General features: G+C 42.1%; 5 protein-coding genes and 1 long non-coding RNA gene across 10 annotated transcripts; 5 read left to right on the forward strand and 1 right to left on the reverse strand.

Annotated features, from left to right (window-relative positions):
- Nucleotides 1-39,619: 39,619 nt before the first annotated feature.
- LOC308298948 (small ribosomal subunit protein uS5-like) lies at nucleotides 39,620-69,987 on the forward strand (the record flags this gene model as incomplete). The annotated part of the gene is made up of 6 exons (XM_080742643.1): nucleotides 39,620-39,775; nucleotides 52,852-52,968; nucleotides 55,234-55,359; nucleotides 57,101-57,434; nucleotides 68,237-68,328; nucleotides 69,913-69,987. 6 exons carry the CDS (start codon nucleotides 39,620-39,622, stop codon nucleotides 69,985-69,987), a joined length of 900 nt encoding a protein of 299 aa, XP_080598769.1.
- A 22,740-nt stretch (nucleotides 69,988-92,727) lies between these two features.
- LOC308307604 lies at nucleotides 92,728-98,729 on the forward strand. Its single transcript, XR_013963227.1, has 3 exons — nucleotides 92,728-92,770; nucleotides 95,823-95,928; nucleotides 98,635-98,729. It is a non-coding gene; the product is annotated as an uncharacterized lncRNA (long non-coding RNA).
- Nucleotides 98,730-98,766: 37 nt separating this feature from the next.
- rnf144b (ring finger protein 144B) lies at nucleotides 98,767-109,295 on the forward strand. 2 transcript variants are annotated; one of them, XM_080752814.1, is made up of 7 exons: nucleotides 98,767-98,902; nucleotides 99,085-99,352; nucleotides 101,951-102,011; nucleotides 104,878-105,091; nucleotides 105,796-105,940; nucleotides 106,233-106,322; nucleotides 108,677-109,295. In XM_080752814.1, exons 2-7 carry the CDS (start codon nucleotides 99,179-99,181, stop codon nucleotides 108,836-108,838), a joined length of 846 nt encoding a protein of 281 aa, XP_080608940.1. In that variant the 5' UTR covers nucleotides 98,767-98,902; nucleotides 99,085-99,178; the 3' UTR covers nucleotides 108,839-109,295. The 2 variants fall into 2 exon arrangements, with proteins under 2 accessions (XP_080608940.1, XP_080608941.1); XM_080752815.1 differs by lacking the exons at nucleotides 98,767-98,902; nucleotides 99,085-99,352 and adding an exon at nucleotides 101,395-101,867.
- A 2,214-nt stretch (nucleotides 109,296-111,509) lies between these two features.
- On the forward strand, nucleotides 111,510-124,139 carry LOC308307508 (xylose isomerase-like). Its single transcript, XM_080752774.1, has 14 exons — nucleotides 111,510-111,596; nucleotides 113,209-113,285; nucleotides 113,438-113,510; nucleotides 117,589-117,701; nucleotides 118,222-118,247; nucleotides 118,686-118,823; nucleotides 119,032-119,141; nucleotides 119,277-119,372; nucleotides 119,528-119,611; nucleotides 119,734-119,860; nucleotides 122,305-122,410; nucleotides 122,718-122,900; nucleotides 123,032-123,106; nucleotides 123,686-124,139. Exons 1-14 carry the CDS (start codon nucleotides 111,569-111,571, stop codon nucleotides 123,767-123,769), a joined length of 1,320 nt encoding a protein of 439 aa, XP_080608900.1. The 5' UTR covers nucleotides 111,510-111,568; the 3' UTR covers nucleotides 123,770-124,139.
- Nucleotides 124,140-124,222: 83 nt separating this feature from the next.
- Nucleotides 124,223-135,259, forward strand: sqlea (squalene epoxidase a; the record flags this gene model as incomplete). Its single annotated transcript, XM_080742664.1, has 11 exons — nucleotides 124,223-124,249; nucleotides 128,169-128,430; nucleotides 129,546-129,723; nucleotides 130,222-130,318; nucleotides 131,209-131,322; nucleotides 131,435-131,606; nucleotides 132,715-132,810; nucleotides 133,370-133,512; nucleotides 134,269-134,365; nucleotides 134,783-134,870; nucleotides 135,067-135,259. The coding sequence occupies 11 exons, from the start codon at nucleotides 124,223-124,225 to the stop codon at nucleotides 135,257-135,259; spliced, it is 1,467 nt and encodes a 488-aa protein (XP_080598790.1).
- Nucleotides 135,260-144,101: 8,842 nt separating this feature from the next.
- Nucleotides 144,102-241,617, reverse strand: oxr1a (oxidation resistance 1a). Of its 4 annotated transcripts, none has more exons than XM_080752688.1 (15): nucleotides 241,283-241,617; nucleotides 225,236-225,318; nucleotides 201,272-201,379; nucleotides 196,924-197,031; nucleotides 174,593-174,745; nucleotides 172,701-172,885; nucleotides 169,455-170,158; nucleotides 162,673-162,832; nucleotides 157,892-158,057; nucleotides 153,281-153,361; nucleotides 151,502-151,627; nucleotides 148,537-148,689; nucleotides 146,925-147,020; nucleotides 146,416-146,489; nucleotides 144,102-146,187 (listed from the first exon to the last, which is right to left on the reverse strand). In XM_080752688.1, the coding sequence occupies exons 1-15, from the start codon at nucleotides 241,467-241,469 to the stop codon at nucleotides 146,052-146,054; spliced, it is 2,520 nt and encodes an 839-aa protein (XP_080608814.1). In that variant the 5' UTR covers nucleotides 241,470-241,617; the 3' UTR covers nucleotides 144,102-146,051. The 4 variants fall into 4 exon arrangements, with proteins under 4 accessions (XP_080608814.1, XP_080608813.1, XP_080608815.1 ...); XM_080752687.1 differs by having other exon boundaries at nucleotides 196,918-197,031; XM_080752689.1 differs by lacking the exon at nucleotides 153,281-153,361 and having other exon boundaries at nucleotides 196,918-197,031.
- Between the last annotated feature and the right edge of the window lie 34,950 nt (nucleotides 241,618-276,567).

Raw genomic sequence — 276,567 nt, forward strand, 5'->3', positions numbered from 1 at the left:
ACAAACACACTTGCTCTGAGCTCAAACATGCTTCTCTCCTAGTGAACTCCAAAGAATGACTGAGGCCACTTGGCAGGAGGCACTGATCAAAAGACAGGCACTAATTGACCACACCTGGCTTGGTGACCTGATTGGTAGGCAGGTGATGGTTGGTGTAGTAGTGTGTTGACAGCAAGGCTTATACAGGCCAACCAAACTGTGTCCCTGGCAGGTGCTTGTAGATCTGCGAGGTGCTTGTAGATCTGCTGTATTGGGTTGAGCCCCCCTCACCCAAAAAATATTTATGGAATAAATACATTAAATATATATGAATACGTGAAGGACAACTGCCTACATGCGGCTTACTTTGAATATGGATGGACAGAAGTTTTAGATTTTTACAATATGTTTGGAGCGATTTATTACAGATTTTATGCCCCCTCACAAGTTTGGATCATGCACTGTACCCCTTATTTTTCACGCCCACAGGATCCATATGGTGGGGCATGGAAATTTGGTGCCGTACACCAGCAATAGCACTGGTTGTCGTGTACGCAAATATCGATAGGGGTAATACATATTATAACAATAATATATTAATGATTTTTTTTTTTTTTTTTTAATATCATTTTTGGGGACGGATTACATTCATTTTGGGACGGTTAAATTTGAAGTTTGGGACGGTCCTGGGACGTTGGTGAAAAAAGTTAGTCTGGAGCCCTGGCCTTTACAGTGTGACAATCTGAGGCTTTTGAAGTAGTCCTGTGTAGTCCTGGACTACACACTCAGGAAGGCCATCAGTGGACAAGAGCAGGATCTTGGTCTCATTCTTACATCAAGGAGGTCAAGACGACACCCTGCAGTAGTCCTGACAGACCTAGACTACGCGGATGAGAGCCCACTCTCCAACCACGTGGAGCAAGCACAGTAGCTCTTGAGAAGAGTGGTCAGAGTGTGCTAAGGTTGGCCTTCGGCTGAATGCCAAGAAAACTGAGGTGATCACCTATCCAAAAGGAACATCCACCTCTCACAACAAGAGGAGGCACTGCTCTGAAGGAGGCCAAGGACTTCAAGTACCTGGGCTCATGGTTCAACTCAACAGAGCAAGATCTTGAAGTGAGGAAGGCAATTGCATGGAGGGCCCTGAATGGCATGGCCAGTGTATGGAACTCCAACCTCCCCCGACAAATCAAACTCTGCTTCTTCTATGTCTGTTCTCCTATATGGCAGTGAATGCTGGACCCTGAAGCCAACTCTGCAGAGTCTTAAGACAGGTGCTACACATGTCACCAACAAGAATATGTATGCTGGAATATTAAGGGTGAGCAATAAAATAGCAGCCAGGAGAATGATACTTGCAGGACACTGCCAAAGACAACAAGAGCTGCCAGCCAGTAAACTGGTACTGTGGGAACCAACAAATGGGCACCGGTCACAAGGACGTCCCACACACAACATAATATGTTAGTGTGGGTGTACTCAAGAATGATGCAGGAGCACAAGGCACCAGTGAGCTGTTATTTGGATCATGACCAACCTTTCCACAACATTTTGTGCAAATGTGTGAAACTACTGTATATGAAAGTTATGCACCTTTTTATGATAGGCCACTCCCATTGCCACACCCCCTTTTTGGAAGATGGTGTGAACAGTTATTCAGCTGTTATGTGAGTCATGACCAACCTTTCCACAACATGTTGTGCAAATCTGCATCTAAAAGTTATGCACCTTTTTATGATCTTTTTATGATAGGCCACTCCCATTGCCACACCCCCTTTTAACCAATTGACATGAACATGCACACACAGCATGCAACATTTCAGCTTCCTATCACTAAAACTGTCGCTCCTAGAGGGTGATTTAGGAAGGTTTAACAAACCGCTAGTGGCCATTTTGAAAAATGGCTGCCACGCCCACCAGGGTGAGAATTGTTGATGGCCCGATATCCAGAAATGTTTCTAATATATCAATCAATATGTCTACCAAGTTTGGCGCTTGTATTGCAAATTTAACGATTTTATAGCTACGTCGCCCTACTAAAAAAAGTTACAGTGGGTGGGAAGGGGGCAAAGGGAGCAAAAGTGTATCGGTTACATAAGTGTTAACCGTTAAGGAAATGCGCAATTTACCCAATTTTAAAAGGGAAAACACACCAGTTTTTTCCTCATAATAAAGCTCCCTATTTTCATTAAATACAACTATACAACGAGGAAAAAGAAGATACAAATGTTTTCTATATTAAAGAAAAGTGTTTTTGCAGTACAGTAGGATTGACATAATCACATCACGTCTGTAATGTAACACATCGCGGCTGCAACAGCAAACACTGCAGCGGGACTCAAGAGCCCTATATAACAAACAGATTAACTCCCAAGTCCCAAGGTGTACTGTACACGCAAATGTAATAGCAGATTTTATAGTAAATAATTGCACTTCAGTGTGTCTGATTTAACGTTCCACACTCATCAACCGAAAGCTGACGGTCAGGCTCAGACAACGTACTATATGCGGGCACGACTAGTGAGCTTGCAGATCTGATATAAACTTGTCATCATCAACACCACAACAACGTAACCCTAGCAATTTGGTTTTAAGCTCTTTTTTCCTCGGGATCAACGCTGACGGGATCCGTTTTGTAAAATCCAATTTTCGCTGTTTGTTTCCTTGCGTTGAGTTGTGTGTCTGTCAGCGTGTGGAAGACAGCAACCGCATGCATGGATGTTACACCGACATTGGTTTGGCAAAGACATGTGTGACTGCATCGCATAGTTGCATTGGGTGATGTTACTCAGACATTGGTTTCACATGTCGGCGACCATTCTGATGGCTTCATGCATGCTCTTATTGTTGTTGGCTTGTTATTAATGTTAACACGTGTGTGGGAAGGGGGTGACGCTATCACGCTAGAGTGGAGCGAGGCGTATGCAAGCTAAGGCACGCGGCCCCCCCAAAGGACAAAGGCCGCGGCCGATTATTCGAATTTATTTTTCAAATTCGAATACCGTGCCTTCGAACGAAGCTTCGAATATTCGATTTTTTTTGGGTCAGCCCTATTGTACACAGAGTATATTTTTCATGTTGTGTGTTGTGGCCACTTTGTTAGTAATAAGGTGACTAAAAAGGACATTTCCATTCTTTTTCATGTGGTGATGCAGACAGAAGACAGGCACCTTACTTGTGGGCTGGGTCACGGTAAAGTATATATACTGTAACTAAGCTGTCCTTGTTGTCCCTATTGCTCTCAGCGCCATAATTGTGGTGGATTTTTGAAAACCTACTATTTAGTATAATATTGAATATAATAGTGAATATGAAACAGTGTATTTATTAACAAAATCAGTCCCTTCTTAAACAAAACAGCAGACCACAAATAGCTGCAGGTTGGTTCTTACAGAAGTCTTACATAATGGACTGGTGAGGTATAGACTGTTGAGGTAGGAGTAAGCAACTCGAAAACAGTGTTCCTTCGAAACAATTGTGGGCTCGCTTTAAGCCAAAAAACAATGCTATAATGTAGCTGCAAGTAGCAATAAAGTGGCCAAGCCAGGAAAAAGTAGAAATGGAAAAAAAAGCAGTGGAAAAAAGCAGGAAAAGCAAGAAAGGTGGGGGGAAAAAATATAAGAAAAACTAGAAGCATTGTTCTTACAAGAACAGGTCTGAAGCAGATCAGGTAGGTTTTTTTGGCCTCCTGGTGGCGCTATAATATAGTCCAGTAATTTTAGGCCAAAATTAGGCTAAACCTCAAACAAATTGCAATAGTAGCAAACTCAACTGATTTTGTATCCTCAATATGTCCTTAGTGAGGGAAAAAAAGTCCCAAGGAATCCCACCAGGGAAAAGTTTTGAAAACGACCTACCTACCTTCTCTTACTATACACTACAATATAAAGGAAAAAATGACTGGAAAAAAATCTGCTTTAAGTGGGATGTGAGGGGTCAAACTAGGGGTTTTTAATTATTCTGAATCCATTGCAATCATTTGTTTTGCACGAAAAACATTCCTTGGGCAAGAAATGGCCACTCAAAACGATGGTTTAGTGATGAGTCATCAATTTTCACAGTCTTTTGGGGTCCGTTTTTAGCCCAAGGAATGTTTTTCATGCAAAACAAATGCTTGCAATGGATTCAGAATAATTAAAAACCCCTAGTTTGACCCCTCACATCCCACTTAAAGCAGATTTTTTTTCAGTCATTTTTTCCTTTATATTGTAGTGTATAGTAAGTGAAGGTAGGTAGGTCGTTTTCAAAACTTTGCCCCGATGGGATTCCTTGGGACTTTTTTTCCCTCACTAAGGACATAATGAGGATACAGAATCAGTTGAGTTTGCTACTATTGCAATTTGAGGTTTTTTCATATAATGACTGTACTAATAGGCCAATGTGAAAAGTGTGCAACGTGTTCTTGGGCCTTTCACGGCAATCGGATGCTTCATGCGTGATTTGAGGCATTTTGGTCCAAAAATGTGTTATGCAAAAGTTGACCCGCTGTTGGTGCTATAACAGACCAATGTAAGAAGGGTGGAATCTGTTCCTTGACCTAGTGAGAATGTGCGTGCAAAGTCTCATGCACATCGCAGGCTGTGTTCACGATTTGAGGAGTTTTGGGCCACTTTATTGCTGCTTGCAGCTATATTTATCATTATTATTTTCTTTTTGTGCACTTCATAGGCATGTTAGATAAAGGTCCTTAGATTGTGTGTAGAATATTTCATACAAATTGCTCAAAAATCCCAGGATAAAAACGGGTTTAAGCTTTTCACAAACTGCTCAAAATGATATAGCACCCCCCTTTGGACAATTGGGGTAAGATTCGTATTTGCAATTGGTATTTCATCATGGAAATGTGACTTTGCATGTATGTTTTAGCGGCAGAAGAATAATTTGCATAAAACTGCAATATTCAAATTTCAAATTCGAATACCGTGCCTTCGAACGAAGCTTCGAATATTTGATTTTTTTGGGTCAGCCCTAAATGCAATGCAATGGCAAAACACTTATTGTAATCCGCCATACTTAGTTAAGTGTGCCTGCCATGCAATGCAATGGCAAAACACTTATTGTAATCCGCCATACTTAAATAAGTAATGTTCTTGCAAATTTCTGCACGTAATAACTGCCGCACAATTTACGCCACCCACGCAATATATACATCAAAACGTGTGGCTTGGCCGGGAATAGGTTGCTATTACTTTTCTTTCCGATCCGCGTTACCATGGCGACGTAATTCGCAAAAAACGACGCCCAAAAACCCCATTGACTTAGAATGGGGGAAATTTCGGCACGTAATAACTGCTGCAAGATTTACGCCACCCCCGCAATATATACATCAAAATGTGCGGCTCGGTTGGGAATGGTGTGCTATTACTTTTCTTTCCGATCCGCGTTACCATGGCAACGTCATATGTAAAAAAACTACGCTCAAAAACCCCCATTGACTTTGAACTAGCCCTTACCCGTTCAAAGATATGAGCTCTGAAATGATGTGCAGTGTGTGGGTTATGGGGTGTGCACTCGTGCACATAGTATATGAGGGATGGAAAGTAACTTTAACTGGTGCTTACATGATATTATGTAGGAGCATCAATGTAAGAAATACTTGTTTCGTTTAATGGCTACAGAGATACTGTGTACCGATCTGCATGATTTTTGGACAACATCTGTAACAGGGCCAGACAACCCCCCCCCCCCCCCCCCCCACCCTACCCCACCCCCCCGCGCGCGCCACACACACACACACACACACACACACACACACACACACACACACACACACACACACACACACACACACACACAGCTGGTTAAACATGCCTCATGCTAGATGCAGAATAGATATGCCTCATGCTAGATGCAGAATAGATAGTAGATACACCAGAAAAATGCTAATATACAGCATACGATTTGTGAAAGTGACAAACGGGCTTCACAGTTATGTCAGGTGTGTTCATATGCTAATGGTGATGCGATTTCAGATCAATTGCTCCAGCCACTGAGGAGAAATACTGCTACAGACGGACACTCAGACAGACGGACGGACAGACAGACATTCGGAAAATTATATGTTTGATGGGGGAATCTGAAAAAAACCAAGAAACTTTGGCCCCACATTACTCTGACATACTTTTGCCTAGCAACGTCACTTAAACTTTAAAATGCACACACAACTTTGGTCTTTTTAAGGCTAATGGGTATGAGCTGTAATTGATTAAGCCCCGTTCCCTCTGTAACAGGAAGTGCCTCTTTATCTCGTGAACCGTTTGTCGTACAGACGCGTGGGTGGTGTCATATGACTTGATTAAGGGTACTTAACCTTAATTGGGGCCTATTTCTCTAAACAGGAAGTGCCCCTCACCAAACAGGAAGTGACCCTTTATCTCGTGAACCGTTTGTCGTACAGACTTGTGGATGGCGTCAAATGACTTAATTTAGAGTCTTAAACCTTAATGGGGCCTATTTCGCCAAACAGGAAGTGCTCCTCACCAAACAGGAAGTGACCCTATATCTTGTGAACGGTTTGTCGTACAGACTTGTGGGTGGCATCAAATGACTTGATTAAGAGTCCTTAACCTGGGGCCATAGAGTATATATAAAATAGAGAGCGGACGAGCCCCGCCCCCACTATCATTTCAATGCAAGTGCTCAGTGGCGTTTTGAAGCAACGGCTACGTGCTAGCATGTAGCTAATCCAGGTGCATTCTGGGGGAAATTGGCCACTATTCGAGACCACAAATGACGTCACGCTGCTCTCCGCTCACAGGAAGGATACCCTGGTAGTGGAGCCAAACCCCCAGAATGCACCTGGATTAGCTACATGCTAGCACGTAGCCGTTGCTTCAAATCTAGCCCTGGGTTCTGGGGGCTTGCCTGGGGCCTATTTGGCCAAACAGGAAGTGCCCCTCACCAAACAGGAAGTGACCCTATATCTTGTGAACCGTTTGTCTTACAGACTTGTGGGTGGCGTCAAATGGCTTGATTAAGAGTCCTTATTAACCTTAATTGGGGCCTATTTTGCCAAACAGGAAGTGCCCCCCGCCAAAAAGGAAGTGACCCTATATCTCATGAACCGTTTGTCGTACAGACTTGTGGGTGGCGTCAAATGGCTTGATTAAGAGTCCTTAACCTTAATTGGGGCCTATTTCACCAAACAGGAAGTGCCCTTCGCCAAACAGGAAGTGCCTCTATATCTCATGAACCGTTTGTCGTACAGTCGATAATTTTAAAGCTAATGCAAAGAATGCTAATGTTAAAAAATCTAAAGCTAATCTACCGCTAATGCTAACACCAAAAAAATCGAACGCTAATGCTAACACCAACCGTTACAGAAGGTTGCACACACTTAGCGACCTGCAGGCACACTTAAAATTTCGTAGAAATTTTCTTTTCTAGTTATATCCGTAAGTAATGTCGCCACAAATTTCGGCACATAATAACTGCCGCACAATTTACGCTAACCCCACAATATATACATCAAAACGTGCGGCTCGGCCGGGAATGGGGTGCTAATACTTTTCTTTCCGATCCGCGTTACCATTGCAACGTAATTCACAAACAACGATGCCCAAAAACCCATTGACTTAGAATGGGGAAAATTTTGGCACGTAATAACTGCTGCACGATTTACGCCACCCCCGCAATATATACATCAAAATGTGCGGCTCTGCCGGGAATGGTGTGCTATTACTTTTCTTTCCGATCCGCGTTACCATGGCAACGTAATTCGTAAAAAGCTATGCGTAAAATTCTCCATAGACTTTGAATGGGGCTCTCTGCCAAAAAAAAAAACAGAAGCTTTGGCGTCACATAACTATGACACACTTTTGCCTAGCAACGTCATTTAAACTTTTAAAATGCACACACAACTTTGGTCTTTTTCCGGCCAATAGGGATGATCTGTAATTGATTAAGCCCCGCCCCCTCTTTAACAGGAAGTGCCCTTCGCCAAACAGGAAGTGCCTCTACATCTCATGAACTGTTTGTCGTACAGACTTGTGGGTGGCGTCAAATGACTTGACTAAAAGTCCTTAACTTTAATTGGGGCCTATTTCGCCAAACAGGAAGTGCTCCTCACCCAACAGGAAGTGACCCTTTATCTCGTGAACCGTTTGTCATACAGCCTTGTGGGTTGCGTCAAATGACTTGATTAAGAGTCCTAAACCTTAATTGGGGCCTATATCGCCAAACAGGAAGTGCCCCTCACCAAACAGGAAGTGACCCCGTATCTCATGAACCGTTTGTCGTACAGAGACGCGGGTGGTATCATAGGGATTTGAAGCATTTTGTTCCAAAAATGTGTTTTGCAAAAATGTACCCGCTGGTGGCGCTATAATAGGCCAATGTGAGAAGGGTGGCATCTGTTCCTTGGCCTAGTGGGAATGTGTGTGCAAAATCTCACACACATAGCAGGCTGCGTTTGAGACATTTTGTTCAAAAAGGAGCAATCCTGCAAACCTTGGAATTCAATGTTAGCCAATTAGATAGAATATGATATCTGTCAAATCCGTCATGATTACATCACTGTAGAGATACTGTGTACTGATTTGTGTGATTTTCGGATAAAATCTGAAGGAGTAATATCGAAGAATGTGTTTTACACACTGTAAGTCGGCCTTCTGGTGGCGCTATAAATGGCAGATGTGAAAAATGCAGGGCACAGGTTTTTCCTTGGCCTCTGGGAAGTGTGCATACAAAGTTTTACACTAATCGGTGGTTATAGGTAAAAGCACAAATTGGCCTCTACACAACATGTATGCAACAGACATAAAAAACTGTGATACTATGCACCTGGACAGTTTGATGATGTACATCTGAGCTATGAAAACCATATGAATCGGCCAAGCCATGAATCTCATAAGGCAGGAGCCTATTTCCTGTTTCTGTAGCATAAGGCAGCTTGATGTACAAGTACACCCCCTGGACATGACGCTAGTACATCACAGGGAGATACCCCCAATCCAACCCTTGATGCTGAGTTTCAAGCAGGGAGGCACAGGGTCCCATTTTTTTTAGAATCTTTTGTATCACACGACCCAGGTTTGAACCCAGATCTCCCAGTCTCAGGGCAGACACTCAAACCACTAGGCCACTGAGCTGGTACATGATATCATTGCAATCCTTGGAAATCACAACATAGGTGTAGACATGACAGTTTGTATTATAATGCTTGTTTCAGGATTTATGATGCAAAATACATTATTTAGTAATGGCGGATATTAAAATACGCATCAAGGGGGGTTGGGGGATATTTTTAGGAAGGCTCCATATCAGTTCAAGGAACCAAACTATAAAGTCTACCAAATGTCATGGTTTTATGCTTATATAAACCCCAGGCGCGATTCGATCCAACGACCTTCTGCATGAAAGGCATATGCCCTGACCACTACACTAGGCAGCCACTGGATCTGTTAACCATGTTTGTTTAAAAAAAAAGTTCTATGTAGGCTGAGTGCCTTGATTTTATTGATTTCTTTTTTATATTTTGGAGGCTTGGGGTGAAATCAATCTGAGTAAATGTAATTTCTGACATTTTCGAGTGATCATATTTTCTTTCACTCAGAACAGAAAAATAACTGCCGGTAGAGAAGGGCTCATTTTAAACATGAACGTGATCTGGAGTTAGATCAGACGTGTCAACATTAAAGAGTTTGACTTACGCACATGCCATGGGCATCCAGGATGTTAACATCAACTCAGCCCGACATGGGGTTTGAACTCACAACCATCCGTATATTAGGCACAGGCACTGACCACTAGACTACAGCAGTCACACATAATGGACCTGTCATTTAAAAAAAAGAAAAAAGTTTTGTGTAATGTACTTGACGCCTTCTTTCAAAATGATATAGCGCCCCCCTTTGGCCAATTGGGGTAAGATTGGTTTCAGTGATATTTGGACTAACCCTCTACAGTAGTTCATCATGAAAATGTTACTTTGCATGTATGTTTTAGAGGCAGAAGAATAATTTGCATAAAACTTGCAATATTGATTGAATTATTAAAAAAGCATGTTTCAATTGTGTCCCAATCTCACTGAGAGCCAGTCATTGCAATTTTTTTCATTTTAATTTCTTCATTTCGTTTGAAAGCTGGGAATCATAGCTACAAAATGATATATTGGTTGTGGAGATTGACCCAACAGTTTTGAAGATATGGCTTATAGAATGATGCCATGCTGAAATAGTACTTTTGAGATATTCAAGTTTTAAATAAATGTCTAACCTGCAATGACCTGACTACGCCACATGGGGAGCAATCTTCAATTCAAAGAAGCTTTATTGGCATGAGAACACAAACGTTTACACAGTGGTGGAAAAGTACATAAATTCTAACTTGGAGAACTTGGCTATTTGTACTTTATTTTAGTAAATCCAATTTCCAATATTTTAACTTCTACTCCACTAGGCCACATTTATTTCAAAACTTATTTACAAATTATAATATAAAATAGGCCTATACATAAACCACTTTAACTCACACAATAACTGTGAATTGCCTCGAAACTAACACATTGGCTATTCAAATTACACAGCTATGCTTTAAATAATAATTATGTGCAACTGTGGTGTGGATGCTTATAGACATACAGCTATGATACCGAGTTAGCATGTATTTTGTTGTGAATGTATTTATTTATTTATTGGGGAAAAGCTTCCGTTACATGTACTGTACTGTACCTGTTTCCTATTTCCAATACTTTTACTTCTACTCCACAATACATCTTGGATCCAAATATCATACATTTACTCCACTACATTTATTTGAAAACTTTAGTTAGTGCTGATACTTTTACTTGAGTATAGTATGTGAGTACTTTTTCCACCACTGGTATCAATAAACGAGAACTACTATTCTATCTCTTTCTCATAATGCCCAAATGTAATCCTTTGTTCTGCTGTCATAAGCCCACGTTTGCCAATAGTCTTCAGGTGTTAATGGTCAGTTTCGAAATAATTCACACACAGTAACTGTGTGAATTACTGCTCGAAACTGGACATTAACACCTAAAATAGCTAAATGTAGCTATGCTAAGTGCTTTGTGTAACTTGGGTTTCAGTGTTTGTGTAACTTCGTGAAGGATCATCTGACTCTGATAATAAACCACAATCTACAGGCTCAACCACCTCGCATTGTGAGCTTGTAGATTTTCATAGATTGGCAAAAATAGAGTTGGATCACGTTTTATTCCAGTAACCCAGTTGTTTATACGATAGTTACATTAGCCTGCAGCTAGCGCTAGCTAGCGTTAGCTAGCGTTAGCCGTTAGCCACTAATCAACAGTCATCCAGAACAGTCTAATACGTCAACTTTCCGACGGCAAGGGAACGATTACATTCCATGTGTCCTTCTGATAGATTTTTCCCCCTGGCTGTCATTCCTGTCAATGTTTTATTGTCCAAAAAAAACGCTCTGGACGTTAAAACTAGATATCTTACGAGGATACTGTTCTATTCAATGCTAAGCTAACTCAACAACAAAGGAAAGGACCGCAGCATTTGCAGAAGTCACAGAAGCCTCCAGGCAGGAAGCGGATCATTTTTTCCTCCAAAGCCAGAGAAGAAGAAAACGGGATAATAAATAAATAATAGATTAAATCATTATAACAACATTACGTGGTTAATAATTGTTCATTTGGAACATACGTGGCATTAAATTAACGGAATAAATACCGGAATAAATATCGCTAAGTAATAGAGTCTTGATATTACCGCATTTGGCTACAAAGGGCTAATACAGGCTGGCTAGGACCAGCATGTTAGCCATATTCTGGGAGGACCAACAAAAATATGTCATGATCTCTCACATTAATTAAAAAAAGTCCTATTTACATGCAGAGTTAAGCTCTGGCGTTTATGTGAAATGTAGCCTAGATATTTTGAGATGCATTTGTGGCTTTATCACATTTTAGTGAAAAAAAAGGTATTTTCAGTCCCTGTCTAAAGCTGTACTTGCCGACATGACTGGCTCTCAGTGAGATTGGGACACAATTTTTTAAAAATCCGATCTGACAGATCTTTAGATATTGGTCCAAAGTTCATGTAAAAAAAGTTCTGTGCACATGACGCGAAAAATCCGGAAAAAAGCGGGTTTAAGCGTTTTACGAACTGCTCAAAATGGCGGAAAATCTAAGGGCGGAGCTTACTTAACAAAGACACAGATGTCTTCCGCTTGAGTCAAGGCACGCGTGTAAGCAAGTTGCTTGTCTTCAAACGAAACGAGGCATGACTTATGACCCTTTAAAGTTTGAGTTTTCAAACGCTTCGTATAGCGCCCCCCTTTGGACAATTGGAGTAAGATTGCTTTCAGTGATATTTGGACTAACCCTCTACATATTTGCCAAATGCCATGAACGTGTCACTTATGTATGATTTAGAGGCAGAAGAATAATTTGCATAAAACTGCAACATTGAGTGGATTATTAAAAAATAATGTCTCGCTTTAAAAGAAATCCGCCGAGACAGATCTGACCGTATTGGTCCAAAGTTCATGTAATAAAGGTTTTGCGCACATTACGTGAAAAACACAGGAGGAGATAGATTTTTACTGTTTTTCATATAATTCAAAATGGTGGGAGAAGTAAAGGTCAGAGGTCAAAAGTCAGAGCGTAAAAGTTGTTCGGCATGAGGAGACGCATAAGTGTATACAGGTTTCATGGCTGGATCTGAAACAGAGCATGAGCTTTATCTGTTCAAAGTTGGCATTTTTTAAAGGCTTCCTACAGCGCCACCCTTTGGCCGATTGTTGCGAGCTTCGCGTTTAGCCGTTTGGCATAGTCCTCTGCCATACTGCCGAGTTTCGTAAAAAGCGACTGCACGGTCTAGCCGCTAGAGAAAAAGTGGCGGAATAATAGTGCTGAAGTCCAATATCAATAAGTGGCCATTTGCCACTTCGTGGCCTTGGCCACTAATAATGGGAAAGTCCAATATCAATAAGTGGCCATTTGCCACTTCGTGGCCTTGGCCACTAATAAAGCAGCAAGCAGCGATAAAGTGGCCAAAAACACCTCAAATCATGAACACATGTGCGTGAAATTTTGCAAGAACATTCCCACTAAGTCAAGGAACAGATGCCACCCTTCTCACATTGACCTGTTATAGCGCCACCAGCGGGTCAACTTTTGCATAACACATTTTTGGAACAAAATGCCTCAAATCATGCATGCAGCGTCCAATTGCGTCAGTAACATCAAAGAGAGCACTGGCTGCGATCTTGACATTTTGTACTTTTATAGCCTTTGTTTTTTGGCTTGAAGCAAGCCCAGCCCACAATTGTTTCGAAGGAACAATATTTTCTAGTTTAAGTACTGTACATAAGTTTTCAGTTTCAGTTTTTTACTTTACTTTTACTTTATAGGACTATTTCAAATTATCAATGCTATTATTTCTACTCCACTACATTTATGTTTGAAAATAGCAGATCTGCAAGCTCACAAAGCGACAAGTTGTGAGTTTGTAGATCTGCTATTTTTAAAGGATTTGTATACATTTGGAAACTGTTATTGTGTATACTGAGAACTTTTACTTTTAGTACTATACTTATTATATTTTGACACTTGTACTTTTACTCATTCCAGACTTCTACTTGTAACACAGTATATCTACATTACAACTTTTTCCACCACTGGTGTGTGTACGATTTGATTGATTGATTGATTAATTAGACAAAAATGGAGAACAGTACAAGTATAGTCAATACAATTGAAATGTAGTACAGTACAAGTACAGTTAAACACCCTGCCTAAAAGGAACATCTTAAATAAGACCTTTTACGGTATCTTTATTTACATTGAAAGCCCTCTGTATTTAATTCATGGACATAATAAATAGCAAGCAAAAAAAAAAAAAAATCAATAATATTGCAGTTATAAAAACACTATGTACAGGATCAGGGAAACAAGGGGGTGGGGCTAGGGTAAGGGAGGGGGTGCTCACTTTGCGCCTGTCTATGGGAAAAGTGATAACTACCTCCTTCTCTGGCCTCCTGAAAGGTGACTTTTCACAGCAGTGTTGAAGGATTGATTGGTTCTCAAAGTGGTTTCCGGGGACCGCGAGGGGTCCTTGAGGGAGTTCCACGGGGTCCCCAGCTAAATGATAAATAGTTATGAACCAAATAGACCCTTATGGGTCTGTAGCTCGTAACCAATTGGACCCGGCCCAAAAAACCGACCCCAAAAAAAAAAAACATGAAAAAATGTTCCGCGTGTGCGGGAAACACTGATTGTTATCACAGAGTAGCACAGGCTGAGTTATATTATAATCAACAGCCCGTTAGCCGTTTCTTGACGAATCTCCGACGGAATTGATTGAGATCATTTTGTTAAAGAAAGCTTCTGTGCTATATTAGCTGCACACACACAATAACAATGTTGCTGGGTGTTGTAGGACTACTGCTTGCCTTTAGAACAAAGTATATTTCACTGTTTTACAACTTTTCTGTTGATGCAATCATGCAACTCTCTCTCTGTCTCTGCTGTTTTGGGAAAGAAGCCACAGTACAAGGGTGTCACACCTAAAATAGCAGACCTACAAGCTCACAACGCATCGTGGATGAGACGCGCTGTGAGCTTGTAGGTATGTTTTTAAAACATTTTGCCTAAAATTGCATAATCCTGGGTTATAATAATATAATATATTATAATATAATATTCTGTAATATAATATAATAATACAAACCAGGCAGGGACTTTTTTTTCCAGGTCAAGGACCCCTTAGCTCAGAGAGAGATCAAGCTGTATGCTAAGTATTATAGCCTACTGTAGGCTATTATATAAAACTGTATCACACAAATATTTGGCAGCCCCCCTGTAATAACCCTGAGGACTGGGTTCCCTGACCCCCAGTTGAAGACATGTACTAATAATGACATAGACCCCTCCCCTCATATTTGCCAATCGATTGGGTAATCAAAGGTAGGTTTACTCAACAAATATTGCCTAATTAGATAGCCGGATTTAGCTGTTTTGGGGGTGTCATCTCCCTTCCCCTTTACCCCCCTCTTTTCCCCCTTTATTTATTTATTATGGGAACTATGCAAGAAAATGTGATGTGTGATGTAACAAATTAATCTGATTCTAGTCACTGTGGCATCTTTGTCATTTCACAGTTCGGTGGACAAGTGATAATAGGAACTGATTCACTGGTGTGGGATCCCAATTCTTGCTCATTCTCGACTGAGTTAAAGACTCTGTATCTGCCAGGGAGAAACAGGTACGTGTCTAGTCTATAGTGTATTCACGTTATTCCTGGCCCCGCCCCCGGCTTCCTGTTCACATCCTGAAAGAAAATAAAAAACATCATTTGGTTTCCTGTGTCCTTGCATTAAAGTGTCAGTAGAGGCGCTCTGGGCTCTTGGCTCTGAATGAACCGGTGTTGCCATGTCTGCTTATAATAAGCAATTTGTGTAGTTGTTTATTGGGCTTACTTTCTAATATTTTTTAAACCAGTGGTTCCCAAATCTTTTCACAAGGACCCCAGTGTAATATATTTGTCCACAGTTGCAGACCCCCATCTGAAAATATGTGGTGCCAGGGACCTCCACACAGATTTATGTTGTTAAAATCTTTCAAAAATATTCAAATTTCTTTTTTTCCCCTCAATATTTTTTTTAAATAGCAAATATACAAGCTCACAATTTGTGCGCTTGCTGATATGCTATTTTCAATTGTAAATGTAAAGTAGTAAAGCCTAGTTGCTTCTGTTAGGCTTATTTCTTTGGCAAAATCTGGCAACAGACAATTCCGTGTCACTTCCTTACTTGGGAGGAAGTGAAAAGATGTTTTTTTTAAGCACACACCCTCTGTAAAAGAAAATGGCAGCCTCCATAGAATGGCCAGGAATATCGTGAATAAAAGAACTGACCTTCATCAGGTGTCTGATGAGATGCCTGATATAATCCACCTGAGGCCGACTACAAATGTCTTATAAATCCTAACAGTTTTCTGATTTTCAGAAGCAAAGATTTGAGTAAAAAGGTTTTACATTAAAATAATATATTCAAAGATTTGCACAAATCGTATTTTTTTTCCTTCTCAAAATGGCAGATCTACAAGCTTGTAGCGTGGCACAAACTTCCACAAAGTGAGCGCTAGCAGCTTGTTTAGAATTTTTGAATAGACAGAAGTATAAAATAATGCTTTTTATCTCAAATATAAAATGACACGAATGCTTTCCCGGGTTTTATGGATTATGGGTTAGTTGGACCGAAACGTGTAGCTTAAAACATTTCTTGCTGTGAGTGAAGACGGTACCGGATAATAATAATGCACCAAAAAAGTACAATTTGACTATTAAAATATATATATATATATTAGGCCTGCAACGATACACAAAATTCACGGTTCGATTTGGATCGATATTTTGTGGTCACGGTTCGATATTTTTCGATACAAAAAAATAATAAAATACCCCAGTTTTTTCCCTTAAATGTATTCAAACTAATTTTCAACTTTCAACAACCAGGGGGTCCCCAGCCCTAGAGCAGGGGGTCCCCAGCCCTAGAATATATATATATATATATATATATATATATATATATATATATACAGTATATAGTATCAAAATCAGCTTAACCACTTTAATCTAGCTTGTAGATCTTTTTCAAAAAGAAATCTAACAATGTTTAAATATTTTTGTTCATTCTAACAAATCTTGTATTTAGATACAAGATTTAAGATATTTTCAGATGTTAGTCCACTGCCAAATACATATTAATTTGAGGGTTCCTGATATGAACAGGTTTGAGAACCACTGTTCCATGGTGTATTCTTAGCAGCATGTAAAACAAATGCACCTAATGGAGTTACACTTGACTAATTTTCTGCTGTGCATTCTTAGCAAAACATCAAACTAATGGGGGGTTATTGTAAATAACCTAAAGTTCTCTCTATAAACCCCATTATCAAAATAGGATTGTTGCCAGATTTTGCGAGAGGAATAAGCAACCAGGTCTATGAAAACAAACCCAAGGGAAGTGAATATAGGCCATATGAGCACGTGTAACCCTATGCTATATACAGTATACACAGGGCCAGGGGTATATACCTTTAATTTGCCTTTAAGAGTTGGCGGGCTGAGAGGGGGATTATGGGATACGCTTGGCGCGGTGTTGTGTTGTTCTTGTCAGGGAGAGAACAGCGTGTGACGCATGTTACAAGCAGTGATCTATTTTATTTTGTTACGAGTGATACTAAGTTAGAACCTTGGCTGTTCACATTTCCTACTGGAATATATTTTGTTTATTAAACCACAAGTTCTCCAGCACGGACTCCTTGCTTCTTTTAACACAGAAGAAGAAAAAGTTAAGGATTACCCTGTCACGAAGTGGAGGACGGTGGTTATACACTTTAAACCTATATATGTTGGCTATTTGAAAATAGCTGATCCGATCTGCAAGCTCACAACCACAACCGCCATTTTTAATTAGCAACTTTACATAAAAACAAGCCCAACGTCAATGTGGCTTATAATAATCAGATGTGGCAACAGATTCCCCTGCATGTCTCTCGCTACACTGGCTCAGTGAGAAGGCAGGGGCGTCAATTGGGTATGGCAGGGGTATGCAGCTGCCATACCTTGGCTACAGGGGGAAATAAAAATGTTTTACTTTTTATCGTGCCTGTTGCTAAGGTATGGCAACATGACTGGTGTCTAGTCATGTTGCCATACCTTACCTTTTTCTGAACTGACGCCACTGTGAGAGGGGACTACGAGGGTTGATTTGCTGCTTGCTTGCCTTGAGCAGCTCGCATATTCTTCAGTCAGAGTCAGGCAACATCACACTGTGGACCACTGTGGACATGCCTGGGACCCCCTATATTTTACAGTCTATGCTGGGGACCAGCCTGGATCCCGAGGCTACACTGTGACTGCCCTTGGCTTTTGTGTTGGCATGATTGTCTAGCTGCCGGCTATGATAGCTTGCTAATGCTAACGCTAGGCTAAGTAGCCAGTTTAGCTACAGACACTGCTCCGTAGGGACAGACAGAGAGGAGAGAGAGAGTGACGAGTGCGTGTGTGTGTGTGTGTGTGTGTGTGTGTGTGTGTGTGTGTGTGTGTGTGTGTGAGAGAGAGAGATATCCTCTCGGTGCGTAAGAGTGCTAATATGTTTCTCAATACATCTTTTCCATCCAAGTGTAACTGAGTTATGATTCACATGAGCGTCACCCGTGAAAAGAAATCCCCCCCCCCCCCAAAAAAACAGCGTCTCTCTCTCTCTCTCATCTGGTCAGTGCAGCTGTGTGTGTGAGGAGGAGGAGCAGAGCAGCTGCGGGCTGCTGATATATATATAATTAATAATCGCTCGGTCGTTCGATTAATATATATATATGACTAGAGTTGAAATCTCAATTTTGTATTTGATTCTGGGCCATTTTTGGTTAAAGGAGAAAGCTATAGATTTAGTTAACTGTCATGCCAGTAGGACTGGGGATGGTAACCGCCGCACCGCCATACAGAGTCCTTACCGCAGTCAAAAAAGACAAAAAATAGGCTATTTTTTATTGAGAACGAGCGAGTTTTAAAACGGGGGAGAAGCGAGGACCGCATGCGCTCCATGCTGCTCTGCTCTGGGCTGCGTACCACATGTTTGTCCTGTGGGAAGCTCTGGCGCCAGCCAATCACAACACGTCTTTTCCGGGACTAGGGAGAATGTGGCTGCCTACACAGAAATCCTCACTGGACCCTTATATGCCTTGCCTGGTGTTGCCAGCCTCTATCACACACTTTGTTTTGGGAAGAGAGTCTGGGATTTCAGGAAGAGTTATCATTTCTGGGGTTTGCCCCAAACCATGTGCCCCAAGCCTACAGAAACCACGTGCCCCAAGCATACAACCCTGATTGGTCAACCCTTGAAGCTGGTTGAGGAAATAGAATCTCAATGGATCGGTGCCAGACCGTACTACAACACCACTACCGCCAGGGGGTGTTGTTGTGTTCAGTCTGGTTTATTAACCAGGCAATTTTATGCCCATATGAAGATCCCTGATGTCATCGATATAGACAGGGATAACGGTGTAAAAACCTGATTAAAGGGTGTACCAAACTTTTCTCAATTGATTCCTATGTATTTTTTCCTGTAGAATCCATTTCTGCAATATACATTTTTATATTGTGCATAATTAATGAGATAATTAGCATTTTTGACTAATTATGCTAATTATCTCATTAATTATGCACAATACAACAAAATACTTTGCAGAAATGGATTCTACGGGAAGAATTACATAAAGATCAACTGAGAAAAGTGTGGTAAACCCTTTTATCAATTTTTGATGAATTCTTTCCCGTTCTTTCTGCCCATGTGTCAAATTATTTGTAACATGGGTGGAAATGACAGGACAAACCCTATTTAAAAAATGATAAAAGGGTTTACCAAACTGTTCTCTGTTGATTCTTATGTATTTTTTCCTGTAGAATCCATTTCTGCAATGTACATTTTTGTATTGTGCATCATTAATGAGTTAATTAGCATATTTGAAGCATATTTGACATATGAGGGGAAATAACACGAAAAACCTATAACAATTTGATAAAAGGGTTTAACAAACTTTACTCAGTTGATCCTTGTGTATTTTTTCCTGTACAATCCATTTCTGCCATGTAAATTTTTGTATTGTGCATATTTAATGAGATAATTAGCATATTTGACACATCGGTGGAAATAACAGGGCAAACCCTATAACAATTCTTTCAATGGACTACAGTACTGTAACAGGTACAGTAGAGTACAGTAAGTTACAGTACAGTAAGGTACGGTACAGTACAGTACAGTAAGGTACAGTACTGTAAGGTACAGTAGAGTATAGTACAGTAAGATACAGTACAGCAAAGTACAGTAGAGTACAGTACAGTAAGATACAGTACAGCAAGGTACAGTAGAGTACAGTACAGTAAGGTACAGTAGAGTACAGTAAAGTACAGTAAGGTAAAGTAGAGTACAGTAAGGTATAGTAAGGTACAGTAGAGTACATTAAAGTACAGTACAGTATGGTACAGTACGGTACAGTAAAGTACAATACAGTATGGTACGGTACAGTAGAGTACAGTACAGTAAAGTACAGCAGAGTACATTAAAGTACAGTTCAGTAAAGTACAGTAAAGTACAGCAGAGTACATTAATGTACAGTTCAGTAAAGTACAGTAAAGTACAGTAGAGTACAGTTGAGTACAGTACAGTAAGGTAAAGTATAGTAAGGTACAGTAGTGTACAGTCAAGTACAGTACATTAAGTTACAGTAGTAAAGTACAGTAAGGTACAGTACAGTACAGTACAGTACAGTACACAGGGTATAGCTGCTCAGATTCACCACTCCACTGTACTGTACCCTACCTTACTGTACTTTACCTTACTGTACCTTACTGCGCTGTACTGTACCTTACTGTACTGTACTTCGCAGTACTCTACTGTACCTTACTGTACTGTACTTGACTGTACCTTACTGCACTTAACCTTACTGTACTGTACTCAACTGTACTCTACTGTACTTTACTGTACTTTACTGTACTCTGCTATACCTTACTGTACTGTACTCAACTGTACTTTACTGTACTTTACTGTACTCTGCTGTACCTTACTGTACTGTACTCTACTGTACCGTACCGTACCGTACTGTATTGTACTGTACTGTACTGTACCTTACTGTACTTTACTTTAATGTACTCTACTGTACCTAAGAGTACTGTAGTCCATTGAAAGAATTGTTATAGGGTTTGCCCTGTTATTTCCACCGATGTGTCAAATATGCTAATTATCTCATTAAATATGCACAATACAAAAATGTACATGGCAGAAATGGATTATAGAGGGAAAAATACATAAGGATCAACTGAGAAAGGTTTGTTAAACCCTTTTATCAAATTGCTTTAGGGTTTGCCCTGTTATTTCCGCCCATGTGTCAAATATGCTAATTATCTGATTAATGATGCACAATACAAAAATGTATATTGCAGAAATGGATTCTACAGGAAAAAATACATAAGAATCAACTGAGAAAAGTTTGTTAAACCCTTTTATCAAATTGTTATAGGTTTTTCCTGTTATTTCCCCTCATATGTCAAATATGCTTCAAATATGCTAATTAACTCATTAATGATGCACAATACAAAAATGTATATTGCAGAAATGGATTCTACAGGAAAAAATACATAAGAATCAACAGAGAACAGTTTAGTAAACCCTTTTATCATTATTTAAATTGGGTTTGTCCTGTCATTTCTACCCATGTTACAAATAATTAGACACATGGGCAGAAAGAACGGGAAAGAATTCATCAAAGATTGATAAAAGGGTTTACCACACTTTTCTCAGTTGATCTTTATGTAATTCTTCCCGTAGAATCCATTTCTGCAAAGTATATTGTTGTATTGTGCATAATTAATGAGATAATTAGCATAATTAGTCAAAAATGCTAATTATCTCATTAACTCATTAACTGCCAAAAACGTGAATCCCTTAAAAATCCCGTTGTCCCACCCTGCCACGCCCGTGAATCCCGTGAATAAAAAAAAAAAAAAAAAAAAAAAAGTTTTTTTTTTTTTTTTTTTTTTTTTCAAAAAATTTTTTTTGGACCCCAAAAACGTTAGTAGGCATGATAGCGATCGCGAAATTGCTTGTTTAACCCCCATACAACCCCCATACAACTCAGGTAGCAGACCTCCAAGCTCACAACAGTGTAAAACATAATGGCTGCTATCTCATGAATGCCTGAACGGATTTCCATTCGGATTTTTTTGTTTGAAAGCTGTGAGCAATGTGGACACACGTGGTGCATTATCTAGGCATGGGTGTGCATGATCCGTGCACTATGAATTACATGGAAGTCTATGGAGACGAATGGCAGTTAAAGAGTACGAAGGTATTGTTAAATGGCAGCATATGAGTTAATTATGCGCAATATAAAAATGTATATTGCAGAAATGGATTCTACAGGAAAAAATACATAAGAATCAATTGAGAAAAGTTTGGTACACCCTTTAATCAGGTTTTTACACCGTTATCCCTGTCTAATATATATCACTAGCCAGATGGCCAAGACATGGCGTATACCGGTATCTGTGTGGCAGGTTAAGATAGGGATATTCATGTATGGGCATAAAATATATTGTATGTTGTGATGTCATGGGAATCACTCTAACAGAATCCCTTTTATGCCCATATATGGAGACCTCTGATGTCATCAATATTAAGGCCATATCTAACAGGACTTCATATGGAAATGCCCATGACATGTACAGCCCATATCTGTGAGGCTGGTTCAGACAGGGATCTCCATGTATGGGCATAAAAGGGATGTACTACAGTACATGGATCTCCATATATGGGTAACAAGTCCAATATAAATCACAAGAATTGCCGCAACCTCAGCCTTTAGGGAGAGATTGCATGTCGCGACTCGCGGCCCTGTGGTGTCTTACTAGTATATATTTTAAAATACAACTTTTTTGTTTCCTATTACATCCAGTATTGTATTCCTGTATTATTGCGACCATAGGTTGCAGTTTTCTATGACACCTGGCATGGCAGATATTATGCCCATTTATGGAGATCCCCGATAGGTGCATCTCTCCAGTTGCATCTCTCCAATTGGTAAGGCCCTGCCTGGCCTTACCAATTAACATACATTTATGCCTTACTTTCCCATTAGTCCATATAGTCTAACACACACATATATATATATACACACACACACACACACACACACACACACACACACACACACACACACACACACACATATATACATACATACATACATACACAAATGAATCCGTGCTGTGCAAATTCTGTCCTGCGCGCGGTCGCCTTTCGCCCGTGTCTTACTGGTTATATCATTGTGTTAGTTCCAAATCCCACCTACATCTTTCTGCGTTTACTTGTATAAGTTACAGACAAGTGTGTGTGTATGTGTTTGTTTGTAGGGTGGCATGCTCAGGATATTTTGAAATGATGACCGCCGGGGTGTACAACGTCAAAGACACACTGATCCGTCGAGATGTTCGCCCAACCTCGGAAAGCGCATCAGTACAACTCGAGAAGCGTCTCAATCGGTAAGTGATTGTTTTCTTTTTTTTTACAGAATTCAGTAGTATAGATCTACTAGTAGTAGATGCTTTTGTGTAATGCTCTGTAGTATAATCCAGTAGGTTGTGTAGATATGTAGAGAAGACTGCTCAACAACGTGTGTGTGTGTGTGTGTGTGTGTGTGTGTGTGTGTGTGTGTGTGTGTGTGTGTGTGTGTGTGTGTGTGTGTGTGTGTGTGTGTGTGTGTGTGGTTGTGTTTGTGTGTGTAGTATGTGTGAGTTTCTAGGCGAAGGAGATAGTAAGACGTCGTCTTACCTAGTAGGTGGCCAGCGCCGACTATTTCGCATTTCCTCAGCCGTAGGATTCGCTGGCCGTCAGTCTGCGCTCCGAGAAGAAGTGATGAACGCCTGTGCCATAGGTCAGTCCACACACACACACAATGTAAATAATAATTTGCATTTACAAACAGCATGAAAATAGACCCAGTCAGTCAATCATAATTTAAAGTTAGTTACTAATTATGCATTAGTAAATGATATGGTCTGGTTTGGTCTGTTCTCTCTCTCAAACAAAACCTGGCAACGCAGGGCAGACGGTCGGAGTCGGAGATGTGGTGTTTATCTTAGAAAGAACGCTAGCAAGCAGGCTGCACACACATGCTGGCCATGATTAAATGCATTATGTAGTGCAATTTGCTGTCCAATATGTTGATATATGTGGCTGGCTACCATGTCATATACACCAGGGAGGTGTGGAGGGAGGCGAAAGAGAGACGTTGAACACTCTAGCCCCGTTCAAGTAGGGTAAATACACGGATCTCATATTGTTACAGCCCCGTTCAAGTAGGGTAAATACACAGATCTCATATTGTTACTCAAAAATGCAAACTTGCCCAGTCGGAAACAACCCAGTAGCAAACTACACCTGCCCGACCATTTGATTTACCTGCCCCGGTCAGTTGGGCAACCATTAGTGTCAATCCCTGCACTAGACAGTGGTAGCGAGAGCTATTTAGAACGCTCACTTTGTCCTGTAAATTAACTACATGTAAGTACATTTACTCAAGTACCCTTTTTTTTTAGATGTCAGTGGCTGTTTAAGTTAGGGTTGGGATCCAGAACCAGTTCTTTCGGGTACCCGGTTCCGAAATTGAAGAACTGGAGCCGGTTCCATCATATTTTTATGACCGGTTCCTATAACGGTTCCTGAAATTTCTCATGAGCGTTCATTTGGCCCAGCTGTGTGCATTGCAAGCGACTGTGGTTTTATGAATAACTAGAACTAGAAAAGAAAATTCCTATGAAATTTCAAGTGTGCCTCCAGCTCGCTAGGTGTGTGCATTAGCATTTTTAATAGTAGCATTAGCATTAAATAATTTTAACATTAGCATTAGCATTTTTAGCATTAGCATTAGCAGAAGTAACGGTTAGCATTAGCGTTTAGCCATTAGGTCTGTGGGACCACCCACCGAGTTTGGGACCAGTAACATGTTGGGAACTGGAGCATTGGCTGTTTAAAGCTCAGCCAATAGGAAGAGAGGGGGCGGGGCTTCAGTAATTACAGCTCATTCCTATTGGCTGTCTAAGTACACACAGCGAGTTTCAAGACGGTACCATGCTGCAAACTGGAGTTATAGCTGTTTAAAGCTCAGCCAATAGGAATATAAGGGCGGGGCTTAATAGGGGTGGGGCTTACATTTTATTTTATTTATTTATTTATTTTTTATTTATATAGCACCTTTCTAGACATAAGCCACAAAGTGCTGCACAGGCAAGATAATAAAATATAATAATAAAACAAATTCAAAAGAAGCAAGAAAACACAGGATGATCTAACATAATTACAACAAGTGTATAAAAGCAAAATAAAACAAAATAAACATAAGCAAATGCTAAAAAGAACATAAGGTTGTTTACAGGAATGCTTTTTGGAAGAAATAGGTTTTTAAAAGTGATTTAAATAGCCCAAGGGACTCTGCAAGGCGAATGTTCTCGGGTAAAGCATTCCACAGTTTCGGAGCTCGGACAGCAAAGGCCCGATCACCCTTTGTAACAAGATTCGCTGTGCGAACTTTGAGGAGACCCTTGCCGGCAGACCTAAGGTCACGAGGAGGGTCATACGGGGGCAGGAGCTCGGTGATGTAGCCCGGGGCAAGACCTCTTTGGGCCTTAAATGAAATTAAAAGAATTTTAAAATCTATTCTAAAAACAACCGGGAGCCAGTGAAGTGACATCAGGACAGGGGTGATATGATCATGCTTTCTGGTGTTTGTTAAAAGCCTGGCGGCTGCATTTTGCACTAGTTGTAAGCGGGAGAGAGTTTTTTGGGGTAAACCTGAGTAGAGAGCGTTGCAGTAATCAAGGCGGGACGTGATAAATGCATGAATGAGTTTTTCCAGGTCGGGACTAGACAGAAAGGATTTGATTTTTGAAATATTTCGTAGTTGGAAGAAGCAGGTTTGAACAACTTTTTTGATGTGTGTATTAAAATTAAGGTCTGAGTCCATTAAAACGCCTAGATTTTTTGAAGTGGATTTGACATTTGTGGATAAATTTTCAAGATTATCTTTAAGAATTTGGGTGGATTGTGGAGGGCCGAAGAGAATGATTTCTGTTTTATCTGGGTTCAACTGTAAAAAATTTTGAGACATCCAGGAGTTGATGTCCGCCAGACAGGCTTTCATGCCTTCTAGGCTTCCTGATGTGGGTGACTTGATGGGGACATACAGCTGCGTATCGTCCGCATAACAGTGAAAGTGGAGGTTATGTTTTTGAATAATTTGACCGAGAGGGAGCATATATATTGAAAATAAAAGAGGACCAAGAACGGACCCCTGAGGGACACCAGAGGTAAGGGGGGCAGATGAAGAGGAAGCATCACCAGACACAACGGAGAATGTTCTGTTGGCGAGGTAGGAGCGAACAATATAATAAGTCCCTATTGGCCGTTTAGTCCAGACACCAAGTTTCAAGACAGTACCAGTATGGCAGAGTTACGTGGCGCCAAAGTATCCGTTTTGTTCTGCTTTCCCCCATTCAAAGTCGATGGGGTTTTTGCACGTAGTTTTTTAAGAATTACGTTGCCGTGGTAACACGGAAAGAAAAGTAATAGCACACCATTCCTGGCCGAGCCGCACGTTTTGATGTATATATTGCGGGGGTGGCGTAAATTGTGCCGTAGTTATTACGTGCCGTAATTTGTGGGATCATTATTAACTACCCTAACTAGAATTGACAGAGTACATTTTTACAATTGTGCCTGCAGCTCGTTAAATGTGCAACCTTGTGTAGCGGTTTGGACTGTGAGACCATCCACCAAGTTGTCTGTGTTTCGTTTTGAGAGGGCCGTTCCCCCTGAAAAACGCGCTCTGGCATGAAACGGTTACGTTTTGTGCCTTTGTGACGCCTCCTATGGGCCAAAGGGGAATTTTTTGGGGGGATTCGTTGACTATGCCCCCCACGACATGTGGTTAAAATTCAGTGTTGACTGGTCCTTTTGTTTGTGATTTATGGCTATTGTTTGCGAAACGGGCCCCTCCCGCTAACTTTGGAAGCCTGTTACGAACGAATGGAATGGACTATCGCAATATCCCTTGAGTATGTTCATTGCATGGGTTCATAGATCATGTGTACCGATTATTGTGACATTTGAAAAAAATATGTAGGAAAAAGAGCAAAAAGTGTGTTTTGGAGAAAATCCAAGATGGCGGAAAATCTAGCCTGGCGCAAATAGGCGTGGCCTATATGGGGAGATGCGTCTCGAGTCTCGACCCAAGGAATCCAGGGGAAAAAGAGTTATAGCGCCACCATGAGGCCGATTGATGTAATTATTTTTCGATACATTCTTAAAATGATTATGAATCTCCTCTCCAAGGTTTGAAACTTTAGCTCCTATGCTTTGCGAGAGAAAAATACTTGAATGTAATTTCTTGCATTGTCCCATTATAAGTCAATGGGGACAATTAAGCATAGTTTTTTGCCGATTACGTCGCCATGGTAATGCGGATCGGAACGAAAGGTAATAGCACACCATTCCCGACCGAGCTGCACGTTTTGATGTATATATTGCGGGGGTGGCGTAAATGGTGCGGGACTAGTTACGTGCCAAACTTTGGGGAAATACATGTGTGTATGTATGAAAGTCCGGCTTAAGTATGAGCGATTACAACTAGAATTGACAGAGTCAATTTTGACAAGTGTGCCTGCTGCTCGTTAAATGCGCAACCTTGTGCAGCGGTTTGGACTGTGAGACCATCCACCAAGTCGTCTGTGTTTCGTTTTGAGAGGGACAGTCCCCCTGAAAAACGCGTTCTGGCAGGAAACGGTTAAGTTTTGCGCGTTTGTGACGCCCCCTACGGGTCGAAGTGGAAATGCTTTTGGGGATTCATTGAGTATGCCATCCCCGACCTGTGGTTAAAATTCAGTATTGACTCGACCTTTTGTTTGTGATTTATGGCTATTTTTTGCGAAACGGGCCCCTCCCGCTAATTTTGGAAGCGCGTTACGAACGAACGGTATGGACTATTGAAATATCCCTTAACTATGTTCATTGCATGGGTTCATAGACCATGTGTACAGCTTTTTGTGATATTTGAAGAAATATGTAGGAAAAGGATTAAAAAGTGTGTTTTGGAGAAAATTCTAAATGGCGGAAAATCTAGCCTGGCGCAAATGGGCGTGGCCTATATGGGGAGATAAGTCTTGACCCAAGGAATCCAGGAAAAAATAATTTAAATTTTCCGACCTACGGTTCAAGAGTTACGAGGCAAGTGGGCCGTTATAGCGCCACCATGAGGCAGAGTGGAAATGCTTTTGGGGATCCGTTGAGTATGCCCCCCCCCAACCTGTGGTTGGAATTCAGTGTTGACTCGACCTTGTGTAGCGGTTTGGACGGTGAGACAATCCGCCAAGTTGTCTGCGTTTCGTTTTGAGAGGGTCGTTCCCCCTGAAAAACACGTTCTGGCACAAAACGGTTACGTTCTGGCACAAAACGGTTACGTTTTGCGCGTTTGTGACGCCCCCTATGGATCGAAGAGGAAATGCTTTCGGGGATCTGTTGAGTATGCCACCCGCGACCTGTGGTTAAAATTCAGTGTTAACTCGACCTTTTGTTTGTGATTTATGGCTATTTTTTGCCAAATGGGCCCCTCCCGCTAAATTTGGCAGCCCGTTACGAACGTTAATATAGACTATCGAAATATCCCTTGACTATGTTCCTTGCATGGGTCCATAGATCAAGTGTAACCATTTTTGTGACATTTGACGAAAATATGTAGGAAAAGGAGCAAAAAGTGTGTTTTGGAGAAAATTCAAAATGGCGGAGATGCTATATGGGGAGATGAGTCTTGACCCAAGGAATCCAGGGAAAAAATCATTTTAATTTTCCGATCTACGGTTCAAGAGTTACGAGGCAAGTGGGCCGTTATAGCGCCACCATGAGGCCGAGTGTAAATGCTTTTGGGGATTCGTTGAGTCTGCCACCCGCGCCCTGTGGTTGAAATTCAGTGTTTACTCGACCTTTTGTTTGTGATTTATGGATATTGTTTGCAAAACGGGCCCCTCCCGCTAACTTTGGAAGCGTGTTACGAACCAACGGTATGGACTACCGAAATATCCCTTGAGTATGTTCATTGCATGGGTTCATAGATCAGGTGTACTGATTTCTGTGACATTTGAAGAAAACATGTAGGAAAAGGAGCAAAAAGTGTGTTTTGGAGAAAATTCAAGATGGTGGAAAAGCGTCTTGACCCAAGGAATCCAGGGAAAAAATAAATGTTATTTTCCGGTCTACAGTTCAAGAATTACGGGGCAAAACGTAAGTTGGCCGTTATAGCGCTACCATGAGGCCGAGTGATGTAATTATCTTTCGATTCATTCTTAAAATCATTATGAACCTCCTCTCCGAGGTTTGAAACTGTAGCGCCTATGGCTTGCGAGAGACAAATACTTGAATGTGATTTCTTGCATTGTCCCATTATAAGACAGGTGTTGTCTGATGAGAGAGGCAAACAGTTTTCGACCTAATGTAGGGCCCAGGTCCAATACCTGGAGCACTACTGGTTGCCGATGGCAGGATTAAGTTAGACGTGTGCTCTAAATAACTGAAGTCCCAAACTTGTCCTTGAGTTCATAAATCTTATATTTATTATCTCCAAAGTCCTATACTTTGATTACATAACATAAGTAAATAAACATGACATACAGACATCAGCCCAGAGACACAGTCGAAAACTGTTTGCCTATCTCATCAGACAACACCTGTTGCTTGTTACAGACCCACTTAAATAGGCTACCCAGGCAATTTGGCCTTGACAATGCCGTCCCCTTCAGTGATGTCATCAGAATAAGAAATGAGGCTCAAATGGCTCTTACAGGGACAATTAAACGTTGTTTTTTTGCCGATTACGTCGGCATGGTAAGGCGGAGCCGCACGTTTTGATGTATATATTGCGGGGGTGGCAAAAATGGTGCGGCACTAGTTACGTGCCAAACTTTGGGGAATGGTACGGACAGACTGAAAGAAAGATAGACTTAAGTATGAGCAAGTACAATAAGTGTTTTGCCATTGCATGGCAGGCACACTTAACTAGAATTGACAGAGTCAATTCTCTTTTTCTTTTTTCTTAAGTCTCTGTAACTTGTAACCTTAATTGCTGTGCTGCCTCTGGGCAACTGAATTTCCCCTGTGGGATAATAGGGGTGTGAAAGAATATTCTATATTCGAAGATTCGTTCGAATGTTAACAATAAAAGAATATTCGAACGTAAAAAATGGAGCTTCGAATTAATTTATATTTAATTAAAACAAATCTACCGCACTTCTCGCGAGATTCTGGGCGCATGGAACGTTAAAAGGTGGCTGGTCTCGCAAGGCAGAAGTCTCCATTCGCTGCTGCAAAAGTGGGTTGATCTACAAGTCCACAATACGTCGCTGATCCAATACGTTCATTACGTTGTGAGCTTGTACATTAGGGTGCCTATTTAGCGACACCGTCATACAGCGAAGAATAAACCTCCAGCTGCTTCACTTTCCCTTCACACTGTCACTGGCCGTCACATGTCGGAGTGGAGAGATGCACTCGTCCGCCTCGCAGACAGTGCACAGTGCAGTGCACACACAGTGCTTTTAAACTGGCTCACGTTGATTCAGAATGATTAACGAGTCGAGCTGAAACGGGCGACTCATTTAGTAGTGACGGGAAGGCATACAACAACGAGACTTCTCCACCGAAAACACTATAAAAAAGCATGGATTTCTTCTCTCACCGAGTCAATCTCCCCGCACGCAGCCACGCGGTAACGGTAAAACTTCTTTGTTCAAACCAAAACATAATCCATTGGTGTGATTATAATTGCTCATTTCATGTCGTGGCTGTTCCAACTCAACTCAATCACAGCTGCTGTGAGTGAGGCACGCTTTGCAAGACGATCCGATTCTGCTCTAACGCAGGCACGTGCACACATACATCAAACGGGGCTTGAGCCCCTGCCCTTTTAACAGAGAATTGTCCACCAAAAGGCCCTTTTAGAAATGTCAGCCCCTGCCTCTCTTAACATTCTTTGCACGTCCCTGACCAACGCGGACCTGCACACAGTAAAAAAAAAAAAAAGCGATAGAAGCGACTGTCTAGAATAAACAGCTTCGAAGTGCGAATGCTTCGAATTATTGGCCAAAAATTCGTTGATTCGAATTTATTCGAATCAACGGTGGATTTTCGGGCGAATATTCGAATGCTATTTTTGGCACATTTTCACAGCCCTATGGGATAATAAAGGTATCTATCTAGCTCGCTAAATGCGCAACCTTGTGTAGCGGTTCGGACGGTGAGACAATCCGCCAAGTTGTCTGTTTTTCGTTTTGAGAGGGTCGTTACCCCTGAAAAACGCGTTCTGGCACGAAACGGTTACGTTTTGCGCATTTGTGACGCCTCCTATCGGTCGAAGTGGTAATGCTTTTGGGGATCTGTTGAGTATGCCACCCGCTACCTGTGGTTAAAATTCAGTGTTTTGGGGGCACGGTGGCGCAGTGGTTAGCGCTTCGCCTCACAGCTAGAAGGTCCTGGGTTCGATTCCCGCCGGGGGACGCTGTGGGCGCTGGCGGCGTGTTCCTCCTCCGCGTCATCAGCGCCCACACCCTAGGTGGGGTTGGCGATAGGGCCTTTCTGTGTGGAGTTTGCATGTTCTCCCCGTGTCTCCTAGGGTTGATACCCTCACAAAAACATGCACGTAATCCTGGTCTCAATAATGCCTCCCCCAGGCCAGCCGGGGCGCCTGATGGAGGGGAAAGGAACTGGTTGGAATAACGTGTTCCTTCCACGCGCTACGTCCACACCAGGGAAATCTCCACTGTCAGGTGAAAAGAAGCAACTTGGACTCCTCATGCATAGAAGGAAGCATGAGGTCAGTCCGTTGTCTCCCCAGGCACGGCAGAGGGAGAGCAGAGCCCAGGATTACATAGGCAATTGGCACTGGGTGAAAATGGGTTACAAAATTGTGGGATAAAAATTTAGAAAAAAAAAAAAAAAAATCAGTGTTGACCTCTGTCCATAGAGTTATATATAAATAGAGAGTGGACCAGCCCCGCCCCCAGCTATCATTTCAATGCAAGTTGCTCAGTGGCGTTTGAAGCACCCGGAAGACTACAGGAGGAGCCGTTTTGGCACATAAATACGGCACCCTGATTGGTAGGTGCGGATCACGTGTGGTTCTATGTGCCACATTTTTGATTGGCCGAGGCCTGAGCAGGCGCACTAGGGTAAACAGTAGCCTTAACAGTTAGCATACGCACGCGCTGTAACGTTTAACTCTGTTTAACTGCAGTCCCATGTCTGGACAACATAGCACTAGGGACATGTGGGCACTTGGGGAGGTGGGCACCTGGACAACTGGGCACTTGGGACATCTGGACACTTAACAGGGCACTAGGGACAACTAGGCACCTGGACAACTGGGCACTTGGGACATGTGGGCACTTGGAGAGGTGGGAACCTGGATAACTGGGAACTAGGGACATGTGGGCACTTGGAGAGGTGGGCACCTGGACAACTGGGCACTTGGGACATGTAGACACTTGGAGAGGTGGGCACTTAGACAACTGGGCACTAGGGACATGTGGGCACTTGGAGAGGTGGGCACTAGGGACATGTGGACACTCGGAGAGGTGGGCACCTGGACAACTGGACTCTTGGAGAGGTGGCCACCTGAACAACTTGGCACTTGGGACCAGTGTTGGGTATCGTTACATTTTGAAGTAACTCGTTAAGTTACTTTAGTTACTGACTTGAAAAACGAATCCGTTAAGTTACTCCGCTACCCAATGAGAAAAGTAACTTAACGATATATTTCTTTCCGTTACCGACAATTAAAACCCACCTGCGAGGACGTTTGGTAAACATAAAATAGCCTACCGGAGTTTTGTGACGGCTGGACTTCAACATGGCGATTTGCATTGACGTTGAACCTCCTCCTTTCTTTCACCAGTAAATCCAAAAATAGTGTGAATACTTCCACAGCCTTACTAAAAGGCTGTCTCTCTCAATCCCTGCCATGCACGACTGTAAATTATATGTAAACAAGACACGAGCACAGATAGCTTGTCCCAACTCTTCCTGCTCACTTCACAGAGCTGCCGTTCGTCACCCTGTGTTACACCACTAGTGGCAACCTATATAAAACTGTAGACTGACTACCACAGACTGCAACACATTTCTGGTCGGTCACCTTTTTTAACAGTCAGAGGCGAGTGGGACTTGCCTTCAGAGGGAGGCAGACAGACAGGCAGACAGACAGACAGACAGCTACACACCCCTTTCACACGTGTATTTGTTGACATAATAAGACAGAAGGAGGAAATGTGACTCAGGGCTTCTTTTTTAATCGGTGGCAACAAAAAAAACAGTGAAAATGGAACACTTTTTAAAAAAAATAACGAGATTACTTTTTGAAAATGTAACCAAGTAACTAACCGTTATATTGATAAATGTAACTCGTTAGGTTACTCCGCTACTGCCAAACTAACGTCGTTATGTAACGCCGTTAGTTATAACGCCGTTACACCCAACACTGCTTGGGACACATGGGCAACTGGGCACTAGAGACATGTGGGCATTTGGAGAGGTGGTCACCTGGACAACTGGGCACCTGGGAAATGTGGGCCGTTTTGGCACATAAATAGGGCACCCTGATTGGTAGGTGCGGATCACGTGTGGTTCTATGTGCCACATTTTTGATTGGCCGAGGCCTGAGCAGGCGCACTAGGGTAAACAGTAGCCCTAACAGTTAGCATACGCACGCGCTGTAGCGTTTAACTCTGTTTAACTGCAGTCCCATGTTTGACCACTAGGCTAATGGCTGCTTCAATAATGCCCTACCGTGGTACTGGGGGCTTGCCTCCGTCTATCTGCATTGAAATGAGACAATACCGCTTTTTTAAATCAACCTTTCCAACACCACTATTCTTTGGTTTGACTCCTGCATTTTGTAATGCTAGCCTTAAACCTGATGACTTTGAAAAGATTTTGGCCAGATTTTTAAAGATTTTTAAAAGACTACCCTCTCACACTATAAGATTTTAAAAATACTTTTAAATTCTTTTCAAATATTTTTGTCTTTAGATGTGAAATTCAAGATTCCCTTTTATTTGCTGAAATAGGCCTATTATAGCCATGTGTTCCTATGATTCCTTTGACTAGCTCCAACCAACCCTCCAACACACACACACACACACACACACACACACACACACACACACACACACACACACACACACAGTGGTGTAAAGTAACTAAGTACATTTACTTAAGTACAATTGAGGTATTTGTACTTTACTTGAGTATCAAATACTACAGACTCACTTCTAGCTTCTGCCGTGGACTGAAGACTCACCTCTTCAGACTCCACCTAAACCCATAGCACTACTGTTACCCCCTTCCCTAAATGACCATACATGAAGCTACAGTAGATAGAATTTTTAGGTTTTAGAAGTTTCTTTTTACTGATTAGGTGTGTGGTCTACCTATGTTATTGTTTTTCTAGATTGATATTCCTATGCATTTGTTATATTGTTGTTAATGTACTGACATATTATCTATCTTATTATAGTGATATAACCTGCTTATTGTACGTCGCTTTGGATTAAAAGCGTCTGCTAAATGCCTAATATTGTACTTTTACTCCACTACATTTATTTGGAAACTTTAGTTACTAGTTACTTTTAGAGCATGACCGATACATCGGCCGAATCGATGTATCTGCGGTTTTGGAGGAATCTGATCACATGACTATACTGTGTACTGATTTGCATAATTGTTGGAGAAAATCTGATGGAGTAATAGATCCATGTTGATCACATGACTGTAGAGATACTGTCTACCGATTTGTAGGATTTGCGGTCAAAATCTCTAAGAGTAGTGTACAGAAATGTGTTTTGCAAACATCTGCCTCACTGTGGTGCTAGAACAGGGTCATTTTAAAAATGTGGGGCAGAGGTTCTGAATTGGCATCGAGGAGTGTGTGTGTGCTCATTTTGGCAGTGACCGGGCCAACAGCGCCGGAGATTAACTAGTAACAAACTGGATGGACAGACAGACGGAGGCGAAAACATACTCTCCCCCATGCCTTTGGCTGGAGACAATTATAATGTTATTAAAAAATCAAACCTCGGTTCGAAGTGAAGCGGTGAACTTTTATTCTATGTGTTCTAGAGTTATGAACTCTGTGATCTATACCGAAAAAGCCACTCCTTGGAAGCAGCTTTCACCGCTTCAAAAACCACTAGCCCTATTGGGATAAATGAAAATAACCTATCTACAGGCTCACAACGCGTCTGCCCTCCACCCTCTCTTGTTCTCTCCATTCCATAGTTTAGCCGGCGCAGATTGAGCCTATCAAGTTATTATCAATTTTGAATGTTTGGAATCATGTACTTTATGATACACAGTGAAAGGAAGTCCCTGGCAGAGAGGAGTAGCCAGTGGCTTTGGCTGAAAAGGAAAGACCCTAGCTGGTCTCCCAAATAAGCTGGCTGGGCAGGTGCAGAGGGGGGTGCTTCGGGGACGCCAGAATGCACTGCTGAGAGCCTACTGGAAACATTGTGGGTTTAAATCAGCGAAACGTTGTTGAAAGTAGGAACCCACTTGATAACCCCTGTGAAGTGTCTGCCCAGCTATTCTCAACATCACAGTGCTCAAGTCTTCAACCTTTAGGTATGCGGCCAAGTGCAAGTCTGGCTCAGGGAGTAGGATTTTTAACATCTTGTCCTGTGTTTTCAAAATAACTTTATGATACACAGTGAAATAAAGGGCTGTGTTGTGTCAGCAGCGCTCCCGAGTCCCGCTATAGCCGCACTAACAACTAGCCCACTATTGGCGACCAGGCTGGCAGCTCAGCGTCTTGGAGAATGAAGTGTTTGGCTCACTAGCGTCCTGTTTTGGTTGTTACATCATCACACTACCTAATTGAAATGGGTTACCACAAAAACAGTGTCTCCCTCCATCTGCAACTCCACGTTCATCAGTTGTTCAATTGTCTAAAAAACATAATGCAAAAATCAATAACGCCTGAGCCTTGCTGACCATCTACTTTTCCACCTTCAGATGTGTCTCTACTTCTCATAATCCCCAAATGTTTAAAATATTTTCCCAAATTTTGGCCTGTAGGCGGCTTTGTCCTGTGATCTGATTTACATCATAAATGGGCGTCAACAAGCAGCGCACTCCCAGTCCCAACTGCCTGCAAGCAGAGATGGAGTGAGGGGGAGGGGGGGCAGTTCCAGAGAGAGCAACATCACAGTCTGTCTGCTTCACACCACGGGGGGAGGGCTAGTTGTACTTATTCAGACTCAGCACTGATTTTCGAATATATCAAACCAGTTTGATATTCTCGTGACAGAATTTGGGTCTTGTGTAGGAGTAAAAATCGGGTCAGACCACCACCTCACACTTAACCAAATGACGGGAGCGCGCTGCGACTCGTCTTGATTTTATTACGACTGTGAAGTCTTTTCAAAGTCATCAAATGTAAGAGGGCCTTTAGGCTAGCTTAAGACAATGTGTGTGTGTGTGTGTGTGTGTGTGTGTGTGTGTGTGTGTGTGTGTGTGTGTGTGTGTGTGTGTGTGTGTGTGTGTGTATTTGTGTATTTGTGTATTTGTATGTGTATGTGTTCTCATTCGCAGGAGCTGGAAATAGACAAGCGTCTCTTCTTCTGAGTCATGCACTCAAATCCTATTTTAACAAGCCGGTGGGTTTATGCAGAGTACAGGATAACTTTTTGTTTTGTGTTTTATATCTGTATACTGTATGTCCCTTTTTTATGTGTGTAATCTCAACAGCAGTCAAATTACTGCCTGATTATTGGAAAAGCTGCCAATACAATGGCGAGTATGCCGTCTATGCCAATCCGATACCACACCATTTTTCATATTTTATTCACGGTAATATATTTACTGTGCTATTTACATTATAGCTTATTATTTTACTAACTTGGGGCTGCACTTTAACCATTATTAATCTATGTTATCTTTATTCCTTGATCAGTGGTCCTCAAACTTTTTAATTTAAAGGACCCCATAACTCTTGAATATGTCATTCCTGGAAACATTTTGAAATGAGAAATCTTTTTCCAGTACCGGAAAAGGTTTGTAATTGATCAAGGTCTTGGAAGGTCCTGGAAAATGTGTCTATAAATTGTTATTTATTGATTTTGTTAAACTTTTTCCAAATCATGACATGCAATATGTAATATTCGTAGTTTTACATAACAGGCTGCGTGATTGCAGCCAGTGATGGGCAGTAGCGAGCTACAAGTAGCGACGTTACATAGCTTAACTACATTTCTCAGTAGCGCCGCTCCTTTTGAACCAAGTAGCTTAGCTATTTTTGGATCCCAGAATTAACGTAGCGTCCAACAAAAGCTACACGTTACTAATAAAGTTTGTGGGCAAAAAATAAAAAATCCCGGAGAAAGTCCATGGTGATTAGTTGGTTTACTGTGGATAGCTTTGCTGTATGATCTTATTTTATTGTTTGATCAACACAATCCTGAGTAAGTTTTTGTGTTCAATCTATGTTTTTAGATATTTTAGTATTTCAGCATGCTACAAAGCATTCATATGATGCATCATATGATGCTTTGTAGCATGGTCCTTAATTTAAACTATATTTCATCGAGAGTAACTTGTAGCCAGTGTTGATTTCGTCAACTAAAACTATGGCGAAAAATGTTTGTCGACTGTGTTTTTTCACTGACGAAAACTAAATAAAAAACAAAAAAAATAAAAAATTAAGCTGTGATGACTAAAACTAAGACTAAATATATTGACAATTTCGTCAACAAAATAAAAACTAGACTAAAATGTTATTCAGTCATTACGATGCCATCAAGGCCTGCCAAAATACATTTTAGTCGACTAAATCAACTGTAGATTTAGTCGCCTAAAGTCTTTTGATATTTAGTCGACTAAAATTAGACTGAAACTAATACTTTTAAGGTGACTAAATTATGACTAAAATTACATTACATTTTATTCAAAAGACTATGACTTAAGCCCTTTGCACACAGGACAGTTGCGTTTTTTTCGTTTGCTGCATGAATAAAACGCATTGGATTTGGTGTGCAATGCTGTGCGGAATCGGCACTGCGTATCCCAAAAGGAGTCATAAAAGGAGTGTTGGGCGGCATAGCTCAGGGGTAGAGAAACTGGTATTAGAGCACGAAGGGTATAAATCCCGAAGGGTTCCCAGTTTGAATCCGGGCTCCCCCTGAGTTAATGTCGAAGGGTCCTTGGGCAAGACTCTGAACCCCTAATTGCCTCCGGTGAGTAGATTGGTGCCTTGCATGGCTTCCTCCGCCACCGGTGTATGAATGTGTGTGTGAATGGGTGAATGTAATGCACAATCTATGTAAAGCGCTTTGGATTAAAAGCGCTATATAAATGCACCATTTACCATTTTTTTACCATTTACCATTTTTTACCGCATGCGACAAGACGCACGAATCGAACTGGGTTCGATCGAGAAAAAACGCACGGCCGCAGCCACTCGTCGCACGGCCAATTCGGATCCGGTGTGCATGAGGTCATAGAGAATCATTGTTTTATTTTTAAAAAGTAAAACTGTCCGTTTTATCCGTACGGATAAACGCGCCTGTGTGCAAAGGGCTTAAAACTAAATCAAAATTTGCTATCAAAAACAACACTGCTTGTAGCTTAGCTTACTACATTTTCCAAGTAGCTTGCCCATCACTGATTGCAGCATAATGTTACAAAAAGAACAGATCTACTTGCTCACAAAGTGCTTGTAGATCTAAGAGATGCTTTATTTTTGCTACACTACCTGTCTTTGGGCATTGCACATAGAAGAGACTCGTTAATTGTGCTGAATGATTGTTAAAGGTGATACACCATGAAATTTCACTTTTCCTATTTTAAAACCTTTTTTTGGGGTCCCACTAGCACCTTCTATCCTCACAAAGTCCCATTTCTGACCGTTGTGTCTCTCTGGTTTTGAGAAGGCGAAGGTTAAAAGTATCCCAAAGGTTCTCAAAACAGGCTGTCCAGATTTGCTGCCGATTGTGACGTCATCTGCCGATTGTGACGTCATCATAAAAAATAAAAAAAATTAAATGCTCTGAGAGCCATTCAAAAATGAGAGAGGCTCTCTATTCAGGAGTGGTAATTTAGCCTCAAACCTTTTGAAAAACGTTTTTGGGACATAAACAATATGATATAAATACCTTTTAAATGCATGGTGTATCACCTTTAATAGTCCTGGAAAATGGGTTAAATATTCTGGAAAGGTTTTGGAAATTCATTGAAAATGTGAGGGAACCTTGCAGTGTACAAATGGGTGTCAGGCACATTTGCCTATGACAAATGCCTAAATGCATTTGGTCCTTTCACCTGGCACTTTCGCCATGGAGGAGAATCTTCACCTAGCCTGTCTGGCCCATTCATCGCATTTTTTTTTCTTCTTTCATGTCCATGATGTTTATAATATCAGGATATCAGGCCTACGTATTTGCGCAGTGCACTTATTAATTATAGCTCTAATCTGTATTGATGTAATTTCTATGGAGTGCATAGGATAGCCGTGTGTAATGGTCACCTTTTGGCAGGTAACACCACAGTCACTATAATATTTAAATGACAAAGGGATAATATTAAAACATGGACAGTCTGAGGCTGAGGTTAGGCGAAATAGCTCTTCAACTGTGGTGAATCAGCTGGACAGGCTAGGTGAAAAGACACTCCTCCACAGCGAAAGTGTCAGGCGAAAGGACCAAATGCATTTAGGCAAATCTGTCATAGGTGAAAGTGTTGGTGACTTAATGGACCCATTTGTACACTGAAAATGGTATCGATACATCTCTAACCACTGTTTCCAACACTCCCAGGTCATGGATGCAAAGGCAGTTGTGGCTGTTGTCATCGGCCAAATTTCTAAAAGAGAACACTTTGTAGGAGGCCCCATCCAGATCACAACATTAAGAGGTGGACGAATTACTTGGGAGCTATATGTACGTATAGTTTTAGGAAGAAAAGTAAATAACACTGCTTGTAGATTGTGTGGTTAATTGATTAAGTTACACACAGCCGTTCTCTACCTGTGGGTCAGAATCCAGATGGGACAGTGCAAATGCCGGACGATGCTGGCAGAGGCCCTCAAGACGACAATGAAATGGAAGGCATGCGCGGTACTATCAAACCTGCGTGTGAGAAGGTCAATCTGTCATCCAGTGATTCTACATTCTACCACCAATATAATCCAGCAAACCCTCAACTGGGCGGAAACGTATGTTATTTTAATGCTGTCATATGCACATCCTAAATGAAGACAATGTTACAAAAACACCCCTGCAAAAGAGTAACTAGATGTTTTATAAGCTGCACATGTTTTTTTTAGGCTACTCAATTAACACTGAAAAGTTTTACAAGGTTTTATCACTTTTATGTAAATACTTTGTACCAAAAACTAAATGGTTTAATGCAGATGTACTCAAACTTTTGAGTACACAATTTATATGTTGAATAACATGAACATTGTGATTAGGGATGTAAAAAGGTGTCCAAAATGAAAATCGATTACCCTAATTATATTATGAACGATTATTCGAATAGTCTATAAGTCTATAACGTAGAGGCTAACGTTCTATTACCTCTATAATGTTAGACAGCCTCTCCAAACCGTGCTTTGTCCACACTTCCATCCAATTGCTTTGTAAATGTAAATCCATGGGAACAAGCAACGTTGTGCATACATGTACTGTATGCATACTGCTCACTGGGGAGGTTGTTTGCTGTGGTCTCAGGTCTGACCTAGTGATGTGTCGTTCATAAGTGATTCGTTCATAAGAATCGAATCATACATCCACACAGAGCTAGAAAGGAACGCCCATAAACGTCACATCCGGTTTTAGCCTGGGGGAAAACAAAGCGCTCTCCCCCATATAGTTATTACAGCGTACATCGTACTCTATCTTTTAAATCACGCTCAGAGCGATTCTTTTGGACGATAGAAACATTGACAGCCAAGAAAATCCATCACAAGGACATCTGGAATGCAATCGTTCACTCGCCGTCGGAAAGTTGACTTATTATCAAGCTAACAAGATTATTATGATTCTGAATGGCTGGCTAACGCTAGCTGCAGGCTACATCGTATAAACCTCTGGAATAATACGGGACCCAACTCTGCTCCTTACTTTGACCACCTATTCAGTCTACTAAACCAAATCTATTTTTGCCAATCTATGAGTGCCAAAAATCTACAAGCTCACAATGCGAGGCGTTTAAGCCAGTAGATTGTGGTTTATTATCGAAGTCAGATTATCTTGTTGTATCTTCTTCACCAAGTTACTCAAGCGCTGAGATCGGAGATCTGTTTTTCTGTTTCTCCAAGTTACACAAAGCACTGAGATCGGAGATCTGTTTTTCTCTCTCCATCTCTACTAATTCTGTGTTACAAAAACACGTTTGCAAACTTTGCATCACTGCAGCAGTGTTCCATCGCCTGGTAGAGACACTATTACAAGATATAATCAATCAAACCAACAGCCTTTAAGTCATCAATAATGTTATTGTTTTATACTGTAGTATACAATAGTAGTTTTAATACCGAGGACAGAACGCCTATCGTTTATTGATAATAATACCAGTGGTGGAAAAAGTACTCATATACTTTACTCAAGTAAAAGTATCAACACTGCAATATAGAAATACTCTGTTACAAGTGAAAGTCCGGAATTCAAAATGTACTTGAGTAAAAGTATGAAAGTGTCGTTAAAAGTACCAAAAGTAAAAAGTAAAAACATTTTTGAAAATAGCAGATCTAAATGAGCAGATCTAAAGTGGTTTATTTATGTATAATTTATAATATTATAATTTGTATCCGCAAAATAACTAGTAACTAAAGTTTTCATATAAATGTAGTGGAGTAAAAGTACAATATTTGGATCCAAGATGTAGTGTGGAGTAGAAGTAAAAGTACTGGAAATAGGAAACACTCAGGTAAAGTACAGTACATGTAAATGTAGTTACTTTACACCACTGATTAACTTCCAAACTCCTTGGAATTCACTAAAACGTGTTCCATAAACATCATTGATGAAGTAATGGCTTTTGTTTTTTGATATTGTGATAAGTTTAATTGATCATGTCAATAGAAAATGTAACAGTGTGTCTCTTACCAGGTGGGGTAAATCAGATAACCATGGTCTTTGTATGATCTGAATAATATAAATACAATAATTAATCCCGATGCTGTTTAATTGGCAACCAAGGAATCAATGTAAGGCATTGCAATTAATTAAAAGATCGCTATACTATTAAAAGATCTGATTTGAAAAACACGGAAATCTCCATTCTAACTAATGGAGGTAAGTGTAATGTTTTCCCCCACGCTTGACTCCGCCCCCAGCTATTACGCGCTGATGACTGAACGCCGTTTTGATGTATTAGTGAGACTCGTGAGCGATTTGTTCAAATCCCCGAAATGTGTCATTTACACTTTCGTTCACACCAACCCGTCCCCTCTCCCCCTAATAGCCCCCGGCACAAAAGACGTGAGGCCAGCTTTACTCGCGACGTAATAAAAACGCTCCCACGATTGTGTATTTCATGGGACGGTAACGATATGAACGAATCGTTTGAACGGATCATTACCGTGAACGAAATGATTAGTTCACTGAAATTAACAGGATTGCCCATTACTAGACTCTGACCAGTGTTATGAAAAACTGGCTATCATGCAACTGTGCGTTGTTGGTGGTGTTGCGCTATATCAGTACGGGTGAAACTCGTTTTTTACATTTTTTTTTACATTTTGACTTGATCTCATAAACGACTATTCAAATATTCGTTTACATCCCTAGTGATTTATGTTCATTCATAAAGTACTGTACTGACCAGTAGTCCATTGGTTGGTTTTATTAAAGATTTATCTACAGTATTGCAATGGCAACACTACTTTTCCCTAGACCGAATGGCACTTTGATAAAATATATAAACTAAGTTATTATTATAACCCCCCATTGTTATTAGCAGTTCCACTGTCAAATGTTTTTATATGAATAACAGGCTACAGAGTCATAACTGTTCATTACAGATTAAGAAATGTCATGCGGTAGAATAGAGATTAAAGCAAAGTTAAGTGATCCAACATGAGGGGTGATGCTAACAAAGTTATGTTATGTTATGTTTTTATTTTTCTCAGAGTAACGAAACACTGGCAGCGTTCACAACCTGGTGTGAAGGACAACTCAATGTAAGTAGGGATGGGAATGGAGAACCGGTTCTTGTGGAGAACTGGTTCCTTGTGGTAGCCTAGTTCCAGACCCTGAATCGCTAGCCACACCCCTTTAAGTTTTTTGTTTTGGCGATTCAGGGGTCTAGAAGTGCTCTCATTAAAGAGGCCTGCCTCGGTTGAAAATCCGCACGGCGAATCAGCGTCGTGAATCAGCGTCAGCGTGGGTGGGGGTTTCCCAGAACTCATGTGTGTTTCCAAGTACACCAGCGCCGCAGCCGTACCGTACCGCGCATCGCGATAAAATGCGGTAAATTGCGGTAAAATGCGATCGTATCGATCTCGCTATGAAACACCAGTAGCAGGCATGTTATGTTGTGTTTGATTACTAGTTCGTAGTGCTCCTATTCTGACTGTTTCTTTGGTTAGCAAATAGCACTAGCAAGCAACAGGCTAGCCACTAGCCAGCCACACATAACCATGATGACAACACTATGTCATGGGTTGGTCGGTGAACCAATCGCTGAAGACTGCCTCTTTTTGGCAACGCCCATCCCTGCAATCGCCTTGGGGGGAAGCACTTTCAGACTGAATAATGAAGTGAAACGAAATGTCAATTCAGGCTGAGTGTCAGGCTATCCTTGTGGATCAATTCCTTGGAATCGTTAGCCAAAGTCCTTAACGATTCCGCTATCAATCCCACCACACGTGTGTGATGACGTCACACACACAATACGCTGCCTTGTTTTGTTTAGTACCGCAGCAAATGTCCTTTAGGCAGAGGCATTCTAAGTGGCTGTATTTCACCAGAATGTGCATGTTAATGTCACTGTCATTATCTGTACCTGTGTGTGTGCTGTGCTAGTTTTCAGGCATGACAATTTGTAGCCTTTCTGCGGAAATCTCGGTTTTTAAATCCAAATTGGTAATTTGTGTCAATCGTTCAGATCTGTTTAAAAATAATGTTTGGGGGGTGGGGGGTGTCTTGTCCAGTGATGTTACTAGGTTTTCAATGTAATGGGTCCCGGGACTCACAGGTGGTCATTCAAATGGGTCCCAGAAAAGTTTTATGAGTCCTCAATACAATGTTTTCGAGCGCTGTGAGCTTGTAGATAGTCTATTTTCAAAATGTTTGCCTATTTCTTATATTTATTTTACAATTTGGCTAATGTTTGAACTTAGGATTTCTAAATACACTAGGCTAAGACACCCATGTAATTATATTTATATCACTGGGACCCCAATTTATATTAAATGTTAAAATACTAGAGTACAAATGGAACAGGTCCATTTGGTTCCATTTGTTCACCGAGTTACAGACCCATAAAGTTCTATTTGGTTCCTAACTATCATTTATCTGGGGACCCCCTGGAACTCCCTCAAGGACCCAGGACCCCACTTTGAGAACTAGTGAAAATAGTTTTTAGCTGTTCCAGATTTAACTGATAATAAATCTTTACAGTGTTTATCTTACACAATACATTAAAAAACGAATTAAACTATCTAAAATAATATAGCAACTTAAAGGAGCTATAGTCAACTTTTTTTGTAGGGCCGACACTTTGTTTACATCCTAGTCTAACATAGACAAGAATGTAAACAAAGTGTCAGCCTGACAATGGCCAAAATGATTATTTTATCATTATTTTACGCTTTGTGTGGTAATTTTTAAATAGAAACACATATATGAAGCTTATTTTTTCATAAAATATTTTTGAAACATTATTTTTTATTTTAGCATCCGTTTAAAAAAAAAGTTGACTATAGCTCCTTTAAGTAGAAGAAGTAAATTATTTTAACATGGACTCCAATGGAGGCGCATCCCCGGGACCCCAGGACCATGACATGAATGAGTCCCTGGGCGACTTGAATGAGTTTTTGATGCGGGATGCGCACGTAATGACTTGTTGTCTAAAGGCTGCGTTGAGCAGCAGTGAGTAGAGGAGCATTTCTTTTTTGAGCGGTGGTTACACCGTCTCCTATACGTGGCCGTGTGTGTATGCGTGCGTGCGTGTCTGTCTGTATGTAGCCTGCAGTACCTTTTCTGACCACACATGTTAAGGGAGGGGCGCTGTTGTTCAGGCCAGCCGGCCAGGCACACTCACACTCACATTCACACATACACATACATACACACATGCACGCACGCACGCACACACACACACACACGCAGCCTCCACCGCTCAGTTCACACAAGTGTGATTTTTGTCTCCACCAGCCGAAGGCAGGGGGAGAGTATGTTTTCGCCCCTGTCCGTGCGTGCATCCGTGCGTCCGTCCTCCGAGTTTGTTACCAGCTAATCTCCGGCGCCGTTGGCCTGGACGTTGCCAAAATGAGCACACACACTCCCTGGATGCCAATTCAGAACCTCTGCCCCAAATTTTTCAAATGGCCCTGTTCTAGCGCCACCATGAGGCTGATGTTTGCAAAACACATTTCTGTACACTACTCCTACAGATTTTGTCCAAAAATTACGCAAATCGGTAGACAGCATCTCTACAGTCATGTGATCGACACGGATCTGTCTGATTGTCCATATTCTATCCTGATTGGCTGATATTGGCTTTCAAAGTTTGTAAGATTGGTCCATTTTGGACAAAATGCCTCAAATCACAAATGCAGAGTGCAATTAACATGAAATCGTGCACACAAGTTCCCACTAGGCAGAGAAAGAAATGCCACTTTTGAAATCAGCCTCATGGTGGCGCTATAACAGGCCGATTTGTAGTTTTACCTATAACTCCACCCATCAGTTTCAAACTTTGTAAGCACACTCCCTGGATGCCAATTCAGAACCTCTGCCCCACATTTTTCACATGGGCCTGTTCTAGCGCCACCAGGAGGCCAATTTGTGCAAAACTACCTTTTGGCCAGTACTCCTGCAGATTTTGTCCAAAAATCACGCAAATTGGTAGACAGTATCTCTACAGTCATGTGATTGACATGGGTCTCTCTGATTGTCCATATTCCATCCTGATTGGCTGAGATTGGCTTTCAAAGTTTGTAAGATTGGTCCATTTTGGACAAATTGCCTCAAACAGTGTTTCCCCTATATGCATTAAGGAGTGGCGGGCCACCGCCCCTTAGAATCTGGTCGCCGCTCTAGGATTCTTTTTTTTTTTTTTCTTTTTTTTTGCAGAGGAATTATTTTCACAACAACGTGACTCATGTTTAGAATACGGTTGTTCTCTCGATTAGGTACGGCTGGAAGGAGATTATAGCGCTCTCTGCTACACTCATTGATTGGATGGAGAAACAGCTGAGCACCGAGTACAAACCCACTAGGCACTGTTACAGGAGAAGTTTACTTGTTGTCCCATTCATTACAGCTTAGCTGTACATTTCTCAAGATTCATTTAAAAACGTATTGATAATGATTTTAGAGTGGTGTAGTTTGTGGTTGGCTAAATGTGCAGTTTGTGTCTGACTGTTTGTGTTAGCAAGCAACCTAGCCTACAGTGTGTGGAGAACAACATGCAGTTGCCAGGTCTGATAATATAAGCCATGTTGGGCTAGGTTGGATGAAATACCATGCAGTGTTGCCAAGTCAGACTATTATAAGCTATTTTGGGCTCTTATTTCTGTAAAGTTGCTTGTAAATAATGGTGGTTGCCAGGGCACCAAATTCTGGGCCCTGGGTACAAGGCTTCACTGTGGGCCCCCCATTAATGTTCTTCATAGGGGGAGTGTCAGTGGTGCTCAAACCTTTTCATGTGAAGGAGGACCCCAAAAATTATATGAATTTGGCCACGGACCCCCATCTCAAAATAGTTCCAAGGGACCCCCCAGAAGCAAAATATGAGTTACAAATGTTAAGAAATACACATTTTCAAAGATTTGCACCCATTTTCACGATTTTTCAAAAATAGCAGATCTACAAGCTCACAGCGCGGCACTCGGTGCCGCGCTGTGAGCTTGTATAGGCCTATCTGCTATTTTTCGATTGCTAAAGTATAAAATAATTAAGGCCCCTCCACCTTGGGCCCTAGTAACTCAGTCCCACTTTTCCCCCTTTGTGACGCCCCTGGTGGTTGCTTGTGAACTTGTAGATCGGCTATTTTCAAATAGCGGATGTATTTAGGTTTAAAGTGCTCATGTGGCCTATATTCACTTATTTTGGGCTTGTTTTCATAGACCTGGTTGTTTATTCCTCCTGACAAATCTGACAAACAGAACTTACTTAGGTTATTTACTTAAGCTTGAAAAGCCAAATAGGGATCCAGTCCGCAGTCGCGGGACACCGATCACTGACAGAGTAATGAGTCGGTGTCGAGAACGGATTCATTTCAGGAACGGATCATAAACAGCGGGAGGCACAGCTCCCGCTTGAGCCAGCAGTCAGTGTGGACATGTCATGGACGCAAACACAGCGAAACAAACATCATCATCATGGATTACTTACAACACTGGAACAATTCAGAAGCACTTTAATTAGAAAATGTAACTAGTAGCCTACACTTGTGTATGTTAATTTGACTTTTGTAGATTGTTTAATTACTTCGTGGACGTGCGTTTGTGCTGTGGCAGGTTATTTAATATGGGATTTTGACAGTGTGCTTCTCCTCTTAACGGAACACTGTCCCGGCTCCGAATTTTTTAACGATGCGGCGGTTCTGGCCGTTCCGTCTCACTTTCACCCCTACGCTGGTGCGAGACAATAAATAACTGTTCGCCAATTGCTATATCTCTCAGTTGGAAGTACAGACCTGCCAACCTATACGCATTTTGCGTAAACAGCACGCATTTTAAGTGTCAATACGCAGGTACGCTATTTCCCCTCATTGCTACGCAACTTTGGGGGATCTGCAGCACACTATTGAAGTGAAACATTTTTGGTCCCTGCCGTGTAGTTCCTCCCAGGCACCACTTGAATGGTGTGTGAATGGGGCGCATGGCGCTGGGGAGCACTAGAACAGAAGGTATGCTCTTTTTTTGTCGTCAGAAGAAGAATTCAACCGGATAGAAACAGGAGTTTGTTTTGGTTTCATGTCATGTAGTCAGCTGTCGCCGCTCGGTTTGTACATATATCGGCGATATTAATCAGATTAATTATTTAGATAAACGGAGAATGGCCGTGTTGTGCGAGTCGTCGGAGTCGATGCAGTTGCACAGGGACAATTCGCCCCCCACAATGCTGCCTGTAGTATAACAGGTAATATATAAACGTACAATAATATTACACTATTAAACTGCGGTCGACACCGCTACAGCTTGTTGTGTATGAAGCCCGTGTTATACTGTACTTCGTCATACGACGGTGTTGCACGCGAGCAAAGTCGGAAAACTTGTGACGCAGGTCGTAGTACAGTAAACTGAAACATACATTGACCATGATTGGGCTTTAGAGTAAATATCCATCTCTAAAGCTATCTCTAAATGAGTATGAATGAATGAATTAGGAGGACTATATGAAGAGTTCATTTGCAAAAACAGATAACTCAGTTTTTATAAATGTTCACAAATCCAGCTTTTTTATTGTGCACTCAAAGTAATATCAATCAAACTGAAGTTGGGTGGATTTGACTAAGTAAAAATGACTTAACAAAATAGATGTATCATAAAAAATGTTACTTTATTAGAAAATAGTTTTTCTTTTAATTTAAACTTATTTTTTTGGCAAAAACAGATAACTCCAACAGTCGTTTTTTATCAAAAACAGATAACTCCACAATTGATGTTTCACCATTGAATTTTGCCATATCGAGGACGCAAAAAGGATTTCCAGAATTTTACAGGAGAGAAAAAACAACGTTTTGACAACATACTTAAGTAGTCTGTACTTTTATAGGGGCCACATGTAGCCACCAGGGGGCACAATAGGGGACAACTCAGGGGCCCCTGGGGTGCTAAAGGTGCACCGTTGCTCCAATCTGCACCAAACTTGGCACAACCACTTTTCAGGGGTCTACCATGACAATAGTCACACCAGGGGCCACCTCACAGGCCACACCAGGGGCCCCAGTGTACCATATCAAGGGCCCCCGGGGGCCCCAGGGTGCCAAAGGCACACCCTTGCTCCAATCTGCATCAAACTTAGCATGAACACTGTTTAAGGGTCTGCCATGACAATAGTCACACAAAGGGCTAAACCAGGGGCCCCAGTGTACCATATCAGGGGCCCCCGGGGGCCCCGGGGTGCCAAAGGCACACCATTGCTCCAATCTGCATCAAACTTAGCATGAACACTGTTTAAGGGTCTGCCATGACAATAGTCACACAAAGGGCTAAACCAGGGGCCCCAGTGTGCCATATCAGTGGCCCCTGGGGTCCCCAGGTGCCAAAGGCGCACTGCTGCTCTGATCTGCACCAAATATGGCACAAATACTGTCCATGGGTCTACCATGACAATAGTCACACCAGGGGCCACCTCACAGGCCTCATCAGGGGCCCCTGTATATCAGGGGCCACTGGGAGCCACACGCCACATGGGGCCACATGGTAGACCCCTGAACATTGTTTGAGAAAATGTTGGTGCATAATGGGGCAACAGTGCGTCTATGGCACCCAGAGGCCCCTGGGGGCCACACATGGCCCCTGAGAGCCACACATGGCCCCTGGTGTGACTTTCCTCATGGCAGACCCCTGAACAGTGTTTGAGACACTTTTGGTGCATAATGGGGAAACAGTGTGCATAATGGGGCAACAGTGCGCCTATGGCACCCAGAGGCCCCTGGGGGCCACACATGGCCCCTGGGAGCCACACATGGCCCCTGGTGTGACTTTCCTCATGGCAGACCACTGAACAGTGTTTGAGACACATTTGGTGCATAATGGGGCAACAGTGCACATAATGGGGCAACAGTGCGCCTATGGCACCCAGAGGCCCCTGGGGGCCACACATGGCTCCTAGGAGCCACACATGGCCCCTGGTGTGACTATCTTCATGGCAGACCCCTGGAACAGTGTTTGAGACAAGTTTGGTGCATAATGGGGCAACAGTCTGCCTACGGCACCCAGAGGCCCCTGGGGGCCACACATGGCCCCTGGGAGACACACATGGCCCCTGGTGTGACTATCCTCATGGCAGACCCCTGAACAGTGTTTGAGACACTTTTGGTGCATAATGGTGGCAACAGTGTGCATAATGGGGCAACAGTGCGCCTATGGCACCCAGAGGCCCCTGGGGGCCACACATGGCCCCTCGGAGCCACACATGGCCCCTGGTGTGACTATCTTCATGACAGACCCCTGGAACAGTCTTTGAGAGAAGTTTGGTGCAAAACGGGGCAACAGTGCGCCTGTGGCACCCAGAGGCACCTGGGGGCCACACATGGTCCCTGGGGGCCAAACATGGCCCCTGGTTTGACTATCCTCATGGCAGACCCCTGAACAATGTTTGAGACAAGTTTGGTGCATAATGGGGCACCATCTTGGATCACATGGTCTAAACACGCTGCCCAATGGATTTATCTGTTTCTGCAAACAAAGAGCTATGTCACTTGTCTGTTTTTGCTACAAAACCTGATCTTTGAGGGCGTTTAGAATGGGATATATCTGCCTTAACAACAAAATTGATTTTATATTCTAATAAAACTCTAAGTTAACTCTTATTTACAATAGTTATCTCATTTTTTTCCAAAATGGCTTTTATCTGTTTTTGCAAATGAACTCTTCATATGTATTGTCAAAAACATTAAAGGTGAACAAGTTATTTATCACCTGTGAATATATAAAGACATTAATGGTTTGTTAACAATGAGTAGCCTGTATCCTCTATGAATGAATATTCAGACTAGACGGTATGTGATCTATACACAATGTAGGCCTATATATCAATTAATGAATGCACTAGAAACCTACATGAGTTGAATACTTTCAACTTCATGCAAATCATGCACAGAAAGGTGGTTTTATTTAGGCTGCTCAATTAACAATGTTTAACAAAGACACAGGTAAATATTTAAAGGTAAATAGCCTACCTGACAATGTAAAGCTATTTTGCTATTTGAATAACATGATTATGTTGATGTATGTTCATTCATTAAGTCACTGGTGAGACTGTTTTGCTAGTCTATTGTTAACTAACTCTGAGCAAGTGCAGTTAGTATATTTTATTAAAGATTTGTCAACAATATTGCCAAAGCAACATTACTGTATTGCCTGGTAATACTAGCCTACTTTTTCTCCAGACCAAATGGCATTTTTATTTAAAAGGTTGTTCTAACATCTTGCCTCCTCCTATTAGTGTAAGTCAAGACATGCAATGTGCTACATTTCTGGTGTGAAATTTTGTTAACATAACTGTAAAGGTCCCACCCAAAAAGGTGCATGGAACCCCCCAAAATATACGCTGTTTTGTGCGGGAAAACAACAAAAATTGCACCGCGGGCGCTGCGGGCGCCGCGCGGGCACGAAAAATTGCCAGGGTTGGCAGGTCTGGAAGTACATGACACCAGTCCAGCAGTGCACTGCAGTAGTAGGCTAACTGGTGATATAAAAAAATATATATTTTCGACTCCTCGATTCAAACAATCGGCGTCGATTCCCGGGGCTTAAAGCGACGCGTCGATTCGTCGATTTTTAGAGGACAGGCCTACTCACCAGTGGTGGAAAAAGTACAGTATCAACATTCTAATGTAGACATACTGTGTTACAACTTACAAGTAGATGTCTGGAATAAAAAATGTAGTGGAAAAGTATTGGTGTCAAAATAAACTTAAGTACTAAAAGTAAAAGTTCTCAGTAATCATAATAACTGTTTCCAAATATACGAAAAAAAATCATTTAAAAATAGCAGATCTACAAGCTCACAACGCGTCACTGTGTGAGCTTGTAGATCAGCTATTTTCATATAGCCATCATGTCATAAATGTAGTGGAGTAGAAGTAAAAGTATTGAGAATTTGAAATACCCTAATAGTAACTATTACTTGTAAAGTAAATGTACTAGTTACTTTACACCGCTGCTACACACTCTCTGTGTGCATGTATGAAAGCACAACAGCAAAATGTATTTCTGACTAGTCAAAAATGTTTGTTGCCTAATGACAGTGGTGGTGATGATGCATCCCTCATTTCTATTCCACATCTAACAAGTGAGTGAATGACAACCGTTATTGTTGGCACTTAGCTCTCAGTAGCATGCGACAAGTAAGCCTACTATTGCCAAACAGCGGTAAACTACATGATTCAAACCCGTCGCTGAGGCACTGCTTTTATCCACAGCCCAAATCTTCTAAAGCCCGGATCAGAGTCTACAGTGGAGAGCTATCCACCGCAAATTTGAGGTGGAAAGCTTTCCACCTCAAGTCAGAAAATAAGTGCAGGCCATTATAGTCACGGCCCACGTGAAGTCCTTTACCCCGTCTAGACCGGTTCAGGTCGACCAATCAGTGAACGGGGTGTAGAGCCTGTCTGTCTGATAGTAAAAACAGAGATGAGTTGGGACTCGCGGTGGAAAGCTGTCCACCGCGAGGAATGATGTAACGTTGTAGTTTCATGACTCAAAAAGACTCGAAAAGACTACACCGACCCAACTATGATCCGGGCTTAATTGTACACACCAGTAGCAAATATACTAACGTGGGGCAAAGACGCAGTCAGCTCAGAATCAGCGCGATGCGTTACTGCTCAGCCTGCGAGGCTGCTACCTGACTGACTGACTGACTGGACTGAATGAGAGAGGGGAGGGGGAGAAACTAGTCATATGCATTTCCTTCCAACCGTATGTAAGCGAGAGAAGTTAGAACGCTATGCTTCACATGAGCGCTACATTGTTGTGGGGAAAAAAAGAAAATCATACAGTGGCGGCCGGATTTGAAGGAGCGGCGGGCCGCTGCTGCTTAATGCATGTAGGGGAAACACTGCGTTAACATTAGCGAGTCACTTGAAGAATGCTATGTTTACAAACAGGTGCAGCACGTATGTGCAGGAAACTGGAGACAATGCATTCCGATGACCAATAGACATCCTATACAAATCTCAGACCTGTATCTCCCCGCCCCCCAAAACCACGGATACTCTCTCCCAAAAGAAGCCTAGTTTGCCATATAAATCTAGTAAAACAGCTATCTGTTGGAATGAAAACCTTCTTAAAGATTCACATTCAATCTTTTTTAATATGGAAAAAAAAACTAAAAACACAAAAACTAAATCGAACTTATATCCTAATTTTCTGCCGTTTGACAGCTGCTATATCCTCGGCCAACTCCTCAGTGGAATCCATCCACCAGACTGGGCCGCCTTGTCAAGGATGGAGAGATTACTTCCCTGGAAGATATCTACAAGTACAGCATGCGTATCCAGGTAAAGAGTGGTCCTTAATGTGCTAAAATGATTGAAAAATGTAATCCCCAGTCAAGTGGTTAATTATCTTCACCATATCACATTACAAGAATTACAATAGATCTATGTTCATTGTGAATTTATTCTGGATCAAATTAACTAATTTACTGTCTCTCTCGATAGTCCTGAGAAAATCCCTATGTTCCTTTCTGCCTCGCCCGATAGTCCCAAGACTTTATTATGCTTTTATCGCTATAAAATATTTGAAGAGTATAATCGCTGTTTATTCACAAATCGGTCTCTAATCACCCTTGGCTTCCGGTCGGATTTCCAGCATCCGGTTTGATCGGTTTCCGTATCCGGGGGGCAGGACCCCCGACCAGATATACGTTAGCTTCAATGTAAACGGTAGTAGAGGCTGCTCAGCAATGGAAGCGGGATTTTTTTATGTGTGTGGTTGCCCGACTCGCCTCAATGGGAGTCTCGGGGTACGCCGCTGGGACCCCGACGAAAACTCTGGGACCCGAGGCCACGCGACGTACGATTCAAATGCTGATCCTGCTTTCCTGATATAAGATTAGGGTTAGTGTTAGGGTTTCTTGTTTTCAAGAAATGGGCTCCTCCCACAAATGTATTCTTATCTTATTATGAAACGGTTACATTTTGCGCATTTCTGGTGCCCCCTATGGGTCGAAGTGGAAATGCTTTTGGGGATTCGTTGAGTCGGCATATGATTGACTGGACGTTTCGTTAGTGATTTTTGGCATTTAAAAAAAATAGGCCCTCCCACTAAATTTGGAAGCCTATTACAGACAAACAGTATGGACTATAACAATTTTGCTTGAATATGTTAATCACATGGGTACAGAGATCATGTGTACAGATTTTTGTTACATTTAGAGAAAATATGTAGGAAAAGGACTGATGTAATAATTTTCTTATGGATAGAGCCTGCGATCATAGGTTCAGTCAGCATATACCCGAGGGGTCAATGCGGTTGCATTCAGTTCTGTTACAACACTACTACGCCAGTCTTGCGTCACAGGTGACGTGGCAGTCAGCTGATCATTGCCAACCTACTTAAAGCCTGTTCAGTTGTCTCTTCCTCCTGCCTTGCTGATTGGCAGCTGGCACTTGCTTGCCCCCACCGCCTCCCCAGCACCACCAGTAGGCTCTGCTGTTAATTCTGTTCCCCATGGGGGGTGTTTATATATATTTATATCTCCCTGCTCCTAATGGTTATTGATGTTCTTCTGTGCTGTGCTGAGCAGGGAGAGCAGAGCCTGACGCCAAAATAAAAGTGACATATACACACTTGCATTACTCATTCATAATAATAATAAACATTGTTTCAATCCTTATCGTGGGTTATCTGGCTGAAATGGATAGAGCCTGCGATCATAGGTTCAGTCAGCATATACCCGAGGGGTCAATGCGGTTGCATTCAGTTCTGTTACAACACTACTACGCCAGTCTTGCGTCACAGGTGACGTGGCAGTCAGCTGATCATTGCCAACCTACTTAAAGCCTGTTCAGTTGTCTCTTCCTCCTGCCTTGCTGATTGGCAGCTGGCACTTGCTTGCCCCCACCGCCTCCCCAGCACCACCAGTAGGCTCTGCTGTTAATTCTGTTCCCCATGGGGGGTGTTTGTATATATTTATATCTCCCTGCTCCTAATGGTTATTGATGTTCTTCTGTGCTGCGCTGAGCAGGGAGAGCAGAGCCTGACGCCAAAATAAATGTGACATATACACACTTGCATTACTCATTCATAATAATAATAAACATTGTTTCAATCCTTATCGTGGGTTATCTGACTGAACTATTATTTATTATGAACCTCCACTCCAACTTTAAGCTTTACGGTTTCAGAGAAAGAAATACTTGAACGGGAGAATTTTTTATTCCCATTCTAAGTCAGTGGGGAAAATTAATTCACTAATAAATTAATATCAATTAAATTATACAACTTTTGTCTTAGCAAAATGCGAGCACACTATTCCTGGTGAAGCCGGTCCATTTGACATGGTGCGAGTGTGTGGCGCAAAAACTGTTGGAGGAGTAGCGTGCCGAAATAAAGTTTATCTAGAAAGAATAATAAGAAGATCGTGTTGCCCTGTTGGGCAACCACACTAACTATCGAACTGCGATCTGTCGGGTCATATGTCCAAAACCCTTACTGTTCAGGGGTTGAATTTAAATGGGTTGAATGACTTGATGAAATCAGAATGCTTGCCATAAATGTATACAGTCGTCCTTGTTGACACTTGTTAAATTTGTGTCCAGGAGCTTGAGATCATGGACTTCTTCTTCGGCTCGACTCTGGAGCACAAGCTTCTGAAAATGGAAAAGAAGGAGAGAATGGTGTCTGCCCAAAAAAAAGGTGCACCAAATAGGTGCACCACGTTCACGGTGAGCTGTTAACCCTACACTTCACCATATCACATATTATATATGTTACAGTATGTTCAAGAAACCAGTAAAAGTTGTCAAGGAGCACTCGTTTTGACGTTCACCACACACTAATCACCACCAGATGGCGACGTCAGCCACTGCTCTGCCATTCACCAGAGTGTATATAAGAGAGTTACGTCACGCTTTGAACTCGCCGCAGACCGGAAGTGTTTACTCTTTATTTACTAGCCTAGCCTAGCCTAGCCTAGCCTAGCCTAGCCATTAGCTCCATTGTAGTCACTTGGACAGGGCGTTTAACGTGCGCTTGCCCAGGCCTTACGGCCTGGGCATAAATATAACGATTGCATTCACCACGGCTTCGTAACTCGCGCGGCGCTCCGCCGGCCGCGCGGCCCTGGCCCGCTCTTCGCGGCCACTCGCGCCTGCGGCGCTCGGGGGCGAAGAGCAGGACCAAGGTCCGCTGGCCTTCGCGCCGCTTGGGGCTTCGTGGACCCAGGGGGGCCTCGTAACTCGTTTGGGCTTCGTGGATACAGGGGGGCTTCGGTAGCCGCTCGCAGTGTCGTGGACAATAGAGCGGCGCACCGCCTGGAGTACGTTGTTGTGGCGACCGCTTGCTCCGCCCCGTGCCGCACCACGAGTGCTCCGCGTCTCGAATGTGCTGTTTCTCTAATATACTATGACATATATATCACCATATTACAAGAATTACAATAGATCACAGTGAAACTGTAATCTATGTTCATTGTGAATTTATTCTGGAACAAATTAACTCATTTACTGTCTCTATCGATACTCGATAGTCCTGAGAAAATCCCTATGTTCCTTTCTGCCTCGCCCGATAGTCCCGAGACTTTAACTCTTATACTGCTTTGGACGTTCCCGTTCGCCCCAATTCTCGACGTCGCGCCGCGCCAATACGGCCGTTCGTTCGTTTACCTTGTTGATGCCCTTAAGCTGATGAGGGGTCGCGCCGCCGTGTACTGTAATCACATCGTCGCAGTGATGGTCTTAAAAATCCATTAGGCGTTAACATCAACGGAGACCAATTCTCTTCCGTGTTGATGGCACCAGACCCAATAAATAAATAAATAATCTGGCAGGGAAAAAGTTAATGTGTTTTTATCGCTATAAAACATTTGAAGAGTATAATCGCTGTTTATTCACAAATCGGTCTCTAATCACCCTTGGAAAACTGCTTCCGGTCGGATTTCCGGCATCCGATTTGATCGGTTTCCGTATCCGGTCGGCGGCAGGATTCCCGACCGGATATACGTTAGCTTCAATGTAAATGGTTGTAGAGGCTGCTCAGCAATGGAAGCGTATTTTTTTTCGATTGGATTTTTTTATGTGTGTGGTTGCCCACAATGTCACACACTGAAAATGGCAGATCTAAAAGCTTGCAACGCATTGTTTATGTGATGCATTGTGAGCTTGTAGATAGTCCATTTCGGTGCACGACGGTAACTGGCCACAACTACATACTGATATCGAATGGATTTAAGTTCAGTCATCTTCCATTAATAAATGTAATACAGATATATATGTAAAAGCAAAGGTTTAATCCTCATTTTTTTTTTCTTCACATGCTTGGCAGTATGTAGAACAGTAGGCACAATATTACCAAACCCCCATTTTACGTATTGTGTTAATTAAGAAACTGCACCAGTGTGCAGTGTGCATACTATTTCACAAATCGTACATTGGGACTTTAATCATGGATATTGTGTGTGTCTTGCAGGCCTTTGTCGCAATCGGAGACCGCAGCGGCCATGTGGGCCTGGGCGACAAGTGCGATGCGAATGCACAGATTGCCATGAGTGATGCCATCAACAATGCCAAGCTGTCCATCGTGCCTGTCAGGCGAGGCCACTTTGGCAAAAAGATCGGCATGCCCCACACGGTGCCCTGCATTGTGAGCGGCAAATGCGGCTCTGTCTTGGTGCGTCTTCACCCAGCCCCCCGTGGTACCGGAATCGTGTCGGCAGACATTCCCAAGACGCTGCTCATGTTGGCCGGTATCAACGACTGCTACACGTCTACCTCCGGGAACACTTCCACGGTGGGCAACTTTGGTGAGAATAATCACTTGATGATCACAAGTCAACAATACGTTATCAAGTTGTCAAAAATGATGTTAATTAGTGATGCACGATAAGGAAATTCTTGGCCGACACCGATGTTTAAAACTCGAAAATTTGTAGTTGCCCTGTGGTTCAAATCATATTTGAGTTTTGGGAAGTGAATTTCCATTATTTTGGGGGTATGTTTGTTTTATAAAACAAATCTTAAAATTGTCCTAACTGTTAAATCGCTAAAGTTTTAGAACACCCACTCCGTTATTTTCAGCTTCTAAAGCCTTCTCTTTGTTTTCTATGATCCTGGCCGGGGTCCGGTTTTCGCGGAAAAATCATCGTCATCTGCATCATCTGTATACGTTGTGTATACGTTGGCCAATCACATCGCGGATCATACACACATGATACACTACCGGCCAATCACAGCGTATCTGCCGTGTCTTCAGGAAGTAGCCTCGCTCAGCTACAGTGTTTACCATGGTGAAGGATTCTTAACCTCTTAATCCCCAAATCCTGGCCAGAAAATTACGTTCTACCATGCGTTATACCCCTCCACGGATTCGTATCGGTCACGGTGGTTTGTGGCGCCGCTCCGGTGGTCCGCGGCGGTGGTCCGCGACGACTCCGGACGAAAAACGGCCGAAAAAAGCAATACCGCTACTGACCACTAGTTTAGCAACTTACACAGTATAGCTTAATAACATAACATGGTATCATTTGGGAATGCCCATACTGTATATGGAGTATTGACATTTTATTCATTTCATCCTTTATTAATATACATTCATATATATATATATATATATATATATATATATATATATATATGGAGATAAGAAGGTAGGGTGTAAATCAGTGATCTTCATATATGGGCATAATATACATATATGGACTTAAAGGGATATTCCACTTTCAAAAAACTTTTGGTCATTTTATCGTCTAATCAGGCTTTTATGAACACCCTGAACAGTTTTTAATTTGCTTCATTCAATATTTAGATATTTGATGTAAATGTTATCTGGCCCTCCAGGCTCAGGGCCTCTCTACATACACACCCATTGTAACTTCAAACTCCATTTTAACCATGATAGATTTATTACCAGTAAGACTCCCTAATCGGGAGATAAGCGACCGTTGGTCGCTTATCTCCACAAATATAACCGACAAATCTCACTAAGTCTGACCTCACAAGCCCCATATTTGGACACGAACAACATATAACTACATATATAGAGACATAGCTGCTGACATCAGTATGACATCACACTGCTGACATCAGTATGACATCACACCGTACACAAATGACCCTTATATAAGACCGGCATTATCTACCGACAGATTAGATGCAAGCAGGATCTCGACTCTGACACAACTCATCGGCTCATAAGCAGTATATGCCCATATATGGGCATGGGCATATACTGATGACATTGAGGTTAGACAACACCATCCATATTTGGGCATAGCTGAAATGGGAACTCCAGGAGTTCCTGTCACGCTCATGTCACCATGACTCAGCTATAACCATATTAGCCTGGTTAATAAACCAGACTGCACAACACCACCCCCTGTTGGTAGTGGACACGCAGTGAGGAATTAGTATGAGCAACACCAGGCTATAACCATATAAGGCTTATACAGTATTGTTATGGCTGAGTCATGGTGACATCATGTCAAAGAGGTCCGCCCACCACCCGCAAACAAATCAGTCAGCTCCATATATGGGTACAAAAGGGGGCATGCCCATATATAGGCATATACTGATGACATCAGGGATCTCCATATATGGGCATAAAAGAGACAAGAACCGACATATACAGAGATCTCCATATGGGCATAAAAGGCACAACGACAGTCAGCTCCATATATATGGGCACGAAAGGTGGCATGCCCATATATGGGCATATATACTGTTGACATCAGGGATCTCCATATATGGGCATAAAAGGGACAAGAAAAATGGAGATACAAGGTTTCTGCTTGACAGGATAAAGATATAATGAACCCAGTTACCCCATGAGCTTGTGATGTCACAGAGTGATGTCAGAGCACGTCATCATCAGTGACCACACTTGTTTGATCCACATTTGTTTACAGAGGGTCGTCATGGTTACTCAATATGTTTGAGAGAGCCCTGGTTGTTATGGTTACCACTGCTGCATGGACTCCATATTTGGGTACAGCTGACCTCGCCATACCACTAAATATGGGCATAATGATGACATCATCAGGGGACTATATAACCGCCCGCTTGCAAACATACACTCATAAGATCAAGTACCTTACTAGGGTAAAAAAACATGGTTGCTATGGTAAACAGTTGGTTGCTAGGGTAAAACCATGGTTGCTAAGGTGGTTGCTAACGTACACGGTCTGTTAGACCAGCAACAACAGACTGTTGCCACAGCAACGCACACAAAGGTTTGTGTACACATGTGGTGTGATGTCATACTGATGCGGAGATATGAGCAGGGCAAAGGTGTGACGTGTGACGTGTGACGTGTGACCGACCGACCGACCGACCGACAGACCGACCGACCGACGGACGGCCGGTGGAGGTTTTGATACTAAACTGCGACCTACGGTCGCAAAAAACACCCATGCTACCCTCCCAATACGTGAGCAGGCTGTGTTTTTCAATAACTTTTTTCTTTTATTTTTAATAATTATTTGGGAAAATGGAAAACATTAAATACAATGATATTTTATTAACAATAAATGAACCAAATAACCAAAATAAGACAGAGACGAGCCAAAGGACTATCAATAAATTGCTGTATTGAAGAGAGTCAGACAAAGAGACAAACAGTGAGCTATAGGGGTGTAACGATACATTTGAATAGCGATTCGATACATATCACGATACATGGTTGACGATACGATACATGGACGATATTGGTTCATTCATGGTGTAACGATACGATTCGATTCAATGATTTAAAATCGATATAGTAACTATTTAGCAAAGACATTAAATCTGTGTGAAAGGTGTGGATAGTGCAGGTTTTTAAGGGAAACATGTATTATGGATATAAATAAGTAAACACAGTGATTATCTAGCAAATACATGGACATTGTATATTGACAAACCTGCACCTTGACATGAACCCAGAGATTACACACATGTATCGATAAACCAGATTAGCTATTTGGAAAGGAAAAGTAATTAAACCCCTACTTTTAATTTTTTCTTCTTAAAAATGCTAAATACAATGCACAAGTAGGTAGTATCGATACAATCGATTCTTTGCACTGCCGATTCGATACGATACAAAATAAAACGATACGATTCGATTTTAGCTGTTTTTATTTCGATATACTTCGATCTTTTAAGTTAAAAACGATATTTCGATACAGTTACTATATCGTTACACCCCTAGTGAGCTACCATCCTAGTGGCAGCTTGATAAATTCTCTCTCTTTCCAGATGGAAGTTAACATTGTGGTGAACACTAGATGGAGCTATCTTGGGTGGTATGGGAGGAAATACGAGGTTACTTGAGGGAGGGGTTGTACCTGTGTGTGTAACTCAAATTGTTTGGAAGTAGGGATGGTCCGATCAGGTTTTTTGGAACCGATCACCGAGCACCGATCACAAAAGTTTGATCACCCGATACCGATCAATCACCGATCCGATCAAGTTATTATTTATATATTATTTATATTTTCTAAATGTTAATGTTTTAACTTTAATTAATTAATTCACTCATGAATTCATTTATATATTTGCCTTATAGTTATTTACCAGCATTACTATGTATTTATTATCATAGCAGTAACTAATTATTCCTTCAGCACTGTGGAAATCAACTGGGCATACTGAACGGCTGGTTGATCGGATGCATCGATCGGATCGGTGAATTTACCTTTTGATCTAAACCACCGATTATCGCCGATCACGATTTGATCGGCCCGATCCGATCCATTGCCGATTGATCGGTAACATCTCTATTTGGAAGTAAAGTTCAGAGACTCCCGTACTCCGTCTGTTCGTCTCATTTAACTCACTTCCACAGTGGTGACCTTGACGTTTAAGTGTAGAATATGGCTGACGATGAGAACGCAGAGCACGGTGTTGTGCCTGTCGTTGCTCCGGCCGTGTATGCGGCGACAATCAAGTTGCCTGAGTTTTGGCAACATGATCCTGCCCTGTGGTTTCAACATATTGAAGCACAGTTTCACCTCCGCGGAATTACGGTGGATGACACCAAATACTACCATGTCGTCGCCGTGTTGGATTCCTCAACGACCCGCCGCGTCATGGGTTTCCTGAGGGAGCCACCAACAGACGGAAAATACAACGCTCTCAAAGCGCAGCTGTTGCGGTTGTTTCAGCTCCCCGACGAAGAGTGCGCACATCGCCTGCTGTCACTCAACGGGTTGGGGGACAGTAAACCTACTGAACTAATGGAGAACATGCATACTCCCGACTCCAGTGCGCACGGCTTTGGCCACCTCTCCTCTCGTGCGCACCAAGGATTACCGGGGGTTAGCGGAAGAGGCGGACAGGATACTGCTGGCCTCCCGCCAATACGTTGTGGCTGCTGTGTCTGATCCAGCGGTGGCTGCTGTGTCTGAGCGCAGGGATCAGACACAGAGAGATGAGAGCGGACTGTGTTATTATCATCGCCGTTTTGGCACCAAGGCAAAGCGCTGTATTCCACCATGCTGTTTTGAGAGCCAGGGAAACGCCAGAGCCGGCGCTCGTTAGCAGCTATGAGCGCTGGCGTCATCAATGAGATGCTGTTTATTGAGGACACGTCTTCTGGTCGGCGCTTGCAGGTGGATTCGGGCGCACGGAGGAGCCTGCGACTGCCGTGGACGCGTTGGGAAACGTGCATGGACCGCCGCTGGATGCGGCTAATGGGACTGCCATCCGTACGTTTTGTACTAGGTATGTGACTGTGTTTCAATGGGCATCAGTTTAGCTGGGACTTTATTGTTGCTTCCGTGACCGTGCCAATACTGGGGGACGATTTTTTGTGTGCTCATAGACCTTAAGTTGACGTTGCAAACCGGGGGCTCATTGACTCTGTGTCATTTGACACATACCCCTGCACACTGGGGGGGCCGGGGCCGCCTGCCCTGGCCAATATGCTCGCCACAGGGGATTTGTACCAGTGCCTCATGGCCGAGTTCCCTGCTCTGACAGTCCCCACCTTCTCTGCCGCTGTCGCCAAGCATGGCGTGGAACATTATCCCCACTGTGGGGCCGCCAGTTTTTGTGGCGCCAGTGGCGCCTGTGTGCTGATTTTCGTCGACTAAATAATATCACCACACATGACCGCTACCTGGTTCCACATATCCAGGATTTCTCCGTCCACCTGGCGGGGGCCATCATCTTTTCTAAGATCGATTTGGTGCGCGGTTATCACCACAGGTACCGGTCCACCCGCTCGACGTTCCCAAGACTGCTGTCATCACCCCGCTTGGACTGTTTGAGTTCTTGCGGATTTGGCCTTAAAGGGGCAGTGCAGACTTTCCAGCGGCTGATGGACTCTGTGCTGCGGGGAATGTCATTTTTGTTTGTGTACCTCGATGACATCCTAGTGGCCAGCACATCTGCAGAAGAGCATCTGGGACATCTACGACAACTGTTCCAGCGGCTCAACGAGCATAACCCAGTTCGCAAATACCGCCATTTCGCGTTGCATTGTGGGAAACGCAAAGCTATCTGGGAGTAAATGGGTCCATGAGCGTCTCTGCTGCTTGGGATATGCTTTGAGTGTACGCGTCTTTGCTCTCTACGTGCCGATTATTAAACTGTTTTATGTTATAGCGCTGCACTTCTTCCACTTTATCACAGATGCAATCTGTTACTGTTTTTATAATTAACTAAATAATGTCTATATTAATCTACTCGTGACTCGGAGGGCTTGCCAAAAAATAAAATGAATAAAGTGGGCGCAAGGGCTTGCGCGATGCGGTCGCACAGTAGCCTACCAATTCATATATGATTTGGGCTTTTACATCTCATTCAACCTTAATATGCAAACATGTTTTGTTTTGTTTTGTTAATCTTATGTTATGTCATGATGGCGCAAGCAACTGCATCGTCACCAACTTTCACCACTTTTCTTGGCACTTAATCCATCCATTGCTGTGATCAGACAGTCACTGTTCTTGCTCGTATCCAAGTGATTCCACGACCCATAGAAGTTTGTATCCCTGTTTTATTATCCTCAACCGGGTCCGGCTTGGTTCAGATCACGCCCGGTTCTGTTTGTCATAACAGTAAACCTAAACCCCGACTCCAAGCGAACAAAGAAGTCCCGTACACCGCGCTGATAAACTGGAGAAAATGTGCTTCGAGCCTTCGCAGTATGACGGTGTTTCTGCATATCTAAATGGCAGATATACAACCTGGCGAGTTGAGACGTGTTGTGAGCCTGTAGCTCTGATATTTTCAGCGCGCAACACCATCGTACGACAAATAGGCTGATCTATAACAGCAGCAGCAGCAAACTGTCACGAACCAAAGCAAGGACAGTCTGAGCACGATACAAACTTTAAATGATTATGAATTTTTAATGGTTGTTCTACTTTATAGCATTTTCCCAGGCGGCCACATAGCCGGTGGTCTTTATAATCCATGACTCCCGGGTGCTCCGCCCCCACCTCTCCGACCTCGTTACTGTCGCTATGTCCGACAAGCTTTGAAGTCCGACAGCCCTCACTCAGTCATTTAAAACTGTCAGCACAATGGAGGAGAATGTCACACACAGACACACTGCATGTTGCGTTTTGGACCCAGAGCCTCGAAATCTCTTCCAAATCCGTCAACAAGACCTGGCATGAAATTAGAAAAATATGTAAGCATATTAAAACAAACCAGCAGAGAATACAGAAGGAAATCTCTCTGCTGGATTCAGAGCCGTTTTACACTGACTCGGAAAGATTTAAATATGAATAGGTCTACACTGTATTGGCTAAATGGCCCATGACTATAACACCAACACCTTATTAGTTATGTTAAATATATCTATCTATATATCTATTAAGTAGCCTGCCTAACATTAACCCATACAACCGTCATCATCATCAGCACAGACTTTATTTGTTTAGATCGATTCATGCTATTTTGATGATTAGTGTTATTGACCTGGGCGGAATGTGAGTTACTTTCATCAAGTCTTGTCATGAGACAAGATGAGAAAATATGTGTAGGCTACGACTCATTTTATACCAACACATTGTATGTGTTTATATCAAGAAGCACCAAGGAATAGGCTACTTCGTCTGATATAAAGCAACTTATCACTGGACTGGACAGTTGTGTACATAAGGTAAGAAAGGCAACAATCTAATAAATATACCTACAAGTGAATTTGACGCCTAAACGGCGTGTTAATGTATTTATTTGATCTGTGATGGTGTTTAAACAGCCTGTAGCGACGAATGAGGTAAGCAGTAGCCTACAGCTGTCTATCTCTCTCTATTTCACAACAACCAGAATAAACTGCTTCAAATGTAGGCTAGGCCTACGTGTTTCTTATCATACCGATTGCTTATAAATCTACAACATTTGATATCTCTGGCGTTAAAACGTCTCGATTCCGAAAGGTTTTAGCCGCGGGAGTCACAAAACGAGCAAGGGTGTCGTTGCACCAAATTCTGGGCCCTGGGTACAAGGATTCACTGTGGGCCCACATAAATGTTCTTCATCTGGGGATTTAAAAAATAGCAGATATACAAGCTCGCAGCGCGGCACTTTCTAGTTTATATATCCGCTATTTTTCAAACTCTAAAGTATAAAATAATTAAGGCCCTTCCACCTTGGGCCTTAGTAACTCAGTCCCACTCCCCCCTCTTGTGACGCACCTGCACACGTCCTGCGTCTACTGCTGCATGTCAGAAATACAACACTTTGCGTTGTTCATTCTTCATTAGGCTACTTTATCAGTAGCTATTTTACATAACAAATAAGGTGTTGTAGTCATGGGTCAATGGCCTTTTAGCCAACACAGTGTATTCATATTTAAATCGGCTTTTTTATATAAAAAACGGCGATCTGTGGTCCAACAGACAGGGGCTTCCTCATTCCTTTTTTTCCCAAATATTCCTCTGCGGTTTTGTTCCATAGTTTTGTTCCATTAGCCGTGTAGGCTACTACTACTACGGACCCCCTTTGCGGCGGCGCCAGGGGGTCCGCGGGGGTCCCTCGGCCGATGCAGAGGCCCCTTTATTTAAAAGAAGTACATTACAAAGAGTACTTCTCTTATTTAATACAATTATAGAAATGATTAGATCTATAGAACTATGTATTTTCTATTTATATCATTTTGTTATTTATTTTATTTCATTTCATTGTAGTATTTATGTATAATTTTTTGAGCATTTAGACTTCCATAGGGACTGGTGATGGAATTAGCTAAAATTATGGATAAGAAAACCCAGAGTACTCACTTTTACAAGACATGGCAACAGCTGGTTGCCATGCCAACTCCGGGGCCTTTTGATTGGCTAGTGGGACAGGCCTCACATCTTTGGCTCTCTGCCGATCATGTGCAGATGATGAAAGCATTCGTGATGAAGTAACCAAAAAAACAACTCGTAAAACAGTAAGAAAATATTCGTATTTTGGCTTGCCTTTTTAGTTTTGGCATAATAATCATTGCAGCTTCCAAAAAAACATTCTTACTTTTTTTTTTACGTATATATTTTTTATATTTATTTGTTTACGTGTATTTTTTGGGTAAAAATGTTTACGAGTAAAAAAAAAAAGGAAAAGTACGAATACGAATTAATTATGGCACAAAGATAACCTCATAGATCGCTGTCGTTTGAAATGATCACCGATCAACCCCCCGGGGACGAGATCTGATCTGATGCAATATCTGCCTCGTCTGGGGGGCCCTTTAGTCTAGTGACAGCATGTGGTTGTCACCAGAGAATGGCCCAGCATAGTGTATGTCAGGGTTCTCCAGTCTAGTGAAGCACCCCGGCCCGAATAGGAGAAAGATACAGGTATATATTGTCTGGCTCTGCCCCTTAGGCATAAAGGGACGGAGCAGCACAACAATGGCATGGAACCATACAAACAGGTTTTGTTACATACATTGATTGGTCATTGCACAACATACAAGACATGATAATTACAGGGAAACAGAGTGAGCAGCGAGTGGTCGTCGTGGTCAAACAAGTTACTGTCTGATCCTCTGGCTTTGAAGGTTTTGTGCGTGCGTGTGCATGTGCGTGTGTGTGTGGGGGTGTGTGTGCACGTGTCCCCCAGTTCCTCAGGTTGATACAGTGTCTGTGTTAAAGGTGATACACCGTGAAATTTCACTTTTCCTATTTTAAAACCTTTTTTTGGGGTCCCACTAGCACCTTCCATCCTCAAGTCCCATTTCTGACCGTTGTGTCTTTCTCTGGTTTTGAGAAGGCGAAGGTTAAAAGTATCCCACGGGTTCTCAAAACAGGCTATCCAGATTTGCTGCCGATTGTGACGTCATCTGCCGATTGTGACGTCATCATCAAAAAAGAATTCAGGCCAAAGGTGGTACTGCAGCTGAAATGCTGAAATGAGTGGTAATTTAGCCTCAAACCTTTTGAAAAACGTTTTTGGGACATAAACAATATGACATAAATACTTGTGTATCACCTTTAAACAATTCTAACAGAGCCTGGGTGCAGGCCTCGTCATTAGAGTGACCACACAGGTTTCTGGTAGTTTCCTGGAGTCACTGTATAAGATTTGTGTGCGTAAGCTCAAGTATGTATGACCTTATCCTGAAGGTCTTAAACAGATCAAACCAAAAGGCGGAGTTCAGCAGTAGTATCTCTCTGACTGGACATTTATACCATATTGTACTGTGTAATACTGTGTGATATAATTGGTCGAACCGATGTATAGTTACATAAATGTACTGCCCTAACATTGACAGAAAGGGATGAATGACAAATAAAGCAATCTTGAATCTTGGTTTCACTCACTCCTAATAATTCGATGTAACTTTCCATCTCTTTTGGCTTTTGGCTTCAACCATCGGGTTTGGCTGTCATCTGTCATCAAATCAATTTCCTGATCAACATCTATCCCCCTACTAGCATTTGGTTCGTTGGCTAATATTTCTGTAGCTAAAATGTTTTTACGGGACAGGGTCGCTGGCCCTGTGCACAAACCCCCTTGGGGGGTGGGTGGAGTTGGCTTGTTAGTCCTCTCCCTCATTCCTAATGTCTTCCAGGCAATAGATTACAGACTCACACCACATGAGACCAGACAGGTCTGAGGTTGTGTACAAGCTGCCCCGGCACGTCAAGCCCAACCAACTCCTGCTGCCATGTATGTGGTATTCTGTGCAGAGTTCCCACTACTGGCAGCGCAAGACAATCTCACTAGTGGCTTAATAATAGTGAAGATAATAATAAGCAAGGCCAGCGGCCTTCACAGATCTGTTTGATTAATATATTGATGAATGGATGTTCATGTACAGTATGCTTGTACAGACGATCATCATTGGCTGCTGCAGCCGCCTACAATTGTCGTGAAATGGATAACGTGACCAATTGACCATCTAACAATGCATCATTTACAGAAGCATCGTAAACCTATATACGCATGTACAACTTCTCCTGCTCAGCCCAGCTTCACCTGTACAGTGGTATTGCTGACTTACGAAGGAGAGACGGTAACATGTAATATGCACAGCAGAAATACCTTCCTGGTGGTCTCTTCTGTTCCCCATTTCTATGCCCAACACACATGCTGCCTTTAGTAGGAGGTTAAGATAAGAACTATCACCCAGCAGCGCTCCAATGCTCTTGGCTCGACCCTAACGACTGTTCTCCATCTCTTGCAGCCAAGGCAACCTTTGACGCCATCTCCAAGACGTACGTCTACCAGACCCCTGTCCAGTGGAAGGAGCCGGCGGTGCCGCCTCCCAAGCCTGAGGTTGGTACCGTGCACAGTATTGCCTTCCTGTCAGTTTGATACCGTGCAGTGTTGCCTTCCTGTCAGGGCTGAAACTGTCCCTTTCCACCAATTACAATTACCATTTCCTTTTTACACTGTGACTCAAAATGGAGATTTAGATTTAAAGTGACAGTCTTCACTTGCAGCATAAGGTTCTTGAGTACGTATTGGTCCAACTGACGGGTATCTACATTGTGTAATTCATATAGATTTTTATTATAATGGCCTGAAGATTCACCACAAACCAAAGACAATTTCATACTTTGTTGCTGATCTACATCTACAAGCGCACAACATGTCGCGTCATTCATGACATGTTGAGCCCCAAATACATTTTCATGATTGATTAAATCAATTGATTATTAACAGTTGCAGGCCTACGTCAGTTACTCATTTTTATTGCGACCTTCAGGTCGCAGTTACTACCAAAACCTCGACAGGCTGTCTGTCCGTCAGTCTGTCCGTCAGTCTGTCAGTCTGTCTGTCACGTCACACTGTTCCCCAACTCATATCTCCGCCACTGTTGCCCCAATCCATGCCAAACTTTGCACACACACTCCTTGCTTGCCAATCCACAACCTCCCGGGACCCCCGGAGCTCCAGGGACCCCCAGGGACCCCCTGTCGCCGCTGCCAAAAAGTGCTAAAATGACCAATGACCACCCCAACGGGGCTGTTAACAGGGAATTCCCAGGGACCGCCGACTCCTGGTGATCCAGAATGGATGCAAAAGTGGTCGCACCCCTAGTGGAGGACCCCCGCCACTGCAGTGCACACAAAATGCCGTAACTCGGGCTAGGAGCGACCGGGAGAGCCAGGGCCAGTACCCACGCACCCGCCTCGGCGGCGCCAAGAGAGCCGTCAACATGAATCTGTCCCATATAGCGCCACCATCAGGGCCAATTTTTCAAACACATTTTTTGAAACTGCTCCTACAGATTTTGCCCTAAAATCACGCAAATCGGTACACAGTATGTCTACACTCATGTCATCAACATGGATCTCTCCCATATAGCGCCACCATCAGGCCCATTTTTTTAAACACATTTTTGGACACTGCTCCTACAGATTTTGCCCTAAAATCACGCAAATCGGTACACAGTATGTCTACACTCATGTCATCAACATGGATCTGTCCCATATAGCGCCACCATCAGGCCCATTTTTTCAAACACATTTTTGGACACTGCTCCTACAGATTTTGCCCCAAAATCACGCAAATCGGTACACAGTATGTCTACACTCATGCCATCAACATTGACCTGTCCCATATAGCGCCACCATCAGGCCCATTTTTTCAAACACATTTTTGGACACTGCTCCTACAGATTTTGCCCTAAAATTACGCAAATCGGTACACAGTATGTCTACACTCATGTCATCAACATGGATCTGTCCCATATATTTTTTCAAACACATTTTTTGGACACTGCTCCTACACATTTTGCCCTAAAATCACGCTGCGACCTGACGGTCGCTTATCTCCCGATTAGGGAGTCTTACTGGTGTTGATTGGAAGCGAGTTGAGATCATAAAACTAACCTTTTGTATTTCTCGTTTACAGGCTACACCGCTGACCTTTGATGAACTGAAGGAATACTTTTTGGACGAGAGAGACAAAGATTTTAACAAGAGATGAATGCCTGGTGTTTTTTGCCAATTCATTTGACTTTTGTTTGGTTGTCAATTACAGTGTTGAGGGTGAAAATGTAATCTGTTGTTGGGATCATACCGTATATGTCAACAGTAACAAAGTTGTCACGTTGCTCCTGTTCACCTCTATGAATAAAGGAATTGTTATCACATTGTGTCCTCATTCTTAATTTCTTATTAAAGGAGTAGTTCACCGCAAAAATGATTACTATTGATTTCTATTGATTACTCATGCCATGGTTTTTTGTCACATTCCTAAGACAATAATTTGATTACAATAAATGTACCCCCATTAATTCCAGATGGAGACCCAAATGCATTTGGGTCCCCATCCGGAATCAATGGGGGTGAATTTACTTTTTAACTTAATTGGTCTTAGGAATGCGACAAAAACCAAAACAATATTAATGAACTCAAGTCTCCATGGTGTGAGTAGTCAATAGAATAAAAGTCATTTTGGGAGTGAACTACTTCTTTAACATGAGGATAACTACAACAGGGCAGAATTTATTGTAGTGACCGACATTTTTCACTGTGGCTACTGATTCCATGCAGGGTGCACTCGGCTCATTTCTCAGCAGAATTCTCACATTTTACCAGCATGTTTCAGCCAAGTTCCCACTGTAGACCAAGTGCAACTGATAGATGATAGATAGATAGATACCTTTATTATCCCAAGGGGGAAATTCAGTCGTAGCATAGCAGTATACAGTATTTACAAAGTTACAGAGAAGTAAGAAAAAAAGATAGATAAGAGTAAAAGAGAAAAAGAGCAGTACAGTACCAATAAAGAGAAGGTGCATCAATAGAGGGGGCGAATAATATATAAGTATATATACATAAAGAGACCGTAACAGTCAATGCTAGTTAGTGCAACAAGTATCTCACTGACATTGTTAAACAAAGCAGAATACTCTAGAATAAACTACCAACACAACCTAATAGTGCAAAGTCAAAAATCATTGCGAAAAAACTAACAAAAAAAGCAGCTCAGAGAAGAAGAAAAACTAGGGAGCGTGTCACCGCAAGACGCACATGAGCACTCTCCCTGGAAGGTCCTTAGGGGTCAAAGTCAATACAGCAATAGTTCCGTCAGTCTAGGTTAGGAAGGAAGTCCTTTTCACTCGTCCGTTATGTGTCTCGTTGTATAGCTTAAGGGCGGCCGGTACAAAAGATTTTCCTAGTCTCTCACATCTCCGTCCTGGGTAGGCAAAGCAGCCGTTTCCTCTCTTACTCCAGTAACTGGTGATCTCCAGATGGAGGGGGTGAGAGGAGTTCTCCAAAATGGAATCTAGCTTCCTCGCTGTATGCACTCTGGTTACTTCCTCCACCCCCTGCAGAGAGGACCCAACAACAGAGCCTGCTTTCCTCACCAGTCTGTTCAGGTTAAATGTGTCACCTGCTCTGTTGTTGCCACCCCAGCATGTTATACCAAAAAAGAGGACACTTGCCATGACAGACTGGTAGAACATCTGTAACATCCTCTTGCACACACCAAACAATCTCAGTCTTCTCAGGAGGAACAGCCTGCTTTTTCCCTTGCTGTGAATCGCCTGCGCATTGTCCGACCAGTCCAGTGAACTATTCAGGTGTACTCCGAGGAATTTGTAGTTATCCACAAGCTCAACCACCTCTCCGTTAATGGTGCTTGGCACCGGGGGGACTCTCTTGGAAGTACGGAAGTCCACCACCATCTCCTTGGTCTTGCTAGCGTTGAGCTTGAGATGGTTAGCCTCGCTCAACTGCACAAAGTCCCTCACCACACCATCGTGCTCAGCCATGTTGTCACCCGAGATCTTGCTGACCACTATCATCTGAAAACTTCTGCAGATGACAGGTCTTGGAATTGAAGCGGAAGTCCGATGTATAGAGAGTGAACAGGAAGGGTGAGAGCACAGTTCCTTGAGGGGCCCCCGTGTTGCTCACCAGCACATCAGACCGACGGGTTTCTTGTTTACAAACATTGAGACTAAATGCACAGCTGACTGTATCATGTAATCAATTCCGTCCAATCTCCAAACCTGTTGTTTTGGGGAGCGCTGGTTTCATTGGCTAATTTTGGTACCGACCCTGCGCACGCATCTAGTTCTTATCAGTGTAACGTGGACCAGAAACCCGTCTATCCCTACATATAACCTTCCACAATGTACAGATACATACTGCAAGTCTCTTAGCAGTGGTTTTTAAACTGCATGGGGGTACCCTAATGATTTTTGGGAGGGTCCCCAGATAATTTCCTTACTGTGAAACATTCTTACCCAAGATTTAACCCGACACAAAGTATAAGTGTAAAGTGTATAACGAGTATCTGCACATTTAAGTGGCAAATATGCTGCCAAAAACGAGGAATCCGAGAATTTCGCGATGTACCACCCTGCCACGCCCGAGGAACCCGAGAATTTTTGAAAAAAAAAAAAAAAAAATTGAAAAAGATTTTTTTTTTCAAAAAAAAATTTTTGACCCCAAAACATTTAGTAGGCATGATAGCGATCGCGAAATTGCATGTTTAACCCCCATAGCAACCCCATCTTTCAAACATGGCAGCCATGTTTGTTTACATTTTAGGAAAACATAATGGCTGCTATCTCATGAATGCCTGAACGGATTTCCATTCGGATTTTTTTGTTTGAAAGCTGTGAGCAATGTGGACACACGTGGTGCATTTTCTAGGCATGGGTGTGCATGATCCGTGCACTATGAATTACATGGAAGTCTATGGAGACAGTTTGGCATATGAGAGTACGAAGGTATTGTTAAATGGCAGCAGATGAGTTAATACCAGTAAAATTAAACAAAACCAATACTGTGTCAAAATTCAAATATAGAAATTGGCCAAAAGGCTTACACTATATTTCTGTGGAACCCTTACAATTTAAAATGCTTGTCAGGGGTGGGTCTCTGCCTGCAGTTTGAGGTACCGTTTACAGTGCATGTTTCCTCAACCCACCAGGATTGAGTTAAGACCCAGTAAGAGTTTTTTTTATTTTGAGCACAGTAGTGACAAATTAATAGCTTTCTCAGTACGTTTTTCTCTTAAAACAAAGTTACAAAGTTTTCCCTTTTTTAAGCACAGTACAAAGTATGTTTATTTTGAGCACTGTAGTGACAAATTAATAGCTGTGCATTGTGCAAATGCAGGCTTTTCTCAGCACGTTTTAAGATTGTCTTCATGCCTTTACTAGGTCTGACTTTCTCCACCCTCCATGTGTCCAGCAAGGATTTCAGCCACTCCTGGAAGTCCTCACGTTTTTGCAAGGCGGGTCTTAACTCAAGCCTGGTAGGTTGAGGAAACATGCGTTTACAGTGCAGTACAGTACACACCCAATTTATAAAACGCATGAGCTTCCTGTGCTACTGATGTTTAGTCCAAGGTATGTATAGGTTTTTTGTGTTCTAGTGCTGTCGTATTTAGAATGAATTGTTGGTTTATGGGGTTTTGTCTTTTTTGGAATATCTATATTATATAAACTGTACACATAGGAAACAAAGCTGCTAACGACCTGAAAGAAAAGGCAAGAAGGGCCTTCTATGCTATCAAAAGGAATGTCAAGCTAGACATCCCAATACAAATCTGGTTAAAGATATTAGACTCTGTTATAGAACCCATCTCCCTCTATGGCTGCGAGATCTGGGGTCTCCTTGCCAACCAAGATTTTGAAAAATGGGACAAACACCAAACCAAGACTGCATGCAGAAAAATGCAATCCATCCTCCGCACCCAACGGAAAACAACAAACAATGCTTGCAGGGCAGAATTAGGACTAATTATCAAAGTAAAAAAAGAGCACTTAACACACTGAGTGCTCGGATGTATGACGTGTGTGTGTTGCTGGTGCCCATGGCAACGCGTCATTTACGTACCTTCGCGTCGTGGGAAAAGTATCCGTAATACGTTGAGTAAATGTAATCCAAGTATATCCAGTTTATTTTCACGATGATCTTTTCTTTCAGTCAGGACAGCTTTTTACCAATCTTGGGCCACAGCGTGTGTATCACGGGCGGTAGAAAGGGTCGCGTTTTGAACATGGTGACTGAAAAAGCTAGACCAGGAGAGGAATCCGCCATTACGTTACCTCCGGTCCTCCGCAGTGTCACTGGGAAAATAGTATCCATGATACGAGTAAATGTAAACGACGGATATCCGGTTTATTTTTACGATAAAGTTTTCTTTCAGTCAGGACATCTTTTTATCCAACCTGGGCCACAGCGTTTGTGTCACGGCAGGTAGAAAGGACCGCGCATTGAACATGGTGATTGAAAAAGCTAGACTTGGAGAAGAATCCGTCATGTTACGTGTATCTCCGCCGAGACTCCGTTACTGGGAAAATACTAGTATCCAGATACATACGGGTCGTGCGAGCCTGCGGCTGCGAGGGCAGGACGATAGAGTGCAGTGCAGGATGCGTGCAGAATAGGAACAGGAGCTTGTAGCTGCAGGGAGACTGCACATCGTGGTCACATGTACCGCGCTGCATTTTGGGAAATGTAGTGTTTTTCCCATATTGTTGGCATTTGATCACCGTGGTAGAGCCTTCATTGCGGTAGGCGATATGTACAGTAACTACAGTATTGTAAAACGCGTCAAACACGTCGTGGGCACTGGGGCAGGGCATCCAGAGACATCAAAGAGATTTGCGTGTAGACACCTCGTGGGCACCCGATGTGTTAAATGGTATAACCACCTAAAAGAAAGCAAATCAGACACGGTTCATAACATAGCCCTAAACCATAGAGAAAACCTACTGGGGTGCCCACTGAGTCAGCTGGCCAAGGGACTCTTGGCACAAACGCAAGCACAACTACCAGACGGAAAACACTTTGGACCAAACCAGATTATAAGAAAACAAAAAGAAAGCTACCTGACATACTGTAAAGAGACAACCCAAAACCAAAGCAAAATGGAATGGTATCTAGCATTAAAAAGAGAATATACATTGGCAGAATATCTGAGCACTCAAAACTCAGGAAAGCCTTGACTAGGTAGAGACTCGGCGAACACAGCCTTGCAATGGAGAAAGGCTGCCACAGACAGACTCCACTTCTAAGGGAAGACAGGCTATGCACCCTGGTGCTACACTTTCTAACCACCTGCCCCCCACTATACCAAGACATCAGAGACACTTACTTGCCACAGATTACGTAGACTCAAAGTGAGTTTGTAAACATGACCAATGACAAACTCCCATGGGAGAAATAAAAGAATAGACTAGTAAACTAGATTCCTCCTACCTTCTGGTTTACTAGGCTAATAAAAGAAGGCTATAGAATGGATTGGAATACAACCACCCTAAGGTCTACAAACCATTGTACGGTATCGAGACCTACTGCACAGTATAAACAGAGCTGCTACCTTTAAACAGTTTTTTTTTCTTCTTTTGTATACTATTGGAATCATATTGAGAAAAAAGAAATGCTGATATTTGTTCCAAAAAGCTTCATACCCTGTGTATATACTGCCCTATATAACAACAAAATGTAACATGGCTCTTAGTCCATGGGCCATACGAGTTGCCGGTATCAAAAAGGTGGCAAAGGTTACCATGCATTTTTGAAAAGCTATATCTGTAGATTATATTTTGGTATGTATTAATAAATCATGGATCTCTAAATCCATAGTGAAAATAAGAAGAGACGAGACCAAAGGACTGATCTTAGATTGCTGTATTGAGGAGAGACAGACAGAGGAGACAAACAGTGAGCGTACCATAGCGGCAGCTTTCTAATAGGCTCTAAGCATATACGCCATTTTGTTCTACTTCCGGGTGTCTTTCGACTTCCTTCACAGGTGTTACTGATGATACTAATGAAGGGTCTGTTTGATTTATTGTACAGTGGTTCTTTAATTTCAAGGACCCCCATAACTCTGTACAAATGGAACCAACAAATGGGATCAAATGGACCCTTGCAGGTCCATTTGCCTCCATTTGTACTGTCAGAGTTACACACCTGTATGGGGACATTTGGAACCCACTCAATGACACTTTGAGACCCACTGGTGTAGCAGAGTGTTTCCATAGTGAGCCAACATGCCCAATGGGGCTGTTAAGTATGACATCATTTTGTAGGCAGAGGAGAATTTCTGCCCCCAGTTTCCGTGAATATTTTTACTATTTTTACTATTTACAAATTTTTCTTCTCTTTGTTGTTGAAAGGAAAGTATTAGAATTATACTTTAGTCGTTATTTTTGTCTCGGATCTGTTGAAATAGCGAGGGACAGAAAATGCTCTGGGGGCAGTTCTCCTCTGCCTACAAAATGATGTCACGGCTTAAAAGCCCCATATCAGCACCCTGACTCTGTTTGACCAGAATGGAACAGACCCTTCATTAGTATCATTGGTAACACCTGTGAAGGAAGTCGAAAGACACCCGGAAGTAGAACAAAATGGCGTATATGCATATAGCCTATTCTCTCTCTCCACCATGGCGGCAGGTCGAGAATTCTCTCTCTTCCAAAATGGAAGTTTAACATGTATATAAAGAGTACAGTTATGACAGTAAGAAGCGTGGAACTCATTGATTCGTTCCCATATCATAACAAGGAAATAACAGGAAGAAGGTGCCACGTAGTGCTTGTAATATTCCACCACTAGTGACTTATATCATAGTATCACAGTATGATTACATTCAGGGCATTCAAAGTTATTATGACCTTTAATCTTTAGCCTGACCCTACAGTATCCGACCAAAATGTGGTCTCATACTGTACGTTCAGTTCATATATATATCTTATATGGTCATATGAGACTCATACACAAACATAGAATTATGTATAATAATTCATATCTAACAATCTATCCTTTTCATATTTGTATGAGGTTCATATGACCTCCATATTAAACATTTTATCAGGGTAATAATAATAATAATATTATGAAGACTTTAATAATATTTATAAATTCAAATTTCGAAAAGGACTGTAATAATATTTTTTTAAAGGGAACTGTAATAAATCCTTAAAGTTAAAGAAACTTGACACTTCATTTCATCGTTTGTACAGATGAATGAAGACAGATAAAGAAAGAAAACAAATAAAAGATGAATTGAAAAGTCGATGATGACGGTGATGACGTTGATGATGTTGACGTTGACGTTGGGGCAGTGGAGAGACGGCGTGGAGGAGGACGCAGGAGCTGTGGGTTCTTCTGGGTCTCTTTCTCAGGTGTTTCCTACGGGGGACGAAACCTGGCCAGTTTACTGTTTCCAAAACAATTTAGTTCATCGTGATAGTGTTTGTACTACACATGGCATCACTTCAACAGTGCAACAGAACTCACCGACCAGGCACGATTTTTACATCGTGCCGATTGCGGTGGATTGGCTCGTGCACTGGTCTGGCCTCTCAGATGGTGGTTCGTCTGCAGCCCGCCTCAGTCAGGTTGTTTTCGATGATGATGACCCGATTCCTTCCTCCCCACACTCTGCATTCCTCTCTCCGTCCAGTCTTAAGCCCATGTAAACAGAAATATTTCAAATTAAGTTTCAAATAAATCTTAAATCAATGAAAAACCAAATTAAATAAATTTAAATCAAATCAAAATTAAAATATATTAAACCTTAAACTCCCCCCTTTTTTACAACAAGTTGTAAAAGTTAAATAAAATAATTTAAATTATTTAAATCAATGAAAAGGGCTTTAATTCATGCACTCATACAGTAGCAGTGAGGAAGGGGAACAGCTGCACAGTGTCAGTACAGTGTCAGTGATAAGTAATACGCCTCAGGGGCGAGAAGCGACCTTGTGTCCTTCTCAACAATGGGGTCTAATTTGGTTGTTATGGTAACGAGGGACATGACGTTCCCAACAGAGGTTTATGGGTAATGAAGTTTTTTCTAAAATGTATTCATAACAAGACAGGATAGAACATCAACAAAATACCTTAAGACAGAAAACAATTTAATGTTGACGAAAAATAGGAGAAAGTAGGTCATGTTCCCAAAACATGAGATATCAGACAAAAACAGTGCGGCCTTGGCCCACAGTCACACACACTCACACAAGAGTGGGGGAGAGGGAGTGACACACACACACACACACGTGCACGCACGCACTCTCATACCGGGTCAGAGACACAGAGTTTGGGGGGGGGGGGGGGGGGGGGGGGTGACAAGATGAGGGAGGGGGGGCGGCGCCGGCATGCACACCCACACACTCTCTCAGAACACCACGCACACGCACTTCCCCAAAACTTGTGCACGCCCTCACACATACAGTAGCCTACGGCAAACTCATTCTCACAGAGAAGTCATCAAATAAATGACCATTTATACTCATACACAGCCAGAATCCTCTAGCAGGTTTTAAATCTTAACGTTACAACAGTTTAAATGAATTTAGGCATCAATAATTTGAGTTAGTTATTCTTAATCTTAAATCTTAACTTTAATTTCTCAGAGACATTTTAAAATGTCTTAAAAGTACTTAATATTACAGAAAACAGAACTGGTCAGTAACATAGTCTTAAAGATAAAAATATTGTTTCTCACTTTCCAAATGGCTGGGCCAAGCCATGAAAGTGAGAGACCTAAATAAACACAGTAGTATCGGTACATAAACAGATAACTAAACACTCCGCTGACTTGCGGAGGACATAACAGTACAAATACTGACAAATAACATCCAACTGTACTGGGTATACAGACATTCTGCCTGGGTCTACAGTGGGGATAACTGTACTGGGTCTACAGAAAAACTGCCTGGGTCAACAGTGGGTATTAAACAAATAATGACCCTTCATAGGGTCCAGACAAACAAATAATGACAAAAACAACTGTACCGAAAAAAGTTAAAGTTTGAAAATCAGTATTGTCTCTTCCTCCTCATCACAATGAGAGAGCGAGAGCACGAACCAGAGAAATAGTTTAAAATAGAATAGGGATTGTGTACACCTCCCTGAAACTTTGTAAGATGAAACAAAGAGTTACGACCATTCGGTATCTATAGATAAGGGTTAATTTACGACGCGTGTCAAACCAAAACATTATTAGGAGCTATTGGACTCCTCCAGACGGAGGGAGAACATCATTCATATTTAATTAATTATCATTACATTAACATCGTTAATTCAAAATTCAACAGACACGACACGTTACGGGGACTTAGTAAATATGTACTTATCTTAATCACTTAGGAATTTGCCAAGCGCAGAGATCCAGGTGCAGCCGGGCGGTGGAGCATCGGTGGAATATCCAACCTTTCGTCACGGTCCGGTGCTCCTGGATGTCCACGCGGTTCCACATTAATCCAAAACTCATAACACTGTTGTCAAATAAAATCCTTTGTCTGAAAATACAGCAATGTAGAGATAAATTCCAAATGTCTGGTTCTTTTAAAGCGTGTCGGAGCGTTTTGACCAGCCCTGGTGAGAGAAGGACCGTACAGTACCGGTCTCAAGTCCCCCCCTGGCTGGTCAAACGCACCACAGCTTTTCCACGAGAAGGACCAATTAATAAATAAATTATGGATCTCTAAATCCATAGTTAAAATAAGACAAAGAGCCAAAGGACTGATCTTAGATTGCTGTATTGAGGAGAGACAGACAAGGTAGACAGACAGTGCGCATATCATCCTAGTGGTATGCTTGATAAATCTCTCCCCACCATAACGGCAGGGCAGAGGATTCTCTCTCTCCACCATGGCGGCAGGTCGAGAATTCTCTCTCTTCCAAAATGGAAGTTTAACATGTATATAAAGAGTACAGTTATGACAGTAAGAAGCGTGGAACTCATTGATTCGTTCCCATATCATAACAAGGAAATAACAGGAAGAAGGTGCCACGTAGTGCTTGTAATATTCCACCACTAGTGACTTATATCATAGTATCACAGTATGATTACATTCAGGGCATTCAAAGTTATTATGACCTTTAATCTTTAGCCTGACCCTACAGTATCCGACCAAAATGTGGTCTCATACTGTACGTTCAGTTCATATATATCTTATATGGTCATATGAGACTCATACACAAACATAGAATTATGTATAATAATTCATATCTAACAGTATGATAACCCTTTCTTAGACACAGCTAAATTGGTGTTATCGCCCGCTAGAGTTGGTGTCCCATTAACTTAACATTACAGGGAAAAAAAGCTAAAAATTAATCTGCTTTAAGTAGCATAAGAGGGGTCAAACTAGGGGGTTTTCATGATGCTGATCCATTGTAAGCATCTGTTTTGCACGAAAAACATTCCTGGGGCTAAAACAGCCCCCACAAAAGTGTGAAAAGTGATGAGTCATCACTTTTCATCACTAAACCATAGTCCTGTGGGACAGTTTTTAGCCCAAGGAATGTTTTTTGTGCAAAACAGATGCTTGCAATGGATTCAGCATCATGAAAACCCCCTAGTTTGACCCCTCATATGCTACGTAAAGCAGATTAATTTTTAGCTTTTTCTTCCTGTAATGTAAAGTTAATGGGACAACAAATCTAGCGGCTGATAACACCAATTTGGCTGTGTCTAAGAAAGGGTTATCATACCAAAATATAATCTACAGATATAGAGCTTTTATAAATACACTTCCGAGGAGGAAGAGGCCCTTACAGAGAAGTTCCTCAAGATCAACTGCAAGTACATCACAGACGGCAAGGTGAGCAGTTCTCTCGTGTGTGTGTGTGTGTGTGTGTGTGTGTGTGTGTGTGTGTGTGTGTGTGCGTGCGTGCGTCTGTGTGTGTGTGTTTAGGGCATGGCTGGGAGCAAGCCGCTGGCCTTCTCCGTCAACATGTGGACACGGCCAATTACTATACTAACCTGACGGTGGGTTTATGCAGAGTACAGTTTAACTTTTTGATGTTTGTTTTTGCGACCGTAGGTCGCATTTACTACCAAAACCTCCACGGGCTGTCTGTCAGTGGGATTCTACTAGCGATGCTCCCATTTGGATTTATTTGAGACGATATTGTTGTTTTTCATCAGCCTATGCCAGTCCACAATATCAGTTTAAGATACAGTATGTTCCACCATTAAGCTTGTTTACGCTGAATATATACATATTTTTTGTGTGCAAACCTTTTAAAGTGCAGTTCTGTTAGAACAACATTGATAGGGAAATTGAATTCACAGTTTGGTGAATGGTTAATTGAGCACTTGATATGATGGTGGATGTAGAACGTCAACATTTATTGCTTGCTGTCGCCATTGGGAAGTTACTGTAGTTGAGAAGGCTGTATGGGCGACTGACAGATCAATGTGTGCATGTCACCCCTCACACAATTATATTGGAGAGAAAAAACAGACTGTTTAATCGTTACCCTGTTGAAAATGAATATCGTCTCAATGATGATGTCGGGCGGGGGGGTCCCTAACTCTATGTTTTATAAGCTGCAAATCGACTTATTTACTTTGTCATTTGACAGAGCCTAAAGCTTGATCCATGTAAATAGGTGTACTGCCGTTCAATGTGTCGCACATCGACATTAGCAAATCTACAAGCTCACAACGTGCCACGTCCACAACGCATTAACCCATACAGTGCCAAATTTAATATGTAGGATATGTTGGAGACAGAAAAAAACAGGCTGTTTAATCGTTACCCTGTTGAAAATGAATATCTTCTCAATGATGATGTCGGGGGGGCAGCTCTATTGTAGCATCACTAGACTTTTGACTCCTTTATTAGCTTCTAGTGTCAACAGATTGAGAAATCACTGCCCCATCATCTTTCTCTTTTGCTTGAATTGGTGGGGGGGGGGGGGGGGGTATTTTGAAGATGACTACAGTATGTTATGTTTTGTATTTCTTGTGTCACGCTCTTATGGCTGTATAACTCGTCGTGGCCAAATGAAGGCCTAAAAACCCCTAAAACAGGGAAGTGTTTGAAATCTTATTATTTTTTTATTTCCCTAAATGTCCTTACTGTGAAAACATTCTTACGGTGAAACCTTCTTACCCAAGATTTAACCCAACACAAAGTATAGGTGTAAAGTGTACTGTATAACGAGTATCTGCACATTTAAGTGGCAAATAAAGACTTAAGTAGATTTTTAATACCATTAACATTAAACAAAACCAATACTGTGTCAAAACTCAATAAATATAGAAACTGGCCTAAAGGCACACAGTTTAAGATACAGTATGTTCCACCATTAAGCTTGTTTACCCTGAATATATACATATTTTTTGTGTGCAAACCTTTTAAAGTGCAGTTCAGTTAGAACAACATTGATAGGGAAATTGAATTCACAGTTTGGTGAATGGTTAATTGAGCACTTGATATGATGGTGGATGTAGAACGTCAACATTTATTGCTTGCTGTCGCCATTGGGAAGTTACTGTAGTTGAGAAGGATGTATGGGCGACTGACAGATCAATGTGTGCATGTCGCCCCTCACACAATTATATTGGAGAGAAAAAACAGACTGTTTAATCGTTACCCTGTTGAAAATGAATATCGTCTCAATGATGATGTCGGGGCGGGGGAGGGGGGGGCAGCTCTATTGTAGCATCACTAGACTTTTGACTCTTTTATTTGCTTGTAGTGTCAACAGATTGAGAAATCACCTCCATCTCTCCGGCATCTTTCTCTTTTGCTTGAATTTGTGGGGGGGTATTGGTATTTTCAAGATGACTACAGTATGTTTTTGTATTTCTAAAACAGGGAAGTGTTTGAAATGTAATTTTTTTATTTCCCTTGTTGGTCTGTTTTGTTTAGTTTGTTTACGTTAAGACCAATAAAGATCTTAACTCAGTTTGGAACTGTTCTTGAACATGCCATTTCATTGTGCTGGTATTTCAGATCAATTGCACCATCTTAAGATGGTCTCAAGATGGTGATATTTAGCTCCAATTCAATCGGATGGTCACAGTCACAGACCATACTGTACATTTTCGAAGACTATTTAATTAAGCCCTTAAGTCATCTGGTTTATGTAACACAAACACTAGAAATCAGCATTTCTCAGTAGAATTATCACATTTTACCAGCAAGTGCCCACTGTACTGCAAGTATCCCTACATATAACCTTCCACAATTTACAGATACATACTGAAAGTCTCTTAGCAGTGGATCTTAAACTGCATGGGGGTACCCTAATGATTTTGGGAGTGTCCCCATGTTACGACTGCCTCTCTAGGGTGGAGAAGCGCAACATAAATGCAAAGGACAACGACTTTCTAAAAAAGGTTTCTTTTATTATTTTTTTTAGGCAAGAGACAAAATCTCTATTTTCTGCTTTTTTTTTCAAGTGTTGAGAAAAGGCTTCGAGGTGCTGGTTTACATTTGAGGAAAACCACTGTACTGAAAAGAAAATATCCCTAATCTGAAATCCCTAACAAAAACAAAAATACAAATACTTAACCTTACTTACCTATCTAAATAACTTTACAAAAAGAATAAAGGGAACCAAAACAAAAAGACCAAACACCCCTACATTGTGACAACACGAAAGTGGAACAATAGTAAGAATGAATAACAGTAATAAACAACAGAGGTTGGGAGGGTTGGAGGAACTAAGGCAAATACTGAGGCCAACTGTGATTAACTAAAGAAAAACCAAATAGCAAATGTAGGCAAAAATATATGTACTGGAAACTTACAACAATCAACCAAGGCCAAGGCAACGAAACAAACTGGCAAATAAAGGCAATGGGTTCGAAGGAGAGAGGAATTGAGCCTCTGCTGCAAACAAGCCGTCTGTCCTTCCCTGCTGTTAGCTCAGAATGGCACTTTTGTAGAAACAGCCTCAGAGGGGTGGCCAAGTTGGCCAACCCTGGCCAGGGCGTCAACAGGTATTGGCGAATGGGACTGGCACGGGCAGGACTGAGGGCCGGACCTGGCAATCTGTTCACTCATTCAATAAACACCTCTAGCTCATGCATGGCACCACACCCAGCTCAGCACTCAGCATTCACTCCACAGTCAACTCCAGTCAGTCTCCATTCACTGTTACAGTACGTTTGGGTAACTCAGTACGTTCATGGTAAGAGCGCTTGTTTTGTCGTTCACCACACACCAATCACCACCAGATGGCGACGACAGCCATTCACTAGTGAAGGCGCTGACGTCACTCGTTTGCGACTCTCTCTCTCTTTATTTACTAGTCTAGCTCGGCAGTGTTTTAGCCATTAGCTTACTATGCCTTACTCTAACCCTAACCCTAACCTTAACCTCAGTAAAACTATGCCTAACCCTAACCCTAACCCGAACCTCCGTGGGGTGAGGAGTTATCATTCCTGCCGACGCTACGTTGTTGTGGCCGCTTGTTCCGTCCCGTGCAGCACGACGAGTGCTCCGTTTATCGATCGTACTGTTTCTCAAACAAACCGTGACATATACATATTCCAACCCACCATAACTACAAATGAATTCCATTATACAAAGTCCAAACACAAATAAGACAATAATGGAATCATAATACCAAATAACAATAATAATCATAATAATACGGCCGCTGGCCGTAACACCCCGTTCCCAAATAATTTCCTTACTGTGAAACATTCTTACCCAAGATTTAACTCAACACTACGGGTTAGGGTTAGTTACCAATACTGTGTCAAAACTCAATGAATATAGAAACTGGCCAAAAGGTACACACTCGTACTATATTTCTGTGGAACCCTTACAATTTCAAGTGCTTGTCAGGGGTGGGTCTGCCTGAACAGTTTGAGATCCACTGTTTACAGTAGTACAGTACAGTACAGTACACACCCAATTTATAAAAAAGCATGAGCTTCCTGTGCTACTGATGTTTAGTCTAATAGGTGTTTGTGTTCTAGTCGTACTTAGAATGAATTGTTGGTTTATGGGGTTTTGTCTTTTTTGGAATATGATATAATAGAGATTATAAGAAAACAAAAAGAAAGCTACCTGAAATACTGGAAAGAGACAAACCAAAACCAAAGCATAGACAAAGACATCAGAGACATACTTCCCACAGATTACGTACAAATACACCCAAAGTGAGTTTGTATAATGTAAACATGACCAACAACAAAAAACTCCCATACCTACTGGGAGAAATACAAGATCTGCGAACTGTTGCGATAAAAGAATAGCCTAGTAAACTAGATTCCTCCTACCTTCTGGTTTACTATAATAAAAGGCTAGAGAATAGGATTGGAATAGGCTACTGGATTGATTTGTAGAGGCATAGTGTTAGAATCGTATTGAGAATAAAATGCTGATATTTGGTCCAAAAAGCGTCATACCCTTTGTGAAAGTGCTAGGTTCATAGATTCCAGTAATCATGAAACCCCTCTGAGTGCACCGATGAGTGTCTTCAACGCAGGCAAAGAATAAAACAATGTCCAAAAGGTTGAGTTTGTGCTCTTTTTACTGCTCAAAAAGTGCAAATGCATACAAAAACAGACAAACAGCTTCTTGGCCATGTTCTACTCTGTTGCAATGGTAAAAACTGTTATTCCCACTCGGTGACTTCCCTTCCTCCCTCGCCTGCTCACTCACGGGTATGCCCTCTCAATCAACCCCACCTGTGAGAGGCGTGCCCAAATTAGCAAATTAACCAATAATTCCCTTAAACCAATAAACTTTAAACAGATAACATTAATACAAAATAATAAGCTAAATCAGGTCAAAATGGCTTTTACACTGCCCCCCAATTGGGCATTATAGGCACAATTCCAAAATGCATTTAAGAAGCCATTTAACATAAGAAAAACAAATCAAGGGTACAGGTATGTGGTATGTGTAATGTAATTAGTCTTGACTGAGTCTTCTTTTCACTGTAAAAGAAAGAAAAAAGGGAAAGATGGAGAAGAGAAGTTTGATTAGTCTGTGATGACGGGTGGCTTTCACTTCTCCCTCACTTGGCTGAGCTGAGGAAGGCTCGATGTAGCCCTCACGCCACCATAGAAAGTCCATTGTCCCTCCCTCTGGCACATGGAAGCCTCTCCTTGGGTTGAGGCGTTGCTTTGACATGCAGCCATGCTCCTCTGGGATCTCCTCTGGCCTTTCAATACCGTTGACACATTGCTCTGACTGTGGCTCGTCAGTAGCAACAGATTTTGCGCACTCTCCGTTTAAAGCAGGGCCCTCTACATCTCCATTTTCCATCTTGGTTTCCACCACAGGCTCTGGGGTGACTACAGCAGGTTCTTCATCCAAGGTAGCAGCCTCTGCCATGACAGCTTCCTGTTCTGCCTGAGCAAAGTTCTCTGGGGCTGCTGCAGCAAGCTCTGTAGGTTCAGGTTCAGCATCCGTTGACTCTGTCTCAACCTCAGCAACTGGTTCTGCCACAGGCTGCTCTGCTACTGGCTCTGCAACTGGGACTGGTGTTTCCACCTCAGCCTGTGTTTCTGCGGGTGTGTCAGGCTCAGCTGTTGGCTCAGGTTCTGGGGCGGCTGTGCTTTCGAGCACCACTGCAGCAGGCTCCTCTGTTACAACTGGGGACTCATCCACTGGGGGTTCTGCTAGTGCTGCTTTCTCTGTGACAGCAGCTGGTTCCTCTGGAACTGGTGCAGGCTCCATTTGTTCTGAGGATTTTCCTTTATCCTCCTGTTGAAAATAACTTTTAACAATTTGGTCATTGGTCAATCACATCCAGACCAAGCTCTGGAGATTCGTCAGACCACCAGTCTTGTGACATTTTGTTAAGCGCTTCTGGACTGAGCTCTGGAGGATCATCTAACCACCAGTCTTCTGATATTTTGTCAATCACTTCTATGTGCCAAGCCATGCTGTCTTGTTCATATTCTTGTTGCACTTGCCGCGTGACGTCATAGTGGTGTGAGCTGTTTCCTTTAACCACACACTATAAAGTGCGGTGCAGCTCACGTAGGCCTACAGTGCAAAAAACGAACGGTCAAAAAATAAAACGGCAGTGGCAGTGGTAAATCAAAATGCATGTCACAGATAAAAGTCCGGTAGTGACAATACAAATAATGCAAACGGACAATAGAAAACGTGTCACCAATAAAAGTCCGACAGTGACAAATATTAAAGGATGGCAATTGATGTGGCAAACGATCACTAATAAGAGTACAGCAGTGGCAAAACAAAAATAACTCCAATAGTCCGTTTTCCTTTACAGCTTTCTTGTTTTGTTACATACCACTCCTGGCTTTGTGGTGCAAAAGTGATCCCGCTTGTTTGCCCATCCAATCCTTTGTTCCACTTAAAATCTCTTCCAAGTTCCATAGGAAACAGTTTTTACTTTGAAAGTGCTAGGTTCATAGATTTCAGTAATCAACCCCACTGAGTGCACCGATGAGTGTCTTCAACGTAGGCAAAGAATAAAACAATGTCCAAAAGTTCAGGTTGAGTTTGTGCTCTTTTTACTGCTCATGTTCTACTCTGTTGCAATGGTAAAAACTGTTATTCCCACTCGGTGACTGCCCTTCCTCCCTCACCTGCTCACTGATATGCCCTCTGCTGCAATCAACCCCACCTGTGAGAGGCGTGCCCAAATTAGCAAATTAACCAATAATTCCCTTAAAGGACCTACACCATGAATTTTCACTTTTTCTATTTTAAAACCTTTTTTTGGGGTCCCACTGGCACCTTCTATCCTCACAAAGTCCTATTTCTGACCGTTGTGTCTTTCTCTGGTTTTGGGCAGACAGAGATGAAAAGCTTTCCACGGGTTCTCAGAACAGTGCTGCTCTGAGAGTTGACGAGAGTGACGTCACTCTCGTTCCCCCCCCCCCCGCCCTTCGGGTAAAAACCAGAGCTACTCTTCTAAACCCAGCCCCTCATTTGTTTCTAATTTGCTTAGCCTCCACTTCCATCTGCAGCTGGCTTACAGTTCTGGGGCTGCTCAGTGCTCTCACTCACTTTTATTCTATGAACATTTTTGCTATCAACATGTCCAAGGAGAAGTCTTAACGTTCCTGGATTGCACTTTAAATGTGACGTTATAGACTGCGAGGACCCAAGCTTCGTCCCTTCTAACAAGGAAACAAAATACCTATTTTTAATGATCCGAGGCCTTCTGAAGCCTGGGCCTAAATTTTCCGCGGTGGCCGGGTGGGAGCTCGCGGTGGCCGGGTGGGAGCGAGCCGCGGAGTTCGCCGCGGTGGCCGGGTGGGAGCTTGCGGTGGCCGGGTGGGAGCTCGCGGTGGCCGGGTGGGAGCGAGCCGTGGAGCTCGCCGCGGTGGCCGGGTGGGAGCTCGCGGTGGCCGGGTGGGAGCGAGCCGCGGTGGCCGAATCCACCGCGATTTCTTAACCAAGTATCTTACCAAGAAAAAGATAGATGATAGTGTTGAGCCGATCGAGCGGTCGCGACAAGCAGCTCCGACCCGGTAGACAGAGCGGCGGTCCTGGCCGCGACAAGCAGCTCAAGCAGACAAGCATCCTCCTCCTCCGTGTCCGTGATAGACCGCCTCTCCTATCGCTGTCCAACCCCCGGTTTTCCCCTCCCTGTCCCCGGCTTGAGAGAGCTTCACAGCCCGCCTCTCCTGTCACTGTCCGCGGCTAGAGTGAGCTAAAACACCCCGGTCCTCCCTTCACTCTCCCCGGCTATAGAGCAACACGCCGCCTCTTCTATCACTGTCCCCGGCTAGAAAGAGCCCACACCCCGCCTCTCCTCTCACTAGTATCCACGATTCCACGGCTACACGCAGCATCTTCTATCGCTGTCCCCGGCTATAGAGAGCTGGCCACCACGCCTCTCCCTTCACAATCTCCGGCTAGAAAGAGCTCCACACCCTGCCTCTCCTCTCACTCACGGCTCTCCTCTCACGCTGCTGCCCGCTGCGCTGCAGATGAAAACACAAGAGGAGCGGGTCGAGCGACCAGACCGAGCGTAGGTGCCCGACGTATGTGTACCGTCTCGGGCTGCGAGCGGCCCGCTCGCGGGGCGCCCCGCGATCCCCGGAGCTCGCGTGGCGAACGAGCCGTGGATAGTGAGAGGAGAGCCCGCGAGCCGTCAAAAAGTTTGCGAACCACTGTTCTATACTAGGCTATGATGTCATTATCGCCAAAATAAACATGGTTTTACCGTGATTGATACGTAGTATGCAGTGAAGAAAAGAATATAGCCTGGTTAGGCTGTTATATTTCATACATTTTTATACATTATACATAAATAATAAATGTCTGGTCTAGCAACGGTCGCCCTGTGTCATTTGACAGTAGGCTTATATCATACAACATAGGCCTACAGTAGGCTATAATCAGAGCTGCAAGATTATCCTATTTTTGTATTGGCCCAATATTACATTATTTGTTGTCGACAACGTTGGAGGGGGGAGGGGGAGGGTGGAAAAACGAAACTCCACTAGATGCGCCACTGAGCAAACAAAGGCCGTTTTGGTATTGCAGCTTCAGAGCCTAAAAATAGCACAGCTATAAGAAACAAGAGGAATCGTCAGGGTGTGTGTTGGGGGTTAAGACCTGTCTAAGACTCAATTTTGAGCATATATTTATACAAAAAATATAGTTTTAAAAGCATGGTGTAGGCCCTTTAAACCAATAAACTTTAAACAGATAATATTAATAGAAAATAATAAGCTAAATCAGGTCAAAATGGCTTTTTACACTTTGTATACTGTACACAACGACAAAATGTGACATAGCTCTGTTTACACAATGCTTTACCCCCTCCAACTGTATATGGGTCAGGGTACTAAAGTATCGTTAGATTTTCAATAGGAATTGAATTTTAAAAAATCATTTTTCTCTCAATTTTCTAATTTTCTAGCTCCCCCATAAAATCAAATATTGGTTCATTTTTCCAATTTTCTAGCTTGCAAAAAAATCAGGAAAATGCTTTAATTTTTTAAATGTGTGATTCGTATTTGTCATTATTTGATTTGGAACCAACAAAGGAAAAACATCTTTAAAAAATGTATTTTTGAATTTTTTACCCCATTACAACAATCAAAAAATGGGCCCATTTTTCCAATTTTCTAGCCCACAAAAAAATCAGGAAAATGCTTCAAATTTGCTAAATTTTTTGAATGTGTGATTCATATTTTGCAATTATTTGATTTGGAACCAACAAACAAAAAATAGGCCCATTATTCAATTTTCAAGTCCAGGAAAGAAATCGTCATCATGAATGTCACATGACCACGTGTCAAGTCACATGGTACACAACTTCAAAATAAAAGCTGTAGGCTAGTCTAACATCCAAGTAATAGGATCAACAGGCAGGCAGGCAGGCAGGCAGGGGGTCCATGAGGGGTTTACAAGGGGGTCCATGGCTGGTTCCCAAAGTGTGGTTTGGGGACCCCCAGGGTTTCTACTGGTTCACAACAGCCTGGTACACGTACAGCCATGGCTGGTTCCCAAAGTGTGGTTCGGGGACCTCTGGAGGTCCATGACGGATTTCCAATGGGGGTCCATGGCTGGTTCTCAAAGTGTGGTTCGGGGACCTCTGGGGGTCCCTGAGGGGTTTCCAAGGGGTCAATGGCTGGTTAGCAATAAGTGTGGTTCGGGGACCTCTGGGGGTCCCTGAGGGGTTTCCAAGGGGGTCCATGGCTGGTTAGCAATAAGTGTAATAGTGTAATAGGTGAAATAGTGTAATAGTGCATTACGTGTAATATTGAAATAGCATAAATGTTATTGCGACCGTTAGGTCGCAGTTACTATCAAAACCTCGACCAGCTGTGAGTCCTTCCGTCCGTCCGTCCGTCCGTCAGTCAGTCTGTCTCTCACACGTCACACGTCACACTTTTGCCCTGCTCATATCTCCGCAACCGTTGCCCCGATCCATGCCAAATTTTGCACACATACTCCTTGCTTGCCAAACCACAACCTCCACCCATCAATTCACACATGACCCTCTTCTAGCGCCACCATGAGGCCGATTCTTGCAAAACACATTTTTGGACACAGCTCCTAAATCTTTTGCCCTAAAATCACGCAAATCGGTACACAGTATGTCTACATTCATGTCATCAACATGGATCTGTCCCATATAGCGCCACCTTCAGGCAGATTTTTGAAAACACATTTTTGGACACTACTCCTACACATTTTGCCCTAAAATCACGCTGCGACCTGACGGTCACTTATCTCCCTATTAGGGAGTCTTACTGGTAGTGTAATAGCGCAATAAGGGTAATAGTGTAATATTGTAATAAGTGTAATAATATCATTGTGTAATAGTGTAATTGCGACCGTCAGGTCGCAGTTACTATCAAAACCTCCACCAGCTGTCAGTCTGTCAGTCACACTTTTTCCCTTCTCATAGTGATTTTGGCTGCCAAACCACTACCCCCATTTCTCCCTCTTCTAGCGCCACCATGAGGCCGCTTCTTGCAAAACACATTTTTGGACACTGCTCCTACTAATTTTGCCCTAAAATCACACAAAGCGGTACACAGTATGTCTACACTCATGTCATCAGCCTGGATCTGTCCGAGATAGCGCCACCATCAGGGCAATTTTGATTTGATTTTGATTTTAGGGCAGAATTTGTAGGAGCAGTGTCCAAAAATGTGTTTTGCAAGAAGCGGCCTCATGGTGGCGCTAGAAGAGGGAGAAATGGGGTAGTGGTTTGGCAGCCAAAACCACTATGAGAAGGGCAAAAGTGTGACTGAAAGTCTGACTGACAGACTGACTGACAGACTGACAGCTGGTGGAGGTTTTGATAAGAATGCTCTATTACACTATTTCACCTATTACACTATTAAACACACTTATTGCTAACCAGCCATGGACCCCCTTGGAAACCCCTCAGGGACCCCCAGAGGTCCCCGAACCACACAGCCATGGACCCCCTTGGAAATCCGTCATGGACCTCCAGAGGTCCCCGAACCACACTTTGGGAACCAGCCATGGCTGTACGTGTACCAGGCTGTTGTGAACCAGTAGAAACCCTGGGGGTCCCCAAACCACACTTTGGGAACCAGCCATGGACCCCCTTGTAAACCCCTCATGGACCCCCTGCCTGCCTGCCTGCCTGCCTGTTGATCCTATTACTTGGATGTTAGACTAGCCTACAGCTTTTATTTTGAAGTTGTGTACCATGTGACTTGACACGTGGTCATGTGACATTCATGATGACGATTTCTTTCCTGGACTTGAAAATTGAATAATGGGCCTATTTTTTGTTTGTCGGTTCCAAATCAAATAATACCAAAATATGAATCACACATTCAAAAAATTTAGCAAATTTGAAGCATTTTCCAGATTTTTTTGTGGGCTAGAAAATTGGAAAAATGGGCCCATTTTTTGATTGTTGTAATGGGGTAAAAAATTCAAAAATACATTTTTTAAAGATGTTTTTCCTTTGTTGGTTCCAAATCAAATAATGACAAATACGAATCACACATTTAAAAAATTAAAGCATTTTCCTGATTTTTTTGCAAGCTAGAAAATTGGAAAAATGAACCAATATTTGATTTTATGGGGGAGCTAGAAAATTAGAAAATTGAGAGAAAAATGATTTTTTAAAATTCAATTCCTATTGAAAATCTAACGATACTTTAGTACCCTGACCTATATGTTCCCCATTTTCATGTTTTGAAACTTAATTGCTTTGGCAATGTAATGCCAATAAGGCTCCTTTGAATTGAATTAAATTGTGTAGGCACCACGGTCGGACCCTAGGGGGCGCCAGTGTGTTGGTTGTACCAATAAAAACACTGACACTGCCTGACACACATACACGTGTGTGTGTGTGTGTGTGTGTGTGTGTGTGTGTGTGTGTGTGTGTGTGTGTGTGTGTGTGTGTGTGTGTGTGTGTGTGTGTGTGTCTGTGTGTGTGTGTGTGTGTGTGTGTGTGTGTGCTCGCGCGCGCGCACGCATACTGGCAACAGACAGCAGTCCTTATTGGTCCAGTCCAGCCGCCGTATCAACAGATGTTTGTGTGACTGCGGTACCAGTAGTCTATGGAGCACAGTTGTCTACTTGAAAGGTTGAAAGGTAGGTTTATATGGTTTAAACCCCTCTCTTGTGGTTGTGGTGGTGGTACTGTAGTAGGGTAGACAGTTAGACCGTCATGTAGCCTATTCAGGGCTAGGTAGACAGTGGTGTTTAACCTTTTTCATATCACGGACCCGGGCCCGGTCCATTATATAATGGGCATTGCATTTGAGCCACGCGGACCACCATTTGAAGAGTAGCCGCCGTCCGGTCCAAGGCTAAAACAGAAGATTTTGTCCTCAATTCTATCCATGTGCTCCATGCTGTATTGTTGATGTAGGTAAAAGGCAAACGTTGATCAAAATAACAATTCTTCTTCTAGCCTACATTCTATACTTGTGTAGTCAAGTCATGCAGATGTTTAACAATAATTTAACTCTTGAGGGCGTAAAATGAAACTGTAACGCCTTGTTGGCATGACGGGCACCTCTGATCAGACTGACTGTCATTGTCCAAGTTCAACCTTTAAAAGATAGGCTACTTTGTGAAATGTGTGTCACAATTCGCCAAGCAACCTCAATTAACGGTAACCGGTCTTCTCGCCAAAAATCCAACTCGCCAAATTGGCCACACTCATTGGGCAGGCTTGTCAATGCTCCTGGATTTGCCAGGATGATTGGCAATTACATCTACTTATGTTAAATATTTTCTGGGGGAGGACCCCCAGATGAGAAGTCATTATTAAGGATGTCTTACTTTGCTTCAGTCATCAAATCTGTACACCTACATTTGGCATTTTAAGGCTGAAATTGTACCCATGCTAGTAAAGCAAGCCTGATAAAAGTATCAAACATGCACAAAATTCAACAGAACACAGGAAAATATATCTGTTAAGAAGTTTTGGGGGAAGGACCACCAGACCCCTGTTGGGGAGTTCCGTGCACCCCCTAAAAAATAAATCTCCTGGATTCTCCTGGACTGACAGTCCAATGTTGACAACCCTGCTCATTGGCGAGGTGTCCTAGCAAGTTGATTTGGCGAGTTGGAAATTTGGCGAGTGGACCTGTATTCCAATTAACATGTGTCAGCAGTGTTGGAAAAGTAAAAGTATCAATACTGCAATATAGAAATACGTCTGTCTGTATTACTATGTAAAAGTCTAAGTGAATTCGAAGTGTAGCCTTCTTGAGTAAAAGTATGAAAGTGTTGGCACCAAAAGTAAAAGTACAAAATGTTTGAAAATAGCAGATGTGCTGTATAAGCTCACAATGCGTCGCAGCCAAGGTTAGGTATAAAATAAGGCTAAAGTGGTATGTATGTTTTATAATATAATTTATATCTGCAAAGTAATTAAAGTTTTCTAACACATTTATTGGAGTAAGCTGTAAAAGTACAATATCTGAGATGTATTGGAGTAGAAGTAAAGGGAAATTGGAAATTGAAAGGTAAATACCTCCAAAGTAAACTCCATTTACACTTTGATTCTCTCTCTTCTTCTTCAAAAGTTTGGACACAGCTTCTCACAGAACTTTTGACTGGTATACGGTATAATGCACATCTGTTATGCTGCGATATATGAATCAAGTGTAGACTTCAAGAGATCCACATAAAGTAAATGCTCGTGACATGCTGTTACTCATTGGATACACAATTGATTACATCTGACACAGTAATGTAAACATTTACTTAAGTAATGTACTTGATAAATAATTGCAAACAACAACACCTTGTTTCTTACTCCCATAGCCTCCCACTGAGCATTTTGAGGTTTATTAGTTGCCTAATAGTGGTGTTTTTATCTTCTACACCACGCGTTGAAAATCAGTGTTGTAAAGGTCTAGATTTGCAATTTTTTGCTAGTTGTTTAGTCGGCTATATTTACACGGGTTGCTACACTAGACCACTATTAGTCGGATACAAAAAGTCTACATTTCGCCGTTAGCGGCCGTCGAAAGTAGTGAAAAGTAGGGCGATGGTGGGATTCGATCCATTGATCTCTGGTACTCAAATCGGCGACGCTATCCACTCGGCCATCAATGCTGATATTATAATATAGACTTTCTGGCCGTATTAAAAGGTGACATTGCCCACCTGTGTTCATTTTAGGGTAGTGCGCATTGTTGAGGAAACTAAATGTATTGGGCGCCTAATAAGCCTATAGCGATTACAATTATTTTGTTTAATCAGTACGTATTGAATGATGTGGCGGCCTGGCGGGGGCGGCGCCGCGGCTGTGTTTGACTGTGTGTGTTGCTGTCAGAAATGTAATTCAGAGTAGCATGCTGTCTGGACGTTTCCACTTTACAGTGAGTGACTACACACAATCACGGTAATTAATTAACACTCTACCGGCTTACCGCGCCTTAGTACCAAGGATAACTTTTACATGGTCTAAAGATAGTCGTTGAAATGCTGTATTTAAAACGACTACACCCAGACCGTCCAGACATATACCTTATAGTGATGAATGGCTATTAAAATAATTTTACACCAATATTTGGCTATCAGTTCTGCAACGTGCAGTTGTTTTTTAAATAAATATTTATTAAAACAGGGATTAACTTCGATTGTCTAAATTCTGTCTAAATATAAACGTAGATACGCCGACTATACTTAGTCGGCTAAATCTCGGCTAGATCTAAACTATACTTAATAATGATCAACGGATATTATAATTATGTTAGTCCAATATTAGGAGATCAGTTAAGCACCTTACTGTTGTTTTTTTAATACATAGTTATCGAATTATGGAATACATTGCAAAGTATATTTTCGGTGTGAATATAACCGGATTCCAGCTGGTTGAAATGATGGCTAAAAAATAACTAGTCGTGTAATATCCGACTATTGCTCAGTGGGCTATGATACACAAATAAATAAGACACAAGAAATAGGGTATATTTATTCAGAATTTCACCAGCTTGAAATTGATCACAGTGGGTGGGAGTCTGGGAGATGCTGACGTTGGGTCTATGTGTTTGTTGCAGTCACACAGGTGGGTCCAACTGATGACATTGGTGTTACTGTTGAGAATTAAGAGATCTTTTGATTACACTGGTCCTCACAGATACTGAAGTTGCGTCATGCTTGCATATATTTTGTTCAATTGCAGTGCACGACACAGGGCACAGGAACCAGAATCTCCAGTGAAATGAGAGTGTGAGAGAGATGTAAATTACACACTCAACCAGCACACAGGCACAACTGTCTCATTAAAGGTGATACACCATGAAATTTAACTTTTCCTATTTTAAAACCTTTTTTGGGGTCCCACTAGCACCTTCTATCCTCACAAAGTCCCATTTCTGACCGTTGTGTCTTTCTCTGGTTTTGAGAAGGCGAAGGTTAAAAGTATCCCACGGGTTCTCAAAACAGGCTATCCAGATTTGCTGCCAATTGTGACGTCATCTGCCGATTGTGACGCCGTCATAAAAACCTTTTTTCAAAAAAAATTTTTTTTCAAAAGGATTTTGGGGGGGTGGCGCAGTTCAGGCCAAAGGTGGTACTGCAGCTGAAATGCTCTGAGAGCCATTCAAAAATGAGAGAGGCTCTCTATTCAGGAGTGGTAATTTAGCCTCAAACCTTTTGAAAAACGTTTTTGGGACATAAACAATATGACATAAATACTTTTTAATGCATGGTGTATCACCTTTAACAGTGGTCCTCTGTGTGTTAGGGTTACTCTTACAGTAGCTCTGAGAGAGTGCAAATGGCCCGGAAGGGTCTTTTTGATTCCACACTGCCAGTGTTATAAACGGGTAAGGTCAATTTGTTTACACTCAGAATTAAATTAACACTGAGGAGTTTAGCTACTGTGTATTCAATATAGCTGGTCTGATTTCCCATTGCTGCTTATGTGGTCATTGGTCAAACAATGATGCTTTGATGCCTTTGGCCGGAATGTGATTTAGACCTTGATCCATGGGGAATACCAATCACTGAATGGTCAGCAACAGAACAACATATCTAAATTATCTGCTCGCTCACTCACACGCACATGCACACACATCCTTTCAGTTAATGAGTACCTGTTTGGACGGCGATGGCGTCAACAATTTTGTCATTCATGACGTGCTCTGAATGTGGCATCTACTCTCGTTTTTGAATGGCCATCAATGACACGTCTCCAAGATTTTTGAAAAAGAAATGTACAGTATAACAGTCAAATGTGTTGTTGGACTTTCCTTGGTGGGCATATCGATGTGGTGGTGGCAAACTCATAAACAACACTGTTTGTCAGTGTGAGATAATCAGTATTTATGCTTTCCTTTTTATTGTTAGCAGTTCTGCAGGGTAGGGCTGCCTTGCCTGCATACAGCACAGCATATCGCTAATTCATACTTTGTTGCACGACGGTGCCACTCATTGATTATAACGTGTTTGGCGTATACATTAGTCATTAGCCTGCTAATAGCATTATAAGATGATGACCACCCTGTCCAGCTATCATTGCAGTGCAGGAGGATACATCACATCATGACAGTGCAGAAATACCTTGTGCATCGCCTGAAGGACTGAAGTCAGTCAGAGTTTTGCATGTGTGAGCTGTCACAAATCGATTATATAGGGTAGAAGCGTGCTCACTGAACATTACAACAGTGTTGTTGACTATGCTTCTATAAAGTTTGCCTGCCAACTTTAATAAACCTGCTTCTATAAAGGTTGCCTGCCAACTTTAATAAACCTCAGAAATGGAGGAGTTGGAGTAGGAGAATTTAGGTTTGATTATAATATCTACTGCTCTGGAGTAGGGGAACAAATAATTGTTACAGGCATCCTGCAGGATGTGGACGTCATCGATTCATCTGTGACCCTGTCCAGCATGCTGTTAATCCCTTTCAAATCCCAGATTATGGCTTTATTATTTCTCATGCCTTTTGGGATTGGATGGTGTCTTTTACTTTCATGGCACTTTAGCAGCAAACAATATCATCTACCCACCACCACATGTTTCTACCCCCTCTGCTGACTGCACACTCTAAGACTGTACACTTAGAGTCTTGTGTGAACAAATATGTGTCCATAACTCTGTCATGACTCTATACTAGCCACTTAGTTGATGGAATCCCTCAGCAGTTTTTCTGTCTATCTTTTCCCAAAATAGCCGAATTACAACCTTACAATGTGTCGCAACCCTTGTAGCAGCTTGTAGGTCTGCTATTTCCGCCAAATGCTCATTCCAGGATAGGGGTGCTAGGGTTCATGTGGTTAGGCAACATGATGTGTTGAACAAACGTACTACTAATACAAGTGTATATGTCTTGAAAAGTAGATTTCATTATTCTACAGTTTTGCCCTTTCAGATCTATACAGACCAAATACATGTGCCTAAATCTGGTGAAAATGATTGTTTTATGCTGAAACAAGGGAGTCAATATAATAAATGTTTCTGCTGTAATTGCACATGATGACACTTCATGCACCACTCGTAGATCAACGGTGACTCAAACAGCAGGTAATTCGATGTTGAGGAAAGGTGAACTCATCAGAGGTTAGGAACCCGTTCTACCAGGAACTCTGGATACATCATCATGGCAATTATATTGTCTGTTGCACAGCCTAATGACACAATATCTGTAACAAATATCCGTCTTAAAAAGTTACAGGAGGCCGAAATATAGTCCTATTCCACAGTAATTGCTATTGTTCTTTGGGACAGGACAGATTAAAAAATAGAAAAATCACACCTTGTGTGAAGTGAGCGGTGCTATTTATGAGTTATTTCATCAAGCGTCCCGCTGGCCAATCACAGCGCGTCCTGCAAAGCTTGGCCAATGGGACCCTTGGCGCACAACCAACTTTCTTTTATTTTGGGGGGCCCAGACATTTTTGGGGAACTGGACAAAGCCGGATGTTTGAGTTTAGCTCCTTCCAGGAGTACTGCTGAAAATGGAATGACTTTCTTTTCCCAATGAATTTTGCAGGAACATGGATGTTGCTGCTCCCCATCCTCACCAGCAAAAGGGCTTGGAGCAGCCACCACCATGCTGCACAGACTGAAACCTCCCTCTCTCCGCCATGTCTACCAGCAGTCCCACCCACCAGATAGCCAGGGACTCGGCACCAGGGACGCCTATAGCTACTGCTAACCCCCAGCCTGGCCCAAAGGTCTACTGCAAGCTGTGTCTTAGTGAGCACCCGTCAGCAGCTACCAGTAAACTGCACACCTGCAACTGTGTCTTCTGCACACAGGTCGGTAGACAAGGGCTGTGTGTGGAATGTCAATGAAAATACAACCCAGACACATGAAAATACAGCCCAGACATTTTTGGGGAACTGGACAAAGCCGGATGTTTGAGTTTAGCTCCTTCCAGGAGTACTGCTGAAAAAAGATGTGACATGGAATGACTTTCTTTTCCCAATGAATTTTGCAGGAACATGGATGTTGCTGCTCCCCATCCTCACCAGCAAAAGGGCTTGGAGCAGCCACCACCGGGCTGCACAGACTGAAACCTCCCTCTCTCCGCCATGTCTACCAGCAGTCCCACCCACCAGATAGCCAGGGACTCGGCACCAGGGACGCCTATAGCTACCGCTAACCCCCAGCCTGGCCCAAAGGTCTACTGCAAGCTGTGTCTTAGTGAGCACCCGTCAGCAGCTACCAGTAAACTGCACACCTGCAACTGTGTCTTCTGCACACAGGTCGGTAGACAAGGGCTGTGTGTGGAATGTCAATGAAAATACAACCCAGTATTTAGCTAGATTTACAGCTCTGAGGTCTTGCATAGCATGTACACTGTTGTTAGGTTATGGCAGATGTTTGGGAAATTGCCAGACATTCTTTCATTGCTTTCTTTGACTAAAGATTGAAATAAATAAATGTTGAGATCATTGGCATTCACGACCTTCATTGGCATTGACGACCTTTTCCGCATGTCACTCGGACTCACTCCCCAGCTCTCCCCTCATTTCGTGTCAGTCTACCGTCCTATCCAATAAAGGCAAGAAACGCCCAGAAAAACAAATCGTTAAGGTAACTCTGAGGAGAATTGTTGCTTAAAATAAAATGCAATAATGTCAGCAGTCATTAGATTGAAACATGTTGAAAGTGGAACTGGTGAAATTATTTTAACAACAAAAAATTACTTTTCTGAACATACGTTTTTTTACATTTTGTCTGGGCAGTAGTGAATAGTGATGCGCGGGTCAGATTTTTTTCATAACCTGCACTGCCCACAGGCCCACAGCCCGCCCGCCCGCGCCGCAGAACAATATACAAATCAACGAAGCCGCCCGCCTCGCAACCCGCGACCAATTTAAAAAAAAGATGGTATATCATCTCCACAATAGCTCATCTTTATATACGGCTCTTCTAAGTACCCAAAGTCGCTTTACAGAAAGGTTTACAGTAGCACAATATTGTCATGGGCTAAATAAACAAATGTGTTGTTAAAATTGGGGTTTAGCCTAAAAGACATTCATTCAAAGACGTTCATTCTCTCTAAATCGCGAGGGCATCGTCGGGGTAAGAATGGTGTTTCAGGTTTTATGTCAAGCATATTTATACAGCGCCTCGCACTTTAAACAGACAGCAAAAGACGGACAATATTAAATCCTGTTGGTTATTGATTAATCACCAGATTGGAGAGATGGGAGCGACTCGAGGTGAGCGTGGTTGGTTCATTCAGTCAAAAAATCTGTCTCACTTGCGAAAGTTGTGTTTCAAATCGTATCCGTTGACTGGCTGGTTATATAACTTAACCGACACAAAGTATTTATAAACGGACTTGTGTGGATGACAGAGACATATACGTGAAATCCTGATCAGCGACACACGCTTAATTGTTTGTGTATTCTTCTCTGCTGTGCTCATTGTGTCTGATGGTGTCAGAATGGTGTCAGAGGGCGCGAATGTTGGCAAAATGTGGTTCACGGTCCCAACAGGAGCGGAATTGGGACGGTCCTCGCACCAAGGAGCGGAGGAGAAACCTCGCTCCTCTCTGGCGCAACAAAAAGTGATAGCTGAGTGGTTAGTGTCCATACCTAGGACTCCGGAGGCCCCAGAGGTCGCAGGTACGATTCCCCGCTCCAGCTATGACTGCTCCCCTCCCGCTCGCGCTCCTTGTGGGCAGCACTGGGTTCAACTGGGTTAAGCTGAAAAAAGCAGCTGGGTTGGGCTGCAAATATCTGAATTTCCCTCGCGGGAGGAGTATGTAACTATTATTAATATTATTAAAACTCGCTCGCTCGTGCTCGTACGCAAAACGTTGTATTCTTATTTTTATAGGCCTACTCTTATTAAGAATAAAAGGAAAATTAGAACAGGTGATTATTCTTATTTATTTTTTGCACATGAGAATGGTGATAACCTGCCCGCCCGCTGCCGGCCAATTGAGTCTGAAACCTTGACCCACCCGCCCGGTTGCGGGCGGGTTGGCGGGCGGGTGGGGGCACCGGGTCGGCCCGCGCATCACTACTGGGCAGTATATTGGTGCCAAACTAGTACAAGATACACTCTGTGATTCTTGCCTTGTTGGCTTTAGCAAACAGGCCTGCAAGCCGTTGCAATATCTGGTCTTGCATAATTAATGTAAACCTCACTGTGCCGCTTGACTTCTGTGGCCCCTTTAACTAAGAACCAACCCTACAACCCTTTATTTGCTAATATTAATTGTGTTACTGCAACATGAACATAAGTGTCCTTATATTAACATATGTTATATACGATAAGAAGATAAGAAAACTTTATTGTCCATCAAATTTTGCATGGATGTAATCTACAATGGAATCTGTCTGACACACAGGCAGTCAGTCAGTATGCAACAGTAAAACATACATAAAATACTCAATGCATTAAAACTATATAAAATGCATCCCATGACATAGCAACAGTGATCAAGGGCTGTGGGGGTTGGAACTATTCAAACATTTTCTTATTTAAAATCTCCACTGCAGTTGGCACAAATTATATCTTGTAACCCTTCTTCTTTGCTAGAGGTACTCTAAGCCTCCTGCCCGATGGTAACAGCTCAAATGAGGAGCGAAGAGGGTGGGTAGAGCTGTTATGAATCTCAATTGCCTTTTTGGTTATGGTGCGGTATATCGTGAAGTTGCAATTGTTTCTAATGATTTTACTTGCCTGATTAACTAACTGGGTGAGCTTTTTCCTGAAAGGTTCCCATACCAGGAGACAATGTTAAAAGTGAGAACGCTCTCAGTAAGTGACCTATAGACCATCGTTCAAAACATTGAATGAAATACAAAAATGACTTGCTTCCTCTCAATCCTCTGTCTTTGCAGATTTCCAGTATGGCCCCAGCTGATCAAGTGGAGCTATACCAACGCCTGAATTTTGAAAGAGGTCAGTGTAATGTAGTAATGTTAGCGCACTGTTGACTGGTGAAAGACAGTTGGCTATTTCAGGCTTCACACTCACTGGAGTGTTAAGCAATCCCACTGAATTCTGAGCTTTACATGCCTTGCATATTGTGGGCCTCCAACCCAGCCTCTTAACCTAGATAAAACATGACACAGTGAATATCACCACAACGCTACAAAACAGTGTTTCTAAATTGCAGTAGGAGCGAGATCATTTAGCGACCTACAACCGGGTCGCGACGTGGTCGGTAGTTTTCAGCGACCGGGTCGCTAAATCGAGCGACCGGGTCGCTAAATCACCGACCGCGCCGCTAAATCGACCGACCCGGTCGCTAAATCTACCGACCTGCCTGCAGTTTTAGGTCGGTAGATTTAGCGACCCGGTCGGAAGATTTTGCGCCCCAGTCGGTCGATTTAGCGACCCGGTCGCTCGCTTTAGCGACGCGGTCGGTGATTTAGCGACGCGGTCGGTGATTTAGCGACCCGGTCGGGAGGTTGCGTGGCAGGTTAGCCTAACTGAGGTAACGGTCGGGAGGTTGCGTGGCAGGTTAGCCTAACTGAGGTAAGGTTACTGAGGTTAGGTTTAGGGTTAGGGTTAGGGTTAGGGTTAGGGTTAGTAGGTCGGTGGAAGCGACCACCGGTCGGTGGATTTACCTACCCGGTCGCTGGATTAGCGTCCCAGTCGGTGGAATTAGCGTCCCGGTCGATGGAATTAGCGTCCCAGTTGGTCGATTTAGCGACCCGGTCGCTCGCTTTAGTGCCGCGGTCGGTGATTTAGCGACCCGGTCGCTCCATTTAGCGACCCGGTCGCTCGCTTTAGTGCCGCGGTCGGTGATTTAGCGACCCGGTCGCTCCATTTAGCGACCCGGTCGCTCGATTTTGCGACCTGGTCGCTGAAAACTACCGACCACGTCGCGACCCGGTTGTAGGTCGCTAAATGATCTCGCCCTCTCTCCTAAATTGTGTGTTACTTAGATACTAAGGCAAATCAAGGTGATGAACTGTATGAAGTTTAACTGTGTGTACGATAGTACCTTGTGTGTTGTGTGTGTGTGTGTGTGTGTGTGTGAAAGAGAATAATGTATCGCTGTCTGAGAGAGAGAGACTGTAGACATTTACAAATTGCATTCTGCATTCTGGTTTGTCCTGAGGCTATTAGCAGTAGCACTGGTGGGAAAACAATTCACAGTGAAACCAATAATAGTCATTGTTTACTCTGGCCATAAATCATAAGACATGATGTTGGAAGCAGTGTAAAGTACAAAGTACAGGCTGTTTTGTATGAGACAAGCTGTTATGGTTCATAATACAAGTACAGTATATGGGTAGAGGGAATCTGTTTGCAAACCATCATTATGCTTTAATCTTTGTATTGGTTGCAAAATATTTGTCTTTCCTTAAATGCTGTGACAAGAACATCTGAGATTATCTCTCAATCCTTCCTCTTTTGCAAGCTGTCGCTGTTGAAAGCTACTGTAGTTTTTGTGGCTTTGTTTTTTGTGCCTCATAGAAAAACAATAGTCCTTATTGTAGCAACTACTTCCCAATAACCAAACCATTGGCAGGAACTGTGTGATGTGTTTAAACTCCAAACAAAAGCAGAAAACCTCTTGCTGTTAAGTTGATTGATTGAGACAAAATAATAAGGTCCAAAAATGTTTACTGATAATTTGATGAATTGGTATGGCGTAACATACTACTCAATGCAAAGAAAATAACGTGCTCAAACAAGTCTTATGAAACCCAATATAAAATAATACACAAACTACATGTTTCCCCAGTAATAAGAAGTAAATAATATGACCCCTTATGCTCTCCCCTATGTCCTAGGTGTAAAAGTGAACAAGGTACCTATACCCATATGATTTGGACTTGTCCACAAATTAGGACCTTTTGGATCTTAAATTGACTGGAACTAAAATACCCTTGAATCCACTTTACTATGTCCTAGGGGAAGACATTAATATTGCATTATTAAAAGGAAACCAACAATTACTAAGAGTGTTGCTCTATGCTGCCCGGCTGTCGGTCCTCAGCAAGTGGATAGAGGACAGTCCTCCAGATACCTTGCTGTGGCTGGGGAAAGTGCTGGGCCTGGTACCTCTGGAGAGGCTTTCCTGTGTGCTCTGGGGCACACTGGCTGAATTCGTGGAAACATGGCGGCCATTGGCACCAAGTATGGGGAATGAGTGGTTCAGAGTCCTATGTATTGGAGTGACAGAGAATAATAGCTAATAGAAAATGTTATCAAATGTGAGGCAGGGGATGGATATGGATGGCAGAGATATGGGAGAGATGGTGGTGGTGGTAGTATTATAGGGGTGATTACTATTGTACTTGGTGTGAATAATTACTTTATGATTTTATTATTACCATTATTATTATTTTTGTTTTGTCTTTGATGTTCATGGTCTATTGTTCAGTTTGTGACGTAGTGTCAAGTGGTGTCTTATGTATGTTTTGATGTAGTGTCAAGTGATGTCTTGTGTATGTTTGTGAGGTCTTCCTTATAATAAAAAATATTGAAACAGATAATTTGATGAATGAAACTGAAATCAAAAACGTAGTTCAAGCGTCGGTTAAACACAGTGGTGTGATGTGGATTTTTTAAGTAGAGGTACTCTATTTTCATGACGTCAAATGCACGTTACGTGCACACGCATGCCATGGGTGTAACTCTTTTATTTGAAAGAACAATGAGTTGTCTCTTAAAAAAATGAACAGAGGTACAACTGTAAAACATTAGAGATTCGGTACAGAAGAATAATTTGATGCAGCCTCTTAAAGACGTGATTCCAACTTTTGCCCCAACAACTGAAGCTGCCATTTCATCCTCCTGGCTACTGTAGGAGTACAGCTGGACCCCAGTAAAGCCTGGTGCCCTGTGGTCCAATGCCAGGCAGTGTGCAGTTTGAGGCCTGGCACAGAGGGTCAGCCCACTTCTGTGAACTGCCTAACTTGTCACACTGTCTTCTGCTCTGGATGCCGAGGGCCATGGCAGGTCGGGCACACCTGTCCTGAGCGCCAGCCCATGATGTCACACTCACCCTCCCATGAAAGCAGGTCAGTCACCAGTCACAGCTCCCTGCTGCCACAATCCCTCAACTGCACTTTGAAATTTATATTTTGTTGAAATCAGGTGACAGCAGTGCACTAATTCAATACTTTATGTTCTCTGTCTACTAGTTACCTAGCAGACACTCAAAACTGAATAAATACTTTAGTTTGCTGTTCCAAGATAAATTTGTCTGTGCTGTGGTTCAGTATTCGTCAGCAGTGGCCTCAACCGCCTCTTAACAATCTCTATGCCATTGCAATGCCAAACTGACAGAGCCTGGTGGCGAATTAATCACATTGTTTCTCTGCCAATAAGATGATAGACAAGTAGCCTTTTATTCTTCAAAATGCATTACTTTCCCGTGCAGTGCAAAAGCTTTTACATTTTAGAATGAGAAGGTACGATATTATGACGAGTAATATTTTGGCCTTTTGATTTGGGCTTGAGAATGGCCTGGGGTTTACTTGTCGCTTTAAATTGGTTTTCCCATATCATGTTTATTTAAACACTACTAAAATGTTTGTCTTCAGTATACATACAAGTGAGCACTTACTGCTGCTAAATAAAGATGACAGGCCATTCCTCTAGAGAGCACTGGGGTCCTCATGCCTTAACCCTTGCTCTTGTTCTGGTTCTCTCTCCCAGTCCACTATCATGTGTTATATCCAATATCCTCTGTATTCTTCTCTGTCCATTATTCTGTCCACAGGGCCCAGTCCAGTTGTGATTCTGACATGCCAATCAAACAGTGTCCTATGTGTGGCATTTACATAGAGAGGAACCAGGGTTGTGCCCAGATGTTGTGTAAAAGCTGCAAACACACATTTTGCTGGTACTGCCTGCAGAATCTGGATGTGAGTGTCCCCTAACTGTTATACCTGTATACAATGGTTCTGTGATTATCACAGAACTTGTTAGTGAGAGGTTATACATGACATGAATAAAGATTCTATGACTTGATTATGTATACAGCTTTCGCTGTATTTAATGGCTTAATGAAGTGTTCTGTATATGGCAATCACAAAACATTAGCTCTCATTTACTGCTTTACTATCTTTGGTTTGCGTGGGAATGCCCTTGGTGATCACTGTGGATACTGGATATCAGCCTGAGTCTGAACATGCTTGCGTTTGTTTGTACTTGCAGGGTGATATATTCCTGAGGCATTATGATAAGGGGCCATGCAGAAACAAGCTGGGCCACTCCAGGGCCTCTGTCATGTTGAATAGAGCACAGGTGAGGTTATTGTATGTTCTGTAACAGTTTCCAAGGCAAAGAAATATTCTGTCTGCCTGTCAGAGTTCCTCATTATCTCCAATAGGCCAAGATTATGTTTTCGCCCCTAACGCGCGCGTGCGTGTGTCTGTGTCCGTCCTTTCGTTGGTGTGTGTCTTGTGTAGCTCGATCAGCGTCAATATTACATGCACACTGAGTGTGCCACAGGCCAAGAAAGACACTCCACCACATTTCTTTTAAATCGGCCACACGGTGGTGCTATAACAGGCCATTTTACACTTAGGCCTTTAACTCTTGAACCATAGATGTACAATCAAAAAATAAGTTGGAGTGTCCACCCTTTTACTGTGAAAAAAAGAAAAGAAAGAAATGAGAGAGAGAAGAGACTTTGCTGACATGTATCATGTACAGGCCAATCTGGCTAGCCATCGTCAAAGAAAACTTCCTTTTGACATGAAGTCTGTTCTCGAGAGACTGTGTACAGACAGACAAACAGCCAGACAGACAGACAGAATAAGGTATAGGGTCAAACTAAGTATGAACAGTTTGATGTGCTGTGATGAGATACAGTATACGGTATTTGGAACGTTTTAAGGTACTATAATAGTTGGTAGATCAGCATCAATTCACCACAATGGATGTGGATAACACCACAATGTGTACTTTAAGCAGAGCTTTTTAGACCATACTGCTGTACTAGCAAACATGTTAATGAAGACAGCAATCAATCAGTTATTTTGTTATGTGGTGTTAGCTTGTAGATCAGTTCTTTGTGGTACAGTGTATTAGCTTGGAGATCAGCTCTTTTCTACTTTTCTACAGCTCTTTTTCTACTATTTTGGCCGCGCAGAGAAGTTTTGGGGCGGCGAGGCGAGGGGACGCGGTCCCGTGAAATTCCCGCAAGCGTGCTCGTTTGTGCATGCGTACGCAGGCGGTGAGAGCTGGATTGTGTTCATCTTTGTGAAATACCACGCAGCGTTTATTTGAGCGAGTGTGTTTGTGTCCAGTGTTGTACCCGAACGCGTTCAATGAACGATCGTTCATGAACACGTTCATATTTTGGGCGAACGTGAACTGAACACTCTTTATTTCCGCTTGATGAACGTTATTGTCGAACGCGTTCATTCTGATGTCCGTGAACGGCGCTCGTCGGCCCCTTCGTGCGGCGGTCCGCGGTCGCCTGTCCTCTCCTCTTTCTTTGCATTCACATGCTCCAATTGAGCGGTGCTGTCTGCAGCTGTGTGCTTCTCTTTACAAGAAGTGCTGAGTCTCCTCCTCGTTACGTTGTCTCCTACCCAAGTAAAGCCTGACTATACTTCGTCGTGTGACGTGTGTTGCATGCCGAAATAGCTGATCTGCAAGCTCACAATGCATCGCATCCACGAGACAACGTGAGCTTCAAGATCAGCTATTTTAACGAAAGGACGGTTAGAAACGTCTGCCTTCACAATAAGGGTGAGGAAGACTGGGCATTGGGCACCTAAATATTGTGGACACCTCAATGAAGTTGGATGAAATAATTGCTGTGTGTGGTTCTATATGGGCTGTTTCAATAATTTTGACAAATAATTGCTTGCAGCAACGTCTAAAAAATACATTTGAATAGCCAAAAGTATAAAAATATTATGGTTAAAAAAAGAATGAAAAAGAACTAAGTTAATTCTAAGTTCATTTTGAGGAACCATGAACTTTAGTTCAAAATGTAGAATTATGAACTGTGAAATGAACTAGTTCATTTTAGAAGTTTTGAACTTGAACTCTGCAACACATTCAAGAAAGATTGACACCCCTTTACTGTTCAATGTTTTTTTTGTATCTGTGAGACATAATACACATACAGTACATGCCTGCGCGAATACGAATACGCTTGACACGACAGGTTGTAAACTACTAAATAATGTTGCATAAAAGAAAAACAATATAGCAGATTAACAGAGTGGTAAATTACAATGATGAAGAGTGCTCACCACATGTAACCAAGCGGCCCTGACCCAAATAGCGTTTGTCTAACTGTAGGCAACGTTATCCCAGTTTGCTATGTCATTTTCTGTAACCATTTTTTGTTAGGTTAGTGTGGACTTTAAGTAATAAGTAGCTTTCACCATTGTTTGGTTCTAGTTCTAGTTTCAACCAATAAAGTTTCTGTGGAAAAACACTGGTGGAAAAGTAATAATCATCAGCTTGTTGATCAGTTCTTTGTGATGAATTGCTGGCTGGTAGATCAGTTCTATATATAAGTTCTTGTATAAGTTCTTTACGACACTTTGTTTGCTTGTAGATCAGTTGTTTTTGGCAAGTGACACCATCAGAATATAAATTGGTAAATTGACATGTGTTATTGTGCCCCTCCACAGGTGGTGGGAATCCTGGTTGGAGTCAGTGTTATCGTGTTGGTGACATCACCACTTCTCCTGCTCGCCTCCCCTTGCATTCTGTGCTGTGTTTGCAAACCCTGTCGAGGGAAGAGGAAGAAAACTAAAAAGGACCACAGCCGGCCAGACGCAGTTTCATCATAATAAAACGGCACCCCTACTTGCATTGGCCCAGGCTAGAACCAGTGTCTTATGCCACCCGGCGGTTCTAGAATGTCTTCACTTTCTTTCTTTCTGGGTTTAATTGTAATATGGATAGAATGGACATGGACAACCCTACGAAACACTGGAATTTCAAAAATAGCAGATATACAAGCTCACAGCGCGGCACCGAGTGCCGCGCTGCGAGCTTGTAGATCTGCTATTTTTGAAAAGTCGTGAAAATGTGAGCAAATGTTTCAATATATATTTTTCAAAGCAGACTTTTGTAACTCAAATCTCTGCTTCTGGGGGTCCCTCGAACAACATATTTTGACATGGGGGTCTGCGGCCGAATAAATGTAATTTTGGGGGTCCTTGACATGAAAAAGTTTGAGAACAGCTGATTTAGAGGAAGGATTTAGAAGTCGGGTCAAAGATCGGGTCAAAGATATTCAAAGACTTGCACTCATTTTCATGATTTTTCAAAAATAGCAGCTCTACAAGCTCGCAGCGCGGCACTCGGTGCCGCGCTGTGAGCTTGTTTATCTGCTATTTTTCAATAGTTAAAGCATAAAAATAATGGTTAAAGTGGTTAAAATCTAACGCGACTCGGGCGCGTTCCAGGTATTTGAGAGTTAAGCAGTGGGGCCATCGTACTTTCTCAAGATAATTGTCATGGGAATCAATGAGCAGAGGTTGAGAGATGTCATCGCTGAAGACGCATGGGAGTTCTTGGGACAACGCTAGTGATACAGTGACGGTTACAGTATTTTCTGGACTATAAGGCGCACCTGACTATAAGGCGCACTGTCAATGAATGGTCTATTTTCAAACTGTTTTCATATATAAGGCGCACCTGACTATAAGGCGCACATAATAGACGCTACCGTTGCGTTATGCATCAAACAGATGGAGCTGTGCTAAAGGGAATGTCAATGCCAATGAATGATCCATATATAAGGCGCACTGGACTATAAGGCGCACTGTAGTTTTTTGAGAAAATTAAAGGCTTTTAAGTGCGCCTTATAGTCCGGAAAATACGGGTATGTAGGTAAAATGGCACACACACAGGGTGCCAGGGCGTGAACTGCACCTAGCCCTTCACTCTGATATCATTCTCGAATTACATGTTGAGAATGGGGTTCAGCACCCACCGTACACTTACCAAGTTGCTTAAGGGGCACAAGAGGCATTAAGTAAAAGTGACTTAGAGACTTTCCTGGACAGTCTTGATTTTGCCCACATCCCACACTTTTGCACAGACACATGCAGTTCAGTGAAGCCTGATTTATATTACGTTGAATGATTGTGTCGCTTGCCACACCAAGCTACACTATATGGCGGAGTATGAGTTCAGCTTAAGATGTAAACACTATTCTCATGTGCCAAATGTCATGATGCCACACCAGTCTTTGTTAGGTGCACAAGTGCCTCACCCTACAGTGCCTGGTATTTGGTAGTATTTGTTTTGCCTTCTATTTTATCCAGTTTTATGCAAAACCTCGGGTGGTGTTGGTCTTCCTACAAACAGCAACGTCATATATCGTCTCTTGTGTCGTTTGAGAGGCTCATTTATTTTGGTTCGGCTCTGTCTAAACTATGGAGCATGATTCGACCCTTAATCTCACGAAGGGACAAAACTCCCTATACAAAACGAAAGCAATATCATATTTTGCACTGTATTATGTGCTGGGTAAATGTTATAGGGCTTCAACCATGCACAGGGACATGCTTTGAGTTTTTGATGTTTTCACCTGGCATTTGTTCCAGACCAAAGGCTCTGATGTATGTATATCTGTTGTAATGAATGTAAATATGTATTTATGGTTTGTGTGTTGGTGTCCTGCTATCGTTTCTATTTCTCTGTTGATGTTTCCGCATCAAATATTTTAGTGCCATTGTATTTAAAATAAACATATTGAACATGCATTAACTAGTTATTTTGTGTGTGTGTGTGTGTGTGTGTGTGTGTGTGTGTGAGAAATACTTACAGTATATGTATGGTATATAAAATATTATACGCATATATAGCCGTGTTCATTTAGTTGATTAAGACTAAAGGGATATAACACTTTCAAAACTTATTGAAAATAAATGAAAAGAGTTATTGAAAAAACACGGTCTGCTCACGTATTAGGAGGGTATTATGAGTCACCAGAAAAAATAATGGGTGTTTTTAATGAATCTATCATGGTTAAAATGGAGTTTGAAGTTACAATGGGTGTGTATGTGGAGAGGGCCTGGGCGTGTTGGAGGTGGTAACATTTACATCAAATATCTAAATACTGAATGAAGCAAATTAAAAACTGTTCAGGGTGTTCATACAAGCCTGATTAGACGAAAAAAAAGTTTTGAAAGTGTTATATCCCTTAAAGATATTTTGATATTGAGTCAACAACTAGGCTGAGACTTTAATTTCAGAGGACTTAAACAGGACTAAAACTGATGGTAACTGTGTGTGTGTGTGTGTGTGTGTGTGTGTGTGTGTGTGTGTGTGTGTGTGTGTGTGTGTGTGTGTGTGTGTGTGTGTGTGTGTGTGTGTGTGTGTGTGTGTAACCTCGCATCACCAGGCTTAGTGTGTGTGTGCATGCGTGCGTGCGTGCGTATGTGTCTAGTGACACCTTGTGTCCAAACACAGTAGTGCTTCATTTTATGAGCAGATAGAAGGCGGACGTGGAACTTGTTGGACGCGATCGAACTTTCACCCGAACCAGAAGTTGTGAACGCCTGAAAATGGCATCGGAGAAAGAATTCTTTGCTGGTAATTATAATCCGTTTGTTTCACAAATCTAAGGTGCTGCATATAAATGATCTGCGGTCTAAGGTGCTGCATATAAATGATCTGCGGTAGACTCGGCGCATGTGTGTTGAAAGCGTGCTGTTTCACAGTGCGGTGTGCGTGTGCACTTTGAATGAGCAATCCCTCGGTTTATTTATGAACTCAAAACATTGGGTCCAGCACATTTGTGTTGATGTTAACAGGTATGATTTAATCGAATCATCTAATATCTGCACAGTTTACAGTAGGCCTATTGCAATGTGTATAGGCTACTACTATAAATTAACGTTAAGGCCTGTGTGCTGTTGTTCACAACTGATCACTGTCAACAACCAATTGCTCTTTGTCTTACTACTGTATATACTGTAGGCTACTCTGTTCTTGTTTTTTTCTTTTTATCTTTTTCATACTTCTCTGTAACTTTGGAAATAATCCTTGTACTGCTGTGCTGCCTCTGGGCAACTGATTTTCCCCCTTGGGATAATAAAGGTACTAGGCATATCTATCTATTATATGCCAGTCAATCTAAGCAAAAAAAAGGGCCTGACCCAAAAGAAATTGCAATAGTAATGGTTCAAGGTTTTTTATGATCCTTAGAGTCATCCAAAAAACATGTTAAAAGTTTTCCATTTTATTCTTAGTGGATCATGGTGAATTCAGGGGATTCAAGTTTGGGTCCCTTCGCTTACTATACAGGATAAAAATACCCCCAAAAATTCTTCTTTAAGTAGGATGTGAGGGGTCTAACTAGGGGTTTTTCATGATTCTGAATCCATTCCAAGCATTTCTTTTGCACAAAAAACATTACTCTGGCTAAAAACTGACCCCCAAAACTATGGTTTAGTGATGAGTCATCACTTTTCTGGAGTCAGCTCAGATTTGTTGTGTCCCTTTTTAGCCAGAGGAATGTTTTTCGTGCAAAACAAATGCTTGCAATGGATTCTGGATCATGAAAAACCCCTAGTTAGACCCCTCACATGCCACTTAATGAAGATTTTTTGGAGGTCTTTTTTCCCTGTATAGTAAGTGAAGGGACCCAAACTTGAACCCCATGAATTCACCTTGATCCACTAAGAATAATATGGAAAACTGACTCTCTCCTTGCGGTAACAGGAAAACTCGACCTAAAACAAACTCGACCCAAACTCGTTTCCCAACGCGTCTGTGGCCTTAAGCTAGATGCAGAATAGACCAAAATCAAATCTTTGCTTCTGGGGGTCCCTGGAACAAAATATTTTGCGATGGGGGTCTGTGGCCAAATACATATCATCCTGGGGGTCCTTGATATGACAAAGTTTGAGAAACAATGATGGCAACATAAGTTATTTTCAGAAAATTGTTAGGATTTAGAAGACATTTGTAGAATGTGCCTATCAGTGGTTAAGGACCCCCAAAATGTGTTTTTGGCCGCGGACCCCCATCTCAAAATATTTTGTTCCACGAATGGACCCTATATCGCAAAATATTTTGTTCCAGGGACCCCCAGAAGCAAAGATTTGATTTTGGTCTATTCTGCATCTAGCTTAAGGCCACAGACCCGTTTGGGAAACGAGTTTGTTTTAGGTAGAGTTTTCCTGTATTCCTTCTTGCACAGGCATTCCAAAGATCCTCTTTAAACCCGATGCTGGAGCTCAAGATCTTCTGTGCTTCAAACATTACAATGCACAACAGGTACGATCTCGGTGAGGTTCTATATGGGGACAGATCTCCCTCAACAACAATTTATATAGCCTAGTTGTGTACATTTTATTGTAAATTGTTCAGTAAAAGTTATTGTTGGTTACTTTAAGATTTGTTTTCCCTGTGTAATGTTATCCCTATAGGTTCTGATGGGTAAGACGATGGAGGACTGGCTGCGGTTTTCAGTCTGTTACTGGCACTCTTTCTGTGGGACTGGTAAGACAGTGATACTCCAGCTTTTTACTTTCAAGGTCCCCCAGTTTGATATGCATGATTTGACAATACAATTTACGCCTGAGACCCCAATCCACACTTAAATCCACTGTGTTTTTCAGGTCCATTTGGTTCCATTTGTACACTCTCAGAGTTACTCATAAGGGTCCATTTGGTTCCTATAACTATCAATTATTGAGCCCCTCTGGAACCCCTAGTCTTTTAGAGGTGTCATAGTAAGGTAAACACAGCTGCAGCTAATCAAATTTAGAGGGCTCTTACACGGAGACGAATTTCTTATTACCAGGTAGTTTTTAGTAGTAAAACGGCCATTTTGACACACGGAGACGCGTTTTTATGACCTAATCCGACACTTTTTTGAATTCGGGTCTGAAAGTGGAAAAGTGCGTTTTCGCATCAAATACGCAGCTGTGTAATAAAGGAAATCGGCGAGGGAGAGTGCGATGATGTCATAACACCCCCTCCCCTGCTCCTCCTCCCCTGCTCCATGAAGGGTCCAGCCCACTAGTTGCTCACACACACCACAACAACAACAACAACAACACTACAGTAGCAACACTACAGTAGCAATGGAGGTCGGAGTGTTAGCGTTCTTGTGCCAGCAGCTACAGTTTTTGCTACAACTTTTAAGCCAACAATTATTGCTCCAAGAGCGACACCGACTGCTCCAAGAAGAAGAACACCGACGAAAAGGACACTTGCGTCACCAACGATTTCTAAAATTTCTAGACATGACAAACCCACCCCGGAGAAGAACGAGAAAAGCAACGAGAAGGGAGTGTTGGGTGGTTCCAGGCAGGACCAGCGATTTCTGGGACAATTTTGTCAATGGTGTTGTTGGAGAACGTGAATGGAGGGTGAATTTCCGCATGTCCAGGGCCTCTCTCGTCGCCTTGTGCGAAGAACTACGACCGCATATCGAAAAGGAAACTACAAATATGCGGGCACCGATTGATCCACTGAAGAGGGTTGCAATGACTTTGTATTACCTGAACGATGAGGGAAGGATACTAAAGACGGCTAACTCCTTCGGCGTGTCCCGACCGACTGCATCGGTCATTATACGGGAGACCTGCAGAGCTATCGCCACACACCTAGGACCAAAGTACATCAAAAAACCATGTACTGAGCGCGAGGTGGAGGATCTGGTTGCTGGTTTCGAACGTGCGCATGGCATGCCGCAATGTTTGGGAGCTGTCGACGGCACCCACATAGACGTGCAGGCGCCTCGAGCCAACTCGACGGATTACATCAACAGGAAAAGCAGATATTCCCTTAATGTACAAGCCACCTGTGATTACAAGTACAGATTCATTGATGTTGTGGTAAAGTGGCCAGGGAGTGTGCATGATGCACGTGTTTTTGCCAATTCCCAGATAAACAAAGACTTGAAGAGTGGCAGGATTCCTGCTATGAAAAAACGGCTTGTAGAGGACGAGTTGCCTATACCAGTCTATCTTCTGGGTGATCCTGCCTACCCACTGCTGCCTTACCTGATGAAGGACTATGCACTAGGTGGTAGCTCACCTCGGGAGCAGTACTTTGGACTATCATTGTGTCGGGGACGTATGGTCATTGAGTGCGCTTTTGGTCAGCTCAAGGCAAAATTTGGCGCGCTACGAAGGGCTATGGACATAAACATGGATGACCTGCCCTATGTCATTTACTCCTGCTTTGTCCTCCACAATTTTTGTGTGGCCAACAAGGAGGCTACGGAGGAGGTCTCGTTGGCAGCCTTGGAAGCAGAACGGAACAGACAGCCTGCCACAGAGTGCAATCGTTATACTACTGATACCAATGAGGCCGAGGGCAAGAGAGTGAGGAGGGTTCTCGCTGAGTACCTTGACCCTTAAGGACTGAAAAGCTGAACTTCTTTTGTAATATACCACGCTGTTGCACGAGTACCTTTGAAGATGCTCTGAGCCTTTATGTCCTTCACGTCTTTTTTGTGTGGAAAATGTCTGAATATTTTTTATTTTGATTTGATATGTCTACATGCTCATTGCTCAAAATGTGTCACTTCACGCTGCATGTCAAGCTTGTAGATCTTCAATTTTTTATACTTTGATACTGTAGTATAATGGTCCAGGGATTTGATACTTTTGGAAAAGCTGCCAAAAAGTCATTCTTAAAAGTGAACCCATTTATGTATCTGTACAAAACGTGAAAATAAAGTACCACCTTGAACTTTGAACCTTGTTTTTTTATTTGTGTATAAAGTGCATAGAATGTACTCAGATGGCTAGATTGCAGTGTTGGGAAAAGTATATATATATATATATATATATATATAATATATTTTATATATATATATATATATATATATATATATATATATATATATATATTTTTTGTTTTTGTTTTATATATATATATATATATATAGGTAGCAAAACCACAATATAAATAATTTGACACTGTTGAAATGTTAAGAATAAAACATATCAAGCATTGGCATCAATATACTAAATGAATGAACCCAAACGGGTCCATTTGGTTCCATTTGTACTCTGTCAGTTACAGTCTTGTAAGGGTCTATTATTATATCATGTTATAGGCTTTAGTTAATGTTTATCGTAAGAAAATAGTCCATAGATCATCTGATGCATGCATTGATGCTGGAATAAGCTGCTCTTCAAACCAGTGCAGCTAAACGTTCTCTTATTGATCAGTTATTGTGTTCATCGAAATCATGTAAGTCAGTGGTCATTGATTAACTTGAGTAAAATTTGCAAAATAATATACATCTGTTATTTGTTGAAATACAATTACTTGAAAAAGGGCAGATCTACAAGTTGTTATTGATCAAATCAAACTTTATTTATCAATCACTTACAAAAAAAATGTCCAGAGTGCAGTGCACGTCAACAATATAACAAAAGCAAGAGGTAGTCAGTTTAAAATATATGTAGTCAGTTAAAATATACAAAAAATGTTACAATATAAAAATGTTACAATATACTACACACTCCAAAAAGTCCTGAGGTCTAGATGTAAAAAATAAGGCACCACAAATAACACGTGTGCAAAATAAACGCACTGCCACCTGAACTGTCTTTGACAGATGCACGTAAGAAAGAAAAATAATCAAATAAAAACAGTAAAATATACAATAAAGTGTCTGAGCATAGCAACAGGCGTAAGGACATTGGTTATTGTGCATGGTTATTGTGCATGAGAAAAAGGGGAAAAAAGGGTATAATGTGCTAATGTGTGTATTATACTACAATCTTGTGCAAAAGCAATGGGGAACGCTGTGAGGTGAAGCTGTGCTTCAAGCATCTTCAATTGCTTCGAATGGGGAGGGGGTTCGCCGCTGTGGGGTGATTTGGGCTGGTGCTGGTGGATGGGGGCTCATGAATGTTGGTGAGGGTGTATGGGATCTGGAGGGATGTGGGTCGCCGGCAAAGAATAATGAGCGCCTGTGGGGTGTAGCGTACTGGTCGGGGTACTGGTCAGGGTACTGGCCAGGGTACTGGCCAGGGTACTGGCCAGGCATGAACTGGGACTGTCCATATCCACTGCTGTTACCGTGCGGGTGTACAGTGCGAGGTTGGTCAATTAACCGCTTCATCAGGGCTAAAGTTTCCTGAATACTGCCCACTATAATGTCCATGGTTGCTGCACTGCGTCTGGATGCTTCCTCACTGCGTCTGTCTGCTGCTTCCTCGCTGCGCCTGGCTGAGTCCGCCATGAAGTCCAACTAATGTAATAGTGGGTACATTTGATTTGGGTATACCAGCCCCTGCTGTCATTACCCTGCTGTGACACATCTGTGACCTGTTCACAGATGTGTCACAGCAGGGTAATGACAGCTGGGTAATGACAGCTGTTCATTACCTTTATCTCTTAAGCCTAATTTATATTTTGTCATCTGACAGTGTTGTCATTTTATGCTTGAAATGGTTTGCCAACTGACAACATTGTATGACAGAGTAAAAATTGGGTTTCATGCTGCCATGCTGAGATTCTCATATTGAAATCCATATTGGTTATATGAGGGGCGGGCTTTGATATTTGAAATGTTAAGTTATTTGTGTCACTTGTTTCCATGCATCAGGTGCTGACCCTTTCGGGTTTCCAACCCTTCACAGAGCATGGAATGAAGGAACCCCCATGGAATCAGCCAAGAAAAGGCTCCATGCTGCTTTTGAGTTCTTCACGAAACTTGGTGTACATGAGCTCCTTTATACAGAGATACAGATTCAATCCACGTGGCTTTTTGACTCTTTCAAAACCCACAATGGTCACATTGACATGGTCATTGAATGTTGACATTCACACAAGACCTCTAAGACCAGTGTCCATGTTGCAACGTCTGCTGAACAGATTTTTCAAATTTTAATTTTTTAATTAAAAGCTGATATTTCCACATTTATTTACATTGGAGATTCATAATTTCACATGTGAATAATGGATATTCCTGTACTATACAATACAAATTATGCAAGTCTAGTACTTGCATGATCATTTAGTTGTGCATACCTTGCATGAATGAAGATGTTCTTTAGTTAAGAAACATTTCCAGACACCTTTTTTATTAGTCTTTTTTTTTGTCCTGTGTTGATTCTGTTGAACCTTGCACAAATGCACATCTGCTGCAAACTGGGAGAGTTATAATGGATAACTCATCACAATGAACTAGATATGTATTTCATATGACACATGTAATGACATCTGCTTGTGTTTGTAGGTGAAATATTACACATTTCATGACAGGTAATTGAATTTACTCAAACAAGTATTTTGTGACAGAATTGTTACCTGTAGCTGTTGGTCTGCTTGACAATGAGTATGTTGCAATGAAACAGTGTTAATAATAATTGGGGCTTTGGGGCATTTTCATTATTTTAAACTACCTTGTTTTGTTTCTCCTGTGCCTCTTGTATCTGTTGGAACCAATTTCCATACATTTAAACATGCATTTGTTAATGCTATTGTTTACCACTTCATCCCTATATTTAGTTGGCCGCCCCCCAATGGTCTATGCTTGGTCCTTTTTCTCTCTACACCAAATGTCTTTACTGAAAATGGCTGTGAGCTTGTAGATCTGCTCTCTTCAGTTATTAATTGCCTCAGAATAGGGACTATCTACGCCTCGTGGTTAAATATGAACATAAAATTCAACACACATACACATTAACCATCTTTCCCCAGGGATATGGCCCCAGAAGGATCCTGTCTAGAGGAGTCCAACAGGAACCTGGATGAGATGACAGATTTGGCACTTCAGCTGCAGAACAAGACTGGGCTTAAGGTTCTGTGGGTCACATGCAACCTGTTTGCTCATCCAAGGTGAGTTTTGTCTCTGTCTCAATGTAAATCCTGCATTATTAAATTAAATATGGGTTCTTTATATGGGTTCTTTCGTGACAAGAAACCCCTCAATATTCATAATGGCCCATCAGGGCAAGAGATTATGTCTTATTCATATCCTGGGATGCAACAGCCAAGAACACTTCCTTCTAATGCATAGGGATACTATTACTAATACCTCCCCCAGGTACATGAATGGTGCAGCCACCAACCCTGACTGCCACGTTCTGGCCTATGCTGGGGCACAGGTGAAGAAGGGACTGGATATTGCCAAGAAACTGGGAGCTGACAATTTTGGTAAGAGCAAGATGATGTCAAGTCACTCTGTGTAACTCCATTTATAGTCCTTGAATTACCAATGTTTTGACAAGCTACTCATTGTGTCCCAACAAATAATCATTCTGTTGTACTAAATGCACTGTTTATCCTCAGTGTTCTGGGGTGGCAGGGAGGGCTTCCTCTCCATACTGAACACTGATGTTGCTGCTGAACTTAAACACATGGCCAACTTTTTCAAAATGGCTGTCAGTAAGTAATGACACAAATTCTTTGTTACAGATTCTTACCATTGACATGGATTGTTTTGTACTGTACATACATACATACAGACAGACAGACAGACAGACAGACAGACGTGCACTTGTAGTTGAGTGTGATGTGATTTTTGTTCTCCCTATACCCAGAGTATAAAGAGAAGATTGGGTTGAAATGCCAGTTCCTCATCGAACCCAAGCCTAAAGAGCCTTGTAAACACCAATATGATTATGGTAAGATTTCACACATTGAAAGCAAAACGCAAATATTAGCCATAGAAGACACATGTTTCAAAGATAAAGCTGTGATGATTCATTCATTGATTTGATCTGTTGCTTGTGTATGTCGCTTCTAGATGCAATGACCGTCATTGGCTTCCTAAAGACTTATGGGCTGGACAGTCACTTTAAGTTAAACATCGAGCCCAACCACACCACTCTGGCAGGGCACTCCTATGAGCATGATATTGTCATGGCCTCTGCGTAAGACACCTTGACTACCTTATCATTCATACCATAAAATGTACTGTATGTAAAGTAGTGAATAATCTTGCAGAATGTTCAGAACTAAAGATGATGTGTGCAGTAACCATGTTTGATTGTAGGCACAAGATAATTATGATTTACTTTGCTAAATGTACCTGAATGTTTCTAGCAAGATGCCCTAAGGCCTAGAAGCAAGGTCGTGCTGAAACAACAGACTAACACAATATGTCCATATATGGGCATTCCCAGATATGGGCATAATAGCAAGTATCTCCATATATGGGCATAAAAGGGACAAGGACTGAATTCATTTGCATGTGCGGTTGCCGTGACGCAAGTCACATTTGCGAATGAATTCTGTCCATATATGGAGCGTGAGGCGTGACTGACGCACATGAGCTGCAGGCTTTCATAGTAAATGTGATATTCGAATACCAGTAAGACTCCCTAATCGGGAGATAAGCGACCGTTGGTCGCTTATCTCCACAAATAGGCCAAAAGTTTGTTTTACCAATTATTACACTCTATGTGAACATTTACATCAACAAATCCCAAGTACTATGCAGAACGACCCATTTCAAGTTTTTAATGTACAACAATATTTAGAAAATAGGTCTACAAGCTGACAGTCCTCGTCCCTTATATTCCCATAGGTTATATGGAGATCTCAGTGTTTGTCAGTCCTTGTTCATTTATGCCCATATATGGACATCTCTATATCTACTGTAACAGTCCTTGTCCCTTTATGCCCATATATGGAGATCTCTTAACTGTAAGTCCTTGTCCCTTTTATGCCCATATATGGATATTCCTGATGTCATCAGTATATGAACATATATGGGCTTTCTGATATGCCCATATATGGAGATCTCTTAACTGTAAGCCCTTGTCCCTTTTATGCCCATATATGGATATCCCTGATGTCATCCGTATATGCCCATATATGGGCTTTCTAATATGCCCATATATGGAGATCTCTGTATCTCCATATATGGGTATAAAAGGATACTTCAGGTCTGACATCAGGTTTGTTTATATTGGGTTGCTAGGTTTGACATCACAAACTCTATGGGCCATCTGACCTAGAAATCTATATTTGGGCATAGATGACTCATCGTGACCTCATCACACGTCGACCGCACGTGTGACGTGCGGTCGACCGCACGTGTGACCGACGGACGGCCGGTGGAGGTTTTCATACCAGTAAGACTCCCTAATCGGGAGATAAGCGACCGTTGGTTGCTTATCTCCACAAATAGGCCAAAAGTTTGTTTTACCAATTATTACACTCTATGTGAACATTTACATCAACAAATCCCAAGTACTATGCAGAACGACCCATTTCAAGTTTTTAATGTACAACAATATTTAGAAAATAGGTCTACAAGCTGACAGTCCTCGTCCCTTATATTCCCATAGGTTATATGGAGATCTCAGTGTTTGTCAGTCCTTGTTCATTTATGCCCATATATGGACATCTCTATATCTACTGTAACAGTCCTTGTCCCTTTATGCCCATATATGGAGATCTCTTAACTGTAAGTCCTTGTCCCTTTTATGCCCATATATGGATATTCCTGATGTCATCAGTATATGAACATATATGGGCTTTCTGATATGCCCATATATGGAGATCTCTTAACTGTAAGCCCTTGTCCCTTTTATGCCCATATATGGATATCCCTGATGTCATCCGTATATGCCCATATATGGGCTTTCTAATATGCCCATATATGGAGATCTCTGTATCTCCATATATGGGTATAAAAGGATACTTCAGGTCTGACATCAGGTTTGTTTATATTGGGTTGCTAGGTTTGACATCACAAACTCTATGGGCCATCTGACCTAGAAATCTATATTTGGGCATAGATGACTCATCGTGACCTCATCACACGTCGACCGCACGTGTGACGTGCGGTCGACCGCACGTGTGACCGACGGACGGCCGGTGGAGGTTTTCATACTAAACTGCGACCTTACGGTCGCAACTAAACTGCGACCTTACGGTCGCAATCAAAGTCACTATTCGACGTTCACCGAAGTCGAATATTCGCTTATTTAAATTTTTGTATTGTTTTCTCTTTAAAAAAAGATATAGTTTATAAAGCTTGGCTAGATAGGAAGTCATAAGAATGAGTTGTCAATGCCGGTGGATGAATTTGTTAATGCTCTATACCAGGGGTTCTCAAACCTTTTTTAGGCTGTGACCCCCAAAATAAACATATTTGAACTGGGGACCCCCACCCTGACAAGCACTTGGAATTGTAGGTATTACTTTTAATGTGACTCGGTTCCATAGCTAAATATTGTGAAAATGTTGCGAGGCGTTGTGAGCATGTAGATCGGCTATTTTCACAATGTTCGCCTCTTGTATACTTAATATTTAAAGATCACTACTCGTGAATGCCCTAACTTCTATCCTTGTTTTCTGCTGGCAGGTTTAACATGCTGGGCTCAGTTGACTCCAATACAGGCTCTCCTGACCTGGGCTGGGATACGGATCAGTTCCCCATGGACATCAAGAACACCACCTTGGCCATGAAGGTGGGACAATTAATACAATTAAAAATCAAAACAAGTAGAAATGTATTAACAAATTACTTTCTATGAAGAAAAATAAATAATTGGGTGACATGTGAAATAGTTCAACTGTTAATCCTGAACCCATGAGTCAGTGTTGCATTTAACAAAATATTGGTTGAATCAGAGAAAACAACAATATAAATCATGTTGTTTTGTAGTATCACTGAGTTTTAGCCTGCCATTGTATCTGATTAAGCAGTGTAGTATTGCATAAAAGCATTTGTTTGAAGGAAATTTATTTTCCTTTGCTTAATATAATCTTTTCCAGGTTATTATTGAACAAGGTGGCTTGCAGCCAGGGGGTCTGAATTTTGATGCTAAGGTACGTAGAGAGTCCACAGACCCTGAAGATCTGTTCATTGCCCACATTGGAGCCATGGATGCATTTGCCAGAGGGCTAAAAAATGCTGTACACATCATTGAAGAAGGGGTTATCACTAACATGGTGAAGGTATGTAGTGCCTGCTAATAATTCCCTCACTTACATACTATATATAATAATCATTATATTATATACATCCCATTATCATATGGTGTCTGCTGCATACTATTTTTGACCGCAGTACTGTGTGATTTGAACAGGAGCGCTACTCCAGTTTCAGCCATGGAATTGGACAGAAAGTGGAAGATGGAAGTGCATCATTAGAGGAGCTAGAGGTAATGCTTCACACCATCTTATCACTGTCTGTTTTGTCATTTATATCATTGATCTACATAAAAGTACAAATCAGGCTTTAGTCAAACATGGGTCTTAAGTACTTTACTCGTACCGTGCACTATAGAGTCGTCTGGCTTTTTATCGACAGATATCGATTAACTTTTTGTTTGTTTGAAGTTTTGTTTGGATTCAGGGCCATATTTGATTATTGTCCTGACTCAATAAAATGAAATCCTTAAAAAAAACTAACTCATTGGTTTCCCACCATCTAACACCATGTTATATAATTTGTATCAACATATTGAACAGTGGATGATGCTTCTACATTTTGATTTGTGCCCCCTAGTGGACACTAATATAGATAATGTAGCCAGCCCAGTAGCCACAATGTTGCTTCTGCTGCTCCATGTCACTGGACTTTGTAACAGTTACATGTTTCCTTGTGTCATTTCTTGTTTTCTGGAATAAACCATGGTTATAATGGGGAAAACACAATGTTTATTATATGTGTTAGGGTACATCTTAAACTGAGGTCATCAACAAGGAGATACACTGTAATTCTTTTGTTTTGTTATTAGGACTTTGTCAAGCAAAATGGAGAGCCAATGGTGACATCAGGGAAGCAAGAAAAATATGAAGCCATCTTTAATCACTTCATATAAAATACATTCTGTGCAAGTATTTGCCTATTTGACCTTTAAAGTAAAATCTGTGCAGATATAGCTGTGAAATAAACAATTCTGTCTGTTGGTTAATAGGAGAGTTACTGTAAATAGGAACTGTCTGTTAACAATAATATAGGCGTATTAATGCAGTTATAGCATTGTTAAAGATTGTTTGAAAAATGATAATAATGTTATTAACATTACATGTACTGTTGATTTAAAGTAGTCTAATTCCACAAAGGATGAAGGAAAAAAGCAGATATTTTTGATGTTTAGATTTCTAATCCGCATTTATTGTTCAGTTTTACTTAGAGGTACATTTAAATAGAATAGATAATTAAAACTGTCTCTATTTAGTTCATTTCAATCACAACACGTGGTGTTATTTTTGTATGCATGCTGTCTATTGAATCATAGCTTAGTTTTTCCATACATCTAGTAAATAGAGGAATGGAATGGTTTGGATTAAAGCTACAGGTGAGGTGAGGTAGCCTCGCGTAGCCAGGCTTACTCATCTGCGAAGAGAAAAGCAGGTGAATGTGTGTGTGGGGACACTGGACTGAAGTCAGTCGAGTCAAAATCCCATAGGCTGGAGAGATGGTCACGCTATAACTGGCTATTTGGTTGTCAAGTGTCAGTTTGTTACAGGGACGTGCTGGCCATTGGGAAAAGCGGGACAACTCCCGAACGGCCGGTTCATTCCCGGCCGGTCCAGGCTGGCCATTAGGAAAAAAATAAAAATAAAATGTCAGCATTCGTTCCATTTTAGGGGCTGGGCGGCCAAAAAAGTAAATCGTCATAGAAACCTCGTATCTCCAAGTTTCAAATGTATAATTTTTTTCGCAAAGCAAAGCCCTGCTTCATCATACAAGGCCGTCGCACAAAAGTAGTGAAAACAGCAACGACGAAATGTAATTCATGTAATTGGCCCACTGGCTTGTCACTGTTCATGATCTGAAATGGCAAATCTTTGAGTAGCAGCAGCAGCAGCGCTATAGAGAGAGATCTCTCTCTATAGCGCGCAATGAGAGCCTCTCCAACTCTTTTTCCCGGGCTGAATCGGGCCCAGCACGTCCCTGTTTGTTATATGTAGCGTCCGGGTTACAGACTTTACACCATTCATAGATTATATGTACAATTTCCGAACCCGACCCAAGATTTAGGGTAGGGTAGGGCCTAAAATGTATGCTAATTGGTCTGGCCGGGTAGGGCCTCGGGCTCAATGAAAAAGTATGAAAAGAGTAATGAGAACCCGATCATACCTGAACCCGACATTTAGGGTAGGGTAGGGCCTAAAATGTATGCTTACTAGTTGGGCTGGGTAGGGCCTCGGGCCAACCCAGTGAGGGCCAAGTTAGGGCCGGGCCTTAAACGTTAGGAGTTAACATGCCTAGCTACTTCTTTTAGAACTTCAGAGAACTTCTAAATTGCGTTGTTGGTCTCTCGGCTATGGATTGGTTACTATAACAACGATGTAGCCAATTCAGTGTAAGACGGTCTTTCTAGGCCAATGGTTCTCAACCCAGAGGGTTCCCTAAATTATTTTGGGGGGCCCCAGATGTTTAGATAAATGTTAATGTTGTTTTCTCACTCAACAGTAAACAAACCAACATACAGTATAAGTGTATACAGGGTATCTGCCCATTTCTAAAGTGACAGTTTAAGGATTTTAAAGACCTTTTTACTACTTCTCGTCAAACATTGGTCAAATTGTCAAATATTAGAGGCAGAAATTGTGAAAATAGCAGATCTACAAGCTCACAATGCCCTCACAAGGCGTTGTGAGCATGTAGATCAGCTATTTTCACAATGGAGTAGATCGAGGAGTCAAACTAAATTTAATGCCAACTCCTACAATTCCAAGTGATCGTGCAGGGTGGGGGGTCCCCAGTTGAAATATTATTTTGGGGGTTGCGGCCTGAAAAGGTTGAGAACCACTGCTCTAGGCCATGGGGTCTCTAGTCTAGACTGACGAAGAAGGGAGTGTATTGGTTGATTTAAGAGTTTATTAGAGGTTTGTATAGGAAAATCTGGGTACAGGACTGTAAGGTTCACATGTACGAAGTCAACTGAAAGGATAAAAACCACAAGAAAAGCTCTTGGCAACAGGTAACAACATAGAGGTATAATATAAGGGTAACAAACATACCACATTTAAACAGTAACACTGTTATGTAATACTTTTACAAGTAAAAGGCCTTATGTAAAAGTAAATAAGTATTGGCATCTAAATATACTTTCAATACCAAAGTAAAAGTAGTAAATTATTTTCGAGGGAGTAAAGAGGCTATACAATATTGCCCACTGAGGTGTAGGCCTATACAAATAGACATAGGCCTACTTCTACTCCCCAATAATGTCTTTAGTAGGCTACTTGAGTAAATGTACTAAGTTACTTTGCAACCAAAAGTACTGTACTGTACGAGTATTTCCAATTTGCAGTAGGCCTACTTTTACTTCTTGGAGTAGAAGTAAAAGTACGGAGATGGTGTAGACTACTCCACTACATCTCAGATATGAGATATTATACTTTTACTCCAATTATTTGAAAACTTTAGTTGCTAGTTACTTTGTAGATTTTGATTGTTGTGACAAAACATGAAGCACTTTTTCAGACCTACATACATTTAGGCAATTTGAAAATAGCCAATCTACAAGATCACAATACTCACAATGCTGTCGCATTGTGAGCTTGTAGATCTGCTATTTTCAAATATTTCATAACGAGCACATTATATTTTTGTTACTTTAATTACATAACAACACTTTTGTACTTTTACTCAAGTAAATGTTATAATTTCGGACTTTAACTTGTAACAGAGTAGCCTATTTCTATGTCGCAATATTGATACTTTTACCTAAGTAAAACATCTTAGTAATTGTTCCACCACTGAGGACGAGACGGATGGATGACATGTAGCCCTTTTGTAAGTTTTCCAGTGACATCACATCATACTAGCTGTGTGCCAGCCGGCCGTCCAACCAGAGGCGGAGGGTTGGCCCGGTGCCGCTAGAGGTGTCCAATGGGCGTGTAGCGTGAGCTCTGCTCACCCACATGTCGCTCCTGATTGGACGGTCTATGTGCAGGGAAGGAGGGCTGTGTGAAATCACCTAATGCGAAGTTGCCCGTGTTTCTCATTAGCATAATATATTCAGCATCCCTTGAACCGTCGGTCTGGTCTCACCGGTCTAAATTATGGATTAGGAAGACAAAAGCTATAACATTGTGTTTGTTGGTCAGCCGATTTGTTTTCTCTCAACGGCAGCACCTGGAGGAAGAAAACAAACAATGGGATTTTAATTATCTGGACTGCCTCTTCACGAATTTGGATTTATTATTCTGTCAGAATTTTATGTTGTAGAGATACTTATATATATAGCCTATATATATATATTTGTACCCACATTTTTGCTTATTTAAAACAATAAATAATAATAAAGATGTGGACTTTCCTGGGAATAGCAAGTTTCACATACCTTTACAAAAAATCCGACAGTGTCTTCACTTTTGCTCCCAAAGAGATTGTAATGGCTGCAGTAGTATTTCTTACCGTTGGCTTGCTACTATCATATATCAGCTATTTTCATGGGCAGAAACTCAGAATATCACAGGTGCTCAGTTTTCCGCTGGAGCTTCTATCATCCTTGCCTATTATCAATAAGGTTATTCCACACACTTCAACTGAGAGCCGCAACAGTGCTGAGAGTACTGCTACAACAAAGGTAAGATGTTTTATAATGCCTAACCTAGTTGCCAGAGAGATCACACATAGGCTAATAAACTAAATATGAAAGTGTTTTGTTTAGGTTGAGGTTGGGGGGGGGGGGGGTTAAACTAATCAAAACTAAAAATCATTGATGGGGAAAAAAGAAAAAAAAAAAACGTAGGCCTACATTATGTAATGTCTTGTGTATTCTACTGTATAATGCATTCAAAGACTCAATCTGGTCTATGACAGCTATTTAAAGGAGTAGTTCACCCCCAAAATGACTTTCCTATTGATTACTCATGCCATGGAGACTTGAGTTCAATAATATTTTTTGTTTTTTGTCGCATTCCTAAGACGACATTTTGATTTCAATAAATGTATCCCCATTGATTCCGGATGGGAACCCAAATGCATTTGGGTCTCCATCCGTAATTAATGGGGGCAAATTTATTGTCAAAGAATATTGTACCCAAGTCTCCATGGCATGAGTAATCAATAGAAAAAGGTCAATTTGGGGGTGAACTACTCCTTTAATAATCTAATCAATAGAAAAAAAATCCTTTTGGGGGTGAACTACTCCTTTAATAATCTAATCAATAGAAAAAAGTCATTTTGGAGGTGAACTACTCCTTTAATAACCTTTTTCTGCATCTCTTTATTTCACTTCAACCATTTCCTCTCTCCAGGGCCAGGGCAGGAGGAAGAGGGTTAATGTACAAGACTCCTCGGCCACGGAGACAAACCGGGAAGACGCCGCCTCTGTTGACCCAGAGCCTGATGTGGTGATAATTGGGGCCGGGGTGCTGGGGTCTGCTATGGCCACTGTGCTGGCCCGGGACGGTAGGAGGGTGACGGTGGTGGAAAGAGACATGAGGGAGCCTGACAGGATAGTAGGGGAGCTACTGCAGCCAGGAGGATACCGAGCCCTCACAGCACTGGGACTGGAAGGTCAGTAATGTGAGACTCAAGCTCAGGGGCGTCACCAGGGGGGAAAAGTGGGACTGAGTTACCAGGGCCCAAGGTGGAGGGGCCTTAATTATTTTATACTTTAGCTACTGAAAAATAGCAGATATACAAGCTCACAGCGCGGCACCGAATGCTGCGCTGTGGTAAATGGTGCATTCATATAGCGCTTTTATCCAAAGCGCTTTACAGAGATTGTGCATTACATTCACCCATTCACGCACACATTCATACACCGGTGGCGGAGGAAACCATGCAAGGCACCAACCTGCTCACCGGGAGCAATGTGGGGTTCAAGAGTCTTGCCCAAGGACCCTTCGACATTAACTCAGGGGAGCCTGGTTCGAACTGGGAACCCTTCGGGCTCTAATAACGGTTTCTCTAGCTCTGAGCTATGCCGCTGTAAGCTTGTAGATCTGCTATTTTTGTGAGAATGTCATGAAAATGTGTTCAAATCTTTAAATATATGTATTTTTTAACATTTGTAACTCAAATTTTGCTTCTGGGGGGTCCCTGGAACGAAATATTTTGAGATGGGGGTCCGTGGCCAAATACATACCATTTTGGGGGTCCTTTACATGCGAAACGTTTGAGTACCACTGACATAGAAACATAGGTTTTTCAAAAAGACCTTAGAAGGATTTGAAATATTCTACAAGCTGCGAGCTTGTATATCTGCTATTTGTTCAATAGTTAAAGTACCCAGGGCCCAGGATTTGGTGCGACACCCCTGCTCCTGCTTATATAACACTAGTCATGTGAAAGGTTTGTTCAATATTGATGAGACTCGTTTTCATTTTCGGAGGAAAATCTGCTATGGGCAAGAAATGTCCATGTTCTTTTAACCATACTTTGTTAAGATTGGGTTTCATTTGCCCTGTAGGCCTATTGATACATGTAGGGCCTACTAAATAATAATAGGAAAACTGTTTTCCAAAATTAATATTATTCTTTTTAAATATATTAGGTTGCTCTGTGCAATTTTTAAATGCCTACAGTAATCTTTACAATGTCTCTATAATTAGTATTTTCTATAATTTATGCCTCAACCTCAGTGTTTTCTGAATGAACATTGAGAAGCTGGTGTTCTTTTACTTCAGGTTCAGTGGAGGGCCTGGATGCCCACACAGTGAACGGCTATGTGATCCACGACATGGAGAGTAGCACGGAGGTGGAGATTCCCTACCCTCAGGAAGACAAGCACATCCAGTGTGGACGGGCCTTCCATCATGGACGCTTTATCATGGGACTGAGGAGAGCCGCCCTTGCAGAACCAAAGTAAGTGTGATGCCAATTACATGAGACATCTTGTGGGCGTGGTTTTCCGGTGCCACGTAAAATCGCCCATTCATTTTTCCTGTAGAGATTTACAAGAATATTTATATCAATTAATTTAAGCCTAGAATCAAGCCATCCAGGATCCTGGTGAATCATGACCATAAAACTTTTGATTGAGTGGAAAGAAATAATTATTGAAAACTGCTAAACAAAAGATTATTATTAAATGTAGTATATCATATAATGAAATATTAAAACATATATTTTCTCAGAATCAAAGGTTTTATGGTCGTGATTCACCAGGATCGTGGATGGCTTGATTCTAGGCTTAAAATAATGATATCAATATTTTTTGTAAATCTCTATGGGAAAAATGAATGGCCATTTTATTTTTTATTTTACCAGAAAACCATGCCCACTGCTATTCCCTATGGGCCTATATGTCTTCATGTTGGGTGGAGAGTTGGTTTACCTGACTAGTGCTTTACTCCCCCCTAGTGTCACAATAGTAGAAGGCACTGTGGCAAGTTTGGAAGAGGAGGATGGTTGTGTGACTGGAGTCCAGTACAAGGATAAGGAAACCGGAGACATCAAAGTGAGTAGAAGAAACTTGTAGCATGACATATACTATCTCATTACTTGAAAAATATCCACCCAAGTGGAAAACACCATAGTAGGCTACTCTGTGATGTTGAAAAGGTTGTTAATGTCTGTGTTTGTGATTTGATATTCTTTAAGTAATGGGCCTTCCCCCAACACAGGTTGAGATGATTATGTGATGTGAACGTACAAAAAGTGGGGCGTATAGCCGTATACCCCCAATTCTCACTATTTATTTGCTCTGAGGAAGGCTGATATCCGAAACGCTTTAGCCAGAATAAAAGATTTCGCATCTGAACCTATTCTTATTTAGGAGTGCCTCTTGGGTGGTTATTTTTCAATTTGTTGTTTCTGTAGCTGAGCAAGTAGCATTCAGGGGAAGCACACCTGCTCTATATCCAAATGATCTCATTACATTGCTCTTATATCCCAAATCCTAGTGTAAAACTATAATGTAAATCTACTGCTTCTAGTTCTAGCCATCTTAGATGCTATACATAGCCCAGGGAGTAGTTAGGGTTTAATTCAACTCAGGGAGAATTCAACACATGTAGTAGACCCGGGGCCAGGGGCCGAACCAGGGACCTTCTGATTCCCAGACACTAAGACAGCCTTTATGACAACCCCATTCAGCTATGGCCACCCTTGAACAAATACGTGCGAAAGCAATCCCCCACTACCAGTCATTATGCAGTCGACATGGCCTGAATGGCTATGCTTCCCTCTGGGTGAAAGTCCTTAGTGATCAACGTGTCTCCCCTACCAGGAAGATGTCTTGTAGCATCTTATATTGCAGTAGTAGCTCATGATGGACCTCTCCAGGCAAGAAGTAATACAGAATGTAGTTGATTGACATAAGTTCTTGACCTTGTCTTCTGTCTTTAGAAAATCCATGCTGCACTCACTGTGGTGGCCGATGGCTGTTTCTCCAAATTCAGAAAGAGCCTTGTGTCTGGAAAGGCTCAGACATCTTCTCACTTTGTTGGATGCCTCATGAAGGTAAAGCTGTGTTTTGCTCAAAGTATTGTAATTTGTTGATGAACATCGCCTACAGGTATATACACTGTAAATACAATTCTGAATAACCACATCTTTTATTATCTTGCCCCAGGATGCTCCCCAGTTCAAAGCCCACCATGCTGAATTGGTCATTGCCAACCCCAGTCCTGTTCTTATCTACCAAATATCTTCCTCTGACACCAGAGTATTAGTGGACATTAGGGGGGAGATGCCAAGAAACCTCACTGAATACATGGCTGAGAAGGTGTACCCTCAGCTGCCAGGTAAAAGAGTTAAAACTTTCTTCTACTCATGGAAATTAGGGTGACCAGACGTCCCGGTTTGGCCGGGACTGTCCTGTTTCAAGCTGCGTGTCCCGACAAATATCTCTAAAACACTAATATGTCCCGGTTTTCTACATTCACTATTATTATTATTATTCATTATTATGTTCTTTTCATGAAAACATGCTCACCTAACCAATTAGAAACATGAACAAATACATTGTGTGTCTGTATTCAATGCTGAGGCTGTTTGTCAATCACTGCCTGTATGCAACCCTGGGGTGCGCATGTGTGTGTGCACGAACGTTAGAGAATGGGCACGCGTGTGCGAGGTAACGTGCACCTTGCTTTTAGAGTCCCAGTTTTAGGCAACAGTGGTTCGTGTCCCAGTTTGAGCGGCTGAAAATATGGTCACCCTGATGTAAATGCCAACTAACCCTAAACTATTGCCATACTAACCGTAATGTTGGGATACAACAGATGTGTCAATGCGTGGCATTTACTGCATTGCTTACTATGCGCTTGGAAGGATCCAATTCATGTAAATTGTAAAGCTACACAGACAAGGAGATAGCATGAGCCTTCTCTCTCTGTTAGTATGTTCTGAAATAGTAACGGTCAATTGTTCCCCCATATCTGCCCGTATATTATATTGTTAACAATACCACACAGTACTGAAGATATTGCTCTGTAGAAAAGTCAAAGAGGCCATGACATTCGGCATAGGTTAAATTGTGCGATTGCTGCACCAGGATGTCAGTCAGGGGTTTATTAAAATCATTTTTTTCATAGCTCAGCTATTAGATGACAACATTAGAGTATACTCGCTTTGGTGTTCATAGCTGGATCCAATTAATCTTAAATATCTCATCCGCAACATCAAAGCGATGTGCTCCTGTAACCTTAATAGAGGGACAGTGGAAAAGTAATTTTAATGTATCAATGAATTCATACTTCCAAGTCATAAACCTAATGTGCCCTGCATGCTCTAAACATATTTATCCCCTGTTGAATAGCTGAATGGTTAACATGATTGTGGGTTCTTTCTCTGTCTTTCTCTCTCTCTCTATATATATATATATATATTTCTCTTTACCTCTACCATCAGAACACATAAAAGAACCTTTCATGGTGGCACTACAAAATGATCGTCTCAGGTCTATGCCTGCTAGCTTCCTCCCACCCTCGCCGGTCAACAAGCCAGGTAGCAGAACATTACTATACTACTACTGAATGTAATTTTGGGATATATCGTTTATAGATATGTATGCACACACAAAACATGTATCGCATGATCACTGAATCATTGAACTTTAATAGTATAGAGTTTGTTGAAAAGAATAAAGTCTATATGTCCAGTCTAATGTGATCTAGTCTGCCATATTCTGTAAGATACTGTAAACATTTAAATTGATTTTTGAAATATTGGAAAGCTCTAAAACCAGATTTGTGTGGGTGTACTGTTAGACTAGTCAGCACACGCTGGTGAGAGAAATGACATTTATTTAATCAGTAATACAGCCGTATTTGTTTTTATAAACAGACAAAAGATTATAATTCTTCTTTACAAATATTGTAAAAGTTCAAACCTGAACTGTGCTACACAAAGGGATGAGAAAAGTAACTACTTATGTCTGATGACTATGACGTTTTTGCTTATATTATGCTACGCATTTTGACATAACGAGTCGCTGTTTTTGTGAGCGACACGGTCATACGACAAAGTATAAACCAGGCTTAAAACAGCACCCTGCCATTTCCAGGCGTCCTTCTACTGGGAGACGCCTACAACATGAGGCACCCGCTGACAGGAGGAGGCATGAGTGTGGCCCTCAATGACGTGCGCATCTGGAGGAGCCTGCTAGAGAACATTCCAGAGCTCTACGACGACAGTGCTATGCTGCAGGTATTCACAGAGTCTGAATGAGTTTAAGAGTAGAATGGGTAATTGTTGTAGCAGTCGTTAGATGTTAAGTGTTGCATGCTGGAGTCAAAGCAGGTTTGGCCCTTGAATGCATGCACACCTTGACGTTTCTAAACAAGAAACCTGTCTACTCTATACAACTATGTGCAGTGAAATGTTGGTGTGACATGCTTTGCAAAAACTAAATACCCCAATACAAGTAAACACTTTAGCAGCAATCGTAAATCGCACAACAGTCCCTGCTGACAGATGCCGCCCCAGCCCCTTGGAGTACATGCAATGACCAATATCATCCTCCCCTCCCAGCCTCCCTCCACCAATTGTGTTCGTGTAGACTGTACACACTCAACAAAGCCGGGTGCACCACGGATTCAACCCACAACCTCTGTGGTGATTGTACGATAGTTCTGACTATTGATTTTAGGATGAATATACTCTGGCTTTGATTTGTACATTTTAGTAACGACTTAGAATATTGTATACTACAGTATACTCAAACTACAAAAGAAATGGCTGATTTTCAAGATCAATGCTTGTGACCTTGTATATGTGACATTGTTGCTTTTTTATTATTATTTGAGAAATAAATTAAATTTGAATTATAACAAATTGGGACACCAAAGTTAACGTGGTTAATACATTTTGTAATTAAAATGTTATCCTGACATGTTATCCTGTTTGCTCTAAGAAAAGAAATGTGTGATATTACACTGAGCATTTTTCTTTTTTCCTCTATAGGCAAAGAAAAAATTCCACTGGGAACGCAAGTCATCACATTCCTTTGTGGTGAACGTGTTGGCCCAAGCTCTGTATGAGCTGTTTGCAGCCACTGATGGTGAGTCTCCTCTGTAGTGAAATACACCTGGAATATAATGACAAAGATTTTTTACATTGAACGGGTTTATCACAGGTTTTTATTCTTGTTGGTAATCAATGGATAGTAAAAGTGAAAGTGTTTTCCAGCAGCAGTACAATAAGTTGCCTTGGGAACCAATGATTCCCGAGCCATATCCTATCTCCTGTTTCTATAGCATTAGGTGGCTTCATGTACAAGTACGTCTCCTCTCCTGGACATAATGGTAGTATTTCACAGGGACTTACTTGAAGCTGAGTCTTTGATATGACCTGGCTGCTGAATTGAACCCGATGTGTAACGTGTACAATGTATTACTGACAACCGGATGTTTGAAAAGGATTTCAATTGCAGCATAACGATATTATTTTGTAACATGTCTGTTTTTGTTTTCTCCAGATTCACTTCATGATCTTAGAAAAGCCTGCTTCCAGTACTTCAAGCTTGGTGGAGAGTGCATTGCTGGGCCTATTGGGCTTCTGTCAGTGTAAGCATCATAAGATTATGTCTTTAATTATGATATAAGAACATGATACAGTATTACTGTGTTAATTACTTCATTCAAACAGATAAACCACCTCATTACCTGCGTTAGTTCTCCCACTGCCATGACATAATGTTCTGATTAAAAGTGTGAGTTTGCATCCACATTTTAATGAGTGATTTTCCTTTACTTTCACCAGGCTGTCGCCCAAACCAATGACTCTTATCGGACACTTCTTCGCTGTGGCCTTGTATGCTATTTACTTCAACTTCAAGTCAGAGTCCTGGAGCACCAAACCCCGAGCCTTATTCAAGAGCGGAGCCATCCTGTACCGTGCTTGCACAGTCATGTTTCCCCTCATCTACTCTGAATTCAAGTACCTGGTGTATTGAGTTCTCCTTGAGAGATCCAGATGGACATGGACAGTTACTTTTGAGTAATCTCCCAGCTGTTGGTCTGTACAGATTCAGAACCATAGTTAACTGGCAACGGACCAAATAAAACATGAAAATGTAGCGTTTGGCAACAGTGTTCATGTTATGCCCATCCACTGAAAAGCTAGTGCTGCTGTTTTTAATTATGACTGTATTTTTTTATTGTATGCTCCTGTCTTCTCCAAGTTAGGTTTGACATGAAACCATAAGAGATGCCTTGGTTAAATACATGAACCACTTAAGCCTTATTCCAAAAAAACTAAAAACATATAGTCTGCAGAAAGTTGTAAAGGTCCAGCTGAATGCCTTGCTGTCATTTTGATTTTAAGAGTGTTACCCTGTTTGTAGGGTATCACATTTATGACATGGTCATAATGTGATATGTATTTTATATCAAAAGGCAATATCTGAAGAACTTATTGTTGTTTCATTGGGGTGGACCTCATGTTTTTCCAAATGTCCTTTTAATGTGTACATAGACTTTCTGCCTTCCAATGAGTACAAGGGATTCTTTTGTGACCAGTTCTAACCTGTGATACTTGTTTGGCATGGAGGTAATGTCAAAAGACTAATCGTAGACAGGATTCCTCTCTTGTGTTTTCCGCTAGCATAATTAAAATACTATGTAATGTCAGTAAAATACATTCATGTCTGCAATATGTTTTTGATTTGTTATGTATACAAGTTAACACCTTATCTGAGGGGTAACCCTAAAGCCAGTGAATGAAGCTCAGCTGTTCATTCTCCTCTGAGTTGACACGGATAGGAACAGGATTATCTCACTGCCTTTACTGTTGTACTTGTGCTGTTCATTGATTGATTGATGCTGATTGATATTTTGATGTTTAATAAATGAGTTTTATAAACTTATGCTGTCAAAATTGTGCCATATTTCACTACATCGTCAATAATCCAAATATAATAAAGATACATAGATATCATTGACCTACATCACGCAATGTCAGAAATAAGCCATACAGTGCTACAGTGTTGTTGGAAATAAGCAAATTGCCAGTAAGAAAAAGTTATAAGATGGAGAATCTTTGCAGAAAAACTGATTTATATCATCAAAATGTTGTACCTGTTGATCATCAACTTTTCTATGCCCACTTTCAGTTCTAAACTAAAGTAGATAAATACTGTACATCTGTATTAAATCACAATATTACCAAATGTAGCCTACCTTAACCACACTTAATAATGTTAAGCATATAATAATGACCACATATTCTTTGCCAAGAATGTAATGCTGCAAAGGCTTATTCAAATAGTGCTCTTGTAATTGCTTTTAATTTAAAACTCAAGTGGCTGAGGCTAGGATAGGACACCTGTTAAAAATCAAAACTCTTTCACAATAGCTGGAATCCTCTGAGGACAATTTGTGTATTTTGCCCATATCGCACAACATATCAGAAATAGAAATGATAACCCATGTGATTGCCTTAAAATTACATGTAACAGGACCCTCTGGGTCATGCAAATGAACACTTACAGATTGAGTTAAATCAACATTTAGTATTCTTTCAGGATTAACATTCAGGATTTATTAATCAAAGATAATAACAACAATGATATATAATACAATAAAACAATAATAATATAACAACAATTCAGTCATTGCAAAATGTTATACAAATGTGTCCCAATATTTTCATCTACTCCATAGTCAACAGGAATTTTTTAAGAGATCAGTCTCATATACAGCTAGTTGGCGTTGGTGGGCGTGTGCATGGTGGCTCTCCTCTCTTTCTTTTCCTGGGCCAGTGTTCTGTTTGTTGGTGAGCTTTTTGACAGAGCTACCACAGCTAGCTGGATCTCCTGGATTGTGTGCGGCTGGTCAACCATTTCCACCGCATGGTACCAAAACGTTTCAGACTTGAAAAGCTGGTCTATCAAGCTGAGTGTCTGGCCTGTGCTGCCCCCATCCTCACCACCTCTCCTCTCCTGGCTCACCTCCCAGATGGTCTTGACCCACATCTGTTTGGCCTCCATACTAGATGCCTTGAGTACAGTTTTGTGAGTACAGAGAGGTTCCATATTCAAACCCCAGTCTACCTGTAGTTTGATGATGGATTACTTTGCAATGTTCTTTGTAAAGATATGCATTGGGCACCCAAAGTCAGGGCTGCCAACATTGGACTGTCAGAATCCAGGAGATTAGAACTGTAACTTTACTAACTGACGGTAAACATAAAAGGACATATTTATAAAGTGTTGTAATGATGGTGTGGTGGTCTAATCATCAGACTCTATGCACAGGCGGAGATTCCATGTTCAAATACCAGTCTTCCTGGAGTTCACTGTTGGAGTCTTTCAACTTAAGTTTAATAATTGAAGGGTAACATACAAATAACTCTTCAACAATGCTAAAACCCACACCACACCATTGCATGTCATGCAACTCCTTGCAACAAAACTATTTTCAGGTCAACAGCACTTGATCTATTATCAGACTCTCAGAGATGTTCAAATCTCTGTTCTACAGTTCAATGGTTTGAAGCGCTTCAACAGTAGTATTAAGAGTAACAGGGGTCAAAAGTGACTGAGGTATAGTATGATGGCCTAATCATTGGACTCTCAGCATTGAGACCTGAATTTAAGTCCCATTTGATCTGTGGTTCAATGTGTGCTTACCAATTAAAAGCTAACATAGGCCTACTAAAGAACATTTCAACATTACTAAGAGATGTGTTACTGAATGGTGCAGCACACATGTCTGAGTGGTGGTGTAATGGTCTAAGCATCTGGTTTTATGTGCTACCAGTCCTTGTTCAAATCCCACGCTTCCTATTATTCAATGGTGGAGTAAGTGGAGTTTCAACTTAACTTTACTAACTGAAGACAATCATACAAAACAACTCTTGAATAGTAAGATACAATTGCATTAAACAAACTGAGTTATTAGTAGATGTCTAATGTTTACAGAGATTCCATGATCAAATCTCAGGCATCATGGTAATTAATTGCTATTTTTGGCATAACATAGAGAAGACAATATCACTTGTTTCATGAGTTATAGGCTACAGCCATCCAGAGATGGGGACTCGAGTTAAAGACGAGTGAACTCGAGTCGCGTTTTTGGAGACTCGTCACTCGACTTGGACTCGCCCCTCAAAGACTCGAGACTCGACTCGACTCGACTCGAGCTCATAAGACTCGTGAACAATCTTTATTTTAAGCACTATAATGCATGACAAGCCCGACAAATATTGGCCTTTACTTCTCCTTTCTTCTTTCCTCTCTGGTGCCACAGACACAGCCGTCTGCATGGACCTTTCATCGTAAGATTTAAATATTAAAACGGCGAAATAAAACACACATGTTTAGCTCATCATCAGCTATTTTACTTCAGCTAACTTGGTATTTATGTGACTCGTGAGTCGTGACTCGACTCGTGACTCGTGATGAAAGACTCGTGACTCGACTCGGGCTGACCCACTAAAGACTCGACTCGTGACTCGAGATCAAAGACTCGTGACTCGGACTTGACTCGAGATCAAAGACTCTTTTACATCTCTGCAGCCATCTAAACACTTCAATTTCAATCCAAAAGCCATAATTCAATGATGCACAAAGACGTTGTTATGATGTCTTTTCTATAGCCTCCAATACCCAGATTTTTATTTAGCATTTTCCTCTCTGTCCACTTTTTTGGGGGATTTTGGGACTCACTTTTCTCCGGGTGTTTCGCCTTGATGGGACTCACTTTTTCCCAGGTGTTTCGCCTTGATTTTGGGACTCACTTTTTGAGCGGTGGTCACAACGCTCCTATACGTGGCCGTGTGTGTGGGTCTGTCTGTCTGTCTGTCTGTCTGTCTGTCTGTATGTAGCCTACAGTACCTTTTTTGACCACACATGTTAAGGGAGGGGCGCTGTTGTTCAGGCCAGACCAGACACACCAGACACGCACGCACGCACGCACGCACGCACGCACGCACGCACGCACGCACGCACGCACGCACGCACGCACGCACGCACGCACGCACGCACGCACGCACGCACGCACGCACACACACACACACACACACACACACACACACACACACACACACACACACACACACACACACACACACACACACACACACACACACACACACACAAGGATGGATACCAGCGGCGGCCTGAATGACATATTTGTTTTGCTGTTGCGCAGCCTCCACGACCACCGCTCAGTTCACACGGGTGTGATTTTTTGGGGATTTTGGGACTGACTTTTCTCCAGGTGTTTCACCTTGATGGCGACTCACTTTTTTCCAGGTGTTTCGCCTTGGTTTTGGAACTCACTTTTTGGGGGATTTTGGGACTCAGTTTTCTCCGGGTGTTTCGCCTTGATGGGACTCGCTTTTTTCCAGGTGTTTCGCCTTGATTTTGGGACTCACTTATTTCCGGGTGTTTCGCCTTGATGGGACTCACTTTTTTCCAGGTGTTTTGCCTTGATTTTGGGACTCACTTTTCTCCGGGTGTTTAGCCTTGATGGGACTCACTTTTTTCCAGGTGTTTCGCTTTGATTTTGTCGCCTTGGTGGGACTCACTTTCTGGCTACAATGCCTTTGCCTTAACCACTAATCCATGATGGTTTTGGTCTCTTGCACATTTTCAGTTAAAGATTAGATAAAGGTGCAAGAGTAAGATAAAAGTTGACAGAATGCTCTGCTGGAGTTGAACCAGAACCCTATGGGTAGCTAGTCAGGGATCTTACCACTACACCACTGGAATCTGTATCTTGCATCTTTAAGACTAGATAAAGGTAAAGTTTTGAACCCATAACCTATAAGGACTGCAGCTTAACCACTAGTCTACTGAATTTAACACATGATCTGTTCAATTTTTCAGTTTTTAATGAAAGATTAAGTTACTAGAGCCAGACAAAACATGGGAAATGTTCTTGCTATTCATCCTGATTAACCACTGCATCAAAAATCCAGGTATAAAAATAGGAAATAAAGAAACAAATAAACAACAAATGGTTTTGCTTGTGGTAATGGTTCAAACTTGAAAAACACACCTAGTGGTTTTGAACCGAGAACCTTCAGATAATAAGCTTAACCACTGCTCCACCCCACAGGTGGTCCACCATGGACCTCCTGACAGTAAGTCTAATTTCCTACACTTTAAGGTTTCTCTTGCATTATTTTCACTAAAAGATTCGATAAAGGTGCACGAGTAATGTAAAAAATGGCAGATATCTATGCTGGGTTTGAACCAAGGACTTTAAAATTGCAAATTCTATGTCTTTACCACTGCACCAACTGTAGTTTGTACTTATATTCTTCTCTTGTGTGTTGTTCAGTGTAAGATAAGATACAATATAAAAGATCCAGGTAAAAGTTGGAGAATAGTTATCACTGGTTTTGAACCCAGAACCTTCTATACTGAAGGTCTGCATCTGAACCACTACAGCATTGAAGTTAACACTTTTCTGGGTTGGAACGTCGCTGTTCCTACATACGTTAACCGAGCAACTTGATTCACAATTCAAAAATTACACCTTACTGTGGACATGCATGCTTGAGATTTTTACTTTGAAAGCACATAAGGAGGAGCGCACACCTAAGTGAGTGAGGTGCTGACCACGCAGATAACAATGGATGAGAGGAAAGAGGCCGCACACTCTTCAGCCACGATGCAAATAATTTATTTACCAACGTTTCGACTGTTGCCAGTCTTCATCAGGGTTTTTTACTTTGAAATCATTTCTAGTTTTTGAAATATTTAACTTTAAGTGCCCAATGCATTGTCAATGACAATGTCCTTTTAAAGGAGAGAAAAACCAAACCATGAGTGTTCATTGCTCAAATGCAGAGGAGCTAGGATTTGATCCTCATGATGATGAGTCAAGAGCTTTTCCAACAGCGCTACCATAACTCAGAATGTCTTAGCGCCCAATGCAAATGAAAAAGAAAATTCAAAAGTAGTGCATCATTGAACTATGGGAAGACTGGGGTTTGAACATGGCACCTCTGAGCTGAAGAACTAATCATTAGACCACTATACCACCTCTCAGGCTCTTTTAGCAAATGTCTCTTATTTAACATCTACTTTTTTCGCAGGCTAGAATAGAAATAGAAAAAAGAAAAGAAAGAAAAGAAAAAAACACTTCAAAACACTAAGAGAGCTGTGCCCTGAGTTTCTCACAGGTAGTAAAGTGGTCTCAGGCTGGATTAACCATTGGGCCGGTGGGGCAGTTGCCAGGGGCCCTTGGCTCTCAGGGGCCATAAGGAGTTATGGTGGAGGGGCCCTAAAATCAGCCAGGGGCCCTCGCAAGGGTTAATCGGTCCCTGGTCCTTCCTGTCCACAAAGCAAACTTAAGCCCCTAGTCGACTGCAGCTTTATAGCGCCACACTACACCACATACAAATATCTACATTTTCCATTATACAAAAGTACCCTTATCATTAAGAAACAAATTGACCCTTTTAACTGTGATTATAATACAATATACATTTGTATTACAACTATCCTAATTATAATACACTATAATGTATTATAAATGTGATTATAATACACTATAAAGTATTCATGTATTACTATGATAACTATAATAGATTATAATAATGGTTATAACACAATAGAATCTATTATCATGTATTACAAATATCCTGGTGGTCTAAATGAAAAGTCAGTGAGTCATTATGAAGTGTTTGGCCGTTTGGCCTAGCTCAGACCTACTGGAGTGGATACTTTTTAGTACCACGTTTAGTACCACTTTCACACCACTCTACCCAGGTCCTTGTAGTGGAAAACCTGGCACAAGTGGGCAGTGTGGAGTGGTATGGTGTTGGGCCATATCAGTGGAAAAAGGGCTTTAGAGGGGTCCTCCTGTCCAATCTGCTCTGTCACGGCTAACTCAGATGTTAGTTTGTTTTTGTACTGGTACCTGGTAATGCCAGTCTTTCATCTCCTTGCCAGAGTCTTTCATCTCCTTGCTGAATACATACCAGTGTGTTTTTAAACAAGAAGAGGTGGTAGTTGTGACCCTTCCGGCTGAGCGACATGTGACCCGCCCTACGCATGAAGGACCTGGAGTTTCACAACACCTGGCAACTGTCGTGCAGGATAAAGTCCCCCAGCACATCCAGGTTCTCATCAACCCCCTCCAGCATGGCAATGTTCATGGCATCGTTGGCTTTCTTGAGAACTCCTTGCATCACCTCCAAAGCGTCCCTAATATCTCCTCCCTCTCCCTTGGCACAGCAAGACAACAATTCTTTCAGCAGGAGTGGCTATTTTGTAATTCTCTGGACCGTCTTGAGGAGGTAGGAGTCCAGAGAACTGGCCAAGCTCAGCAGACCACAAGTTTGTGCTGAATTGTGCCGTAAATTTCATAATTTGTGCTGGTATAATTTCTGAGATATTTTAAGTTATGTTTGCTCCAGTTTTTTGGCTCCAAATCAGAAAAGAAGGTTCTCATTCTTTAGTGCTGGACGTGCTCTAATTTGTGCCTTTGAAATCATCAATTGTTATGTGTGTGTGTGTGTGTGTGTGTGTGTGTGTGTGTGTGTGTGTGAGAGTGAGTGAGACCTTATTTATGAATTAGCAGATTTAGCATTGTAGAGCAGCAGTATTTGATTGTAGAACATAAGAGCAGTACAGTGGTGGTGTGTAGAATATCTCAAAGAAGTGTCACTGACAATTAACCCAACTGCCCTAACCCCAAACTTTAATTGTACAATATCTATGGCATTCTCCATAATACATATTTGATCATGTGGCAATTAATACTTATTATTGAACATGACAATGACAAATCTCTAAGATACAGTAGATTAGAACAGATTAGAACAGTATTTTCCAAACAGGGACTGGTTTTTGGGTCATGCTGCCATTTTTATGGGTTGTGACTCATGGGTAAATATCCCATCATTCATTATTATTAAAGTGCTTTTGTAAGTGTGGGTCCTGGGGAGATAGGCCTACTACAGATATCTTTTGGGTCTTGGATTAAAAGGTTTGCAAACCATTGGATTAGAGCACTGAATAGCAAGTGTCATCTCTTTCTTTTTTGGTGTGCCAAAAGTGCTTTACCACACAAATAAACGTGTCTTCTTTTTAACCAGAGAAGTGTTTTACATCATTAAAGCAACACAGGATGTTTTGGTTTTACTCAGTGACATCAAAATATTTGACTTGTGCCTTCCTCCTGGATATTTCATTCTACTGGACTTGATGCCTGGGATCTTTCCTGTGGATGTATTTAACCTGAGTTTGTGTGTGTGTGTGTGTGTGTGTGTGTGTGTGTGTGTGTGTGTGTGCGTGTGTGTGTGTGCGCGCGCTATATATATTATACTTTGCTAAATACAGATGTCAAACACCTACAATAGCTTATCTACAAGCTCATAAAAGATACCGGTACACTGATAATATATGACCACTAGATAGAGCACACTACTAATGTAAGGATTACATAGCAAAACTGAGGCAAATCGAAAATCATGCCTCAGACAAAAGTTAATTTGCTGTGTTTCAGCCTTGAAATTCAGGTGAAGCTATTGTGGAATAACAATGACTCACTTGACTTATTCCACCATCTAAGGCTAGGGCTCCACCAAAATGACGGCATCAAAAAATGAACCGGGACGAATTTGAGCGTCCGGCGTTGACGTTGGCACTTGGCAGTGGAGCACCCTTCATTGATTAAAACGGGAGCGTTCCCAGCGTTGACGTGACGCTCGACGCGCCCGGTGGAGCCGGGGGGTAAGGGGGTTCAGTGGCAATTTGACACGGTAAAGATCTACAAATCAAAGTAAAAGCATCACAAATACAGGCATATCCCCGGTTACAACAATTTATTCAGCTTTATTGTTATTTATACATAACTGATACATTGTATTCTGGTGAAATAATTGGAGGAATTATCCATATTATTCTTTGTGACTCTCCACAAGGACACAAATACTGGTGTGGAAGACCAGAAAGGGGGGGGGGAGAAAGCTGCTGGGGGAGGATTATTTACAAACTTTCCGTCATCCACCCTCTGTCAAAAGTTAGATCAGATCTATCCAACAACGACTTACCAAACAGCCACACAAGGAGAGAAAGGGTGCCCTGGGATTGGATTTTTCTTTTTGTCCTTTCCATTTTATATATTTTTTTACATTCAAACCCACATGTATCCCCCCCTCTCCTCCCACACAAAGAAATTGTCCTTTTGGACACAGAGCATTAGGGAATACCCTTATTGATATTGTTAGCAGCAAGCTTTCTACTGACAGTTAACATCTTTATAATCTAAACAAAAAAAGTACTGTACAGCTACTGCTAATAGAATCTAAGAACCTGGCCTTGAACGCCTTTACACCAGATTAAAGTGCTAGAAGCAACCCACCAATCCACACTTTATGTATATATATATATAGTATATGTATTTATATATATATATATAGGAACAAATCTACTATTTTAACATTAATTTACAGGGTAATATACATAATATTTGTAACTGCTGAAATATCAGCACAAATAGATCACTGTCACACTTAACAGCCATATATATATAATTATATAACTCCATATATAATCATATATATCAATATATAATTGTCATATATGCATGTAAAACGGTTAACCACGTCTCAGGCTTTTCTAATTATACCCAGAAAAGCAATTGTGTATCAAGACGTAAAAGCTTTACAAGTTTCTCTCTGTAAAGAGGAACAAGAAGTGGCAAAGTGCCACAACCTGCATTATTTGAGGTCACAGGACAGTAATTTGCATATTCCACAAATCTATTGCAACACGTTACTGTCTACGAACAGTACACACAGCTTCCTGACAGAGAGGCTGGTGTTAGCTGGACTTACACGTACACCCACTGAACAGAACATTACAACGATGGGTATTCTGATTATAGCTATGTGCTTTGTTGATGGTGTGCTATGACGGTGAACAACAGGAGGACTACAACACACGATACTCTATAGTTTAGCCTCGGTAGACAACCCAAGATGTACTGTAACAACCCAAGATGTACTGTAACAAAATAATCTTTTTGCAAACCACCACCTCTCTTATTGGGAGTTGAGTGTCATCGTCTCCTGCCGCTGCCGCCTTTTCTGTTTTTTCATACCACAAATCGGTACAAATGCTTTTGTCGACACTTCACCGCCATCGGGCTTAATGGAATGTGTTTTATTTTTGTTTTGTTGGGTTGTTTTTCTTTTCCCTTTCTTTTCATAATCTGGGTCTCTCTCCATCAAGGCCAACAGCACAGACAGTGAGTAACATCCTACTGACTGAACAAAGTTCTGGGGGCTTACAGAGGGGGTAGGGGAGTCCTTGAGTTTCTGTAAAGCTCAGATTCAGCATCTGACTAAAAAGGGCAGTTCTCTCTTCTCACGGCAGTACCAAACCTGAGCTGCCATCATCTTCATCACATCTCTGGTGAGAGTGGCTCCGAAGGTCCTTCCTTCTTCAAGCCCTAGCGATCCCTTACCTCTCTCTCCATCCTTCAAATACAACCACTGGTCTCTTGTTTGTTTAACCCTGATTTTTACACAGTTCCCCCTACTCTGCAAAGACGTTGCACAAGGCTGTAACAAGATACACACAAAGGTAATTTTTCACAAAGAAAAAAGCTCCGTAATAACTGCAGTAGTTTAATGCACAACAAGCATCCGATAGCTGGCTCCCGGCCTGGGGAGCCGTGGTGATGTGCAGTTATAGGTTTGGGACGTTGCCACTGTTCTAAGGAGTATGACTCCTCCTTTATTATTTTCAGGTCTTTTTTTCCCTGTAGTGTGGTGTTTTGTTATTCAAAAGCCCAGATCTCTATGTCCTGTACATAGAAATCCTCGTTCTTGGAGAGTGTGGGGTTCCCGAAGGTTTTACAGGAATGACTCCTGCCGTGGTACAGGTCTCCATCCAGCCACAGGCCAAACTCACCACTAGGGGAGGAGAAAAACAAGTAAAGCTAAATCGAGGTGCTTCAAACCAGTACTGTCGTCCCAGCTTGAGGACCAACCAGGACTTTACTTGGAAACCAAAAAGACGTCAGTGCTATTATGAAGGCCAGAGGGAGCTGTATAATCACACTGTATAATCAATAGTTGATTTAGGTTGACTATGCAGTAACAGCATTTTAACCAAATTAATCCAAAACAAAAAGTACTCACCTTCCTCCACCAAAAGCTAAGGAGTCCATATCTCCTTTCATGAAGAACATATTATCACCTGTCCATTTGTACACCTGTAGGGTGATACAGCAGAGCACAAGTACTGTAGAGCACTTAATAGCCATTGTAGAATCTGATACTATATTCCCTCTGATCTTCCAATGATAGCATGTCAAGAGAAGCCAAAAACATTCCTATGCCAAGTATACAGAAAAGTGCACTAAACGTGAAATGATATCAGTAAAGTGAAGGACTGGAGGACTGTAGAATACAGTGGATGTATAATTGACCTTGCAACAGAATTTATTTGTTAAAATCAGCTCACAAGATGATCACAATTCTTTCATTAACAGTCAATGTTAATCTGTGTTAAACCCTATTATCTGTCAGTATGATACTTTTTCTTTCTTAATTACAGTACATTTAAAGCCCAATATTTCTACAAATTGCTATAAAACCTGATGAAGACCCACATGGTTTGAAATGTTGCCACTTGGAAGTTATCTTACCTCAAACTCTGGCTTGAATGTGAAGAGGAAGGTTTCTCCTGTACCATAGAAGCCATCACTGACCTTAAAGGGCTCAGACGCCAGTGCGCCAAACACCTGGCGGAACACAGGACAAGCAAATGAGTACCAAAAACAATTATGTCAACCAGGCACACTTACACACCATAAATCATTATCAGTAGTGGAATAATGATCCATTTATCTGGATCGATCTATCGACGATTGAAAATCACACTCGGCCAAACCGTTTTGGACATACAAGGTTTCCACCCGACAACGACGATATGCTATAAATATAAGGTGCTGGGAGTGAAAATTATAATGCAATAACGTAAAAGTTTTGAATATTTGGCAGTCCGTTTTTCATTTTTCATTAGATCTTTGGTTGTTGCCATTACCTGCACTACAATAATAAACCCATAAAATGCAACAATGTGTACGTTCCGTAATGCAATTCCAATGGTGAAAGCTGTGTTGTTCACCCAGAGAAGCAATGGCGGAGTCGGAATACACTTGAATAAAGTTTTTAATTGATTTTAAATCGTGGAAACATACTGGCAAAATAGATTATCCATTATATCCTTGTAGCTAAGCAAAGGTCTTTATATTACTGATACAGGGTTCACACCCATTACCAATTAATTTCCAAAACTTTTCCAGAATATTTAACCCAATTTCCAGGACTATATAACAATAATTCAGCTCATTAACAAGTCGCTTACTCCTATGCGCAATGCCGAAATACAGTTAGTGTATGCCAGTGGTTCTCAACCTTTTCAGGCCGTGACCTTCGAAATAATCATATTTGAACTGGGGACGCTGACGAGCACTACGAGTTGAGGAATTTTGTATAACACGAGGCGTTGCGAGGCGTTGTGAGCATGTAGATCTGCTATTTTCACAAATTCTGCCTCTAAAATTTGACAATTTGGCCTATGTTAAATTTGTCATTTCACCCAAAGACAATGCATAGCTATTTTTTCCAGGACCTTCCAGGACCCTTGATCAATTCCAAAACTTTTCCAGTACTGGAAAATATTTTTCTAATTTCAAAATATTTACAGGAATTTCATGACCGTGGGCTGGGAACCCTGCTGATAAGTGTTCAGTACTGAAAGTGATAAAAAAAAACTAAATGTTAAATAGCTGTATTTCTGAAACTATAAACTATAGTACAACTTATTATAAGTATCAAGTAAGTAAGTAAGTTCAGGTAGTGGATATTCATCCGCCGGATCTTGGATGCAATTGCATGGTTATTCTTTGCAGCTGATTCAGGTTAGACACAGTAAATAGGTTTAGGTTTAGACTGGTGTGGTTTAATGTTAGTACAGATCAGGCATCGTTTTTAGGAGGCATTTCAGAGCTCCAAATGGCTTAATAACACTTACTGTGCATTACGTCTGAGTTATACATATTTGCATGCGTATGTCGTGCTGAATATAGACAATTTACAAGCTCTGAGCTTGTTGATATTCTATTTTTGGTGGACCACGCTGCGTGCAGCCAAGTACAAATCATGCTTTGCCAATGCTGTCTGATGACTGATTATCCACTTATAGTCATAAATAACTTGCAGCATCACAGTATACAAATGCAGAGTACAATTTACCTGGCCATCACTGTCCTTAATGACCATCAGTACAGGGGTGTCCTGACCCTGCATGGCCCTGTACAGGCTCTTAATACTCATGCCATGTTTTGTAGTGCCAAAGGCCAAAGTCCATGGGTAGCCAATGGTCCGTGGTGGGAGATTCCTAGCAAGCTAGAGACAAATAACAGAATATTATTTAAGGAGGCGTAGGTGTAGAGAGGTAGAGAGAGAGAGAGAGAGAGGAGAGAGAGAATTGGAGATGGGGGGCAGTGGGGGGGGGACAAAAGAAATACAGAAAGGCCACAGCCATCAATGCTCAATTACGTCTGTGGTGACCTTTTAACATTTGCTGGCTTTTAAAGAAGAGTAACAGGGCACCAAACACCTAGTACTGTCTCCCTCCAGAAGGGACAAACCCCCACCTAGCTCTCCCTGGGAGAGCCTCACAGGAGGATTAAAAGTTGGAATGGTGCATTGAGACGGAAAAAATAGACAAATAGCTTTCTACCACTGGAGCAGTCGTGCAATTATGCTTGCATTCTCACTGACATGAATATAAGTTGTTGTGTCTGAAGCAGGAATATACTAACTGCATTGTACAGCATGTACAGTATCTAAGCTAAACCTTTAGATCCTGTTAACTCCTACACAAATGAATTCTGCCCTAAACGCTTTTCATTCTTTCTCAACTGGCTCAGCACTGGTTAAGCAGACTCAGCCATATAATCAGCAGACTAGACAGCATGCCAGTAACCAGATAAGTCCCCAACCTAGCACACCTCTGCAATACTATGAAGTGGGCGTGTGCTCCAAGGACATTCCTCTGCACTGCACTGCAATTAAAGAAAGCAGTGTATTGGAAATCAATGGATCAATAGGCCATTATGGACCCATTTGGTCCTAGTGTTTCTACTTGCTAAGCCTTTAGTATAGTACGTATGTACAATTTCAAAATCTTTTTTTTGTATTTACCCAAAAACGATTGTGAAACAAAAGAACTTGCTTCATAATACTGACTTTAACACATCGGGTGCCCACGTGGTGTCTACAAGCCAATCTCTTTGATGTCGCTGGAGGCCCACGACGCGTTTGACGCGTTGTACAGTAAACTATACTGTACTGTAGCTACTGCACTTGGCTGCCGCGGTGATGAAACAAACTCCATTTCCCAACATGCAGCGCGCAATTACGTCACCCGGACGCGCTGTGTGTCTCGTTGACTTCCTGTCTAACGGCTGCACAAAAACGTGGTTTTCTCCTAATCTAGCTTTTAAATCACTTTCATTTCAAAACGGCAGCCTCTTCTACCTGCCATAACACAAACAATGTGGCTTAGAAATGATAAAAAACGGTCCTGACTGAAAGAAAAGATTTTCGCGAAATAAACAGGACATACTCCGATTACATTTACTCGGATTACTTTTCTCGCCAGTACTCTCGCCGGTAGGTAGAATGACACGTTGCCATGGGCACCAGCAACACACACACGTCATACATCCGGGCACTCGATGTGTTAAAGGAGCTATAGTCAACTTTTTCATTTTGGCCGTTGTCAGGCTGACTTTGTTTACGTCGCTCTTCTATTCTTTTATATGGAATCCATATAAAAGATAGAAGAGGGACGTAAACATAGTCAGCCTGACAACGGCCAAAATGATTATTTTTTCATTATTTTACGTTTTTTGTGATCATTTTTGAAAAGAAACACATATGAAGCTTAATTTCTTTTTATAAAATATTATTTTTATTTTAGCATCCGTTTTTCAAGAAAAAGTTGACTATAGCTCCTTTAATACTCAATGACGTGAAAACTACCATGATGCCAAATTTTACCAAGTACTGTAAACACTTCCTTTTTGCCCACCCACTAGGCTCATGACACCAAAATGTACATGTGTCATTTTAACATGCTTGTTATCTTCTAAGTAAGTATTAAGTGGAGTATTTCCGTTGCCACTGTCGCAAAATTGCTTGCTCAGGGCCAGGTCTCTGCTCTACATGTAAAGTGCCATGTGGATGTCTAAGGCATCCCATGTGCTAAAAGCGGTCCAATATTGTCCTCCCCTTTAGAAGCTCAATACAAAACAAACTTCAAAGCTTTCTATACATGCAAATTTGTATTTCAATATAAGTAAATAAAATGATTAACATAGCCTTTTACTTGTTTTCCAAAATGTATTGATGTGGAACAGAGAAGCAGCTTCGTCTAACATCAATGCAAACCCTGCACTCCTTCCAGGGTGGCTGTAGCTGAGTGGATAGAGACGCTGTCTGGAAATTGAAAGGTCGCCGGTTCTACACTTTGCTTGCCCAATCTACATGTTGAAGTGTTCCTGAGCCAAGATGAGCTCTAATAATACCCCACCCTCCCATGTCATCTGTGGGCTATCTGAGCAGCCATCGACTTGGTGAATGAATGCAGAAAAGTAATTTACCCTATCCTCGGACAAGCAAAAAAAAACTTTCCGTTTTCAAAAGAACCACTAACTAGCAGCAGTTGGATAATAATTAGTTGAGTTAGCTAAAGGCTGTATATTTCTGTAAACAGCATAACAGGGTAAGGTATACTCTTGGTAGAAAGTCCCCACTGCTCACCTAATGATCAAATCAACAGCTGCCCAATGGGAAGGAGCTGGACAAATGTGGAGTCATATGATAACACTGAAGTCAATCACTCATTGTGTGAGGTACATGAACAGTAGAGAAGCAAGGCCAGGGTTTCTGGCAAGACAGCTTAGGCTGTCTCCGGTCAGCTTATTTGCAAGTGAAATGGGAATATTTGCCATTCTGATGAGTATGTACTACAAAGTAAAGAAGGGTAAAAGTCGTGCTTGTTACAGTAGCTTACTATGCCAACCATTCACAAGATCCAGCCAACACCACATTTACTGCATTAAAATCTCAATAAACGTGAGTTAAATATGTCTGCACATTGGTGTATGTTTGTGTGGACCAAATATTGTTGGCTAGTGTGTGATGATACCTTCTCTATCTGGTCTGCCTCCAGGAGGTCACTGGGTTCACTAAGGTTGGGTTTAAATGTCTCGGGTTCCATCTCCGTCTTGATGGACGTGCCATGTTTGGAGTTCTCTTCCTCCTTGGTGGTGATCTATAAGCACAAACAGTTGTCAGAGGTGCCTGTACAGTAGTGGGGGAAGCGTGATATGACACGTTTTCCAGAGAGCATCTACTTACAGTAGGGTGGGTTATTATTACCACGATGAGCAAGCTAGAATTTCAAATCCAAAACTGCCCAAAATGTATGAATTGTACTATCACACTACTACTACAAGGAGTGGAGATGAAAAGGCTAAACTAAAGCAATCTAAGATAAAAAGCAATGTATAATTACATCAGTATCGGCAATTATGCGGCATATTTGTCCCGATTTTCAACCACTTTCACAGAATTCACACTGGTGTCCCTTGATCATTTTCAGAACTTTTCCAAAAATGTCAAGATAGATCTACAAGCAGACAAAACATCACATGTATGTGTGAACATGTGTGTTTTATATTTACTTGTTTGCTTATAGTTAAATCTGTAATAAGATGTTGCACTTTGACAAAAGATGGATCAAAAACATTGGCAACCCAAAACATCAGCCTTGGTTGGGCTTGAATAAAAACTAATGTTTAATTTAATTTTCCATCAATTTCATCCAAAAATTACTTAAACACTGTCAGTTGTGGAATTTCTTAATTCTGCTCTCCAAAGCCAGGAGACCAAGCTTGGATTGGCAGAGCCATAATCATGGTTAGGCAGAAGTCTGCAGGGGAAAATGCAGGTGAATAGGAAAACCAACCCAATGAATAATTTGGATTCCAGTGTTTGAGATTTCCCCCTGGCAGCGGATTTGTTTGGGTTTGTTATCTTTCTCTCTTAACAGTAGCTGATTGTGGATCACTTCACCACTGGTAGCCAGGATGGCTCTCATGTTACGGTCCTCGTTGAAATGAGCCTACCTGCATTGTCCTCAGAAAACTATCCCTCACCCAGTCAATGGAGTCTCACTTCCGTCCTCCCACCCACACACCATACCTCTAATGCCTGCCATTTCTCTCACCATCTATCCACTGCTCATTTCCACACCAGAGATAAGTAATCTTTAAGGTAAAGCAAGTTCGGATAAGATCAGCTTAATCTTATCTAGAAAGATACGTTTCCCAAGTAAACACTCATATACAAGTAGTCAACAAACAATAATTCATGGGATGTCTAGTCACTGACCAGACTGATCAAGTATAGCACTTGACACACCATGACCGGGGGTTTTGAAAAATATAGCTTGACTAATAAAGCTACCATGCTGTCAGATCCAAACCTCACATCTCCAAAACCTCAACATTTCTGTAATGACTAAATTACAACTTAGATTTCAGGTTGTGGTCTTTGGAATTTCTAAATAAGTAAGTAATGTCATTAACTGTACTTAACTCTTAAATGACCATGTAAGCTTTCAATTAAAGTAATTGTAACATGGAGTTTAAAGGTTTTTATGCGACTGCTGTCCTTCACTAGAATGCTTAAAGGCTAAATTATGCTTCAGTGAAAAAGTGCCATGCGACACATTGCTCGACCAGAATTAGAAATTTTCAACTGGAAAAAGTATAGCCGTGAGTCGCATCAACACTTTTCAGTTGAACATAAAGTATTAGTCGAAGCATAAATTAGGGCTAAAGGGGAGCGTAAGGGTGGTGGCAGCAGCTTGAGTCACAGCAGAGCACAGAGAGGGGGTCACAGAGAGGGCTTGGCAGGGCACCTGGAGCCGTTTGCAGAGCGAGCGAAGATCCTCGCTGTTTAGCGCATCGATCCGACGGTGGTACTCAGTCAGAGACACTACCTGGTAGTACAAAGAAAGGGACAGGAGGAACATAAAACTCTGCCGTTTCTGCTGCTGGCCATGGAGGAGAAAGGTTGGGTGGGCAGCAGAATGAGAGAAGGCAGTGAGATGCGCACAGGGTAGGGTGGTACATTTGAAATGGGAGTGCACTGTTATTCATTTGGGTTAAAGGATAGAGTCTGGGAAGAGCCAGCATGGTGACAGGCTTTTAGGCTAATATTTGAACAAGAAATGACTGTGCTCCCACTGTGAGAGGGACACCGCTTAAGCATTTTGCATGTTTGTGTAAATATATGTTTGGCAATAACCACATAACCATAATCACTATCAGTCGAGTCGATGACTTTCAAGACGACAAAGATTCAGCAAACCAAACTACCGAGTACCCACAATGAAGTGAAACCACACTGGACCATCACAGGTCCATTTTTACACTTCTTGACCAGTTCAATTACTCCCAAGATTTTGCAATACAGAATAAATAGGATATCCTTGATTCAGAGCCTACTTCATAGAGAAGTTAGCTCAGGATCATGCCAATAAATGACAGTGCAAACATCCTTAAACATGCCATAGACGCACATACCTACTACAGGCTGTTTATTAAGGCTAGTAGTATGCATCCGGCACTCTGACACAGCAAAAACACAGTAGCTGTCAAGAAAGATCCACTGAATAACACACTGTGTGTGGTGGTAATACTATAACTGACACAAACCAGTCATGATGTTCTTATCTTCCTGCATGCACACCATATGGAAGAGCTGCTGCTTTCTTTACATCTAGAGATCTCTCTCTCACACACACTCACACTCACACACACACACAGCTAAGACTAATCAATATGTATTATCACATCTTCCAGGAGAAGTTAAAAAAAACTTGCACATTGCAAATGTGGGAACAATCTGCCTTTAATTATTCCACAGTTGAATGAATCTTTGCTTCCCTGGCTGTGGTTAGTGTAAGTAACCTTTACACAAACAAGCTGCCTCTTTACATCTCTCAATAATGCAGCAGTGAGGGTAAACTATAGTCCTCATGAAAAATGCACCTGAGCCTCACTTCACCCCAGGCTTAAGGCACTTTAATGGTGTCGTCCTCTGAAAACGAGTAAGCTAACCTAATAGCAGTTAGCTAAGCTTGCAATACCATACAAAATAGTTTACAGCAGAAACGGGCTTTTCATGTTTTAAAAGGATCATTGTTTGGCTGGTAACAAAACAGCATCTGCTTATCCACGTAAATCACTGCAGTTGGCAAGTAGAGTCACTTCCTAAGCAGCTCATACCCGCTCAACCAGTTATGTTCTAAATCTGGTGTCCTGTGGAAAAGACTTTTAAAAGGTAACCATGTATTATGGTGGGCTAGAGCTAGCAGCCGCCCCCTCCCAAAAGAAAACTTCCACAACAGTCTACAAAGTCACAGTCAGGCAAATGCATGATGTCAAGGAGCCTCAGAACCAGAGGAAAGCTGTCCAGACCTTTGGATACAAGATGCTGACACAACTCTGGCCACTTTGTTCAACCACAAAGCCTCACCACATGAGACTGCTGTACCCCGGCTAACAAGGCTAGTTAGCCAGCCAAGCTAACTAGCCTGTGTTGCTAACAACACCAAAGCCCCACGACCACACACACACACACAACGTTAGAGAGTGATAACTAACAACATACATAGGTATACTTCGGGGTCAGTTGCTTCTCTTGGTCCTTCACCCTTCTAGAAAACATCTCTTGCTTTCTGGGCGAGGGCACGGCCGTAAAGTCGCATCACAGATTCTTGAAGTAATTCCAGGATTGCCCCGAGACAAGTGGACACTGGACACAGATTCGACCGGTGTTTGACTATTATAGTTCATTTCTTGCTCTCCCCCCAGCAGGGTCTCTCCCTCGGTCCCTCCTTCGTATGATTTGAGTGGCAGTGCTAAAGGCCAATGAGCGTGCGGGACCGGAGGGAAGCCGGCTCCCTATTGGACGAGGAGCCAAAGCGCTTATGTGCTGTGGCCAGGGGGGATTTAGATGTTAAAGGCACAGCGACAGTGGGACACTGAGTGACTACTATACTAGAGCAGTGGTTTCCAAACTTTTCAGGTCCAGACCCAAATAAAAGGAGAGATTAGACATTTGCCAGGAACCCAAACGCGTGAAAATAGCAGATCTACAAACACACAACGCATCACTGCACGCCAAATTGTGATCTTGTAGATCGGCTATTTTCGGCTACTTCTTGATATATTTATGGAATTTCTCAGAATCGTTTGTTTTAAAATGTATAATGTTAAGGAAAAGAATATATATATATATATATTCTTTCTTTTTATGTAGAAAAAGAAATGGGATTTGAACTTGAGTCGTGACCCATAAAAATTGGTCTGTGACCCACAAATGGTTCTGTACTAGATCACTGTTTCTCAAAGTAAAGCAGCTGTTGAATAGGCTATTTACTTATTTAAATGTCAGGGATCATGTAGGCTCATGTTGGACATCGTGTCCCCAGGACAAACAAATCACTTTGTTTCCTACATCATTCATTTACATTACATTTTAAATTCAGGCCACGGCTTGCACCGTCTCAAATGATCCTCACAGGGTTTGCAGATGGCAAGTAAACCAACCTACTGCCGTCTTGTATAAAATACAGCATCCTTCACTTATACAGTGTTCCTGTTCCTGTTACAAATTAGTCTAACCCAGGGGTTCTCAAACTTTTTTTTTTTATTATTATTTTTTATGTCAGGGACCCCATCACTCTGACAGTGTACGTCTATTTGGTTCCATTTGTACAAGCAGAATTACAGACCTGGTTTAACCCATTCACTATTTGCTGTTATCTAAAACAGGGGTTTTCAAAATGGGGTGCCGTGACGGCAGTCCAGGGGTGCCGCGAGATAATTTGATAAACTTGAAAAAATATTTAGTATCATTTTAAACTTGAAGTACAAAGTTATTTTCAGTCAGTTCAAACCAAAATGGCTATTATCTCAATGTTTTCCTCGCAATATAATCACTAAAATATCGTCACTGTCAGGCAGAAACCTCGTATCTCCAAGTTTCAAATGTGTACATCTTTTGGTAAAGCGAAGCCCTGCTTCATCATACAAGACTGTCGCACAAAACTAGTGAACAGCCGATCTACAAGCACACAATGCCTCGCGGTATGCTATAAATATAAGGTGCTGGGATTGAACATTATAATGTAGGGGTGCCTCGGATTAAAACAATATTTATGGGATACCCTGAGACAAAAAAGTTTGGGAACCTATTGTCCAATTGTCCTCATCTTTTCCTGCTCAAACTCAAACTCACTTGCCATTTCTATTAACCTTATATGAAGCCACTTTTTTTAAGCTACTTTGCCATAGTGGAAAAGTCATAACTACAATAACATAAATTACCAACTACTAAGAAACTTACCAGTATGGTATACAATGCAATATGTATCCTTCTGTCTGCATGTTGAACAACTGATTAACTACTATATTTGCCATCTAGAAACATATTTTGCCAAATGGCTTGACCAATACAAATAATGCTCACATGACAACACCACAAAACACCCACTCAAGAAGAGACACAAATTACACAAACATGCAAAACACTTTGGCTGTGTCTTGAGTGAGAAAGCGGCATTTCCAAGCAAAGGAAACACACACAAATTTCACAACAATTGTAACACAAAATTGACATAAATCAAATAAAGAAATAGCACATTATGTGAAAAATAAATGCCCTGCACATTCAATAACTGAGTCGACACGTTAATCATGAAATCATGATGGAATAAAAGCAAAGATAAGCACAGCACAGTTTCAATTTCACTTCACATAAAATCACAAAAGCGAATCAAGTGACTATAATTCATTACTAGACAAGTTCACTAGGCTTATTCAACATTACACATACAGTAGTAATGCATCAAGCCATAAAAGAAAAACATAAAACAAGAGAGACTGGTTTTACAGACATGAATTCAGACGCCTGTTCCAACAGAGAACTCCATTGACCGTGTTCAGTTTGCTCTTAAGCCTGTGCATATGGTTAACTGAAACATTTATTTTTCTCCAGTTGGTCTCAAAGTTGGGTCTGGGGTACCCCAGGTGTCCTCTTGAGGGGGACCCCAGCTAAATGATTCATAGTTGGGACCCAAATGGACCCTTAAAACTATGTGTAACTTATCGGGGTCCGTGGCCCAATGCATGCCAAACTTGGTCCATTTTGTTTTGGGGCTTTTCGCCTTTATTTTGATAGGACAGTGGAGAGAGTGAGTGACATGCAGCAAGTCTCCCGCCGGGCTCAGGAATCAAACTTGGCCTGTTAGGCATCAAAGCCTATGTGGTACACACCTTAATCACTTGGCCATCGGCACCCCCAAATTGGGGTCCTTGAAACGTTTGAGAATTACTGTTTTTCTCAATCCAGAGACATAATCTGTGTCTGTGAAACCAGCTCAAAGACAACAGAGACGAGTGGACTTAAAGCACATACAGGATCAACAGACAATTTGTACAGTAGTTGAGTGTTGGCCTACCTCCCAGTCCTTGACATTGATGTCAGTGATGGGCTCATCGTCAGCTGTCTCCGACTCCTCATTTTTCTTGACAACCTTAAAGCCGGGCTCCCGTCCCACCCCCCTAGCCCCCTCGCCATACATATCCGGACTCCACTGAATGAAGAACACATACAGGTGCTCTGACCTGGGGGAGGGAGACAAAGGTGAAAGTTCTAAACTGAAGGTCAATTCCAAAATGCTGTATATTCATAAAAGAAAGAAAAAATCATAACAAACAGCAGAGCAGGTCATTCTTTGTTCAACCAAATGTGTTACATTACTCAGTCAGAAATGTAGGACTAAGGGTTGCACTAGAGGAAAGGTCATCATGGGGTCACCAAAATCAGTAGGGTCCATCCTGTAATCTGCCAATACAATACGATTATTAGATATATCTTCTGCAAAGCTGACAATGTGGCCTTCAATTTGCTTCATCTTCGGGGGAGCATGTGTGCCCAGCAAATACCATGATAATCCAGCCAGCCAGTAGTTTGGGGGATATTTTGTTTGGGACCATAAAGTAGTAGTACATGGATGTATTGTACATGGTAGGACATGGATGGATCCTTACAGTAGCAGTCGCAAAAAACCCCAATTAATTTTCTTTTTGTGCAAGCTGTGAGTGTTCAAATGGAAAATAACCACTTTTAAAACAAAACTATCATCACTATGATGCATGCTCTTCTATGGGAAGAACAGACAAGCAATCAGAGCAAGTGAGCGGAACGGGGAGCAGAGTGGGCAGATTTGGGTGAATTGAGCGTGGAGCGGGTTTTTAAAAGGTCAGAGCGTCAGCCTCGTCTCCTGCTCCAATTGCGCTTCAGTGCCACTAATACCATGAAGCATACCCATTCCCCAATTCACACCAGCAGCGTCGATGCTAGCCCACGACTCTAAATGCAATAAATTGGGCATGTCCGAAGTTATGAGTGGTTTGTCACCGCATGCTATTGAGCTGAAGAAATTAACTGTATGTAGCACATTTTGAAAACAAACATTTTAACTGGCAGCAGTAGATGGGACATTAATCTATATTAGGTAAATACCAAAGACATGACCTATTTATCGGCTAAAATGAATAGGTTGTTCACAAACGAGCTGCCAGAGACGCAGTAACGATTCTTTCCACTTGCACTTATCAGCTCACTTGGTGGGGCAGAGCAGTTGACGTGCCTTTCAGACAACCCAGGACCAAAGCTACGTACACCTTTTTTTAAAACTAGGGTATAACAGTAATAGAGATATAGATTGTTCATGTACAGTACAGTATTCTGTTTAGTTGTCTGTCTATCAATCTACAACTGTTAGTTTCAAACGTTTAGATTCACTACGTGCACACAGCAGTTTGTTGATTTCAACTGCAAGTTGTGTCAAATGAGTGTGTGTCTATGATACGACCAGCGAGAGCCCCGGTGCTCAGCGGAATTATCGATATTGCCCATCTTATTAAAAAGCCAATGCCTACATCTCTTAGTAAAAAATATGGTTCAAACTTGGTTGGTGTGTTTTGCGACAGTGTCACTGTCCATGGTGCTTAAGGGTTCAGAGGGGTAGTGTACAGTATACGTATACTGTAGGTCTCATCCATACATTGTGAATACAGGGTTTGTGTCAAAAGAGTACATTGTGCTACAAACATCTAGATGAGGGATTTCTAGCGGAGTGGCTGGGAATCAAACTGTGCAAAAGACAGGCACCATTGCAACAAACTGCAGTCTCTGAGACATGTACTGTAGGTGCTGTGGCAGAGAGCCTTTCAATATCATGTTTATATATGGTTCATTCTGCTCCCTTGCTGCTCTCCCTCACACAATAGTGAGGACACTTTACACATCATGCGGGTCGCCAGTCATCTAGGTCAGGCCACAGAGAACAGTGTCTGGAGAAAAGTAGGAGAATGTCAGGGGGTGGTAAGCCTGAAAACGGTTTGTAATTAGACTGCTCACACCTTACTTTGCTCCAGAAGCCTAAAAAGAATGAAAAATGATTACATTAATTTTACACGTGGATGGTAATAACACATGCAGTAAACACATTCCATAACCAACGACAGAAGCATGCAGGTAATCATGCCTGCTATTTCCCCTGATTCAAATGTGATTAGCCATCATGAGACAGGAGTGTGCGTGTTGTTGTTGATGCGTCGACACTTTTTCCAGCTGAAAATACCTTGTTTTCGTCACAAAGTATAAATTAGCCTTAACTTAAGGCCGCCACGTGCAACCTGTATTGAAAACATACAGAAGGGACCTTGTGCAGTTTAAACAACTGATCAGATTCAGCTTCCTGATTAGCCCAATTTATTTCCCCTTGCTCTGAGTGGAGGGACAGAGACAGCACTGTGTTGGAGCCAGAAACCCATGACTCAGCCTCGTCAGACCAATTCCAGCTCTGCCTCAAACAAAACCACTTTCTCAGAATATTAACTTCTAACTAAATCTATCCAAATTAAATTTACCTATTGGTTCAGGATTAACTCACTAGAACAACGTATTGAAGTACCATGGCATGTTTCCTTGGATTGAGCCGACTTTCCAATGTGAAGAGTGATAACCTAATTACAATACTGATATATCCTGCCAATTTAGCATTCAAGTTTAAGTTTAAGTTCTGAGTTGGGGGGTGGGGGCAGTCAGGCGTATTACAATTCATTTACATAAAGAAAAACACAAATTAAAAGGGCAGAGAGAGTTCACATGTTTCTCAGAGGGTGTAACATCACTTGTCAAAACACTGGCATTGGGGGGAAAGGTTGCATACCCTTGTTGTTGCGTGTCGTTGTCGGGCAGAAACCTTGTATCTCCGTGTTTCAACATTTTGTGTTTTTATTTCCCTCGTAAAATGTAATGCCCTACTTCGTTGTACAAGAGAGTCACAGAAAAGAAGAGAAAATATTTTGAAAGTTAAAGGTTAAAGTGGTTAAGTCTGTCGGTTTTATACTTCTTTAACCAATGAAACGTTTTAACAAGAGTTTGTGACTAAATAATAATGACATTGGATGCAGGTTAGTTTTTCCATTTCCATACAAGTAGTAGTAGTTTGGGATATTTATACGAGGTTTCCGCCCGACAGCCCAAGCACTGGGTGTCTGCCTGTTTCCCTGCAGAGTGGAATGAATAATAAATCACTCTGCTGTGCAATGGTGGCAGCACAGCAGAGATGGACAGAGGCAGAGCAAGAGGGTGTCTGACCCAGTGGTGGAACAAGCACTCAGGTGTTTGCCTCAAGTAAAATTAGCAATACCACAACGTAGAAATATTCTGATACATGTAAAAGGCCCATATTAAAAGTCTTACATGAGTACAAAAGTACTGACATCAAAATATACTTGCTGTACCAAAGTATGATTACTAAAAATCGGTCAAACATTTTAGCTGAAGAATAAAATAGGGCTTAAGTGTTTAATGTATGTTTTTGAATGAATCATCTAAATCTGCAAAAGGCAATACATGCTCCTTCCCGACGTCCAAACGTTTCTTGGGAAAGGGAGGTGACACAACTTCAATTTGACGTCACTGCGAACTTCTGATGGGCGGTCTCTGAACGTTTTCTCAGAACTCCCCGCAGCCCCAGATGTCCTGTTCTGACGTCAGAAGGAGCAGGTATTGCCCTTAAAGCGGTCAAATAATTGTAGTGGTGTAAAAAGTACAGTATTTGCCTCTGAGAGTATAACGTATCAAAGAATAGAAACTCTCAAGTAAATGTACCTAAAAGGTTTACTATAGTACAGACAATTTAATTTTCACCACAGGTCTGCCCCAACATAATTCCCTCAGTCGACATATTTTCTTTTAAACCACCACGAAAAAAAGCAATATCAAGATGTTCCAATGCATTTTGTCAAGGTCTGGCGGGAGGTTTAAACCATTTAGAACCGTACACATTAGTGTGCATCATTATTTTATGCTTTAACTATTGAAAAATAGCAGATATACAAGCTCGAGCTTGTAGATCTGCTATTTTTGAAAAATCGTAAAAATTAGAATTTTGACCCGATTCTATAAGTGTCTTTTGAATCCTTCTAAGATTTTTTGAAAAACCTATGTTTCTATGTCAGCAATCTGGCTATAGCCATTCTTTTCACTTAAAGGAGTGGTGACACCGGCCGAAATTTAACATTATGGTACAGTAGGTCACGTGGTCTTTGTTGAAACGGTTTGGAAAGGGGGTGGAGCTCAAATTATGCAGTACAATCAACAGCCTATTCTCTGACTCACTGGGGGCTCTGTGTTGCTGCCGACAGGCCCATACAGCTACTGTAGCTGTATGGGCCTGTCGGCAGCAACACAGAGCCCCCAGTGATAGGCTGTTGATTGTACTGCATCATTTGATTGGATAATTTAACATGGGGGTACATGACATCATTAAAAAAAATGCTAATTTGATAGCCATAATTAGCTGTTTTGGCCGTGTCACGCCCCCTTTAAATGGAGATCAGTTGGTCTGTTCTTGAGAGACTATCAGTGGTTCTCAAACTTTTTCATGTGAAGGACCCCCAAAATGATATGCATTTGGCCACGGACCCCCATCTCAAAATATCTAGTTCCAGGGACCACCCAGAAGCAAAATTCGAGTTACAAACGTTCGCTTTGAAAATACAAAGATTTGCACACATTTTCACGACTTTTTCAAAAATAGCAGATCTACAAGCTCGCAGCGCGGCACTCGTGCCGCGCTGTGAGCTTGTATATCTGCTATTTTTCACTGGTTAAACCATCCAATAACTCTAGGCCTAAATGGGTTTTAAGCAAAGGTCTGACCTCTCCTGTGGCACTGAGAACCAGTACTCGTGCTTCTTGCCCCGCTGGGCGTACTGCTGCATGGACGCGCTGGCATTGGAAACAAAGGTCTTCTTCATGGGTTTCCCCACCCGCAGACACAGGAACTTGTGGGTCCGGTGCTTCCGCCTCTCCACAGGCCCTGTATAAGGAAACAATCATAATTTACTCAGAGGCAGGGTTAGCGTTCACCGGTGATTCGGACTGCTGGCCGCTCGCTAGGGCTGCGAATCTTTGGGTATCCCACGATTCGATTCAGAATCGATTCTTGGGGTCACGATTCACGATTTTTTTTTTGCGATTCTTTCAAATCCAAACGATTCGAATTCAGAAACGATTATTTTCCGATTTAAAAACAATTCTCGATTCAAAACGATTCGATTTCAAAACGATTCTCGATTTCAAAACGATTCTCTACTCAATTCATAGGATAAGGATATCAGGATCTACTCCAGTCTGCTGGCATGAAAGCAGAGTGCATTTACGTAGCTTTTATAATTGTAAAGGTTTTATCAACTTATTGCAATAATGTAAACAAACAAAGGCAAATCCAAGACAACATGTCTGATTTATTCATGCTTGCACACATTCTTTTAACTTGTACAAACACCCCTACCGCTCACGGCTCGAAACAACAGCACATCGAAACATCACTACATGCCCAATAAAAACTAGACTAAAATGTTAGGGAGGGAGTGGGACTAGTGGAGAAGAGATGCAGTAGAACTAAAAGACAAGTAATTTCATTTTTGGTTGCGCTCTGAAAACAGCAGATCCTCGGCTATTTTCTGCCAAATTCAGCTGAAAAGACATCTGGCAAGAAAATTGCCAACTGTGTTAATGTGTAACTTAATAGGCTTATAAATTATAATGTATCTGCTCCATCATTGGGGCACGGATAGATCTGACTATAATTGCACTTGTGCATTCAATTAAATTAATTTGTAAATAAAAAAGTAAATTGTGTAAACTAGAAGCATTGCTCTTGGGGCGTCTCGGCCTACTGATCAAGGCGCATACCACATAGGCACTGCCACATAGGCATGGTTGCCGCGGTGTCGCCGGTTCGATTCCCGATCCGGACGACCGTTGCCGCATGTCACTCCGGACGACCTTTGCCGCATGTCACTCCCCATCTCTCTCTCCCCATTTCCTGTCAGTCTACTGTCTATCAATAAAGGCATAAAAGCCCCAAAAAATACATAAAAAAATAAGAAAAAAATAAAAAAAGCATTGCTCTTCCGGGCACAGGTCTCCGCCAGGTCAGGTATGTTATTGTGGCCTCCTGGTGGCGCTATTATAGGCCAATATGAAAAGGGTGCCATGTCTTCCCGTGCCTGTAATGGTAATCGGACATGCATTCATGATTTGAGGCATTTTGTTCCAAAAATGTGTTTTGCCAAAGTCGACCTGCAAGTGGCGCTATAACAGCCCAATGTGAAAAGGGTGGTATTTGTTCCTTGACCTAGTGGGAATGTGCATGAAAAATGACATGAAAATCGCACGCTGCGTTCATGATTTGAGGCATTTTGTTCAAAATAGACCAATCCTGCAAAATTTGAAGCCAATGAGAAATGTCGCAGCTTGTCTCCGTCTGTCTGTGTCAGTCAGTCTATACACATTTTTACAGTCTATGGATTGGTTCCCTTGTCACTGTGACATCACAGGTGACATCACATATGTAAAAGTCCATATATGGGTATTCCCCAGAATCCCTTTTATGCCCATATATGAAGATCCCTGATGTCATCGATATATCACTGGCCAGATGGCCAAGTCATGGCCCATATCTGTGTGGCTGGTTCAGATAGGGATCTCCATGTACGGGCATAAAATATATTGTATGCATATGGATACATATTATTATTAATAAAGGATAAAATAAAATAAAAAGCCCATATATGGGCATTCCCAGAAACAAAATCCCTTTTATGCCCATATATGAAGATTTCTGATGTCATCACTGGACCAAGAGCCTGCTTTACTCTGATTTACACCCTACCTTCCCCGAAAACCTCAATATTGTCTGTCTGTCTGTCTGTCTGTCTGTCTGTCTGTCTGTCTGTCTGTCTGTCTGTCTGTCTGTCTGTCTGTCTGTCTGTCTGTCTGTCTGTCTGTCTGTCTGTCTGTCTGTCTGTCTGTCTGTCTGTCTGTCTGTCTGTCTGTCTGTCTGTCTGTCTGTCTGTCTGAAACAGCATTTCTCCTCAGTGGCTGGAGCAATTGATCTGAAATCGCATCACAATTAGCATATGAACACACCTGACATAACTGTGAAGCCCGTTTGTCACTTTCACAAATCATATGCTGTATATTAGCATTTTTATGGTGTATCTACTATCTATTCTGCATCTAGCATGAGGCATATCTATTCTTCATCTAGCATGAGGCAACATGTCTAACCAGCTCTCTCTGTGTGTGTGTGTGTGTGTGTGTGTGTGTGTGTGTGTGTGTGTGTGTGTGTGTGTGTGTGTGTGTGTGTGTGTGTGTGTGTGTGTGTAGGTAGGCGGGTGTGTGTGCAGGCGGGTGGGCGGGCGGGCGGGAACACAGTATCTCTGTAGCCATTAAACGAAACGGGTATTTCTTACATTGATGCTCCTACATATTATCATGCAAGCACCAGTTAAAGTTACTTTCCATCCCTCATATACTGTGTGCACAGTGCACATCCCATAACCCACACTGCACATCATTTCGGAGCTCATATCTTTGAACGGGTAAGGGCTAGTATTAATAAAGGATAAAATAAATAAAATGTCCCTATACAGTAAGGGCATTCCCAGATGATGCCCTGTTAGGGTAACCCCTTATGCCCATATATGGAGATCCCAGGCATCAAACCCAGGCCCTAACTTGCCAAGGCCCTGCTTGGCCCATATATGGAGATCACTGTCCCAATGTCATTAATATTAAGGACATATCTGGGAATGCCCATATTTGGTAATGCCCATATATGGGGATGTTCTGACATAACATTGTTGACTATCATGCAGGGGTCTCCATATGGGTAACTGGTCCGATATACATCACTGGCCAGATGGCCCAGAAGTCGCATGTCGCCCTGAGACGTCTTACTAATACAGATACTGTGTACTGATCTGCGTGATTTTTGGATAAAATCTGAAAGATTAATATCAAACAATGTGTTTCCACCTCATGGAGGCGCTAGAACAGAGCCATGTGACAATTGTGAGGCAGAGGTTCTGAATTGGCATCCAGGGAGTGTGTGTGTGTGTGTGTGTGTGTGTGTGTGTGTGTGTGTGTGTGTGTGTGTGTGTGTGTGTGTGTGTGTGTGTGTGTGTGTGTGTGTGTGTGTGTGTGTGTGTGTGTGTGTGTGTGTTTGGCAACAGCGGCGAAGACTGGCTGGTGTACAGTCGGATGTGTGCACGTACGGACGGACAGGGTGCAAAACATACTCTCTCTCCTCATGCCTTCGGCCTTGCGGAGACCATTAATGTGTTGCTCAGATTTATTCATAAAAATATCAATCTTAGACTTTCTTTTAGCTGCAATTCCGGTGGTGCAAAACGGTCTTGGAATCAGATACAAATAAAAGGTGATGCTTTTATACGTGTTGATTGGGCTGTCTTCTAAAAATCGGCGAATCGACGAGTCGTTTTAAGCCCCGGGAATCAACGGCAATTGTTTGAATCGACACAACGCGTTCCGTTAAGAGGAGAAGCAAGCTGTCAAAAGCCCATATTAAATAACCTGCCACAGCAAAAACGCATGTCCAAGAAGTAAACAATCAAGGGCTACTAAAGTCAGATTAACATACACAAGTGTAGGCTACTAGTTACATTTTCTAATAAAGTGCTTCTGAATTGTTCCAGTGTTTTTGTAATCCATGCTGTTTGTGTTTCGCTGTGTTTTTGTCCATGACATGTCCACACTGCTAGCTCTAGCTGTAACGTGCATGGGCTGTGCCTCCCCCTGTGCACGATCCGTTGATTCTGAATCTGTTCGACACTGACTCATTACCCAGTCAGTGCTCTGTGTCCCGCGAAGAGAGCCGAATCGTTCGCGAATGTCTCATCTCTACTGCGCTGCTTGCCAACGGGCAGAGTTGAACAGCGGAGAAGTTGTATTTGTTTTAACTGTGTTATCGGTGTGCACTGCTGTGCAGATAACGTACTCGGTGTTGTGCTCACGCACCGATAACACCGAAAACACTGTGTATTCAATTCATCTTAATGTATTATTGTATTATGATTTTCTTTTTCTTTTTTACACAAAGTATAAAACGATTCGTCGACGCGTCGGAATGAACCCCTCGACTCGATTCGACAATAGCGCATAGCAGTGGTGCGGCAGATAGAAAACACCCATAGGTTTTCATATGTTAAATTGCATAGCAGGCCGGTGCTGCTACACTGTTATATTACAGGGTGTAATATAACCCTGAAAACCCAGGATTAAACCTGAAGCTACTCCACTAGCCCCAATCCTGCTTCTAGTAGACACTGTAGATCCATCTATCCATCTTTCTAGTACCTGCCCAATATCTCAACACAAATGAACACCTATGCTTTGGACAGAGGAATTAGACAACACTTTCCACCATGTTTAAAACACCAAAAGAGGGGATATCATGTGTTAGAATGTTGTGCCATTCTTACAGTAGAGTTCCAGAGATTTGTACAATCTATGCAAAGGGTATGCAAAGGAACATTATTGAAGATGTCCTGGTGTCTTGTAGTGGCCCAATACCTCACTAGGAAGACACTGTATGTCGGTTTTCCCTTTAAGTTCATTTCATTTTCATCAACAACATACAACTGCAAATTTAGAAATAGTAAATGTAAACTCCATCTTCTTAATAAACGGTACTCGTGATATGTTATGTATTTATGTGAGCTAATTTTCTTCCTCCTGTTTACTGGCAACTTCAACTGGCATTAGTAATTTTGCAGCAGAAACGGAGCAGATGACAGACATAAGTGGAGTAACACACCCTAATTGATAGTGGCACGGAGTCTTATGCCCCTGCAAGGGCGTCACGGGGGGGGGGGGGGGGGGGGGGGAGTGGGGCTGAGTTACTAGGGCCCAAGGTGGAGGGGCCTTAATTATTTTATACTTTTGAAAAATAGCAGACCTACTGTAGCTTGTAGATCTGCTATTTAAAAACGTTTTTGAATATATGTATTTTTTAAGCGAACATTATTTTGTAACTCAAATTCTGCTTCTGTGGTGGGGGGCTTGGGTCCCTGGAACTAAATATTTTGAGATCCTCTTTTGGTCTTTTGGGGGTCCTTGTTTGAGCACCACTGACATAGAAACATATGTTTTTCAAAAAACCTTCATTCAAAGACTTGCAAAAGTTTTCAAGATTTTTCGAAAATAGCAGATCTACAAGCTCGCAGTGCGGCACTCGGTGCCGCGCTGTGAGCTTCTATATGTGCTATTTTTAAAGCACAAAATAGTTCCTCCCTATGAAGAGAATTCATGGGGGGGCCCACAGTGAATGCTTGTACCCAGGGCCCAGAATTTGGTGCAACACCCCTGCCCTAATTGAGAGTGGCACAGAGACGTATGCCCCTGGTACATTATCAATGGAGCATTAGAGGGGAAAAAGATCTCATTGTCAGTGACACAACACTGGGACACATCCTGAGCCCCTGGGTGGACTGCGCTGCATAAAAAGCCATGATGATGGCCACAAATACATTAATCTAGTTAGACAACTCTGCTCAGTGGGACAAATTACATTTTCAAAGTGCATTCGTTGGGAATGTAGTGCAGCTTGTTTTTGAAGTTTCTCTCATTGCCTGTGTGGGCTGAGCTAATGTGTTGAGAATAAAGGGCAGCCCTGCTGAGATGTCCGTGAATATGAACTACTGTTTCAGCGCAGCTCTCTGTGGGATAATGATGAAAAGGAAACAGATCTCGCTCTCTTTCTCGTTGCAGGAAGAAGGGTCTTTTTGAGTACAATCTGTGTGTGTGAGAGTACAACCCATTATGTGGAAGCCAGTAAAATAGTACGACATACAAACATGGACTTTTTCATCAGATAAGAAGATGGATATCGCGGCCACCATACAGACATTGACTTTTTCATCAGATAAGAAGACAGATAGCGCAACAACAAGACAGCAATTTAACTTAAACACTGCATGACAACAAACAGTTGTAGGAATTCAGTATTTACTGAAATACATATGAAACCAAAAGACCATGGAGGGAAGGCTGTAAAATGTAAACAGTTAACAGGGCCTCTTTGAATGCTCCCTCTGAAGGGGTTTTGATGTGGGCTCTAATCGCCACTATGCTTCTCCCTCAGGCGTTAGGTATGTATTTGTGTTGTTGTGTTTGATGGGCTTTAGCTTATCGCCTGGAGGAGAGCATGTGGCCCAGACCACAAGTGGCCAAGATCAAAGAGCTGTATAAGAGGCCCATAAAGCCCAGCTCGCACCGCTAAGGTGATAATAACAGTCAGAATGTGATTTCCTCTCCTTTTTTATTCCAATTACTAGGGCTGAGGTGCGTAGTTGCAACATAAAGGTTATCTGGACCTAACAGGAGACAGTTGATTCAAGAAGCAGTCAGGAAGGCAAAACTTTGCTTTGAATACGTGGTTGAGAGTCTAAAGACACTATTTCAGATCCTATGTTTTCCAGCCAAACGGTTTTGAAAGAGATGTCAGCTTTGCCTGCGTATTACTGACAAAAAAGGAGACCCTACAATGACAAAATCTGCATATAATACACTTTAAAACATCCACACTGACTGCTTCTCTGAGTTGACACGGATATACGGAGACAGTTTACCTTCTGCAGAGTTCTGCGTGCCCTCCTTCTGCACCTCCTCGACATTCTCCTTTTGCTCTGTGGCTTGTTGCATAGTGTCTGTTTTTGACTTTTCTGTCTCCTCCTTGACGCCCCCTTCTGGGCTGGCTGAGACCGTGAGGTCTGTGGCACCAGGGGCGGCCGAGCTTTGGGACCCTGGGCAAGAGGAGCTACTGCTGGGGCCCTGGGTGTGGCTAGTACTGCTGCTGCTGCTGCTGCTGCTGGTGGTGGTGGGTGTGCTTGGTGGCTTCTCTACACTGTGCTGCTTCGACCCCATAGGGGACTGACTCTGGTTATCACTGGCAGTGTTGGGTGGATTGTCCTCCACTGTGGCCGAGGCGTTCCCCGTGTCAGGCTCCTCCGGCTGACTGACTGACCCACGGGCACTTCCCGGGGCACTCGACGGGGCCTGGGGGCGGGTGCCGGAGGCTTCCCCCTGGGTGACTGTCTGTACGGACTCTGTGGAGGCACCGGAGGACTTGTCCAGTCGGAGGTCCTCGGTGGACGCCTGCTCTTCTTCCCGGATGGGTGAGAGCTCGGACTCGGTGAACACGTCTTCAGAGATGGAGCCTTCGGTGCTGCGTGGGGCCGTGCTGCCGCTGTCATTGGCCCCCATGTCCCTCAGCCGCTGCTCTGCATCCCTCTGCTGCGACGGGTGTCTTTCAGCTGGAAGAGGCTCCAGGTCACTGTCAACAACAGCAGGGAGAGAGGACACATTATCCATATCAATACTGCAATGTAGAAATACTTCTGTTACAAGTAAAAGTCTGGAATTCAAAATGTACTCCAGTAAAAGTACGAAAGTGTTGGCATCAAAATGTACTTAAAGTAGCAAAAGTAACAGTACAAAATGTTTGAAAATAGAAGATCTACAAGCTCAAAGCTTTAAGATCAGCTATTTTCAAATAGCCAAGGTATAAAATACGGCTAAAGTGGTTTATGTATGTTTATAATATTATAATTTATATCTGCAAAGTATCTAGTAACTAAAGTTTTCAAATTGGAAATACTCATGTAAAGTACAAATACCTCAAAATTGTACTTAAGTACAGTAGTACTTTAAAACACTGATTATCGATGTGTTATAAGATTGATTTCCAAATGCTACTGTCTTATTATGCACATTGGCAGATCCAGCTCTCTAGTTAAAGGGGGCCTGTCACCTAAAGGGTAGTCTCTCGTTTACAGACTTCCGCAAAGAGCGACCAAACTTTTCCTTGACGATGGCTAGCCAGATTGCCTAAAGGGTTACTGTCACTTTAAGAATCATCTTAAAAAACAAGTTAACATTTTTATGATGTCATTGTGGGGATGCACAATTATAAGCCAATCAAATTAATTGTCTGTATAACCTGACTGTATGAGTACTTACTGTACTGGTCAGCTGTTGTTGGGGAGCGAGGGGCAGATTACACTGTGACATGAGCTTCAAAGTGTTTCAGACCGTTTTCAGAGAAGCTCGTGTTGCAGTGTAATCTGCCCCTCAACCCCTTTAGGTGACAGTACCCCTTTAACACTCGGTTTAGAGTAAAAAATTAGGTGACATTCAGACAGACAAAAGCAGCAAACCATGGGTTCAAAAAAAGGATTCCCAGCCGTGCATGTCTCTGACGACACCCACTCACTGGTACACTGCTGTGAGGCACTTGTTGTTCAGATGAGAGTGAGAAACGGAGGGGCGAGAGAGAGAGAGAGAGAGAGAGAGAGAGCTAGCTGAAATAAAACAGCTGAACTGGGCAGGGCCAATAAACATTTGCCATCAAGATAATGGCTCCGTGGGCAACACTCAACCAGCTAACCCCCCCCCCCCCCCCCTTTAGTTGCGATGCCCAAGTGGATCTCAGGGACGCAGCATCAGAGGCTTTTAAGTGTTTTTTTTTTTTTTTGCATAAACGGACTGTGTGAGAGGTCGGGAAACATAGGAGGGGGAACGCTTAATTCATTAACCTCAGCATAAATGCCACTTCATTTTCTTTGTTTTGCAAGAGGGTTAATAAGAATTAAAACGCTTGGTTTGGCTGCTGATGGCATCTCAGTGAGGCTTGTGCACACAGGAGTGAACGGCTAGGGGTGCATTTCTGTCAGGGTGTGTGAGAGGGAGAGAGTGACAGAAAGAGGGGGGAACACTGAGAATTTAATTGAGACAATATTTGTGTACACAGCAACATTTACTGTTTGTTAGGGGTGTAACGATACATTTTAACAGTGATACGATACAAATTGCGATAAGATGCGATTAGGGATGTCACTAACGGTTAATTTGGTAACCGGTTAACCGTCAGCATTAACCGGTTAATTAATGTTTTTTAATTATTATTATTTTCAACTTTTTTTGCTGCGCAGTTGAGATGAGGATGCAAAATGCGCCACTCGCCAAAAACATGATCGCTCCCGCCCCCAAGATAACATCCACCAAGTACTCCTACACATAAAAAACTGGGGGCGAGCGTTCCGTATAACTAAGCAGCGTTCTCTCTTCTCGTTGCGAACTTGCGATGCCGTTTGACGACATGGCACACGGCACAATGTATTCTGGTTGAATAAATCACCTCGGAAGCCTTTCCCCTCGACAACACTAGTACCTTGGAATAATAATATCTTTGGCTATCTGTCAAATCATCTTTTCTGCACATGTAGTGCATCACAACGGTGGCGAAGTTTCATTTCACAGTTAGTTCTCCTCCACAGCGTTAGACCACAGCTTGTTTAAAGGTGAAGTCTGCCACTGCTCTCTGACCGGGTCTCGCATTACCGTGATTTGACAACACTGATGTTGACGACGAGGGATACGTATATGTGTTTTATCGCCAATCTTGACAAAATCATCGGCCATTAGATTTCCAAGCGAGCTTTGCAAGGCGAGGAGGAGGACACCAAAGCAGCAGTCTGTTTAACAAAATCACATCCCCACCAGTATCCAGGACCGCCGACATCCCTAGATGCAATACAAAGCCAAAACGGTACTATATTTTGCTTTTGCAAACGATATAGTAGATCGTAAAATCGATTTTTCGATTCAGTACCTATATCATTACACCTCTACTGTTTATGTAAAAAAGAAAGAAAAAAAGGCAGAGTTTGATGTCATCTTACTATAGTTCTATAAATGCACAGTCACATATTCTGCATTCTTGCTGAAAGCTGCTCCCCCACACCTGCCAAGAGGAACTGCTTTACATCTGGATGAATACTACTAGTACTACAGTATTTGGGGGCATCCTTTCTTACTCGGGTAAGGTCTCTCTGATCTTGGAGTCGGTGATCTCCTTGTAGACAGCAGCGGACTGGACCTCTTCCAGGGGACACATGATACCGTACTCCTCACAGCCGTGGGCCTGTACCAGGGGGTCCATCCTGTGAGGGTCGAACATGATGTTGTTGGGTGTCACTAGCAGAACACCGCTCACCGCACCCTGAGGTGGAAGGAAGGAAGGAAGGAAGGCAAGGAACGCAGAGGGTGAGACATGGACTGCAAGCAAAGACAGACAGCTGAAGAAGGCAAGTTAATGATTCAGCGGACAGTCTACAGTACTGATGTAGCGATGAGATGTTCTATTCAACCAAAAACATATTAATCAAAGAACATCAGCACTGACCACAACAATGTTTTCATTTGGAGCCAGTGACTGAATCAACAGTGGCTCAATACCATGGAGCTGTGCTGTCTTGAGAGTCAGACAGCAGGCTTGTAGCAGTTTGCCTGTGTAGTTGCCAGGGTGCCAATCAGAGTCTTACCCCCCCGGCTCCACCGGAGCCATCAAGCGTCACGTCAGTGTCAACGCTGGGAACACTCGCGTTTTAATCAATGAAGGTGCTCCACTGCCGACGTCGACGTCGGACGCCCACGTTCGCCCTGGTTCATTTTTTTACGATGTCCGACGCCAGCACAACGCCGTCTTTTTGGTGGAGCCCTGGCCTTAGTCTCACAAAAATGTGTAAATAATAATACCATCAACAACCGTAAAAGGGACTCACACAATAGTATCAACCCCTGAAACAAACAGTAAACACACAATACCACAGAATACACACACAGTGAACGTTGTTTGCCAACGGTGTAGTAAATTGACTCGTAGTTAGGGATGGGTATCGTTTGGAGTCCGGTTTCTGGTTATGCTTATCAGTTCCGGTTCCTAACAGTTCCCTATTTTGGTTTCAAAATGGTTTAGTTTTTACACAAAACATAATTTGTTTTAATTTAATTTTAATGTTTAGTTTACAGTTCTAATGAATCATGTAAATGAAATCATATTTCAATGTATTCAGGGATACTCTTATTCTGAAGAGATTAAGAAATCGACCACCGTCTGGAAGTCTATTGACCACCGCCTGGAAGTCTTATTGCTGCTAGCGCAACATACTTTAGCTTATTCTGAAGAGATCGGCCACCAGGAGTCTTAGATTTGCTAGCTTAGATTTGACAAAAGAACACAGCTCAGCGAGCGAGCGAGAGAAATAGCTGAGCTCAGAACATAACCCAGAGAGACACGGAGGTCAGAGCACAGATATAAAAAGCTAGATACCTCCTCCGCCGCTGCAGTTCATTGGCGCGACTGGTCAAACAGGACTGGCGGAAGTGTGGAAGTGTGGAACTGTGGAAGGCACTCTGCCCCCTGCAGTGGGAAAGAGGGAGTCCCGCCAGTCCAGCGCCAGTCCCGCATCTGATTGGCCTACCGAGCGTCCCATTCTGTCACGCCCAAGGAAGCGTCCTTCAGAATTCTGGAAGCTTGCCAGTCCTCTTTGACCAAAGCCCTCTGTCGGAGGAGGCGTCTACCTTTAAATGTCTAAGGGTCAGAGACCACAACAAAAACACTGTTGCCGTACAATCTTTCAGATGAATGCCACGGGTGTCTTAAATGTTTCGTCTCCATCTCACGTCTCTCTGTGGCTGTGCTGGGCTCAGCTGTACTGGCGGCTCGGCACTCGGTGCCGCGCTGTGAGCTTGTATATATGTGCTATTTTTCAATAGCTAAAGTATAAAATAATTAAGGCCCCTCCCTCCACCTTGGGCCCTAGTATTGTGACGCCCCTGCACACACACACACACACACACACACACACACACACACACACACACACACACACACACACACACACACACACACGAGAGAACTGCTCACCTTGCCGTCTGTGATGTACTTGCAGTTGATCTTGAGGAACTTCTCTGTAAGGGCCTCTTCCTCCTCGGAGGTGGATGACACCACTCTGGACTGGCGCAGGGCCGAGAACACTGGAGGATGAGCAGCTTCTGGTCTGGACGGTCCATCTGAGTCCTGGAGAAGCCAAGACCATTGCAAGAGAAGAACAAAGTCTTTATATTAGTGTACCGAGCAAGAGGTTCTCAAACTTTGACATTTGAAGTGGTTCCATGTGTACACTGTCAAAGTTACAGACTTGTAAGGGTCAATTTAAACCCCCATAAAGGAACATAGAAAGTTCCTGAAATACACTTTGAGAACCACTGTATTAGTGTACCGCTAGAGTGATGTGTCCATTCTGAAATGTATCCATGTAGATTTGTTTTTTAAGTTTAACCAGTGAAGTTTCTGCCTTATTGGTATTTTTTGTGCCTTATGTCTAATCTCACGCACGTACCTGCCGACATGTAGACCAATGTGTTTCCACTTTCACACCTTTTGTTTAACATCGTGTGCATACTGTATCTGTTGGTCTGCCTTTTTTAGTCTGACGTTAAGTCCAGTAAGTCCCGTGAGGATTGGAGGGGAAAACTAAACTGGGGTGGGGGGGTTTGTCAATCGAGTGGGCTATGCAAACGGTATAGTTATCTTCATTTCTTTCCCTTTGCCATAGTTCTTTAATGATTTTTCTCCCTGCTCTCCCTCTCCCCCCTCCTTTTTGTGTGCTGTATCACTGATAACTGTATCCATATTCTACTCTATTCTAGTTCCAACTCCTGGTTTCAAACATGGAAAGTAAGCACCAGTATAGTGAAATCTAAGCAGAAAATCCAAATCTTGGTTCAGTTGATAAAACACAGGCTCCGTTCATCAAACTAATGTGTACATCTCTAATTATGGACTCTACAAACAAATATCTTCTGCACTAGGGGACAATCAGGTCAAAAGAGGCATGTGGGAAGAGAAATGGGTTGGCGAATTTCAAGCTTAAATGAATGTGCATCCTCCGTTTAGATTAATCATGGTAATTACTGAAAAATATTCTTGTGAAACTGAAGCATTAATCATTATGTTCTATCACAACTTGATGCCAGTTAGCATTATTTAAATACTCTGACATGCTCGAGAATAATTCTTATTCTTTTTCACATCACATATTTTAATAGAAGCTGTTCTGTAAGTGTAAGATTTAAGTGTATGTTTGGCTGTCTTTATTTATAAATAACGTATCAAGCGAACATGCAAACAAAGTGCTTTACAAAATACTGAAGAAATAAAAACAAAAAACAACATGTATAAAATAGTATGTGCCATGTGAGAAAAAAGGGAATATATTATTTAGCTGAATGACCTCAGGTCATTCAGAGCCGAAGAGACATGATAGCAAAGGCACAGTCACCCTTTGTCTTCAGCCTCAACTTTGTGACAATCAGCAGGTTCTTGCCTGAGGATCACAGGCTGCATACAGGCTTGTAAGGGGTTCATAATTCAACAATCTAATTAGGGGTAAGGCTATGAAGTGCCTTAAAAGTCATCACTAAAATCCTAGACAGCGTAGGGATAAGTTCATTATGCTTTTCCATCCACAATCTGCAGCATGATGTTGCAGTGCATCTCCGCAGTACAACCAGCCTGGAATTTAAATCTTGTTTAAACTACGTTATTGCCTGTGAATGTTGACAGATCCTGTATAAAGCCCTTATGTTGCCATGTCTACTCAAATGTGAGTATGCAATCTGCCACAGATGGTATGCCTGCTTGGCTGCAAGCACAAGGCGTAGAGGGCTGGGTGGCGTTTCCACCAGCAGCCTGTTGCATGGAGAATGACTTCTCTCAGAGTAAATGTCTGCAGAGCTGATTGTTTGAAAGGCATTGCCTTAGTGACTGACCAACTATAGCAACTGACGGACTGACTGACTGACTGACTTCTATGTTCCATTTTGCAGTCATTCCTGAAGTCAGGTGTCAGGTCCTGGAGCTGCCCTACACAGGGAACGACCTCAGCATGGTCATCTTTCTTCCCCTTAAGACGAACGGCCTTGAGAAGCTAGAAAAGGAGCTAACATATGAAAAGTTTGTGGACTGGACCAATCCAGGCATGATGGATAAGAGGACGATGTCCCTGGGCCTGCCTTGTTTCAAGTTGGAGGAGACATATGACATGAAAGACATCTTGATCAAGATGGGCATGGAGGATGCCTTTGATGAAGAACAGAGTGACTTCTCCGGCATTTCTCCAGCCAACAGCCTGTTTCTCTCCAAGGTGGTGCACAAGGCCTTTGTGGAAGTGAACGAGGAGGGCACTGAGGCAGCTGCCACCATAGATCCCCTTAAAACCGAGTTGTGCTGTACGGGACCACACCCTCTCTTCTTCATTGCTGACCATCCCTTCCTCTTCTTCATCCGACACAACCCCACCATGAGCATCCTTTTTGCAGGCCGATACTGCTCCCCTCCTTAACTCATTCTGAGCCCAGGACATTAACGGATTAGGGGGTCCAGAGTGCCCCCTCCCGGCCCCATTAACGGCCGCTGTCTTATTTTGAAGGCCAGAAGTCTAGACCGGAAGTACTTCCGGTCTGACGTCATCGGATCGTGCGCCGGAACCGATGCGTGTCCACGTGGAGTTGTGTAATGGCCGACCGGGAGCTTTTATAACTGTGTAAAATAAGCGAGCATCTGCCTCCATCCTAGCTTCTAAAGTGTAGTTTTGAGATAATGGACATTAAAGATGAGATCGGCCGTCCACCTCAATGTTATGGGATGACTATTGTGTGCTCGTGGAGCCGTGATGATGACAAATCAGCGCGGATTTCGTCTCCGGAGCGTCGGCCATTGTACTAGGTATTTTTACTCGCCGTTACAGTAATATATTACTTTTCCCGCGACATCGCGTGGATGGCGCTATAGATACTCTATTACTTTTCCCGCGACATCGCGGGGTTGGCTTTTAATGAGTTAAGTTGGATCTCAGCTTAAAGGGGAAGACCACCCATTTTCAATATTGAGATATGTCATTAATATACCTTAGAGGACTTGTGTGGAAATAAAGAAAAGGTTCCCCCTCTTCTGTGTTGCCTAGAACTGGAAGATTGATTTTGGGGTTTGTATTGCAAAGTACAACTTGATGACATCACACATTGTACTTTACAATACAAACCCCAAAATCAAACCTGGAACACCCTCAATGACCACTGGTGGTCCCCGGACCACTATTTGAAGCACCAGCTATGATCAGATCGTAGGCTATTTTCCCTCAACCTATTGAGAGATACTTTTTTTTGTATCATAATGAATGATTGTGTGTGTGTGTGTGTGTGTGTGTGTGTGTGTGTGTGTGTGTGTGTGTGTGTGTGTGTGTGTGTGTGTGTGTGTGTGTGTGTGTGTGTTTGTGTTAGAAAGGGAGAGGACCCGTCGTTCTCATCTATTTGCAATAACTTTGGTTGTTGGTTAAAATATATTAATTATTTATTTATTTATATTTGGTCGGCAAAGCCCAATGGGACCTTCTGCCATCCAACGTTGGGTCGGGACATATAGTTTGAGAACCTTTCCATGGAGGCTGGAGCCTTGTTTTGTGAGCATCGCATTTTGCACTCATTCAATCAACTGCGTAGGAAAAAAAATAACAAATTAAAATGTTTTAGCCTAATTGCTAAAGTAAGTGCGTCAGGTCGCACTTACTATCAAAACCTCCGCCGCCTGTCTGTAAGTCAGTCAGTCGGTCACGTCACGTCACGTCACGTCACGTCACGTCACGTCACGTCACGTCACGTCACGTCACGTCACGTCACACTTTTGTCCTGCTCATATCTCCGCAACCGTTGCCCCGATCCATGCCAAATTTTGCACACACACACACTCCTTGCCTGACAAACCACAACCTCAATCAATTCTCACATGGCCCTCTTCTAGCGCCACCATGAGGCCGCTTCTTGCAAAACACATTTTTGGACACTGCTCCTACAATTTTTGCCCTAAAATCATGCAAATCGGTACACAGTATGTCTACGCTCATCTCATCAACATGGATTTGTCGCATTTAGCGCCACCTTCAGGCCGATTTTTTAAAACACATTTTGGACACTACTCCTACAGATTTGGCCCTAAAATCACTTAAATCGCTGCACTGTATGTCTACACTCATGTCATCAACATGGATCTGTCCCATATAGCGCCACCATCAGGCCGTTTTTTTCAAACACATTTTTGAACACTGCTCCTACAATTCTTTTTTTTAAACAATATATTTATTGAGTTTTCTTTTTTTTTTCAACAAACATATTTTTTTTACAAACATAAAACAAAAACAATCTCGTAACAAAACCACAACACAATATAAAGAAAAACAACAACAACACAGAAAAAAACGATAATACCACAATTTAATATTTTCTTTTGACATACATACCAACAACACCAGATGCCACAAGGCCGTATAATTGGCTGCAGAGGGAAAACGTCTACCCCACTCCCGGTTCCTCCATCAAATGCGAAAGATCGTTGCCCTTGACATAATGAATACTATTCCTCCATATTTTCTCAAATAACTCTTGTTTGTTTTTGAGAGTGTATGTGATTCTTTCCAAGGGAAGGCACAAAGATAGTTCCCTAAACCACTGAGCGATGCTGGGTTTCCCTGTCTTTTTCCATGAAAGGGCGATAACCCTTTTGGCTTGTAGGAACCCAAGGTCCAGAAATGTTATTTCGCAATTCTTTATCTTATGGCCAATCGGGTAAAGGCCTAATAGGAAGAGTTTTGGGTCTAGCTCAATATTAATAAGTAGTATCCGTTGTAACTCCTTTCTAACCTCCTCCCAAAACTCCTTTATTTTGGGACATGTCCACAAACAATGGAACAGAGTGACTTTATCATCGTTACATCTGGTACAAGTGTCTGGGATATTAGGATAAAATGTGTTTATTTTTTCTGGCGTGATGTACACCCTCATCAGCCAATTATATTGTAGCAATTTTAAACGAGTATTACTAGTCTGTGCCTGAGCCTCCTCACAGGCTGTGATAAACTCATCCATTGTTAGTTCCCCTTGTAAATCAGAGTTCCAGCCTCAGGCATCAAATCTAGATTCAGATGTTTCGGGCGAGAAGTCCACCAGGAGAGTATAAAATCCAGATATGATGCCCCGTTCAAAAGGATTCCTAATGAGAGCTCTTTCTATTATCGACAGAGTTGGAAAATTTTAAACAGGTGTGTTCTAGGAATATTAAATTTGCAAATTGCCTCATTCCCCCAAATGGGCTGTTGCCCTAATATCACGCACATCGGTACACTTGCTCTACACTCATGTCATCACCATGGATCTGTCTCATTTAGCGCCACCTTCAGGCCGATTTTTTAAAACACATTTTTGGACACTGCTCCAACAGATTTTGCCCTAAAATCACGCAAATCGCTACACAGTATGTCTGCACTCATGTCATCAACAGGGATCTGTCCAATATAGCGCCACCATCAGACCGATTTTTTTCAAACACATTTTTGGACACTGCTCCTACACATTTTGGCCTAAAATCACGTTGTGACCTTACGGTCGCTTATCTCCCGATTAGAGAGTCTTACTGGTATTAATATCAGTGTCAGATTCCATGTCAGTGCTGCTGCTGCTACTGCTGCTGCTACTGCTATAAGTGTCCCTGTCCATCTTCGAAGTTTGAACAAGTGAGAGGAGAAAGATTAAAAAAACTCTTGATTTTATTCCTCTTGAGGAATAAAAAGATTCCCCCCCGAGATCGCCAAGAGGCCAGAGTCGCCAGACGTCGGTCTCGTTTGTAATGCTATCAGATATTTCACTTGGCACAGCGGGATATACCGGGCCCGAATTCAAGACAGAGGATCGCTGTCGTTTGAAATGATCACCGATCAACCCCCGGCCACGAGTTCTGATCTTATGCAATATCGGATTTCGTCTGGGTGGGCCTTTAAAGGACTAAAAACATGGGTCAAATGAAAATGTCTACATAGTTATTCTAGAAAAGGGGAACAGGGGTGTACCTGCTGTTAGATATGATTGTCACCAATAAATCCTTCACATTGCCAGAGGAAAAACACTGACACACCAACATCAGACATCTTACTTGTTACCACTTGAATGTGAATCAGAGAGAGCACTCTGCTAGGCAGCTTTGGGCAAAGTGAGCCAGTTTCACTGCCCTCAAATTAGAGGCCATAGTGTGAAAGAGGCGAGAGCGTTTAAAAAAGGACAAAGATGAAAAAGGAGGACAAAGCGAGAAAGGAAGCAGAGGAGTGAGGAGGAGTGGCAGGGTGTTATAGACGCCGAGAGCGAGCGGAAAACCTGTGAAGAGGCAGAACGCAGAACAACTGGCTGCTGTGCTCCTGCCCCACGCCCCCACACGTCCCAGTGCAGTCAGCAAACAGCCTGCAGCTACTGACCCACACCAACACAATCAGCCTAGCCACTGGAGGGGGGGGGGTCTGTTACAGCCAAAACAAACCTCTCTGACAAGATGAGAAATGTCTAAAAATGCTAAATGTAAATCCACGCAACAAAGTTCCTCACTCAGCACCGAGAGACCTGAGGCAAACCTCTGGAAATGTCACTTTAGAAATTGTGCGCTGGGGCAGACCGTAGATATATTTGGCAAAAAGAAATGTTTGCTTCTACTGTAAATAGTTTAGGATCTGAGAGTTGTTCTAATCTAGACAAACACTGTCCGATTTTAACTTCAGTTACCATCACACCCACTTCAGCTTCAACAGCTACTGTAACGAATTGTATACTGTAAATGCAAATGAACAAGGGAGGCCAATTTTACCCTGATTTAAAAAAAGAATAGATTACGGACAGGCCTGTTCATATTACATTTTTCAAAGTGTGCCCGATAGGCACAGACCAAGCAATGTAGAGTGAGTGATACTAGGCTGCACTCAACCTACTGTCAATGTTTAGGCATTCTCTTGAGACAGAGTCTGTACGTGTAGCAGGGGTCTTCAACATTTTCAGGCCAAGGACCCCTTAGTTGAGAGATAGATGAAGCAGGGACCCCCACAACTTTTCATCGATTCCAGATAGTTTCATCGTTTGACAGCAAAATCATCAGTGTATTTTGGATTCATGTCAATTTGTGTTTTCAGATATTTAACCACTTGAGCCGTCAATACTTAATAAACTTGACATTTCACTCTGTACTTGGTCTGCTCTTATTCCCCTCTACACCAAACCTCTTTGCCGAAAATAGCGATCTACAAGGTCACAATGCCTCTCGCTGCGAGGCGTTGTGACTTGTGACCTTGTGGATCTGCTATTTTTGGCTACAGTTCTCAGAATATGGACGCTAGGGTTCAGGTGGTTAATATAAAAATGTTTCTATCACATAACGATTTGGAGGACCTGTTGAAGACCCTTGTGCTAAACCATTCCGTCCTTGTCCCTTTTATGTCCATAATGGACATACTGTGTCAGTTTCATGTGGTCTAAGATGTCAGACATCTATGATGTCAGTCATCTCCATATTTTGGAAAAGTTACATTTTTAATAGTGTCTATCTCTCCATACTGTATATGGAGCTGACTATCATCACCTGGATGTCCATATATGAAGATCACAACACTGACCTCATCAAACCCTTGATAGCCAGCTTTGATTTTTCGGACACATACAACAATTCACCCTTTGTCAAGTCCCGCCCATTGTCCTGCCCCTCTCCACACCCATTGGTTGCTGTGTCTTGGTGGGACATTCAGTGGGACATTCCATCCACTGCCATGTTAATTCAGTTGCTTCATATTGTTATTCTGTGGGCTCAATTCTAATTTCAAACTTTGTTTCAGTCAATTGGAGCTGCTCAGTGGCAGCATAGTGAATCAGCATGTTTTTAAATGTTTTTATTTCTCCAAAAATTATGTTTTGGCTAATTCAACATAAAAAAGGCGGAACCAGGGCGGGACAAGGCAGATAGAGCCTGCTGGTTGGTCAGTCAGGGACCAACCAGGAGGCTAACAAAGGGTGAATTGCTGTGAGAAGTCAAAACTGAATAAAAGTCAGATAATCGAAGGCAAGGAATGAGAAAAGTCACACTGAAGCAGCATCATGCATTTTAAGATGAACTATATTGTCACATCATGACATCACAACGAATACTGTCATTGCAAAGTAGAAAGCAAACCGTGTTTGTGTGCGTGTGTGTGTGTGTGTGTGTGTGTGTGTGTGTGTGTGTGTAAGGGAGAGAGAGAGAGAGAGAGAGAGAGAGAGAGAGAGAGAGAGAGTGAGAGAGAGAGAGAGAGAGAGAGAGAGAGAGAGAGAGAGAGAGAGAGAGAAGCAGGCAGGCAGGCAGACAGACAAGACAAGACAAGACAAGACATAATGGGGGAGCATATGGTGTGTTCAAACGTTTAAGAATAAATAATTTTGATTATCAGTCTCCTGAATGTACAGTGCCTCAGCCAGGTGAATGAGTTAGTGATTTTATTGCTCAAAAACACACTGATGATGGCAAACCTTTCATTTTACAACTGTATATCTGCATGCGGGCCATGTCATGATGTAATGTTTATGACCCCACTCCCTCTTCAAAACCTGTTCCAGTGCCGCTGAATCACACCACCATGTCTCACTTCTTATGTGCTGGTCAGCCTCTATAATCAAATGACTCATCTCAAGTACTCTGGTCCTTTCTGCTGTAAAGGTGCAAGCTTACAGTGAGTTGTGACAGAGCAGTGGTTCTCAACCTTTTCAGGCCGGGACCCCCAAAATAATCATATATTAACTGGAGACCCCCCCCCCCCCCACCCTGACTAGCAAGAGTTGAGGGATTACATTTTGTATAACACGGTTCTATTGTGAAAATAGCAGAGCTACATGCTCTAAAGCATTACTAATGCTTTAGAGCAAGGTGCAAGATTACAGTGAGGTGTGATAGAGGATGATCAGGATCCTCAAAAAGCTCAAACAATGTAGCGCTGAGAAGAGAATGCCCGATTGCACATGCATGCGACGCGTGCGCACACACACACACACACACACACACACACACACACACACACACACACACACACACACACACACACACACACACACACACACACACACACACACACACACACACACACACACACACACACACACACACACACACACACACACACACACACACAAAAGTCTAAGCGGCACATCATTAAGGCTTACACACAAAAACACACACCTGGGTCAAAATAAGCAGCTGGGAGTCAAAACATGTCTTCTCTCATAAACAAGAATTACAAGCATAGTCTCATCTTCCCTGTCATCAAATGTGGAACACCTGAGAAAAGGGTGTTGTGTGTTCAACTAAATCACACCTGTCATATAGTGACCTACAATGCTTTACAACTGAAAACATCCCTCTGGCACTGCCTTGCTGCCTATCAGCTTAGTGTTACTGTTCATTTGCCGTACCAACATTAGTAAATATTGGCCATCATAATTTCTCAAAGTATATTGATGAAAAGATGCAAATAAATAATGTAGGAATTCAAGCGGTTGACATTATAGGTAAGAATAATTGCTGGTTAATGGCACTGTCTGAGAGTAAAAGCAGTTAATGGTGGTAAAAATGAGGGATAGCAAGCCAAAATGTATTATATAGTGGGCGTCATTGTTTAACATGATTAGACATGGGGGCCTAATTATTCATAACCTGACAGTCTGTTCTTTTCTATTACAGCTTTTGTGCTTTTGTTTGGCTTGAAGCCTGAAAGGAGCCCACAGTTAAAGCATCCCAAATAAAATTCACTCCGACAAAATACTCAATACAGAAAACAGCACACATCCGCAGAAAGAAACAAATGCGAAAGCAGGGGGAGTCAGATAATTACAATGTTAACTAGAAGTAGTGCTCTTCCGAGCACAGGTGTCCACCTGGTGACGCTAAAATAGGCCAAAGTGAAAAGATTGCCATCTCTTCATGCTGCATTCATTATTTGAAGCATTTTGTTCTAAAAATGTGTTTTGCAAAAGTTGACCTACTGGTGGCGCTATAACAGGCCAATGTGAAAAGGGAGGTATTTGTTCTTTGACCTAGTGGGCACATTTTACACAAATTCCACACTGTGTTCATGATTTGAGGCATTTTGTTCAAAACAGACCAATCCTGCAAACTTTGGAAAGCAATCTTAGCCAATCAAGATGGAATATGAAAAAGCAAAGATATCCGCCTTGATTGCATGACTATAGAGATCATGTGTATAAAAAATGGGTTTTATGTAAGTCGGACTCCTGGTGGCGCTATAACGCAAATTTGAGAAATGCAGGGCAGAGGGTTTGTTTAGCCTCTAGTCTAGGGAGTGTGCATACAACGTTTTACAGAGATCGGTGGAGTTATAAACAAACACAAATCAGGTGACATGTTTTCTTCAGCATAGTCGGAATGTGTGTGCAAAATCTTAGGGAAATTGCACTCTGTGTTCATGATTTGAGGCATTTTGTTAAAATTTTGGACGGACGGACAGACAGACAGGGTGCAAAACATAGTCTCCCCATGCCTTTTGGCTGGTGGAGACAATTAATCTAGTTCCAGCCTGTGAATCGCTAGCCAGTGTAGCCACAAACATTTACTTTTTTTATTAATTGTGGCGAGGTCTGCTAATGCTGTTGAGATATTATATTTCAAAACAACAATGGCGCCCTGGTGGCAGAAAAGTTGTGCCTTGCATGCAAGCATGCCATTATCCCCCACAGTGGTGTAAGATGTACTGAGTATGTTTTACTTAAGTAAAGCAGCAATATCATCATATACAAATACTCGGTTGCAAATTCTAAATGTTTGAGTGAAAGAAAAAAAACTATTGGCTATCAAAATATATTTCAGTACCAAAGTAAATGTACTAACATTGTTTTCGATCTTACTTGGAACGCACTCAGACATTTTCCATCACTGATCACATTAGTAGTGAAACACCAGTCTCCTTTTCTCATCCGTCAACTGGCTTACACAAAAATAAAACAGTATATGACTTGTGTTTGTTCTGCACAAACCTCCAAGGCACAGCGCTATTGTTGATTGAAGTGGTGTTGGGAGATTGGTACAGGATAACACCAGACCCGAGTAAACTCTGCTGACAAGGCCAGGAGTTTACTGTGCCCCGGTCTGACCTATGACATGACATCCGCTTTTCAATTACACACAGGAAAAGCTGAAAGGAACAATAATGGCGGTGCTTCAAGCACTGCTGTGCGATACGTTGCCACTACTGATAAACATGGGTAATTACGTACAGTAGTTGTCAGGGTTCTTGACCATTTCCCCAAAAGAATTACAGCCTTTTTCCAAAAAATATTTTATTTTTCTAAGACAAATGTGTTTGGATTCAGACCTTTTCATGTTGAGCACTGGCAGTAATACTTGCTTTTTGGCTGACCAACACTGTCGCTGACCAACGCCGTCTCTCCCATGCTAACAATTTAGTGTTGACTAAGACAACACTAAATTGTCAACTTGAAAAACTAAAAAGTCAACTTGACTTTCGGTCAGGACAATTCAAGTATTATATTTGGGGTGTTAGAGCCTGAAAAAATAACAAACAAACACTTTTCTCACTTGATCCAAGTCCACTGGGCTAATTTTAGTACAGATGCTGAGTCTGCTTTAACCACTGCATAACTTCTCTAAATGCAATAATATTCAGGTTTTTAATAACAAGGCACACAGGTGTTTTTTCTTTTAGATTATATACTATTTTTATATTATTTTATTGCTGTTCGTCTGTCTGTCTGTCTCACCTCATGCTCTTCTGACATCACAATTATGCAAATTAAGGGCAAATAACTCGCTCTTTAGATTGCATTGCAGCACATGCTGCAATGTAAAGGTTACATTGTCAACCTTTGTATGTATGTACATACAGTAGGTACATGAGCAAAACACATTCTCATTCCATGGCATCACCTTTGACCAAGTGGCAAGTGCCATATTTGACAAGTTGGGAGGTAAAATTTGACACCTTTGGATGAGAATGTGACATCTCAGGCATAATGCCAAACATTGAAATTGTTATTAAAACCCTGAAAACTAACCAATAATGAGTGGTGCGAAGCCTGCATCTTGCCGACTTCTACCAATAGGGTGGGATTCTGTTGTGATCATTCCCTCTGCATCAATATAACCAGTAAGACGCCTGAAGGGCGAGGTCGCGCCATCTGTCTTGGCCATATATGGATTCCGTTAGTATGGTTCTCCTAACAGGGCATCATCTGGGATACAATCCCTTTTATACCCATATATGGAGATCCCTAACATAATCCCCTTTATGCCCATATATGGAGATCCCTGCACTGAGTATCTGACATCACTGTGATATCACCTGTGATGCCACAGTGATGTGTCAGGGGAACCACAGTGTAAGGCGTATCAACAAATGGTTTCCCTGAAGCGTGATTATGGATCGCACTGGGAAAGATGGATAACCACGCCCAAGACTCATTGAAGCTTGTGATTGGCTGAACCGGATGTAGGGAGTGCTCCATTGTAGTCACTTGGATCGCGGCAGAGGTGCACCAAAACCTAAACCTATCCTTAACCCTAACACTAACCCTAACTCTAACCTTATCCTTAACCCTAACCCAAACCTTAACCTGGTGAATGCTGACCTGCCGACGCTGGTGAAAACGAGCGCTATATACGTTTCCATCCATCTTCTCCAGTGGGATCCATAATCAGACTTCCCTGACATCACAGTGACATCAGAGCATGATGTCAGAGCGACAAACCCATAGCCCGTAAAAAAAGTGTACACGTCCAGACGGACGCGGACAAGCTGTGCCGTTTCTCACAGTAAACTGTGACCTACAGTCACAAAAATGGGCATCCTCTGCATCAGCATTGGCCGCCATAGGCAATAGACCAAGTGCAGAAATATGAGGCCTTGGGGGTGACAATGCGCTGGAAAAACACTTACAGTAATTCATAATTCCATAGACTCCCAGGCTCTCAAGCAAGCTCTCTCCCACCCCTTCACACTTCCCCAACAGACCACAGCACCCAAAGCGAGATAAACTATTAATCAATTTAGGGTAAGCCACAGCAGAAAAGATCCCCCCAAAAAACAACAACAACAACGAGATGAAAACACATGTTATTTTCAGGCCTTGTGACTTTAAAACATATTGCACAATTCAGCTTCGTGAAATTGGAAATTATCAAACTAAACTAAACAAAAACAAGTTGAACACTATAAAACTGAAGCTGATAAATTAGTTCTCTCCCTTGACTGGCTTAAATACAGTAGGTGACCCATCTGAAAATGTATTTTCACTTTATTAAAGATCTGGGAGAGAGTGGGTGACCCCTGTTACTGAACAAACACTCTAAAGCAATGATTACTATCAGAACATAGAGCTTTGACCTTTTTCTTTTAACCAAAAAAAGAAAGGAAACTTTTTGAAAAGCGGGGGTGGGTGGGAACAAGCAACAGATAAACATGCAGAATAATCAAATTCATAGAATAATCCTAGTATGAAATTGACCACAGCTGACTTGAAGCGAGGCACATGCTGCCTGTGTCCTCAGATGACCAGACCCCAGAGATAGGAGCTCACATGACATCAAAGGAACAGAGAGAGAGAGAGAGAGAGAGAGAGAGAGAGAGAGAGAGAGAGAGAGAGAGTCAGAGAACACAGTGTGGCGTGTTGGGCCTGCACTGATATATCGCCGCCGTCGGGTGGAAACCTTGTATCTCCATAATAAACTTTGTTAAATGTTGTTTTTAAATAGATTAATGCCCTGCTTAGTAGAGATGTCGATTGATCGGTATCGGGTGATCAAACTTTTGTGATCGGTGCTCGGTGATCGGTTCCAAAAAACCTGATCGGACCATCCCTACTGCTTAGTCTTATAAGAGTGTTGAGCAAGTAGACTGGCTATTTCAACTATTTTTCGAAAATGTTGAAAGTGAAAGAGGTTAAGGGTGTGGGTTTTATAAATATTGAACCAGTGAAAAGTATTACCAAGAGCTTGTGACACAAATAATAACTACATTGGATCAATTGGAATGCATTTCATTTTTCATTTCCTGTGAAAAGTAACGGTTTTGGACTAGTAGGTTCCAAGTATACAAGGTTTCCCCTGGACAGTGACGAATATGAAGATTAAAGGGATACCGTGCTGCCCTGGATCTGTTGGGTGATGCTGGTGGACAGACTGACCACAGTGGGAGGAGAACAGGGTCTGTTGGGTGATGGTGGTGGTGGACAGACTGACCACAGTGGGAAAACGGTGAGAGGGGGGGGCCCTGGAACTAAATATTTTGAGATGGAGGTCCGTGGCCAAATACAAATCATTTTGGGGGTCCTTGACATGAAAAGGTTTGAGCACCATTGACATAGAAACATAGTTTTTTTCTTTTCTTTTTTTTTTTACTTTGAAGGATTTGAAATATTCAAAGACTTGCACAAATGTTCACGATTTTTAAAAAACAGCAGATCTGTGAGCTTGTATACCTGCTATTTTTCAATAGTTAAAGCACAAAATGTGAGTGAATCCTTGTACCCAGGGCCCAGAATCTGGTGCGACACCCCTGGACGTATGAAGAGAGGAGAAGGCAGGGAAGTCCAGGAGAACGTGTAACGGAGAAAAAAGAATGGAGCAAGAAAGAACCGCTGTGGCAAGGATAGGAGAAGAATTTAGGACGAAATGAAACGATCACCTAAAGCAGGGGTCTTCAACGTTTTCAGGCCAAGGACCCCTTAGTTGAGAGAGAGATGAAGCAGGGACCCCCACAACCTTTTCATAGATTCCATATTGTTTAATCGTTTGACAGCGCAATCATCAGTGTATTTTGGATTCATGTTATGTGTGTTTTACGACATATAACCACTTAAATCATCGATATTTTGTAAACTTTGTAGATCTGCTATTTTTGGCTAAAGTTCTCCTCGGAATAGGGATGCGAGGGTTCAAGTTGTTAATTTAAAGGAATTATCCTATCACACAAGGATTTGGTGGCCCCCCTGTAGTAACTCTGAGGACACCCTAGGGGTCTTTCTCTGACCCCCTGTTGAAGACACCTGACCTAAAGATGATTTCTAAACCACTTAAGCCCTATACTATGATTCACGATTGCGTTGTGGGATTGTAGATCTGCTCTCTACAATACAGACCAGACCTTTTGGGGCCTGGCACTGAAAATAGCTTTTCTCCACACCATTTTGACAGATTACGGGGGTAAAGACTAAAACACAACCTACTCCAGTGAGATCTATAATACATCAGTTTATTGTTTATTTTAACCCATTCAGGCCTAGAAATATTGAATGGTTTAACCAGTGAAAAATAGCAGATATACAAGCTCACAGCGCGGCACCGAGTGCCGCGCTGCGAGCTTGTAGATCTGCTATTTTTGAAAAAGTTGTGAAAATGTGTGCAAATCTTGTTTGAATATATGTATTTTCAAAGTGAACGTTTGTAACTCAAATTTTGCTTCTAGGGGGTCCCTGGAACTAAATATTTTGAAATGGGGGTCCGTGGCCAAATAAATATCAGTTTGGGGGTCCTTCAAATGAAAAGGTTTGAGAACCACTGATGGTAGTCTCTCAAGAACAGACTAACTGAGCTCCAGTTAAGTGAAAAGGACCTTTTCTTTGACGATAGCTAGCCAGATTGCTGACATAGAAACATCTTAGACTCAAAAGACACTCAAAATTCAAATTTTCACGATTTTTCTAAAATAGCAGATCTACAAGCTTGCAGCGCGGCACTCAGTGCCGCGCTGTGAGCTTGTATATCTGTTATTTTTCAAAAGTTAAAGCATAAAATAATGATACACAAAAATATTCTGAATGGGTTAAACAGATTCACTAATATTCATTTGAATTGAGACATTTCTCTGTACATGTGATGATGATAGAGACTTCAGGAAGGTATGGTGGATGTGACATCCTGCTTTGACCTTGACAGTGACAAAGTGTGCAATCAAATATCAATCCACAGCTCCACCTTGTGGGCATGGTCATGTTCTGCAAGAGTGAACAGACAATGGCTGGTATTTGTTAAACATCTGAAGCCAGTGGTGAATTTAGAAAGAGCTCAGTGCTGGGCAATACACCAGTATTTACTGTAGACATATTCACACGCACGTACACACACACACACACACACACACACACACACACACACGCACGCACGCACGCACGCACGCACGCACGCACGCACGCACGCACGCACGCACGCACGCACGCACGCACGCACGCACGCACGCACGCACGCACGCACGCACGCACGCACGCACGCACGCACGCACGCGCGCGCGCGCGCGCGCACACACACACACACACACAGTATATATATTTAACCTTGAACCCACTGACTACTGCTAGAACACACCTCGATGCTGGCAGCATGTACTGTAAGACAAATTGAAAGATAACAAAGCATAACATTGTGATTTTAGTTCGTTCATAAAGATGTACACGACGTGGGTGTACTCTGTTGAACTGTGCAACATGCACTTACGGAATTTGAAAGAAAATATGACAATATTGGCATCACATATCACATTAACACCAATAAATATTGTGACAGCACGCCCGCGCCTATAATTATTGTGATGGGGAGTTTAAGTCATATTGCCCAGCACTACAGTATGTTTTCACTTTTCATATCACAATAATGAAATAGCTAACATTAGAGAGAGAGAGAGAGAGAGAGAGAGAGAGAGAGAGAGAGAGAGAGAGAGAGAGAGAGAGAGAGAGTCAGTGAGTGAATTGACCTGAACACAAATATGATCTATGTTCTTCCCAAAAATACCACATCCTCCTCTCTGAAAGCAAAGGGAGTAAAGCACTGTAGGTGAAACATGGGTAACTTTACAGACATTTAACGTGATTCTGATCTCGTTAAAATGAACTAAAGATAGGGTGCCATTATTTCCCCCCTCACTAAAACATGATGATCAGGTATTATGATTAAACTAGGAGGAAGATATTTTTACAGTTTACAGAAAGTGTGAAAATTATGTTTTTGTGGCCACACCCGTCTGCTCATTAAGTATGCCTGGTTGTCAGGTGGGTGGTGACCCAGCTGAAGTTAGCCACACCCACAGTGTTGGGTGTATGGTAAAAGTGGAGGGGATGGTTTTATGATCAGTTCATTAAATCAGTGTTTTTCGCTCTTGAGAGGCTCAGAAGCTTTCAGCTTTCAGGAAGAAACCAAAAATACACAGGGAAGGCAAATTTGCACATTATAACCACACCTGGTGGTCTATTAGAGTAATGTTAACTCCATACACACATACAAAACAGAAAAAGTACAAAATGATGGCACCACCTCTTTAAATCTCTTTAAACCTCCTCACAAAGGAACAACCAGATTCATCTTAAAACATCAGCAAAGGCGCCCTTTAACTATGTGACCTCATCAAAAGTGCCCCTGTAGTACCAGGCTAGGGATGTGACGATATGACATTTTCATATCACGATTATTGTGACCAAAGAAATCTCGATTTACGATATTATCGCGATAATCAAAATCCATTATCCTGGGGCGGAACATTTGCCAAAAAATAGCAGATCTACAATCTCACAACGCGTCGCGTTGTGATGCGTTGTGAGCTTGTAGATCGGCTATTTTTGGGCAAAGAGATATGGTAGAGAGTGAAAAAAATACGTAAGTACCTTTTACCAATTATAGAGGGTTTAAGTGGTACCAGATATGCAGCTCAGCAAATAAAGGGTGAATTGAACCCAGTTCATGACGGAGGACGATATCACGATACATTAAATCTCCGCGATACGATTATCGCGAGTGTTTTTTTATCACGATAAACGATAATATCGCTTATCGTCCCATCCCTATACCACCGGGCATGCAGGTACTCGACACTGGTCCTACTTTCTGTGGCACTAATTTTAGATCATGCCCCGCTGGAGGGAGAGGAAGAGGGAGGGAGAGGAGGATGTAGAGAGGAAGGAAATGTGGGTGCCAAGCGAGGCAGAGGTAGAGAAGGTCAGAGGGGTGGGCAGCAGAACGTGACTGTTCCACACATACCGTCTCTGTGGCGATGGGCATGCGTGTGTGTGTGTGTGTGTGTGTGTGTGTGTGTGTGTGTGTGTGTGTGTGTGTGTGTGTGTGTGTGTGTGTGTGTGTGTGTGAGAGAGACAGAGAGCGTGAGGGGTCTAGGGCACTGAGGACAAAGAGGACATGTCTACCCACAGAGATGACCAGGGAACAAGAATGCCAATGAGCTGGTGGCTGCCAGATATCCTAATAACAGCCAGCCAGAAAGTCAGCTAACCATCTGCACATACACACGCGCACACATGCGTGCGCGTGTGTATGTGCACAGAGATACCCAGACAGCAACAAGCCAACCATTCATGCCTGCAAGATGTGTTACTTTCCGTTGCCAACACAAGCAAGCCAGCAGGCAAAGCATGAAGACACTTCATGGCTGCCTTATCTCGTCTTCAGTATAAACAGTCTGCCCACCAAAAATAAAATCCTAGCTTAGAGGGATACATGATGGACACTATGCACACATTGTACAGTAGATAGTGCTGGAAATCCATTGTGCGTTAAGGCAAAAACGAGCGATTGTTTATAGATCAGTTATCAAAGCAGAATCTCTCGTGCAGACCAGTATTTTTTTCAGACCTTCTTTTTTTAGATTGCCGAATGGATTTTTACAGCCAGTGTGCAAATAGGTACTGAGAATATACTGCATTTTCCTAATGATCACCTTTCCTAATGATTTTTTGTAATTTCACAGTGCTAATATAAAGAATATGGTTACTTTTCAGGGCATTTGAGCACCTAATAGACAATTTAAACATGTGCTTTTAGATTTTACTCTTTCTATATGCAGACATAAATGTGAAACTGTTGAAAGCAGCGTACCGTTCAGGGCACTCATCTCTATCAGTGCCATTAGCTGGTACGGTGCTATTACTTCACACCTCCCATATCCATTTGTTTCAGTAATATCCTCATTGAGATGGGAGCGTGCGGCAACCAAACAGCCTTGTAATTAAACCATGTCAGAGATTCAGAACAAATAAAGCAGAGCTGGGTTTTTAAGGTCCTTCCTGTGGTTTTAAATCAGACGGCACCTGGATGATTTTTTATAAACACCACCCACAAATAACATGGCCTACAGTAATGCACACACACACACACACACACACACACACACACACACACACACACACACACACACACACACACACACACACACACACACACACACACACACACACACACACACACACGAGCAACAAAACAGGTGCACACTGAGCGACGCAAGCAAACACAAATGAACACAGTCACACCGACAAACAACCCGAGTTCACACATTCAGAGAGGTAATCCTCCCCCGCCTCTTGCCTTGGAAGCGCACTTCCTCTGCCTGAAATAATTACTGGCTGGCTTCTTGTCTGGGGTGAGCGAGCTGCTACGTTCATTAGTTGCTCTAAACATCAGACATGGCATCACTTTTAATAGCTTAATTTCTCCGCAGTCACAGCCCCTCTTTTCTGATCCGCCTCCGTCGAGAGCCACGGAATATATATGCTCCTGCCTCGTCTCGCGGGCATGACCCAAATAGATAAGTAGTAAAGGACGGGGGCCTTTCTTTTGTGAGGCGAAACCAAATTAACGGAGGGGGCAGAAGAATTTAAGCTCGCCACTCTGCTGCTGTACTGCAAGATGAGCGTCATTGTCACTGTCGTCATCGTCAGTAGCAGCACACCATTTTCTGACAACCGCAACAAAAAGAGACGTCCGTTGCCATGGAGACCATTGTAGGGGGACAAACAAGTCAAATTTCTTAAGGGGGCCACCAGGGTTCCTGTGGTGCTTTTAGGGATTGGCTCGTTGAAAACCGCTGATACAAGTAGCAAAGGGAAACAGGCCATGGCATGCATATGATACAGAATTCCATATGGCAGGCATAACTGAGCTGCAACACTGTAGTACAGCGGCTCCCAAGCCTTTTTGAATCAGGGCTCACTTTATGTGCAGTACACAATCACTGCCCGCCCCACCCATTTCACCACTTAAACTGCTGCCGAGTTTATCTTAATGATCGATCAATCGATTGTGTTTTGGCTTGGATCATTGGACTAACTTGGTACAATTTAAGTTCATTGCGACCGTCAGGTCGCAAGTTACTATGAAAACCTCCACTGGCTGTCTGTCAGTCAGTCAGTCCCTCCGTCTGTCCGCCACGTCACAACACACGTGTTGTGACGTAGCCCTACTCTTATCACCGGCACCGTTGCCCCTATCCATGCCAAACTTTGCACACACACACTCCTTGGGCTGGCAAACAACAACCCCCGCCCCTGATTTCTCACATGCCCCTCTTCTAGCGTTACCATGAGGTTGTGTATACATGCGACCAGACGGTCGCTTATGTCCCGATTAGGGAGTCTTACTGGTGTCACAATGAACACTTTTCAAAGTTTTAAAGAAAAAAAAAAAGACCATGTCTTTTTTCACAAGGTTTCTGCCTAACAGCAACGACAATGTAACAGCCGTACTCTTCTAAGACCTACTATTGTCACTGCCCATAAGCCCATACATCAGCTGCCTGACCTGTGACGCCTTTGCTGGCTGGCTGCATTCTTACATTAACGCACACTCATGAAATAACAATAGCTTGAGCATGGACGGAGCAAAGCCTAATAGCCTGGACGAGAGCCTAATTCCATTACTTGACAAGGAGTGTCATCCATCACAGGGCCTGCAGCTACAATGGCTGAAACCAATAGGGAGTTACATACATGCAGGGGTGTCACAAGGGGGGGGGGGGGGGGACTGAGTTACTAGGGCCCAAGGTGGAGGGGCCTTCATTATTATATACTTTAGCTATTGAAAAATAGCAGATATGCAGTACACAGGCACCAAGTGCCGCGCTGCGGGCTTGTAGATCTGAGCTTGTAGATCTGCTATTTTTGAAATGTTGTGAAAATGTATGCAAATCTTTGAATACAAGTATTTTTTAAGCGAACATTTGTAACTCAAACTTTGCTTCTGGGGGTTTGAGCACCACTGACATAGATTTTTCTAAAATAGCAGATCTACAAGCTCGCAGCGCAGCACTCGGTGCCGCACTGTGAGCTTGTATATCTGCTATTTTTCAATAGTTTAAGCACAAAATAATGCGTTCCTCGTCTAAATGGGGGGCCGCAGTGAATCCTTGTACCTAGGGCCCAGAATTTGGTGCGACACCCCTGCATACATGTCCTCATATGCGTCCTGTATTCCTTATTATGTGTAACACAATACATGTAAACATCACTGCCTGCACTGTCCTTGGAATATACTGTCTGTTTATCCTTGGATAAAATTGTCTCCTATCCTTGGACAGTATTAGGCACGTGTTATTGCCTGTTTTGTCCTTGGAAAGAATTTGCCACTTCTCGTCTGCTTATGTCCTGAGGTAGCATAAGACATCGTTCTGGATGGCACCCATTAGACTGATGATGAAGATGATACAGCGGCCTTGGTATAAGTCAGTGTAAGTGTGTCTGCATTACAGGTGGGCGATAAAACGATCTTGATCACGATAAAACTGACGTTGATAACGATGTGGAAGGTCGGACATTAATACTCAAAATGAATAGTTCTAAAACCTATCCAACAGGAGAACAACCAGTCAGACTGCTGTGTTTTTTGCTTGCACATCAAGTACACAACCATTTCCCACTGTGATGTATTGTTTTGTTTTTATGCATTGTTGAGCTACCAGTGGAGAGGGGAAAAATATAGAAACAAGTGTGAAAGTGAGCTTGTATTAGCCTCCAAAGGTGAAGAAATTGTTAACAAAAAGGTAAGACAACCTCCATTATATGCACGTGGTATATTTTTTTGATAGCTCAAGAGTGATGCAGCAAGAGTGAACCAAGATGAGAAACATAAATTTGTTTTCTATCACCTGAAAATGTACCGTCCTAGCAAAATGTGGTCCTAAGTTCTAACATTTAAGCCAGCAACCTTTTTTTGCAACCTTTTTTTTCCCAACATGTACCAGAGAAGCTGGTACCCAAAAAACAAACGCATTGTCCATTGCTCCATATGGAAAGCACCAAAAAGCATGGTTACAACATCCATATCACCCAGCCCAGAGTGCATGCGTATTGTGTGTGCTTGCTATTAACCCTCTGTTCCTATTTTGGGCATGTCATTAGATTAGAAGATGTCCTACATTCTTTAAAGATACCAGACCTAAAAGCTCACAACGCTAAGTGATGTGACACGTATTTTAGATTATTGTTTCATTTTAACCATTTAGAAAAATAAATGTGTATAAGTGTTTAAGAGGGAGAGCGAGAGAGACATGGGTGAGGAGGTCAACGTACCGTCACCTTCTCTAAGTCGGCTTCTGAGGAGCTGGGAGACAGAGGGCTGATGGGACTGAGAGAGGGAGAGCTCCCCACGCTGGACACGTACTCAGGATCAGGAACGTACAGAACCTGCAAACACAATCCATATCTGTATTGACACAGGCCTTGCCTTTGTGCAAACACACATGCACACAGTACATACAGTACATACAGTAGACATGCAAGGGGAGACATATAGGCTACAGTATACATCGCTGTAGGGCGGAAATCTTGTTGAATGTCTAAAACTGTTACTTTTCAGGAAATGGAAAACATTGATTCATTGTTGTAGTTTGTTAGTCACATCACTCAGTTAACACAGTTAATAATTACTGTTTATTTGTTTGACACTGTCATACAAAAAAGGGGGAAAAAAGGGCTTTCAATTATGGAGATACAAAGTTTCTGCCTGACAGCTTAGATAATTATATACGCACACACATATATTTATATACATACATACATATAATCGTATATGTTAGGTAATAGGTATATATAAATACTAGGGATGTTAATCGACTCCAGTCTCTGACCGCGTCCACAGGTGTCTCGCATTAACGACGAGTAGAACACTTTGTGTTGCGTTTTATTTTGTCAATCTTTACAAAATCATTGCACAGGATGGCGACGCTGCCATAAACAAGTGAGCTTTCGTTTCAAGCATGCACAAGTCAGGACGTAAACAAATCCAGTCGACGCGCACCGCTATGGCACACGATCACACTAGCAGTTCAGTGTTTCTCAACCAGTAGACCATGGACCTGACTAGCGCATTCATACATGCATGGACTTACACAGACATGCAGTCTGACACAGACACACACACCGCTCCTCTCCCATTTGGAAAACACTAACGCTTAAAAAGTTTTGGAAACAAGCCATTAATAATTTTTTGGGGAGAAACAGTATATAAAAAAAGAAGAAAAAAAAACTACTCAACTCACATGAGACATTGAGATTAGTCGAGTTGAGATTTGCACGAGTCGGTAATCGAGTCGATTTCTTTTTCACATCCCTAATTCATACATTATATAAACACACACGGTACATAAAGGCATGCACACACACACACACACACACACACGCACAGAGCATACTTGAGCTAATAAATATGCTAATACTGTATATCCACTCGCCCATAGCTTTCTCTCCCTCTCACTCACAGGGGGGAAAAATATATCAGCAATGGACATACAGTATTGTACTGTGGTAATGTTTACAGCTGCAGGTGTATCTACTTTATTTGATCATGCTAATGTGTCATTTATTCTCTGTAGAGGGAGGTAGAGTGTGTCTAGAGTTACTTCTGCTGGTCACTTGTCCAGGAGAATAGTGGCAGAATGTTTAAACAGAGTTTGAACATTTTCACTTTACTTGAGTATTTACAATGTTCAATACTCGTACTTGTCTTCTACTCCACTACACCTCAGAGGCAAATATTGTACTTTTTTTCCACAACAATTATTTGAGAACTATAGTTACTTTATAGATTTGAATTATTACAAACAAACATTAACCTCTTCAGCCCCATTTAAACTTTGGCTATTTGAAAATAGACGATCTACAAGCTGTAGATCTGGGTAAACGTGACTATAGCTCCTTTAAAGGAGCTATAGTCAACTTTTTCTTGAAAAACGGATGCTAAAAAAAAATAATGTTTTGATTTTTTTTTATAAGAAAATAAGCTTCATACATGTGTTTCTATTCAAAAATGACCACAAAAAGCGTAAAATAATGATAAAATAATCATTTTGGCCATTGTAAACTTTGTTTACATTCTAGTCTATTCTTTGATAGGGTTAGACTAGGATGTACACAAAGTGTCGGCCCGACAATGGCCAAAATGATTATTTTATCATTATTTTACGCTTTTTGTGGTAATGTTTGAATTGAAACACATATTATGAAGCTTATTTCTTTATAAAATATTTTCGAAACATTATTTTTATTTTAGCATCCGTTTTTCAAGAAAAAGTTGACTATAGCTCCTTTAAGTAAAACATGTTTGTACCTTTTCCACCACTGGCTGGTGGTGCTATACTGCTGGTACTGGAAACAGGAAGGGAACATTCCTGTTCCCTGTGGAAATAATGTCTAGATACACGCTATAACACAGGGTGGTGGTGGGGGGGTCTCATTGTTACACCTTGTAATCCGTACATTCATTGTTTTTACATTTAATTCCACCTGCAATGAAAAGGTCACATGCAGTCGTGCCAATTGTTGAAGCCTGCCGGCTTCAGTTTTTGAACAAACGGTTACTATTTGGTGGTGTGGAACAATGGTGGAGAAGCAAAGTGCATAAGTGGGACCTCTAGGTTGTTGACATTCACAGGGTTAAAAAGCAGCTTGGTTTTGTAGCGGCAGAACTGCAGCAACACGATGGACTCAGTGGCAGTGTTGATTTTGACAGCAAATTCTGATTTAGTTTTAGTCATAGTCATTTTAGTCATCTGAAATGTTTTAGTTTTAGTCGACTAAATATAATAAGATTTTAGTTTTCTACAAAAAGAATAATTTGACGGGCCTTGATGGCGTCACTTGGTCTTTTCACTTGGTTGCATGCTGAAAATAGCCGATCTACAAGCTTGCGGCGCGTTGTGAGCTTGTAGATCACCCGAGCAACACGCAAAAGTGCAACCAAAATGTCTTAGTTCTACTGTATCTACACCACTCCCTACGTAACATTTTAGTCAAGTTTTTATTAGTTGACGGAATTGCCAATATATTTAGTCTATATTTAGTCTTACTTAGTTTTTATTTCGTTTTTGTCAGTGAAAAAAGGTAATCATAATTATTGTAGTCGACGAAATTAACACTGCTCAGTGGAGAGACGATGGTTCAGTAAGAGCTCTTCAGATCCCACAGTTTGGACAAAGTTCAACTCAGCATTGTCTGTCTTGCCGACAGCTGAGAGAGAAAAGACTGCCAAATGGTTTGGAGTGCGGCGTGTCTAGCCTATTTGTGTGCATTTCCTTTTCAAGGAGTGAAATAGCGTTTTGGATGCTTGTCAAATTCTCCATTCTCCGTGAAAATAAATAAGACTGTGGGTCTTTTATGTAACAATAATGAACATGTCAAACCTGATGAAGATGCCCCTGACTATGTGTTGGTTTAAAACATAGTGTATGTACTGTATGTATGCCACGCTTAAGATTTAAGTAAGATTTGTCAAGACAGGGATGTTTTCAGGTTAATTTCAACATGCTGCATTCTATACAGTATTACATTTTGTTAGTATATTTTAATGTAATATGTAAATTATGGACAAGTGACCTTGTCTAAGCATTCACGCACCATCTGGAGAGCCAAGACATTGCAATAAGACATTATAGACACTGTCCAGCAGAAACCTCATATCTCACCAAGTTTCAAATGTGCATATTCTTTCGTAAATTAAAGCTGTGCTTCATCATATAGGACTGTTGCACAAAACTAGTGAAAGTAGCTGAACTACAAGCACACCACGCCTTGCACCGCAAAGCGCGGTGTGCTTGTAGATTTATTTTGTATTTTTTATGATGAATAAAACCGGTTTTGGACATACAAGGTTTCTACGCGACAACATCGATATGAACAGGGGCAGTTTGTAAGAGAGAGGAATAGGAATGAAGAAAACCATTCCCTCCCCAAAAACCTCAAATCTCCAATTGTTCCATTTTGCAATACCGACCAAAGTGCAATGTAAAACCTTGGGAAAAGCAATGAAGAACTCAACGGAATGCATCTCTTTTTTCTCTCTCTTTTTGCAGACATGAGGTTTTTGCACAGCAGTGCTGTGATGCAGTGGTTCCCAAACAGTGAACTGGGGCTCACTAGTGGGCCGTGAGGATATTGCAAGTGGGCCCCGCAAATAATTGCCAAAACACAAAGATTCTATTGATAATATAAAACAAAAAATTGTGTTTTTCTTTAAAACCTTGAAAATTGTGTTTTCATTTCAACGTTGGCTCCACTGAAACCCAAACCGGAATACAGTCGTTTGATTGATCGTTAACCACTTAAACCCCCAGCATCCTTATTGCGGGGAAAATGGCAGATCGACAAGCTCTGCGACGCGTTGTGAGCTTGTCGATCTGCCATTTTCAGCGAAAGCCATCCCCACAATAACAGAAAAGGTACTAGCATAGAACCCTGAGGGACTCCGGTCAACCATGATGGGGTTAAAGTGTAACTGACCGGCTGCCTTGTTAAGTGGTCAGATCGCCTGTGAGGTTTGGCCCTTAATTCCCGAAAAGGTTGGAAAGCCCTGCTCTGATGAAGTGGCAATGCAGCGAAGCGGCTGAGTGCAACATGGAGGACGTGTGACGGAGTGCACGGCAGTTCACACCTGGCCGGGCACCACTGCCCTGGAGAACAGCTTGTTGAGCTGGACCAGCACGTTGGGGGTCGTGTCGAACTTGAGTGAGATGCTGTTCAGCGTGTCCCGCGATTCCACCTGCACCAACGAAACACACGAGAGAGGCACAGAATATCACACTGCTGTACGTGGAGAGCATTTCTCAGATCAGCGTGAAAAGGATCTGTGAAATAACACAAGTGGTTCTCAACCTTTTCAGGCCGCAACCCCCAAAATAATCATAACTGGGGACCCCCCCCCCCCCCACCCTGATGAGCACTAAGAGTTGAGGGAGAACATTTTGTATAACACGGTTCTATTGTGAAAATAGCAGATCTACATCCTCGCGTTGCGATGCGTTGTGAGCATGTAGATTGGCTATTTTCACAATTTCTGACTCTAATATTTGACAGTTTGGCCAATGTTTAATTTGTCTTTTTAATAGTCCCTAAATTGTGAATTTAGAAATGTGCAGATACCCTCTTTACACTTAAAACGTTATGTTGGTTTCTTTACTGTTGAGAGAGAAAACACTATTTCACCTTAAGTTAATCATCTGGGGACCCCCCAAAATAATTTGGGGACCCCCCCTGGGGGTCCTGACCCACAGGTTGAGAACCACTGAAATAATAACAGAGCAAATGCAGAATCTTTCTCAGGCAACGTATACAGTATATGAGTGAGGAAGAAAACTGTTGGTTAAATCAGAACCACATTTGCACAGGACAATACTGAGATAATAGGATTGTTATTTGTAATTGTTATATAGTCCAAAGATAAATATTGTCCAAATGATAGCACAACCGAGTCAATGTTCTCAACTAAAACATACTATGAGGGGGCGCCCGCTGGCCTACTGGTCCAGGCGCATACCACTTAGGCATTGCCACATAGGAATGGATGCCTGGTGGTGGTGCCGATTCGATTCCCGATCTGCATGTCACTCCCCATCTCTACCCCCCATTTCCTGTCAGTCTACTGTCCTCAATAAATAAATCAATAAAGCCATAAAAGCCCCAAAACAAATCTTAAAAAAAAAAAACATACTATGAGTGCATGACTGGCACTCCCTCCGCCCTTTCTTCCAATGCAAAGATGAAGTGGAGTCTTATGTCAAGTCTTGTGTTACCTTGTGACTTTTCCCCACATCATGGGATAATCCGATGACATTACCTACTGTATTCTAAACGCATTGTGCTCTTTCATTCACCATAATAGAGCACACTAGCATACTGTACAGTTTCTCCCTTGCGGTGGCATCAACCATGCAAAAGAAGCGGTGCAGTGCTGAATACTGCTAAGGATCAACAGATCATGTGTGCTGAATTTGTGGCAAGGATGGCCTTCATCCTGTGTGCTCAGCCAGGGGCGTCACAAGGGGGGGGGGGACTGAGTTACTAGGGCTCAAGGTGGAGGGCTGGAATTATTTTAGACTTTAGCTATTGAAAAATAGCAGATACTGTATACAAGCTCACAGCGCGGCACCAAGTGCCACACACGTGAAAATGTGTGCATATCTTTGAATATATGTATTTTTTAAGCAAGCATTTGTAACTCAAATTTTGCTTCTGGGTGGTCCCTGGAACTATATATTTTGAGATGGGGGTCCATGGCCAAATACATATCATTTTGGGGGTCCTTCACATGAAAAGGTTTGAGCATGAGCACCACTGACAAACCTTTGAACGATTTGAAATATTCAAAGACATTTTTCAATAGTTAAAGCCCAAAATAATGTGTAATAATGCGTTCTCTGTCTAAATGGGTTCCTATTATATGAAGAACATTCATGGGGGGCCCGCAGTGAATCCTTGTACCCAAGAAGCGGTGCAGTGCTGAATACTGCTAAGGATCAACAGATCATGTGTGCTGAAATGTGTGGCCTGGATGGCCTTCATCATGTGTGCTCAGCTGCTAAATCCTGTAGCTCTCTCACAGAGGCATTTTACCTCGTCTCCACCAGTTATACATTACAACTGAGGCTTGCTGAGTGTGTGTCTGAACTGGCTAAGAGTGTAACATCTCCACTGGGGCTTCTACTTTCCAAATAAAGGTGGCAGGCATGTCAGAAACTCCTTATGTATGTGAGGAGAGGGCCATGTGTGAGAAATGTGAACTCAGGGGAGTGAGCCGAGGGCAAACAGACAGCGAATGGAAAAAAAAGGTTGGCTCATCCTGCGCAGGATATAATTGGGTATATGGCTGCAGTGTGTTTTAGAAGAGCAGTCATGGGACTTAAGGGCTCAGCTGACTGCAGGGTACTATCAACATGTTTCTGTGTGTGTGTGTGTGTGTGTGTGTGTGTGTGTGTGTGTGTGTGTGCGTGCGTGCGTGCGTGCGTGCGTGCGTGCGTGCGTGCGTGCGTGCGTGCGTGCGTGCGTGCGTGCGTGTGTGTGACAAATAACAGCCTGACAAAAAGAATGACCCATGTCCGCATTTACAAATTCTCAATATGACATTTTCACTGCAGGATATTTTTGCATTGTATATACACACACGCACGCACACGCAAAATAGACAAGGATAAAAATCACATAAGACAAGGACATGTGAGTCAGGACAGGCACATTGGAAATGAGCAAAGCAGAGCCCCTGCATTCGAGACGGTCACACATAACATCAACAGGGTTATTTTCCAATGCTGCACAGAGGGGGAACGGCAACACAGTGGAAAGTGACTGTGGTATGTTTAGTTGCGGTTGCATGAGCCTCACTGGACCACCAGAGCTAGTGTAAGAGGAAAGGAGAAGAAGAAACTAGCACCTAAATAAAAGGCTTTAATTGTCCCAGCTACTCCAGTGTCATTCTCCTCTAGAACATCTACATCGGCTATTTTCACAATTTCTGTGTCTAATTATTTGACAATTTGGCCAATATTTAATTTGTCATTTTTAGAAGTGTTAAAAAGTACCTCAATTGTCACTTTTAGAAATGTGCAGATACCCAGCTATACACTTAAACTTTGTTGGTTTGTTTACTGTTGAGTGAGAAAACAAAGTTGCACATTAAGTTAATCACCCCCTGGGGGTCCCGACCCACAGGTTGAGAACCACTGCTCTACAACACTCAGAAGACTTTAGAAGCTAGTGAGTGCTTCCTGAGTTAAATTAAAATTGCGACATAAATGAGAGTCAACGGTTTCCACTTTCTTTGTATTACAGCTGTGTGAGATATGTAGCTGATTCAGGAGCAAAAATCCTCCCCTAATCCACTGCAAACTCAATGTTTGAGAGAGAGAGAGAGAGAGTAGAAACGTCTAAAACTGAAAAGTGAAAAGAGTTGAATTTGAGAACTATTCAACTGTGATTTGAGCTTTTCAATAATAATGTAACTTCACGGTCAAGGGAAGAGGATATTCGAGTAGGAAACAGGTACAGTGACATGGCTATAGAGAGATATTAAATTAGATTAGGACTGGGAGATTTGGAGTTTGAATATGGGTCCAGGGGGTCCCGAACTAATTAAGTTAATATAGCATTGAACCAGATATCAGATATTTGAAAATAGCCAATCTACAAGCTCACTGTTTACTACTATATTAAAAAAATCTTGAAGAAATGTACAGGGGTTCCTGGCACAACTAATTTTCCTCTGTGGCCAAATACAAATTAATTTGGGGGTCCTTGACGTGCAAAGGTTTGAGAACCACTAGTCTAGACCTGTACGTGGAGGGATAATATACCAGACAGGGTTAAGGTTTGGGCTGAGGCTGTGGAATCTGTGAGAGAAGGGGGTTTACTGTAAGAGCGTGGGTTGGTCTCTACTGGGACTTGAGCTGGGATGTTGCTGAGACTGGACTGGTTTAGAATGTGCTGGGTCAGGCTGGGCTGGGTGGGATGCCCTGCCCTGTGCAGGGAGGACTAATCAGATGTGAGGTGAATCACGCTGTTGGGACACCGTCCTGCTGAGTCAGCTGCACATGGAACTTTGTTTGAGCAATGTTGAGCAGCGATGCATAGTGCAGTGTTGGGAGACGAGTGCATGGCTGGTTATATTGGTGAGCACACTGCTGTGTAAGACGGAGCTGAATGGACCACGCCGTGAGAGTCAGCGCAGTACTTGTCTTGGGCAGAGCTTGGATTATTGTAGGATACAATAGGGTCAGGGAAGATTTGTGAAACGCGGCAAGAGGTCTCTCTTGAACGTGCACTGTTGAGTTCCTAAATAAAAAAACTAAAACAAACTGATAACTTAAGATCGACTTAAAACCCTAGCGACCTTATTCTGGGGTGAACATTCTGAGAAAATAGCAGAACTACAAGCCTGCAAAACGTTGTGAGGTTGGAAGTCTATGTCTGTCTGCCAAAACATATTGGTTTAAAAAAATATATGCCAAGTATAAAGCCTCCTGTCCTATCAACTAAGTACTGTATAGGGTTTAAGTAGCTAAGTTAAGAAGTAACATTGGACTGACTTACTGTAAGTGTAGCAAGTGGCAGTTGAAAAAGTGTAACAGGATTCCTACATCAACTAATTTCAGCCTTGTTTGATCTCCTTAATGTGTCAAAACCGAGATACACAATAAAGAGTTTGCTGAGCTGCTTAAATTGGCTGGCTTGAGTAAATGTTAATTCAATCATTTTTGCAGGTAAATCACATTAAGATAAATCCATTATACATCAAAATGCTATTTGATACGTTTAGATCTTCACAGTTCATTTATCAACCCAGATTTAATCAAATAATTTGTTCAAATCTGGGATTAAGCTAAATGGCTGCAAAGTAAAGCTTTTGAACAGGGATCAACCGATGTCACTCTACTGGACAATTTGTAGGTCTCTCTCAGGGCAAATCTATTTGGAATTTGCAGTATTACTACATTACTTTGCCCATTTAATTTATTCAATGTTTATACCAGTAAGACTCCCTAATCGGGAGATAATCTCCAAAAATAGGCCAATAGCTCCGCATCAATATGACATCACACTGCTGACATCAGTATGACATCACACCGTACACAAATGACCCTTATATAAGACCGGCATTATCTACCGACAGATTAGTAACAAGATGTCAAAATCGTTGAAGGTTGAATCTCCAGATATGGAGATAACCAACACATCCCTCCATATATGGAGATAACCGACGAATCTCACTAAGTCTGACCTCACAAGCCCCATATTTGGACACGAACAACATATAACTCCATATATAGAGACATAGCTGCTGACATCTGTATGACATCACACTGCTGACATCAGTATGACATCACACCGTACACAAATGACCCTTATATAAGACCGGCATTATCTACCGACAGATTAGATGCAAGCAGGATCTCGACTCTGACACAACTCATCGGCTCATAAGCTGGTTCTCCCTCCATATATGGAGATAACCGACGAATCTCACTAAGTCTGACCTCACAAGCCCCATATTTGGACACGAACAACATATAACTCCATATATAGAGACATAGCTGCTGACATCAGTATGACATCACACTGCTGACATCAGTATGACATCACACCGTACACAAATGACCCTGACGGCACACACCAAGCAGTGTGATGTCATACTGATGCGGAGATATGAGCAGGGCAAAGGTGTGACGTGTGACGTGTGACCGACGGACGGACGGACGGCCGGTGGAGGTTTTGATACTAAACTGCGACCTAACGGTCGCAACTAAACTGCGACCTGACGGTCGCAATTAAAGCGAGCGTGCACACGAGAGAGAGAGAGAGAGAGAGAGAGAGAGAGAGAGAGAATTGGTCTAGTAATGTATTATATATATATATATATATATATATATATATATATTTCAGGCTGTTTAGTATCAGTGAAGGTAATGAGTATAGGTCTCAGGGCGCTTATTTTTAATTTGCAGTATTCATTTCTTTGCACATTTTATTCCCCCGTTTTCCTTTTCTCCATTATTTTTATTATTTATTTCTTAGATATGAGATTGTAGAGAGGAGTGTAGAGAGACGGGAAACCAAGGGCAGAGAGAGGAGAGTCATGTAAGTTTAGCACTATTTTGACTTACTGTAGCTGCACACCCATGTTGTGCACCAAAAATAGAAGCTCTGCGGCATGTTGTGAGCTTGTAGATCTGCTATTTTTGGTGTGCGACAGGATGCACAACCAAGTATTCAATCAGACATAAGGAAGGGGTGGTGGGTCCCTTCCATTGTTAACACACAGTTAACACATCCCCTGTATAACCCCTCCAGCCTCATACTATCTCCCATCAACAGCTGCATTTTGACAGTATGTGACAGTATCAAGGACTCATGTGACTGATTTGTTATCTCATCAGATTTGTAAAGGGGAGGGTATTGCTTTATTTAGACAGCAGCAGCATATCACGTTGATAAATATGCTGTCAGAAGGCGAACATGGGAGACGTCATCGAGATCAAGCTGACAGTAGGGACGGTGATACTGCAGTGAAACATACACACCAATAGCACGCACATGTATGCACTTGCACATGCGCCCCGACGTACACCACAGATTTACAACATAGTCATAAAAGAAAAATCAGCAAAACAACATATTATAGAGAAACTCTGAAATATTACTGCACTGCATGTCAGAAGACCAAAAGGCTGGTATATGGCTTGTGTTAAATACTGGAAGGCTTTTAATTTGTTGACACTGGGGCAGCGCAAGGTCACCAAAACGTTACAAATCATATGGGCACCAAACACAGTAGCTACTACACTATATACCATTATAAAAGCATGTTTCTCATCTTATCAATCATGGCATTCTTTAACCAGAAACCAGGGTGTTCCATAGACTTTAAAAAAATAAGTGCAATCGTGAATTGCCTGCAAGTAGCACATGCTCTCTTTATCTCTCTGTTTCTCTCTCTCTCTGTCTCTCTCGATCTTCTTCTCTCCCAAACCAATGACAATGATTGTTTTGAGATTGCTTGCGTTTATGAAAAGGCATGAGGCCGCGGGCGGTTATAATAGAGGATTCTGATTACAAAGAAGTCAAAATGACTTTGAACAAATTCTCTTTTAGCCTATTTTGGATTGAAAAGATTACAGAGTAGGTTGTAATCTTTATTACACACTGTCCTCGTAAATTAAGATTTAACTTATATTAAAAAGGGACAGTGCACATTAATAAACAACATAAGTTAGATGTAGCATGTAAATGTGCCAGATTTAGCCATACAGACATAGTTTCATCTGTTGATATATAACAATAAAGAAAATAAGTATGCGTCATTAATCCAGTGGTCCGGGGACCCCCAGTGATCCTTTGGGGGATTTCAGGGGGTCCGCAGAAAAATTAGTTAATACAGCAACCTTTTCCATGTATGCGTTGGCTATTCAAAAATAGCAGATCTACAAGCTACAGTTTGTACAGCATGTACACCTGGTATTTTTGACTATTCTGGGGGTCCCTGGCACAAAATAAAAACATTTTATGGGACATGAGAGTTTGAAAACCAATGCATTAATCAATTCATGGGTTGCATTTGTAGTCCTAAACGGCCATGTTGGACCAACACAGGTGTTTCTATTTGTCTGATCGGCCGGTGTAGGACTACAAATGCAACCTATGAATAGAATAATCACTAAGAATTATCGACAGTTGCAGCTCTGCATAGGTAGTCAGAGTTTATCCGTTGTGCACCGTGGTTCACGTAGAGTAGAGTGGTGCAGGGCTTGTCAAACTTACTGCTGAGAACTTATATCTGATGATGACTTCAAAGGTTAGCAATTTACTGTTCATAGTCATAACCTGGTGTATTTTGGACGTCAGCCAAGTCAGGATTGTGGCGCACATTCTCCGCGAATGGAGACACTATGATGACGATTTATGTCCTCAGCAATTGGCTTGGGAATGAGCTGCACATCCCCCCGCAAGAGGAGAGTAACAAAGTTTCCACAGCATTTTTTCAGAAGGTGTCAGTTTAGCCTGCTTCTCATTGTAAGAAGCATTTGTAATAAGGCTGCACGATTAATGGTAAAAAAGAAAATCACAATCTCATTCCTAAATGACCACCATTCCATTGGCGTAATGCTGCATTCATGTGTTGACTTTATATGATCTTGAACAATCCCAGTTTCAATGTCAATCACACTTTCTCATACACAATCCATACTATAATTTTAGAGAGAGGTCAGTAGTACTGTCAGTCACAAAATGCATTTCCACCTTTATCTCTTCAGCAACTGATCCCAATTTTCACATGACATTGGCCATTAGCATTATACTGACGGTGACCGAGCCCGATTTCCATTTTTATCAAATTCAAGATATTTATTCGCGTTTCTTCACCACTTACCTTCTCTTTTTTGGTACTGTACTGCTCTTGTTTTTACTCTTATCTATTTTTTCCTACTTCTCTGTAACTTTGTAAATAACTGTATACTGCTGTGCTACAACTGGACAACTAAATTTCCCCCTTGGGATAATAAAGGTATCTATCTATCTATCTACTTCTGTACAGCACAGCCTGTTCAGCTCAGCCTATTGTCAGGGTTACGGTCCGTTCCTCCAGGCCATGGGATCCCATAGCCCCACACACACCTCTCTCACAGTTAGGAATGTTGCAGTGAAGAGACTCTCTCTCTCTCTCTCTCTCTCTCTCTCTCTCTCTCTCTCTCTCTCTCTCTCTCTCTCTCTCTCTCTCTCTCTCTCTCTCTCTCTCTCTCTCTCTCTCTCTCTCTCTCTCTCTCTCTCTCTCTCTCTCTCTCTGCATGCATGGGTCATGCATGCACCGGGTCATCTTTCAACGGGTATGGAAAAACTATGTGGAGTAAGTGCATACATCCCCATACCTCTATTCACCTAATTTTGCTGTTAAACTATTTGTATCCATCATAAATATACACTCCTCCATGGGCTGCTCCTTACATTATGATGCTCCCACATATTCTCACGCACGCACGAGTTACAGTAACTTTCCCCACAACCCACACATATTTTGGAGCACATATCTTTGAACGGGTAAGGTCTAGTGTAAATAGTTTGACAGACAGCCTATGTCCATTACGTATATCCACAGAAAAAGTTGGTTTTAATCCCAGTGTAATGAGCTTGGTTGGGTGTCATCAAGCCCCCAGAACGGCTTGTAACTATTGAAGCTATTGCCCTACTGGCCAAAGCTGGAACAGCAGGCGGGTGAAAAATACATGCACGAGCAAAAGAGTGCGCCGCTGGGGTCTGCTAAGGGGTTCAATGGACGTTGAGCGATGTTCATGTTCACCTACTTCTGCATGCTTCAAAACGCCATTGAGCTACTTGCATTGAAATGAATAGCTGGGGGCGGGGCTATCCTACACTCTATGGGTGTCATCCATACACAGCTGCACTGAATTTACAGCAACTGCCACATCAACATGGTGGTAATCAGTGTGTAGTAAATGAAGCTTTTGATTACATTACCACTTGTAGTTTTGCATTCCGTAGCAAAATATTACTTTGGAAACAATATTATGACTCTCTCTCTCTCTGCATGCATGGGTCATGCATGCACCGGGTCATCTTTCAACGGGTATGGAAAAACTATGTGGAGTAAGTGCATACATCCCCATACCTCTATTCACCTAATTTTGCTGTTAAACTATTTGTATCCATCATAAATATACACTCCTCCATGGGCTGCTCCTTACATTATGATGCTCCCACATATTCTCACGCACGCACGAGTTACAGTAACTTTCCCCACAACCCACACATATTTTGGAGCACATATCTTTGAACGGGTAAGGTCTAGTGTAAATAGTTTGACAGACAGCCTATGTCCATTACGTATATCCACAGAAAAAGTTGGTTTTAATCCCAGTGTAATGAGCTTGGTTGGGTGTCATCAAGCCCCCAGAACGGCTTGTAACTATTGAAGCTATTGCCCTACTGGCCAAAGCTGGAACAGCAGGCGGGTGAAAAATACATGCACGAGCAAAAGAGTGCGCCGCTGGGGTCTGCTATGGGGTTCAATGGACGTTGAGCGATGTTCATGTTCACCTACTTCTGCATGCTTCAAAACGCCATTGAGCTACTTGCATTGAAATGAATAGCTGGGGGCGGGGCTATCCTACACTCTATGGGTGTCATCCATACACAGCTGCACTGAATTTACAGCAACTGCCACATCAACATGGTGGTAATCAGTGTGTAGTAAATGAAGCTTTTGATTACATTACCACTTGTAGTTTTGCATTCCGTAGCAAAATATTACTTTGGAAACAATATTATGAAAGCTGAAGAGAAAAGGTCTGTATTAGAAGAGACTATATACCATAGCCTGGAGGGACAACAGTTCTGCAATTGGCTAGTTCATTGTTAAGCCAACTGGCATCCCACAAACTGGAGAGATGATCCGTTCTGTGATTGGCTAGTTTGTTGTTATGCCAACCAGGCAAATGCTGTAAAATCAGCCAGCTCAGCGAAATTCACATTTATAGGACTGGCCTTGCAATCCAGCCAAAAAAACAACTGTCCAATTCAGAGTGTATTTACAGTGCCCAGTTCAGTATTAGTGTGAGTGTCCTTGGAATGTGGCAGGCATTCTGGAACTCTGGGTGCCTTTCAAAGGGCGACAACAAGTTTTCTCATTTTATCCAGCAGGGAACGTAAAGTGTCAATAATCACCACAGCTCCTACACTAGCACAGCCTTTCATCTAGGAAGGTTCAGCACAGAGCATCGATTATCCCTTGGTGCCTTTTGCTTCCAAATTATTTTTAGCTTTCTAGCTCTACTGTTCACCAAAAATCCAATACGCCTCAACATGTCCCTATAAGACATTTAGTAGCCCAAAAGGACATTTAAGCCACAAAAAAGGAGAGAGAGAGAGAGAGAGAGAGAGAGAGAGAGAGAGAGAGAGAGGTATAGAAGTTAGAGAGGGGAAGCAATCATCTCATTTTTAGATAGCCACAGGACAGGTAAAACCGTGCAGTATCTCCTTATCCTTCAAATCGATAAGGCCCATTATTCATCTGGGAATTGAAGATGAATAATTAAGCACTTCCTGATGTCCCTGCCTTGAGAAAAAGGCTGGAAGATGGCTGGGGTGGCCATCTTGAGGGTGACTGACATCTGCTGTCACACTACTGGTGACCTTGTTGAATGGGAGAGGACGTGTTGACCTGCCAAGGATAGCCAGCAGGACGGTCAAAGGATAATGGCTCCATTAAAGAGGCCCTGGTTGGAACATGAGGTTGGAACATGAGCGCAAATCCATGAATGCTACTGCAAAAGGTCAAATATGTTAAGAAAGACATTACGTATCTCGCGCAGCTGTAGCTTCTTGGTTACATTAACTTTAAATAGAGTGGTATTTATATGTGAACATTCATAAGACATTGGTTATTCAAGGGCTTTAGACAGTATAAGACCTCTATCCTCAGTGTTTCCTTTCCAATGTAATTCTTACAATCTGATGTAGAAGATGAGTCACACAATGTGTAAAAAAAGAAGGGGGCAAAAAACATCAAATGCAGATCGCAATGAACATGTGGAACTGTGTGCGTCATCAAACTGGAAATAATACTAAAGCAAATGGTTTAATCACCCATAATGCCATATCAGAGGAGCCATCGCTCTGGCAGTTTATAATGAAGAACGGAGGCAGGCTTTATCATGACAGTTGCCATGGTGACTTTGTCGTTACTAGCCTAATGGCATGTTGTACTGTGTGCAACTGCATCCTCGTTGATCATTTGGAGCCCTAATTTTAGACAGATTAAAAACGACGAGTGAAAAAGGTCACATTATTCCATCTTTGCTGTTTTAATGGGACAAAATAAAGCAAGATCAACATTTCGCTTCTGTGAATTTTCCCATACACAAGGCTCTGACCTCGAACCTAAGATACTGCTGCTCTATCCGTGTAAACAAACTACAGAGTCACACCAATCAAATGTGATTCCAACCAGACAGAAAAGACAAAACAAGATTTTAGGCTGCTGCAGCAATGCCACATTGGGGGGATTTCAGAAAGAATGTCATCACACCCCTGTTATTACAGTACAGTCCTGTGTAATATGCATCTACTTTGCCTTGCTGTTGATTTGAAATTGAAAATGAAAAGTGAAGGAAAAAACAGTTTAACCTCCCTGCTATTTACCCTTGGTTAAATTTTAAACGAGCCCTGACCCCAGCAGGAAATGCATGTTCATGGAGCGTGTCGTTTAAATAGGACTGTTAAAGTGCCATGCTGGCATCAATACATTCAAAGCTTTGGCCATTAATACATAGACCATTTTCCCTTTAGTCAATTTATTCATAGATTCAGTAGTTTTCCATAGTCATTCAAATGTTACCAAACTTGCATAAAGAATGAGATAAGAGGCAATAACAAAATAATTTTCTCTGCAGGATAAGTTGAGTGACGCCTATTGTATACAGTTATGTTCAAAAAATAGCTCCAGAAATGACAGCGATTAGAGTGGTTGGGGATGAGTTACATAGCAACAGTGGTGAATGATGTTGTAGCCAAGGAGAAGGATACGTTTTTCCCCAACTAGAAACCATGGGTAGTCACTCGACAAATCCATCCGCGATGCTCTGAAAGACTGCACCGTCTTACCTAACTGGCCACAGAAGTTAACAGTCACGTTAGTTTAACTTTTAAGTTAGTCTATCTATTTGGGCCTCATTATGGCTAAGTGCAAGATCTCTCAAAGGGTCTGGTTTTAACCAGGGACATGCAGAGAAGACAGGGGCTGAAATTTCTAAAAGGGTTAGATAAATATCGAAAATAGCAGACCTCCAAGCTCACAACGCGTCGCAGCGTGACAAGTTGTGAGCTTGGAGGTCAGCATGGATTTCTACACAGAGTGATGAGATTATTTCAACATAAGATGCTGCATTCAAGTTCAGGAGTGTTTTGACAAGGCAATTTTTTTGAATGCTCCTTTCAGGTATGGCATGGAAAGAGGACATTTGTATTGTATATTTCTTTCACCACAGTAAAAACTGCATGCATGGTCTGGAGAGGGCACTTTTTGCAGACAGGTAAAAGGGCAGGGGCTCAAGACCCCTTTTATGTCTATGTGTGCACGTGCTTGTCTTTAACACCTGGGGCCCTATTATGATCCAGGTCTTATGCCTTATGCCTTAACTTCTTTACTTTTTTTTCACTATTTTGAAAAACATTTTTAAATACTTCAAATGCTGATCTACATCTGCACGTTGTGAACTTGCAGATCAGCTATTTGAAATATTTAAAAAACAAAAACAAAATAGTAAAAAAAGGCAAAGAAGTTAAGGCATAAGGCATAAGACCTGGTTCATAATAGGGCCCCTGGAGTGCCTCACGTTACCAGTTACCTAACTGGCCACAGAAGTTAAATTACTTCTATAGAGTCAGAGATGCCCATGGGCATAACATCAGAAGGAGATCCTCTGATCTCTTTCCCCAAAAGAATGTGCTCAAACATGGGTAAAGATGCATTCTGCTATACTGCCACCGAAATGTGGAATGACCTACCAAATACACAAAGGTTATCTACCCACATTCAAAATAACCTAAAATAATTCCACTTATTAAAATACAAGTGGACATAATTTAACTTCTGCCCCCATCCCCAAACCTCTGTTACTTTTTTGCTAACAACAGAGCACAGACATCATTGTATTCTATTTCGAGTCAAACATGTACATAGTGTACCTTGCACTGTGTATATCCTGCTGGAAAGGCTTTTGTCCGTTTATATTACACCCTGTTATTTTAGCTTGTTTGTTTAACATTACTAGCCCTTACCCGTTCAAAGATATGAGCTCCGAAATGATGTGCAGTGTGTGGGTTATGGGATGTGCACTGTGCACACAGTATATGAGGGATGGAAAGTAACTTTAACTGGTGCTTGCATGATGTAGGAGCATCAATGTAAGAAACCCGTTTCGTTTAATGGCTACCCCCCCCCCCCCCCCCAGCCCACCCGCACACCCGCCTGCGCACACACCCGCCTGCCTGCCTGCACACACACACACACACACACACACACACACACACACACACACACACACACACACACACACACACACACACACACACACACACACACACACACACACACACACACACACAGAGAGAGAGCTGGTTAAACATGTTGCCTCATGCTAGATGCAGAATAGATTAGCCTCAAGCTAGATGCAGAATAGATAGTAGATACACCATAAAAATGCTAATATACAGCATACGATTTGTGAAAGTGACAAACGGGCTTCACAGTTATGTCAGGTGTGTTCATATGCTAATGGTGTTGTGATTTCAGATCAATTGCTCCAGCCACTGAGGAGAAACGCTGTTTCAGACACTCAGACAGACATTCGCAAAATTATAGTATAGATATATTGTTAGCACATTCTGTGGAGCACGTCACATCAACATTTCATTGCACATACTTGTATGACTGAGAGTGAGTGACAAAGATGAAACGTATTGAGTCTTGGGCTTACCTGAATACTTGAGTCAATGTTGGCTAAACATCACTGTGAGGTTCAAGTCTCTGCAAGGTGCAAACAAACCACCACAGTATACTTTGGATACTGAGTTGCTGATGTCATTTGCATCTTATGTTTTCTATACAATACTTCAATCTAGGGCTGGGCAATTAATCAAGAACGCAGACATTTAGAATCTCCCACCGACCTAATCTTGCTCATGTAGGTTAATTGAATAATCCAGTAACAGGGTTTTTTGTATAATTTGTTTAATTCGATACAGACAAATTGTAATCGATTTTTGTATCATTTCTAAACCGATTAGTCAGATTAATCACTTATATTTTGTCATATAATGGTTCACAACACATCATATCACGCTTGTAGTTGCCTATTATTTGATTAAAATATATTTTTAAATAACTTATTTTGTTATTTCATTACATTTGAATTAAAAAAGCATACAAACATTCATTAATCGTAATTATGCCATCATTTTTACAATAATCCTGATATGGATTTGAAGTCATATCACTTCTTTCTCTCACCTCTCTCCATTCCCATCCTATACCCATTCCAATCCTCAGTCCTCTTCTGCTTTGTCCACCCACACATCTCTCCCATCCCATCAGTTTTCCCCATCATGCTCTCCCTTGTTCTTCATCTTCTCTTACTCAGAAACTGCTGAAACGGTAAGATCCGTTCCCCTTCCCAGCAGTGAATAATGCAATCAGGGTGACTGATTGTCAGGATGATGTGGCATTAAGAATGCGATCTATCTGCAAATGTGTGTTTCTGTGTGCACATGTTTTCTGTGTACACACACACACACACACACACATACAGTAGATGACTCATACTATTCACAACCCCTCTGATGCCCACAGTCTTTCCTCTGAGCCCATCATCAGTAATCAATTCAACATACAGATGTAACGACAGTGACTGTCCGTGCCACTGTTATTACCACCTTCCTCAGCGGTGGAGAAAATGTGTAACACGCACACAGTAACTTGGAACACATATGAAATATTTATTTTAGAGATTAACGCGGTCAACACAACACACGCTGACACTTTGCACCTTAATGTACGATGCGCCAACTTTTTCTCGCACCTTAAATAACGTCCGTAGCATATCACGTACAGTATACATAGGCCTACGTCTGCTGATATGCTCACACCTTTATGTCTTACCTCAGGTACTTAGCAAACTTTGTCTTACTCAGGTACTATTGTGTAAATATGTATATGTATATTTATTTGTTTTCTTTGATTGATCTCTCTTCTCCCTTGCCCCCTCCTCTTTTTCTTCCCTTTCTTTTTCATGGGAATAACAAAGAACTATGAAGTTTGCAGAAAAACAAATTACACCTGTTAAACATCTGATGCAACAATAAATCTAAAATATTTATTATAACATTATAGAAAGTGTGAGTGTCTTCCCAACACTATTAAATTGAATGAAAATTGTTTGGCAAATGAGACTGCTATGAAATGCCCTGGTATAATTTTGCCCCAAGCAGCTTTCACATGACAAGAAGCGAGCACTGCATTTCACACACATCAAGGCAGGGAATAAACAAGAGAAGAATTGAGCGCCGTGAACTTCCGAGTGTCATAGAGAGACACATACTCGTTCGCATTCCGGCAGCGGTGCAACGAACGCGGAAGTGTTCAGGTGTTCAAAACTATCGGGGGATTGTAACCCTCTCGCTTCAATATAGGCCATAGAAGTGGACATGGTTTTCTGGTGCCACAAAAAAAAAATAATAATAATAGATTTTCCCCATAGAGATTTAGGCAAATATTGATATCAATTATTTAAAGCCTAGAATCAAACCATCTAGGATCCTGGTGAATCATGATCATAAATTAATCTAATAAATTAATCTAATCTAATTATAGATTAAATGATAAATTAATGATAAATGACCCAGTGCTTGGGGAAACAGTGGGAAACGGTGCCCTATAGTTATTCCTACTGGTTTGGTCGGGGCACCTGTTCAACAGTGAGGGGGAACTGGGGAAGACAGTGTTAATTATGCTCTGCCGGTGACACTTCCTCACTCTCGGGTGAAAAGAAACGGCTGGCGACTACATCATGAATTGGAGGAGGTATGTGGTTGACAACAGTGGGGGTCGGCAGTGACAGGGACACATACTGTAAGCTAGTACACAATACGCATGGGGTTGATAATGGCTAACCTTGAGAGAAAATGTAAACCCAAAACTTTTGAATTCCACCAGTTGTTGTGTTTCAGCCTAGAAATATAGATGATTAACACTTATGTTGCAATGATTTTTTCTCTTCAATGTCTCGCGTTGCCATGGTTACCATAGACTTCCATGTAATTGTGCAATTGTGTAAAAAGTGCACGCCCATGCCTAGATGATGCACCACGTGTGTAGATGCTGTTCACAGCTTTCAAACAAAAAAATCCGCTTGGAAATTCATGATTTATGGGCCATTATGTTTTCTTCAGATGTAAACAAACATGGCTGCCATGTTTGAAAGAATGGGTTGGTATGGGGGTTAAACATGCAATTTCGCGATCGCGATCATGCCTAATACATTTCTGGAGGTCCCAAAAAAAAAATTGATTTTTTTTTTTTTTTGAATTTCTTTTTTTTTTTTTTTTTTTTCAAAAACGGCCCAAACTCGGGAAACTCGGGGTTGGCACAGCGTTGGTATCAATACAAACTCGGGAAACTCTGGGTTGGCACCAGATGGTCCCTCCATGTCAACATTTGTTTAATGCATCATAAAAAGTGACTAACTTTCCCATCTCTTTTGTACATAGTGTTTGCATTTGTTGTGTTACTTTTGTATGCTTTGTTGATGAACTGAATACATAATGTAGGACCACAAGTATCCAGGACTTTTTGTGTTATCCTTTTAGCTTTAATGTCTTACTGTACCACATGCTGTTTACATTTCTGACTAATAAAGTATTCAATCAATCAATCAATCAATCAATCAATCAATCAGTCAATCAGTCAATCAATACAAATGCAAATCCAGGTGTCCTGCTTAAGTGCGGACATTTTTACAACTGAGCTAATAAGAGCCTGCCTGCTTGCTCAAGGGAGAAACTGAATTTTGACCTTTGGCAGAACCACCAGTCGTTGTCAAACCAGACACCGGATCTAAATGTCTCAATAGAAGAGCAGGGAGACCACATTAAAGTTACATACTGTAGTACAGCTTTAACTCCCTCATTGTGTTGCAGTTTATGTACAATATCAGATATTATATTATCTAATATATTTTCTTCCTCAACTCTTAAGCTGCAACTTTGAGAATCCATACATTTTTTGAAAGTCAGAACATGATTTGATACAAAATAAAAGGTAAAGATTTGCAAAAATGATTACATGATATATATGTTTCATGTTATAAATGGAATGTTAAAGGACGACTTCATAGATTTGCAACCTATCTTCATATAATGGACCAGTAGCGGGAGCTCCGCCCCCACCTTTCCCTCCACGTTACTGCTTTGAAGTCCGACAGCCCTGAGGGCTGAGCCCTCACTCAGTCATTCAACACTGTCAGCACGATGGAAGAGATTCATAGGGATGTTAATCGACGCATTATTGGCGAATCGACGCGTCGCGGCCGAAAATCGACGCGTCGATCGACTTTTTTCACTTTTTTTTTCGCTAAGCAGCAGCTGAGAGGAGAGCAGCACAACGGCGCATTACTTTAAACAACACAACGTATGCTGCACCCATCAGAACTTGCATCAAAGCCCTAATAATAATGATAATACATAATTGCTATTCCTTGTTAGCATGGAGTCTGTTCTCTAGAGACTAGAAGCGGAGTGACAATAAGTCCATGGAACGTGCGGGAGCGCTGACCGCTCGCTCTCATATATCCCCGGTGTGTCGCATTAACGTTAAAGAGTAGTGTGGTTTGTGATCATCGCACACAACGGCGACGCTGCCATTAACAAGCGAGCTTTCGTGTCAAGCGTGCATGCAGAGGCAGGAGGTAAACAAAAGCATCCAGTCCATAGAGTCAGGCAAGTCAGCGCGCACTTCTATGACGCGCCCGGTCCAGCAGTGTTTCTCAACCAGTAGTCCGCGGACCTGACTAGCGCCGCATGCATGCGAATGCACAACATATGCAGGCATGCACTCGTCTCCGACACAGACACAGACACACACACACACACACACACACACACACACACACACACACACACACACGCACACACACACACACACACACACACACACACGGTCCTCTCACATATGGAAAACATTAACGCTTATAACGTTTTTGAACGATTAAAACCTTTTTTGGGGGAAAAACTTTTGAAAAATAAAAAAATATATATATTTTTCGACTTTCCGACTCGTACTTTTTGAGTCGCGGTGAGCGTGAGTCGATCGACGCGTCGATTTCCGATTTTTTTTCACATCCCTAGAAGAGAATGTCACACACAGACACACTGCATGTCACGTTTTGGACCCAGAGCCTCGAAATCTCTTCCAAATCCGTCAACAAGACCTGGCATGAAATTAGAAAAATATGTAGGCCTATTAAAACAAACCAGCAGAGAATACAGAAGCTCTCTGCTGGATTCAGAGCCGTTTTAACACTGACTCGGAAAGATTTAAATATGAATACACTGTATTGTCTAAATGGCTCATGACTATAACACCAACACCTTATTTGTTATGTTAAATAGCTACTGATTATCCCCCTTGGGATAATAAAGATATCTATCTATCTATCTATCTATTAAGTGGCCTGCCTAACATCAGCCATAAGCACCATCATCATCATCAGCACAGACTTTATTTGTTTAGATCGATTCATGCCATTATAATGATTAGTGTTATTGACCTGGGCGGAATATGAGTTACTTTCATCAAGTCATATGAACTGAGAAAATATGTGTAGGCTACGACTCATTTATACCAACACAAACATTGTATGTGTTTATATCAAGAAGCACCAAGGAATAGGCTACTTCATCTGATATAAAGCAACTTCTCACTGGACTGGACAGTTGTGTACATGAGGTAAGAAAGACAACAACCTAATAAATATACCTACCAGTGAATTTGACGCCTAAACGGCGTGTTAATGTATTTATTTGATCTGTGATGTTGGTGTTTAAACAGCCTATAGCGACGAATGAGGTAGGCAGTATCCTACTCTGTCTATTTCTCTTATTTCACAACAACCAGAATAAACTGCTTCAAATGTAGGCTAGGCCTACGTGTTTCTTATCATACCGATAGCTTATAAATCTACAACATTTGATATATCTGGCGTTAAAACGTCTCGATTCCGAAAAGTTTTGGCCGCCCCAAGTCGCAAATACAAGCAAGGGTGTCGTCGCACCAAATTCTGGGCCCTGGGTACAAGGATTCACTGCGGGCCCACATGAATGTTTTTCATCTGGGGATTTAAAAAATAGCAGATATACAAGCTCGCAGCGCGGCACTCTCGAGTTTATATATCTGCTATTTTTCAATAGCTAAAGTATAAAATAATTAAGGCCCTTCCACCTTGGGCCTTAATAACTCAGTCCCTCTCCCCCCTCTTGTGACGCACCTGCACAAATCCTGCTGCATGTCAGAAATACAACACTTCGCGTGGTTCATTTATCATTAGGCGACTTTATCAGTAGCTATTTTACATAACAAATAAGGTGTTGTAGTCATGGGTCAATGGCCTTTTAGCCAACACAGTGTATTCATATTTAAATCGTCTTTTTTATATAAAAAACGGCGATCTGTGGTCCAGCAGACAGGGGCTTCCTGCCTTCCTCATTCCTTTTTTTTTCTCCAAATATTCCTCTGCGGTTTTGTTCCATTAGCCGTGTAGGCTACTACACCTTCCTCCATCGCATGCCATGCCCTGCCGACGGACCAGGAAGAGATTTCGAAGCTCTGGGTCCAACACTGAATTAGTATTTAATGTGTAAAATGTGTGTACAATCCGCCGTATTTCCCATTGAAGTGAATGAAGCCAATAGCGGCGCGCTGTGATTGTGGTCGGAGGCAGCTTTGGGAGGGGGCGGAGCCGGTACTCGTCCATTGGTCCTCACTACTGTCTCAGAGGAGGGCTGTGGACAGTTCAGAAACCCGCCTACCAGTGACATCATCGATTGGGAATCCAGGCTTATAGAAACTGCAGGCTTTCTATTCCTGATAAATTTGCCTGCTATAATGGAAGCCATTGTTCTCACGTTAATAAAAATTTAACTAACATTTGAAATCTTGTTTAAAAATCTGCCTAACAATGATGTGTCCGGGTAGCTCAGTCGGTAGAGCTCTAGCCTTTAGACGACAAGGTCATGGGTAGATCCCGGGCACCGCCAACTCAGCGAATGAGTAGCACGGTTTGGGTGCGGCAAGTCGTGCGGCAAGTACCGGGAGCTGATGGTACAGTAGGTGTGGCGCTCCACCTCAGCAATCCATCTCCCAGAGGTCTAGCGCATTGTAACGGGGACAAACTCTGATGTGTTACTGGCTGATACCGACAATAAGCCACTCCCGACCTACTTGTAACAATGTCACTGGTAGAAGTCTGAATTTCCCCCTTGGAATAATAAAGGTATCTACCGGTATCTATCTATCTAAGTCGTCCTCTAAGTAATGTTGTCAATAAGCAAATTGATGAGCCAATAAGTTTATAGCATGATATTAGATTTTGAGGGAGGATAACTATGTTAATAATTTGTGCAGGCAAATTATAGGTTAACATAAGATAATTGGCAATGCCTGAGGCGGTTTGTTAATTGCTTATTATTAAATATATCCCTGTGAAAGGCCTGTGTTCACACAAAATCCAATTGTGCGTCCTTCATGTGTTTTATTTTGTCTGGAGATGCATTATTTGAGACACATATGATATGTGGGGCACTAGCTAGGCCTGTCACAATTATTACATAATCAAATAATCAAAATATTTTAGATAATGGCAATTATTTTAGCATGTATTGTATTCTGTTCAATGCCAAAAACACAATTAAATTGTTAATCGCAATTATTTGTGTAACAATTAATTGTCAACTTATGTATAATTGTGGCAGCCCTAGGTGCAAACAACACAGGTAACGGTTTGTGAGAGGGATCGTATACACTGTGATATCTTTTTTTTTTTTTGTCCTAGAAAAACGATGGTTACATATTGCACTACAGGGACCTGTAACAACCTCCACCATCTAAGGAAAAATGAAGACGGCATGTCCAAATATTCATTGTTTAAGCTGCTGAGCCACAAAAGAAGCCAATTCCACACAAGAAGTGGGGAATTTTTTTTCACCAGCAACACACTCATGTGATGTCAATTGCCTTCCCCTACTTCACACATACTAGTTTGTGACGTCACTGTAGCTAAAGGAATAGAGGAGGGCCAGTACCATTTGACTTTGGTTGCCCTCCTAGATAAATGGTGATTAGTTCAAAAGAGAGAGCATCTCCTGCATGTTGTTGCCTCTCTTTCTGTCTGTCTAGTCTCATCTATCTCTCACCTCATTCCAAGAGAGTTCAAAGACTTTTTTAATTGGCTGTGGGTCAGCCAATAGCCGGACCTGGGTGAATGAGCAGGCATTATCAGCGTCCGGGCAGATGGTTTGCAGCCATTCAGGTTATTTCTCAATATGATAAAAAATAAGTGAAAGACAGTGAGAGCAATAGAGGGAGGGGAGAGGGGAGTGAAAGAGAGAGTGACAGTGAGAGAGAGCATGAGATTCTATTGATAAAGCAGGAAGCCTGCCTTTCCTGTGGGCACTGGGCGACAGATTATAAACTTATCTGCTGGAAAACAGAACGAGGAACCATCGTCCCTCCTCCCCTCGGTGCGGGAGATGAGTTTAAGATAAACTGGTTTCTCAATCACGGGTACATTCCCTGCGTGTTTCTAGAGTCTCTGTCTGTCTCTCCATCTCTGTCTGTATACTGGGTCTGCTGTGAGAGAGGCGGTAGTGAGGCAGCCATGGCACACTAAGAGACGGTCGGTCACACTGCCTTAAACACTCCAACGCCTCAGCCTTGCCGCTTAGCGCTGCAGTGGCGAGCCAATATAGTGTATAGAATCATTGGCAGCACTATCTCCATCCATCTTATTATTGGCTACGCAATGGTGGGGGTAAAGAAGGGAGCGAGAGATGGGCACCCCTTACGCCCCGAAATCAACCGTTTTCTCCCCCCACTGTAACCTCTACAGGCCCCTTGCCTTTCTCCTTGTCACCCCCTCCCTAGCTCTCTCGCCCCTCGTGCCATCATCAAAGCCATGACAAAGCACTCTGACAAAGCACTTTGACAAATATCCAATAGTAATAGCTTAGGTTTTTCACGCGCCAATGAGGAAAACAAGCGCTTTGTCAATCACCTGGCCTATAGGCAGACAGACATGTGGGGTGGGGGGTTGGTCAGTGTTGGGGGTGATGGAGGTGGGGGGGATTTGCTTGCAGTGGAACATATCCCCAGGGAGCCAAGAGCAACGGCCAGAGAGACCAGATAGCAACACAGACCACACTGCTGGATTCGAGTGGAGCAATTAACCAGAGAGAAACGAAAGGCGATGAGGGAGGCGGGAGGTGTGTACGTGTGTGTGTGTGTGTGTGTGTGTCCTTAGATGCTAGAGCATATTGTGCAAGGAGAGTGAAATCAATGTATAGAAATGTGGCCACCAGTTGTTTTCTCTCTCCTCTCTCCCCCCCCATTTCTTATCCCTCCTGGTAGCTCTCTCCCTATTCCCTTCTGCTCTTCTCCACACAGACAGACACAGACACAGCGATCCTGCTCCATGCTGTTGCCACGGAGAGGCGGGAAAAGGCAGCTCTGCTGCCACTGGATTTGAGGGTCATTTCAAGAACAAAACCAGGCAAGGCAGAAACAGGCTCCATTTTCAGTTCATGCCGGGGAATCTGAGCTCTCTCTACCCTCTTCTTCTGTCTTTCCCTCTGTATCGCCTCCCCCTCCGCTAATACACAACAGCTAAATCAATAGAAATGACAACGCTGTTGGAAGGTCATTCGTGATGCACGGCGAGCTCAGTGGTGGAATGCTCAGTGGGAGGTGACACCGAAAAGGACTGGAAAAACAAATAGACGTTCTGACAGCTGCATCGCTGTTCTACTCTGGCTGGAGAGTCAGCATGCAGCTACAGTCCCTCTCCTATACATTATAGATACATTCTATCTATACATTATCGAGCAAAATGGGGCAGACCGTTGCTGTACAGCATGGCCACAACGATAAGAACACATCCTCAATATGATTGGCTGTCTGTCATCTAGTGTAGCCTGCCCTGCTTGCCGACATCCGCGTTCTCTTTATGTAAACATTCCCCCAACGTGGCACACGTGTTAACAGACGCAAAATGTTGCTTCCCCTCGCTAACGAGCCACCAAGCATGGTCAGGCAGAGTGCCTTCACAACACAACATAATACAATAACACACAACGCAGCTGCTACGGCTCTGAGCTATTACTGAAGCTACACCGGCTAGGGCAACAGTCAGTAAACAAGCAACACCAGCATGAGGGAGAAGGGAGCATACAAGTGATGAGCCAGAAAACACAACAGACACACAGATGAGTAGCTTCTGTCTGCGTTACTCACAGAATATTCGATGGTCCCTTTGGGTCTCTGGAATGACATGCGTCTCCCATCTTTCTTCTCTGGGGTCTTCTTCTGGCCGGTATCTGAAAGCAATCGAGGCAAGGTACGCATTACGTTCATGTTCCTCTCTCCCCAGCTTGTCACAAGCTGCCGTTTCCCAGCCCCGTGGGTAGACAGCTCATTCGTCAACAGTGAGCGTGCAAGCCAGCCAGCCAGCCAGCCAGATGTGAGCTGTGAGCGCTGTGTTGCTCGCTCTCCCTCCCTCTGTTTCTCCCTTTCTGCTCCCTCTCTCTCTCTCACTCTCCCTCTCAGTCTCTCTCCCTGACTCTCTCACTCTCTCTTGTCCCAGCCCACCACACACACAGCACAGCTGACAAGCTCTTCACCTCATCTTCCACCCGCTGCCTCCCATAGCCTGGTCGATGGGGACCAAGTTGACCTCCACCAGGGCATTGGGGGGGGGGGGGTCTTTTATTTGGGAAGGGTGGATTGGAAGAGTGGAGCAGACTGGTGTTAATGGTGGACAGAGAAAGTAAATGAATGGGGTAGAGATGTAAAAGGTATCTACAGTATGACTCCAAATGTTGGCTGAAACCAAATCTGAGACACAATTGACTTCTATTAAAAAGTTTAGTAAAACATTTTAAAAGGTATATAACAAACACAACCAAAACATTTATAGTGTTACTTCGGAGGCTGATACTGGCAGTGTAGAGTGTACAGAACAAATTTGGCACCGATCGGTCAGCGGTTTGGGAGAGGGATATAAACATATCGCCCGCGATAGAAACATATCGCGGGTGAAAAGGAAATGGGAGACAATGTGCTGGGAAACGAGAGAAGGCAGCACACCAGGTGTTGATGGGATTGGTAAGAGAGGAGAGGAACTGTTGCGGATGGAGATGATGAGAGGAGGAAGGAGCAACATGGTGAAGATGGGGGGAAAGGACAAGGTATGGATGGGGAGGGGGCAGGGAAAGAAGTGGATGGGAACAGAGACAGGAGATGAAAGAGTAGAAGACTGGATGAGAGTTGAAAGACACTGAAGGAACCTCTCGGGAATGAAAGAGATACAAGTAGGGGGTTGGGGTTGTTCTCTGACATAGACCCCAGGCCAAAGATCCTCGGCAGAGGAGGCTTGAAGAACATGTAGTACAGGCTTGCTTTTTGTGTATGAGGGCACAGGCAAGGGGAATTATAAATAGGGTTTGGGAGAGTTAGGATACAGACAAGACGTCGCTCCGATTTGAGGTTGACTAAGGCTACGATGGAGGTGTTACATCATCATCCCAATACTCTCTGCTGTCTATAACCTTTTTCTTCTTTTGTAGGTGTACAGTAGTTGGCTAACAAGTTCCTCTACTTGTGTCGGCAGTTCACAGAGTTCAGATAACTTAAAAACCTGAGTCATACACCTGCCATGATATTTCTGGGGTTCAAGCCAGCCTAGCAGAGTGCATAACACTGATGATTTGACACTGAGAGTATAATAATAAATGAAGAGGATTTTACCGTGAGGGAGGAAATGTGCCCTAAATTTGTGGTTTCAGATGTTTGACATTTTATCTGATGTCTTATTAAAGCAATGTGTCACAACAGTTACTGAGCAAGATAGAGTGGCTTTCATTTACCTACACAAAATCCAGATTTAGCCTAACACACTTTCGGAGTAAAAAAATAAACTCCATTTGAAATGTATTTGACTGTACAAAGCCTACATCAACAAAACTGAAAAAAGAGGGGGAAAAAGAGATTTAATGTTGCAGTATAAAGCAGGCATACTGTAGTCAAATGAACGTCAGACTATGTGTTATTGCGACCGAAGGTCGCAGTTTACCATGACAAATGCCATAGCTTTTCTCTATTAATATTTCTATGGTCTATCTATGGGTTTGCTGCTCTGACATCAAAAATCTGATGTCACTGTGTCACTGATGTCACGTATCCGTGTATCTCTGAAGGTCACACACATAATATGGGTATTCCCCAGAATGAATCCCTTTTATGCCCATATATGACGATCCCTGATGTCATCGATATACATCACTGGCCAGATGGCCAAGACATGGCCCATATCTGTGTGGCTGGTTCAGATAGGGATCTCCATGTATGGGCATAAAGGGATTGTATGTTGGGATGTCATGGGAACCACTCTAACAGAATCTCTTTTATGCTCATACATGAAGATCCCTGATGTCATCAATATTAAGTCCATATCTAACTTCATATGGGAATGCCATATCTGTGTGGCTGGTCCAGATAGTGATCTCCATGTATGGGCATAAAAGGGACGTAACATATACAGCGAGGTCGTATGTCGCCCTGAGGCGTCTTACTAGTAATAGCCTATTAGGCTACATTATGACACAGAAACTATACAGATATATACAGATAGAATACAGATAAATAGACATGGGTCAGTCATTCAATATGTGTCTTCAGTCATTCACTATGTGTCTTCACTCTCCACATACACTCCACATAGCACAACACAATCTTTAAGGTCCAGATCAAGGAAGCACAGCAGACTGAACGTGAAATATGACTCATTCAGTAAACACTAAACAGCGGAGGCGTAGATCTATAGTGTTGTTGTATTGCTGAATCCCAACAAGAAGATGTACTCAACTGTGTTTAGCTTGTGTAATAGCTCGGCTTATGTACTTTAACAAGTCAATACTTAACCAGTACAGGCTATGCACAGCTGTTTGTTCATAAAAGAAAGATAATTAAATAGAACACAAATGCATGAGATGATATACTCATGTTGTGAGGCGTTGAGACCATGTACAGTAGATTAACTATTTTCACAACTTTTGCCTTTTTGCCAACTTTTCCCAGCATAGGTTGAACCAATGCTCTACCTGAGGGATGGAACACCAATCTAACAAATAAACAAACAATATCCCCTCATTTGGTGTTTTGATATGGGTGGTGGTCTGGTGGAGAGCGCTGTCTAACATGTTGGTTCTAAATGTCCCACATTGAACCTTAGGGAAGGGTCATTGTGGGAATTGGGGCAATTCCATAAGGGGCCAAACCATGCCAGGAAAATGTGTCCACACAGCATAACAGAGCCACTGGACCTCCTCACTGTCAGTGTCAATCATTCAGACCTTTGCCGTTCCTTTGGTTAATGCCACACATGCACTCACCCGCAGAATGAAGGATAATTCATCTGATCATTTTCTTCCCCCATATCTATGTAGAACAGTGCCTGTTGTTTTTGCACCATCTAACTCTGAAATGCGCATTCGTCTTTGTAATGAGGGGTTTAAGTATTGCAACCGTACTATAACATCTCTATCCATGTAGTTATTGACATACTGTTATTGCAGACGCAGTCTGATCAAGTTTAGTATTGACGTTCTCAGTCATCTGAGGAAGATGCACGAGCATCAGGGCCATCAAATGTGTGCTTTTGACCGTAATGTCCAACCCTACTTACTGATGTCACTTTAGTCAATGTTCCTATACTGAAAGACCTGTCAGCTCCAGCCATCCATGCCACAATAACAAACCCTCTTTCAAAGTCACTTAGATCTTTGACTTTTTCTCCAATCATATTGATCCAAAATGGAGGTCAACTGGGCCTGCTCAGCATGTCACAGAGCATGATAGGATGTTACTTGGGTAATTTTATCATGCAATACACCTGCATGGAAGCAGATGCAAGTGTTATGTTTCTACACTCATGTTATTCAGATTTTTCTATCTATCTATCTTTTTCTATCTAGATTATGGTCAGATTATGGGCAGAGAGAGAGAAAAGAGAGAGATGCATTAGCAGCTGCAGGGGTGTTTGCACATGGTGAGGCACTGATTGGTCTAAAATTAAACCACAACATGGATGGTGGCACCAGAAACGGCATTTCTTTCCCCCACACTCAAATAGAACAGCACAGTACAGTACAGTAGAGTACAGCACAGCACGACAGCACAGTCTTCAGTAACAGAGGCTCTGGTCTCGTTCCACTCTGTAGGACATCAGGAACATCTGTTGTCTCTTAACAGGCCTTGCCTTTATGGTTAAAGGCAGCATGTGCACTTTATGTAATTTATCAGTATAATAAAACAAGAATTTTATAAATTCTTAGCAATGACAGAGTCAGCAGCTTCCAAACATAGATATTAACTTTTATTGGTCTGATGTTGACACTGTACAGTTAATTCAGAAGATAGTGCTTTGTATACTGCTGTATTAAGTGGCAGAATAATTCCACCAATCTCTGTGTTCGAAAATAAAAAGTACAAATACAAATTTCAGCAATTCTAGCTGAACTGGAGCATTGAGTGTGTGGAGAGCAAGCTGGGAAGAAAACATGGCCTGTGGCCTTTGCCAACCCAGATTAAGTAAATGCTGCTATCTTCACTTAACAGCGCTGTGGAATAATTTAAAGACACGAGCCAAGGTCATCCATTATCAAATTTATAGTTCAACTAATAGAAATGACATAAAACAACAATTACAGTATGAGCTTTTTCAATGTTTCCAAAGAAGTTAAATTATTAAGAATGTGACTTTTGAAAAGGCTTAAATTAAAACAACACTGGGATAACTGTGACCCCAGTTGTATCTTGACTGGTGAAAGAGGTTATTGTTTGTCAGGGAAACAACTAATTCCTTTCACCGCGTCAAAATAAAATGGTCACAAGGCCAGTTGTCTGACTGAGCAACAGAAATGACTACAGCAAATGCATGGTTGGTGATGACTTTATAACCTGGCTAGCACACAGCTGCCCTGACTGCACTGTGGGTTTCTGCTAAGAAAGACTGCAGGGCAGGCACTGGAACACAACACACACGTAAGCTGATATGTATGCAGTGGTGGAACAAGTACTCAGTTTTTACTTAAGGAGTGGCTCACCCCCAAAAATAGTTTTTGTCGCATTCCTAAGACATTAGCGACCTTAAGCAACGCTATGGCAACGGCAGATGACAACGGTAACCGGAAATGATCCGCGCTCGATAGATAAAACCTGGCGTCGCCTCAGCCGTCTCTACTACGGCAGTTCAGTGAAAGGGGTGGGAACCCGTCGCCGCAGAGGCTTTGCTTAACCATTTTGACCGCTACAGCGTTTACGTCATAGCAGCCGTAGTCCGCCTGGCGTTGCTAATAATTTGATAGCAATACATTTACCCCCCATTGATTACGGATGGGACCCAAATTCATTCCGGAATCAATGGGGGTAAATTTACTATAAAAAATGTTTTGTCTTGGGAATGCGACAAATACAAAAAAATATTACTGAATTCAAGTCTCCATGGCGTGAGTAACCAATAGGAGAAAAAAAAAACATTTTGGGGGTGAACTACTCCTTTAAGTAAAAGTATCAATTCTGCGATGTAGAAAAACTCTGTTACAAGTCCTGAATTCTAAATTTAATTGAGTAAAAGTAAAAAAATATTGGTATCAAAATGTACTTAAAGTAACAAAGTAGAACCAAAGTAGAAAGTACTCATTATGCAGAATGTCCCATTTCACAAGTTTTCAAATGTATAAAATGTCAAAAGCTTGACGCATTGTGAGCTTGCAGATCGTCTAATTTCAAATGGCCAAAATGTTTATACTGTAGGGCTGAAGTGTGTTTTTGAATAATAATCAAAACCTATAAAGTAACTAGTAAATAAAGTTTTCAAATAAATGTAGAGGAGTAAAAGTACTGTATTTGTCTCAGAGATGTAGTGGAAAGTAAAAAGTAAAGTAAAAAATACCTCAAAATTGTACTTAAGTACATTACTTAAGTTAAAATACCGGTGTATGCATGATCTGTGGTAGCTAGCGTATTTCATGTGATAAGAGTTTTCAAAATGGTAGTTAGTTGCTTGAGACAATATAAATACTCAAATAATAGAAACCATTAATTAAACGTCATTGCCTGAGCTTATCTCAGTGGAAATGGTACAAGAATGCTTTCTGGACAAATTGACATCTTAGCCAGTTCTTACAGTACAGTGGATGGCTTTCTGCTCGGAGTGCGATTAGTTCTGCAACAGCCCTCTATCTCTCTACCACTATCACAAACCAACAAATGCTCACCACAGACACTTTAGAACATTTCAGTCATAGAGTACAGTATTAGCTAACAATACAGTGTTAGGATTTCTTGGTATGTCATCAATAAGCACGCAACTGTACCATCTCACTTAAAGGTTTGGTCTATAATGCATTATAATTGCAGTTATAAAGCATTATAATATACGTACTGTATTATACTTATGATTTCCTAACACTCATTATAAATGTTTATACTAGTACACTATATCATTTATATTGTAGTTATAATGTGCTGTTATGCATTAGGGCACTGAAAACGGTCTCTTCCCCGTTTAAAATTGTTGTATGAATCATTGAATTAAAAATACCTGCTAAAAATACAGTTTGTTCCGTCGGTAAACAGCCTCTGATGACAAACTCACACGCAGAGAATTTGAGAGAGGGGGAAAAAAGCCCCAGATATGACTAACATTCCCCCACGGTGTGATGGAATACACAAGCACCCTGCACTTCCTTGTTTCCCCTGCCTGCAGGTTGTATAGTTGTCCATCACCCCCACTCACCCACCCCCATGTTATTTTTAGAATGGCCCTCTCAACCACTCCAGTAAACGGTAGGGGAGGCAAGTGCTCTGCACCAGAGCCAGAGAGAGAACAGGTGCTATGCAGGAGTACTCGAATACTGCTGTAGACCTAAGGGATGACAAGGCATGATAGGGTGGGACGGAGGGTGCTAACCGCTGCTTTAGATTAGTAGTGTGCAGGGTGTCTAGACAACAATCTGTTTACCCTGTATGTCAGGTGTTGTTAGCACTATATCATGGAAGAGACAGAATCCTGTTATGCTGACATGTCCGTAAGAGGGAGTCAATGTTTGGGATTTATAGGCTAGTCCTGTGTGAAGGTCTGTTCAGCCTGTATGTAAAGTATGCTGCTATTTGTCCACCAGCAGAACAACAATGTAAAACCGTGGTGATTTGGAGTGTCATGAACTCTGTAGCCTGATGGCTAATATCTCCTCAAAATTAATTTTGTTGCAGCTAACAGAACTGCAGAATCTCAGCAGTCTCATTCCCAAGTGCAAACTCATGTATTATGTATTACAAGTATCAAATGTCATTAATACAGTATTAATGTGCTTTAATTCAGGGAGCAGAGAGGAGTTAAGTGGGATTTAACTTTGTGTAAAGTGCGTTGACAGTGCCAGAGATTGTTTGAAACTTTTTTTAAATCCTTTTTGAAATATTTATCTTAAATATTTATAATGGAAGTCAATGGGACTGTTTTAATGCTGAGACACAATTTTATACAATAGTGGGGGTCCCTGGCTGCTTCAGCGCTCTCTCAGCTAGGGGGTGCTTGGGCTGAACAATGTTGAAGACCCCTGTCATGATAGACAACTGACATCATAGAAGTATGAAATCCACACTGGAGCCACGTCCAAGATCAACTTAGGAGCCATGCCATTTATACTGTGTGTGGATCTTAAGATCCACAAAGAAGTTTTTTTTTTAGCTCTCACTATCTAAAGTTGTAAAATTAATTTAAGAAAAAAGATAATAAGAGCAGCATGTCATGCCATGTCAGCGCAATTACTGCACCTATGACAAGCCAAACACAATCCCAATAGTCCCAGCAATTACTATGAATGCCATTAAACAAAATATATATTTTTAAATGAAGAGGGAAGCCACTGTATGATACATATATGCACCCTTTACAGCATTTTATTGGCTTTCAAACACACTCTTGGCAAACGTTGACAACTTTGCTTATTGCTTATTCCAGTATCAAACTCTTTCTCAAACGACAATCATTGCTGCCTGAGTAATAGTTTGATACTTGAAGGCATTAATTAAATAATATTGTATTTTGCATTATACAGTGGCTTCCCTCTTCATTTCTCCTTTATTTTGGATCGCTTGGCTTTTGGGGAAGTACATAAAATAAAATAAATAAATGCTAACAGTGTAGTGCTAGTACAGTATATCAAGAAACCAGCCCTTAAACATATACTATAGGTCTATAACGGAGGTGTACTGCTAGCAGTTCTAGCACTCTTCCCATTGTGATGAATGTACATGGTTCTAGCAGACCTGTCAACTTAAACAGAGGGAACACAGTGACAGCCAGCATCCCTTTGCCAACTCTCTCTCAACACCACCCTATATTACACTGCCAGCCTCCACAGCCCAGCCCACTCTACATACCACCCAGCCACTATAGAAAACCTTGCTGGAGCAGCACTTTGTGTGTGTGTGTGTGTGTGTGTGTGTGTGTGTGTGTGTGTGTGTGTGTGTGTGTGTGTGTGTGTGTGTGTGTGTGTGTGTGTGTGTGTGTGTGTGTGTGTGTGTGTGTGTGTGTGTGTGTGTGTGTGTTGCACTTATTATGTGTAACAGAGTGAATGCATTTGCATGTGCGTGTTTGCGAGCCTAGATTTGCTGTGTCAGGGGAGCACCATGTGTGTTTCAAACAAGAGGCAATCCTCCTGTCACTGATTCGGTATGTCACTAAATATCCCTGATAATAAAGGACACATTCTAAACTTTAAAGTAGAGATGAAATGGAAAAAATGCTCACGCAGAGAGATATCAAAAAACAATCAGGTTTACGACTGCATGTAAAAATAAATGTGACATGCTTATGTAGGCTTGAACTGACTTATTTCACCCAGTAATATCATGATCATCATCACCCATCAATCAATCTTCTTTGTTTGTTACGGCAGTCACTTTTGCCACTTTTCAATGTTAAATCTAGTGTACTCTTGAATGGGGACTTGAATGCTAGTCAGTGGTCTATTAACCCTCCAACACACACACACACACACACACACACACACACACACACACACACACACACACACACACACACACACACACACACACACACACACACACACACACACACAGTTAAAGAGTTATACACTTGCTGTTATCAAAGTGCTCTCAGCATTTGCCAGTGGGAAACTGCCAGAGAAGGTGCCTTCAATGGTTATGCTAACCACAACATACTACAGGCCAAGCTGTCGTGTGCTGTCACTTCCATGAAGAACTAGTTTTAGGTGATTCTGGTGTGACTCCAATTCAGACCTTCCTAATCAAACCTCAGTCCAGGCCTGTTACAGAAACTCCCTCCATTGGCTTTGAGGTTATGTTGCTGTGTGTTTGTCTTGTTAGTCAAGGTCAATGGTTACAGTATTTCATGAAATATGGCCTACAAGCCTAATTTGGCACTCGCTGGATCGATACCGATGACACATACAGTATATGCCGTATGTTTTTATACTGTGGGTCCAGTATTTTAGAGCATTATACAAATAACCACCTGAAATAATTAACTGTCCACACCTTAAAAATGCCTTTTTAGGAGTATTCTCAATGAACAGTGAGCAGGTCATTATAGCTAAATATTTTTGCAATAATACCAGCTCACCGTACAATTATCCCGTTCATTGCACGGCTACTTACGAATGACATCAATAATTTGACACAAAATATTGATTTAAAAATGGGCACAAATAAGCCACAAATATAGATTGTATCAGTTTACAAGCTTCTGCTCCCATAGCAACGAACACAGAGGCAGAACAGCGGTTTGTTACCCAGAAATAAACAGATGGGTGAATGCCATGATTGACCAATCAGAATCAAATACTCAATAAAGTCATGTAATCATTTTCATGCATAATCTCTTAACAAAAAGACAAGCAATACAGCATGCATTACAGTGCCCTGTAGGTGAGATCGCCACGAACATTATAATGCGAGCAGAGCATCTATTTAGCCGTTTACGTCACCTGTTGCTACCCTGGCCCTCTTGCTTCTCTGCAGCAAGCAACACTAACCTCTCAGGTTACAGCTCAAATCAATAGTGAGAGAAGTGATGAGCTCAGCAATAAGAAACACAAACACTGCATTATCAGGTCCTCTCATCGCACCAAAGAAAAAAAGGGTCTCAGTTGAAGACTTAAAATCTTACCTGCAAATGTTGCCAATTGCAGGTATTTACTAGAGACTAAGAGAAACAATGCATTTCTTCTTCTTATTATTCATTAGAAGAAAACGATGCACTTGTAGTTAGAACACTTCCATTTCCGTGATAATAGTTGTAGACAGTATTCTTTCTTAAGTCATAAGGACCATGGTGGTTTAACACAAATACAAGTCTGCAAACTGGCTTACGGGGCTACCTGGTCCTGAAGCTAGTCTCAAGTAGATGTGCCAGCTCTGTTGTCTTCCATGATGTTTTAACCACGTGAACACTAACATCCCTATTCTGGGCATGTCATGATACATGGCGAGCATTGGGTGAAAATAGCATTTACAAGCTTGTAGATCGGCTATTTTCACTATTTGATGTAAAACAAATTATATGGGGTTTAAGTGGTTAACTTGAAGTGAATCTTACTCGTTTTCTTTTTGAATTTTTATCCCACAATGGCTGGCCAGGGGGAGGCATTATAGAGACCAGGAGGATTACTACATATTTTCGTGAGGGTATCTACCCTAGGGGACACAGGGAGAACATGCATACTCCACACAGAAACGCCCCTTCACCACCTAGGGTGTGGGTGCTGATGAGGCGGAGGAGAGAACACGCCCGCAGCATCCCCCGGCGGGAATCAAACCCAGGACCTTCTAGCTGTGAGGCGACAGCACTGAAACTGTGCCACCGTGCCCACAATAAGTGAATCTTACTTCTAATCACAACAATTATTTTGGCCAACTAGTTAACTGAGCTGACACAATCAAACATAGACAGCCTGCTCCCCATTTCCGGGAGCTGGGGGACATAGAGAGCCTGTAAGAAGAGTGGTCCGTTGAAATCAAGGGGTAAAAATGGATGATCCATCTTTATGACTAACTGTACAACAGAGGAGGGATGAGACTTGACAATATGATGAACTCTCACTCTCCCCAGCAACAACATCCCGTTTATTTATCTTGCAAATCTGACAGCTTTAGTGCCAAATCTTTATCTCTTTCAAAAAAGCAAGCTCGGGGCTGATAGGCAAAGAAATTTCCCTCATGAGAAATGTGAAAGATTAGCTTTTTCACGGAAGGTGTTGGTGGTCTGGGGTTGGAGTACAGCACATCTTTAAAGTCACAGCTCACAGCATAGGAGTGCTTCGTCAAACATGCACCACTATTGAGAGAGAGGTGATGATCATTAACCCCCAGAAGGCCGGCAGCCTGTATTTCATTTCAGCATTTATCCTTAACAGACACAAAACAAATAATGCTGCCACTGCAATCAATCAATCTAATCAATGCATGATCACAGCTGGGTTCACATTGGAGGTCACATGAGATATTGTACAAAGCTGTGGATATTTCCTTTGGATTGATTTGTTAAAGCTGGTGTGTAAAAGCTAGATATACATCATTTCCTCAGCTTGTATTCAGAGAGTATATGTAGTAAAGTAACAAAACAAGAGTATCTCAAATTACAAATCTATAAACTAAGGAATAAGTTAACAGCAGCAAAGTACAGGTGGTGTGACATGTTGTTGTTAACACATGGGTTAATTAGCTCTATAATGTACCACAATAGCAATCATTGCAATAGAGGATTTGTTCAATAACAGGGTTCTTCGCCTCTCCAGCTCTCTTTGTCCGCTAATTAGTTTTTCTCATCACTTCCCATTTCACATGTTCATCCTGTATAAAGTATGTGAGTTCTGTATCCTGTATGTGTTTGAGTTCTCTCTCCTGACTGGATAAAATTGACACCTGCATTCACTTAACTCATTGAATGCCCTTTTCAAGATGGCCGCCAAGTACCAGGATGCCACGTTCCTAAATTTCTAGTGCACGGATCAATTTTTAGTGCACGGATCGTGCACGCCCATGCACCATATATGCACCATATGTGTAGTACTTTTTAACAGCTTTCAAACAAAAGAATCCGCTTGGAAATCCGTTCAGGCATTCATGAGATAGAAGCCTTCAAAGTCAGACAAAACAAACACTGCCACCTTCCTAAATTTCTAGTGCACGGATCAATTTTTAGTGCACGGATCGTGCACGCCCATGCCTAGATCATGCACCATATGTGTAGTACTTTTTAACAGCTTTCAAACAAAAAAATCCGCTTGGAAATCCGTTCAGGCATTCATGAGATACAAGCCTTCAAAGTCAGACAAAACAGCCATTTTTGACATTTTGAAAGATGTGTTTGTTATGGGGCTAAACATGCAATTTCGCAATTGCGATCATGCCTAATACATTTGAGGCATTTTTAGAAATTGTTTTATAAAAAAAAAATCTGAAAAAACCCCCCCCCCCCTTTTTTTCTTTTTTTTTTTTTTAATGGCTTCCAACTCGGGAAACTCGGGCTGTGGCAGCCTGGGAGTACTGTAATAACTCGTGAAACTCGTGCCTTGGCAGTCAATGAGTTAAGAGCTGGAGCTCGGAGGGCAAAGACCGGAGAGGATGTAGGAGTTTCAACAATGGCCTAAGTAAATAGCTGGGGGAGATGGGTAAACCTATTACTGAACAACACTATTCTATGACTTTTAACACAAAATATCTTTTACACCATATTTAAAGGAGCTATAGTCAACTTTTTCATTGTAGGGCCGACACTTTGTTTACATCCTAGTCTATAGACTAGAATGTAAACAAAGTGTCGGTCTGACAAAGGCCAAAATGATTATTTTATCATTATTTTACTCTTTTTGTGGTCATTTTTGAATAGAAACACATATATGAAGCTTATTTTTTTATAAAATATTTTCGAAACATTATTTTTTTTTTAGCATCCGTTTTTCAAGAAAAAGTTGACTATAGCTCCTTTAAGCTCTTCTCTACAGCATTCTCTAAGTTCAATCACCATTACTAGCACCTCATTGGCAACTCATTCATCATTAGAAGCCTAAATGTTGATACTTAGAGCAAGGCTGCTCCTTTGTTGTACCACATGTGTATGAGTTCCATTAGTTTATTGTCATGTCATCTTGCCTTCATGATTACTGGTAGCTTCACGTTAGCTTTTATCTATTAGTGTATTTAATACACATTTAATAACACATATACAATTAACTAGTCTTAATACTATTAAGACTAGTTAATTGTATATGTGTTATTCCAGTGGTTCCCAAACTTTTTTGCCCCTGACCCAAAAGTGAAATTAGACATTCACCCGAAACTAGTGAAAATGGACACAATTGGGTGGGTCCCAACCCACTGTTTGGGAAACTGGGTCTTATTCTGTCTCTTTGCAAGTCTACTTGCTTGTTTGTTTGCCGTGTACAGGGACAGCCATGGGCTGAGGTGAATAATGCACTGTAAAGCAACCTCAGTACCACCATAGGCTACCTTCCTCTCTGCTACTTACACTGCTTGGCAATATCAGTGCCATTCTTTGGTTCTTGGCAGGGCCATGGCCTGCAGACTCTGAGGCTGCTCCTGTGGTCCACTTTGGTGCTGAAGAGAGAGAGAGCCACAGCGACTGCTAATGAACCTGACTCCCATCCATGGCGTTTCCAGGGCGCCAGAGCATGCATCTTATTAATCTTTGTCCTAATTAGATCCCGCAATTAACCTGCCTGCCACCGAGCTCTGAGTCCAGCGACTCAGCGTGAGCTAGAAACCTTGTGCACGTCTGGAGTATGGTGAAAATGTGCCCTCAAGATTCTGTGCCTTCACAATTGCAAATCTGTGATAGCTAATTATGTGAAGCATTCAGTGTGTGATATTTTGATGGCTAATGTGATGATAAAGTCTGTTGTCAAAAACGTATATCCACTTCGGCAGATCATTTTTGAATAGGCCCCTCTCTCCGTTTTTAATTAAAAAGCTGTCAAAAAAGGCACTGACTGATCTCATGATGAATTAAGTCTGCAAAATAGAAAGAGGGGGAGGACAAAACATGAAAATGTATAATCTTTATTAACATGGAGATAGACTATACTACCTTTTGTGAGGAGCCTTGAGGCCATACAAATTAACATATAGCCGTCTCACTTTCGTTTATACATGCAATGCTGATCACGTTAAAATAATTTTGTGATGCCCCCATTAGGCCAGTGCGTCCTCAACACAACCTTAAGAGGGCAGATACACTCATTAAAAAATAATGCTTGTAATGCGGTATTATGGGTTGTTATTGCGTAGTAAACATAAACGTTAATCATAATGGAAATAGGAAGTCTGCCCGCTGCTGCCGAGACAGCCTGTAATGGTCATGTGATGTGACGTGACTGTCAGAGACAGAGATATGCGCTTTCATGCCAAGTTGGCTGGCAGTCAGAGTCAGACTGACCATAACAAACTATATAGCACTTGTAGCACTCATAGGCAAGCTACTACTGGGCAGCTACAACTGGTGTCTAAATTAGAAATGTTGTCACGACACATAGTGAACAAACTGCCCAACCAGTGGTGGTAAAGTAACTAAGCACAATTTTGAGGTATTTTTACTTTACTGGAGTATTTCCAATTTTCAGTACTTTTATAGCCTACTCCACTACATCTCAAATATTGTAGACCTACTTTTATTTCACTACATTTGAAAAAAGTTTGATTATCATTACAAAACATATCTTCAGCCCTACTGTATATACATTTATTTTCTGACATTTGAAAATAACGAGTTTTATACATTTGTAAACTTGAAACGGTACATTTTGCACAATGAGTAGGCTACTTTCTACTTTTGGTTTAAGTGTATTTTGATACCAATACTTGTGTACTTTTACTCAAGTAAATTCTGAATTCCAGCTCTTACTTCTTGTAAGAGTATTTCTACATTGCATAATTGATACTTTTACTCAAGTAAAAAGTTTGAGTACTTCCACCACTGGTTGTTAATGCGTAGTAAACCTAAACGTTAATCATAATGGCAATATAGGACATATGCCCGCTGCTGCGGAGACAGCCTGTTATGGTCATGTGACATCACGTGACAGTCAAAGATAAGAGATAATGCTCTTTAATATGCCAAAGTTGACAGTCAGACCGACAGACTAACCATAACAGACTGCATATTACTACAGGCCGGGCTGCTACGCATATAACTTGTGTCCAATTTAGAAATGTCGTCATGACACATTGTGGACAAACTGCCCAACAGACCCCAACTTCTGTCAGTGTCAACTGTCAAGCCCGACTAGGCTATACACTTTTCTTCGTGCGAATGTGCCACGCGCGTGCCGCAAATAGCCGATCTTCAAATAGCCGAAGCTCTCGACGCGCTGCGGCGCAAGGCGTTGTGAGCTTGTAGATCGGCTATGTTCGGCAAACATCATCGTCAAGCCAGGTTGACAGTGCAGACTAGTAGGCACTATAGGCAGTTAGCCTACCCATGTTTCACGCTGCGCACTGACAGACACTGCAGCACGCCACGGAACTTATCGAAAGTACAGTTTCAGTTTGCAGCTTTGCCTTTCAGTTTCACCAGTGGACTGGTGGAATAAGTACTCACATATTTTACTTAAAGTATCAATACTGCAATATAGAAAACTGCATTAGAGTAAAAGTCAGTAATTACATTTTTATTTGAGTAAAAGTATTAAAGTGTTTGTTTGATTGATTGAAGACTTTATTAGAAGTTTGCATAGGAAAAGGTACAGTTTCATGACGGTACAGTTCACTGGTAGGCCTACAAGGTCTACTAAAAGGAGATCCATGAAAAGACTAAGCTTATTTCCACAGGAAACCATTAAAGTATCTCATATAACATTGAATGACAGACGAATAGAACACAGTACTATGCAGTAGATATGTACGTAAAGCAAATGTACTTAAAGCACCAAAAGTAAAAAATGTTTGAAAGTAGCCAAGGTATAGAATAGGGCTAACGTGGTTTATGTATGTTTTATAATAGTATCATTTATATCTGCAAAGTATAGCTAAACGTTTCAAATAAATGTATTGGAGTAAGTACAATATTTGGATCCGAGATGTAGTGGAGTGGACGTAAAAGTATTGGAAATTGGAAATACTCAAGTAAAGTACAAATACCCCCAACATAAGCGCAGAACATAGTTACTTATAGTTATAACTATATGACTATAGTCACTCTGCCTTTCAGTTTCTCCCAACCTGTTTTCACTGAGATGAAGGTGTGGTTGTTGACATGTTGAGCAGATGACCCTTGATTCAACTCGGTCTCGATTTCTTCTGGCTTGACAGCGTTCTCCTGTCCGGTGGCCGCGGACCACAGCCTGGTGGAGACCGCGTCTCTGACAGCTCTAGCGCCGCTCCCCGTTAAGGACCAAATGTAGTCCATGTTACTACTGCAAAACCTATAGCCAAAAACAATCTACCCCTACTATTCTATAATTGTGGGAGCATTGCGCAAAACACACACACACACACGCCCGAACTCGTTAATAATAACCCTCCAACTACTGTAGGGAGAAGAAGTGTCTCTTGACTTCAACGCATTCCAGAACAGGAACTGTTTGAAACACGTCAACAACTGCAAACTTTGTTTTGCCCCTGGTGGCGTCAGGCAGTGCTGTGCGGTCTGTGCAGCGTGAGCTCAGCTCAATTCACTGTTGTGCTGTACTGTACTGTGTAGGGCTACTGTATTAGCGGTGGCCTGTTGCACACAGAAGTGTCAGTGGTGGAAGAAGCTTATATTCAGCTGTTTTAATCAAGTAATAGTAGGGCCATCTTTTAGAAACTTTCAGGCGATTTTCGAATAGAAAACAAAAGTATAAAATAATGTTTGGTTAATGCATGCTGTATTAATTAAAATCTCAATTAATGGGTAACTAAAGCTGTCAAATAATCGTGGTGGAGTGAAATGTAGCCTACAGTATTTGCCAGTTTGCCACTGACATGTAGTAGGCTATAGTAAAATATAAATGATGGAAAAATGGAACCTCAAAACTGAACATAGGCCTACCGTAAGTAGAATATCCTACTGAAATATACTTTGTTACTTTCCACTACTGCAAAGTGTGCAGTACTTTTTTTTTCTTCTTCTTCTTCTTTTTAAACATTTTTCAGGATTCATTTTTAAATTGTGGTGGGCAATCAGAGTGGCAGGGCATGAAAAATGTACTATTTAAAAGGCTGTTAAAAACTGTAACCCCACTCTGCCCACACAATTTACCACCTCTTCAGTCTGTTGCTAGGATATTTAACTGACATCAAGTCTGGGTCTTCATGGCACCCAAGAGAATGACAACCTTTTGACTTCCACAGTAATAACATTCTTATAAATTGAAACCTTTCTTGTTGCAAACCACAGTAGCCTCCTGTGTACATAAGGCATACAAATAACTCATATCCTTATCGTATACCTCAGTAACCCAAGGAAGCTGCAATTCAAAATCCTGTAATATGCCTCAAAGTGGGGTCCCAGGACCCAAAGTGGCCCTTGAGGGATTCCAGAGGGTCTCCAGCAAAATGAGCAACAGTTTTAACTTTTAACACATAAGCCCTAGCCTATATTTCAGCTATTCGAAGATAGCTGACCTATAGTACAAGCTCACAATGCAAAATCCTTTCAATTGGGGGTCTCCTGACAAATATGTATCAATATAGGGGTCCTTGACATGAAAACCACTGTCGGCCTAAATGTTAGCTATAGTCATTCCCTTAAACCTATGTCTATATTGATGCTGTTTATTTACCCATCAATAGGTTATTTAAAGTGTACTTTATTCATTTTAAACATTTGACACGCTTTACATTGTATGACTACTTATAGTACCTGTGTATTATTACCTCCTTGTGTTATACCTCATCTGCATTTACAGCATGATTGTTGACTAAATATGTATCAATCGCATAGAGTATAAAGTACACTTAAGAATTGTGACATAAGTGTTGGCTCATCTTAAGAGGGACAGGCAAATGGCATTACAGTGCATACATACAGTACAGTCAGGAGTTTTAATATCATTTTGGAAGAGTTCAAATGGGAGGGAAAAAATCTAATTCAGAATGATTTCCACAACAGATAGAACGATTTTTTAATTTAAGCAGCTGTTGTGGATTGTCTGTCAACATGATTTGAGAATGCAGCAAGACAGCCATATTCAGTACTGAATGTGCTCCATCTGCTGGTTAAATGTAATAGTGCAGGACTGACTGTCTTCCAGCTAGGAAATCCAACATAGCAGTAACAGCAAAACATGTGATGATGTAAGCCATAACATAACCAAGTCAATGTCAAAATATAAAAGGAAGATAAAGTGTTTAAAAAAGCACAATATGGGAGATTTGATGTCACTGCCTATTTGATTAAGCTCATCACAAAGAGCTACTAAATCGTCCCTCTTATAAGATCCTTATAAAACAATGTCTCCTTAAGACCAAAGCCTATGAGACTGATTGATTGAACTTGATCCTCACAGGCACTGCAAACATTCTCGTCAAGTGGAGTACCCATGATGTATGGGCTCCTGGATGAGGCTGGAGTTGGAGATTTCATTTGGTCCTGTGTTCCTCTGTGACCTTGCACAGGGCCCTGCTGGGACACTTGGCGTCGTGATGGGTCTTATACACTGGCCCACTGCCACTCCCAGGGGCCTTGTTGCTCTGTGCATGATATACTGTGCTGCTGCCCAGCTGCTCAGAGCAGTCATCAAATCATCCATAACTTCCATGGAGGGAGGCAGGGGTGTCACAATGGGGGAGTGGGACTGGGTTACTAGGGCCCAAGGTGGAGGGGCCTTAATTATTTTATACTTTAGCTATTGAAAAATAGCAGATATATCTGCTATTTTTGAAAATTCCTGAAAATGTGTGCAAAACAATGAATATATATATTTTTAAGCGAACATTTGTGACTCAAATTTTGCTTCTGGGGGGTCCATGGAACTAAATATTTTGAGATGGGGGTATATCTGCTATTTTTCAATAGTTAAAGCACAAAATGTGAGCGAATCCTTGTACCCAGGGCCCAGAATTTGGTGCGACACCCCTGATGGGAGTTGGCTGGGTTTCTCTCTCTTATGCCGTGCTTCCACCCATACAATAATATAGTCAAAGATATGCTTTCCCACCAGTGAGAGTGAGACCAAACAATAAAATATAGTTCAAGAGGTGATTTGAACTGCAAAATGAATTGTTCAGTTAATAAGACGAGCCCCCATTGGGTGGGTATTTAAATTTCAGCCTCCTCTTTTATGCTCTTCAGCTAATATTTTGTATTGTAATGTATTTATTGTATTATTTTTATATTGCTGACTTCAACAGACTTGCAATTTTGTCAGCCAACTACGATCTATGGTGGTACAAATTGGACAGCGGTGGTTGGTAGATTATACATTTCAAGCTACTGGAACAGACTAAGACTTTAACAGTTTCCTTCTAGCACATAAAAATGCTTTGACGCATTCTGTCAGAAATGTTGATTTGCACAAACATCACGAGCATCTGCTACTTTGAAAGTGCAAAAGTGCTCGGGAATTATTCCACTCAAATTACTTTAGAGTGGTGAATCTTGTTGTACAAGAACCCATACAAAAAACCTCCTAGTGTCAGCAGCTGCCAGCAAAAAAGCCTTTAGCGGGGGCTTGTGTGTGAGGCTTTGTCATTGTCTGGGAGCGGGGTGCTGGAGAGTGAGGGTTAAGCCTAAATTATGCTCCATCTCATGATGGTGTGGCGAAAATAACAGATTATTCAAGTTGTTAGGTTGAAGAATCTGTTATTTTCGACAAAGTGACACTGCCGTGCACCAAAGTATAAATGAGGCTTTAATCTCAACACTTTCCCACTGAGATCCAGGTAGGCTGCTGACTAATCCCAAGAAGGGGAAGGCTTTCATTATGAAACAACAAACATGAAGCCCAATGGGACACTGCAGCTTTCCACTGGCAATGGATGGAGGAACGGAATACACAAGCAGGTTACATAAGCATAGCTACAGTGTTATGAACATAAACATAATATACACATGACACACGCATGCTGGCAACGCGAAGGTGTGTGCCCAGGCCCAAACGCTCACCTTCACACAAAATCTTCCTGTTTTCATCCACGACAGTCCCTGTTAACACTGGAGATTACTCCAGACGCAAATGTGATGGAAAATTCACTCAGGCAGCACCGATGCACCTGCTGGCAAACACAAACAAGCATTTCACAGAGTGATAATTGTGAGGGCTAATTGAGATATGTACGGGGAAAGAAGACAGTAGCTTGAGAAGATGGCTTTGCTCAAAAGAAGATGGCAACTAACGCCTTTCTCATAACGACTCATCGAGTTCAAATACCGAAAATACAGCATACCAAAGATTTCTCACTGTCCTTTGGTTCCATAAGGGTGTTCTACTATGCAGTCCTCTGTATGGGAGACAGGGCCAATAAAGACAGTTAGCTGTTAGGGGGAAGCCAGACAATACCAGCAATCACAGGTGTTAAAAAGTCCCGTCAGGGAATCCCTACCTCTTCCAGGCTTTTAAGGAAAGTGCAGCTTTGCCTCTCAAAAGCCGTCAACACTGCATATAACAGACTATGGCAGCAGGAGAAAAATGCTCATGAGATGGAAGCATGAATAAATGTTGTGTCGGCGGCTGTTAAAACGGGTGACAATGCTGAGCTGAATCACCGCATCATCTACGCCCAGACTGATGTCACTCAAACACAGCCAAGCAGTGGAGTTCTTTCGTTCTGTCATCTTTGCACCACAACACAGGCTTTGTGCTTCAAAAAAGCTTAGTCTTTTATAATGCAAAACAGCCTAGCAGGTTTATTTTTGCTAGATCGTCTCCTACACTCTATACTGTTGGCCTCCATCATGGTGGAGCAGAGCATCAAGTAGACTTGCAGCCACTTGGGTCTCCAGTGGGCCTTGGCCTGTAGGCAAGCAATGTGGGCAGTCCACTGAAGACAACTGATCATGTCCATGACTATTGTCCCTCTGACACTTCCTCTCCCTGTGCAACAGTATCATAGGTAGTGTGTGGACACATTTTTGACATTTCATTCATTTATTTATTATTTCAGATAGGTCGGTGTAGAGAGACATGAAACCAAGGGCAGAGAGAGAGGAGAGACATACAAGATAAGACAGTAGTTGGAATCTAACCCTGGTCTTCAAGATGACAAGGAGCATATGGTCTGTGCACTAGGGCACCAGGCATCCCCAAATGCAAAAACATCACTTGAAAATGAGTTCACACAGAGGCACAGACGTACCTCAAACTATAAATAAGGCTTAATGCAAGACAATCTCCCAAAAGAACTTGGTTCAGCAGAACTGGGGATTCTACGGCATCATTCTTCTGACGTTAGATGATTGTGGAGGGGGGACCTAAACAAAGAACCATAATCACATCAGAGACAGAGTTCTATTTTTAGAGGATAAGCCGCTTGTCACAGTCAATTGTGTTCTCTTCTGCATCCATTTTTTTCTTCCACTAACTCTGCCCTAATTCATGAAACCCAGGGCAAGAGCTTTTGTTCTGTTACTGTACTGTACTGAGTTGAATACTGGACCACAGGAGCCATGCGGTCCAAATATTGATTCAAAAAGGTAAATCTTTTGTTGTCGTTATGTAAAGTGAATGTAGTGGGCCAATATGTTCACTGGATATAAAAACAAACTAAACAATTTGTGAGGGCCTATAAGCAGACGGACACTTAACAAAACATGCACAGTAAAGTCCACGGTGAATTCAGAGTGCAAAAGTACTGCTATTGCAGTTATACCATTGCACTATTTCAAGCCACCGCTGTTTTCTCTCTCTCTCTCTCTCTCTCTCTCTCTCTCTCTCTCTCTCTCTCTCTCTCTCTCTCTCTCTCTCTCTCTCTCTCTCTCTCTCTCTCTCTCTCTCTCTCTCTCTCTCTCTCTCTCTCTCTCTCTCTCTCTCTCTCTCTCTCTCTCTCTCTCTCTCTCTCTCTCTCTCGACAGTCCGGTAGGGTGGCTTACAGTGATGGATGACCGGTGGCGCCAGAGCAGGCTATCTTTCACCACGGCCTCCATTGCCCCTGCTCATGGTCATCTATCCTCTGTGGGCGTCTGTGCTGTCTTGAGGCCGGGTGGCCTCCACGACTGATGACCACTGGCTTCACAGGAGGAACACATCCGCCTACTGGGTGTTCATGGAGTGCTCTCTATCCCTCTTTATCCATCTCCTCTCTATGTACACACATCTTTGTCCTTCCCTCTCCGTCTCACTCACACACACACACGTTTGTATTACTATACTTGTGAGGATGCCATTTTTTAACCCTAACCCTCAAATCTGAGTTCAATTGCACGCCAGTGTCATGCACCCAGAGTAGCCGATCTACTAGCTCGCAAACGCATTGTGAGTTAGTAGATCTGCTTTTTTGGTTGCGTGACACACAACTAATTATAAATCAAGCCTGAATCTACATTTTTATAACAATCTTTCCTGTGAGAAAATGGTCCTCACAACATCTATTTCCCCAATTCTACTACACTTGTAGGAATATTTGTAAATATAACCTCACTTGTATAATACAAGCACGCACACGCGCACACACACACACACACACACACACACACACACACACACACACACACACACACACACACACACACACACACACACACACACACACACACACACACACACACACACACACACACACTCACACACACACACACACACACACACACACACACCTCTGTTGCCTCCTTACTCCCTGGTGAACCTGTTGTTTATGACGAGGAGTCTAGCTGCAAAATGCTGTTCCTCTAACAGTCTCCTGGGGAGGTTTAATTTCAGTCCACAAGTAAGAGGAGAGAAAGAGGGAGAGAGAGTAAGTGGGAGGATAGACAGACAGTGAGAGAGAGACAGGTAAGGAGAGATTAACTGAATGAAGAGGGAGTGAGAGAGAGAGAGAGAGAGAGAGAGAGAGAGAGAGAGAGAGAGAGCAGAGGTAAAGAGGGACAGGCCTGTATCAGACATGCACTGCTGAGCTCTTCGTGTGGGCTGCTTATTAAAATAATAAAGGCCAGCCTTGGACTGAGGGTTGAGCCCACAATAAATATGACAAGTAGAGAGGAAGAGAGAGAGAGAGAGGGGGGGGGGGGGCAGATGCATCATCACATCAGTGAAATAAACAAAACAAATTTTCCTCTATGTCAATGTCCAGTTTATTATCTCCATTGAACTCTGTGGTGGGAGTTGATTGCTTTCTGTTAAAGTCAGACACAGTCATATATTTCATCATTATTCTAAACGGTCTCCCATGAATCAACTCCAGGGCTGTACAGGAGCCACCGCCGTGGCGTCATGTTCTTGGGGAGCCACGGTTATGAGCACAGGCCACTGACAGATGCAGAGGAAGGGCAACTTGAAATGAAACTAAATTTGATCGACCCACCTAGGGATGGGACGATACGCGATAAATAATCGTATCGTGGAGATTTAATTTATCACAATATCGTCCTCCGTCGTGCACTGGGATCAATTCACCTTTTATTTTCCGAGCTGCATATCCGGTACCACTTAAACCCTCTATAATTGGTAAAAGGTACTTGTAATATACGTACTTGATACAGTCTTTTTTTCACTCTCTTTTTTTTTTATAATTCAAATGTTTTTTATTTTTCTTCTTAATACAAAAAGTGGTAATGGGTGGTACAGTGCAGCACAACAACAGGTACAAATATATATACAGTCAGTCCAAGATAATACAAAAATAAAAATACAAAGGAAATAAAAGTAGGAACCTCTTCACATCTTCAAATAAGTGTCATATATGTTAGAAAACTATCCCATATCTCTTTCATCTTTCCCATACCATTCACTCTTCCCAGCATGTACTCATACGATGTGATTTTGATCATCTCCTCGTTCCACTCTTTAAAAACAGGAGTTCTTGGGGTTTTCCAGTTCCGCAGCAGGATTCTGGCTTTTTTTTTCACTCTCTATCAAATGTCTTTGCCAAAGAATAGCAGATCTTGGCAAATGTTCCGCCCCAGGATAACAGATTTTGATTATCGCAATAATATCGTAAATCGCGATTTATTTTGTCCCAATAATCGTGATATGACATTTTCATATCGTCCCATCCCTAGACCCCCCCCCCAAAAAAAAAGACATCTTTAAAACCGGACAAAGTAAAATAGTGAGAGATTCTGCACACACTCTCTGCACACCTCTCTATCTACCATAAAACTGTCCTCACGCTGGACACTGTTCATTTATCACTTGATATTGCCTGTGCTACAAGCACACTAAATTGGATAATGAATCTCTCCCTCCGAGGAAATACGGTAGATGGATAATTTGCTGGTTAAATTGCGACCTTAAGTGTGTAAGCTGTTACTGTGTACTTAGAGAGATGTACGTACGTAGCATTTTTGATCCACATGACCTGCGTGAATGATTTGGAATCCAATTGCCCAAAATGTATTAATACTTAATGAAACATGATCCAATTAATATTTCGCTGAAGCTACAGTGTCATTTTCGAGAAACATCAGTTAATTTGAACTCCACTGATTATCAGAAGAATGCAGGGCTCGCTTCTTTGAGAATATGAGAATTCCTCAAAATGATTTTATATGTACAAAAATGTGTTCTCAGAAAGAGTATGCAAGCAAGAAGGAAGGAACACTGGTGAAGGATAGCTTTGGAATGATAGAAGGGAGTGTAATTTTGGAGTCCATCACTGAGGGAGAAAAATGTACAATCCTGTAGTAACAAGAAAGGGTCTAACAGCGGTGTGGCATATTGGCTTCCATGCGGATCTCAGATCATTTGAACACTTTAGGATGTCAGCCACATGACGTACTACTAACACATGAATCCAAATTTAAGCAAATTTAAGCAGCCCGATCCAACCACCACTGACTATATGATTAAAGTGAAATATATGCCTTGGCCTACTGACAACGTGCACAAGACAGCCAATATCGGTTTGCAAGATTAGCCCGGACACACACACAAACACACACTACAGCCGCGTCCCAAGTCCTTATTCTGATGGTCCTATTTCCTAATTCCTACCTCCTACAGGAAGTTGAATTTGGTCGGCCATTTTGTTCCTCGTTTCAAGTCTCTTATTCCTGCTTGAAGGAAATAGGAATTAGGAACAGGAGGCATCAGGACGAAGGAGACCTTGATGATTCCTACCAGGAAGTGTTTGCCAGCTGAGCAGCATGACGAGTGATTACTCCGCCCCTCCAGCTGGCATTTGCACTTGTATAAGATCCACATATCCAAACAGTTTACTATGAGGTGAAATTATTTGGCAGGATGGCAGACAATAGCCTCGGGAACCCAGGCTTTTATTTATCCAGCTGCTGAGTTGAGCATTCTGGTCGCATATTCATACGAACCAGTTACTTTAATTCACGTATATCACAAAAACAATAAGCTTATAAAACACGATTGCTTCATTAAAGACCACTATCAATATTTGCCTGATAAGTGCGATGTCAATGTTGTTATTATGTGACAGATGCTGGCACAGCCTCATCTTTTCCACACGGCGGCAGCAGATCCAGCTGTTTTCACGTGTTTTGCATAGGGAGTGTCAGCTGTGTTGTTGTCATCAGAAATGGGCGTCGCATAACAGACGTGCGTCTCACTTCTCTAAAACCAAACGTTCCTTCTTTCCTCTCTCCTCATTCTCGTTTCCTACATTCTTCCTCGGTGGGCGGGACTTACAACCAAGGAAATAGGAAACAAGTGAAGGAAATAGGAAAAATGTAAGGACTTGAGACGTGGCTAAAGACCCATTTCTAGACTGTTTACCTCCTTGATGCCACACCGTTAAAAAAAAGTCTGTATGACCTTTAAACATAATGCCTACCAGAACTCTGACAGGTCAGAAAGAGCCCTTCCCTAGTGGTCACAAGAAGAACACAGACAGACAGATAAAGTGTTAGACTGGTTGATGAATTAATGTACTGGCAAACCATGGAATTACTATCACAATTATAAGCCATAGTATATGGACATAACTTATGGATTTATTGTCCAGTATTTGATTCTGTTGTATTACCCGTCCCCAAGAGAACAACACATGTGTGTGTGAGTGTACTGGGCTAGAGGACACAGAAGTCAGAATTTGTAATATTCTATCAACAAATGTGAGCTACAGTATGCCCGTTTATTTTTATGTTTTTGAACATCTGTCTTTGTCCAGGCTCTGAAGCGTGGCCTACATCTGGCCTATATCATGGCACAACGCGCTCAAAGTTTGTTATACGCCCAGCGTCACATTGGCCAAGCTTTGCTGGACGCTTAATATTATGAACTCATAAATAGCACTGCTCACTTCACATTAGGTGTGATTATTGTATTAGCCAATTATTTAACCTCAATTTAGTTGTTATGCCAATTAATCCTCCCCACACACATTTGTGTGGTCACTGCTGTTGTACCGACTCACCTGCCAGTGAAGAGCCCCCACCAGGAGGACGTAGAGCCGCCCCAGCCTGAAGGATTACATGCGATGACCAATATCAGCCTCCCCACTCTGCTTCCCTCCCCTGAACACAGGCAATTGTATTCACATAGCTACGCCTGTTTCATGCCATTTTCCAACAGCAAGTGTCATTTAATCTTGACATATAAACGATTGCCTAATACACCTATACTTTCAATACACTGTTGTACATTTCAACACAAACGATTGCGTCCTTTGTGAGAGGGGAAAAAGCACCCTGCGATGCAATGCCTCCGTCTGACAATGTTCTAGAACCTCTGCATTCAGTGAGATGTATTAATGAATGCACCGAGCATTGACCCGTGAGTGAAGACTGCATACTGCACTGCCCAGCTAAATCCTGTCCTCCAGCTATTCTTCCTCTTGGATAAACCAGTGCACGGCGAACCTAGCCCCAGAGCGTATACATCTTCATTCTAATCAGAGCTGGGGGAGGGGATTGGTGGGCTCAAGGTTTATCAAGATGACTCATCAACATGGCTTCTTTCACATAAAGGATTTTTCCCACCATTATTTCAAAGTCTGGTGTCATAAAATGCCCTTTTGTGCACTCGGTAATATCCCAGAATGGAAGATACAGTACTGGTCAAAATTGGATAATTCAGGGAGGTCTTTACACTCTAAATGACTTACTACAGGTTATGCAACAGATAATGTGTCAACTACACTATTATCAGACTTGTGATATTTAAACAATATCAATTCTACAATATTGCGATTCAAATAGTCGTCCAAGCTTTGGTGAATTCATTATTGTGCAAATAAAAGTTATTGTGCAATAGTTTCTGTTGCTATTATTGGCTAAACTGCCAAAATGTGATGGAGGAAAATATGCTGTAGTTGAACCTTTCACGGGGTAACATAACACTAACATGACTTTTCTCTATTAGTAGCTCATTCTGCCACAGCATCAATGGAAATGCGTCACATACGGGCAAAATATAGCTCTTTTAAAGTAATAGGCCACCATAAATTCATGAGAAAAAACTCAAACGAATATCAACCGTTATGTGGAGTGGCAGATCTGATTTTCTCTCTGCTGTAAAATGAATCAATAGCAGTGGCCGGCCGTAGTGTTCCACGCTACAGAACTGCTTACTCTTCATTTGAGCTATATGTAATCAATCCTAGCCAAAGGATGGCTGGAGTCCTTTCCAAACTAAGTGGGGGAACAGTGGGATTACTAGCACCATGGCATTTATAAATTGAGCCCAACGAGAAGAGGGCCGCCAAGAGACTCCCGGTCAACGTAATTACACCGGCAGGCCAATAAATCCGGCCCAGAGATCTTTTACAGTAGCACTGCAGTAAATTCAGGGGCAAGGCTCCTTCCTTCCGTCGCTTGGTTGCACGGCGGAGCAAAATCAAATAGTTTTCATTGCTTTGTTAAAAAAATAAAAGTGGATTTGGCCATTAGGAATGTCTGTGGCCTTTGGTTCCGTCTGGCCATGGCCATTGTTCCCCATAGTTGTGATTTAGATGTACAGAGACGTATGTTGCAGATCCTGGGGGAGTCTATAGTGCCTCAGAGCTGACTCATCATACCCATGACAGCTTATTGTTTGTGGATGAGAATTTACATTTAGCATCCTTGAAGTGGCACAGCTGAAGCCCTTGAAGTCATAATGTTATTATTTCCATTTGAAAATGCTGAAGGACACGGAGAGTGCTTAAATAACACTCAATTGAGTTTGAAGACGCTACACAGTCTCTATAGACATTTGGAAATGATAAAACGTCAAGAGATCCAACTAAAGGGACCTTTGTTTTGCTGCATGAACGCAAAGAACGTCATTGTGACATTGGGACAGGCTGACCTGAGAACATAATCATCCTGATCCAAGGTGTGTGTGTGTGTGTGTGTGTGTGTGTGTGTGTGTGTGTGTGTGTGTGTGTGTGTGTGTGTGTGTGTGTGTGTCTGTGTGTGTGTGTGTGTGTGTGTGTGTGTGTGTGTGTGTGTGTGTGTGTGTGTGTGTGTGTGTGTGTGTGTGTGTGTGTGTGTGTGTGGGCTGGTGGTGGTGGGGGGGTTATGTGTGAGCGAGTGCTTATATGTCTGTGTGCAAGCTTGTGTGTCTGGGTATGTCATTGTCCATGCCCATGTACATAGACACACATCTTGACCAATAGATTTATAGTCTGACAACCCTTCTTTACGGTCGAGGAGGTTAAACGTATTATTGTATCTCTATCACGGCCATAAATATCCAGAAATCAGACAACTCCTTTAATCTGTGATGACATTGAGTGGTACAGAGTGGGGTTACATTATCAAAACCCTGGTCTTGGGAAGGCCTGGATTGATGTTGGTCAGGGGGCATGTTCCCCATAATTCAGTCAAGTATCTCCCCCCAGACTCATCTGGAAGCAACCTGGTTAGCATTAGACTGATGGAAACAGGAACTATGATGTCTGCCTTCTTCCAATCCCAGGGACAAAAGTGTAATTCAATAGGAACGGTTCCAGTAAACGCCACTACCCACTATCAACCTGAGTGTGCAACGTACCAGTGACCGGATCAAGTCAGCGGAGTCCCAGTTTGGTAGGCTATGCATTAAGCCACAGACCTCCATAATTCTGAGACAAATATACAAATGAAAGTGGCCCCGTAAAAATCCATTTGGTTCCATTTGTACACTCTGAGAGTTACAGACTTGCCCATTTGGGCCAATTGGTTCCTAACTATCAATCATTTAGCTGAGGATCCCCGGACCCCTGGGTGTCCCCAAACCCCAGTTTGAGGACGACCATTTTACCATATTTTTATTATTATTATTATTATTATTTTAAGAACAAAGGAAGTCAGCAGGTCATGAAAGAAAATAAACTTCTAGAGTGACAGGGCACCAGTGGTCATTCATTCTGCAGCATGGCTAGTCTTTGTCTGGATGACACGTGTGCAGCTATGAGAATATAATAAGCACAGAGTAGAAAGTCAAAACCCAGGAAAACAGAGGTGACATTCTCTGCCTGTATCAAAGTTAAAATAATAGCGGTTTTATTGCTCTCTAGGGGTGACCAAAGCATATTATTAACCTTTGTGGAAATTGTTTCTAAGCAATCCCAAGTCATTGCAGTGAGTGTGTGTGTGTGTGTGTGTGTGTGTGTGTGTGTGTGTGTGTGTGTGTGTGTGTGTGTGTGTGTGTGTGTGTGTGTGTGTGTGTGTGTGTTTGTTTGTTTGTAAAAACTTGTTCACACAGTCACATCAGGGGACTGCATGTCACTTGTGGGGACATTGGGGACATTGTGGGGACAAAATAGTAGGTCCCCATAACGGTTTGGGTTAGTTTCAGGGTTAGGGTTAGGGTTAGGGGTTAGGTTTAGGGATAGAGGTTAGGGTAAGGCCACAGAAAATGAATGGAAGTCTATGTAATGTCCTTAAAAGTGATGTATACAAACCTGTGTCTGTCTGTGTGTGTGTGTGTGTGTGTGTGTGTGTGTGTGTGTGTGTGTGTGTGTGTGTGTGTGTGTGTGTGTGTGTGTGTGTGTGTGTGTGTGTGTGTGTGTGTGTGTGTGTGTGTGTGAGTGATGCGCGCACGCTCTGTGCGCTCTGTGCGTGCCGTGTTCTGTAGGTATGCTTGCCTCATACTGTTCTGAGACTGAGTGAGAGCAATTACTTCTGAAATGAGTACAAAGACACAGTTAAACACAGCAGCCATGCTTCTCTTTCTGAATGACATAAATTAACCGAATTGCACATAACAATGAGCCACTCAAGAGAGGACGAACCTCTCCAAACAATATTAATATTGTTGTGCTAACAGGTCTAGACAGAACAAGACTAAGTGTCTAAAAGCCTGTTAAAAAGTCACTAGCAGACGCGCTGCTCCTTCAAAACAGATGCAATAACTTGCATCGTTCCCGACATGCGTGACGCCTATTACAATATATCATGGCCTGACCAGAATTATTGCTTAATGTCATGTATATCCAATGATTTGCTTCTGCACCTTTGCTTCCAACCCAGACCAGAGTGGCTTAAATGGACCAACCAAAAAAGTTAAACAAGAGGAAACTTTGGCCAGGTAGCACTAGAGGAAAGGCCATGGGTCTATCAAAATCCAAAGGGTGCATCACCAAAGGAGTAGATCTCATGACAACCCGAGCATTAGATTTAGAGAAGTCTTGTGTGAATGTGGCCTAAGGATGATGCTAGAGGAAAGGCAATGGGGTCACCAAAATTTGTAGAGTTCATCCTCTTGGGAGCATGAAGCTGAACATCAATCTCCGGACATAAGTTTTCAAAATATGTTGTGTTAGAATTGTGTTAGATGGAAATATGGATGGACCGGACCAACACGTCCATTCTTAGAGCCTAGCCTCGTATCCCAATTATAGAACCTGACTTTTAGCCTTACAATGCATACTTGTTTGAATTCAGTCTCAAAGGCATACTGTGGTGCTGGACTTTTCTTTGCAAAAGGACTTGGGACAGACACCATTCACAAAGGCTGTGTGTGTGTGTGTGTGTGTGTGTGTGTGTGTGTGTGTGTGTGTGTGTGTGTGTGTGTGTGTGTGTGTGTGTGTGTGTGTGTGTGTGTGTGTGTGTGTGTGTGTTAGATAAGATAGATGTGAGAGATTTAAGTGAGTGTTAAGATGGGGTTCTGTCTGGCCTTCAAGTTATGAAAGATTTCTACAGATGGGTGGTGTATTGGTCATTGTGTTAAGAGTAGAACCCAACCAATGCCAGATATTTGGGTCCGATGCCGATTGCAATTTTGTTGAGTCCTAGCACAACCAATACCGTTGTTTTAACTTAACATTAAAAATTAGACATACATTTAACATATAAGCAAATAATAATAATGTTTGATAAATAAGTGTAAAGGAGTGTGTGTGTGTGTGTGTGTGTGTGTGTGTGTGTGTGTGTGTGTGTGTGTGTGTGTGTGTGTGTGTGTGTGTGTGTGTGTGTGTGTGTGTGTGAGAGAGAGAGAGAGAAAGAGAGAAAGAGAGCACCATTCTATTGGATTTGTGGTGTAGCTAAGCTGCCTGCTGATGCTACACTACCAGTCTGCTTGCTGTATGCTGCCCAGGAAGGCTTGGGCTTATCTCAGCACACACAAGCAGCTCTGCTGGCACGGGCAGCATGGCATGGCTGGGGGTGCCTCTGTCAGAGCATGACAGATAGCTCTTACTCTCTGTCCCTCTCTGTCTCTCCACCATCTCTCTTTCAATACCCCTCCAGTCTGTTTGGTGAAAACATGCAGGGTTTTGATAGTGACACACATATTGGTACCTGTATGAAGGGGCATCGTCCTAGCCTTGTAGCCTATATTCAACAGGCAACAGAAATGTGGAGCAGAAGACTTGGACATTGCCACCTGATTCACTTAACCGTGTCAATAAATATTCCAGGGAAGATAAGAGAGCAACAACGGTAAGTCACACTACTAAAGCATATTCGCACAACCACTCCTTTCTCCGCAAGCTTATTGTCAGTGGTAAAAAGACAACAAAGGGGCATGGTCATTGGTGGTAACATGGAACACTCTATTTCCTTGGAATTTGATTTGAACTTCCCTACTGGGTTTACTGGTTCTGCTATGTCCTGTGTTCTTCCTGGTCTGGAAGGTGTGTGGACATGGCAAATTTACTGTGCACCTTCTTGCACCTTATTTTAGTGACCCCATGTTCGTTCCTCTAACACCACCAATATTTCCATGTTCAAACAAGAAATCTGAAACTCGTGAGTCGTGACACGTTGTGAGCTTGCAGACCTGCTATGTTTTTGCAGAATAATAGGTAAACCTATTATGACATGTCGAGAAAAGGGATGCCTGGGTTCATTTCATGTGGATAATAGGGATCAGTGTGAAAAGTCGATCAGGTGTAACACACAACCTACAGCACCTTTACAAAACACCAAATCGTGAATTAAGCAAACTACAAATGTATAATAATTTGAATCATAAACATAGTATAGCACATCTATCATCCCTGTTATGATCCGTTTATTGAGTCAATGTGTTCTGGTGAAGTATTATCAATCATATTAGCCACCAATATAGCAATACGGCGGTGTGCTGCTATTGTAACATCCACTCTGTTGACTTCTATACCGTTACCTCTGGTTTGTGCTGATGTCGTAAGTTAACTATACTTAACTTTGCTCCTCTTTTTGAGCGGTGGTGAGCCGCTCCTCTGAATGACTATGTCCGTTTGTGGATGGTGGGTGGGTGGTGTGGATGTGTATCATGGCAATACCTAAACTGACCACACACACTCAGATACGTTAAGGGAGGGGCACTGTTGAGCAGGCCAGGCACACACACACACACACACACACACACACACACACACACACACACACACACACACACACACACACACACACACACACACACACACACACACACACACACACACACACACACACACACACACACACACACACACACACACACACACACACACACACACGCCTGAGTGACCTACAGTACCTTCAAGTGCCACTGTTGGGCAACCTTGCAATGCATGTATTTTACCCATATCCCTCAACCCCTGCGGGGCTGCTCCACTCACCCAGCGGTGCACAGCCTCCACCGCTCAGTTCACACTGGTGTGATTTTTCTTGTTCTGTACCAGGATGGATGATTGTTGTGACCGTAGGTCACAGTTAACTATGGAAACCGGCACATCTTGTCCACGTATCTCTGTCTGTCTGTCTGTCTGTCTGTCTGTATGTCACGCATGACGCCTGATACTGTGGTTCCCCTGACACATCACTGTGACATCACAGGTGACATCACAGTCAGATACTCAGAGCAGGGATTTCCATATATGGGCATAAACAGGTGACATCACAGTGGTGTGGCTGGTTCAGATAGGGATCTCCATGTATGGACATAAAATGTATTGTATGTTGTGATATCATGGGAACCACTCTAACATAATCCCTTTTATGCCCATATATGGAGATCCCTGATGTCATCAACATTAAGCCCATATCTAACAGGACTTCATATGGAAATGCCCATATATGGAGGAAGACAGCTCATATCTGTGTGGCTGGTTCAGACTGGGATCTCCATGTATCGGCATGAAAGGGATTGTATGTATGATGTCAGATGTGATAGATGTCATAGGATTTTCACATAACAAATAACTGAGTAAGCATGTTTGGGGTCTCACAGCATATCTCCGTATACAATACATGGATCATTCTCCATATATGGGTAACTGTTCGGATTCGGATATACATCACTGGACAGACGGCCAAGACATGACACGACCTCGCATGTCGCCCTGAGGTGTCTTACTTGTATATTTATTAATAATTGATTGATGGTGTCTTTGTTGTGATGTTACTCTCCTGTATTAGTAACTTAAACTGCTGTGCCGTGGATTTCCCTATCAGGATCAATAAAGGTATCCATCTATCTAAAGTTATCTTTATCAGCACACTGCTGGTATTTTACTTTAGACTATACAGATTATAATAAGCTTACATAAGTGTCAGTGATGTCATTACGTGCGCATCCCGCATCAAAAACTCATTCAAGTCGCACAGGGACTCATTCATGTCATGGTCCTGGGGTCCCGGGGATGCGCCTCCATTGGAGTCCATGTTAAAATAATTTACCGGGTCGCAGTAAAAGAAAAACATTTTAAAATTCCACAGACACCACCATTGTTCATGGGTGAAAGCATCCTACTTTACCCTACGTTAACACAAATAAAATCCACGTAGAAAGTCTTAAACAGGCGATAGAAACGTCAATGTTTTGATTCCACCGACGCCATTTTGCGCGCCCAAATTCATTAGGGGCACATGTTTTAGTAGTTTTAGAGGTTCTAAGTTCAAACATTAGCCAAATTGTAAAATAAATATAAGTAGGGTTGGGTACCGAAATTCGGTACCGGGACAGAACCGATAAGGACATGACGGTTCCTGGGTACCCAAAAATAATATTTACTTTCGGTACCGCTTATCGGTTCCTAGACGCACCAGAAAAAAAAAGCGTGCATCCGTTCAAAAAAGGCTACATTACATTACGTGCACTTCACAGGACAAGCCCTACACGGGCTACACTACGAAGGGCGCACACTCTGAATTGGGAAGCGGCTCTTACACACAAGCGCACACTGTACACACAATCGGGGGACAACTCCGTTGCCACTCAGTCAACAACAGCGATGCTAGCAAAATTAGCAGCCCATCCACCAGTACAGCTGAGCCCTGCACAGCCTCAGACGTGAGATGGAGTCGAAACATTTATGACAGCGTGGCATTCATCTGAAAGACTGTACGGCAACAGTGCTTGCGGACCCCTGCCCCGCGTGTCTCTCTGGGACTGGTTATGGTGCGACTGCGGGGCAGTGCGAGCTCAGCTCGCTGTCGCTCGCACGCTGAGCTGTGTTATTTTGTCAAATCTAAGCTGGCAAATCTAACACTTCCGGTAGCCGATCTTTTCAGAATAAGATATGTTGTTCTAGCCGCAATAAGACTTCCAGGCGGTGGTCATTTTCGTAATGCAATAATACTTCCAGACGGTGGTCGACTTCTTAATCTCTTCAAAATAAGAGTATCGCTGAAGACATTGAAATATGATTTCATTTGTCATAATTCATTAAAACTGTAATTAAACATTCAAATTCAATTAAAAAATTATGTTTTAAATGATTCATTAAAACTGTAAATTAAACATTAAAATTAAATTAAAAAAAATGTTTTTGTGTAAAACCAAACCATTTTGGAACCGAAATAGGAACCGTTTGGAACCGGAACCGATAAGCAGAACCGAAACCGGAACCGGAATCGTAAAAATCCAAACGATACCCAACCCTAAATATAAGAAATAGGCAAACATTTTGAAAATAGCCGATCTACAAGCTCACAGCGCTCGAAAACATTGTATTGAGGACTCATAAAACTTTTCTGGGACCCATTTGAATGACCACCTGTGGGTCCCGGGACCCATTACATTGAAAACCTAGTAACATCACTGAAGTGTTCAAACCCTTTTTAAGCATTTATTTTATATCCTTAATGTGGAGTTCCGAATTCGATAGTTCAGACCGGCAAACAAAATGTTCAGATTGGGCTTGCTTTACTGTGTCAAGTCAGTCATACAGTATAACTGAAAGACATCCAATGTGGCAAGTTGCAAGCAGGACTTTTCAGTTTTTCTCTTTTTCAATGCATCTTTTTTCCCGTTTTAAGTTATCTACTCAAGAACATTTCTGTTCAAATTAAACACTGGCATGGCTTCGCAGAAAACTACTTTGAGAAGCAACACAAATGCACCACATGCACAGGCATACATAAATGCAAATTGACAATGTAACCTGCACACTAGGTACATGAATGCACTCAACCACACATGCACGTACACGCACACACACGCGCGCGCACATGTCATGCACACTCACGCGCGCGCACATCAGAGGTCAGGATCCTAGAGCTTCTGAGGTAATAATGTCAATCATACCACTCCAGCAGGCTCCATCAGACTGGAATCATTTGACATTTCGGGCCAGACAACAATCTGTTAAAGACTGCAAGTGAATTCGCACAAACAGCTATCAGGAAAACCACAGGTCCATGAAGGGTTTAGTTTTTGTAGCCCAAAAGTCCAATATTATCTCTCAGAAAAATACAATTCTATATCCTTTGAAAAAGATCATGAAATGAAAAATTCATGGTGATTGTCCCATTTTTCAAGGGAAAAACACCTAAAAAAACAATGATGTCTCACTTGTGTGTAATTGCCACCGCTGGCTATGACTTGGATGTGTAAACACAAGCAACGCACCACCTGAGACAATGACATCAAACGGCAGAAGAGAGCAATACTCATGTACAGCCTCCAGCATTTGGCTATAACTGCCAACTGCCATAATGGTTAGCAGCACCCAGTCCTATAACTGCCAACTGCCATAATGGTTAGCAGTAGCACCCAGTCCGACAACACGCTGTGACAATACAGCTGTAATGAATTAGAGGAAGGGAAAAGAAGATGTTACAGTAGTTTCAAGCTGAGCAGCAAGAGCCAGTATTCCAGTAGCTACAGTACACAAGCGAACGCACACACAAAACCACAACAAAGGGCCACCAGTATGGTAGCTAAGGCCCGAGCTGACGCTTCCTTCGATGTATTGAACGGCTGCTAATTTAATTCCAGCCAGTGAGTCCCTTAACATGGAACTGCATATCAAACAACCTATGGTGGGGGCCTAAGGCCAGTTAGTGTATCGCTCCCCCAGCACCAATTCCTCTCCTCTTCGACCAGGCAGTGGAAATTCAATGAATAACTAACATGGGAATAATCATTCACATGCTGTCGGCCGGTGGCGGGGCCATGGCTCACATGGCATGAGGGTATGCAAAAACGGGTGGCTCCGTCTTGTTTATTAGCATTTCCTCTGTCAGGTACACACTGTGTAGGACACTGCAGAAGCAGGATCAGGGTTATTCCGCAAACAACAGTCAACATACTGACAAACATGCACACATGCACAGTTTGCCCTTTCAAGAGCTCCTGGGAGGACTTGCGTGATAATTAAAATAGTCTTGTGACCATTATTGGCAAATTCCTCTCGTTTCTTAGAAAGAGTAACCATAGCTGGCTGACAAATTCCTCTCGTTTCGTTACTCTGTCATAGCTGTCATCTGAGCCATGTCTGGTCATCTTTGTTGGTACTCCCTCCCTCTCTTTTTGCTGTCCGGGTGTCCGCATAGATGAGTTAAACAACTGCGTAATGGGATAAAATGTGTCACCTCAAGACTGCAGTCAAGGTTGGACCAATGAACTGTGGCAATCTGTCAGTAACGTACGTCTGTCCTTCAGATTTCCCCTTCTCACTCTCTAAGCGTGTACCCTCAGGTCATAGAAATGCATTAGGAAACACAGAGAGGGGGATGAAGGGCAAGAGTGGGCAAAAAAAGGCACAAAGGCAAGACAGACAAATGGTGGAGGGGTGCAGTCTAAAAGACATCCTCTTAGAGGCCATTATCTGAAGTGACATGCTGTTAAGACTCTGTGCTCTCCTTGCAAAGCCATCTGCAGGAGGTACAGTGGCCACATCGCTCACCTCAAGTGTTAAGTGCTCATCTTGACCTGCCTGAGTCTTCATCCTTGATGTTGTATGAATCATTTCAATGCATACTGTAGTATGAAGGAGAAGAAGGTCAAATATCCACTCACTTGTTTTAAGGGATACCAGTCTGTGCGGCCTCCCGGTCGTTCGCCTCGGGTGTGGGCTAGTCCCAGTTGTCCAACGTCCCAGTTGGGCGAACAGACTGAAAAGCAAGCGATCTTCATCCCATTCATGCGTTTATCGTGCGCTTGCCCAGGCCGATTGCATTCACCACGGCTTCGTAACTCGCGCGGCCGGCCCTGGCCCGCTCTTCGCGCCTGCGGCGCTCGGGCGCGAAGAGCAGGACCAAGGTCCGCTGGCCTTCGCGCCACTTGCAATGTCGTGGACAATAATTACTTACAGTCTGTTCGCCCAACTGGGACGTTGGACCACTGGGACGTTGGACAACTGGGATTTTCCCTCGGGTGTCTTATCCGGCGTAACGGTACACAGTCTCTGAAACCTATGTTTTCAAATAATTGTAGTGGAGTAAAAGTACAATATTTGGATCAGAGATTTAATGGAGTAGAAGTACAAGTACTGGAAATTGAAAATACTCAAGTAAAAAAAAAAACTCAAAATTACCGTACCGTACTTCAGTAAATGTACATTGTTACTTTACACCACTCTTCATTTTATTAGCCATTTTATACCGTTTATGTCCTATTCTGCAGTGGCTGGTAACTCTAAACTGTCTAATCCTAAACTTATTTCTCATTGTATACTCAGTAAAACAAACAGTAGTATACAAAAGTATACAGTCTCTGCGGAAATAATTAGGGCGAACACAGGGAGGGTGAACAGATTGGTTACTGTTTTAAGCTCCCAAAACATATCTTATTTAATGGCGCAACGTTTCGAATTTATAGGTTTCCTGGCATGAGTTAAACATGTTCAAAGTTTGCATTTTTAATTGAGTGCTATAGCGCCAACCTGGCCAATGAATGTGAATGTGAATTTTGTATTTTTGAGTTTTGTAAAAAAAAAACTGACCGGAGGGTTGCAAAAAGTGGAAGAGGAATAAAACAGTTTCAAAGACGTCATGCTTGGCCCCTAAAAATAACCACCAATGGTTATTCCCCCAAAAAGAAACGCATACTGTACAATAATGGCCAGATGGAACAATGGTTGCAATGCAGCTACAACATTAATTTATTGAATTCACTGGTACTGTTGATACAGTAACAGCATAAAGCATATAGAGTGTATGCGCGTGACATCATCATACCCGGAAGTTATGCCTACTGAGTGGAAAAAAATACTTTCTGGCCTTGACAGCCCACACATCCAAACAGAAAAGTCCTATGTGATTGCATTAAACAACGTTAAACTCACTTTGCCACTCGATTTGCCATTCACTTAAATGGGTCTATAGCTCCAGAGATGATGTGTTCATCTACAGAGTGTTATTATTTGGTGAGTAAATCCTACAGGCTGGCTGACTGTGTAATGATGTAAAGGTCAGACATGGCAGTGTCAGAAAGAGTCTGGAAGAGTTCGTGTGAGGTGTCACGAGCATTCGGCAAGCAACACTGCAGGTGTCCTGCGGATCAGCTTTGTGGAGATCACCTGAGCTAATGCTTCACTTCTTTTTCCCAGATGTGCTCTCCCATCCTTTCTCCTACAGCACATGCCTGCGCTCGCTCATCCTTTCTGCTACATGCCTCCATTTCTTGATGATCTCACTGGATTTCATGTCGTGCCGCTGTCCCTTGCTGTCATGTCAGATGTGCACACACACTGCAGGGGAAATACCTGCATGCAGACAGCAACACTCCATTTCACTCTGCGTTGCTCTGACAGCCTATTCCCTTCTTCCTTCACACCCATATTCAGTCTCTTCCTTCCGTCTTTCCTTCTCCCCTTTCCTTCCTTCTGTCCTACCATTATTGGCCATGGTCTGGTTATTGAAATGTCTGTATTAAATGTGACTCTAATGACAGGTCTGTCTGAAGCCTGGCAGACAGCAAAGCTCGCTGTCTGCCACGTTATTGCTCTCCCATTAGAATAAATTAGCATGATCACTCCTGTAGGATGTGACTGCATGAAAATGCCCCAGGGCCAGTCTTAGTAGGGCCCCATCTTAGACAGACAGAAGAGATAGGACAGCAACTAATCAATGTCTAATTATGTGGTAGAACAGCATACATGACTGACAGCCTGGGTCCTCCGATAAACTGCATAGTGGTGATACAGGCCAAGCTCTGAAGAGATTTTAAATTGACACATAGACAACATTAGCTAGGATGTACAGTACTGCTACACGACCAAGGCCTCCAAGACATCGTACAGGTCCATTTCTAACAAATTTAAGCCATGTTCAGGCCAAAGACTTCGGGCAGAGAGACTTAAAGGGATATTCCACCACCAGAAAAAATAATGGGTGTTTTTAATTAATCTATCATGATTAAAATGGAGTTTGAAGTTACAGTGGGTGTGTATGGGGAGGCGTCATGCAGGAGGAGGGCCTGATAACATTTACATCAAATATATAAATATTCAAGCAAATTAAAATCTGTTCAGGGTGTTCATAAAAGCCTGATATTTGATATGACCAAAAAAGTTTTTTTGAAAGTGAAATATCCCTTTAATTTGCCCCCTACAACTACACCAACATTCAGATTTCACAAAGTGCTTAATAAAGTCTCACTCCTGTCTAAATACGGTACGGCATTCTGTAATTACCCGTATCCTCCATGTTCTTTAATAAGAAGCCTTTTTATCCGATCGCTTTTGGTTTTCCCTTGTATTTCCTGGCGTTCCCCATGCGCACCAACCCCATTGAGATAAACAGACAGCGATCGGATAAAAAGGATTCTTATTAAAGAACACAGAGGATACAGGTAATTATAGAATGCCGTACCGTATTTAGACAGGTGCAGGGGCGCTGGAAGTGGGGTGCTGAGGGAGCTGCAGCTCCCCTGGTGGTGGGCAGGAGAAAAATACTTTATATATATATATATATATATATATATATATATATATATATATATATATATTTTTTTTTTTTTTTTATATATAGGCCTATATATACACACACAGAGCTATATTAAAACAATAATGTATTTGACTTTGGGGAATAAAATATGTTGAAAAAAGGTGTTTGATTATCACATGGTCACCTAATCACATGGTCACCTTGCCACCTCCGGTCAGAAGGGAAGTCGAATTTAAATTTTGTTTTAAAATAAATCCCGCTTTGATGGCACACCAAAGTCTATTTATTTGAGAACTAGAAACTGTATGTAGGCTCATTGTTGCAAACTAACACCGTTGTATATGGGGAATAAAAAACAGTAGAAAACAGTTACGTGTGTGCTAAAATAAATAGTAACTATAAAGCTCCTTGTTACACCATTGTGCGGGGAATAAGCACCTGAAACCGTAATAAAAATAACCCAAAACCGGATAAAAAAGATGTGAATTTCCGGGTTTCGGTTTTCACGCATGAACTCCTCCAAGCTCAGCTCCCCTTGGGATTTGGGAGTTCCAGCGCCCCTGGACAGGTGTGAGACTTTATTAAGCACTTTGTTTGTGAAATCTGAATGTTGGTGAAGTTGTAGGGGGCTAAATAAATCGCTCTGCCCGAACCCATGTAAACATGGGAACATGACGGTCAGGGCTTGGTTTCTACGACCATGCGTGAGCTACGATGGGCTAAAATCGCTTTATTTGGGAAACTCGGCCAATGTCACGTGCTGAAAATATTTAAAATATCACTGTCTGCTGCATCTGTGACACGTCGTCAGCTTGTAGATCTACAATACTATTTTCGATGTACAACACCGGCATAAGACAGAGAATAAATTAAGCATTAGAACGTGGCAGCAGACTGAATTACCCCTTATAGCCAATTAAGACTCTGAATTTTACCACAATATAATAGGTAGCTTTGCTTTAACTCAACTGTGTCGAGTCATCATTACAGCACATATAATTATAATAGTTCAGTGACTGAGGCTTCAGTTCCAACCTTCTGCAATTAAAATGTGTGACAGCACCCACTGAAATGGATGATGAATGATAAGAGCGGGCAAAATGTCAAGAGTCAGTGCACCTGTCCTGGTATCCCTTTTTATACAGCAATTTCCCTCATTGACTATTGCTGACTGAACTGATACGGATGACCACAAATCAATCCACTCTCTAGTCAATACCTGGCCCGGTGAGAAGCTTAGTCAATAGATGATGACTCTGTAGAATGATTATGTACACGTACAGTGCGTGACGCTGACATGCAGGCCTGCAGTGACATTGTTTTCTGTCAGAAACTAATGGACTACAGCAGGGTTTCTTCTATATTTTTCAGGCCAAGGAAGGGCAGAGAGATAGATAAAGCAAAGGCCCCAAACTACATATATAATACACGTTAAAACGTAGGGTGATCTTTTTTGATTAAAACAAAACGTATTTTGATGGTAATCATTGCTATAGAGTGTTTGTGCAGCAACAGGGGTCTCTAATCTCTGTCATTCCATCTCTTTAATAACCAGAAAATACATTTTAGGTGGGTGGTAAACAGGGACGTGCTGGCCATTGGGAAAAGCGGGACAACTCCCGAACGGCCGCTTCATTCCCGGCCGGGTCCAGGCCGGCCATTAGGAAAAGAATTAAACTCTTTGCACAAAAGTAGAAATTAAACTGTTTTCACAAAAGTAGTGAAAACAGCCGATCTAGGCGTTGTGTGCTTGTAGATCGGCTGTTTTCACTAGTTTAAATCATTTTTTAAATGATAAATATAAAACAAACGGTTTTGGACATACAAGGTTTCCACCCGACAACGACGAAATATAACTAAAGTAATTGGCCCACAGGCTTGTCACTTGTCATGATCTGAAATGGCAAATCTTTGAGTAGCAGCAGCTACTATATCTCTCTCTATAGCGCGCAATGAGGGCCTCTCCAATTCTTTTTCCCGGGCTGAATCAGGGGCCCCAGCACGTCCCTGGTGGTAAATGTTAAGCCAATCAGCAACGAGTACCCATTTATCAGCTTTGTTGTGTTCCAGTTGAAATTGTCTGCTCATTTCTTTGTGTCATCACTTCCATTTTCACTTGTGTAATCTGTATCCTGTGCAAGTTCTCTCAAGATACCGGTAGGTATCCAAGAGAATGAATGTTCTGTTTACTAAAGAAAAGGAGCGACTCCTGTAACTGAACAAACACAATATCAATGAAAATGATCAGAATATACTGTAGAACTATTTAACACTTATTTAAAAAGAAAAAGATAATAAAAACAATTTAAACCAGTAAGACTCCCTAATCGGGAGATAAGCGACCGTCAGGTCACAGTATACACAAAGAGGCCTGTAAGTGGCATTGGTTCCACCCACAAGTTTGTACGACAAACCGTTTGATGAGTAAAGCCAAATAAAGTTTCGGTCAATCAGAGGAGGGGGCGGGGGAAAGTTAAACCAATTAAGGTGAAGGACTCTTAATCAAGTCAATTGACAGCACCCACAAGTTTGTACGACAAACGGTTGATGAGTAAAGCCAAATAAAGTTTTGGCCAATGAGGGGAGGGGGCGGGGCAAAGTTAATCCAATGAAGGTGAAGGACTGTTGGAGCAGCAGGAGTCGGTGGTCCCCTGGAATTCCCAGTGAGTAGCCCAGTTGGGGTGTTGATTTGGTCCCTGGGGGTCCGTGGAGGTCCGGGGGTCCTGAAGGTTGTGGTTTGGCAGGCAAGGAGTGTGTGTGGAAAATTTCACATGGATAGGGGCAACGATGGCAGAGATATGAGTAGGGCAAAAGTGTGACGTGACGTGACGTGACGTGACGTGACGTGACGTGACGTGACAGACTGACTGACAGACAGCCGGTGGAGGTTTTGATAGTAAATGCGGCCTGACGGTCGCAATTAACACTGATGTCAAACATATCTACTGTATGAAGCTGTCAAAGCATTACTTGGAGACCACTCACAGACACAAAAAGAAAAACCTTTGGAATACTTCAAAGCTACAGGTAGTTCAAATCTGTCAACGGCTAACAGACATTGATGAGACATTAGTATAAAAAACAAATGTTTATGAAATGGTAAGGGTGTTAAAGGTGATACACCATCGGCAGCAAATCTGGATACTTTTAACCTTCGCCTTCTCAAAACCAGAGAAAGACACAACGGTCAGAAATGGGACTATGTGAGGATAGAAGGTGCTAGTGGGACCCCCAAAAAAGGTTTTAAAATAGGAAAAGTGAAATTTCATGGTGTATCACCTTTAATAACACGTGTTATGGAAACTACTTAGCAGAGATACAGATACAGTATGCTTTGATATGTTGACTTGCCCATTTGTTGTCACTTCGGCACCAAAAGTTAGAAAACCACTGGGCTACAGGCAGCATAATCGGCCATGCTCTTCTCACAACCCCATCACTATTCCCTCTGGCAGAACAGCCAGCTCTGCAAAACCGGGGACAGGTTGTTGATTTTTAAACTGCATTGATTTACATGACTAATCGCCTACTGTATGCTCAAGGACATGTGGGGGAAATCTAATTCACCAAGAGCTCTATTAAGGGTTTGCAAGAGTGTCAAACACTTCTGGTAATCAACGAGGAATAGCCTGAATGTGATGGATCAGCACAACTTACTTTTGATACTTTTTTTTTGGTAACAACCATCTATTTTGATGTCACTTTCTTTTTAATTTGGTTAAGCGGACGGTACAGTATGAAACGGGCTGGGGAAAAGTTGTGGTGACAATAAACTGTACAGAGTTAAATTGTACTTTGACTTAATGAGAAAGAAATAGCTCAAGGTTATTGATTATACTGCAGGTTAATACATCATGCATCCGAATTACACACTCATTAAAAAAAATCCCAAACCCACTATCGCTGGTTCACTTTCATGCTGTACCAAGAGCACACATAATTATAGTCCATGAAAAAAGGGCCATACAAAATTGATGTCTATGCATTTCCTCTTGATTTCCCCATACTATACTATCAGACCTGGCTCGTATCTCAATATTCAATGTTCTCTCCCCTGAGGAGAGTGCCAGGAATCCTAATATCAACCCTCACATTTCATTGTCCTTCTGATTCACTATATGGGTCATGGTGACATTCATAATGAGTTTGTGTGGGTCTCTCTCTCTCCCTACCTCTTTTTCACTCTTTCCCATTCTTCCTTAACCTAACCACCTCTTTGTCTTTGTCTTTTTTCTTTCGCTCTTCTTCTTTCTTCCTTCTCTCACCGTTATCATCAGGCTCAGATGTACAACATTTAAAAGCGACAAGAGCATATTTGGGGGAGGGGGGGTTCATCTTAACACATTGGTGCCAAACACAAGTTTCCCCGAGTTTGGGCCGTATATGTCCCTGTGCCAAACACACTTTTTTTTTGTTGCTCTCCCTACTTCCAGTTTCGGCATGATCGCGATCGCAAAATGCCTGTTTGACTCCCAGAACAGCTCTATCTTTCAAACATGACTGTTTACATTTGAAGAAAACACTATAGCCTCTATCTTTTGAATGCCTGAACGGATTTCCAAGCAGATTTTTTTTGTTTGTTTGAAAGCTGTGAAGGGCGTGCACACGTGTGGTGCATCATCCGTGCATTATCCGTGCATGACCCGTGCACATCGTGCACATTAAAAAGGTAAGATTCTGGCAATTGAAGACATTAGTCGATTTTAATTCTTGGCAGCAAGAAGGTTAATCATGTTTGCCTACAGTATGTGCTCTCTCTCTCTAACCTTGAACAGAGCAGCTTGCTAACCCAATCAACGTCAGTGAGGTGAATATAGATGCATTACGCTTATGAGTGTGGAATTAGTTTAGCTCAAACTCATTTCATCACCTCCGAGAACGCAACCCCCTAAAGTGTAGTTACTAAAGTACCTTCCACGGCATAAATAGGCCAGCAACCGTCAGTGGTCTCTCCCCCCACCCCCCACCCCAAAATACGATTCATCACAGTGATAAATCTCATCACAGTCATGTAATTATAATTTGTAGGCAGGATATTAATTAGGAGATGAGGCACGGGAGAGGCAGCGAAATCTGCCAGCGTACAAAGTTCAGATAACAGGTGTGAGAAACGTGAAGCTACAGTGAGAGACCCATGACATACAGTATAATGCAGGGGTCTTCAACAGGGGGTCCAGGATCCCTAGGGGGTCCTCAGAGTTACTAGAGGGGGGCCGCCAAATCTTTGTGTGATAGGATCATGTTTTTTACATTAACCACGTGAATCCTAGTATCCCTATTCTGAGTGGAACATTAGCCAAAAAATAGCAGATCTACAAGCTGAGGCGTTGTAAGCTTCTAGATCGGCAATTTTTTGGCAAAGAGGTTTATAGAGGGAAAAGAAGAGCTAAAGTATTTGACATTTCAAGTGGTTAAATGTCTGAAAATACAAATTACTCCAACATGATGACAGTGCTGTCAAACAAGTATATGCTGTCTAAGACATCTATGAACATTTTTAATCTCAACACAATTTTAAACATTATGTAGAGGGGGTCCCCGCTTCATCTCTCTCTCAGCTAACGGGTCCCTGGCCTGAAAACGTTTAAGACCCCTGGTATAATGACATGACCGACACCGCCTGCCATGTCCTGTGCAGACATGAAAGAACGTGGACACGTAGATGGGTGAGTCGGACTTCCGTAACTCTCTCACTTACCTATGGTGTAGCCTCGCTTCAGTTCGCCACACCGCGGGCTGAAGCGCTGCGAATTGGTGGCATTGTTTTCCCGCACGGCGAGAGCCGTGGCTGTCTTTGCAACGGGTGGCGTGGCCTTGTTGAGGGACGAGGCTGGCACCAGAGTCGGGGAGAACCCTTGATTGGCAATATCCACCGACTGTGACTTCTTCTTCAGTCTGCTGGGAACAACGCAGAGAAACATGACAGTGAGTGTCAGTCTATTATAAAGTCATAACTGTGCAACGTTACTTTTATGAAATATTTTTGGTGACACCGCTGGCAACGTCCCGTCATTATAGTTTTGTCTACTTTATCTATTTATCTACTGTATGTTTAAGAATGCAAGCAAGAAGCAATCAAAAACTGTACATTAACAGCAAAGTACATAAATAATTCGTCATTTTTGGCACGAGTGTCTGGGTCAGACACTCACAAATAAAAATAGTGTTTAATGAAGTTTAAAGAAGTTCAGTCAAATATCAGTCAAAGATTATATCAAAACTAACTTTTTAATTGTTTCATAGTATGACTTTAGGTCCATGTCATTGCAAAGTATGAATAAACAATGTAAATACAGGATGGCCATGACCATGAAAGGACATGGCTAAACAAGATATGGTTTTGTGTAGACATAGTAAATGACAAACATGTTAATCAAAGAGTATTTACATCCAAGGTTATTGATATTGATGGGTTTGCCATTGAAATGTAATTGAGCCAGACATTTTTTGCAGCTACAAGGATTTTGTGAGAAGGAATCGATAAGGTAATCACAATCTTGTTAAGGGTGAATTTATTTACATTGCCCTGCTTATCAAATGCAAATCCTCTTTGATAGGAACAGAGATAATGCATTGAGTTGGACATTAGTAGTCGGCTAAAATCATCTTGGGGACAAATTATTAGAAATCGCTTCTAGGAAACCTTATTTTGAGAGACTTAATGTTAAGAAAAATGCATGGCACTATTGTGAGATTGCAGAAATGTTTTAGATGAAAGAATTTCAACCTTAGTTAATGCCAAATCTAAACCAAGGGTAAAGAAAAAGAAAAAAAAAAGGGGGGGGGGGGTACAGTTGTCAGCTACAGTTTATAATGGCAATTACATTTCTAACGTCCTTTCCAGAAGGCGAAGGCCATATAAGGGTCAACCGGTCAAGTAGACCACTTGTAAGTAAATGGCAAGATGTAAATGGCACAGCCTCACTGAGAAGGGTCAAATCAAAGCTACCTACGACATCTCATAATGCCTATTAAAATGACGAGTAGAAAGAGTTCAGAAGGCTAATCCGAGCAGGTAATCTAAAGCCTCAGAGTAGTAGGCCAACACAGGACTATCCAGTCAGTCATCCATGTATTTATACATGCAAACATTTACTGTAAACAAACATTCACACGCACATAATGTACTTAAATATGGACAGAAAAATCACATTTAAATGCTTTAGTCTAAACTTATGGAGTAAAAAAAAAAGGAGAGAAATGACTGCCAAAACCATAACATTGGTTAGTCTATCCTGGAAAAAACCCTGAAACAGCAATAAAAGATTCCCAGCACTCCGCTCTGTTGCAGCTACTGTACTTCCAATCATTGGGGTAAAACTGCTGAAGCCAACAGAATCTTTCCAGCCATTTCACAAAAGTGCACAGAGCCTAGACTGTAGCACACATGACATAGCATCTACAAGCTAATGAAAATGCATAATCTCCACAGAGATGGTGTCCTTCCCTTTACCCCACTCTTTACAAACTGAAGAACAGCAGAGATGAACACACAAAGGGGAGACAATCAGGGAAGGCCGAGATGAAAATAAAAAGCCAGATACAATTATTAAGTTCATGGTCTACAGATCATTTCTACAAACAAGCCCCCAGAGTCTATTTAGCAAAAACTATAATTACTATTTCCACAGAAAACATTGACAAAAAAAAAAGGAACAAACGCATTAACATATTCGATTGCACTCCTTAAGTGCTACCAGCTAATGCGAGCTGGGAGGCCAAAAGCTAGACAACAGCAAAACAAATTGAACTATATGCCAGGTAATGCCAATGGTGGTTTTGACGAAGGTGGGTGTGCTTGAATTGTATACATATGAAGGTATGTTAATGTTATGGAGGACAGCAGAGAGAGAGAGAGAGAGAGAGAGAGAGAGAGAGAGAGAAAGAGAGGTGCATTAGACTTAGCATGAAGTCTATTTCAAGTCCCTTAGGAGTTCGCACTAATTACTGTCTCATCAGTCGAGCAGAAGCCCCTCTGCAGCTCCGTTTCACTGAGCTGCAAGGCCAACCGGTGTCTAAACAGACTGTGGTGGGTGTCGTGTGTGACAGAGAATGAGAGAGAAGGGGGTGGGTGGGTGAGACGGAAAGAGAGGGAGAGACAAGGGACAGAGAAAAAAGTGAGATAAACACAGTCAATGTGCCAGCCAGGGCAACAGGAGAAGAGGGAAAAAACAGAAAGTAAAAGCAGAGCAGAAGCTATGTGACCCTGTGTTGCGCAACAGCAAAGTGCATCTCATCAGTACTAATTAACCCTTTGTCAAGTCCCGCCCGTTGTCCCGCCCCTCTTCACACACATTGGTTGCTGTATCTTGGTGGGACATTCGGTGGGACACTCCATCCACTACCATTTTAATTCAGTTGCTTCGTATTGTTATTCTGTGTGTTCAATTCTAATTTCAAACTCGGTTTCAGTAAAATGGAGCTCCTCAGTGGCACTATAGTGACTCAGAATGTTTTTAAATGTTTTTATTTCCCCAAAAAATATGTTTTAGCAAATTCAACATAAAAAAGGCGGAACCAGGGCGGGACAAGGAAGATAGAGCCTGCTGGTTGGTCAGTCAGGGACCAACCAGAAGTCTAACAAAGGGTGAATTAGACAGCAGCAAACTATAGTCAAGCGGCTACAAGTCAATTTATTGATAGAATCGTTCACTTTGTGATACAAGCACCAAATTTGGCATGAACAATGCCTGGGACCTACTTGTACAGAAAAGCAAGTTAGCCACTCAATTAAAAACAAATAGGGTTGGGGTCCCATTGACTTTCTATACAGTAAAATAATACAAAAAAATAAATCTGCTTCAAATAGCATGTGAGGGGTCAAACTAGGGGTTTTTCATGGTGCTGAATCCATTGTAAGCATCTGTTTTGCACGAAAAACATTCCTTGGGCTAGAAAGGCCCCCACAAAAGCGTGAAAACCACGGTGAAAAGTGATGACTCATCTCCAAACCATAGTTTTGTGGTGGCCTTTCTAGCCCAAGGAATGTTTTTCGTGCAAAACAAATGCTTGCATTGGATTCAGGCTCATGAAAGTGGCATAGTGGCCTATTTGTATTTGTTTTTAATTGAGTGGCTAACTTGCTTTTTGGAAAAAGTAGGTCCAGAGGAAACTTTGTGCAAAAGTGAACAATTATCTCAGTAGAGGCCGGGCTACTAACACTAATCTCACCAAAACCATTTCCATTTTTGCACATTAAGACCAAGGTAATAATTCCAATGTTATTATACTGTAGTTCTGTCTCAGGACACTTATATACAGTAGAGAAAAGCATTAACAAAATCCCACCCTGCGCAAGCATTTTGTGACAGTGGCAACAAAAAAATGGGGTTGCCTGACAGTGTCAGAGGTGGATAATGTAAATGCCAAATAGCTTTTTGGGGAGCCTAATGTTACAGAAATCTAACACTGTAACATTAACTTCATCTACTGTACTCACTTTGCAATAGTGAGCGTCCAGTTTCTACAGAATCCCTGCCCGGGTACTCGGTGGGTCTTTACAGCAGTGGTTACAATTTGTACATTTCATCACTTTTTAAATTAACAATAAAAAAAAGGTTTCGCAGTCAACAGTCACCACCAGCAAGTCATTTTTGAGAAGTGCTACAGTTCATTATTCTGACTGGAACACCATTCCTTGTCTACTTCAATAGTAGGGCAATCTGTACTATACTGTGTGTGTGTGTGTGTGTGTGTGTGTGTGTGTGTGTGTGTGTGTGTGTGTGTGTGTGTGTGTGTGTGTGTGTGTGTGTGTGTGTGTGTGCGTGCTTGTCTGGCACAACTCTTGCCGTGTGTGTCTCATATTACCCCGAGGTGAGCAGAGCCGAATGGCAGTGTTTCCGAGAACTGAAAAATCGCAAATATCGATATCTACAGTATAGCCCCGTTTGGAACCCCACTCTCCACGATAGCTCCGAGACGAGGTTCCTCTGTACCGGGTCCGGCAGAGGTTGAGTCCGTCCAAATGCAGTGAAGATCTAGCCTGACACTCAGCCTGAATTAACATTTCGTTTCACTTCATTATTCAGTCTGAACTCGGTTCCGCCTACGTCGTTTGCAGGGATGGGCGTTGCCAAAAAGAGGCAGTCTTCAGCGATTGGTTCACCGACCAACACATGACATAGTGTTGTTATGTGTGACTGGCTAGTGGCTAGCCTGTTCCTTGCTAGTGCTACTTGCTAACCAAAGAAACAGTCAGAATAGGAGCACTACGAACTAGTAATCAAACACAACATAACATGCCTGCTACTGGTGTTTCATAGCGAGATCGATACGATCGCATTTTACCACAATTTACCGCATTTTATCGCGATGCGCGGTACGGTACGGCGGCAGCGCTGGTGTACTTGGAAACACACATGAGTTCTGGGAAACCCCCACCCACGCTGATCACAAGACGCTGATTCACCGATCGGATTTTCAACCGAGGCAGGCCCTCCTCAATGAGAGCGATGCTAGACCTGAATCGCCAAACAAAAAAATTAAAGGGGTGTGGCTAGCGATTCAGGGTCTGGAACTAGGCTAGTGAAGATCACCCTTTTCAAAACATCATATCCAAAAAAAGGTAAAGGTAGTCCCAGACCCCTACAGATGTTTGAGATTTCGCACGAAAGTAAACATTTTACGACGGGGTTGAGAATACAGTTTAAATCTCCTTTTGTTGGACAGACTCAACCAGCGGAACCTCATCTTGGAGCTATCATGGAGAGTGAGGTTCTAATCGGGGCCAGCAGCTCTGAGAAAGAGGCCTCTAGGCCAATATAAAATAGATATTATATCATATATTTATTCATATGTTGTTTGACCTTTGGTAATTGATGTCATCATACACAATAGAGTAAGACCTGTAGGTGTAGTTTTAAAATGTTAAAGAAACAAGAAATGACACAGTCCTTTTATACAGCTTGCGCCTTGTGGACTAGCCTTGTGGAGAAGTTTAGTAGCCTTGTGGAATCCACAAGGGAATCTTAATTGC

Source organism: Nannobrachium achirus (assembly GCF_963921795.1).
Source record: "Nannobrachium achirus genome assembly, chromosome: 2".
In the NCBI taxonomy this organism is placed as follows: Eukaryota; Metazoa; Chordata; class Actinopteri; order Myctophiformes; family Myctophidae; genus Nannobrachium; species Nannobrachium achirus.

Excerpts from the sequence above, each read along its gene's own strand:
- LOC308307508 (XM_080752774.1), top strand. The coding sequence starts at position 111,569 with ATGGCATCGGAGAAAGAATTCTTTGCTG. Across the intron at positions 118,824-119,031 it reads AACCTGTTTGCTCATCCAAG|GTACATGAATGGTGCAGCCA; the intron begins GTGAGTTTTGTC and ends TACCTCCCCCAG. Across the intron at positions 119,373-119,527 it reads CTTTTTCAAAATGGCTGTCA|AGTATAAAGAGAAGATTGGG; the intron begins GTAAGTAATGAC and ends CCCTATACCCAG.
- rnf144b (XM_080752814.1), top strand. The coding sequence starts at position 99,179 with ATGTCTACCAGCAGTCCCACCCACCAGATAGCCAGGGACTCGGCACCA. Across the intron at positions 102,012-104,877 it reads ACGCCTGAATTTTGAAAGAG|GAGTACAGCTGGACCCCAGT; the intron begins GTCAGTGTAATG and ends TGGCTACTGTAG. Across the intron at positions 106,323-108,676 it reads TCATGTTGAATAGAGCACAG|GTGGTGGGAATCCTGGTTGG; the intron begins GTGAGGTTATTG and ends GCCCCTCCACAG.
- oxr1a (XM_080752687.1), bottom strand. The coding sequence starts at position 241,469 with ATGGACTACATTTGGTCCTTAACGGGGAGCGGCGCTAGAGCTGTCAGA. Across the intron at positions 225,319-241,282 it reads CTTCATCTCAGTGAAAACAG|ATACCGGCCAGAAGAAGACC; the intron begins GTTGGGAGAAAC and ends GATTGCTTTCAG. Across the intron at positions 147,021-148,536 it reads TTAAGGACAGTGATGGCCAG|GTGTTTGGCGCACTGGCGTC; the intron begins GTAAATTGTACT and ends GTGTTCCGCCAG.